Source organism: Lontra canadensis, unplaced genomic scaffold (assembly GCF_010015895.1).
Source record: "Lontra canadensis isolate GAN:19392208 unplaced genomic scaffold, GSC_riverotter_1.0 scaffold1, whole genome shotgun sequence".
Classification (NCBI taxonomy): Eukaryota; Metazoa; Chordata; class Mammalia; order Carnivora; family Mustelidae; genus Lontra; species Lontra canadensis.
This window is the reverse complement of record NW_022630995.1, coordinates 49,798,870-50,087,227: the sequence shown is the minus strand read 5'-3', so window position 1 is coordinate 50,087,227 and position 288,358 is coordinate 49,798,870. Positions and strand designations below refer to the sequence as shown.

Genomic DNA, 288,358 nt, shown 5'->3' with positions numbered 1-288,358 from the left:
TGATGTGTGGAAAAAGGGAGGAGAATCAGGAGATCCCCTGAACCTCCAAAGTGAGTGAATCCCCTGTCCTCATAGCCACCTGCACCCTCACACCTGTATTAGGATTAGGCTTGGCTAAAATTTCTGACCTTTGATTCCTTGGTCTCAGAGAACTCCCTCTTCTCTCACCCCTCAGCTTTCCATGTGAGGATTGCAAAGGCCACATGAAAAATGAGGCGTGGTAGAGAAGGCAGCATCCCAGACCTGAGTTGTGCTGCAGACCAGAGATTTCAACAGGAGGTTTGCAGGAAAGGTCTGTCGCCATGGTCTTGCTATCTAGCTTCTTTAAAACCACCTGTTCACTTACCCCGTTTGGGATGCAGAACGCTATGGTACCTCCCATGACCTAACTCTCTGACATTTAGGAGTTCCAGCTGCAGGAAGGGAGCCTCCCAGACCAGAGCTCTGTTCCTCCTCCTCTGCTTACCTTTGGCTAGCGTCCGTCCATCCCTCTCACAGGACTTCACTGAAATAAGCAATAAGCACACACACCCACATTCTGAACTTGTTCATTTCCCCCCAAGCTGTAGGCTTACTTAGCACGTGGTTGGTTTTCAGAGGTGTCTCAGGTGAAAGTCACACTGCCTCTTTGGCCATAGCGTACAAGTGTCACTAGCTTTCCAGCCTGTGTACCTGTATCTTTGCCACTCACCTCCTAATGGGGAAGACCATATCACGTTTTAGGTTAAGTCCAGGAACACAGTTGAAAAGATGAAATTTTAAATTTTAAATGATAAGTATCTTGAGGGGGGAGAATAGAATTCAATTAAACCAATGGAAATCAATTAAACCAAGTTTCCTACCTCCCATCTGTTATAAATTGTTGGGAATCACTTCAATTTAAAGTGCTTTGTGTGGGGCGCCTGAGTGGCTCAGTGAGTTAAGCATCTGTCTTTGGCTCAGGTCACAATCACGGGTTGCTGGGATGGAGCCCCACATTGGGCTCCCTGCTCAGCAGTGACCCTGCTTCTCCCTCTCCCTCTGTGCTCTCTCTTGTTGTCTCTCTCTCTCTTTCTCTCAAATAAATAAACTCTTTAAAAAAAAAAAAGTGCTTTGTGCAATATAGTCCTCGAGAATGATGAAAACCACAATTCAGCATGTTTTTTTCTTGATCTTCCAACATTACATCTTATTATCAAAAGTCTCTCCATACATTACCTATATTTTCCTCAAACTGCCTTAGATTGCAAACACCTAGTTCTTTCCCTGCTAACAACTCACAGCAGCCTCTGGCAGATGAGGCTGAGAGAAGTCTTCATTCCAGGGTGCTGCCCTCATTCCCAGGGTTCACAGCTCCAATCTGGGCTCTTCTGTGATGCCTCCTAAGCCATCCACTTAACCTGTATTTGAAGTCTTGGGTTTAAAGCCAAATTACTTAAAACTCTTAACTTTTCCCTCGGCTCTAGGAAGTGGCCTTGGGTCTTTATGAACGTGTGTGCATTTCTCTGCTATTCTAACAGAAACTGACAATATCCTTGTTTGTGTGTGCCTATGTATTTGCTGACAAAAATGAATGAATCTCTCATCTCTTGCCTACAGTCTGGATGCCCAAGGAACAGACTTTAAGATTCCACGTCCTTCCTCTCTTTCCAGACAATGCGGGTTGGCTTTTCCTTTTCATGGGTAGGTAGGCAGATAGATGAGTAGCTAATAGGTGGAATTGATAGATACATGGATAGATGAGAAGGAGAGAGAGGCATGTGTGTGTGGTTGGGTCAGACAGACTCGAAATCTAGCTTAGGCTCATCCTGAAAGAAAACCTATGTTGGTGTCCCTGAGGCTCCTGAGAATGCTCCTTCTCTCACACTCACTCTCTTTGAGCTGCATACTCTTGTCTGCTTGCTTTCTTGCTTTCGCTTCAAAGTAGGCAGCAGTGGCAGCCACTCCGGAAATCTCGGCCTGCTGCTTCATGGACTGATTTATCCTGTCTTCTGCTTTTGACCCTAGCTGCTTCCCCAACCTCGTGCACTCTGACTCACTGGCCATAATGGCAAAAGCCCAGGGCATCCTGCAAAGCTGTCTTTCAGAAGGCCACGCTGGGCTCTTGAGTCCATGCAGGGGCTGTCTTCAGCTTTGGCTAGTGCTGCAGAGAGCACATCACAAATCCCAGCTGACCAATGAGGTTTCTATGCAAAGCCTGCCCTATTCAGCCCTTCCCACCACCAAATGGGTTCCATCACTGAAAAAACAAACAAACAAACAAACAAACAAACAAAACTGCCAAGCAGAGATCCTGATGCTCTTGAGCCTCTGGATTCTAGAGTCAGCAAAGGGAAAATATCCTGAATGACCAGCTAAGGTCCCTGAGCTCAGAGTCAATGCTCAGGGCAAGGCAACAGTTCCAGAACTCCATTCCTCCCAGGACTTGATGCTACATCAATTAAAGATTTATTCCTATTGACAAGCACCTTAGTAAGAACTAAATTAGATTGGTTTCTTCTTAACACGTAGCTATTCTCATCCTCAGGGAAGAAATATTGTTTAAGAGGGAGATAAAAACAAAAACAAAAACAAAATGATGGGGAGATATAGAATATGTAAGGAAGAAAGCAGGAGAAATCCTGGGTAAGACTAATATGGTGCCTGATCAGGGGATTTGAGAAATAGGAACCTAGACCATTTTAGTCTTAGAGCAAAGGCTCTAACCTTTGGAGAGGGTGATGAGAGAGATAAGGGGATGGTGTCCTTTTTCTACCCGTAAGTAGAGTGTGTGGGAGGGGCATTTCAAAATCAAATAAACCTCATTTCTCATTATTTCTATTCAGATTCTCCTTCACACACTCCACTCAGGCCCCTGCAGCCCCTCCTGACATACCTCCACCATCCCAGACATGTCACCAGCTTGTGCAACAGAGTGGACCTTCTTTATGCCAGCCCACTCAGAGAGTTCCCTAAGCCTCTCTCCTGACTTCCTGCTCTCTTTATGACTTATCACCAGCTAGCATGTTTTACACATTTTGCTGATGTATGAACAGACTTCCGTCTGTTTTGTTCCCTCATTGTAGCTCCACTCTAGCTAGAGAAGGGCCTGGAGGGCTAGAGCAGACCCCTACTCAGTATTTGTTGCCACTTTGCATGAATGAATGAACAAATGAGAGCCTGACTGCCCATGGAGCCCATTCCAAGTTCTGACATATTAGCTCTCTCCCTTCAGACACTGCAGTTTGACTTTTCTTTTTTATGTTCATCAGAGCCAAAATCCACATCCTGATCACCTAGGACTAAAACAAAAGGATGGGTCACTTTCAGGAGAATCTCAGTCATACAAGCCACACCAAGTGAAGGGAAGGTTGTATCTAATGTTTGTCTTGTTTTGTGTTTATTTTAGTAGGCTCCTGCCCAGCTTGAAGTCCAATGCTGGGCTTGAACTCATAACCCTGAGATCAAGACCTGAGCTGAAGATTTAGCTGTTTAACCAGCTGCGCCACTTGGGCACCCCCCCCCCCAAGTATTTCTTTAGCTTGAAGAAGAGCTTATTTTCCTGTGTGCAGGAGGCACTCACATGTAGGTGTGTTGAGCAAACCTGTAACTATAACAGGAACGCTGCTAGGAATGAATGTCGGACTTTCCAAAACTTGGTTGTGAACCCAGTGTCCAGGAAAGTGGGTTAGACCACTTATACCATTCTTTTCACGTGAAAAGACATCCTTGTTCACAAACAAGGTCACAAAATACATTCTGAAGTAAAATTGGCTTATAATTTGGGACTTGCCTAGAATACTAGAGATGTAAAATGTGGAGCCCAAGGCCAATAAGACACGCTCATTCTGACAAGTACACTGGGCAACTTGTGAATGGTTTATACCGGTTATATTGAAATCTGGGCAGAAGATACAGGCTATTAGCCTGTTTCCCAACGAGTAGTAAGAGCTTGAGTGATAGCACCTCTATTTTAAGAATGACAAAGGCCAAAGTCTGTGGTTAATATTTGCTGTGGCAAAACCAAGTCTGGGTCTTTGTGTGCACCTGTCATATTTTACTTACCCTTTCTCCAGCGAAGGCATCCTCCAGTTTCTCACCCCCACAAACAGTGATGCAAACAGGGATCCTCAGATGTGCTGAAGAGGAGTTTATGAGCAGGAACAGGGTTGTGGGAGTGTCACGGATACACACACATAATTTCATTCACACTGCCGGATCTCTCTCCCCCATGTTTCTACTCGTGTACACTTTCTCCAGCAGAATATGAGAATTCCCATTTCATTCTCATCACCAGTACTTGCTATTTTCCTAATTACCCATCTCAGAAGTATGAAGGATTGTATCAGTCTTGTATTACCAGCCTGAAGAGTACCAAGAATTAGATCATCACTGTTTTAATTTACACTTCTCTATTAGTGAGTGCAAGAATCTCAGATACTTAGAAGAATTTAGGTTCCCCTGTGAATTGCCAATGCACAGCTGTTCCTTATTTTCTACTTTGTTTTAATTGCAGATCAACAGACACTTCTATTATGTCCTAGATAATAATCCGCTGGCTTTTAATGTTGCAAATACAGTTCCCGATTCCCAATTTGTAAGTTGTTTTGTTACCTTCACTATCCTTTCCTGCCAAAAATCTTTAATTTTGTTGTAGTCATTATCCAATTACCCAGCCCACTCTTTGAGATCTTAAAAAAACTTTTTTATTACTTTTTTTTTTAAGAGCTAGAGAGAAAACATGAGTGGCAAGGGGCAAAGGGAGAGGGAGAGAGAGAATCTAAAGCAGGCTCCATGTCCAGCACAGAGACCAACATGACTTGATCCCACAACCCTCAGAACATGACCTGAGCTGAAATCAAGAGTTGGATGCTTAACGGACTGAGTCACCCATGTGCCTCCTCCATTTTTTTTTTTTTTTACATTTATACATTTTCTTCATGGAAACATGTCCACAATGTATTGTTAAAGGAAAAATAATGAGTTCTAAATTAGCAGGTATACTATGATCCCACTTATACACAATGACTCACAAGATTAGTAACAAGTATGCCCCCCTCATTGGTTTGAGTACAGAGTAAAGCCATATTTCTTTTACTGTTCAAATTACAATAATCCAGATCCTGTTTTGCTCACTTTAACAGAAAATATCACTTTCTTTCTCAGCTCCCCTGTCCCAAGATCCCTCAATGTCAGTTTTCTTGATCTTTCCATAGAACCAACTCTTGGTTTGTTGATTTTTTTTTCCCTACTGTTTTTCTATTCTCTATTTCATTTATATCAGCTTTAATCTTTGTTATTTTCTTCCTTCCGCTAACTTTGCTCAACCCACCTTTGACTTTTAGGGCATGTGCATTAGTGTTTTTTCTAAAAAGTCACATTTTTAAAGTTTAGCTTTCTAGCTGGCGTCGATTTTTAAAACACTGGTTTTCCTCTCACACAAAAAGCAAATTTCTTCAATGATTATCAACCAAAGAGTCCTTCCTTTCCCCATCATTTGTAGTGCAATTTGTATCATTTAATCAGGAGTAGATTCTGAGTTCTTCTTTATATTCCATTGGCCCTTCTGAATTCATGTATTCTATTATCAATTAATTAAACAAATACTGAGCACCTGCTATAACTGAGACATTTATTTTACATGCTGGGAAAACAGACACATTTCCTGGCTATCACAGAGCTTATCTTAGGATAGGTAGGTAATGTAGAGCCTTCAAGGTCACTGAAAGAACTCTGGCATTTACTAAAATAGCAACAGCCTGCACATGTATTGTGATTACTGTGCACCAGGCACTGTTCCAAGGGCATTACACATATTGATTTACCTAATCCTCTCAACAAGTATGGGATATACTTACTACTATTATTCTGCATCTTACTGATAAAGAAACCATAGCACAAACAGCTTAAGTAACTTGGCTAAGGGCATACAACTATAGAAGGATGAAGCCAGAATTCAAAACCAATTGGTTTGATTCTGGAGCCTATGCTCTAACCCACTGCCTTGTACTGTCTCTAACTGGGATGGGAACCCACTGTGTGAATACCACAAATAACCCAGATATTAGGTTTACTTAGGCTACTGTGTTGAAAGTAGGCTGTAGGTGGGCAAGAGTAGAAAAATGAGACCATGAGGGACTCTTTCAGTAGGCTCAACAAGAGATAGTGGTGATCAGGACTAATTAGTAGCAAGGGAGGAGGTAAGAGGAGCCACATTCTTGATTTGTTGATAGCTGGGCAGTGGAGCGTTGGAGAGAGAGAAGAGTCACTGATGATTTCAAGGTTTTTATTTTGAATGACTTGAAGGATGGAATTGTCATTTACTAAATGGGGAAAACTGCCTGAAGAACAAATTAAGGGAAGTAAACTCCCTTAACCCTTTAGATGCTATTATATAGTCATTAGATGTCATTAGACACTGAGATTTCAATCTGTGGTTGTATATGTGAGTCTGGAATTCAGAGGCAAGATCTAAGACATATAAATATGAGTAACATGGCCATATCAACTTAAAAGATTAGAAGATATCACCAAGGAAGAGAGAATTGGAAGACAAAAAGGTCCAAAGACTGATGTCAGCATATTCCAACGTTAAGAAGGCACAAAGGTGCAGAGGAAATGAAAAAAGATTAAGATGAACAGCCAGTGAAGTTGGTATAAAACCAGGGGGCTACAGTTTTAGAGAAGCCAAGTAAGACAAGTGTTTGGAAGAGAAAGTAATCCACTTTATCAAAGACCCATGACAGGTGTTGATTAGTACCACTGTTTTTTTTTGTAAACTCATGTCTCAGCAACACTACTATGAGATCTTATTAGTTATAATAATTTGTTTATTTCTTGTTGGCTTATGAAAGAACTCGTAAATCTATAAAGAAGGACTGTTTTGTGTCTTGTCTCCTTTTCCTATTAATATACTTCTATGGTAGTTGTTAGAAATGCCCACCAATATTTCCTTATCTTCTCCTTTCGGGGTCCCTATTAGGATTTCACTTCCTGCCTCCCCTGTCCGTGGGTGGGACCAGGGGCTCTTTCTGGCCAACTGAGTTTTCAGCCAAGTGACATGTACCCCTTCGGAATCACAGCATTAAATGGTGGATGCCAGGCCTGCCCGAGCTGTCTTTGCCCCTTAGACGTAATGACTGGCAATGTTTAAGATGATGGCTCTTCCCTCAGCCTGCCTCTCTGAGTGGTAATGAGGTCAACCTGTCTGCCAACCCATAAGGAGCATTTAGTAAGAGGAACAAAGTCTTGAGGTGGTGGTGGCCTGTGGTGGTGGCCAGAGGCAGTGGCGAAGGCCACGTGACCCAGGGGGACTACGTCCCCTGCCTGCCACCCAGAGCTGGCCAGGCCTGTGTCACAGTGTGAAGGAGGGCACAGTGCGTCAGCCAAGAGGATGCCCAGGCTGTCCTGCACTCACCCTTCCCGTCCCAGAGCGATCACAGACAAGTTCTCTGCTCCCTCCCATCTAGAGATTAGGTCTGAGGGAAACCGAGCTCCTGCCAGATTGGTAGCTCCCCAGACCAACCCCAAATCCTCTTCCAAGTGTCTTCAAAATGATTTTCTACCAAGACGGCCTTCTGTTCCTCTACTTCACCTACCTCCACGAGGGCTTTCTCACCCTCGGGCTGACCTGCACCTCCCCCCAGCTGAGTGCTCACGGGGAACCCCCCCCCCCCCTCACCAGCACCCTGGCTTCAGAGAAGGTGGCTTCACAGACCGGTCAGAGCGGGAATGGCTGTGACCCCCAAAGAACTGTGTAGCAGCACCTTTCCCATCTTCAGCTGCATCTCCTTGGGAAAGGCCCGAAGACCCTTCCCCAAGGACTGCCTGCGGCCCACCGTACTAGGGATCAGGGCCGACACCCGACTGAGCTTCCTCCACCAGGAGACACTCAAGAGCCTCCCCACAGCCCGGCCCTTTGCACACAGGATATTTGGGGTCTGCGAGGGTCTCAGCAGGCAGTCGGCCTCGCACCCGCCTGCACCACCCCGGAGTGGTGCTGCCTGAAGACAGCAGGGTCACTTGCCACCAGTGCGCCTCCATCACTGGCCAGCGAGCAGGAGGAGGGCGCCTCGCGTGGCCCAGGAACTGCTTTGACGGCCCGATCAGCATCAGCTTCACCATCTTCAACCTCATGCAGGTCCATCTGTAGCACCTGCAGAGCTAGGGGCCCTCCTGGGCCAGACTCTCTTGAGACAGGGAGCCGAGCTTCAAAGTGCAGGGAACTACTGACCCCTTTTGTTTCTGAGCTGGTGGGGTGGGCTTGGTTCCACCTTCCGGGTCATGGCGGAGCACCCTGTAGAACAAGCTGGGGGTGGGGGAGTGGCTGTACTTGGTCCCAGCAGTCCAAGAGTAAAGCCAGCAGGCCTTGAAACACAATGGGCTTGGTGAACAGGGCACAGTCTCCCCTGCCCGCCTCCCCAGGGCTGGCACTGCCTTCCGAAGGCATTGCCCTAAATGCCCTGAGCTGGGAGTGACCAACACCACTTCCTGGCACTCTGTGACCTTGGACATGCTCCTAGTTCTAGTGACCCTCTGCCCACGGGGCTCAGAGCCAGACTTGGCCTGTCCCTATGCTCACAGGGAGTGGGGAGCTCCAGAGCGAACAAGAAACTGGCCTCCAGGGCCCTTGCCAGGTCGGGCCAGCCTCTGGCTCAGCTGCAGCCCTAAATGTAGCCTCCCCAGTTCCGCCCCTCCCCCCCCCACCCCTCCTGTCTAACCATGGCTTCCCAGGGGACCTGAATCCTCTTTCACCAGAGCCTCCTGCTAGGGAACAGACTTCTCCCAAGAGCATTATTCTGATCTTGGGACTCCACAGCCCAAGTCTGGATGGCAGGAGTGTGTTTCTCCCCCCACCCCATTTGTAATGGTTCCAGGAGGGTCACACCTCCTCCAGGCGGCAGGATTTGAGGAGTTGCCATGGGTTGGGGTCTGAGTCGTAACCTGGGGGCATCTGGCACATCCTTGGCTCCCCACCTAAGCGGGCACTTGGCCAAGACACAGGGCAATGTAGGGCCCACAGGGCTGTCTGATTTCCACGAATGGGGTGCTTGGAGATAGCCGGCAGCCTTCATCTTCCTAAAGTGGGAGACCCTGAGACCGTGTGTAGCATGGGGGCTGGAAGCTCGGAGGAATCAGAGTACCCCAGGGCAACTGGTCTCATGGAGAAGTCTCCTGGGGCCTGCTGGGTGTCACAGGGATACAGAAACCCCCATGTCTGGATGATGCTTGGGGTTTCTTGATTTCTTGGTTTTGTTTTTCAATCCGGCTGACCCTGGCTCTGGTCACAGTAAACACTGACCAGTGTGATATGGTTGCATGCAGAGGGTGACCATAGGGTCAGTTTTCATGGATGGCTCGGCTGCCACCATGTGTGAAAGGGGCTGAGAGGGGCGTCTGAGTGGCTCAGTCTGTTAAGTCTCTGACTTCAGCTCAGGTCATGATCCCAGGGTCCTGGGATCCAGCCCCATGTCAGACTCTCTGCTCAGCAGGGAGTCTGCTTCTCCCTCTGCCCCTTCCCCCTTCACATTCCCATTTGCAATCCTCTCACATAAATAAAATCTTTAAACAAACAAAAAAAAAAAAGGAGGGGGGGTGCCTGGGTGGCTCAGTGGGTTAAAGCCTCTGCCTTCGGCTCAGGTCATGATCCCAGGGTCCTGGGATCGAGCCCCACATCGGGCTCTCTGCTCAGCAGGGAGCCTGCTTCCTCCTCTCTCTGCCTGCCTCTCTGCCTACTTGTGATCTCTCTCTGTCAAATAAATAAAATCTGAAGGAAGGAAGGAAGGAAGGAAGGAAGGAAAGAAAGAAAAGAAAGAAAGAAAGAAAGAAAGAAAGAAAGAAAGAAAGAAAGAAAGAAAGAAAGGAAGAAAAGAAGGAAGGAAAAAGAAAAGGTCGGGTCTGAGAGGGCATGTTTGCCCCCACACACATTTCCAATCATGGCTTTCATTTCTCCCCTTTGTTCTGTCCCATTTTTGTTCTTGCCTTGGACCTGCGGGTGTGAAACCCATCTCTGTCCTTCCTTGCATGTGTCTGCTGGTGAGCCCCTGTCTCCTCCCCAGGGTCCCAGGCAGACCCTGATGGCTGTCCTGTTAGGTGGGCTTCCCACCTCCTCTCCTGGCCTTGCTTACTAGCTTTGCCAGGCTGGGCAGGAGAGGCAGGGACTGCTCACAGGAAGAAGGGGTGAGGACCCAAGGGCCTCCGGGTTAAAGAAAGTAGCAGGGGTTGGGGGTCCACTCCAGGCAGGTGAGACCAAATGAATGGTTGGGTCACACTCTATACTGAGCTGCAGGGTGGGCAGCAGAGGGGAGGGCCTCCAGGTCCTGCTGACCCCCATGTTCGTCCCCAAGGTGGCTCGCCGCAGAGTGGGCCTGGCCAGCCCCCTGCACCCTGAGTCCTGCACGCTGCCAGGCTGGTGCTCTCCAAGGTCACAACCCTGCCATTGGTGTAAGTCCTGATCTGGAGTTACCTTTGATGTCATGAAGACACTTTGTTTATATATTTTAAAGATCTGTGCCAAGATATAGTGTATTTAATAAAAACGAAAATGAACCCCCAAAAGGAACTTCTGGTTTTTTTTTTTTTAAGATTTTATTTATTTGTGGAGAGAGGGAGAGAGAGTATGCATGAGCGGTGGAGAGGAGCAGAGCGAGAGGGAGAAGCAGGCTCCCCACTGAGCAAGGAGCCTGATGTGGGGACTCTATCCCAGGGCCCTGAGATCATGACCTTAGCCAATATCAGATGCTTAACCCACTGAGCCACTCAGGTGCCCCCAAAACATGTTATCTTTAATATCAATATACTTTTTAGTATTTTGGGGCAAGTGGAATTGTATAGGAATAGAATAGAAATAGAAAAGCAGTATTTTGAGATAGGAGTATGTTGAAATATTTTTTGTTCCCATTTCTTTCAGACCCTTAACTGACTGAGTCACCCAGGCACCCACTTTTGTGGTTTTTAAGCAATTAAAGTGTTTAGGTTTTATGAAGTGTAGCATAATCTCGATCATCCTGATTTGATATGTCTCTCTCTCTTTTTTTTAATCTTGTTGCATTGGTCAGGACCTCCAATTCCATGATGAAGAGTGATGGTGGGAGTGAGGAATCCTCATTAATTATTAAACACCATTACATAATGTTTGTAGTGGATTTTAATCAAGTTAAGTAATTTTCCATTTATTTCTCATTGTCCAGATTTTTTTTTCAATCACAAATAGGAATTGGATGCTGTCAAATGCACTTTCTGCATCTATTCAGTTAACATGTGATTTTCTCCTTTAATCCACTTGATGTAGTAAATCCCTGTTATAAACCATACTTGGATTCCTGAGATAAACCCTAATCATGATACTTTGTTACATTGTACGATTTAATTAATATCTCATTTGCATTTAGTCACTTATATTTGCAAGTGAAAAGGGTCTATAATTTCTTTCTCATATTTTTGTGTTTGGAAGAATGATTCTTCTAGTCTCATAAAACAAATTGTGTCTAAACAAAACCATCATGCCCTACACCTTAAACCTATACAATTATGTTTGTCAACTATTTCTTAATAGAACTGGGGGAAAATGAATTGGGCATGTCTGTTTTCTGGAAATAAATCACTATGGTAGGAATTATCTGTTCCTTGGTAATTTGATGAGACTCAATGCAAAAATTGATTTATTTGTTTTAATAGTTTTAAATACTTTACTTATTTTAATTTTTGATTTGATTAATATTCTGTATTACTTGTACTCAATTTCATTGATCTCTGCATTTATCTTTGTTACTGTGGATCAAGTGAGTTAAGCATCAGTAACAATGCCTGGGATAATAAATGCTCTAATATAAATGTTAAGTTACTGTTATAAATTGTATTTTATTTCTTATTTGGGTTTAACATTACACATTGTTAATTCTTTTTTTCATTGAACAACCAGTTCATTTGACTTCAGTTTTTCCTGTGGTAAATGCTTTTAAAGCTATACATTTTGCACTGAATACTGCCTTAGCCATATTCCATAAATTCTGTCATATGATACTTTTATAAATCCGTTCTAGTTATTTCATCAGTTTATCATTATTTGTCCTTTTCCCCAAGGGTTATTTAATATTATGAATTAGTTTCCAAAACTGTGCTGGTTTTCTAGCTTTCCTTTTGTTCCTGATTTCTAATTTGATTGAATTTTCCTGTTATGTTGATTCTTTTATTAGTTAAAACTTTACTGGGGCACCTGGGTGTCTCAGGTGGTTGGGCATCCAACTCTACTTCAGCTCAGGTCATGATCTCAGCATCCAGGGGTTCCAGCCCCATGTTGGGCTCAGTGTTCAGCGGGGAGCCCCCTGGAGATTCTCCCTCCCCTTCCCACTACATCTCCCCCCACTCACATACACTCTCATGTCCACGCTCTCTCCCTCACTTTCTCAAATAAATAAAGAAGTCTTTAAGGGAAGTGGGTGGGGGGATGGGGTAATTGGAGGATGGGCATTAAGAAGGGTACCTATTGATATAATTAACACTGGGTATTCTATGCAACTGATGAATCACTAAATTCTATCTCTGAAACTAATTAAAAAATGAATAAAAATAAATAAATCTTTAAAAAAACCCAAAACACCATTTATTGTCACATAGTATTTTTACAGTTTGTAAGTGTCCTGTGAGCATTCAGTGATGCTAAAAATTTTCTATGTATATTTTGTATCTGTATTTCTGTATAAGTCTATTATCCTGAGCATATTAATTATGAGGGTCTCATCTTGCATTACACTTAATTTTTGTCTGTTTGCTCAGTTTCAAAGAAACGTGTTAAAACCCTACCCCACTGTCTTCTTATAAGCAGTGCGGTTGGACTCAGCCCCTCTGCCTGGTTCTAATGTTAGATGCTTCAAATTAGGATAAATGTCAGCATCACTCAAACATGACGCTCCAGCCTGGCCAAGGCTGAGCTGGAGCTGTGGGTTTAGGGCCTCGCTGTGGCTCAGGCATAAACAACAAACCACTACCAACAACAACAACAACAACAACAAAAGAGTACAAACGAAGCTGATTCCCCAACCTCTCTCCCATGGGTACTCTGGTACCCCGTATTCTTCCTTCTATCTCCCAGGAGATTCTCACAGTTTGACATGAGCTTCTCAGTTCCCAGTACCATGTATGTTTCACAAAAGCTAACATTCAGTGGGTCACCATTAAATCCCAATAAGCATAGAAAGGCCTAAAAGGTGATTAAACAAAGTACTGGACACATTTCTCCAGTACCTCCTCACCTCTGTAGCATTCCCAGATCTGAGATCAGGATAGGGAGCCAGTGATGCAGAGAGTTCACCACTTTGCCAGCTAAGACATTCAGGAAGTCTTTGCTCCTTTTCACCCACTTTAATGGACCAGGGGTATCTATCATGATAGCATGAGGCTTCTCTGCCCTGGGCCCTTGCTCCAATACTTAGCTCCCTTGGTGTTCTTCCCATCTTAATTCTCTCTACTGGCTTCATCTCTTCAACCTAAAAGCATGCTCAGCATCCTTCTACCCATCTTTTGTTTCTTTTCTTTCCTCTCCTCTGGGACTTCACTAAGTTATTTTTGGAAAACTGACTCTGCCATTCACTTCTAGTAACCTGTATTTGGGCTAGGGCCAGAAGATGGGGCAACGACAAAACAAGGATGGAATCACCTCAGAATGCAGCGTTTCAATAGTCCAGGTACAAATGGAAGTGAGTTTGGACAGATGTGGAATAGAGTTGAGGAAAAGCCTAGAAAGGGAGGAGAAATAGAGTTGAGGAAAAGTCTAGAAAGGAAGGAGAAAGTGCTTAGACAAAGCAGAAAATGTATAAAATATTTATTCCAGAAAGTTAGTTACTAAAGAAAGTTAATAGGTTTGCTCAGCTGTGTATCTACTTGAGTTTGAGGAGCAGGATTTATCAATGTACCTGCCCCACTGTGTGATCTCCTCCAACAAGTCTCAGATGCATGGAGACCGCCAATCCTGAAATTAGCAAAGTTTTGTGAATCCTGGATGTGCTAGTCATCTCCTCTAGAATAATCTTCTTAAATTCGTGTTGGGGTTAATTGACTTCTCTGCAGTAATATGTGCAGAGAATCCACTGCCTACATGACAAAATGTAAGGGGGCGCCTGGGTGGCTCAGGTCATAATCCCAGGGTCACAGGATGGAACCCCCCATTGGGCTCTCTCCTCAGCATGGTGTCTGCTTCCCCTCTTCTTCTACCCCTTCTCCCTGCTCATGCTTGCTCTCAAATAAATAAAATCTTAAAAACAAATAAACAAATAAATAAAATTTAAATATTTCTTAAGAAGGCTTTCAAGGTCTCTCTATAATCTGGCCCAAACCAAACTTCTCAGCTTTACCTTTTCTATCTCATTCTCTTCCTGTCATGTTGAACTATTGGCCCTTCTCAGAACACATTCTGTTTTGCTTTATAGGCCTTTGATACTGCCTTTCCATTTACTGAAGAAGACTTCTGCCTTCTCTTTATGTTCCCCAGCTTTACCTCTCAGGTGTGTCCTTAAAAACCCAACGCAAATCCCAGCTCCTCCATCAAGCCTTCCTTCTCTGACTGTCCAGCAGGTTCTGGCACCTTCACAGGCTTCCTTTATTTTAGTTGTCTGGGTCCTTGACTTGGTTAGTTAACACATCACCTGGTAACAGAGGGGCAAGAAATCTAGTGTTTCACTTTCCTCCCAGAGTCCATCGTCTCCCCTTCCTCTGGGAACTGTACTTAGATGTTCCTTTGGGAAACCACCTCTCCTATACTTTTAATCCATTTAACTTTGGGAGAGGCACCCTTGGATGAGGGAGGCATAAATAACCCAGGCCCACAGGCAGTAATTGGCTCCTGCAGGAAGCAGCTAGGTCACTGTAGCCATGGAAATTCAAATCCATGACCATCGGGTCCTGGAACTGCTTCTAGAAACATGGAGAGGCAGAGGAGCTCCTTCCTGGTGCTATAAAGCTGGCAGAACGTGCTTCTGAAGCAGTTAGGGGCAATCTGGCCCATGGGAAGAGGACTTTGCTGAGAATTAAGCCAACAGAATAAAGGAAATCCAGGAGAATGGAAGACAAATATTGTTGATGTCTTCATTTGCGTCCTGGGATGTGCCCATGCCAGAGGAACTCCTGGGTTCTTCAGCTATGCCACCAATGAATGCACTTTGTTCATGCAGTTGGGAGTTTCAAATCCTTCAAGTCCTATCACCTCTACAAATAGCCACACCCAACATTCTCTCCCAGCTCCAGGCCTCTGGGGCACCTACTGCGTAGACACTAATTCAATATTTAGGACACAGTGGGTTATACAGTCATTGACATGGTTAATGCATTGCCTGCCTCTCCACCTAACAGCAGATTATCTGAAGGCAGTTTTCTGCCAACTCTGACGCCTCACTTCTTGGGGCTTGAAGGCTGGTTTTACCTCTTACCCGTCGAGTGACACCGAGCAAAGCACCTCACCTGCTTAGGCTTCTGAATCATTGTCCATAAGATGGGAATTAAAATGGTAACAACTGAAAAACAAAAACAGAAAAAATGGTACCATCTCAGAGACCTGCTGTGAGGAGTTAATATATGGAAAGCCCTTAGAAAAGTATCTGGCACATAATATGCACCATACCAGTAAGCCCTGTGTAAGTATAAGCTATTTTTATTACTATTATTATCACAACAATGCTGATTATCATTATTATTATTTGTAACCCCACTGCCTACCGCAGTGCCCTTCAATTATAAAGAGTGAATCACTCTTAACTATTATGTAAGGAATTTTAATATAGTACTTGTTTGCCTGGTCCTACAGTTTTAACATGGATCAAACCACCAAGGCATTAAAAGGAAGCCCCTGCCATCTCAGCTCAGAACACTGCCAAAGTCCCAAATCTCCCTGTCCCATTTCTTCCCTTTCCTTTTCCTTTCCCTCCGTCCCTGCCTGAGCTCACTGTCTGCTCTATACCTTTCCTCTCTCATGTCTAGCACTCAACAGGCCCTAGAACTTAACACATTTCTCCTTGTTCGTTTCTTCTCTTCAGCTATCTCTCTGCCTTACAGTGGTTCTTCTGCATTACCTCACCCTGGCATTCTGCCCTGGGGATTAGCTAAAAGTTAATAGGAGAGCATCTACTGCCCAGTAAGGCTTTAGAATATACTCTAATCAGAATTTAAAATGTAACCACCAAGAAAAGGAAGTAACTAATGCTAAGTATCTCAAAAGGACTAAGAATGAAAATATATCTATTCTTCAACTAAAGTCCTGTCCCCTTCCCCTATGTCTGTTTTCCTCCAAGTTCAAGGAGAATTTCTAGGTTAGGTAGTGGCACTGTCTGTCAACAGCAGTCAGTCACCTAAACAGGACTAGGACACTGATCGGGTCAGAGTAATCACTTACAATCTACTCATTTACAATCTCAGGTTGGAGGAAATTAGGGCCACTAGTTTGCAAATCATGAGCACTACTGAGCTCGATTTAAAGTCCATTTATTATGGGGCACCTGGGTGGCTCAGTGGGTTAAAGCCTCTGCCTTCAGCTCAGGTCATGATCTCAGGGTCCTGGGATCGAGCCCCACCTCGGGCTCTCTGCTCAACGGGGAGCCTGCTTCCTCCTCTCTCTCTCTCTCTGCCTGCCTCTCTGCCTACTTGTGATCTCTCTCTCTCTGTCAAGTAAATAAATAAAATCTTTAAAAAAAAAAAAAAGTCCATTTATTATGACCTGGCCATGCTGAGAGTTGAACACTGTCACCAGTCTCGATGCAGAAGAAACTGCCATCATTCAGGATATTACCTGAAGCAAAGTGGGAGATAAAGTTAGCAAAAGGCACACAACCCATAAAAACATCTATGATTTAAACATGAGACATTTCCAATGTGCTAAATTTGGAATGATTTGCTTACCCATGGTCCTGCTGGAAGAAATAAAATGCACAGCTTGGGAAATGAAGGAAGAAAACATATCAATGTTTTGCTCATAGTGCTGAAAGAAACGGAATTATCTGAACCATGTGAATTCAAAATGTACCCATTTTTAAAAAGTACATTGGCTATATTTGGACTACAACTTAAGAACTTAGACTTTCAAACTCCTAAAAATTCAATAGTGGAATTTTTAAGGCCATTTATGGTTTCCATACAACAAATACATATAAGCTGCACCTTTATACGTGAACACACTCAGCAGAAAACTTTTCTGTATGGCTTGTTATAAAAAATAACAAAGGTCAAATAAAATCTTATGAAAAGTCATATAGTAGCAGAAGGCATCCTAATAGGACACTGCATGTAATGTTGGTCATTGATTCTTTCTCACCTAGAATGAATTACAAAGGCACAAATACCATGTTAAACAATGAAAAAAAAAGGGGGGGTGGAATGAGCATACTCATTAGATTTTAATGTATATTTTTTCCTAGGTCAGCTTCCCAAGAAGCAGATCCTGAGATGAAGGGTCAAGTGCAAGGGATTTATCAAGGAAATGCCCATCAGCAAAACCAACAAGAGGCTGAAGGAAGAAGGACACAGAAGGGGAGGAAGCCAAATAAGAGTATTATCTCAAGCAAAATCCCACATAGCTTAATCCCACAGGGGACTTTGAAAAAGAAGTTACCACCTGAGAGTTGTTCTAATCTAAGTAAAGGAAGAAGGGCTTTGAAACTCCATTGGCAAAGAGCATTGCCAAAGGGTCAACCCAGGAGGAACATAAATTCGTATGTATTCAAAGAAGGTTCCAGTAGACCAAAGAAAGCCTTCCCCAAAATCATTTTAGATTATGAGTGATGGGCATAAAAGCACACTGAAGTCTGGAGACACAAAGGAACAGTGAAAAGGGATATTACAGAATCCGGATAAAGTACTAACATTATTTACTATTTGGTTCTTTAATGATGATTATTCATATAAGAAATGCCTCATACCATTATTATTAACCTTATTATCTGAAAATACTGGATAGATAACCTCCACAATTCAAACACTGAATATATCTTCCTGATATGAATGGATGGATATGTTTAACTGCCTATACAGATCAACTCAAACCAAGAATTTATTCCGTGTTCCACCATTTTTATTTATCCAATCACTCAAAGGTATTCATTGATTGGCCAGTATGGAGAGTCCATTTAACCATGTTGTTAATAACTTTGGAGTCACGAAGAACTTGTTTTGAAGAAGCTCTACTGGTTACCAACTCTATGATTTGGAGCAAATGACTAAATTCTCTAAATCCCTGTATAAAATGGGGACAATCATATAAGGATTAAATGAGATGTTACATGTAATTGACTTTGCATTAGTGGATATCACATAAGTGCTCAATAAATGCTAATAACAATGAAAATTATGATAATGTTCAAGGCAGGGTGATAACTTCTGTGTATGCTGTAGTATGCTTAAAAGAAAAACAAGATGTGGTCCCTGCCTTAAATAGTTTATCTTGGAGGGCAAAGCATAAATAAACATTTAGCACAGAAAAGTAATCCAAGAAAGCAATGTATGATGCTGAATGAGATACATAAAAAACTAACAGATATCCCACCACCAATCTCTCCTTCCCACTAATGTGATCTCCACACTGACATTGGAGTTCTTTTTCTAAAACATAACTCTAATAGTGACACTCTTGTGTCAGTAACTGGTAATGCCTCCCCTGTATTATCTACATTAAGCAGTCCAGGTTCCATAGCCTTCACCCTTGATCTATGTGATCCCTGACCCCAGCAATCTACTAGAATAAACGTCTTCGGCTTCATCCCAGTTATAGTTCTTCATCCCAGGACAGTGAAGAATATTTTTCTACTTGTGTGTCACAGCTCAAGCAATTCATCCATGTGGAATTTCTTCTCCACTTCTTACTGTTGAAATTTCTCCATCCTTAGATGTCCATCCCAAGTGTCATCTCCTATATAAATCTTCCCTATCTCTTCCATGGAGATTACTTCTCCTGTATCCATCTCCTGTAGTACATTGCTCTACTGACTAATGGGCACTGCCTGGCTTGACACTTGTGTACTAATATATGCATCAAAATAAATGGCTGGAGAGAAGAGCTCTATGCACTGAGACTGTAGTGTCCACTTAGTAATGTCTCCCAAAATGCTGGACTTGGCACTAGACTGTAAGTTTCCTGAGGCCAAGGATGACCCCTACGATATCATGGTGAATTACAAAGAAGGTAAATTAGCATACTGCCATATTGTGGAAATTAAGGGAAGATAATTTCAAGAAAGCAGATGAAGGATTTGGTACAAATACTTATGAGAAGTCCAGGAAAACAATGAATGAGATTTGTATAGACAAGGTCATTGGTGATTTGGGAAAATGCAAATAAAAGCTATGAGACATGGTAGCTAGTGGTGGGAGGTTGAGGAGATTTATGTCATGAGAAAGTAATTTGTAACATTTTTTAAAAAGCTGTTTTTGTTAAAGGATAAAGGAGAATGATTCATTTAAGGGGAGACATATTAAAAATGCTAAAGAGGATTATTTGAGAAGGAACTTTTTTTTTAAAAACTATACTCAAAACTTTACTCTGTAATTAAATAATGTGGTTGTGTAATTCCTATAATTCCAGAATATGGAAATTAAAACCACCCAAACTCTAGCTTGACCTTTTTGCAATTTAGCATTTTTCTATTACCATTATGCAGCTAGATTCATGTATTTGAATTCCAACAGCAATTGTCTGCTTACTACTTCATTCTTAGGTAAATTCCTCATTGCTTCTTAAAAAAATCTTAACAGTTTTTTATATTAATTTCAGGTGTACAACCTGGTGATTTCATATTTATATACATTCCAAAATGGTCACTATGGTAACTCTAAATTACTGTCACCATACAAAGTTGTTAAAATATTAACTATAGTCCCTATAATGCTGTATATTATACCCCTGTGTCTTATTTTATAACTGGAAGACTGTACTTCCTAAACCCCTTCACCTATTTCTTTCTTTTTTTGTGTTATGTTAGTCATCATTAGTTTTTGAGGTAGTGTTCCATGATTCATTGTTTGCATATAACACCCAGCACTCCATGCAACCTGTGCCCTCCTTAATACCCACCACTAGGCTAATCCATTCCCCCACCCTTCCTCTCCTCTGAAACCCTCAGTCTATTTCCCGGAGTCCATAGTCTCTCATGGTTCTTGCCACCTCTCTGATTTCCTCCCACTTCTGTTTTCCCTTCCTTCTCCTAATGTGCTCCATGCTCTTCCTTATGTTCCACATCTGAGTGAAACCTTATGATAATTGTCTTTCTCTGTTTGACTTATTTCACTCAGCATAATCCCCTCCAGTTCCATTCATGTTGATGTAAATGGAGGGTATTCATCCTGTCTGATGGCTGAGTATTATTCCATTGTATATATGGACCACATCTTTATCCATTTGTCTGTTGAAAGGCATCTTGGCTCCTTCCACAGTTTGGCTATTGTGGATATTGCTGCTATGAACATTGGGGTGCATGTGCCCCTTCTTTTCACTACATCTGCATCTTTGATGTAAATACACAGTAGTGCAATCACTGGGTCATCGGGTAGCTCTATTTTTAACTTTTTGAGGAAAGTCCCTACTGTTTTCCAAAGTGGCTGTACCAACCTGCATTCCCACCAACAGTGTAGGAGGGTTCCCCTTTCTCCACATCCTCTCCAATATTTGTTGTTTTCCTGTCTTTTTAATTTTGGCCATTCCAACTGGTGTAAAGTAGTATCTCAATGTGGTTTGAATCTCCCTGATGGCTAAGGATGTTGAACAATTTTTCATGTGTCCATTAGCCATTTGTATGTCTTCTTTGGAGAAGTGTCTGTTCATGTCTTCTGCCCATTTTTTTGAATTGACTATTTGTTTTTTGGGTGTTGAGTTTGAGAAGTTCTTTATAGATATTGGATATCAGCCCTTTGTCTGTAGTGTCATTTGCAAATATCTTCTCCCATTCCATGGGTTGCCTCTTCGTTTTGTTGGCTGTTTCCTTTGCTGTGCAGAAGATTTTTATTTTGAGAAAGTCCCAAAAGTTCATTTTTGCTTTTGTTTCCCTTGCCTTTGGAGACATGTCTTGAAAGAAGTTGCCGTGGCTGATGTCGAAGAGGTTACTGCCTATGTTCTCCTCTAGGATTTTGATGGATTTCTGTCTCACATTGTGGTCTTTTGCCCATTTAAAGTTTATCTTTGTGTATGGTGTAAGGAAATGGTCCAGTTTCATTCTTCTTTATGTAGCTGTCCAATTTTCCACTGGTTCTATATGGTTCTACTTTGGTCTGCAAGGTCGAGTCTCTCCCTTCAAACTCTCAAATCCACTCAGGATGACCAGATTCCCCAGCCTGTTAGCAGAAGCTTCCAGATGTTCAGGACAGCTAGAGAGTAGCTTGATTGTCTGTGCAAGGTCAGTTGGCAGGGGTCCGCACTGGAGGGTGGGCTTATCATTGGTCACTTCCAAATGAAGGGCCTTTCCTCTCCCTCCTACTTTGGGGACCCCTAGTCCTTTTTCCAGTTCTTTCTTCCAGAGTCACTGCCCTACCTTTCCTTTTCTCTTTCTCCAGGCCCAAGCCCTCAACCTTATGGTCTATGAGATAAAGAAAAAAAAAAAAAAAAAAAAAAAGCAGACTCAAGAATCTTTGTTTAGAATTCAAGTCAATAGTCTGAATCTTTTTTTCAGCATTGTGTGGGGCAAGGAAGGGAAAAACCCTCAAGAGATACAGAAATTAGATTGGTGGTTATTAGAAGTGGGGTGTATGAGGTGGGCAAAATGGGTGAAGGGGTCAAAAGCTACACATTTCTGGTTCTAAAATGAGTAAGTCATGGGGTTGTAATGTACAGCACAGTGACTATGATTGATTATAGGGTTGTGTATATTTGAAAATAGCTGGGAATGTGGATCTTGAAACAAGTTCTTACCATAAGAAAAAAATTTGCAACTATATATGGTGATGGATGTTAACTAGACTTACTGAGGTTATCCTTTTGCAATAAATATAAATATCAAGTTATTATGCTGTACACCTGAAACTAGTATTAAAAAGAAGAACCTCAATATTCCAGTGAAAGCAAAAAGGAATAGAAAAATATACTAAAAAACAGATTAATGACCTGAGGCATAATTCTGGCATGTTATGAAACAGATTAATAATAATAGTGCTTATTATCTGTCAGACATTGGTCTCATCCTTTATGTTTATAACTTATGTAATCATCATATAAACCAGTGAGAGCGGTGCAATTGTTTCTCCCACTCTTCAGATAAGAAATGGAAGCACAGAGTGGTTAAATATTTTGCTTGAGGTCACTCAGCTAAGAAGTGGTAGAATTCTGAGTGGAATTGAATGCTGAGTCTGGATGGTCCAGTTCCAGAGAGTCTACCCTTGTAATCATCACACCATACTTCTAGGATATCACGTTCTTCAGTCTGCTGCAACACCGCTTCTCTAAAATAAAAACCATCACTTTGGGATAATATTTCAAAAATAGATATTTTTATATTACCACCCTGTAGAGAAAGACTATGTCATGCAAATCGGCATTCTCTGGTCCCTATGTTGGTCCAGCTATAAAAGTTCAAAGTATAGTTGTAGATACCTAGTGAATGCAATATTGAGAATATTATATGTGAGATCAGAGTAGAGTGACAGTAACTAGTTACATTCATTACCTTAATTTACATGGATGGTTTATAAAACCACATATAACTTGCTCTGAGAGTACGTAGGTGGTTTTTAGATATATAGAGAAATGTGGGAACTGACAAAATAGATTTGTCTCAGTTGTATGATTTCAATTAAGTTTTTATATAACTACTTTACACATTGCTTGAGTAATGTGAAAATCATCTGCAGAGGACAGCATGGTTATGTCATATGGGTTCTGAGGTAGCTAATTACAGTTATCTCCAGAAACATACTATAAATACTCTCTACATCCAAATGAAACCTTCCTAGAGAACCATCTATAAATACAAATGAAAGCATTGCTGAGGAAATATTAAAAACTGGTAACTGGTTTTTTTTGTTCCCCATAGAATTTCTATATAGAATTCATTCCCCTTAGTGTTGACAATATCTAAAACAGTGGTACTCACTCATTCTAAGCAGTTAATTGTGTCTCTGATATGTAGATTCCTGGACATCCACAAAAATTCTGATTCATTAGGTCTGGGCATGGCCCCCAAATCTGTGTTTTTAAACAAGTTCCTCTGGGAATTCTGGTACAGATGATTAGCCCACCACACTTTGAGAAACACAGATCAGAGACAAACAAACTCAGGGCAATGTATGGCTATGTCCTGAAGACACGCATGCTTTGCTCAGTAGTGCCTGGGAAGGAGGCCATTTACCTGGTTTGGTCCACAGCCATTGGCTACCCAACTGTGGTACCACGCTTTAACACTGCTTACAGATTCAGTGACTTGGGGTTTCGAAAACCAACAAAAGGATTGGTTGAAACTGAACCTGGAATACAGAATGAACTCTTTGCTATTTACTCAATAACTATTTAATATTTATATTAATCAAACATGTAGATAGCAAATTTTTAGGAGCAGTTATTAATATCTAATCTCTCCTCATCTAAGGACTAACAAATTATATCCAGATGACATTAGAAGTAATGTTTTTGTCCTTATTACTGTACAAATCATCGCTTTTTGTTGTCTTAGTTTAATTGAATCTGCTGACTCCCTTCTTGTCTCAAGTGTTCACATTGATCCTGCCATCTACACTATCTGTAATCGTTCATTAAGGTCTTTGTCAGTTATGCATCTGTAACTATGGTTGTTCCTCCTTTTCTTAGCTACTGCACAGATCTGTGTAGAATTAAAATCTGTTTCTCCTCTGACTTTGTAAACACGTTCCCATGTCCAGTTATGACAGTATGGGGACAAATATCATCTTTGTTATGACAAAGTGAAGATGACAGAGACAGTCTTGCCTTTTCACAAGATAAGAAGGGCTGCCAAATTGAGTGATGTCTAAAACAGTTTCCAACAATGGGCAGAAGGTTTTACTTTTTCAGTATTACATAATCCAATGCCCAAATGGATGCTGCTATTTAAACAGACCATTCCCTCTTCTGTGTGGGTTTTACAAGCTTAGTTTATGTTACCATGTTGGCTCTTTTGTGACACAGAGTTGCATCAAAATCTTACTTGCTGGGGTTGCAGTTTATAGTGGAAAATACATTTTCAGTATTGTTGGAAAGCTTGGAATTTTACCGAGTAGTTTTTTTTTTTTTTTAAGTGGGTTTAGGAAAAGAAGAAATCTTCAACATGCCAAGAACTATGGAGAGACAGTTGATAATTGTTTTCTATCCATTTTTTCCAGTGATAATTTCCTAGGAAAACCACAGGATGAAATCTTTCTTTATATCCTTTACTGTATAGTTTTCAATGCTAAAAATTTGTAAGTCATCAACAAGGCTAAAAGGAAGACTAAGGTACCCTTGTGCTTCTGCGACATGCACCTCTCGTCTCACTCAGTAAGTAGAGCCCTGATGAGAATCCTTACATAACATGCACCATGGAAACTGCAGTCCCTGTGGGTCCATGGCTCCATGTGGGGAGCCAGAGGGCTCAAAGTCAAGCATCTGCACCCAAAAGTATGTCTGGGAAGATTCAAAAACCAATCACAAAGAATTTCTATATTTTAGCTCCCTTAAAAAGTAGGGGAAGAGATCCTGCTATCCTAAGTACAAAGAAACCAAAGTAAAATCTGGCTTTCCCATTACGTTATGTGTTCTACAAAACCATAACAAAACAAACAAGGATGGAAGCAACTCTGAGTCCTTGCTTAACCTTAAGGTCATCCTAGTTACATTCTGATCAATAAGCTTCAGAAGTAGCTGTCTTGTTTTTTTTTTCCCCCTCATACACATATCCTATTTCTTGAATTCTATGATACTTATTATTTTGAGGTATCTATCCATTCTTAAGGCTCTAAAGATTTTGTTCTGCCCACTTGTGTAAAATTTGAGGAGTATTTTTTTATTTTTGCTTTTCCTTAAAATTTCTTTGTGTAGTTAAAAGTCTCAGAACCAACATTTGTATTTTTGATAGTTATTTTCAGAGCAAATAAACACTTCAGTTTCATTAAGCTCAAAACAAAATAGTCATTTTTTTCTTAAAAAAAAAAAGGTTCAAAAGCTCAGTGGAATATTGGTTCATTAGTTGTGAGAAATACACCACAGTAAAGTAAGATATTAATGTGAAGGAAAACTGGCTGAGGGTATAAGGAGACTCTCTGTACTATCCTTGCAACTTTTCTGTAAATCTAAAATTATTGCCCCCCACCAAAAAAAAAGCTTTTAAGAAAATTCAATGGGTACAGGGGCGCCTGGGTGGCTCAGTGGGTTAAAGCCTCTGCCTTCAGCTCAGGTCATGATCCCAGGGTCCTGGGATCGAGCCCCACATCAGGCTCTCTGCTCAGTGGGGAGCCTGCTTCCCCCTCTCTCTCTGCCTCTCTGCCTACTTGTGATTTCTGTCTGTCAAATAAATAAATAAAATCTTTAAAAAAAAAATAGTGCATCTTGATTCTCCTCTACCCTAAGAAACCCTTACTTCTTTGAAGTAGCTTCAGTCTCCTGAGCCTAAACTGTGTGTCCTCAAGGTGACTGTTCAGGTGTATCCCCGCACATAGGTTATATTCAGCTAACCACTTCCATGGGGTTGGAAACATATATCCTAATACTAAAAGTGAACAGAACAGTAAGCAAACTTACTCTTCTGGCTCTCAGATCAAAATACCTTCACATTCAGCTATCCAGTAAAACCCCAGAGTCTTTCTGACTCATCAGTCTACTTCTTTGGAGATTTCTGCTAAGCCAAGTATCATCCTCACCTAATGGGAGGGTCAGTTTCCTAGAACCAAAGTTATGACTGCACATTCATTTATACCAAATTTCATCTTGTTAGCATCACATCTTCTGCTCATTCTCTAAATGTTCACAAATCATGTTCGTTCTCATCAATGATCTGTTGTAGAGCTTTCTTTAATCCACCCAAGTTTACTGATGAACACGGGAACAGCTCCAGTGTGACAACTGTGCAGATATCCATATAACAAAGCTTGAATCGGAGCTAATCCACATCCTGGCAGAACACTGTCCTGGAGGGCAGAGAGGGTGGGCAGCCTCTAAGGAGCTGCTAGGAAGCCCATCTCATACCCATGTCTCTATTTGTGCAGATGTTATGAGAGAGTTTCTCATCATCTCCTGGGTTCTGATGAAGGACAGGCAACTCAGCAGCGGGGCATCCCACAACTAGTCTTGCAATCATTGCCCTCTGGGTATGATCCTTTTTGGTGGGTAGGACACAGAGCTCACCCCTCTGACTTACCCTTCTTCCTGTTATTCAACATGAACCGTCTACATCTAAAAGGGGCTCCATGTATCTCTACTGGTTGACCAGTCAGGCTTGCCTTTGCCTCGTGTTCTAAGTGTGGATGAGCTTGTGGCATAGGGAAGCTTCTCGTTCTTTAAAATAGGAAATAAGTTTACCCAACTCCAATTCTTTCAGAGTTTTCTACTCCTCAGAATTGAGAACAGCTAACACTTAAAGCAGCTGGTTGTTACTCGTTTTCTTAGGATGTTTTCACCCATTTGAACTTCCTTTCATGCTTATCCAAGTTCATTACATACTTCACAGCCTCTGTTGTGCATGCAAACTTCAGCCACCATTACCCACCACCATACAAATGTCTTCGCTCTAGAAATCACAGCCTCTGACTTCTGGATAGCTATTTTGCATTGTGGCACACAGCTATTCTTTTATTCGGGCACTAAGCAAGTAGTGACTGTCAAGGAGCCTTAAAATACTAAGGGGTTAACACTTAATCAGCAGTCCTTAGCAGGTATGTGTTCTTTACACGTACAAACCTATTAGATTCTCACAATAGCCTTATTTAGTATGTTCCATTATTAATGGTGTCCATCCTATAGATGATTAAAACTGCAAAAGGTTAAGTACATTCTAGTCACCACAAGATGAACAAGGCATGACCCCAGAGGTTCAGGGGCTGACAGTCCAGCACCTCTGAGTCTGTAACATCTAAGTCATTGGTCCTGAAACTGTAACTGATACACTAATGAAGCGCTTCCTGAATATAGGGCTAACCAGAAGTAGAACACATGGTGCCAACAGGTGGAAATGAACGAAGATCATGAAAGATGAAGGAAGGGAATGAGAAGACCCGAGCTGAGATCATGACCTAAGCTGAAGTCAGACACTCAACCAACTGAGCTACCCTGGCACCCCAAAAGCACTATTTTATAGCTCACTTAGAAAGAGCAAGTTACTGTAAGGAAAAGGCTCACACTGTTGCAGAGGCTGAGAAGTTGCAGGGTCTAGACAGCCAGCAAGCTGAAGACATAGCGGAGTCAACGGTATAGTTCCGATCAGAGTCCAGAGGTCTCACCACCAGGGGAGCTCATGTTCTACATTCCAGTCTAAGACTGAGTCCCAAAGCAGGACAAAGCTGGTGTTCCCACTTGAAGACAGTGATTTCTCTCCTATCTTGCTGTTTTGTTCTATTCAGGCCTTCAATGGATTGCATGAACTCCACCCATCCCCACCTTAGGAAAAACAATCTGCTTTACTCAGGCTGGGATTCAAATATTAATCTCATCCAAAAACACCCTCACAGACACACTCAGAATGATGTTTAACCAAGTATCTGGGCTCCCACCTGGCCCTGTAAAGCTGACACACAAAATTAACCATCACAGCACCATCAAGCCATCATTTCTGTTTAGGGTAAGAGCAAAAAGAATGTATTTTAAACAACATGTGTCTGATGTCATATATATCCCTTCTGCCCCTATACTACCAACCAGAAAGTAATCACATATACAGGGAAATAGCCAAGCTTTGTGGAGCCTGAGATTTAAAAGACACAATACTTAACATTTATTTAGAAATAACAAAATATACAGATTTTTTAAAGCTGTCAATTTCCACAAATATTACAAAATCCAGAAAAACAGTGGTATTAATCCCACCAAACCTTCATAATACTATTATCCTATGCTAGCTTTTTTTTTAAGATTTTATTTATTTATTTGACAGAGAGAGACACAGCAAGAGAAGGGACACAAGCAGGGGGAGTGGGAGAGGGAGACGCAGGCTTCCTGCTGAGCAGGGAGCCCAATGCGGGGCTCAATCATAGGACCCAGGGATCATGACCTGCGCCGAAGGTAGATGCTTAATGACTGAGCCACCCAGGCATCCCTATTTTCCTGTTTTTGACATTATATTTTGATTACTACTTCACACAATATTCTCTAATTATCATTTTGTATAGTAAGAATAGAAAAATAATTTCCTGTAATACGGATTATCAAAATTTGTATTTTACTATTGATGGTTTAGAAAAGTTCCTTTCAGCTTCACAGTCCGTTGTTGGTAATGTCAATGTCAGGCAACATATGATACTCTGAAATGTATAAAACACATAACTTAAGATACAATCTGTTTGTAGAACTGCTAAAGAATTATGTACCACAAATGTAGGAATTCTGATCTGTTCATTTTCATGCAATTCTCATCAAAGTAAGAAAAGTGTGTAGCATGTTTATAATTGTACGCTTTGAGTAAGTATACTCCAGATGGGAAAGAAGTTCCATTCTGACAAGGCATCAATGAAAACTGAAACCTCTGACCCCAACCTGATCACTGAAAGACCTTTCCACAGTCTATCTTCCGACTCTGCACAGTTCAAACCTACTTTCCCCTCCAGTACCCACACACTTAAGGGCCCTGGAGGTCCCCTCTGCACAGAGCCAGCTAATGATAATGTAACTCTCCAAGGAAATGATTGCAAATCACACAAATACATCACAATGAAAACTAAATGGACACTACTACTCTTCCTCTGGATCCCCCCCAAACACCAGTGACCATTCCCTCATAACCAACACAAAGTATAATAAAGAAAAAGCTGGAAAGCAAAGACCTAGTCGTCTTAACCTACTGTGACCACAATATCTTACTCTTACAAATTTTCAAAACTTAGGACAATACAAAACAAAACAAACAAACAAACAAAAAACAAATACCAAAACTTAAGATCAGGTGAACACATTGAGAGGGTCCCTCCTGGGTTTGGGAACCGACTTTTGCAAGTAAGGAAGGATCCTGAAGCTGACATGTCACTGGTTTTGTTCTAAATCTCCTTCAGAAAAGGCCATAAAATGTAGTTACTAAATGAGCAGCTGTGAACCTATCTAAAGGCATAGGTTCTACCGCTAAAAGACAGAATGAGAGAAATGGATACAGGAAAGCCATCAGGGATCATTCATCTCTAGCTAATCTCTATTCAGCTTCTTTCAGTGATAATCTCTGTCCAGGGAGAGAAGAGTTGAGAAAATAGGCAAATATTTACTAATGCCAGTCATATTTTCAGCACTTACATCATGACTGTGGAACTTAGAGTAATGATTTATTTGTTTCATATATTTAGAAATAATGGACATTTATTCTTGAACCAGGCTGTGTGTGAACACAACATCATGCTCATCTAGGGGGGTCAAAAGCAAAAACAGAACAAAACAAAGAGACATCTCAGAGTAATGCCTCTACACACATCTTCCTATTGTTTGAAAAGCACATATCCTCATGCTCATTCTCCTTCATAGATAACTTGTATTTGCTAGCTCTTGTTGCATAACAAATCACCACAACTTAATAGCCTATTATTATTTTTCACAACTCTCTGGGTTTGTTCAGGAGTTACTCAGTTCTCTGCTGGGAGAGCCAAGGCTGGGTGGCCTAAGATGGCTTCAATCATAGATCTAATGGTTGGCAGCCTGGCATGTGTGCCAGCATCTCAGCTGAGACAGCTTGTGTCTGGTTCACATGAACTCAGCTCCTCCATATGCTAGCCCATACTTCTCTCCATGATAGTCTAGGGCTCCAAAGAAGAATGAGAATACGTAGCTTTTAAATTTTTGGTTGTGTCACTTTGGCTAAGTTCTTCTGGCCAAATCAAGTTACATGGTTAAGCTTAAATTTAAGAGGGAGAGAAAATAGACTCCATGTTTTGATGAGAAGAGCTTCAAAATATTATGACAATTTTTGCAATCTACCACCATCCATACTCTAGCCAGAATCACTTCAAATCTTCCCAAATGGGAAATATGCAAACCCACAACCCCAGGGCCCTGAAGTCTCATTTAATTATGGTAGCAGACTCAAAGCCCGTGATCTCATGACCAATATCTTGTCTAGATGCAGATAAGGCTGCTTGAATTCAAATCATGAAGAACTTCTGTGGGTCAAGAGACCTGGTTAACTAAGAAGACAAACTGTCTCCCTTCAATGAAAATGCATTGGCAAGACCAGAACAGGATAACCACAGTGGACACTCCCATTCAAAAAAAAAAAGAAAAGCAGGAAGCTGGAAATATTTCTTAGTTGAAGTTTAGATCTTCTCTCTGGGAAAGGTTACTCTTTGTGCCATTTTCTAATCTCATCTTCTCCCTCTAAAATATCCTTCCTTTTTAATAAAAATTCTCCCATGTTTCCAGAAGACAATGCTTCTGAGGTGTCTTCTTAGCCCTGAAAGTTGGAATCCTAGAGGTCTTTTCTCACTTTCAACTTTCTCTGTCCTTTTTGGCCCAAGCTGGAAGTACATTTCCTAGCATAATTTTCTTTAAAAAGTTATTTGCATGTTCTACGTTAATTAGCTGGGTTCATTTCATTCTCCAAACACCACATCCATAATTTTCCCAGAGAGATTTCTCTGTACTGGACCACAGTTTAAATAACTGAGCAACTGGATAGTGCTAAATCAGACTCTTGGCTGAATTCTTTCTGGTTTTGATGCTTACTGTTCCTGAATGATGGTGTCCTCATCAGTGGCAGCAATGTAAAGGCAGTGGGGACAGAAATGGGGAGTGGGTGGTTATAATTATGGCCAGTCCTTAAGAGATTTCTACTGGGTATCAGATGTCAGGAATGAGGGTGCCCAGGTGGCTTAGTCAGTTAAGCATCTGCCTTTAGCTCAGGTCAGGATCCCAGGGTCCTGGGATCAAGCCCCATGCCAGTCTCCCTGATCAGCAGTGAGTCTGCTTATCTCTCTCCCTCTGCCTCTATTCTTGCTCCTGCTCTCTGTCTCTCAAAAAAATAAATAAAATCTTAAAAAAAAAATGTCAGGAAGGGGTATGACCGTAAATGTAGAATCTGGTATATTTAGCCTTTTTGTTGTATTTGTTTTTTATCTGCAACAATATGGACTCCTTTAACTCTAAAGATTCCTTTTGCTTGTCCAAAAACTCTAGCCTTTTATATCTTCACTTAGAAGGGGTCCAATATTGTCAAACTCCATGAAAACAGGATTTCCATACTAAATTTAAAAAGAAACAGAATTTCTGCCAGGCTTTTTGATTTCTTTAAATAAATGAATTAATTCCAAATCAATGTCTCTGCAGGGTCCTTAAATAAGGCTAAAGAAAGGAAAGAGGACAAATCTGTATCACTTCAAATTAGAAAAATTGATCCAGAAAAATAAGGATTTCTACAAGCCATGTAAACCAAGAATTAATGGTTCTACAAAATACAATCAAGTTCAGCCTTTAAAAAAATGATGAAAATCAATGACATTATTACCAGGTATATGGACAATGAAAAAAAGTTCTTCCAAATTCAGAAAAGAACAAAATTGCAGAGATGCACAATAATGTTTCCTCAACAGATCTAATGGTCTTAATTATATGGTTTTTGTCTCTTTAACTGAGAAACATTCTTAATAGCTACTAACAACTCCGTTTCTACCTTAAGAGCTGTAGCTTATCACAATTAGCTCTTCAAATTTTCTAAAGAGTTGATAAAATTTGCAATTCATGAATAGAAAATATATTTTGAGCAAACTGTTTTATATACCTTGGTCACCTCTAAGGGAATGAACAAATGACACTGCAAGTTGTCTTAAAATCTAATGGGGAAGAGGACTTCACTTCCAGCAATGCTAGAGTAACTGAGATCAGATTTGTGCACACACAGTAAAAAGTAGGGAAATGGAGAAAACATATGAAACCATTTGTGGACATTAGAGAACATGCAGCAAAGAACAATCCCTAAAGGAGGGGCAACATCTAGGAGGGTGATACAGTCACCCCAGCTTTCTGCCTGGTAGCACTGTCCCAACTGTGCTGGAAAAGAGAACCCCAAGCAGAGCACAGGAGTGTCAGTGAGTCCAGAAAGGAAAGACTGGCACTCAGCGAAGCCAGTGTGGTTGCAGTTGTAGAAAAGAACCAGAAACGAGGGAACCATACAAAGAGCCCCAGGAATCTGCATGGGGATCTGCTCCAGATAATAACTGAATGCTAGGTTGTGCAGGCATGAGGCAAAATTTTACCTAGTCAGGAAAGAGCATTTGAGAAACTGTAAGAACTCTTATGTGGAACTGACAGATGTCTGAGTTTTAACTAGGCACAGGAGGGAGGCCACAATACCCACCCAGAATAAACACCTGAGGGTTACTGCTAAGTTACTGTTAAGTTTTAGGGGTAAACCAGCCTCACAGTGCACATCCTTCAGTTAAAGTCAACAGACTGAGAAGCTGGAAAATGTCACCCAGGAATGACGGGGGGTGGGGGGGGTGGGAAACCAACAATAAAAATCACTAGAAATGGCATAGGATGACAGTATCAGACAAAGACTTAAAGGAGCTATTGTAAATACGCTCCATATTTTATTCTAAAGGAAAACAAAGACATGATGAAAAATACAAAGAAAGACCAAATTAAGTCCTGGAGATGAAATATACACTATCTTAAGTGAAAAACTGGATGGGCTTAACAGAGATTAGATACTTTAGAAGAAAAGATGGGTGAACTTGAAGATATAGGAATAGAAACTATCCAAACTGAAGTACAGAGAGAAAAACAGATAAAAAATGAACAGAACTCCAGTGATTTTTGGAAAATGTCATGCTGGTTTATGTGTAAGAAAAAGAAAAATCAAAGGAACAGCCTGCAGATTTCACAAATTTGATAAAAATAATAAATAGACCCAAGGAATATACACATAAAGAAAGACACACCTAATACATCATAATGAATTGCTGAAAACTAATGACAGAAATCTTAAAAGTAGTCAGAAAAATAAATATTTTACTTAAAAAAATCATCAATTCATCAACAGGCATAACAGTTCTAAGTTTATATATGCACTTAATTACAGAGTTTCAAATATATGAAGAAAAAATGACAGAACAGAAGGCAGATAGGTTGAATATTCTGAACCAGTAAAAGAATGAGTAGACAGAAATCAGTAAGAACGTAGACATCCTTAGTAATGCTGTCAATCTAACTAACCTAACTTACATTTACAAAACATTCTATCCAAAACGGTAAAATGTACATCCTTTACACATGTTTGCCAAACATTCAACAAGAGAGATCACATGCTGGATATAAAACAAGCCTCAAATCAACAAGGCCTAATGACTTATGAAGAGTGTTCTCTGATAACAAAGGAATTGAATTAGGGAATCCATAAAAAATAATCACATCTGGAAAATCTTCCAGCATACTTCCAAACAACTCATGGGTGAAAGAAATAATGAAGAAAATTAGAAAATATTTCAAAATGACTGAAAATGAAAATAAAAATTGAGGGGATCCAGCTAAGGTAGAATTTAAAAGATAAAATTTATAGCTCTAAATGCTTACATTAGGAAAGAAGAAACAATATCTAACAATGATGAACAGAATAGAAAAGAATAGAAAAGAATAGCTTTGAATTAATAAAAGGCATCTATGAAAACCATATATCTAACTCATATTTAATGGTGAAAGAATAAATGGTTTTCCTTTCAGATTGGAAATGACATTAAGAAAATGAAATAAGGAGGAGGAGTCAAGATGGCGGAGAAGTAGCAGGCTGAGACTACTTCAGGTAGCGGGAGATCAGCTAGATAGCTTATCTAAAGACTGTAAACACCTACAAATTCAACGGGAGATCGAAGAGAAGAAGAACAGCAATTCTAGAAACAGAAAATCAACCACTTTCTGAAAGGTAGGACTGGCGGAGAAGTGAATCCAAAGTGATGGGTAGATAGACCGCGGGGGGAGGGGCCGGCTCCCGGCAAGTGGCGGAGCAATAGAGCACAAAAGCAGGACTTTTAAAAGTCTGTTCCGCTGAGGGACATTGCTCCAGAGGCTTAACTGGGGTGAAGCCCACGCGGGGTCAGCGTGGCCTCAGGTCCCGCAGGGTCACAGAAGGATCGGGGGTGTCTGAGTGTCGCAGAGCTTACAGGTATTAGAACGAGGAGACAGAGACAGACAGAGACAGAGACAGAGCTGAGGAGTGAGCTCTAAGCTCGGGGTTACCTTGATCCGGTCGCAGGCTCGGTCAGCTCGGACCACAGCCGGAGGCCAGGGTGACGGGAGTAATTGGGCGCTGTTCTCTGAGGGCGCACTGAGGAGTGGGGCCCGAGACTCGGCTCCTCTGGGCCGGAGCCTAGGAGGCTGCCATCTTCATTCCCGTCCTCCAGAAATCTACAGAAAGCGCTCAGGGAACAAAAGCTCCAGAAAGCAAACCTGAGCAGATTACTCAGCCCGGCCCCTGGTAAGGGCGGTGCAACTCCGCCTGGGGCAAAGACACTTGAGAATCGCTACAACAGGCCCCTCCCCCAGAAGATCAACAAGAAACCCAGGCAGGACCAAGTTCACCTACCAAGGAGTGCAGTTTCAATACCAAGGAGAGCAGCGGAATTCCAGAGGAGGAGAAAGCAAAGCACGGAACTCATGGCTTTCTCCCCATGATTCTTTAGCCTTGCAGTTAATTTAATTTTTTTTTTTCAATTTCTTTTTCTCTTCTTCTGCTAAATTTTTTAAACTTTTACCCTTTTCTTTTTTAACGTTTTTAACTAGTTTATCTAATATATATATATATATTTTTCCTTTTTATATTTTTTCATTATTGGTTTTCTTTTTTAATTTTTTTTTCTCTCTTTCTGAACCTCTTTTTATCCCCTTTCTCCCCCCTCACGATTTAGGATCTCTTCTGATTTGGCTAAAGCATATTTTCCTGGGGTTGTTGCCACCCTTTTAGTATTTTACTTGCTCCTTCATATATTCTTATCTGGACAAAATGATAAGGCGGAAAAATTCACCACAAAAAAAAAGAACAAGAGGCAGTACCAAAGGCTAGGGACCTAATCAAACAGACATTGGTAATATGTCAGACCTAGAGTTCAGAATGACGATTCTCAAGGTTCTAGCCGGGCTCGAAAAAGGCATGGAAGATATTAGAGAAACCCTCTCGGGAGATATAAAAGCCCTTTCTGGGGAAATAAAATAATTAAAATCTAACCAGGTTGAAATCAAAAAAGCTATTAATGAGGTGCAATAAAAAAATGGAGGCTCTCACTGCTAGGATAAATGAGGCAAAAGAAAGAATTAGCAATATAGAAGACCAAATGACAGAGAATAAAGAAGCTGAGCAAAAGAGGGACAAACAGCTACTGGACCATAAGGGCAGAATTCGAGAGAAAAGTGACACCATAAGACGAAACAACATTAGAATAATTGGGATTCCAGAAGAAGAAGAAAGAGAGAGGGGAGCAGAAGGTATATTGGAGAGAATTATTGGAGAGAATTTCCCCAATATGGCAAAGGGAACGAGCATCAAAATCCAGGAGGTTCAGAGAACCCCCCTCAAAATCAATAAGAATAGGTCCACACCCCGTCACCTAATAGTAAAATTTACAAGTCTTAGTGACAAAGAGAAAATCCTGAAAGCAGCCCGGGAGAAGAAGTCTGTAACATACAATGGTAAAAATATTAGATTGGCAGCAGACTTATCCACAGAGACCTGGCAGGCCAGAAAGAGCTGGCATGATATATTCAGAGTACTAAATGAGAAAAACATGCAGCCAAGGATACTATATCCAGCTAGGCTATCACTGAAAATAGAAGGAGAGATAAAAAGCTTCCAGGACAAACAAAACCTGAAAGAAATTGCAAACACCAAACCAGCTCTACAGGAAATATTGAAAAGGGTCCTCTAAGCAAATAGAGAGCCTAAAAGTAGTAGATCAGAAAGGAACAGAGACAATATACAGTAACAGTCACCTTACAGGCAATACAATGGCACTAAATTCATATCTCTCAATAGTTACCCTGAATGTTAATGGGCTAAATGCCCCAATCAAAAGACACAGGGTATCAGAATGGATAAAAAAACAAAACCCATCTATATGTTGCCTACAAGAAACTCATTTTAAACCCGAAGACACCTTCAGATTTAAAGTGAGGGGGTGGAAAAGAATTTACCATGCTAATGGACATCAGAAGAAAGCAGGAGTGGCAATCCTTATATCAGATCAATTAGATTTTAAGCCAAAGACTATAATAAGAGATGAGGAAGGACACTATATCATACTCAAAGGATCTGTCCAACAAGAAGATCTAACAATTGTAAATATCTATGCCCCTAACGTGGGAGCAGCCAACTATATAAACCAATTAATAACAAAATCAAAGAAACACATCGACAATCATACAATAATAGTAGGGGACTTTAACACTCCCCTCACTGAAATGGACAGATCATCCAAGCAAAAGATCAACAAGGAAATAAAGGCCTTAAATGACACACTGGACCAGATGGATATCACAGATATATTCAGAACATTTCATCCCAAAGCAACAGAATACACATTCTTCTCTAGTGCACATAAAACATTCTCCAGAATAGATCACATCCTCGGTCCTAAATCAGGTCTCAACCGGTATCAAAAGATTGAGATCATTCCCTGCATATTTTCAGACCACAATGCTCTGAAGCTAGAACTCAATCGCAAGAGGAAATTTGGAAAAAACCCAAATACATGGAGACTAAACAGCATCCTTCTAAAGAATGAGTGGGTCAACCAGGAAATTAAAGAAGAATTTAAAAAATTCATGGAAACAAATGATAATGAAAACACAACTGTTCAAAATCTGTGGGACACACCAAAGGCAGTCCTGAGAGGAAAATATATAGCGGTACAAGCCTTTCTCAAGAAACGAGAAAGGTCTCAAATACACAACCTAACCCTACACCTAAAGGAGCTGGAGAAAGAACAAAGAAAACCTAAACCCAGCAGGAGAAGAGAAATCATAAAGATCAGAACAGAAATCAATGAAATAGAAACCAAAAAAAAAAACAATAGAACAAATCAACGAAACTAGGAGCTGGTTCTTTGAAAGAATTAATAAGATTGATAAACCCCTGGCCAGACTTATCAAAAAGAAAAGAGAAAGGACCCAAATAAATAAAATCATGAATGAAAGAGGAGAGATCACAACGAACACCAAAGAAATACAGACAATTATAAGAACATACTATGAGCAACTCTACGCCAACAAATTTGACAATCTGGAAGAAATGGATGCATTCCTAGAGACATATAAACTACCACAACTGAACCAGGAAGAAATAGAAAGCCTGAACAGACCCATAACCAGTAAGGAGATTGAAACAGTCATCAAAAATCTCCAAACAAACAAAAGCCCAGGGCCAGACGGCTTCCCGGGGGAATTCTACCAAACATTTAAAGAAGAACTAATTCCTATTCTCCTGAGGCTGTTCCAAAAAATCGAAATGGAAGGAAAACTTCCCAACTCATTTTATGAGGCCAGTATCACCTTGATCCCAAAACCAGACAAGAATCCCATCAAAAAAGAGAACTACAGACCTATATCCTTGATGAACACAGATGCAAAAATTCTCACCAAAATACTAGCCAATAGGATTCAACAGTACATTAAAAGGATTATTCACCATGACCAAGTGGGATTTATTCCAGGGCTGCAAGGTTGGTTCAACATCTGCAAATTAATCAATGTGATACAACACATTAATAAAAGAAAGAACAAGAACCATATGATACTCTCCATAGATGCTGAAAAAGCATTTGACGAAGTACAGCATCCCTTCCTGATCAAAACTCTTCAAAGTGTAGGGATAGAGGGCACATACCTCAATATTATCAAAGCCATCTATGAAAAACCCGCCACAATTATCATTCTCAATGGAGAAAAACTGAAAGCTTTTCCGCTAAGGTCAGGAACACGGCAGGGATGTCCATTATCACCACTGCTATTCAACATAGTACTAGAAGTCCTAGCCTCAGCAATCAGACAACAAAAGGAAATTAAAGGCATCCAAATAGGCAAAGAAGAAGTCAAATTATCACTCTTTGCAGATGATATGATACTATATGTGGAAAACCCAAAAGACTCCACTCCAAAACTGCTAGAACTTGTACAGGAATTCAGTGTCAGGATAGAAAATCAATGCACAGAAATCAGTCGCATTTCTCTACACCAACAACAAGACAGAAGAAAGAGAAATTAAGGAGACAATCCCATTTACAACTGCACCCAAAACTATAAGATACCTAGGAATCAACCTAACCAAAGAGACTAAGAATCTATACACAGAAAACTATTTTAAAGTACTCATGAAAGAAATTGAGGCAGACACAAAGAAATGGAAAAATGTTCCATGCTCCTGGATTGGAAGAATAAATATTGTGAAAATGTCTATGCTACCTAAAGCAATCTACACATTTAATGCAATTCCTATCAAAGTACCATCCATTTTTTTCAAAGAAATGGAACAAATAATCCTAAAATTTATATGGAACCAGAAAAGACCTCGAATAGCCAAAGGAATATTGAAAAAGAAAGCCAAAGTTGGTGGCATCACAATTCCGGACTTCAAGCTCTATTACAAAGCTGTCATCATCAAGACAGCATGGTACTGGCACAAAAACAGACACATAGATCAATGGAACAGAAAAGAGAGCCCAGAAATAGACCCTCAACTCTATGGTCAACTAATCTTTGACAAAGCAGGAAAGAATGTCCAATGGAAAAAAGACAGCCTCTTCAATAAATGGTGTTGGGAAAATTGGACAGCCACATGCAGAAAAATGAAATTGGATCATTTCCTTACACCCCACACGAAAATAGACTCAAAATGGATGTAGGACCTCAATGTGAGAAAGGAATCCATCAAAATCCTTGAGGAGAACACAGGCAGCAACCTCTTCGACCTCAGCCACAGCAACATCTTCCTAGGAACATCGCCAAAGGCAAGGGAAGCAAGGGCAAAAATGAACTATTGGGATTTTATCAAGATCAAAAGCTTTTGCACAGCAAAGGAAACAGTTAACAAAACCAAAAAACAACTGACAGAATGGGAGAAGATATTTGCAAATGACATATCAGATAAAGGGCTAGTGTCCAGAATCTATAAAGAACTTAGCAAACTCAACACCCAAAGAACAAATAATCCAATCAAGAAATGGGCAGAAGACATGAACAGACATTTCTGCAAAGAAGACATCCAGATGGCCAACAGACACATGAAAAAGTGCTCCATATCACTCGGCATCAGGGAAATACAAATCAAAACCACAATGAGATACCACCTCACACCGGTCAGAATGGCTAAAATTAACAAGTCAGGAAATGACAGATGCTGGCGAGGATGCGGAGAAAGGGGAACCCTCCTACACTGTTGGTGGGAATGCAAGCTGGTGCAACCACTCTGGAAAACAGCATGGAGGTTCCTCAAAATGTTGAAAATAGAACTACCCTATGACCCAGTAATTGCACTGCTGGGTATTTACCCTAAAGATACAAACATAGTGATCCGAAGGGGCACGTGCACCCGAATGTTTATAGCAGCAATGTCTACAATAGCCAAACTATGGAAATAACCTAGATGTCCATCAACAGACGAATGGATAAAGAAGAGGTGGTATATATACACAATGGAATACTATGCAGCCATCAAAAGAAATGAAATCTTGCCATTTGCGATGACGTGGATGGAACTAGAGGGTATCATGCTTAGCGAAATAAGTCAATCGGAGAAAGACAACTATCGTATGATCTCCCTGATATGAGGGAGAGGAGATGCAACATGGGGGGTTAAGGGGGTAGAAGAGTAAATGAAACAAGATGGGATTTGGAGGGAGACAAACCATAAGTGACTCTTAATCTCACAAAACAAACTGAGGGTTGATGGGGGGAGGGGGGTTGGGAGAAGGGGGGGTGGGGTTATGGACATTGGGGAGGGTATGTGCTATGGTGAGTGCTGTGAAGTGTGTAAACCTGGCGATTCATAGACCTGTACCCCTGGGGATAAAACTATATGTTTATAAGAAATAAAATTAAAAAAAAAGAAAGAAAATGAAATAAAACCCATACAGATGAGATAAATTAAAACTGTCTTTACTTGCAGGTAACATGATCACATATATGGAAACTCCTACAGAATCTACAAGAAAGTTACCATTAATTGCCATATAAATTTAGCAAGTTTGCAAGTTTTATTAATCATAAAATTGTATTATTTTTCTATATACCTCAATAAACAATTAGAAACTGTTACTTCTTTCCCTTCATGTTAATCCCATTTTGCCTTGTTCCATTGCAATTCCCAACTGTTAATTTGTTATCCAGTCTTTTCATGTACTACATTCAAATCAAAATGCTCAGTTAATCACAGCTCAGGAAGAGCCTCTTATTACCTGTAGATTACAAAAATGGCCATTCCTCTTCCTATCTGTATGCACACTCCTTTGAAGTATGACTTTGTAGCTCTTCCCATCAGCACATAGTCTGTTCTCTAGGTCCTTGCATCTGGGCTTATCCACATGACTTAGGTGTTTAGTTGAACCTCAGAAAATGCATCAGTAGCAAAGGCACAAGGGTGCCTGAGTGGCTCAGTTGTTAAGCTTCTGCCTTTGGCTCAGGTCATAATCCCAGAGTCCTGGAATTGAGTCCCACGTTGGGCTCCCTGCTCAGTGGGAAGTCTGTTTCTCCCTCTCACAGTCCTCCTGCTTGCTGTCTCTCTCTCTCTCTCTCTCTCTCTCTCTCTGTCAAATAAGTAAAATCAAAGAAGAAGAAAAAGGAGGAGGAGGAGGAGGAGGAGGCAGGTGGGGAGGGAAGAGAAAGAAGGGAAGGGGGAGATATGGGGGAGGGAGAGGAGGAGAAGGAGGAGACAAAGATAAGACGACGAAGAAGAAGAAGAAGAAGAGGCAGAAGCAGCAGCGGCAGCAGCAGCAAAGGCATGAAAAGTGCTTGGGCATTGGAGTTTACTTTCTCTTCCTTCTCTTTGGAACCCTGGGACTCCTGTATGAGGAATCCAGAGCTAGCCTGCTGATGGATGAGAGAACACACAGAGCAAAGAGATGATGCCAACCAATGCCCTCCTCCACCATCCAGCTACAACCAGGCTAACAGCTGACCACTGAGATAAGCCAAGCTCAGACCAAAAAGCATGCCTGCCCAACCCCCAATATCATGAGAAATAATGCTTGCATGAAGCGACTAAGTTGTGGGATGATTTATAACACAGTAATATCTAACTGGTACAGGTTACTCCTGTTCTCGTTCCAGGAGTGAAAGCAAATCACATGCCCACAACTCACTTCGATGTCCAGTGTCCCTAGCAGGTGTAGGAAGTAAGCTTCTAATGAACAGTAATGCTCTGTGCCTCAGGGGTTAGGCTGTGGATCATCTTTGTTCTTTAGAGATACAGGAGGATATATTTAGAAGAAAAAATGATATGATGTCTAAGTTTTAATTTAAAATAGTCCTTACAGGAAAGGAGGGAAAGGAGGAAGAAGGTGGAGGGACAGATGAAGGAAGCGTGGCAGAATAGTGATAATTACTGAATATGGGGTGTGGACAGAGTACATTCACACACTTGGGCTGTCATGACAGAATTCCACAGGTGGGTGGTTTAAACAATAGCTATTTCTTTTCTCACAGTTCTGGAGGCTCGAAGTCTGAGGTGAGGGTGCAGGCATGGTTGACTGCTGGTGAGAGCCCTCTTCCTCACTTGCAGGGGGTCACCTTCTGTGTCCTCAAGTGGTCTTCCTGTGTGCATGCATGTGGCGAGAGATCTCGCTCCTCATCTTCTTACAGTCCTGAGAGATGAGGACTTCATCCTCCTGACCTCATTCAACCTTAGTTACCTCCAAAAAGCCCCATTTCTAGAGTCACATTGAAGGCTAGAGCCTCAACAGATGAATTTGGGGTGGGGACATGATTCTATCCACAGCAGGGGGATTCATTATACTATCATTTCTAAATTTTTACATTTTGAAAACTTCTGTCAGATTTAGAAGGTGTAATTGTATTTTGGCTCCTGTGTATTTATACTTGATTTAGTGAGAAATAGAAAATGCCGGAAGGTTCTGTGGTCCCATTATACCATTAAAAATCTCTAGGTTATTAGAAATGATAGCTCAAGACAATAATAATAAAGATAGTTAATGTGCAATCTTCCACTTCCTTCCAGGTTGCTGGTTCTACTATAGTTCCATGTCTGCCATAGAAAGAGAAGCCGGCCAGGTTCCCCACTGCTGTGCCTCATCTCCCCATCTATCTACAAGTGGCTTTAGCTTCAATCCAAACGGACATACTGGGAGAAGAGAGCAAGAAAGGTGTGACTGGAACAGGAACTGTCATATGTTGGCCCTGAGCTCTCTGGGACCAACTCAGCCACGGTTTCCTTGACACAGATGGATGCATACAGTCCCCTGGAATTCCTTCCTAAACCACAGAAAGTCAATGGCCCAGTTCCAGACTCTTCTGGCAGAGACTCCCTGTTCCCACAGAGGGCAGTCCTGGACATGCCAGCAATCTCTCCTGCAAAGCCTGTATCTGATCCATAGAAAATACTCACCCTTCCTTTCCCCCCAGTCTGTGCCTGTCAACCTACATCACAGCAGCAGCACTCTTGACCTCTGTCCCCAAAGCAGCAACCTGTGTCTTAGTTTCCAATTACACAGCAACACGTTATTTTACAGTTCAGGAGATGAGATGTCCAAAATCAGTTTCACTGAGTTCAAAATCAAGGAGCCACTAGGGTGGCATAATTTTGAAGGGCTCTGAAGAAACGTGGAGAACCCATTTCTTACCTTTTACAACTTCTAGAGGCTAGCTGTGTTCCCTGGCTCAGGCTACAGTGCTCTGACCTCTACTTCCATTATGACGTCACCTATGGCTGACCCTCCCACCTCCTTCTCCAGAGGATCCTGGTTATCCAGGGTCTGGGCCCACCTGGTTATCCAGGATCATCTCACCACCTCAAAATCCTGAACCGCTTTTGCAAAGTCCTGTTTGCCAAGTGGGGTAACATATTCACTAATTCCAGGGATTAAGATGTAGACACCTTGAGGGAACATCCTGTTGTCTATGTTTCTCGGGGGCTGGGGTGACTTGGACCCGAATTCATTATGCCTCCATTTCATAGAACTCATAGCAGCCTTCCCTGGTTTCTTCTGTCCCCACACAAAGGGCTATCTGGCCTCTTCTCTGATCCTTAGTTTGTCAGATAGACACAGAGTTGTGGAATAGGTACCTTCACACTTCTACAGAATTTGTATGCAATGCTCTCACTCCATTTGGTATCTTGATATTCATAGAATCAGCACCTTAGTTGAAACTGAGGCGTGGAATGTTCCACTCTAACATCCTGTACATAACTATCTCCCTAAAGCAAAAACATGAAATTATAAATAGATCCTCATGAATTGTTAAATTCTTAAAGCTTGTCTTCTGTTTGGTGACAGAATGTATTTAATAAGTCAAAAGGAATTTCAATATTCAAAGGTGAATATTAAATAAGTAACATTCTATAGAACACAAAAATACTTTTAGGAGATTATTTTTGCTTCTGAATAGCTTTCCAGTCAGTTATACTGTTCCTTCTTGAATTAAGAACTATCACTCAATCTTCTGTTCATGTGAAAAAGAGTAATTTGAGCTACAGAGCAAACTTCACCTGCAAAACAGTAAATGTGTATGTTGGATGCTGGTGTACTCTATTTTGCCTAAAGAAAGGTACTTGTTCATTCTTAAACCTCTCTCTCATAGTGTGATAGCTAAAACATTTATAAAATGTACAATATAATGGTGCCATAACTTACATATATCCATTATTAGGCATTTCTACTCAAATGATAAGAATGAATGGAGTGTTTATACAAAAATTAAACTATAGTATTTGATGGTCAGATCTGGAGTATTTATTCCATCAAACATTCCATCAAAACAGAGATGTCAAATCTCTGAGAACACACCAAAAAATGAGATGGAGGCCCTATTGGTGTATTAGTTTGAACTCTTCTGGGAAGCAAATAACAAATCAACTACAGTTTCAGCCAAAAAAAAAAAAAAGGAGTGGGGGAGCAGGAGACAATGATAGAATGTATCACACAGAACTCAGCAGGCAGGGAATGCAGTTGGACTGGAAGAAATTTCTAAACTGTTTCTTGTCTCCACTGCCTCTGGTTTTCTGCATTGTTCTCTCTGGCTGAAGGGTGACATGACAGAATATAGAACAGCCGAAGGATCCTAAGTCTTTACCCATCAAGTGACTAGAAGAGATTTCTTTTATTTATTTATTTTTTAAGATTTTTATTCATTTGAGGGGGGTAGGGGGCAGAGGGAGCAGACTCAATCCTGGCACTCTGGGATCGTGATCTGACCCGAAGGCAGATGCTTAACCAACTGAGCCACACAGGCATCCAAGAGATTTCAAGAGAGTTCAAATTCCCAAAGAAGCAATGGTAACCCTGGCTGGGGTCATGTAGCCATTGCTGGAGTAATTAATTATGGCCGGGAGATCACATTGCTTGAAGATGTCACTCACTATAGATGAGCGTGAGATGGAGAGCTATAAGAACGGTAACTGTAACAGGTCACTCCAAGGTGCTGGGATAGAATAATGCTGATTAGCTAAGAGACGGTCCACATCTGGACTCATAAATCCTATAGGTCTCCGAGAGTATGCAATTTCAGGCTTGTATTATGTTTGCTTCTTTCATCTGTGGAAGTGGCATCAAGCAAGGCCATATTTATTTCACTATTGCTAGTTGGGGATATTAATAGAAGGATGCAGGCAGTAAGAATTTAAATATGAACCCATGTGGTTATAAACTCACAGAGGAGATAAACCTATTTTCTATCTCTAAAAGTGGGTAGATTTCTTCATGTGGCTAGAGCCCCTGAGGCACTCAGTATTGCGTGGTAATCTTGGCTGCAAATTCCTGCCTCTGTAAGTATCAAGGTCTTCTGTCAACACAACCAGTCAAAGCTTTGGTGGTGTCAGTTTGCCAATGGAACCCTGATGTCAGTAGAAGGTATGGAGATCTCGTATAAATGCAACTCATCAAACATAGTTTGCTTTCAGTGCTAAGAACTTTTAAGTTGCATTATAATAATTCTAAAGTTACAAGGTTTTCTTTACTTTTTCATAAAGTTAAACTACTTCAGGGAATATTCTAGGTGAGAAAATCATCTATGTGTCTCCTGAATCATAGTTAGAACTGTTCTGCAGTGAGATACTTTCCTCAGGTTTTGCCAACACCAAGGAGTCTCTCAGGCAATGTATCCTCAAATGGAAGCACATTCTGGCATCTTTACCACATGCCATTCACCCCAGAAACATCTACTGGCATGGGAAAAGAAGAAAACCTGTCAAAATGAGGAGTTATGAAATTTAAGCAGGTAAGGGGATCCTTCATGGGCAGGTTAAAAACAGAAATGATGAATAAACTTTAAAAAACAGTTTCTCACTATACTCTATGGCAAGCAGAAGTAGCCTATTATTTTATTTAAAATAAACAAAAAAGAAAACATGAAGGCATTTACACAAAGTTTACAAGATTTCAATCACTAAATCCTATGGTCCTCATTATTTCCAAACAACATTCACAGAGAAACACATAGCTCTAACTGTAGATTTTTTTTAAATGGAAACATTAAAAACCCTTTTTAAAACGCCAGAGAAAGGGGTGCCTGGGTGACTCAGTTGGTTAAGCATCTGACTCCTGGATCTCAGGGTCGTGAGTTCAAGCCCCATGTTGGACTCCACACTGGCTGTGGAGCCTGCTATAAGTGAGTAAATGAGTGAGTAAGTGAGTGAGTAAGTAAGTAGACAGACAGACACCCAGGCAAAGAATAGCAATGCAAACCACAAAAAAAGGGAGAAGGAATAATGAAGAACAAAAGGCCACAGCAGGAGAAAGCAATCATAAAATAGACAATACCAGAGCTGATTTTCTGAAAAGTTTAACACAAGTGACAAACCTCTATGACAGAATTTCCTAAATGAACAAAATCCAAGTAGAATTATCAGGAATGAAATAGGTGAAATTAGTACACACATTAAAAAAAAATTTTTTTTAAAGATTTATTTATTTGAGAGAGGGAGAGAGAGAACATGAGAAGGGAGAGGGTCAGAGGGAGAAGCAGACTCCCTGCTGAGCAGAGAGCCAATTCGGGACTCCATCCCAGGGCTCCAGGATCATGACCTGAGCCGAAGGCAGTCCCTTAATCAACTGAGAAACCCTGGCACCCCTAGTATAAATTTTAAAGGATCAGAAGAAATTAAAAAGATCTTTACAATAAATTTGTCAACATTTTTTTTTTAATTTGTCAACCTTTGATGAAATGGCTGGATTCTTTAAGAAAATATACATCTGATGCAACTGAAAAAGAAAATGCAGAAAAATTTTAATAGTTCAAGATCTTTCAGAAAATTCAATCTGTAACTGAAGAAGTAGCCATGAAAAAAAACTTGAGGCCCAGGTAACTTCACTTGAAAATGCTTTCATGTACTTAAGGAAAAACTAAACAATCTCATAAAAACTTCTTCTGAGAACAGAGAAGTATCAAGTATCACAATTCATGTTAAGAGACCAGGATAACATTCACCTAAAACCCTTCAATAAGGATATTAAAAGAAAAATATAGACCAATTCCTCTAGTAAATGTAGATGCAAAAAGTACATATGAAAACCAAATCCAGTTTTCTAGAGAAAGGGTAATATTATATGACCAAATAGCACTTGCTCCAGGAATGCAAAGTTGGCTTAGCATTCAAAATGCAGTCGAGTACTTGACTACGGTAATAGAATAAAAAAGAAAACCATGCATTTCAAAAATATAACAAAAGCACTTAATAAAACCCAAATCCCATTCATGGTAAAAACTCAGCTACCTAAGCATTAAAAATACTTTCTTAATATCATGAAGGGTATCTACAGAACACCTATTTCAATATTGTATATCAAAAGGTGAAAGACTATGATTATCAGAGCAAAAATCCTCAATAAATACTAGCAACTAAAATTCAACAGCAGGGGCACCTGGGTGGCTCAGTGGGTTAAGCCTCTGCCTTCAGCTCAGGTCATGATCTCAGGATCCTGGGATTGAGTCCCGCATCGGGCTCCATGCTCAGCAGGGAGCTTGCTTCCCCCTCTCCCTCTGCTGCTCCCCTCACTGTGCTCTCTCTCCTTCTCTCACTCTCTGTCAAATAACTAAATTCTTTGAAAAAAATAAATAAATAAATAAAATTCAACAGCACATCAAAAGGATTATACAACATGGCCAAGTGGGATTTATTCCTGGAACGAAAGGATGATTTAACACATGAAAAATCAATCGGTGTTAATATGCCACATTGACAGGATGAAGAGAGAAAAGACATAATCTTCTCAATTGCTGCAGAAAATACATCTGACAAGATTAAGGACCTCTTCTAACAAAAAAACTTTTTAAAAATCTAGGAACACAAGGAAACTACTTCAATATAGTCAAGGCCATTTATGAAAAGCCCATAACTAAAATCATATTCAATGGTGAAGAAAAACTTTCTCCTCTAAGATCAGGGACAAAACAGAGATGCTAACTTTTATCATTTCTATTCAATACAGTACTAGAAGTCCTAGCCAAAAGCAATTAGACAAGAAATAGAAACAAAAGGCACCCCAATTAGAAATGAAGTTAAATTATCTGTTTCCAGGTGACATGATAGTATATACAGAAAACCCTAAAGATTTGGGGGGAAAAAAATTAAAAAACCCTGGTAGAATAAATAAATTTAGCAGAGTCGCAGGATACAATAATATCAAGACACAAAAATCAGTTGTTTCTACACAATAACAATGAACAATCCAAAAATAAGTTGAAGAAGACAATCCCATCTACAAGAGCATCAAAAGGAATAAAATACTTGGGAATATATTTAACCAAGGAAGTAAAAGTCTTGTACACTGAAAACTACAAAACACCGCCGGAAGAAATTTTAAAGAAGACACAAATTGATGGAAAGACATTCTGTGCTTATGAATTGGAAGGCTCTGTATTAGGATGTCAGGATGTTACGATCACCATTCTAAGTGATCTACAGATTTCTTTTTAAGTATGTATGTATGTATGTATGTATGTATGTATGTATTTATTTGATACAGAGAGAGAAAGAGCATAATAAGTAGGGGGGTGGGTGGCAGGCAGAGGGAGAGGCAGAAGCAGGCTCCCCAGTGAGCAGAGAGCCCAAGGCAGGACTCAATCCCGGGACTCCAGGATAATGACCTGAGCTGAAGGCAGATGCTTAACCTACTGAGCCACTCTGGCTCCCTATGATCTAAAGATCCTTCTCAAAATCCAAAAAGAATTTTCTGCAGAAATAGAAAGTGCCATTCTAAAAATCATAAGGGATCTCAAGGGGTACCAAATAGCCAAGTACTTGTTTTGTGCATAATTATATACCCACCAAATTCCTATGCTGAAGCTCTAGCCTCCCCCAAGCCCTTTCCACATAGCTCAGAATATAACCATATTTGGAGATAGGACCTTTAAAGAGATGAGTTAAAATGAGGCCTTTGGATGGGCCTTAATCCAGTCAGACTCTGAGAGGAAATTCAGATCAACAGGGACACCAGGGATGTACCCACAGAGAGGAAAGGCCCTGTGAAGACAGAACAAGAATGGGATCATCTGAAAGCCAAGAAGAGAGGCTACTTAAGAAACCAAACCTGCAGACACTGTGACCTTAAACTTCTAGCCTTTAGAACTGTGAGAAAATGATGTGAGAAATAATAAAAATAATAAATAAATAAAATAACTGTGAGAAAATAGTCTGCCACTACACACCCCATCTGGGCTACTTTGTAACAGTTATCCTAGCTAACTAATACAGCAGTCCTGAAAAAACAAACTTAGAGGCCTCACAGTTTAGGATTTCAAAACTTATTACAAAGCTCTAGTAATCAAGAGTATGGTACTGGCATATAGACAGACATACAGACCAATGGAGTAGAATGGAGACCTCAGAAATAAACCCTCAGTTACAGGGTCAAATGACTGTCAACAAGTGTGCCAAGACCATTCAACGGTGAAAGGACTGTCTCTTCCACAAATCAGGTAGGAAAGAATAAATAACCACACACAAAAAATGAAAGTTGGATCCTTACCATAAACCACACAAAAATGGCTCTTTCATCTGGGCTGCCAACATGTCATGCAGACTAAGGAAGACCCAGAAACCTCGGCGCCATCAAAGCCGGGGCCACGGCTGCTTTAGCAAACACCAGAAGCACCCAGGAGGCCTGGGTAATGCTGGCCGTGTGCATCGCCACAGGATCAGCTTTGGCAAACACAACCCATGTTGCTTTGGAAAAGTCAGTATGAGGTATTACCGCATAAAGAGTAACTCGAGCTTCTGCCCAACTGTCAACCTTGATAAACTGTGGACCTGGGTCAGCAAGGATCCATGGGTAAATATGGACAGAAACAAAAGTAGAGCTACTCTTATCACTCATGTGGTGCAATCAGGGGCTACTATGGAGTTTTGGAGCAGGGAGAGCTTCCAAAACAGCCTGCTATCATGAAGGCCAAATTCTCCATCACGAGAGCTGGGGAGATTAAGCACTGAGGGTTCTGTGTCCTGGTGGCTCGATGTGGAGGGAGATTCATTCAATGCTAACGAGTGAAAAAAAAAATGCAAAAATGAATTTAAAGTGGATCAGAGACTTAACTGTAAGATCTTAACTCTTAGAAGAAAACAGGGGAAAAGCTTCATTATATTAGGTTGGCAGAAATTTCCTGGATATAATACCAAAGCATAAGGAACACAACTAAAAACTGATATATAGGACATCAAATTAAAAACTTCTGTGCCTCAAAAGACACAAGTGACATAACGAAAAGACAACTTACAGCATGGAAGAAAATATTTGCAAATCATACATCTTCTAAGGGGTTACTATCTAGAATATTAAAGTACTTTCAACTCCACCACAAAAAAATCTAATAACTCGATGAAATAATAGAGAAAGGATCCCCATTTTCTCCAAAGATACACAAAATGGCCAATGACAATCTGAAAAGATGCCCACTATCACTTATCATTAGCAAAATATAAATCAAGACCCAAATGAGCTACCCCCTCACACCTATAGGAAGACTGCTATGGAACAAAAAAATCAAGTGTTGGTGAGATGGAGAAATCGAAACCCTTGGGCAAATGGTGAGAATGTAAAATGGTGCAGCCCCCAGGGAAATATTATGGCAGTTTCTCAAAAAATTAAGAACAGAATTGCTATATGATATGGCAATTCCACTTCTGGATATAAATCCAAAAGAATTGAAAACAGGGTCTCAAAGAGGTTATTTGTAGTACACCGATTTTCATAGCAGCATTATTCACAAGAGTGAAAAGATGGAAGCTATCCAAATAAAGAAAATAGGGAACATACCCATAAAGGAATATTATTCAGTTTTAACAAGGAAGGAATTCTGATGCATGCCACACCATGGATGAATCCTGAGGGCATTATGCTAAGTGAAATAAGCCGGTCACAAAGAGACAACTATGTATGATTCCACTTATAAGAGGTACCTAGAGTAATCAAATCTATAGAAAACAAAGTAGGACAGTAGTTGTCAAGGGCTGGGCGGAAGGGAAAATGGGGAGTTGTTTAATGGGCATAAAGTTTCAGTTCTGCAAGACCAAAAATTCTGGAGATTAATTACATTGAATATATTTCCCCTTCAGCAAATAAGCCTTGCAATATAATCCCTGTTAAATAAGAATATTAAGGACATAGATTAGGATGGATACTGAATTTCCACGTATTTACCAAATTCTTTTAAAAATGTTGACCATGACATAATTTGGGAACTGACATGAAATCTAACACTTTTGTTTAGAACTCATAATAGACAGGGCTTTTTTTGAAGGTAAGATTTGTAACCGGTTAAGAAGACTAGGTGGGAACAGAGCTCACTCTTGTCTATCCTAGGACTCTATCCCTATGGCTACCTGGCTATTTGTTCAGCAAACCATCTCTCCTTCCTTCCAAGTCACACAGCTGGACTTGGTTTCCTGGCCCACTCTGCAGTTAGGTGTAGCCACAACTTTTCTCTGGTCAGTGTGACATGCCATATGCCATCTCCAGGCCTGATCCATACAACCCTCCCATGTGCTACCACTCATCCTCTGAGGAAGGGCCTAGAGAGCACAGAGCTGGGGTGAAAACCCTGAGGGAGGCTGCCAGACTAGTGACATATACAGGAGAGCACGGCTTCAGCAAGAAATTCTTACTGCAGCAAGCCCTTAAAATGATGCATTCTTTAAAATACAAAGTTTAAAAGAAAATACTTAACTAAGCAGTAAAAATTGTTGATCATGGTTGCCCACTAAACATTTTTACTCAGCGTTATGTAGGAATGGCCACCAATCACAAAACAAACACCCTGCTTAGTAGTGGAGGTTCATTATTTTCATGTAGAGTATTTTCCTAGAGCCAGTCATCACCTAGCTGGGGACCCACGACTTCTCCTGGCTTTGTGAGCAATCACTATCTGCTCATGTGAACACTCTGAAATACCTGTACAAACCAATGTTCATTGATGTTATATGCAAAGACACTGAACACAATGATCACAACATTCAAGAAGGCATTAGCTAGAGTCTTTACATTGTGAATGCATCTAAAGAACCCTTTAGAAAGATTTTGAACTTTTAAAAAAATGCATGGAATATTCTGGTAAAAATTTTCATCGCGACCTTCTCAAACTAGATGACGGCAGCCAGTAATGGATTAAACATATACACTCACACATACTTTTCTTCCACCATATTGTAGACGTAACACAATTAGAAGGACAACATGTGTTTCAGACAATATAAAGCAAAAGTTGGCTGGAAAGAATCTAACAAGATTTCAGCCAGGAATTAATTCTAAGCATCCAACTCTGTAAGTGTAGGTAGTAGTCCATCTCTGACTATAATAGGGATCCTGTAAGTTCACACTCAGTGTCCACCTCTGAGCCACTGGCATCTCCAGTGAAAAGAAGCTGAAAGAAAGCTATGACCAAAGGCTGCTGAGGGTTTCACATACACCAGCAGGTTTACCAAGGAAGGTTGACAGACAGGATGAGCCAGCCTAGAGTGACTAGAGTACACAAAATAAAGTTACAAATTCTCCCAGAATTTGTTGATACAAATAAATGTATTGGATTTATTGATACAAATAAATGTATTGGATTTATCATCACTTGTATTTCACTGGAAAAAAAAGTGAGTAGACCCATATGCCAGTATTAATATAAATGTTGGAGAAATATGGCAAAATTGCCGAGAGTGATGAATGACCCAAGTTTGGGAAACGCTATCCTAAGTGTTATAAATAATCAAATCATTTCTCAGATAAAAGCACTGGAGTGAATATTAAAATAATTAAATGATTCTGGGAATCTGAAAAGAAAGAATTAACATTTGTTTTAACATTTGGATTGCTGTTGAAGGACTTACTTTTCTTGATGATTTAATTTAATTCCTGGCGAAATGTTTTCAGTTAATTTTTTCTTACTTTTGCATTTTTTATGGTCTCGATCAACTTCAGCTTGGGCATTCTGAACTCAATACCTGAAACATGTAGGTTTGCATGTTTTAACTTTCTAATTTTTCAATAATAAGCAAAATGTAAGCCTCAGCATCTATATATAAATTGCCATCTGTTCATAAATTACATTTATATAAATATATTGAATATGGGTACAGAATTAAGTTAAATTGCATGTGCAAAAAATCCCAAGATTTCTAAATTAATTAGTTGCTACCTATTTTGACCTGAAATATTAATATACATTTGTACACTTATATAAATCTCATCACAGAAATATTCAAGCACAAACCTGATTTTTAACTGTTATCCTAAAAATATAGGTTAGCATTTAACACTAGTAAATAACATCACTTTATTATGTTATATTATACAGTGCATGACCATAGGATTAAAAAACCTTTCGTGGAATAAAATAATAAATCACATGCATTTTCTTGAGCAGGACATGACCAATTATAACTCATTATGAAATTAAAACTCGAAAGAAATAACTGGGATGAGAAGATTTTGTTAAACTATAGATCATAAATACCATGCAGATCCCAAGTCATTGCCTCCAGGGAAGCAAGGCCATGTGCTGCAAAGCTTGGTGACCACATCAGAAATGGGTCCTGCTCCTAGACACTAGAGGATAACTGGCCAGCACATTCAAGTCAGAAATTCTTTGAGGCCCAGATGCCAAAAATTTTAAATGCGGAAAATGAATTAGCCAATCTCTGAGAAAACCAAAACACCTCTTCACAGTTTAAGGTTCTATGAAAAATAGAGAAACCTCAACCAGCAATGAGCCATAAATCACAAATGACAAAGGTGGGGGGGATACAATGTGTTCTTCATATCCTATACACAAACATAACATTCAGATTCCATCAAATACTGCGTGTAAAGCATAAAGTCAATGCTCCCCACTCTCTATGCTTTGAATATCAATGCACTCCAAATATTTTTAGTGGAATCTTCATTTTATTCCAAGTATTGGGTTTTTTTCTGTCTTCCACCCCTCCCCTAGGCCCAGGCTTCTTGTGTTCTATTACCTACAAAAAGTTATATTTAACAGATGCTTACTGAATGGCCAACGTGTCCAGGAAGGGAAATTCCTCACTTCCTGTGAAGAGGTAGGAAAAAGCAGAAGAACAAAGTTCTTTGTCTATATGGAGTTGACCTATGGGTCAGAAAAAGAGGTCAAATATTGTAAGAATGCTCTGAAAATATAAGGGCAAAATTAAAATACCGATAAGGAAATAAGCATTATTCACTCCATCTCTTATTAATCTTTGTCATTTCTAAACATTATCCTACACATATACATCAACTTCCCTGGAGACCCTGGGCCAGGCAGAGGTTCAGCATGCAAGTATCAAATCTATCCATTTGGTTTCCTGTTTTCCCTAACAAAAACAAGAGTGTCTTTAACAAAAGACACTGACAAAAGTCTCTGACAAAAGGCTAAACAGAACTACCAGTTTTATTATTGAAAAGCAAACTAATGTCTAATGCAGTAACCCAATGACAAGCGAACATTCACACTCTAATAAGTGATCTTATTAAGTGAGATCTAATAAGTGAGGTCTCTGAGAATTACTCAAAGTGAAACAGTACATCTCAGATTTGAGATTGATCAAGCTAAACTTGACTCTCAGCATTTCTTGAATGTATACTTTGAATCTGATCTGTTTTAAACCTTTAGTCAGCTGTCACAGATCTGAGCTGTGCCTCACTTTTCCAGTGTTGTCTTGCCTGAGGGCCTGGATGCACAAAAGAGTCAGGGCAGACCCATTCTGATCTTCAAAGCAGTTGTAGGAATGAACTTCCAGGGAAGAAGGTGGTGTGGGAGGACCCTAAGCTCTCCCTATCCCACGGACCCAACCAGGTAACAGCCAGGTCAGTGTAAATAACCCAGAAGATAACCCAAAGACGGATAGGACAGACTCTCCACAGCCAAATGTAGAGAAGAGGACACACTGAAGAGGGTAGGAAGGGCAGAGACAAGATTGGGAGTTAAACCTGCAGGACTCTCCACAGAAAGGAGGGGCACCACGGTGGAGAGAGACGAGAGAAGCAGACTTTCAACCCAGGAAGTATGCATGGGAAAGATGAATTCCCGTAATGTTTGGCTTTGAAAACCAAGTGGCCAAATCTCTTGAGTTCTTAACATTCAGCAGGGCTTAACACCCAGAACTTTAAAAATCAGCAGGCTCTATTCCAAAAAAGCAGAGGATGGAATTCCTACCACCGTGAAAGAGACAACACAGCATGGAGCTGCAGCATAGAAGCAGCAGAATGAAACATTCCTGGGGCATACAGGAGAGAGATTTGTTTACTAACCTCAGAGCATGTGCTAGAGGACCTGGGATCTTTGGGAGACTTCTCCAGAAAAAAAGGAGCTGGCAGGTGCCATGTCCCTCCTCTGCACCTCATTCTAGACACATGGACATCTGTGAGAACCAGCATAGTGTCAACACTCACTTCCTAACTTGCTGACACCATGCCCCACCCCGATGTTCTCCTGCAGACACACCCCTCCAGCCAGGTACAGAAAAGTTCCCCTCCCACAGCAGACCCACACAAGACCTGCTAACACCACAAGCCCACCCCTCCTCCCCTCTACCTGCCACGCTTCTACAGATCCACTCCCTCCGCCTGACCTTCCCACAGGGGACCAAGGCAGACTTTACTGGTACTATGTGCCCCAATACCGTGTTCTTCTGCCAATGAACCCCCTCCACTTACTCCCGTCTAGAGCCCATACAAAGCAGTGCCACTAGCCTGACAGCATGCCAGCAGCCCTGACAGGGGCCAGCATCACTCCGAAGTGACCCCTGCCCAAGGGAGAGGGGAAGATAACTACACATACTGGTCTGACTGCAGTGGGCTGGTGGCAGACATCAGGTCCGATGGCAGGCCCTGTTTAACATTGAACACTTCTGGGACAAGATAGGGAAAGCACCCAGCAGTTCAGCATGACTGTAACTCTGGCAAATAACTGGCCTGACTCAACTTAAGTCCAAGGTGGCCCCACACTGGCCCACTAACACAGGGACCAAATCCTGCCCACAACAGGCAAAGGGAACCAATGCAGATAATTGAAGCACCAGGTTCTGAATAACAGGGGACACTGTACTAGAGGACCCTACAGAACTCTTTTTCATAAGGCCACTGCTTTCAAGAGCAGGAGTCATAGCTTACTTTCCTACCACAGAGAAACAGAGTTAGACAAAATGAGGAAACAAAAGAGTATGTCCCAAATTAAAGAACAGGACAAAATGACAGCAAGAGAGCTAAAGAAAATGGAGGTAAGTAATATGCCTGCTAGAGAATTTAAGGTAATGTTCCTAAAATACTTACTAGACTTAAGACTGTATGACCTCAGTGAGATCGTAAAGAGAGAAAACAAAAAAGAACCAGAGATGAAGAACTTGCTGAAATGAATAATACCCTAGATGAACACACAGTAGACTAGAGGAAACCGAAGAACAGACCAGTGTCCTGGAGGACAGAGTAATGGGAAGTAATCAAAGCTGAATAGAAGAGAGAGGGGAAAAATAATATAAAATGAAAACAGACTGAAGGAACTCAGTGACACCAACAAGTGTAAGTGTAATAACATTTGTATATAGGTATTTCAGAAGGAGGAAAGAGAGAAAAAGGGGTGGAAATTTTAGTTGAAGTACTAATACCTGAAAACTTTGAAATTTTGGGAAGGAAACAGAAATCCAGATCCAGGAAGTACAGAGAGGCCCCAACCAAATTAACCTGAGGAGATCTACACTAAGATATAGTAATTAAATGGTGAAAAGTAGTAATAAAGAGAAAAATTTTAAAGCAGCCAAGAGAAAAGACAGCAGTTATGTACAAGGGAAACCCCCTAAGGCTATCAGTTGATTTTTTAGCAGAAATTTTGTAGGCCAGAAGAAAGTGGCATGATATACTCAAAGTGCTGAAAGTAAAAAACCTACAGCTAAGAATACTATATCCAGTAAGGCTAACATTCAGAACAGAAGGAGATAAAAGAATTTCCCAGGCAAACAAAAGTTAAAGAAATTCATCACCACTGAACCAACTCTACAAAAAATGTAAAGGGGACTCTTTGAGTGAAAGGGAAAGACCATAAGTAGGAGTAAGAAAAGTAGGAAGCACATAGCAATAAAAACAAGTATAGCTACCAAAATCAGTCACGGAATTCACAAAATAAAAGGATGTGAAGTATGATACCAATACCTAAAATGTAGGAGAGGAGAGAAGTAAAAATAGGGGTTAAAACCTGAGTGACCTTCAACTTAATATAGACTATGTGTAATTATACACAAATCTAATGGTAACCACAAATCAACAGCCAGTAATAGAGCTGCAAAAAACAAACAACAAAACAAACAAAAGAGAAAGAGAATAGAATCCAAGTCTATCAATAAAGACAGTCAGCAAACCATGAGAAAAGAGGGCAAGAACAGCAAAAGCAACCATTCAACAAAAAGCGAAATGGCAGTAAGTACATACCTATCAATAATTACTTTAAATGTAATGGAATAAATATTCTCATCAAAAGAGACAGGATGATGGAATGGATAAAAAACAAGACCCATATATATGCTGCCCATAAGGGACTCATTTCAGACCTAAAGACACCTGCAGATTGAAAGTGAAGGGAAGGGCAAACATTTATCATGCAAATGGATGTGAAAAGAAAGACAGGGTAGCAATTCTTGGACAAAATACACTTTAAAACAAAGTAACAAGAGACAAAGAAGGGCACTATATAATAATAAAGGGGACAACTCAACAAGAGTCTATAACAATCATAGATGTTATGCACCTAACATGAGCACCCTAATACATAAAGCACTATTACAAACATAAACAGGTAGTAATATAGTAATAGAACATTCTACCCTAAATTAGCAGAATACACATTCTTTTCCAGTGCATATGGTCCATTCTCCAGAATGGATCACATACTAGGCCCCAAAATAAATCTCAACAGATTCAAAAAGATCAAAGTCGTAACATGCTTTTTTTTTAAATACAACACTAAGACACCAAAAATTAACCCCAAGAAAAAAATCTGGAAAGAATATAAAGAGGTTAAATAACATGTTACTAAACAATGAATGGGTCAACTGAGAAACCAAAGACAAAATCAAAAATACATGGAGACAAATTAGAAAGAAAACAATGGTCCAAAATCTTCGGGATGCAGCGAAAGTTGTTCTAAGAGGGAAGTTTATAGCAACAGAGGGAAGTTTACAGGCCAACCTCATGAACCAAGAAAAAAACTCAGCTTGACCTTACACCTAAACAAGCTAGAAAAAGAACAAACAAAACCCCAAAATAGTAGAATTAAAGAAATAATAAAGATTAGAGTAGAAATAAACTAAATAGAAACTAAAACAAAAAACAATAGAACCAATCAATGAAACCACAGGCCGGTTCTTTGAAAAGGTCAACAAAATTGATAAATCTTTAGCCAGAGTAAGAAAAAAGAAAAGAAAGGATTTAAATGAATAAAACTGGAAATGAAAGGAGAAAAATAACACTACCACAGAAATATGAAGGATTATAAAAGAATGTAATGAAAAATTATATGCCAACAAATGGGACAAACTAGAAGAAATGGATAAACCATAAAACCTACCAAAACTGAACCAGGAAGAAATACAAAATTTGAACAGACCAATTACCAGCAATGACACTGAATCGGTAATCAAAAAACTCCCAACAAACAAAAGACCAGGGTCAGACAGTTCCACAGGTAAATTCTATGAAACATTTAAAGAAGAGTTAATAGCTATTCTTTTCAAACCTTTCCAAAAAATGAAAGCAGAAGGAAAGCTTCCAAATTCATTCTATGAGGCCAACATTACCCTGATACCAGAATCAGATAAAGACATTGCACAGGAGAACTATGGGCCAATATCTCTGATGAACGTGGATGCAAGAATCCTCAACAAAATGTTAGTAAACTAAACCCAAAAATACATTAAAAAAAAAAAATTAGTCACCATGATCAAGCGGGATTTATTCCTGAGACGCAAGCATGGTTCGATATTCAGAAATTGATCAACATGATGTCACATCAACAAGAAAAAGGATGAAAATCATATGATCATTACAACAGATAGTATAATACCCATTTGTGATTTAAAAAAAAAAAACCCTCAAAACAAAGGTTTACAGGGAACATATCTCAACATAACAAAGTCCATTTGTGAAAAACCCATAGCTAACATCATAGTCAATGAGAAAAACTGAGAACTTTTCCCGTAAGGTCAGGAACAAGAAGACAAGGATGTCCTCTCACTACTATTATTCAGCACAGTACTGAAAGTACCAGCCACAGCAATCAGACAACAGAAAGAAGTAATAAGCATCCAAATTGGTGAGGAAGAAGTAAAACTTTCACTATTTGAGGATAACATGATACTAGATAAAGAAAATTCTAAAGACTCCACAAGAAAACTACTAGAACTGATAAATGAATTCAGTAAGGTCACAGGACACAAAATCAATACACAGAAATCCATTGCATTTCTACACAATAAAAATGAAGTAGCAGAAAGAGAGATTAAGAAAACAATCCCAGGGGCACCTGGGTGGCTCAGTGGGTTAAGCATTTGCCTTCTGTTCAGGTCATGATCCTGGATTCCTGGGATGAAGCCCATGTCTGGCTCCCTGCTCAGCAGGGAGCTTGCTTCTCCCTCTCCCTCTGCCACTCCCCCTGCTTGTGTGTGCTCTCTCTCTAATAAATAAATAATATCTTAAAAAAAAATTTATAATTGTACCAAGGTAGTAATAGTAATAAAATAATAGTAATAAAATTCCTAAGCATATACTTAACCAAGGAGGCAAAAGATCTGTAGACTGAAAACTGTAAAACACTGACAAAAGAAACTGAAGACGACACAAACAAGAGGATATTCCACATTCATGGACTGGAAGTCCAAATACTGTTAAAATGTCCATACTACCCAAAGCAATCCATAGATTTAATGCAATCCCTTATCAAAATATGAATAGCACTTTTTTTTTTTTTTTCACAGAACTAGAACAAAAACTCCTAAGATTTGTATGGAACCACAGAAGATTCCAATAGCAAAAGCAATCTTGGAAAGGAAGATCATAACTGGAGGCATCACAATCCCAAATTTCAAGATACACTACAAAGCTGTAGTAGTCAAAACAGTATGTCACAGGCACAAAAACAGACCCAAGATCAATGGAACAGAACAGTGAGCCTAGAAATAAATGCACAATTATATGGTTGGTTAATCTTCAACAAAGGAGACAAGAATATGCAATGGGAAAATGACCGTCTCTTCAACAAATGGTCTTCAGAAAATTGGACAGCTACATGCAAAAGGAATAAAACTGGACCACTGTCTTACACCATACACAAAAATAAATGCAAAATGGATTAAGGACCTCAATGTGAGTCCTGAAACCACAAAAATCCTAGAAGGAGCAGAGACAGTAATTTCTCCAACATCAGCCATAACAATATTTTTCTAGATATTTCTACTGAGGCAAGGTACACAAAAGCAAAAATAAACTACTGGAACTACGTCAAAATAAAAAGTTTCTACACAGCAAAGGAATCAAGAAAACTAAGACAACCTACAGAATGGGAGAAAGTATTTGCAAATGATAAATCCAATAAAGGGTCGTATCCAAAGTATATAAAGAACTGAAACAACTCAACCCCCAAACACAAAGAATACAATTTAAAAATGGGCAGAAGAGAAATACAATTATCATATGACCTCTCTGATATGAGGAATTTAAGAGGCAGGGCTGGGCGGTTGGGGGGTAGGGAAAGCAAAAATGAAAAGATGGGATCAGGAGGGAGACAAACCATAGGAGACTCCTAATCTCACAAAACAAACTGAGGATTCCTGGGGGAAGGAGGATAGGGAGAGGGTGGTTGGGTTATAGACATTGGGGAGGGTATGTGGTATGGTGAGTGCTGTGAAACGTGAAAGCCTAATGATTCACTGACCTGTACCCCTGGGGCAAATAATACATTATATGTTAATAAAAATAATTTAAAAATGGACAGAAAACATGAACAGACATTTTTTCAAAGAATTTATGCAGATGGCCAACAGACACATGAAAAGATGCTCAACATCACTCATCAGGGAGCAAATCAAAGCCATAATGAGGTATTACCTCACACCTGTGAGAATGGCTAAAATAAAAAACACAACAAATAACTACTATTGGCAAGAATATGGAGAACAAGGAACAGTTGTACACTGTTGGTAGGAATGCAAACTGGTACAGCCACTGTGGAAAACAGTATAGAGACCCTCAAAAAATTAAAAATAGAATTACCGTGTGAACCAGTAATTCCACTACAGGGTATTTATCCAAAGAATATGAAAAAATATGAAAACACTAATTAAAAAATATATATACACCCCTCTGTTTTTTGTAGCATTATTTAAAAGCCAAATTATGGAAGCCGTCCAAGTTTCCATCAATAGATCAATGGATAAAGAAGAGGTGGTATGTACAAGCGTGTACACACACACACACACACACACACACACACACAGGAATATTACTCAGCCTTAAAAAAGAACGGAATCTCGCCATTTGCAATGACATGGATGGATCTGGAGAGTATAATGCTAAGCAAAGTCAATCAGTCAGAAAAAGACACACACCATGTGATTTCACTCATATGTGGAATTTAGGAAACAAAACAAGCAAACACATTAAAAAAGAGAGAGAAACCAAGAAACAGACTCTACTACAGAGAACAAACTGATTGTCACAAAACGGGAGGTGGGGGATGGGTGAAACAGGTGAAGGGGATTAAGAGCACATTTATTATGACATGTGTTGAGTAATATATACTAATGTAAAGTACTGTAACAGTGCACATTAACTATACTGACATTAAAATTGTTTTTAAAATGCAACATATTAAATAACTTAAAAAAAAAAAAAGGCAAAACAAAGTTTCAGAAATGAACTCCAGTGTAACTAGGGACCAGGGATGGTTAATGACTGTAGTGCATCAACACCAATGACAACATTTGGATCAGGGCAGTTTTTGCGCCCTCTGAAAGCAACTGAAAGAGGAGTACTTCAGCATGAACCTGAGGAGCTCTATCTGAGAACAGAGTAAGAGCCAACATAACGGCCAGTACTGAAGAACTCAGAATAAGTGAGTGTGATTCTTACTTTTATGGTAGCTCCTCCCTTACATTCAAGAATAACAGATGTGCAGAATATATAACAAAATTAAACCAAAATATAAATCACTGAAATGCCACAAAAGTGACAAAACAATATTAATAGGACTGAGGTGATACAGCAAAGTAATGCAATTTAGAAAGAGCTTTTTAGGCATTTTGATTTCCAAAAAAAAAATTGCATGAGATCTTTAAAACACCTTGTAGCATTTAAAACTGTATTTATAAAATACATCCATCCAAAAAAGCTTTGATTTATATGTCATAATCGGTGGAGTTAATTATGTGACAGTCTGAGAACTGATTTATGTAGAGTTCTCATTAAGACATCCCCATGTGTAAACACAATTAGAACTACATGCCTCTCTTATAAAACACAAAAATGTAAGACTGACACAATGACAAACACCTATTTATTGTATTAAATACAAGCCTGAAATGTTAAGTAGATAGAACAGGTTCCAAAAAATTACATTTCAGATTCTCCAAGTCCTGCTGGTGCTTTACAACTAAAACAATGCTCAGAGGGCTTTTTCTTTTTTCTTTAGTTCATAAAAAAAAGCAACGATCGGGGGATATACAATATGTAAAATCCCAAATGTAGAAGTTTATTCAAAACTATTTTGAATACCTAAGGTGGCTGTAAACCGTTTGCACACGTTCGTAGCTTAAAGGAATGTGAAGCTCACAGTTTGTTGGGTTTCTGCCTCAGAACCACTCCCCCCTCCCAGCTCCCCCAGTGCTACACAGCAGTTTCGTGTTTCCACAGCCCGGTCCTAACGTTGCCAGTGCTCTCTGTACCCAACAAGGGGCCGTCCTGCCCGTTGCTTTTGACTGGTCCATTCTGGACGGCCAAGTTGAGTCCGTAAGACTTCTGCTGGCTTTCAAGCTCAACTGCAATTGGCTTCCTTAAGGCATCTTTCTTACTACTGTTTGAAATGGGCTTTTCGAAATTTCTGCTGCTCTGGGGGAGTGTGCTACAGCCGTCGCTGCTCTCCTGCTGCGGGGGGTTGTACTGTCTCTCCCTGTGGGCTAGGTATGCCCTTCTGCTCCTCGGGTGTCCTTCATTACTGCCCGGCCGGCTCTTGGGGAAGCCGTTCTGCACACTGCCCTCCACGCTTGTTGGGACGTCATAGGCGTATTCTCGGAGGACTGTGAGTCGGCTCGCTCGGTGTCCTTTGCTCCTGTTTTTATGGTGGCGGCCCGGGTGCACGTTTGTGCGAAACTGAACCTCCAAAGGTGCCACGTGCATCTTGATATCATTGTCCATCGAATGTTCTGTCAAACTGTTGTCGAGCTGAGGTGCGGAGTTCAAGGGCAGAGAGTTGGCGTGGCACTGAGCCGCGGCCGCCTGCAGGTTCGTCAGTTTGCAGCCCTGGGAGGAATTCTTGAAGCTCGATGTGCTCTTGTTGGTGCACGAGGACTCGGCGCTGCTGTTGGTGCACTTCGGGGCCTCTCCGTTTGTGCCGCCGGAGCTGGGGGGCTGCACGTTGACCTGCACGGAGTACGAGCTCCGGCCGGGGCAGCAGGTCATGACCCATGCAAGTCTAACATCCTCCCTGTTCACGCAGTGGTGAACCACAATGAAGGCACTGAGGCTTAAACACGAGGCCCCAAAAAAGAAGCTAAACACCAAGTCCAGAGGGTAATACAAGGAAACGGCCATGGCCCCGAACATCCACAAGGCGACATATAAGAGCAAGGTGAGACTGGCCCCCAGCAGTTGAGAATGAAAAGTGTGCTCATTTTCCAGTGCTGACGTGGAGATGAGAGACAGAGACAGGGAGTCCTGGCGACGCCCCGTGCCATTCTCGTCGGCCGCCAGCCGCTGCTGCTCCTCCGTGGGCTCTTTCAGCTCATATTTGCGCTCGGGGTGTCTCTTCAACTGAATAAATATGCTAAGAAAGTACATACAGTTTACGAAAGTGATGAAGCTGGCAGGCCCGTAGAAGGCTCCCAAGGAGGGCTCCCAGGCCATCCAGCAGCTAGAAAAGAAGACGAGAAACTGGGTCAGAGGTGACGCACCAACGAGCTGTTCCAGAAACTGCAATCAAGTCAGGGCCTGGGAAAATCGTTAAAAAGGGAAGCAATCGGGTTCAGGTACACAGAGAACACAAAACACTCACTAGGGTGCATTTGGCCGACTGCCGTAATTCTTGATGTTTGCCGCGGCCGTTATGCCACAGACTATGATGGGTATGCCACCTCCGATCAGGTAAAACCTGGAAGGAGGAATAATGCAAATATCAGCTCATCACTCCAAGTTATCAGGGTGTACACATCCCAGTATCCCTGTCCTGCGAAAGCCTTCCTTCATGACTCATTATTATTCCTATCCCCATTAACAAGCTGGAGATTAACCTTTGGAGGCTGTTATGTTAACAATAAGTTTCTGAAATTTTTAAAAAATTTTTGTTTGGATCTCTCTCTTTTTTTTTTAAGAACAGGCTACCAAGTTTCCAACTTGAGGAAAGCTGGTCAGCTTCTGCCATCCTGTGGACAGAACAGGCTACTGCAGGTAAGGTTTTCATTCTTTTCTTTCAGATCAGCCCATTACCAAGTAGACTTGAATGTCTTGCTGTGCCATAGTTCAAACTAAACACATGACATTAATTGTTTCTTAATGTCTGGCTAAGCCTGCGTGTTCTGGGACATCCTACCGCTGTGTATGCTTGTCCCTTGTCACTCAGGTAAAGCAGGTGCCCGGTCCCAGCAGCTACACACAGTGTGCAGGCCCTTCCTGACCCTCTCCCGTGGACACACCGGGGACAGCAGAAAAAATGACGGTGCCATAATAACAGAGGGAGACAGAATGGTGGCAGGTCCTATAAGAGAAACATCCTTTCTCAGCCAGAGCTTCTTTGAGCTCTCTGAAAAGAGATAGTAGGGACTCTGTGCCCTTGCCAATTCCTCCCATGCTGGGTCATAATCCTAACTGTGCATCTGCCACTTCTAGAGACACAGCCCGAGTCCTGAGTTGGCTGGCTGAAGACAGTATTGGGGACTTAACACCTGTGCTTGGTGTTTTTTGTGTTTTTTTTTTTTTTTTCCCTTGGAACCTAACAGGAAGGAGGATGGGATCCCCAAACCTCTTCTTCAAACACCATCTCTCGATTCTTTTAAGGCCAGGGACAGAGGTGTCAAATCGAGTCCTATAATCTGACTGTGGCCGAGCGCGCCTGCTGCCGCCCGTCGTCCACGCACCACTCACCCCCTGAATCTTGTATGTTCTCGGGTGTTCTCTTTCAGTTCTTCCCTTTACTGGCTATGGCCCATCTACTAAATGTCAGCATAGCCCCAGGACCAGGCTAACTTCTCCCTGGGGCATCTGGTTCATCATCATTGCTTCAGTTACCACATGTGAGAACATCTCCTGTGCTGTCTCCAAAACGCCTAACACGTCTTCCCTGTGGAGCACCCTGTTTCCAAAAATGTAATCTACTCACAGAAAGTACTAGTGAGCCTACCTCCTCTGCATGTACTCTCCCTCCCCCACCCCATTCTACATTTTCTATATTCTCAGAAGATGGAAGTGCCATGTGCTAAAGTGCCCTCGGTGAATGGGAGTAATCTGAAACCATCTTTGAATTTCTCGCTCACAATTTTAAATCTAACTGGTCATCCATCCTAGAGAAGCTGCTTCAAGTGTCCTGAACACACACCCCCTCCATTCTCTGAGGGGAATTGTTGTGGTTTCAGTCCTCACACAGACCACCCAAACGACCTCAGAATTCCTTATCCTCAGGCTCTCCAGTTTATATGGCGTCCTAAAGCAAGGCTGTCCTTCTAGAAAGATACCTCGTCTGGCCACTCCCTGAGATAAAAATCTTCCACGGAGCCCCACATTTTCACACGGCTCCCACAGGCCTGACTCGGAGCTTTCACCCTGGTTCCAGCCAAAGTACATTTCTCCAAGTTCCCTAGGTCCCCACGTAATCCTGTGTCTGCAGCATCGCTTCTCGCCTTTGCCCTAATCACTCAGGAAGGTCATCCCTAATGGTCAATACTTCCCAATACCCACCATCACCCCAAATTAATGGCACCTTTGTTTGCACTTTCATAAGAACCTATCCCTGCTACAGTTCCCACACCACCCCCAGGGGCTTCTTCACGGTCTCCTCAGGCAGACTGTAAACTCTTTAGAGGCAGGACAGCTTGGGTGCCTGGCCCAGTGCCAGCCACATAGCCAGCGTTGGATCCACAAGGTCGGCTCTCGTCAATTTTTACTCATCCAGCCCGGAAATCCATTATTATTACAATTGGGAAGAAGGGTGTAACTCCAAAACTGTGTTGTCTTTTGTAGAGAATAATTAAATTGAAACATACTTATGGAAATTAAAATCTCCAACATGAAATAAAAACAACAGGAAATAAAAACAGCTAACATTTTCTCAGAGCCTGTTAGACGGCCAGTCCCACCTTAAGGCACGTATTTACTCCAACGTTGCAGATGAGGGAGGGAGGCTGGGAAAGGGTGGAGAACTTCACGAAGGGCTCCCAGCTGGAAGGCTACGCAGCCAGTACTCAAACCCAGGAAGCCCAGCTTCCAAAGTCCATTCTGGACTTTCCGAAATTTACTCAGCATTGTTTTGTTTTATTTAAAATAGCTTTACCTCAACGGTTCAGTGGACATTTAAAATAATAAACAAAGATCTTAGATACCTGAGCATTGGTCTTGGTGGAGGTGGCAGTTCATCAGGATCCTGGCATCTTTTCGCCTTTTTAGTGACTTGTTTATAGATATTTCGAGCTGTCACTCCCACCCATAGTACTGTAGCAAGGGTGGAATAATGAAGAATTATTCCAACCTAGAAAGAAGATTGAAGAATATATAAACTAAAGGAAAAAAAAAAAATTCCCCAGTAATAGCTGTCTCCAAGGTTTACCAAAAATACCTGGTATGTAACTTTCGAAAACAGAACTCAAAAACAGTATAAAGGTATATCCTAAAGACCGATTCCTCTGTCCCCTAATGAAACAAAGTATCCAAACAGACATATAATATAACAGAGGATGAGGTCCTCTCACAGAACAAACCAACACTTGAATCTAGGGGGCCCACAGACCATATAAAATGTACACCCAAGATAATCCTTCATACCCCATGGAATGGACTCTTAGACAACATTAAACCAAAAGTGTGTTTCTCTCAGATGCCATGTTCTAAATCAGAGTTCGGTTTCTGAGGCCTGTTTTAAAGAGGAAGGTAGAGGGCAAGGGTAGCCAGAAGTCACAGCACACCAAGCCTTGTGTGACAGACCTGAGTTATTCTAATTCAGAACTTGCATATATGGTAATGGTAGGTCAGCAATATAATATACTGTTGGTAAGACGAAGAGGTCTAGAATCAAAACTTCTATCTGGTGCTAAAACCAAGACCCTCCCCTTATCTGCTGTGATACCTCAGCAAAGGTGTGTAACATCTCAAGCACTGATTTCCTCATTCATCAACAGAGAGGGAGATGAAAGTACTGTGGGGCTAAGATCGTCTACATAAAGCATTTAGCACATTGACTGGCATATGAGAAGCAATCAAGAAAAATGGTATCTATATTTTTATTATTACTTATTAGGTGTGTGGTTTTAAGTAAATAATGTAACCTCTCTAAATTAATTTTCCTCATTAGAAGAGTGGGAATATCATCAATAACCATCTCAATCCAGCATTTCTGTAGGGACTGTATGGGCACAGTATTTGAGACATTAACAGGTTAACCTAATAAATACTGGAAATCTGCAGTAAATGTAGTGCTCACACTAATTTTCTTTCCCAAGGGGGTGATGGAGGACATGTTTACAGGTGACCTGTGTGTGAAGCAACTCTATTTGGAGATAAAATTCTAGACAAAGCTATATATGGACCTAAGAAAGGTTTAAATCCATTTTAGGAAAAGTATATGTGTCATTGGAGCATCAAGGACACTATTCAGCTTTCTTATCTGACTAACTACTTACTATCTGCTCGATCATTTCTTTTTTATAATTACCACAAGTAAAATCCTTCTAATGACAATCTTCAAGACAAATTTTTTCATTCTAAGAGGATGGCTCTCAGATCTCAAGAAAATCAGACTGATTGACATTATCAAACCTAGGGCAGTGATAAAAGCATTTAGATTGCAGCCCAGAGTTCATTTTCAGGCAAATGAAATCCCAAGTCTTATTTTGCAGGGCAAAAACGAGGACAGTCATTGTCCAGTGTGAATCTTGCTCTGACCTGAGAAGTGGCTGGCAGGGGGCATCCAGCTTGGCCAAACTAGAAAACTCATAGTTATTTTCTTCTTTAGGAGAAAAGTGCCTCCTTGGTTTCTATTAGTTTTGCTGTCTGTATGGTTAAAAGCAATATTTACAGAGAAAAGTGGAACAAAAAGCATAAAATAAACCCGAGGCTATCTGGAGTCATACCCATTACTGGAAGTAAAAATATTATAAATGAACCTGGTGCACAGACACGGAAACGTTCAAGACAAACCCTGACAGTGACTCAGAACAGCAGGCTCCTCAGAACCGGAGGTCAGAGGGATGAGACAGAGCGGGGACGCAAGTTAGTTTAAAAAAGAGGAGTGAAAACATTTCAACACAGGCGGTGCAAGATAGAGCATTTTTTTTTATTTTGGATCTAAGAGGGAAAACTTAACCTTTAGATTCTGAAGTGTTTTCTAAGGCATTTCAAAATTTCCAGAGTGTTCACACTTGAAAAATAATAAAAAGCCTTCAGTCAAACAAAATCATTACCAACAGTAGAACTTTAGGGGTCTGATGTCACCTAGTAACCATCATGTAAACAAAGTGTCAGATATTCCACAAGAACCAGAATAAAGGGGAAGCAGAGAACTGGTAGAGATGGTATTTCTTTTGGAATGGGATATTTCCTACTGTTTTCTCCATCAGACACTTGAAATGCAACCTCACTGTCAAATTTCTTTCACATAAGTCAGAAATACATGTGGAAAGTGTGTAGTTTGAGAATAAGGAATCCAATTCATAGGGAATTTAAATGATTAATTAAACGCAACAGATGATTACTTAAAAAAAAGTCACCTGACCTCAGGACATCAATTTCCAAAACTGCAAAATAAAATAATTGTCCTAGAGAGTTGCACTTCATGTTACCGAACCATAAGCTCTCACAAATTAGTGACCGAATATTATAACGATCGTATTTGTAACCACCAATAACCCTAAGATAGTACAGCATGCATACAGTGAGTGTGCAAAAAAAAGATCTTTATATTCATACAATCATGTCTGAATATATGCAAAATAGTAACAGCTTCCACTATTGAATGCCGACTCTGTGCCCCAAAATGTATGAAGACAATTTGTATGTGCTTCCGTTTTATCCTCCTAATGTCACCATTCACTGAAGGGCATTAACCTTGAGCAAGGCATGCAATCATCCCCTGCAGGTCACTGGTCAGTGGCAGGGCTGCAGCTCAAACCCATGTGTGCTGGTTTCCAAAAGCCATGCCCCTTTTAGGCAGTGCTGGTCCTCACTAAACAGTGAAGCGCAATGACCCCAGGGGAGGGGCAGAGGACACCTGAGTCAGCGACATTGGCATCTGAATCTCGCCTCTGCCACCCAACAGCCCTAGTGATTTGGGACAAGTTGTTTTAATTCCGTAAGACTCAATGTCTGTATTGGTAAAACAGAGGAGTAACAAGTACCTCCTGGAGTTAATATGAAAGTTAAGATAACACATCGACAGTAGTTGGCAAGTAAAGTGTCTTAAAACTCACTGATTAAGTGTCCCCAAGGCATTTCACATGCCATGGCAGAACTCTGGAGAAGAGACACAAAAGGACAGCAGAGAAGGTTAGCCGGCGCTGTATTTAATAAATTAAATCACGGAGTGGTGGAGCAACAAGGTGACTTAAGTAAGATCCGGCCAAATCTTTTCACTGCATCAGTAAGGAAACCAAGGACCAGAAAATTAATTATCACACAATCATTTGGCTGCACATCATGACCCAGAACCCAGGACCCTTCCAACCTGGAGTCAACAGCCCTGGCTACTCTGTCCCTCGGCTGCTCAGCTCTCCTTTAGCTCCTGCTGCAAAACAGAGTCCAGACCTGCAGAAACGCACCCGTGGTCCCCAGGAACAGACTTAAGACTCAGAGTGGGAAGGAAAGTGCCTCACGGCACCCGCAACAAGTTCAACCCATCACCGTGGGGAGGAAAGTACCGTAGAAGCCCATTCTCATCCTCCATAAAGTTTACCAGCTCTGGGAGGGAAATAAGAAACATAAAACTACACCGATTGTGTATATACATAAAAAAGCATGTAAGGTATGCACATGTGAGGATTCTAATAGGTGCACATGGGGCTCAGCTAGAAGAACCTTAATGATCATGTAAGTTACCTAGCCCAACCCCTTATTTTATAGAGGAAATGTTAAGCCCCTACCAGGTTAAGTGACTAATCCTACTACTGTGGAAAACAAAGGCAGAAGAAAAATTATTACACTTCCTTACTACCTACAGCCCCCTGCCCAGTCCCTCAACAGGCAGAGAGACATTGCTCTAGGGACTCAGCTGCCTCAATGTTAGCACTTTGCTAAGAACAAAAGGCAAGCTTGGCCCAGCCCCCGGGATCCTATAACCCTACTTTAACAGAGAAAAATTTCTTTGGAAACTTCCTTTATTTCTACCACCCAGTATATATACATATTGGCGATCATCTCCCAAGTATGTAACCCACCAATATACATCTAAAGGATTTCATGAGCAAAGGAGGCGCCAGGATGGGTCAGTTGGTCAAGCATCTGCCTTTAGCTCAGGTTATGATCTCAGGGTCCTGGGATTGAGCCCCACATTAGCCTCCCTGCTCAGCGGGGAGTCTGCTTTTCCCTCTCCCTCTGATGCTCCCCTCAACCCCTGGTAATACATGTATGCGCTCGCTCGCTCTCAAATAAATAAAATCCTAAAAAAAAAAAAAAAAAAAATCTCATGACTAAGTCTTTACCAGACGGTAACAATAATAATAATCCAACAATAGCTAGTCCACTCAAGGTCCTGAAAATCTTGCTTCAACCCTTAGAGACTTTTGCTGTCCCTAATCCCCTCCCAACTTGAAAGTATATAATGGACCACTCCTCATGACCCCGGTGCCGCTCGTCCTGCCACGGAGCCTGTCCCTGTGCATTAATAAAACCACTTTCTTGCACCAAAGATGTCTCAAGAATTCTTCCTTGGCTGTCAGCTTCGAACCCTAAAGTCTTCCCTACATCAACACTAGTCATCCTGGCAGACACAGAATTAGAACCTACCTACTAGTGTCTGGAACCCCAGGCCAGCCCTGCTTGCCTTCCACCGACTCCCCTCTTGGCTGGCACTACCTGAACTATCCCAACAGCAAAGAGAAGCCAGTCATTCTGAGTCAGAAACAGCAAGAGTGTTGTTTCTCAGAGAAGGGAGAATAGTGGGAAAACAGAAGAAAATGACATGTAAAAACATCTAAAGCCTTGCCTTGCCTTTCCCTTAAAAAAAAAATTAAATACATCTTTAAGCCACAGATATTCCCCATAGAGATTCTGAACACTCCCTACAAATTCATCTCCTTTTAAAGCTTTCTAGAAAAGGTATATCACTCAGGACAATGAAAGGCAGTCCTCTTCACAATGGCCTCTTCCTGTTCATTTCCTTAGTGAAATCAATGAGTCTGCTTTGTGAAAACAATAAATACTTTTAGACAAAACCGAGACTCCCATGACCACCACCGTGTGCTGCACTCTCTCCCCACAGCCTCTGCTCAAAATGGCTTCAGAGTCGAATGAGTTTCTACTATTTGTAAACCGAGGCCATTTTTGTCCATTTGCCCAATAAATATTTGCTAAACATCTAGTATCACCCACTCTGGGTCAGGTCCTGTGCTGATCCTTGGATACACACGGGTGAATCAGATCAATGGGATTCCTTGCAGAGTGTCGGGTCCAGAGACAGAAAACAGGTAAACACCAGTCAACTGCGACGGGCTGTAGGCATTGTGGAAATTGAATGAACACCACAGGATAATGAGGGGAAGGAGGGGAGAGACAGTATCTCTCAAACAGTAACAGTAAACCAAGACCTACAAACAGGATGAAAAGAAATTGGGGGGGGGGGCGGGTAACTGAGAAAACAGATTGTCTTCTGTGCATGGATTCAGTTGACCCGAGACCCACTACCTGACCTCTCATACGCCCCAATCAAGTTGGATATACTAATGGCCTACAAAAGAAATACTCTGCACAGCAGAGAGGGCATTTTTTCAGTAGCGATGGTAGCAGTAATAGCCACTCCCCACTGAGCACTTACTGTATACCAGGTACTCTCTGTGCTTTAATCCTTTCTGTGAGTCTTCTGCACACTTTATTTTAAGCTGGGTGTCAGCTGTATGACACTGGATTAGTTGTCAACCTTAGGTTAAGGGCACATTCTAGTGACCGGACCAGGCACGTCCTGCTTTTATTTAATTAGTTATTATTCCTAAGTGTCTAAGAATTTATCAGCAAGACAAAAGGCAAGACCTTGACCAAAACTTATATCAAACAATATAATCCACTTCCCCCAAGGGAATCATTACTCTCTATCTTATGTTTATCATCCCTTTGCCTTCCTTCTACAGTTTTAGTGGACCTACATATTTCCATTAAAAGTGAGCTGCTTCATTGTAGTTATTTCTCGCTTTATAAAAAAAAAAAAGCAGGGTGGATGTAATTTATGGGACTTAATTTTTTCACATATATTCCTAAGACTTACTCATATTGTTAGACGACGCTGTAATTCATTAGTTTTGACTGTTGCATAATATCACAGTTTATTCACTTACTCTGTCACTGATGGGCATTTGGGCTGCCTCCAGGTTCTCTCTCTTGGGCACAGTGCTGCAATGAATATTCATGGACACATGTATACTCCTAGACACACGTCTGTTACATATGGGCGAGTGGACTCTCAGAGTCAGAAGCGGGGCTGCTGGGTCCCAGGGTCTGTGCATGTTTAACCTCAGACTGTAAAGCCTCCCACAATCATCCGCTTAACATTCCCACCCATGACGCAGAAAACATGCGGATCCACATGTTCTTCACAACTTGGCATTGTCAGGCTCAATTTTTTGCTGACAGAAAAGGCATAAATGCTACCTCATTGTCTTAATTTGTATCTCCAGGATCCCGGGACCATAACCCAAGCCCAACACACCCATAAATTACATCACCCTGCTGAGCACCTTTTCCCGCAGGTACGGACTCTGCCTAACCTCTCCTCTGAAAAGCCGGTCCACTCTCGCCACCTCTACTACTGGGCTGTTTGTGGCATTCTCACTGATTATACAGTTCTTCGTGTATTTTTTATTCCAATGTCCTTTCAGGGGTATGTATTAAGAAAGGCGTCTTCCGATTTGTTAGCTTGTCTTTCCACCTTCATTAAGGAATCTTAATTAACAAAGGCTCTTATTTTTAATTTGGTTAAGTTATCTCTCTTCCAGTCAATGCCTTTTAGTGTTGTATTTAAGAAATCCCTACCCCAAGGAATGTGGTATTTTTTAATATGAATTTTAACATTTTGGCTTGGCCATGCTAGTTTTTTAATCCATGCAGAGTTGACATTTTCATGAGGCACGACTACAGACCCACTGTAATGTTTTCCCACGTGGGTTTTCCCCAGCTCCTCTATACCGCACAGACATGTCTCTTCCCCACACTGAAGAGCATGCAAATCTTGGTCTCACACCAAAGTCCCACGTGGGGCTGCTTCTGAGTCTCCATTCTCCTTGCTGGTCCATGTCTCTGTCCCTACACCAAATGCCACAGTGTTAATGACGAGAGCCTCCCAAGTTCTGATGATCAAAAAGACAGTCACCTTGCTCCCCTCTTCCTTTGCAAAGGGTCCTGGCTATCTTTATCTTTGATCCTTTGCTTTTAACGTAATTTTAAAAATCATTTTACTGTATTTTGTGAAAAACTCCCTTCTTACGTACATATTAATTTCAGAGGAACTGCCATCTTTCTGATATTAACACTTCCTGTCCTTGGGCCTAGTATACCTTTCCATTTATTTACGTCTTCTTAAATAGCTATTACAATTTGGCCTGTAAATCATGAACATCTTTTATCTTTTCTTAGCACTTCGTATCCGTTACTATATAAATGGCATCTTGACATTAATTATGTTTTCTCATAGCTGCATTTCTGCATCCAACTTCTGTATGTTAAACTTATATTCACTCTTGGCTAAACCTTCCCATTACTTCAAATCATTTCTCTGTAAATTACCGCAGGATTTATATATATACAATCACATCATCTGACAACAATGCAAATGTTAGTCCCAATTTATGGGTGAGAAAGCTGAGACACAGAAAAGTTAAACATTGAAATCACAGGATCTCAAACAGGTATCTGCACCCCCATGTTCACTGCAGCATTATTCACAGCAGCTAAGAGACAGAAGCAACCTAAATGTCCATCAACAGATAAATGGATAAAGAAGAGCTGGTGTATCCATCCAATGGAATATTACTCAGCCATTAAAAAGGAAGGAAATCATGTCTCATGCTACAACACAGATGAACCCTGAGGACGTTATGCCAAGCGAAATGAGCTAGTCACAGAATGATAAACACTGCATAATTCCACTTAGACGAGTATCTAAGTAATCAAGCCTCAGAAGGTAACACGGTGGGGTAACACGTGTTTTTAGTCACACGAGATGAAAAAGTTCTAGAAATGTGCTGTGCAACACTGCACTTCTATTTAATATTAAACCGTACACTTAAAAGTTTGTGAAGAGGTAAATCTTTTGTTACGTCTTATTGGCAATTAAAACAGAAGTTAAATGAATTGCCCATAGAAACAGTAAAGGAGACCTAAGACCCAAATCCAGGCAGTATGAACTCAATTACTACACGGCACCACTTCAATCATGTATATGGAAAACAGTACACAAATATAGGAAATATGCACAATTTTTATGTATATTCATATGTTGAGTAGTTCTGGTTCTTTTATACATGTTCCAGAAGAATACTGTTCACTGAGGCTACATATATAATAGTTTATTTGAAATTAAAAGTTGACTATTTTTAATTTTTCATATTTACCATACGTGGAAAATTTCTGGTATGTATGTATGTATGCATTTATTTATTTTAAAATATTTTATTCATTTATTTGAAAGTGAGAGAGAGCACAAGCAGAGGGAGATGCAGGCAGAGGGAGCGGGTGAAGGAGGCTCCCATGAAGCAAGGGAGCCTGATGCGGGGCTCAATCCCAGGATCCCGGGACCATAACCCAAGCCCACGCAGACGCGTAACCACTGAGCCACGCAGGTGCCCTGGGAAGTTTCTGATTTTTATATCTTACAGTTAAATCTTTTCAAATTCCTATTGTTTCCATAAATAGGTGAAACAATTTTTAAAATCCTACTATTGGGGCACCTGGGTGACTCTGTCAGGTAAGCATCTGCCTTCAGCTCAGATCATGACCTCAGGGTCCTGGGATCAAGACCCACGTCAAGCTCCCTGGTCAGTGACGAGCCTGCTTCTCCCTCTTCCTCTGCTGCTCACCCTCTTGCTCATTCTCTCTCAAATAAATAAATAAAAACTTTAAATAAATATATAAATAAATAAATAAAACCCTACTGTCAAAAAAATACCACTTTTCTCTTAGCCCAAGTCAGGGTTTTACAAATTTTTTAAATTAAATGTTCAGCATTATAAAAGATGTAACAAGTAGCAGTGAATTCCCAAGGATAAAGAGACAAGCTCCTAAGTCACAGGTTCGGCTATGAAATAATAGTTCAAAACTCGGAGTATACTAGTAAAAAACGTGTGAGAGACAGGCACTTGGTTTAACTTTAAAGAAAAACAACTTTAAAAAACATGCTTCCTTTTATAGTTAATAAAACATGAAATTACTTTCTAATACCATTATTTTTTCCCATTTCAGGTTTCCACCCTGACTTACCGCTTGGCAGACACTGGCATTTCTGGTATGGGTTATTCCTCCCACGAAGACCACACAGGTCAGGAAAATATGAAAGCACAAGTTCACAAGCATATGCCAGCCCTTGAGACTGATTCTAATCAAGCTGTTAAAAGGAAAAACATTAATATTCAGGCTAGTTCATGTGAAGCAGGACGCTATGATAGTCAACCACAAGTTAGCAATTCCAACTGCTTAAAAGGCCAAATGTAGATGTTTTATGCTTAAACATTTTACTTAAAATGCATGAACTATTAGACACACACACACAGGATCTGAGACCTCATTTAACTCAATACAGTTTCTTAACATTTCACTTCATGCACTGAAAACGACAAGTCATTTACGGAACTACTGCACCCACTAAAGGCTAGACAAATTCTCCATAATAAGAAATATCTGGGCTTCTGTTAGTCACCACGTCTTATGACAGTGGATTACTTGTTTGCTTCCAAGAGTTTTCTGCAAGGTGCCAATCTCTGCTTTTCCTGACCTACTAGGATAACATGGTCTAAATGCCCAGTACATTTCCTTCTGGCCTCTCATAACAAAATGTTGAAGTCTTTCTTTCTTTTAATATCAAAATCTCCTTTTGTTTTTTAACTAAATGTCAAGAAATGCCACGTAAGTCCAGCTTAAATAGGAAAATACATTCTAGCAAAACCTCTTGCAAAGTGAATTTCTGCTTAGCAAATCCTTCTAGTTCGTTATTTCCTACCATAAAATAAAAGTTTCTGTAGCTTTGCCTCCAATTAACGGAAACCATATCCATGCTTAAATGCCACAAACTTCCTTACAAGTGCCATCTATAACATAAAGAATATCACAACATACACAGAGTCAAAAATAGAAGTCCCACTACCGTCAGCTTCTGGAAGACACCTCCACAGGTAACAGGTCTCCAGCTCACCTCACCGGCTGCTGCCCCCCTGCCCCACCTCCCAGCCCCCAACACATACCTCCCATATTCTTTCTCAGATACAAACAGATTGAATGCTATAAAAGATGAATTTACTATTTCATGCACTTGTTACTTATGTCTTGAACTCCATGAACTGAAGGAGGCCTGTATGTGTCCTGAAATAACCGCTCTTCCTTTGGAGGGACAGCAGAGTGCTAAAGTCCCTTTTACCCTAACTCCATGTGAAATAAACTCCCTTGACTTGAAGTCCCCCATTTGCCAAGTGGCCTTTCTTACCTGTGATGGTATATGTAGCTGATGGTGACCGCCAGGAGGCTTAAGAGGAGAATGACGGCGGTAGTATAAACCACGGGGTGTAGCAGACTGGCTGCCTGGGTGTAGAGTTCAGATCCTGTCAAGTCCTGAGGGAGAAGAGAAAGCCCATTCCAGCTGAACATTTCCAGACATGACACATGGATATTATCTCCAGGGACGAACACAGGCTGACCCTCACATCTCTGTTTTACTCAAGAACCAGTGTTTCATGTTATCTTCTTCACACCTTACTCTGCCTTCCTAACTTCCAGTGTGTAAGCTACTTATAGAGTATGTATGTATGGTGTGTGTGTGTGTGTGTGTGTGTGTCTATATGCATATGTACATACATATATACATGCATATGTGTACACACACACACACACACATCCCTGCTCTGCATCCGAGCCACAGATAAACTGAATGCTGACTTGGCTCCAAGGTCATGGAAACACAGCAGCAGCCTTGTGATAAGGCCCAGCAGTACTGCCGAGAGAAACAAGCCTCAACGGGCCTTGCTGACCATCTGAGGTCAAGTTCAATTCTGAGTTCAACAAATACAAGCAGACTGACCACTGCGTAAAGCACTGGGGACAGGATGGTAAGATGTGGTCCCAGACCTTGAAGGGCCGCCCATCACAGGGGAAAGAGACCCACAATCAGATCACAGTGATGTCTGAAGATGGTAAAGGCAACACGGTTTGGGAGCAAAGAGCTCAAAACTCTACACTGGAAATAACAGCAAGTCACTGCTACCGCGCTGACCATGACACAGGCACCATGCCCCACTTTACACCGAGGAACTCTGTAGGCTGTAGCTGTATTAGCAGCCCCATAGTAGAGGTCAAGCAAGTGAGGCATGAAGAGGTTAAGCGCCATGACGATTTGGTCCAAGGGAATGTGGCCGCCAAGTCTCTGTTCCCGAACACAAAGCAGACAGTGCCCAACGCAAATGGAAACACTCCACACCCCAAGGCTTCCTCCTTGTAAAGGACCACAGCAGGCTGGGCGGGTGCCTCTGCCCCGGCCACAGTAGCCACGCCAGAAAATAGGGGTTGCAGAGTCACCAGATCCTGTCCTGAAATGACCCTTCTGAATGGACTCTGGAAGGTACAAATGGACAGCGGGATGGAGGAAGCCACTCACAGTAAATGCATCTTTCATCCAGAGATGCCCAACACATCTAGAAAAGCTAGATGGAACAGGGGGCATATTTTCCTAAAGAATCGGAAGTGGACAATATACAAATTATAGATCAAGAAAGATCGTATCAGAATACCTTAACAAGCCCCTCACTGTAACATATGATGAGGAGAGGCCCACAGAGCCTGACAAAATTCAGTTAATAGGAAACTGGATACACAACATGGGAAATTGAATTCTAGTCTGAGAGCTCCAGGATGTCGTGATGAATCTCAAGCCTGCAATTCATCTATTTATTTGACAAATGTTAATTGGGTACCTACCACAGCCAGGCACGATGCCAAGCACCGGATACTCAGGGAAACGCAGAACATAGTCCCAGCCCTCGAGAGCTGACAGGCTGTAAATGGACAACCAAAAAAGGGAAAATACAGGAGAAAAAGCCTATCACTACGAAGTCAGCACAATCTGCCCCTGTGAGATGCTCCCACGATTAGTCTATGGTACAGGGCCTCAGTGCCCTCATTATGTGCCAGAAGTCTAGAACATCCATGGGAAAATTTAAACAAACACTGGGGCAATGAGAACCAGTTAGATGCTAGTAAAAGCAGACACATTTCCTCTCAATTTCTACACAGAGCTACTCTTCCCAATCAGAATTAATAACTGAAGATAAACTTCCAATATCCAGGATTTGGCCTGTAGATGCCCTTCATATACCACATATGTAACATTCCTCTAGGAAATGTTCAATAACACATCACCCCTCACTTGCTGGCTACCTGAGTCTGGAGCCGTTGCCTGCCTATAAAGTGAAGACACCACCAGTCACCTGGAGGGGTCTGGGTAAGGGCCAGAGAGGGCACCCCACTGTGCCTTCCACGGGCCTCGTCTGAGAAACAACCAATGCAGGTGGCCACGTGATATCTAAGGGAAGGTCAGACAAAGCGCCAACTCAGTTCCCAAAATACACTGTATATAATATTTACATTTAAAAGCAATTAGTATTTTTCAAAAGTCAAGTGAAGAGAATACAGTATAAGAAAGAAACTGATGGTGAAAATAAAGGGCAAAGACTCTTGTAATTCTAAGTTACAAATGGAAGAAGGCACAGATGCTCCTGTCACTGGTCTTGCATGGCATGCTTCTTCTGGGCATTCTGGATTGTCACCACAAACTGACCCGCCCAAAGGGAAGAGAACCCCCACTGAGAGACTGACCCAGGGAAAGGGATAAAATGCCAGATGGGAAGTACTTTAGGCTCTGAGGGCCAAGAGGGAAATTGAGGCAACTGTGAAGGGGCTTATTAACCTCTTAAAGCAGCTGATGGGACTGGGCCAAAGGGTCACATGTTCACGATGGTTTACAGACCTCAGATATAAAGAAAACAAACTAAGAAAACCTATCTTAAAAAAAAAAAAAGATTATTTATTTGAAAGAGAGAGAGTGAGTGTGTATGGGAACAGCGGAGAGAACAGGAGGAGGTAGAGAAATAGTTCCAAGCAGACTCCGTGCTGAGCACAGAGCCCGACGGGGGACTCCACCTAATGACCCAGAGATCATGACCTGAGCTGAAACCAAGAGTTAGACGCTCAAATGACTAAGCCACCCAGGTGCCCCAGAAAACCTATCTCGATGACACTAGAAGATGAGAATACAAGGTTATCTGGACAACTGAGAAGATTAAGATGGTAGAGAAGTTAAAGATCTAAAGCAACAAAGCAGAAATCAGAATCACAATTATTTTCAATCATACTAGTAAACACATAAGCTTTATAATACGGTAACAGAAGTATCACTAAATACACTGTCTGAGTATGACCACCAGGAGGCGCCCGTGAAAAGAAAAAGTAAAACTTTGCAACACAGTAAGGAAATGGGGAAGAGTCTTTGCTTCTAGTGCTTATGCAACAGCCCATCACTAAATGGTCATATCGGTCAGTATTCTTTATGGTACAAAGCTTAAGAAAATAAGGAGAAAGGAAGTGAAAAGTATAGTTTTTTTACATTAGTTAACTTCACCAATGTAGAGTATCCAAACACTTGAAAATATGGTAAAAAAAAAAAAAAAAAAAAAAAAAGAAAAAGAACCCAAAAAAAAAAAAAAAAAAAAAAAAAAAAACAAAGATGAATAAGGCCCCAACTAGAAGAAGAGTTTTTGAAAATCTTTGTTAACTTAATAAACAGAGGTTCACATATTTACGTGTTACTTCTAAACTGAGACTTACTAAATGTAAAACCACTGGCAGTTTTTTTTTTTTTTTTTTAATTTAAATTCAGTTAATTAACATTCGGAGTATTATTAGTTTCAGAAGTAGATTTTAGTGATTTATCAGTTGTATATTACAACACCCAAGTGCTCATGACACCAAGTACCCTCCTTAATGTCCATCTCTCAGGTACCCTTCAAAGGCAGTTTTGAATAATCCATTGTCATTAGAGTAGTAATAAGAGTAATTATAAATCAGTAACTATCTAAACCTGTCAGGACCTGAACAATGGAAGGAAATCCAAAGAAATACACTCTGTCAGAGTTCAAAGAATTATTAAAAAGTTTACCAATAAAATAAAGTTTAAAAATAGATCTGAAATCAGAAATGGCGGGGGGGGGGAGGACTATGACTTCTGTTTTTTAAATTTTTCCCCTAAGGAAAAAAGAAGAATGTCAAGATTTTGCTCCCCTTACCTCACACCATACACAAAGGTCGATTCTAGTCAAATCATGGATTTAAATGTAAAAGATAAAAATATTAATCTTGAGGCAGAGAAAGATTTTTTAAATAGCATATAAAAAGCAAAACCTTAGAAAAATTAAGAAACTCTGTTCATAAAAAGACAGCATTAAGAGGGAAAGGACAAGGGCACTTTTATAGACTGAATGTTTGTGTCCCTCCAAAATCGTATGTTGAGATACTAATCCCCAATATGATGGTATTAAGTGGTGGGGTCTATTGGGAGATGCTCAGGACATTAGAGTGGCCTCATGAATGGATTAGTACCTGTATAAAAGAGACCCCGGAGAGCTTCCTTGCCCTTTCCACCATGTGAGGATACAGGGAAAAGATGCTATCTATAAGCCAACAAGCGGGCCCTCACCAGATGCCAAATCTGCTAGCACCTTTTTTTGGCTTCAGGCCTCCAAAACTGTGAGAAATAAATTTCTGTTCTTTATGAACCCCCAGCCTATGGTACTTTGTTACAGCAGCCCAAACTCACGAAGACTGGCGTGGACTGGGAGATATTCACAACACATAAACCCAACAAGGAGCTCCTATTCACTACTCATACCAAGAATTCCTATAAGTCAGCAAGAAAACAACAGATAAGCAAAGTAAAAATAGGCAAGATGTATATGTGGGATCTTAAAAACAAACAAAACAAAATGAACAAACCAATAAAAACCCTTATAGAGAAAGAGATCATTTTTGTGGTTACCAGAAGCAGGGGATGAGGGGAGGCAGAACTAGATGAAGGGGATCAAAAGGCAAAAATTCCCAGTTATAAGATAACACTATTATATGGTGTATTCGAAAGTTGCTGAGTTTCTTTCTTTTTTTGGTATTTATAAAAGATAACAGATGTTAAATAAATTTATTGTGATAATCATTTCATAGTATGTGGAAGTCAAGTCATTATGCTGTACACCTTAAACAGTGTGGCATGTCAATTATATCTCAATAAAACTGAAAGAAAAAAATTAAAAGTCAAAGATAATGAAAACAGGCAAGATCTGAGTGGGAACGTCCCAAAAAGGGACACCCAAACTGACAGTAAGAAAACAGAGAGTTCTCAGCATCTTTAGTCAACAGAGAACAAGTTAAAACCATTTTTAATTTTAATTAAATTATAAGTATTAAAATTAAATAATAATTTTAATAAAATTAAAATAATCAGAATACCACCATCAAAGACTACAGTTAAAGATGTGCACTACCAAGCACTGGCAAGGATATGGAAAAACTAAAACTCACATTACTGTTGAGACTATAAACCAAAACAACCACGTTGGTCAACTGTATGGCATAAGCGACCAATAAATGTATGGAGAGCCTATCATCCAGTAATCCCACTCTGGAGTACCCATGTCCCTCAAAAACCATGCACATGAGTATTCTCAGACTCTTGCGAAATAATATTGTACAAGGCAATTACTGGAAACAGAGAGAGATCTAAATAAGTCATGGTAGGAACATAAAATAATGTTCAATGGTGAAAAAGTAGGAAGCTGGGGCGCCTGGGGGGCTCAGTCGGTTGGGCGTCAGAGTCTTGCTTCCGGCTTGCATCCTGATCTCATATGGGTTATGGGATCGAGCCTGGAATCCAGCTCCATGCTCAGTGGGGGGGTCTGCTTGGGGAGTCTCACTCTCTGCCTCTCCCCCGTCAACTTGTTCTTGCACTCCCTCTCTCTTACTTTCTCTAGAATAAATCTTATATATATAAAAAAGAAGAAGAATGAGGAAGATACAGGAAGAATTCAGAAAGGAGATTTAATGGACTGATTAAGAACATTGATTTCTGGAGCCTAAATTCAAATCCTGATTCCAACACTAACTTTGCAAAGTTGAGCCTGGTGCTTAACTTCACTATGCCTCAGTTTCTCTACCTGTAAACTGGGGATAATGTTAGTAGCACTAGACCTCATGAGGTAGCTATAATGACCAAATAAGTGAATGCATGTAAAGAATTCAGGAGAATGCCTAGAACATAAGCACTTAATGAAAATTAGCCACTAGCATCCTATCATCCTAAGGCATCATAAAATATATTATTCCAAGGACACCATCACCATCATAAGATACACTGTTTCATGTGGGGGGAAAGCATGGTTTGAAACAATGTTTGAGGCATGCAGCCTTCAAGTAAAAATGGGAGAAAACAGGACTATATATTCATTCTGTTTCGATATACATGAAAATCCCTTCCACAGGCAAGAAACATCTGTTAGTGACAGATTACCTACTTTGCACAGATAATGACCATGATGGGAGAGAGGGGTGGAGGTCAAGTTTTCACTATATATTAATGTGTAGAAATAATTAAAACATTTGATCCCTGTGAATGTAGTCCCTATTTAAGAATTATGTTTTAAAAATGCTGCTAGCATGCATGTTTAGTTACAATGTAGGTGAAGCTCAAGTTTGCTTTCATTCAGCAAGTTTTATACAAACAAAATTTCAAAGTCACACTAAAGGGATGTAATAACAAATGAGAGCTCTCTAGTTTCCTGTATTTCTCTGTGAACACAGTAACAAAAAGGAATCACAGTCCACAGGCTATTTTATCTTTACTACTATCACTGACTGAGTATCAAGTACTATACAAATAGTCTGACCCTACATGTTACTACTCACATTTCTTTTATCTCTTACTGACCGCAACTTCCAAGAATCTTTCTGCCTCAATTCCTACTATTTCTGATCATTTATTTTAAACAAACCCAATTTCTGCTTAAGTTTTTACTCTGGCTCCCACTGTGACCTAGGATATACATAACTGGTTACAGCAGAACACCTACCGAAGCAAACCATGGTTTCTATTCTGGATTTTCAAACAAATATATTCTGTCTCTCTCTCTCTCTCTCTCTCTCTCTCTTTTTTTTTTAATACAAAATTCTTTAAAGCCTGAAGAGGAAAAGGTTTTTATCTGCCAAAATAGGAATTCAGACTTGCTACAGGAAGCCATGTATTAAGACAGTTTTCAAGACAATAGGATTTTATTGATTATTAAAAACTGTCAGGGAAGGAAAAAAGATGATTTCCAAAACTTAGGAGATACCTGTTTTATCTCAGACATAACTTTATTCAAACTACGCATAATTTCACTAGCTGTGCCTTCATGTTTAATTAGCAATTCTAAAAATCCCATATACTAACTTTCTTACAATTTTTGTTCACAATTTCAGATACATTTTACTTTGCACCTCTAGGTGGCACAGTTACATTTTAAAAGAGCAAAAGAAAGGCAATTCTTTGAAAATAGAAAAATATCCCGGTATTATAATTTTAGCTTTAAAGAATTGTGTATTACATTTTTTAAAAGATTAAAAGCATGAAAGATAAAATAGCTTATTCTTTCTAGAAAAGGATTATGCCAATTTAGTTTAGAAGAACATCTAGGAAGTTCAAAAATAGACGCTTTTAACTAGTATTAAATAAAAATAAAAGTTTCACAAGTACAGTATCATGTCATTAATAGTGAAGCTTATAAAATGTCTTTTGTGTGTTTTGTTTCATTTATTTTGCCTAACTTTCTCTACTTATTATATAAAGTTCAGACAAGGCTGTATGTCTATTATTTTTCCTCCAGTACTTCCTAATTTCAGGTTATTTTATAATCAAAACCTGAACCTGCGCCATTTCTCAAAAATGTCTTTCAGATTTGTAATCCCTTCCCTGTTCTCCACATGCATGTCTACGTACTCCATGTATATACTGTAATATAAAATATAAACCAGTATGGCTAATTTCATACTTACCAGCCCAGGAACCAGATTCACTTAAGTAACTCATTAATAAAAGAACTGTTCCTATGCATTCACAGAAATGTTTATATACATCTATAGATTTTAGTTTCCCTGAGACTAAAGAAATGGGCTACCACAGACCAACAGGTATGAACAGTGGTAAATAACAGAAAACAACATTAGCTTGATTAGCATTAACCGTGAAAAGCCATGACCTGGGTCAACACTGTCACTTACTGTGACTAAATTGAAATTGCCACCATTACTCTAAATTCAAGAGTCTAAAACCTACCATGTATAGTGGGAAAAGGTGGTAGATGGAGAAGAAGGAAAATCTCTCACTCTTCACTATGTATCTTTGGGCAAATGAGTCACTCTTTCTTAGTTAAGAGCTGGACTGTATGAACCCAAAATGTCTCCAAATTTCAGAAGGTCAGAGGTTCAGTGGAAGTAAGTCACTTATAAAGTTTCCTGAAAATCCCCATAACCAAGTTCAATCCCATACATTGCATTTGGTCATCACTTAATTTCTCCTTTAAATTCAGAATTACACCAAATATCACCTCCTGATGAAATGTAACAGTTTATGTTAAAAGTAAAAATCCTCACTTGAGCTTAACTACGCATAGGGAAAAAATGAGGAAATTTAGCGTTTATGCATCAAGTTAACAACTGCCATACCATTAAAACTGCATAGTTACTAAGGGAGTAGCACTGAATGGTGGTGATATTTTCATCCGAGTAGAGTATACGGCACCCATCTGACTTCCAGCCTCCTTGTCCGTTCAGCAAATCAAAATCCCACTGGGCGGCCACGGCATCTGCTCCATGTGCGATTCGACGCAGTGTTACATTAACAGGGATGTGGTGGGTATCCACATTCACACCATCTGGAGAAGATGGGAAATGGAAACATTTCTGATACAAACTCCAGAAACGATTAAATGTCGACTTATACACTAATGGGTACTCTGCGGTATCTTTTTTCACTAGGGACTCATTAAAATGAGAAGGAACAAAAATAAGCATTTTTTACGTACGGCATTTCATAAAGTCCCACTGCCCAGTCACTACAGTTGAACATAAGCCACATAACAAACCTATTTTGGTGAGAATCACGGGGGTAACTACTGTACGGCGTTTTCCATCATCAGCCAAATTTGTTGAATTCCCGGTGGCTGGGAAAAGCTTTCCATTGCGGAATGCAATTAGTTGAAGCTTATAGAGAGAGTCATCAGTGGGTCTGACTTCCCTTTTTTGCTTTGGTGAGAAAAGGGAAGGAGGCAGCTGAATAGAAGCCTCGACGATAGTATTCTGAATATACATGAAAAACAAAATCAAAGAAAGGTTACCATATTAGCATGCAGAGACCAGAAAGAATAGTTCAGACGGCGATGAATGTTTCCTAACTGTACGCTGCTGAACAGGTTTCTCAATGTCTGTATATGAAATTTAACAGCTAGAACAATTTATCAGGCATGTGAAGTATCTGAACACCACACCAAAGCACAGAAGCATAAAATAAAGAGAAATGCAAACTCCATTTCAAAGGGTTGAAATTGCAAGGAATTATTTCAGACAATAGAGTGAATTTTCCCACGGTAATAAATACTGCTAATGTCGATAGCATTAAACAGATCAAGAATCTCAGTGATCACTCTATCAATTTTACAACGATCAATTATAGACATAAGCACCAATGCAGCCTACCACAAATGTGACTTTAATTAATTTGGACTTGTAGAACTCTAAGATGATTTAGGATGGATCCAAACTGTCAACACAAAGAAATTGTACAGACTTAATAGAAACTTAGATTCAAATAAACTCTGATGTTAGCAGAAGTGCCCCCTGAGACTAAGAAACATGTTAGAAATTATGTTAAGAAAAACATAGTATCAAACAGAACAGCTGGAAATGCTGGCTGATCACTGAACGTTTTACATACTTCTTTACTAGGAATTGTTAAACTCTAAATTATTTAGCATTCAATAAAAATCAAATCCGGATACCAAAGAGGCAAATAATTAACCACCTAAAAAAATTCCCTGTTTTAAGACTTCATCACAAAATTTTTCTTTTATGTATTTACTTGACAGAGAGACACACAGTGAGAGAAGGAACACAAGCAGGGGGAGTGGGAGAGGGAGAAGCAGACTTCCCGCTGAGCACAGCGTCCAATGCGGGGCTCTATCCCAGGACCCTGGGATCATGACCTGAGCTGAAGGCAGACGCCCAACGACTGAGCCCCCCAGGCGCCCCACAAAGTTTTTGTCTTGACATCAAACTCTCTCCAATCCAACGTCCACATCGCCAACAGAATTTCCACCGAAGAAACATATTTGCTCTTCTATTAAAGAACACCCCAATTCGTCAATGTTTAGAGAATACTACCCCCAAACCTAAGTACATCATAGGATTTGGCTAAAATTTACATCTGAAATTCCTCTTCTAACATTCCCTATACCAACACCTGTAACCTGGCCACCCTGAATATACCAATCCTTGTGATTTCCTACATTTTTTAGGCCACTTGTGAGCACTGCACACGCCAGGATCCCTTGCTGAAATGCTCTGCTGTTCCTTCGCTGGCACACTCTTGAACTGGGCAGATCTGATTTCGAGCAAGATAATTCTGCAGGCTATGTCAAAGATGGATCAGAATAAGAGCGGCTGACAGCCAAGAGAAAGACATCCTTAACATGGGGCCTTTTGGGACTCCTCAGTATACTGCTTTTCCGGTCAGCTGCTCCCTCTGCTGGCCTCATGTGGCATTCTGCATACATCTCTATCATGACTAACACCTGCACTATCACAGCACCAACTCAGTCTGCCCCTTTAACTACAATAGCAGGATTTTTGAGTGTGGATCATCTCACTAATTTTTCTGGACCCCCCCCCGTCCATGTTAATAATAGTTCCCGGCACTTATATTTGATAAAAGCAACCCACTGTTTGTAAAACTAATGAAAGTCTGCATGGCATGATTGTATTTTTGAAAAGGTTCTATTTAAGCAAGTGATTGACTTTAAAATGAGTTTTTAATGGCTGTGCTTGGAACAATGCTGAAACACAGAAACACCTGCAAAATAAAGTATTTCGGAAGTTTGAATATTGGAAGTTTGAATACTTATTTTAAACTGAAGATGCCATGATGATATTTGGTAGAAATAATCTGCCTAAGAAACACACAAAAAGGTTTCTACTGTTCTCACTTATAAACAATAATCTGATGGAGACACAAAGTCTGATATAAATTCATCTAGTAAATTTCTATTCTGTATACAAATTTATCTGAAGTGTGAAATGAGGAATGCAAGAAAGGAAAAACATCAACAGCTTGACTAGTTAAAAGGTCAAAATCCTGATGAAGCGTTATATACTGGACATTTATTAAAACTTAAGAACTGGAAGATTCAATAAAACGACTTTATTGTGAACACAACATGACTTAAAAAATGAGCCTGCATGGCTCAGTGGGTTAAAGCCTCTGCCTTCGGCTCAGGTCATGATCCCAGGATCCTGGGATCGAGCCCTGCATCGAGCTCTCTGCTCAGCAGGGAGCCTGCTTCCTCCTCTCTCTCTGCCTGCTTCTCTGCCTGCTTGTGATTTCCATCTGTCAAATAAATAAATAAAATCTTTTTTAAAAAAATGACTCAAAAGCACAATACAACTCTCTGGGAATGCATTACTTAGGGGTTATCAATTAATTTTAAAAAGAAGACATACTGATGACATTTTCTAAAAGAGCTGAAAAAGGAAACAACATCTATGATTTCTAGAAGTCTGACAATATTTTCTACCAAAGTTTAAAGTTATAAAACCATCCAAAACAACAAGAAATTATAAAAAGTCAGAGGAGTATGAACACATCATCAACAGATGAAAGCTACATACTTTGGCTTTTAAAATACCCTTTATTGGGTGCCTGAGTGGCTCATTTGGTTAAGCAACTGCCTTCAGCTCAGGTCATGATCCTGGGGTCCTGGGATCAAGTCCCACATCGGACTCCCAGCTCCATGGGGAGTCTGCTTCTCCTCTGACCTTCTCCCCTCTCATGCTCTCTCTCAAATAAATATATATCTTTAAAAAATATCTTTATTTTTTATATCTTTAAATATTATCTTTAATAATATCTTTAAAAATATAAAGTAAAATACAATATAATATAATATAATTACCCTTTATTGGTAGAAATGCAAGCTAGTGCAGCCACTCTGGAAAACAGCATGGAGGTTCCTCAAAAAGTTGAAAATAGAGCTACCCTATGACCCAGCATTGCATTAATATTTACCTTAAAGATACAAATGTAGTGATCTGAAGGGACACCTACACCCCAGTGTTTATAGCAGCAACGTCCACAATAGCCAAACTATGGGAAGAGCCTAGATGTCCATCGACAGATGAATGGATAAAGAAGTTGTGGTATATATACATACAACGGAATACTATGCAGCCATCAAAAACCTGCCATTTGCAATGACATGGATGGAACTAGATGGTATACTGCTAAGCAAAATAAGTCAATCAGAGAAAGACAATTATCACATGACCTCAATGATAAGAGGAATTTGAGAAACAAGACAGATCATAGGGGAAGGGAGGGGAAAATGAAATAAGATGAAACCAGCGAGGGAGACAAACCATAAGAGACACTTAGTATCAGAAAACAAACTAAGGGTTGCTGGAGCAGAGGGGGGTGGGAGAGATGGGGTGGCTGGGTGATGGACATTGGGGAGGGTATGTACTATGGTGAGAAAAAAAATTTTTTTAAATAAAAATTAAATAAAATAAAATATCCTTTAAAGTCCAGTATGGAATATGGCTCAATAATAATTACAGGGACTCTGGGATGGACAGAGGATGGCTAAGAGAGCTGGAAAAACTGTATCAATAATGAATAATGTTTGGATTTTTATCGTAAGAATATATTTGTATATTTCATTTCTTTAAAAGAAGTGATAATTAATTGTGGAAAAGTTGTAAATCTCATGAATCAAATCATTGAGGAATACCCACTGGTTACATTTGTCATAATTTTACCTTTTGCCACTTGACCTAAAGGCAAGGAACCAGTCTGTCATTTCATTTAACCATCTGTTCACGTTAAAATGTATGGATCACAGCAATGGAAACAGACACGGCAATTACAGCTAATAAATCAGAAAAGGTGCCCTTAAAACCCTTTGGGAAGTATATGTTTTTGGAGTCTAATGTTCATGATTGCAGGTCACCTGCCACCCCTGGGGAAAGGAACATAAGATCTGAAACAAGGAACCAGGATGGGGGGGTCCCGGCCTGATCACTCTGTGGTCCCTTCACATGGCACAATTTTGTTTACACTCTCCGGGTCTCCTCTGTCACAGGCATCGAAAGACCTAACAAAAGGCTGTGAGGACCACAGGGGATCATGACCATGACAAGCACAGGAGGCTACGAACTGTGGGTGGGATTATTATGACTATTACTGCCTCAGTGTGGCAGGAGGTGATCTGGAGGCTGGGGAGACAGAAAATGCCTTCAAGTAACAGTTTTTCCAACAATCACTGAGAACCTCATCATATTTTGACTTCCACAACACCCTTTTAGTATTAATTTCAATACTAAAATTGACACAGTATGAACACATGTGAAATAGATGTTATCACAGAGCCTTATTATTTTATATGCAAAATTCATGTATATTTCCCTACTCACAATGACATTAAGCCAGGAAGAAAACACACATCCTAAGGGATATTAATTCAAATACTTCTACTACACTTCAGCACCTTTCCTTATGAAACAATCTGAACCTCTGATACTGTGTAATTAATAAATTAAAATTTCCTGAAATCCTAATTTTGCTCACTTCTACAGAATTTGAACACTAAAATTGGAATGAGTCGAAGAGGCACCTGCTTTAAAACAATAAAATACTAAAACAAATAATAAAAATACTAATTTACTCATGTTGCCTTAACTATCTACATGTTTGACAGACTGGGTGGTGCTCCCTGGAGGAAAAGCAGCAAGGAGGTACTCAGGAACTGGCCCAGCAGCTAAATCCGATACAGGGTAAGGAAGTATTATTTTAATATCTTACTGACTGTCCTGGTTGCATTGGTACGTGCTGGTTCAACGTCAGGCCAGCCTAGGTAGACCAATCTGTATGAGAAAGACGGAATTTTTTTTTTTTAAGAGTTTATTTATTTAACAGAGAGAGACACAGCGAGAGAGGGAACACAGGCAGGGCAGGTGGGAGAGGGAGAAGCAGGCTTCCCGCCAAGGAGGGACTAGATCCCAGGACCCTGAGATCATGACCTAAGATGACGGCAGATGTTTAACCATCTGAGCCAGCCAGGCGCCCCTGAAGCATGGATTTTTTTTTTTTAATATTTTATTTATTTATTTGACAGACAGGCAGAGAGGCAGGCAGAGAGAGAGCAGGAAGCAGGCTCCCCGCCGAGCAGAGAGCCCAATGCAGGGCTTGATCCCAGGACCCCCCAGGATCATGACCTGAGCAGAAGGCAGAAGCTTAACCCACTGAGCCACCCAGGCACCACTGAAGGATGGATTTTTAAGGAAGAGCCTAGAGATCCAAGACTAAATGGAAAGTCAAATGGGTAATACAGAAGTCCAAACTAGACTGTGATGGTAGCAAAGACAGAAGGACAGAAACTAAAGAAATAAAATACAAGTAAGGCTCCTATTACTAACAGAGAGCTGCCTTTTAGAGGTATAACTTCACATATTAGCACACTCTCCCATTCAAGGGTAATATCATCAATTAGGAGGTGTTCACATTATCTTCTCAGTGTATATTCAAGGCATTAAAAAGAAAGACATGGAAAAAGATTAAAAATTGCCCTAGTATAAAGTTAAAAATGTAAAGTAAGTTTTCTATTAAAGTGCTAAAGCATTTTGTCCCGTTGATGTTACAATTTTTAACTAATTTTATGTCATGAAGGATATAGTCCTTTCTCACTCGGTTTAATCATGTCCATCAATGAAGCATGAATAATAGTGTAATGTGTCCTTGGTTTCTGGCCACAGATGATCTTAAAAGGATAGAATAGTATGAAATTGACAAATCTGAGTGTGTTCATTTAAAGCTTTCTACTCTGGCAGGTAGGAGCTCTCCTTACCCAGAGGGGAAGCTTGTGAAATTGATGAAATGTAGGGTTTCATCATTTGTAATCCCTTTCTACCGACTATGATCATCTAAGATAGAAGTGTTCATCAATTTTAAGTGCTCCTCCAAGACACATGCCTCTCTCTCTTGGGCTGGTGTGAGATGCTGCTTCTCTGCCTTCTGTGGTTTTTACCGGTGAACAACATAATAAGGAAAACAGCAGGTCGGAGGAGCATGGCTGGGTGCGTTAAGTACCCTCCCAGAGCGAAGAGTCACAAATAAATCTTGCCAATTTTCCTCAGAGTATATTATATCAAGGAAATATATTATCATTAGACATTCTGACCTAGCTGAGATTGTCTTGAGCAGTGGGAGAACTGGGACTACTTCTAAATTGGACAAACCAGTTTTTATGGAGGTCACCCACAGCAAGGTATAACAAAATAATGTTAATTTTCTTTCATTCATTCACTCACTCATTCATTCATTCAATATTTCCTAAGTGCCCACATCCATCCATTCATCCATTCAATATTTACTGAGTTGTGCCCACAAAGTACCAGGACACATAACACCTATTTGAGCAATAACCATGCAGCCTTTAAAGTGAATGCAATACTGTTTGTGATATAATTCAGGGACAAGCCAGAAACAAAGAACATACTGTGTAATTAAAATCCACAGAGAACACAGTTACACATGGCCACACAAAGCTAAATGAGAAAATGTGGTTCCATTAGGGTGTTGGAATTGTACATCTACTATGTGTGTCGATGTAGTTTAACAAAACACATCTATACCCTAAATGTTAAAACTCAATAAAAATGCTTTCCATTTTGCTTGATGCAATAAAACACACATTTTCTGAAGACAGATCATATGTTTGCACCTCTTTGCTAAAAATCTTGATCTACAGCTTGCCTGATCAAATGCCCGATCTCAAGGCTGGCTTTTCCATTAGGTTCAGCAAGCCCAGAGCCAAGGGGACATGCAATACTTGGAGGTCGTCTACGGAAATGTTTTCATGTCTTTAAAACCAAGAGCATAAAAATGAACTTTCAGGTCAAAGAAAATGTTTTAATATGTATTAATATATTCATCTTTTTACCACTTGGCAGTCATAATGTATGATTTTGATATTTCTGTGTAGAGAATGGGGTCCAAAGGGCACAGGTGTCCAGGCCCATGAAAATCACAACATGTCCCTTCCTGGTCTGAATTTCGTTTCAAGCAACAGCCATAACAATCCCAATACCCACCACACCCCACCCCTAAGTATCTTCTAATAAGGTTATTGTGCAAAGCAAACCATTTGGAGTATTCTAATCTGACAGCACTAACGGTAAAGTGCCTTAAATGCTTATAGAATATAACATACCTTCAGTGCCAGACTTGAAAACGTATTTGAAACATTGCACTTAAAGCTCAGCTGTTTATCCAGGTTTCCATCCGGGTCCCGCCTCCCATACTCAGAAAGGCCTGTCCGGTCAGCAGCTGCTACCTTCTGGAACACGGTGCACGTCATCCCAGTGAAGCCCACGGCCTTGATGACATAAGCTTCCAGAGCAATATTGGGTGAATACTTCAAAAGTCAATCAAACAGGAGTTATGAAAGATTTACAGCATGAGGGAAGAGCACTTTCTAAGAGTTTTCAAACACAAAACACTGTACATAAGTGAGAATCAAAAGCCAAGCGTCTTACTTAACAATGACACTGTGCAGGTAACTGGCACATAAAAAAAGAGGCTGGAAACAAAAGGGTATCGAGTACTAGACAGATACCCAGTGAGGAAACAAGTCATAAAGTATGGAGGGTCAGAGATAAATGAGAAATCGATTAAAAATCATGTAAAGAACCTTTGTAGGAAAAATGAAAGTGTCTTATAAAAAAAAAATGAGCTAACAGAAATCAGTGGACACTTTTCATGATAATACAAGAGGAGTATCAGGGTTTGAGAAATACACTTTTAACAGTTGCCTTGCTCTGGGCTGGCTCACTTGGCAGAGCATGCAACTTCTGATCTTGGGGTCATGAGCTGGAGTCCCACGTTGAAGAGAGAGGTTACTTAAACAAAAATTTAAAAAGTAAAATTAGGGGCGTCTGAGTGGCTCAGTGGGTTGGGCCTCTGCCTTTGGCTCAGGTCGTGATCACAGGGTCCTGGGATCAAGCCCTACATGGGGCTCTCTGCTTGGCACAGAGCCTGCTTCCCCTCTCTCTGCCTGCCTCTCTGCCTACTTGTGATCTCTCTCTGTGAGTCAAATAAATAAATAAAATCTTAAAAAAAAAAAGTTTAAACTTATGTAAAAAAAAATAAACAAAAAGTAAAATTAAAAATTAAAAAAAAAATTTAAGTCTCCTCATTCCAACACTTCATGTCCTATTCACTCTTTATATTACCCGGTGATCAAATTAACTCTTTGCAGATAGACAGCATCTCTGTCCTTTCTTTAAGAATGACTAAGTGATGCCTACTGTACAGCCAAAGCACCGTTCTATGTGCCATATATAGGCAATGTCCTCTTTCTCAATTTCTTTTTAAGTGTAAAACTTCTGTGTGAGGTGTGTAAAATCTCTTTGGAAGATACCAATTTAAAAAACAGAAAAGGCCATCTAGAATCCACCACACACCACAGGCATAATAGAAAAGAACTGGTGGTTTCCCCAAATATTCAAGACTAACAAATCTTTGCATTAGTTTCTGTCGCACAGATGACACACGGTGAAGAGTCTTACTAAGTTCAGTGATATTTGTTAACAAATGACATTCCATTCTTTTATTGAGCAAAGATACATATAATTATGACAAGCATGTGATACCTCAGTCAAAAGAAAGAAAAGTACAATTCTGAGGTGCTCTGGAAGCCGTATCATATTATAGAAGCATAATTTCCTGAAACCTTTTTCATATTTTGAAGTAGAGTGCAGACACCTACACTACAGCTGTATCATATCCTTGAGTTCTCTGAAGAACCAATGAGCGCAGATAAAGGAAGAAGCTCTTGGAGCCAAGTAGTTAGGCAAAAACGTGGGACTTAAAATGGATCTAAATGTCCAGAGAGGTCCAAATGTGGCCATAAATATGGCAAGCTGGTTTCAAGGAAGGTCATGTATCTGAGAAAGAAATTAACCCTGAACCACGTTGTCAGGATAGCAGTCATGGAAGCCCTCCATTCCATGTATTATTCAAGGAGGTAATCCTAAACCTCACGGAGCAAAAGGAACGATGAAACACGGTATCATAAAAAAGATCCCACTAATCTTTGGAAAAACAGTAATCTTTAATCATATAAAATCATAGGAGGAGTTCTAGAACAGTCTATGAACCCACTAAAATAATTAGGAAATGAAAACCGTGGATCAGATCAGAGTACGAGTCATAAGGGAATGACATGTTATTTATCATTTTTTAAAGATTTTATTGATTTATTTTGACAGAGAGAGAAAGATCACAAATAGAGAGGCAGGCGGGGTGGCGGGGGGTAGGGGGAACAGGCTACCCCCTGAGCAGAGAGCCCAATGCGGGGCTCAATCCCAGAACCCTAAGATCATGACCTGAGCCAAAGGCAGAAGCTTAACCACTGAGCCACCCAGGTGCCCCCATTTATCATATTTTACCACATTTTTAGAAAAAGCAGGACACCAACTCGATTTAGCACAAATAAAATTTTATACTATTTAACTGAGTGATTATTAATTATAAAAACTCATCATTCTAAGAGCGAGACCGACTGGAAATGCCAAGAATTCACAAGGGTTGGAGGGCCTCCCAGTTCTCTTTTGAAACTGGAATGTGGGCAAGCAATCTGACACTCTCTCAGAACATCCCTCAGGGCCCAGAACAGAGAATCTGCTGGGCTGGACGGTGGGTCTACGACAGCACAGCAAAACTACCGTGTGCTTATTTGGTTTTACATTAAATGGTGAGAACCATTCAAACGGCAAATTAAGAAAGTATTTTCCAGTTATCAAGAAAACAGATTACTCAAAGCAAAATGAGCTTTTAAATGGTTAGACAACAGAAAATTTTGTAATAATCAGCAGTAATACCCACCCTATCATGGGGGTTGGGGGGGAACAACCTGTCTTTTTTAAATTCAAGTTGGCTTTCAATGAATTTTTTTTCTTAGTGTGGAGGACATTACACTTACTGTTGAATAAACATGAGCTCCGTTTGCTAATCGGTACGTAGCGACGCGCTGCAGACACTGTACGATTCTACTGCAGGCCCTCGCTTCCCTCTGCGCCAGCCACAGGACACGCTCGTCAGCCAACATGATGTTACTTGCGATGTCAACCATCACATCCCCGAGCTAACAGGGGTGCAGGGGAGGAAAGAAAGACTTTTAAAACCAATGCAGGATGTTTTACATAATCAAAATCACAATGAGACACCAAGATTGGCCTCTAGTCTTCAATGTTCAGGTGAAGACTTTAATTTTTTCTCTCTGAAACGTTTTCGGAGAGGCAAAGCACATTCGGTTATGACCATTTGGTAACATTTAGCTCAAAAGAGTAGACTTAAATAACCACCAACTCATTGCGGAAGGATGGCAGGTGGTACATCATTTGACACGGGGTTGGGGGGCAAATGAAATTAATCAAGGAGAAGGGAAAGATGACATCACAGGATTCCCAGAATTGAGAGACATCAGCTCTGGAAAAAATTAATAAACACCTCTTTCTGTGTAAGTGTTAACTCAGTATTCTTATTAAGAAATAGACATGGTCACCTCTTTCATATCCTATCATGTCCAAAAACCTAGATGTCTCCAACTACTATGAGTTCCCCACAGGGGCTGGGCCACTGGATGGGTCTCAGCACAGACAGTTTCCACTACCTCGAATGAACTTCCTCCATTCCTCCCAGCTTGATGAATGCTTTAAGACCCAATGCCATGAAATAAATGGATCCTAAGAGGTGCTCACTTTTCCACCACTCGTTTTGTTTCTTTTACTGAATTCCTTTTATTAAGTTCAGTTCCTCATTCACAGATGTAAACATCTGTCAGGCAATGCCAGCAAAGTGTCAATTAACTCTTGTTGACGCTGACTTGTATGTCCCATGTCAGAGAAATGCAATGAAGAGCCCAGGCTAACAAGACATACTGGCGTCAAAGGGGTTTGGTATCGAGCAAAATGTTCATGAGAGGGAGATCTATGGCAGAAACAACTACAAAAGCATTCCAGAGGCAGGATCAGAGGATTTACAAGCTGCCTGGTCCTCTAATGAAGAAGCCAAGTAGCAAAGGCAATAAGCCCCAAGTCAAGTGAGAAAGCTGAGGCCGTTTTAGCAGATGTCTTTTGATCATCCCAGAAGATCCCAGATGAGTTCTTCAACTCTGTTCTTCACCCAATACTCTTCCCAAGATGTATAATTATGAGGCTGAGGTGGGACTGGAAAATGTTGGGTCCATCCCACCCACGGTTCACTTCACCAAGGAAGGAAGAAATCCACCAGATCGCAGTGCCTGAATGCAATGGGATAGGGAGACTAACTGAGTACAGGCTTGAAGAATGTGACTTCAGATCCTTACCACACTAAGCTGAGCGGGACAGTTAACTGCCCGTACCTTCCTTCATTGGTAAAAGGGGGATAATAACAATCTTGTCTTTTCTGAATTTTGGGAAGACTAAGTTCCTATAATAAATACTAGGTTCCTGAAACCACGCCTGGTTAGTGGTCTTCATTATTTTATTGCTCCCCTCCCCTTTTCTTAACATTTCAATTACAGCACAGGCCTTTCTTTGAAGATAGCTCTAGAAGGAGTGTTAAGAGGGGTGGTGCATTGCATTGCATTTGGTACATCCAAAAATATGTAAGAACTCATGTAACTCAACAGCAGAAAAGCCCATCTGGTTAAAAGTCAGGTAGAGGATCTGAACAGACATTTTTCCAAGGAAGACCCACAGATGACCAGCAGGTACATGAAAAAGCGTCCAACATTGCTAAGCATCAGAGAAATGCTCATCAAAACCACAGTGAGATGTCACTTCACACCTGTGGGAATGGCTGTCAAGAAGACAAGAGTAACGAGCTGACAAGGATGTGGTGACAGGGGAGCCCCAAGCACTACAGGTGGGAACATAAACTGGTGCAGCCGCTAACTTATGGAAAACAGTATGGAGGTTTCTCGAAGGATTAAAAATAGAACTAACATATGATCCACCAATTCCACTTCCAAGTATTCATCCAAAGACAATAAAAACACTAATTTGAACAAATACATGCACTTCATTTCCATACCAGCATAACTTAAAATAGCCAAGATATGGAAACAACCTAAGTGTCTACCAACGATGAACGGATAAAAAAAACATGGGGGGCGCCTGGGTGGCTCAGTAGGTTAAGCCTTTGCCTTCGGCTCAGGTCATGATCTCAGGGTCCTGGGATCGAGCCCCGCATCAGGCTTTCTGCTCGACAGGGAGCCTGCTTTTGCCTCTCTCTCTCTGCCTGCCTCTCTGCCTACTTGTGATCTCTCTCTCTCTGTCAAATAAATAAAATATAAATCTTAAAAAAAAAAAAAAAAAAGACATGGCATGTGTGCATGCCCCCCCACACACACACACGGGAATATTACGTAGCCATTGTGACAACATGGTTGGAACTTAACTTGTATTATGCTAAGTGAAATAAGTCAGACAGAGAAAGAGAAATACCACAGGATCTCGCTTACCTGTGGAATCTTGAAAAAACAGCAACAAAAAAACCCAGAATGAAACAAAAGCCCATCATGAGAACAGACTGGCAGTTGTCAAAGGTAGGAGTGGGGAATGGGTAAAATAGGTAAAGGGAATCATACAAATTTCCAGTCATGAATAAGTCATGGGGACATGAAGTACAGCATGGTGACTGCAGTTAATAATACGGTATGACATATTTGAACAATACCGTATTGTGTATTTGAAAGTTGCTAAGAGAGATCTTTCTCATGACAAGGAAAAATTTTCTAACTCTACAGTGATGGATGTTAAGTAGACTTATTCTGGTGATCATTTCACAATACATGCAACTGTGGAATCATTTTATGTTGTACACTAAGAACTAATATGTCAATTATACCTCAATAAAAAAATAAAAAAACTGTACTGAATTTAGAAAGAGGGGTGCCTTCTTAAAGTCTGTGTTCATATATAAATAGGATCAATGCATCCAGCAAAACTGCCTTTCTCTCAAGTGCTGCCACTTCAATTAAAAATAGTTTACTGACTTCCCAAGGCCCCTAACACAGTATATCACAATTCTTTCCTTATTTTATTTCCAATATAAACATCTCGAGGGCAGAGACAACACAATGTCTTACTTATATTTATACCCTCATTCAGTAGTAAAACTCCTGGGATAGAAGCCCACAGCTACACAGTTCCGTTTACTCACTGACTGAATATTTATTGAGGACCATGGTTAGCCAGACCCTGTCCAGAGCAATGAGATACAACAGTAAGAGAAACATACAAGATCTATCTGGGGGCTTATAACCTTTTGAGGAAAATACAAAACAAACAAGTAAACATATTTTTTTCTAAATGACTAGGCTTGTGATAACTGCAGTGAACAAATCTACCAGAGGGATATATGATGAATAGTAATGGGATTTAACCCAAGCACCCTATTTTAACAGACTCAGACGTTCTCAAAGGGATTTCCCCCAAACCCAAGGCATTAACAAGATCAGCTGAGAACCAGAAGGCCTTATAATTAACCTCAGTGCAGTCCAGAGCCTACTCATTTTATACAACTCATGAACTATTAGCATCCTAGTATATATTCTACATATTCCTAATAAACAGGTATGGGGGTGAATGTCATTCTAACAGAAGCCCTTTGGGGCACCTGGGTGGCTCAGTTGGTTAAGCATCTGCCTTCAGCTCAGGTCATGATCTCGGGGTCCTGGGATCGAGTTGGGCTCCCTGCTCAGCGGGGAGTCTGCTTCTCCCTGTTCCCTTCTCTTGCTCTCTATCTCAAATAAATAAATAAAATTTTAAGGGAGGAGGAGGGTGAGGAGGAGGAGGAGGAGGGTGGAGGGAGAGGAGGAGGGGAAGAAACCCTTATTTCTGGAGTTATAAAGAAAGGCAGTGATTGCTAATAGGCCAACTGCTCAGTATGTCTATCAGCCATTTATACAGCAACTGGAATAATAACTGCCAACTTTTTTTTAAAGATTTTATTTATTTATCTGACAGAGAGAGTGAGAGAGTACAAGCACGGGGAAAAGCAGGGGGAGAGGGAGAAGCAGTCTCCCCGCCAAACAGGGAGCCTGGTACCGGGCTCCATCCCAGGCCCCTGGGACCAGCACCTGAGCTGAAGACAGATGCTTAACCATCTGAGCCACCCAGGTGCCCCAGAACCCCCAACTCTTAACAGAATTCAGATTAGCTGGAATAACTTGGCTAAGTGTCTATTATTACCTATTGCTATTTCCAATTTTTATGCAAAAACAAATAGGTAAAAGAGATGATGCAGTTAAAATATCCTCTATGGCTACCAAAGAAATTCCCATTGGCTTCAAACACCTAAAATATAACATACAAGAATATCCAGATTCCAAGGTACTAGAGAAATAAATATATAAGGTATTTATAAATTAGCACAATTACTACTCCACTTGTCTCATACTTTTTTTTTGAAGTTTTAAACGTATGCACTTTATAAAGATCCAACATGAGACCTGACAGATACATCATTTCCACTGAAAAACTGTAGTTATTACCTGATCAAAGAGCTACGGCTTATGGCCCACTAGGTAATGCCAGTAATGCACTTTAACGTGTGTTAATAATTGTAAAGAAAAGAAATCTCTCTAAGAGGGCACATACTAGCCCAGAGTGATTGCTTTCCTGAGAACAAGCTATCTTTCTCATTATTTCATTCCAAATAGCTAAGAACTTGGGAAAGGGATTTGTTGCCAAAATATTCCCCAGAGCAGGTAATCATAAAATGCTGTATACTTCTGTAGCTTGGTTATGGAAGCAGTTCTGAATCTGTCACAGGGGCAAAAAAGGACACAAAAAGGATAACAGTGCATGAAAAATTACATTGGATTAAAAAAGTATTCCTAAGATCTGACACACAAAGATAGTCCGGCAACTGCAAGAAGCATTAGAAAGCACTGTGTTTCTCCTTGACCTCATTTCCTGAAGGCCACTCCAGCCACAAAAGGGTCGGAAGGAATCACACACCTGCTCTTCCACCTGTCACACTAAATGGTTGAAGCTCAAAGAAAAACACGTGCGAATGCACTTTTATCAAAGAGAAAAGAGTAAAGAAATGAAAATGCCACATGAGTAACAAGGAAAGTATTAAGTGTCATTTGTTGTAAGAATATTTCATGTTTTCAATATATATGTTCAGAACTCCAATCAAAATGAGATCCACGTCATCTGTAAATTTCATGAATTTCTGATATGTTAGCATATGAAACACATGAGATAATACATAAATGAAAGTTGGGATTTAATTTTAACAGAAGAGTAGAGTATAACCCTGAAGACAGGATATTTCTGTGGTTAAATACTCCTGGGTTAAGACTTCCACTCTGTCACCTGCCAGTTAAATGTCCACAAGTCAATTACTGAGCCTCTCCAAGCCTCGGTTTGTTTGCTCATTTGTAAAATGAGACCAAGAGCCCTAAGAGAATTGCTTGGATGGTTTCATCCAATAGTAAATTAAGAAAACAAAACTGAAGGCAAATATTCTCCTGAAGCAATTCATGCCATTTCTGAGAGAAGCCGGAGGATCTAGGCCCCTCCCCAGTTTGCATTTTTAAGCACAAAGCAGCAAGGGGGCACCCCCCTCCATTAAATCTAATAACCAGAAAAGCAAGAATTACAGACTCCTACATGGGACTGGGCAGTTGTTCGGGGACAGATAAGGTGGTGATGGGCTGTACAGGAATGACATGCAGTCCAACCTTGGCTAAATAAAAAGAGTAATATATAATAATAATAATAATAACAACAACAATAGCAGCAACTGGTATTATTAATTAAGTTCAGGCAATCCTCATGATTTTCTCCTGGATACAAATGACATAAGATACTGAGATCAGGGGCACCTGGGTGGCTCGATGGGTTAAAGCCTCTGCCTTCGGCTCAGGTCATGATCCCAGGGTCCTGGGATGGAGCCCCACATCGGGCTCTCTGCTCTGCAGGAAGCCTGCTTCCTCCTCTCTCTCTCTCTCTCTACCTGCCTCTCTGCCTACATGTGATCTCTGTCTGTCAAATAAATAAATAAAATCTTTAAAAAAAAAATCTTTAAAAAAAAAATACTGAGATCATACCTATCACAAAGTATGTTAATGCCCCGCTTCCTTTTAATGAAGGACTTGCCCCACTGTGAGGCCAAGTTTTAAAAGTGTATTTATTTAATAAAAAAATTTTAAAAAAAATTAATTAAATAAATAAAAATTTAAAAACTTATTTAAAAGAAGTGTATTTATGTCCCTCTTCACTAGGTTTGGTGTCCTGAGTGCCTCAGGATCCCACTGTAGGCTTCTCCGCTCTCTTAGTTAAGCAGTCAATATTCAGTGAGAGTCTCACTGTGATAATCACCAGGGCCTGTGGCAAAGATTAAAGATCTGATTTTATTGTGGTCTGGGAGCAAAGAAGGTAATGAGGAGGAGGACGATGAGGACCGCGGGGGATCCAGGGAAACAGGTGAGGAGGGTGGGGAAGAGGCTGAGAAGAATGCTGTGTGGAGTAAATGTCACATTTATGGCCCATTTCCTCACAAAAAGGATTTAAAGTAGCTTAGCAAAATAAAAAGGATTATTCTTTTTAATTAAGAAAACAAAGAGTGGGAAATACAGACTTAACAAGAAAAAAGAGACACAGGTAAAAATAGGCATCAGTGCAGAGCTTCTAGGACAGGGAAGATGGTGTGTTTCTAGTCAAAGTAAGGAAGACAATACCACAATTATCAACAGAAAGAATATTTCAGGGCGCCTGGATGGCTTAGTCGGTTAAGGGACCAACTCCTGGTTTTGGCTCAGGTTATGATCTCAGGGTCATGGGATCGAGCCCCACATCGGCTCAGCACTCAGTTGGGAGTCTGCTTAAGATTCTATCTCTCTCTACCCATCCCACTTGTGTTCTCTGTCTCAAATAAATAAATAAACCAGGAGGGAAGGAAGGAAGGAAGGAAGGAAGGAAAGAAGGCAGGCAGGCAGGCAAGGAAGGAAGGCAAGAAAGGAAAGGGAGAAAGGAAGAACATCTCCTCCAGGTCAAGAAAGCCACTTTCATGACAAATTCTCAGAACATAAAGGAACATTACTTCAGAGCTTGAGGGTGGACTGCTGCACCCTCAGCCAGACCTTCACAGTAAATGGAAGCGCTTAACTCCAGAGAGTCCTGCAGTTCTCCTGAGGGAAGCAGATTTTTTTTTTTTTCCTGATTAAAGACATACGTGAATCTCCCTTTCTGGGAGGATGGAGAACTAGGCACTCGGGATGATTCTCCTGCTACACAGGAAAAGTGCTGAGCGAAAACAAGTGAGAGTCAAAACTGCACCACTGACCAGTCAGATGAAGACTGTTCCAGAGGCCAACAGCAAAACAGCAACAGGAATCCACGGAGCCCTGAGGCTGAACTCTGATGGCCATGACCTGTGATCTGCCTTCCAGGCAGCGCCCAAGGCTCCACCAACGCAGGCGCACTAGGAGATGGGGGCACTAAGCTGGTAACAAAAAGGGGCACACCTCCAGGGTCAGGGTGAACCAGCAAGCAAACGTGCCAGGGTCAAGACAGTTTCACCAGGAAGGAGATGAAAAATCTCTTCCCTGACAGTTTGTAAACACAGCTGATCTTCACACAGGACTAAGGTCAGACATCACATTATTTCTGAGGTCAGAAAAACCTCAAGTTGAGAACTAATTTCAAAGTGAACCCCTTACCTCAGTATTGCCCATTAGGAACTTGACAGAAGCAAACAAATATCACATTTAACAAGGACACATTCGACTATTCCCATTAAGACTTCCTGTCATCAACATTAATCAGCAATGTTCTAGAGGTTCTTACTAATGTATACGCAGAAAAAGAAAAATTTTAAAAAAGAAGAAGAATACAATTTAAATAGGAACAGATAAACCAATGTTATTCACTGGTGACATCTGTCTAGAAAATCCCATATAACCAACTACAGAATTATGTGACTCAAGGTGCACATTTTTAAAAACCTAATCAAGGAAAATTGAACAAGGACTAGATATTTGATATTAAGGACTCAGAGCTCATTTGAGTGACATAATTAATGGTATCATAATTCCATTTTAAAGTTCCTGATATTTCAGAAAAATTACAGATGAAATAAGACATCCAGAATTGGCTATTAAATGTTCCTGCACTGAAAAAGGAAAACAAGAAAGAGAGAATGGAAGCAAGAAAAAGAGAAAGCAAAAAAAATGAAAAAGAGGAGAGTGGAGGGAATGGGGACAAAGGAAGTAAGTGGACAGATGAAACAAGATTTCAAGCCTGGTGAAAGGTTAAGACGTAGCTATTAATGATAACTTCTCCTACCCTTTTGAAATTTCCCAGTAACATTCTGGGGCACCTGGGTGGTTCACTCAGTTAAGCGTCTGCCTTCGGCTCAGATCATGATCTCAGGGTGCTGGGATCAAGTCCTGTTCAGGATTCCAGCTTCTCCCTCCCCCTCTGTGCTTTTTCCCCACTCTCTCGCTCTCTTTCAAATAAATAAATAAAAACTTTTTAAAAAGTTTCTGAAAAGTTTTTAGGAAGTTAAACCCAAAGAATACTTTTTTTTAAGAAGCAAGACAGGGACAGAAACAAAGTTACTGCAGCGGTTCTCAAAGCTGGTGCAAAGTCACGCCACCCAGTATCCCCTCTGTCTAAATGCACATCCTCAGACCTCCCTGCAGACAGGCTGAATCAGAAACTCAGGATGCAGGCCCATCAACCCATTTAACAAACCTTCCAGGGGATTCGGATACACAGTCTAGTTTTAGAAATAACGTTTTAGATAGGGTGACAAAGCCAGGCGTGGGATCTCTGACCAGCTTAACAACATGGAGAAGTCTGACAAAATCATGAGGGAAAAAAAAAATTAGTGCTACTGAAAATCAAAACAAAAGAAAACATAACTGTTGATACAGAAGTGATTATGTTTTAAGATAAGTATGTGAACAACTTTACATTTTGAAAACTCTATACATAAAAATGTGCCAAATGAACTTTGTGATCAGCTAGCACTAAGGCTCCAGCCTCACTCTGAGATCTACAACAGGAGCACTAAGAGGCAAGACCAGATCTGAACTTCAGAGCCCTTCTCATCTTTTGAAATGCATATAGATTGTTTTCCTCAGAGAAATCACCATGGTAAATATGAAGCAGACACTTCAATTGCCTGACAGACAACCTGCAACGGTTTTTAAAAGACCCCACTAAATACAGCATTTCGAGCTGGCAGCTAGAGAACTTTCAGCACCCACCCTAAGACTGCAGAGCATGGGCCTGTGCTGCCTGGACTCAATCAAAGGTTAAAAAGCAACTGCCTCCCAATATTGTGCATATTAATTATTTATAGTGGAGTAACTTTTTGGACGTAATGTAAAAAATCAATTTAATTATTTGTCCAACTAAGCTGTATGCATTTTAGGATACCTTAGAATAATTTCATGGTAATTAACATAAAATGAAGCTCTTAAACCTCATGACGTCTTTTTACTATTCTAATAAATGGTGAAAGCTATAGCCTATACTTCAACTTTCCAAAATCTGATAGGGTATCTGTTGCTGTGCCACAGATAATAGTATTACATTCATACTTCAGTTATGCTATCCTGAATATTTTGCCTCTGTTTCTCCTGTTTGTGCTTAATAATTTGCCATCATTTGTTTCCAAAGTTAATTCAAACTTTACCTCCTGTGTCATCAGTGAAAGTGACAGCAGCCTCCTCCAAACTAAGTTTTTAGTTAGATAATTAAAGCATGCTGGTGATTTTTTCTTTTTAAGGGACCTCCTTCTTAGCTTCTGAAATAAGAATGTTAAAGAGGGCAAATATCATCCCCATTTAAAAATAAAGGGCCCAAGGTTAATAAGTAACTCATGAAACCAGCTTACCCTCCAGTCCTCAGTAAGATGCTTCTACCAGAGCACGCTGCAAAGTCACGGCCCTTCCACTGCACAGCAGTGAACACGGTGAGAGGGACACTTTCTGGGCACTGCCCATCATTAGCTGGGAGATGCACAAAACTCCTTCACATCCAAACAGGGCAGCCAGGGAACCCAACTGGCATTACATGATGGCAAACTATTTTTCAATGTCCACATTCCAGATGATATTCCAACTATTCTAGTGAGTCAAACCATTCCACTTCCACGCCTAATGTCTCACCACGTGGCAGCTAACCTGTGATTATAATGAATAATGGAGCTCACTGCTACCACAGAGCCAGAATCCAGACAGCTGCTCCCACTGCTGGGGAAATTTACCACCAGAAGCAGGCTGTGGTCCAGACAGATGACCAAGGATCAACACCGTTCTTGAGAAAACTGTGCTCTGAAGTTCAGACAGCAACACTGAAATGTTATCTCATTATCCAGTGGTCCTATTGACCTGGGTCTCACATAAAGACATGTAACTATTTTCCTTCCTTTAGTAACTATATCATATTAAAGAAAGTACCTAACGTCTTAGGGTTGTATGTAGCTCCAAGTCCCCAAACTTATTGCCAAAATGCAAGATATTAATAGTCTACCAAAAAAAAAAAAAAAAAAAGGTCCTTGGTTTAAATGATTTAGAAAAACAAGGCATAGTATTTAACTTTTAACATGACTAACGAATCTGAGATGTCCTACATAAAGAAATATATTAGACTTTATTCACTGCAGTGGTTTCCCCACAGCTCTAAGAAGAGTTCTTCCAGAATACCAGGACAGGGCAACACTACCAGAAAGTGAGCATGATACGGCAGAAAGCCTCTGGATTACACACACAGGACTCCTGGGCTCTGCGTTCAGACCCGCCCTAACCTCGCCATACAGAAATTCAGACAGATCATTTAATTTTCTTTGGGCTTCTGTTCATTACTTGATATAGATTTCGTCTATCTCTAAAATCCATTTTTGCATAAGTAACTATCACGTAAGAAACTGTTATCTATCAAGTTCTCAGGTAGCTTGAAACTTACAGTTTAAGAATATATTAATCTACATCTAAAAACTGACTCAAAACATTATTTTCTGCTCATTCACTCTTAAAATGGTGGTTGTCAATATTTTCACCTAAAGGATATCATGCTAATAAGCATAATTTTAAGAACCTTTTCAAAGTCACTAAATTTTCCTAACCTGTGTATTATAAGCATTTGGAATTTCAAAAAAAAGTTCCTAAAAAGTGGTTTCATTTTCCAAGATATTATAAAAGAAATGAAGCCATTCAATACCAGATTTGGGTAACTAAAGCTCACATGAAGAATGACTGTCCTGCCAGGCCATGGGAGCTAACCCACAACTCCATCTACTCCTGAATATGGTCTCCAGTCCCAACCGTATTTAGTAAGCCTTACAAGACAATTCAGGCAAACACAAAGCCCATCTCATAGCCTCACCTGGACAGAGAACCAAGCCAGCAGTTCTCAGCCAGTGGCACAAGGCCCCATCCCCATCCTCAGAGTTCTAACAGTTCCCTTGCCCACAAGTAGATGATAACAGCAGATCCCACCTGCCCAAGGACATTACCAGCAGACACATCCAGAAACCCAAACAGAGCTGACTAGTGAAAAAAACAAACCCGTGAAGGTTAGAAGAGGAGCCCCATTACTCAAATGCAAAGACATCAACATAAGGAATCAAGGATCTTGAAAAGTCACGTAAATATGACACCACCAAAGGAAACTAATAAAGTTCCAGTAACTAACTCTAAAATAATGGAGGATCCATGAGCTGTCAGACACAGAATTTAGAATAATCCTGGTAAAGAAGTTTAGTGAGCAGGGCACCTGAGTGGCTCAGTGGGTTAAGCCTCTGCCTTTGGCTCTGGTCATGGTCTCAGGGTGCTGGGATCGAGCCCCACATCGGGATCTCAGCTCGGCAGGGAGCCTGCTTCCCCCTCTCCCTCTGCCTGCCTCTCTGCCTATTTGTGATCTCTGTCTGTCAAATAAATAAATAAAATCTAAAAAAAAAAAAAAAGTTTAGAGAGCTACAAGAAAACAGAGACAACTAAACAAAACTGGGGAAACAATGCATGAACAAAACAGTAAGTTTTGTTCAGAAAGAACAAAGAAACAGCAGCCATTCAAAAACAAACAGAAATCCTGGAGTTGAAAAATATAATAACTGAAGAATTCAACAGTTTCAAAAGTAGACTTGACCATGAAGAAAAAAGAATCAACAACTAGAAAAGACAGGATATTAGATATTAGAGTCAAAGGAGCAAAAAGGAATGAAATGGAATGAAAAAAGCTTAGAGGAGTTATAGGACACAATGGAAAAACAAAACAAAGTAAAATATTCACATTATGGGAATTCCAAATGCAAAAAAGAAAGAAAAAGGGAAAGAAAGAATATTTAAAGCAATAATGGCTGAAAACTCTCCAAATCTGGGAAGGGAAATGGACGTCCAGATCGTGAGGCCCAAAAGACCCCAAAAAGGCTGAACCTGAATAGGGCACACTGAGAAACACTATAATTTAGTCAAAGACAAATAATTTAAGAGCAATAAGAGAAAAGAGGGAAGTTACATACAAGGGAGACACCAAAAGACTCTCAGTGGATTTTTCAAAAGAAACATTTTCATCAAGGAGAGAAGAGGATGACATGTTCAAAATACTGACAGAAAACTGTCCGCCAGGAATTCTACACCCAGAAAACCTGTCCTTCAGAAACAAAGAAAGGACTAAGACCTTCCCAAACCAACAAAAGCTGAGTTCATTACCACCAGATCAGCTTTAAAGAAATGCTAAAGGGTGTTCTCTGAGTAGAAGTAAAAGAGTGCTAACATCATAAAAACACAGAAAAGTAATGTAAATCTCACTGGTAGTGGTAAATATATAGGCTTTTTACATTCTGCAAGATGACAATAGCAGTGTATAATTTGCTTAAAACTCTGGAAGTTAAGAGTGTACTTAAAACAACCATAATGACAATAATCTGTTAAAATTTACATGGTATTTCTTAAATTTTTTTTATGTAAACTCTATACCACACATGGGGCTCCAACTCGTGACCCAAGATCAAAAGTCAAATGCTCTACAGATTGAACCAGCCAGGCACCCCTACATGTTTTTTACATTGTATAAATAATAACGGCACAAAACTAACAAGTGAAGAAGAGAAGAAGGAAAAGGTAAAGCTTACAAACTCTACTGAAATTGTTGTCAGTTTAAAATATGTGTTGTAAGTTATAAGATGTTTTATATAAGCCTCGTGGCAACCGCACAGAAAAGTCTTATACTAATTACACAAAAGAAAACAAGAAGTCAAAATATACTGATACCAAAAGACATCAAAAAAGAAAAAAGGATAATAATCATAGAATAATGGATCTACAAAACAACCAGAATACAACTAACAAAATGACAACAGTAAATTCTATCAATAGTAACAGTAAGGACTATCAATAATTACTTTGAATGTAAGAAAATTAAATTCTCTAATTAAAAGACACAGACTGGTTTAAAAGATAAAAAGACAAAACTACAAGAAGCAAAAATCCAACAATATGCTGCATACAGTCTTACTTTAGCCTTAAAGACACACCTAGACTGTTAATAAAAGGATGGAAAAAGACCTTACAAGCAAATGATAACCAAACCCAAAAGAAAACAAAGAAGGTAGCTGTATTTGTATTGGACAAAATGGATTTTAAAAGTGGTAAAAAAAACAGAGAGAGATCATTATACCATATAAGGAGGTCAATGTAACAAGAGGTTAACAATTGTAAATCCAACACTGGAACATGTAAATACACAAAGCAAAAACAGAGGGGCACCTGGGTGGCTCAGTGGGTTAAAGCCTCTGCCTTCGGCTCAGGTCATGATCCCAGGGTCTTGGGATCGAGCCCCGCATCGGGCTCTCTGTTCAGCGAGGAGACTGCTTCCCTCCCTCTCTCTCTCTGCCCACCTCTGCCTACTTGTGATCTCTGTCTTCAAATAAACAAATAAAATCTTTAAAAAAAAAAAAAAAAAAACCACAAAGCAAAAAAAGAACTATAAGGAGAGACAAACAGTAAGACAATAGTAGTTGCCATCTTTGAAACCCTGCTCTCAACAATGGACAGATCATCTAGACAATCAAAAGGAAACAGTGGATGTGAGTAACACTATAGATGAAATGGCCCTGAGACATACACAGAGCATTCTACCCAACAAGAGCAGAATACACATTCTTCTCAAGCACACACAGAACATTTCCTAGAATGGACCATCGGTTGGGCCACAAAACAAGTTTTAACAAATTCAAGAAGACAGACATCATCTTTTCTGCCCACAATGACACGAAACTAGAAATCAGCAGCAAGAAGGAAACTAGAAAATTCACTCACAAACACATGAAAATTAAACAACACTCTACCCAATAACCGATGGTGCAAAGAAGAAATTAAAGGAAATGAAAAAGGGCTCCTGAGGAATGTGTGGCTGGCCAGCTCACTTAGTAGAGCATGTGACTCTTAATCTCTGGGTTCTAAGTTCAAGCCCCAAGTTTAGCAGAGGGATTACTTAAAAATAAAACCTTTAGGGACGCCTGGGTGGCTCAGTTGGTTAAGTCGCTGCCTTCAGCTCAGGTCATGATCCCAGTGTCCTGGGATCGAGTCCCACATTGGGCTCCTTGCTCAGCGGGGAGTCCACTTCTCCCTCTGCCTCTGCCTGCCTCTCTGCCTGCTTGTGCTCTCTCTTCTTCTGACAAATAAATAAATAAAATTTTAAAAAATAAATAAATAAAACCTTTAAAAGAAAAGTTCTTGACACAAACAAAAATGGAAACACAATATATCAAAACTTGTGAGATGCAGCAAAAGCAGTTCTAAGAGCAAAGTTCACAACAATAAACACCTATATTAAGAAACAAGAAAGATCCCACATAACTCTATGCCTTAAGGATCTAGAAAGAGAAGAGCAAACTGAGCTCAAAGGTAGTAGAAGATAGTATTTGACAAGGGAGCCAATAATACTCAATGGAGAAAAGACAGTGCCAACCATTTATGTAGTAAGGAGTTAATATGCAAAAATAAAAAGAACTCAAAACAACTCAATAGCAAAAACAACCAAAAAAAAAATTTTTTTTTTAAAAAAACGGGCAACGGACGTGAATAGATACTTCTCCAAAGAACATGTATCAAAGGCCAACAGGTACACGAAAAGGTCTTCAACATCCCTAGATATCAGGGAAATATAAATTAAAAGCACAATGAGGCACCACCTCACACTTGGTAGATTGGCCATCACCAAAAAGACAAGAAAATACTTGCAAAAATATAAGGAAAGGGGAACCTTTGTGTACGGAGCAGAATCATAAATCTGTAGAGCCACTACGCAAAACAGTACGGGGAACCCTAAAAAAGTTAAAAACAGAGCTACTACATGATCCCAAAATACCACTTCTAGAAATATATCCAAAGGAAGTGAAAACCCCAACTTGACAACATATCTGTACCCCCATGTTCATAACAACATTAACTGATAATAGCCAAGACATGGAAACAACCTAAGTAATAAAGGAAAGAAACTGTGATATACACATGCACACACACAGAGCAATATGGAGGAACACACACACACACACACACACACACATAGGAACACAGCCACAAAAAATGAGGAAATCCTATCACCTGTTCCAACATGGAGGGACCTTGAAGACATTAGGCTAAGTGAAATAAATCAAAGACAAATACGTTGATCTCACATGTGGGCAAAAAGAAAGCTCACAGAACAAGAACAAACTTACTACCAGGGGCAGAGGGTGCAGGGAGGGGGAAATGGGGGAAGAAGGTGCAAACTTCCAGTCATGAGGTAAGTGCTAGAGGTAGAAAGTACAGATGGTGACCCAGCTAAGGGCTCCACTGCTGTGTGGTATACAGGAAAGTTGTTAGGGTAAATCCTAACAGCCCCCACCACACAAAGAAATTTGTTTTCCTGTCTTCCCTTTTCTTTTTATTGTATCTCTATGAGAAGATGGGTGTTAGCCTAACTTACTGTGGTGATCATTTCACAATATTTGTAAAACAAACCATCATGCTGTACACCTTAAATTTATATAGGGATAAATGTCTATTTCTCAATAAAACTGGAAAAGAGAGTGAGTGAGTGAGAGAGGGAGAGAGAGAAGGATGAACACATGGCTGTGTGGAGAAGAGAAATCCCAGAATGCCGGAGAGAAGTAGCTGCAGCCAACCCACAACGTGGACGCAGGACATTGCTCTGCTCTGTCACGGTACCTTAATTTCCAAGAACTGATTGTTCACCTCTATCCCTTCCAACAACAGATGACTATAATCAATGGAGCATAAATTTCTCCACAATAATTTTGGAAATTAAAAAGTGCATTTAATTAAAAGAGAGCAAATATAACAAGATTTTAAAAATAGAGAGCTCTACCACGTGAGTCTTTGTTGACATGCTATATGCTACAAAGGTGAACCAGAAAAATACCTCTTTGGACTTTTCCTCTTTGGTAAATCTTCCAAATTTTTCTATCATTTCAGCCACAAATATAACATCCATCTTGTCAGAAAAATTGGCGGCTTCCACAGTATAAGCCAGTAACTGCCGGGCCGTGGCCACAGCATTAGTAAGATTGAGAGGCATCTACATTAAAAAGGCAAAAATGAACAATGAATTTTGACATCTTATCTTCACATTTCAAAACATGGCAATGAATTCAAACTCTTTATCGTTTATCACCAGGACCTTCTTAAAACACTTTTTCAAATCTGAGGAAACTGGAATTATAACGGTCACTAACCTGAACAAATTTTTTTTTTTAACTTTGAAATATAATAATACGTAAAAATACATCTGGTAAACACACTGCACCATCTCTCCCTCTGTACTTATCCAAATTCTACACACTCCATGCCAATTGCTTAGTAAAGCCTTTCTGGAGTATTCCAACTGGGAGAGATCGATAACTCCCCTGGAGCCCGGTGCACGGGAGGAGGAAGCATTTATCTATGCCACCACGCACTGCCAGTAATGTCCTACATTTGCTTATTTATTGAGTTAAACACAACTTGGCACCAGCCATTCCACAAAGGGTGTAACAGGTACCAAGGAGCATAAGAAAATGTGTAACACAGAAACCATCTTCTGGCCGTTTCTCATCTGGTCAGGTTTACAACGGACGCAGAGAACGGAGACAAGAAAAAGGCATCTGAGGAGCACGAGTACGACAAGGGATCCCAGGTGACAAAGAGATTATAAAAAAAGCCCAAGAGACAGCTTCCCAGATGGATGTGAAGGAGGGCTGGGATTTGTTCCAGTGGATGCAGGTGGTAAAGATATTCAAACAAAGGCAGCGACTGGAAAGGAAAACAGACACCACAGAGAGCCCTGAATACTGGGGGCGGTGACCAGGCCTGACCCCGAACACAGATCAACTGAATGTAAACATCCATCCTCAGGCTTTACTCGTCTTTAAAACAAACACACACACACACACCTGGAATTTCAACTAACATACATTAACAACCTCAGCAAAGGGGAAGACTTCGTAAGTTACCTGATTAAACATATAAAGCACCCTAGTGACATCATTTGCATACTGGCAGCGAGAATAATCATCACTGGCCCAGAAGCCACCTCTGTCGCATCGGCGCCAAGCCTTCCTCTCATCCTGGGGGTTTCCAGGATAGATCCCACTGCCATGGGTATTCCGCGTGCACTGAAGGTACGCAGTAATGCCGGCTAACGTCCTGGGCCACCTAGACAGGCGGAGACAGAACAGGATGAGAAATCCTACGTGGACACAAGTAACAGCAGAGGAAAATGGAGGGGTAGGACTGGTCATGGATAATCATGGAGAAAAATCAAGAAGCAGCGAATTCCTTTCAGAATAACGAGTTTAAAAAAATTAAAAGGCTAGCATGGACTAGGCTGATTTAAACTATCAGCCACATTTACTTTAATACCGGAAGATATTTTCTTAAAATGTTCTAAATGTCGCTATAAACACACAGGAAAATGGTCTTATAGCCAGTAAAAAAAAGAAAAAGACAGTTTCCAGGTATGCAGACAAGTCAGCAAAGCAGGTACAGAACTGCTATCCTTAGCAAGGCCTGCTTTGCTGCCCTGGCCCTTCAGTGGTATATAGGAATCTGGGACTTGAGGGAGTCTTCCCACGAACAGTTAACTGGTAAGTGTTGTTCACCATGCCTACACTGTTTGGACATGCAGTATGGTTTATGCTGAAACTTGCTTTCTTGCTGGGAGTCTAAAATTTTGGTACATGCTAGACAGAGGGTGCCTCCTCCACCAGCCGTAAGAACTTTGGATACTGAGTCTCCAACCCGCTTCCCTGGGCAGCAACACTGTATCCACCTCCATATAGGGTTGCTGCCCTTTCACTGCTGGAGGAGGAATGGGAAGAAGCCTGCCCTTGGATCTCCAGCATGCACCTATGTCTTTTCTCTTGCTATCCATCTCCCTATCTTACTATATCACTATAATCTCTCTTACCTGTGACTACAACTACATTTTGGGTCCCATGAGTCCACCTAACAAATTTCTGCACATGGGGCGGTCTAGCAGACCTCCAACACAGTATACAGCTGAATTTATCTGGGAGAAGGTACCCTCTGAGCAAGTGACTACACCAATCTGTGGGCACAGATTGTCACTAACAGTTGGAAGAAATCTGTCATATGAGCTTTCTCCAAAACTGGGAATGAACTGAATATATTTAATGGAAGTTAAGTTGACCTATAACATAGGGACTGATAAATTAAAATAGCAGTCATACCAAAATATAATTAATTCCCCAAATCTGCATAAACAGATTAAGCAACACTAAACTAAATCTTATTAATGCAGTCAAAGTTTAACTGCATAATACACTAAGGAGTGTCAAAAGCTAATTCATTAATCAGTCAAATAATCAGATTCTTCTTCTATTTTTAAAAATGTAAAATAGTCAAATTATGAGCAAAAATAGAAAATCCGCCATAAATGGAAAACATTATGATTACTTAATAAAAGATGCAGAATATCACAAAATTCACAAAAGTTATCTGTTTTGCTTTAAAGTATACAGTATAAATATCATCTATTAACAGTTAATCTACATAAAGGACTTATCCATTGGCAGTAATAAATATTTCCATATACTCGGGTCAGGGAGAATTTTTTTTTAAAGGACAAAAGATGGTTTTTTAAAAAAGCACTTAAGAATTAGCTGAGCTAAAGATGTTGCTACTGCTTTTTCACCTTCGATTTATTTTTCATTTTTATTTACTTATTTATCCTTTAAAATTCATTTAAACTCAATTCATTAACATACAGTATATTATTAGGTCCAGAGGTGGGGGGCAGTGATTCATCAGTCTTATATCACACTCAGTGCTCATTATATGTCACGTGCCCTCCTTAATGTCCATCACGCCGTTATCCCATCCCTTCACCCCCTCCCCTCCAGCAACCCTCAGTTTGTTTCCTATGATTAAGAGTCTTTTGGAGTTTGGAGTTTGTCTCCCTCGTTGATTTTGTCGTTTTACTTTTCCCTCTCTTCCTCCATGCTCTTCTGTTTTGTTTCTTAAATTCCACATATGAGTGAAATCACCCACCTTGGATATAAAAGATTAATACCAAAGGCTTTTCTTACCCTTAAAATCTGGGCAGTAGGAGTAGCAATCACAGGAGTACAAACTGGGTATTCAACAAACTTTATGCTACTGTAAATTTCCCTTCATATTTCCCTTCATTTAATCAACTATAAGGTCCTTATTAAAATCCTGAACGTAAAAAACATTAAATAGTAATATACTTAAAAGACATTTTTAAAACAACCTTGAAAGTGAGGAGAGTTTAGGCAAAAGTCGTTACCTCTCACAAATTCTAAATTTTCTACTTAAAAAAAAAAAAAAAATTCCACTCATTCTGCTCATCTCAACACAGAGCCCAACACCAATGGCTCCCAAAGTTTCACCCATCCAAAATCTTTCATTTCCCAAAGTCGTTCTTGCTTAGAACCAAACAGGGGAGGAAAATGAACTTGGCTTTCTCCTAATTATCGTGTCTACTTAACTGCCAATAGTTAAAAGTAACTTAGCAATATAAAACCTTCCAAAGTTCATCCATAAAAAAAGCCCTTAAAAAAACAGGACACACCATTAGCCTTTCGAATTCTGCAATTTTAGTAGAATTTCCAAAATGTTTCCCGAAAGTAGTGGTTCTTAAATTTTACAACAAACCATGAAACATGAAACACTCTGTCTGCAGAGACTGTTAAATCAACATATCTGAGATACAGTTCAGGCACCTTTTCTTAATCTTCATACATGACTCTGACATCACTGTTCTGAAGGGCAGTCCTCAGATATACAAGGACATATATGTGAATACATACATATTCTTAAATTTCCTTCTCGAGGATAGTAGACCAATTATGCACCTTTAAGAATAAAAACAGATGTGGGCAGATCATTTTTCCAGCACTCTCCATGTCACTGACCTGAACTCCCCTTTATTGTTTACCACCCTCTCGGGAGGACAGTACTGTGCAGAGCTTTCTAACACCACAATATCGACAGTTCTCGTATTGTTCCCGCGTTTGGTCTGGACGTGACAGCCCCAATTTCCGGTCGATCCAGCCTGAATATTAGAAATGGTTAGGGCACTGCATGGAAAAAGATTTTAAAGAGAGAGAAAAAAATGGTTAGACAAAAAAGCCAGACAACCCAGGCTTCTATCAGTCATTTAGCAAGTTATGTCTGAATGCACAGTGTGGATAAAGCACCTGTTAGATAAAAATGAATTTAAAAAATGATCCCTCCATTTAAGTACTTCAGCAGCAAGTCTAGACAAGCAGGCGAAGGGAGAACAGGACACAGCCAGGAAGGGGAACAGCAAACCCAAAGGTGGAAATGTCATAGCACGTTCTTCAGGCAAAACTAATGGAGACGTTTCCGAGTTACGTCTACCTTTTCACTGATTCGGAGGGAAATATTCAAGCATGAAGGAAGGAGAGTAATATTACTAAGTGAATAATTAAGAAAATATTTAAGGATATTTTACAGAGGAACTCATTAAGTCTCTAAAAAGCTTTAATAAATTACCAATTAATGTTTTAACAAAAGGAGTTTTCCATATAAAGGTATACTTCAATTTGTAAAATAGCTATATTTCTAAAGAGCTGTCAGTAAATTCAATTTTCAAGATGAACTCCTAATTCTCTAATATAAGGCCTGTTAATTAAAGAGCAAATGTCAGAACCTTCAATTAACCTTTCTCCCCACCACATGGCCCACCATGCTATCCTCTTATGTAAATAGAAAAATAAAGAGATAATTAGACATAAAGGATGTATCATTTTAATTAATTTACAAAGTTATGCCTTGAAGTTAAGACACATTTTTCCAGTCTCCTAAATCATTAATGGGTATACAACATCATATGTTCTAATAAAGGCTTTGAGACGCTATTACTCTGAATCAGACAAAATGTTTATAATCTTTGTTAATTGAGTGAATAAACGAATATGCTATAATAAATATATTCGAGATAAAGTGACGTAAAAAGTATTTCACATTAAATTTAAACAACGAAATTCCAAAATAAGCAATCGTTCTCTAATCCAGAGGTTCCCAAAAGTTCTTGGTTCACAGCACCTTCACTGACCAGAAAACTGTTCGACAGAGCCCCAAACCCAAAAGAAACACCTCCAATGGTCCAATTGTTAATTACATCCCAGAACTGTGAACCTATGTCCTAATAACTTCATAGTCATTTGAAAAAATAAGGCACATCAATTTGAGGTAAATATTTCATTCTTAAATAACCCAACTTCCTGATGGGTTGTTATTTGTCTTTTGAGCACTCCGAAATTAATCTAACGTCAGATACAGAACAGTGAGACCCTTATTTCATGTCCCACGATGACTTTCCCACAGTATTTACTTTGCACCATAGTAATCACCAAGAAATGGGCACCCTCAAGGATGGCACCAGCAAAAGGAAGGCAGCATGATCAAACGACATCATCACTGCCTACGGCTGGTAGCCATGTGGTCCCACAAGCATCAAGCATTACCATGCTTCTTCCAAAGCTTAAAATACCCTCCAGCAGCTCTCGAGGTGAACTCACTGTGATGTCCCAGGGCACTTCAGCACACCCACGGGGAGCTAAGGTCCTAACGTATTTTGCCAACATGATTTTAAAAGATGACCTTTAGCAATACCTTCAATGTCTAAAAACTAACGATCAGAATAGAATTTCCAGGAATCCTCAAGGCAGCATATCTAGAAATTTAAGGAGGAAGAGGAGGCTTCAGTTTCACTCTGGGGAAAACTACAAACTCTGATTCTTACTAAGGAAGAATGGATAACATAAAGAAACCAGTGAAGAATCAACAGCTATCTCAGGTTAACCAATTCAATAACTGTATTTCCTTTTTCTGCAATTCTTTTATTAATATGGAGGCAAATTCTGGGTAAAGGACTTCAGTCTTCATATGGAAGATTTTCACAGGAGTCAAGTGTCCCTCCCGAAAAAACTATTAGGCAAGGATGCTAACCTTAGAATTAATTTTCTGTATTGCTATAAAGAATTTAAAGTATGACTTGCAAAAATAAACTTATAAAGTTAACCTAGTTACTTCACAGTTGCAAAATTTAAGAGTTTTAAATTAGAGAGAGAGAGCATAAACATGATCAGGAGTGGGGGGTGGGGAGGGCAAGGGACAGAGGGAGAGGAAAGACAGAATCTTAAACAGGCTCCATTCCCAGCATGGAGTCTGATGTGGGGTTTGATCTCACGACCCTGAGATTATTACCTGAGCTGAAATCAAAAGTTGGACAACTTAACCAACTGAGCCACCCAGGTGCTTCCAGGGTTGTGTATATTTTTAAAGCTTTATTGTTGTATCATGTGTCAATTATTACCTATTCATATAATAAACTGCTTAAAGCTCACATCTTAATGAGTTTAACATATGTATACGCCTATGAACTTATCACCACAATACAAGTAAGGTAACAAGAGTCTTCTCACTGGGACCTAATAAACTGCTTCTAACAATCTTATCCCCTAATAAAGGAACCCTGATTCTGGTTATAGCAGACCTGCTTCTACCAAACTACCCACCGTGCAGTTCTCTATTACTTATAAGCTCTAGAAAAACTACAAAATGACAACTATCCAAACACATGGCCAGTGATCCAAAACAAGCAGAAACCAGAGAGAAGTTGACCCTGGTAAGAAGGCAATCAGCAGGGGCGCCTGGGTCTGAAGTGATTCTCATTACCCTAAGACACCCTGGCGGAGCGTGGAAACTACAAATCTATTATTAAATATGCAAGTTGAGTTCTGCCTTTAAGAATCTGGTAGAAAGGAAAAAAAGAAAGAGAGACAGAGACATGCAGAAGCAGAGAGAGGTGGGGGAGGGAGTAGAAAAAGGAAATTCAATGCCTACAGATAAAGATTTTACCAAAACAAAATATATGATGATAATACATATATTTTCACTCTATTTTTTACACTTTATAAAGTTCATTTGAATTAATGATTTTGAATCTGAATTAATGATTCAATAATCATTTGAATTAATGATTAATGATCATTCCAGGCATGGGATTAACAGTATAGGTGTTATATTCTTTTATACTAGTGGAACAGAGTAAGGAAATCTCTTAAGATGTATCCTTAATCAACAGAGTGAAAATTAGGTGATTATTAAAAGTGAAAATCAGAGTTTAGCAGCAATAAATGGTTAGAAATTATGTTTGGCATTAAAAGTTTACCTTTTCCCACCTAAAACTTTAAACAAAGAGTTTAACAGTGTTTTCTTTTAATCTTATTTTTTGTTTTGGTCACAATTAAATGGAAAAGGTAGCTACTTAATTTCTGGAGATGAGTAACAATCAGGAAAAGGAAACCCAAAGGTCTGCATTTTTAAACTCAAGAAGATAAAATATCAGTTTAAGTTCTAACTAAACATGGCAATTTTGAAATAAATAAAATCCACAGAGACAATTCCTCATCTAAAAAATTTTACCTTGCGATCAACGAGCAGTTGTGAATCATGTTCTTTTCAACAAAGATACCTTGCGATTCATCAGTTTCCACTATCCGTCCATCCTGATACCACAACACTTGCATGTCCTGATCAATATATGAAGCCATACACTGGAAGGGAAGGCTGTCTCCTTCAAACACCACTTGGCGATGAGATGGACTCATGTAGAAAGATGGTAATTCGAGGGGTGGATCTATAGACAAGAAAACAAAAACTTAGTTAACAAATACAATACTATATTCACACTCCAGAATTAAAAGTTACAGAGGGGCAACCTGGGTGCCTCAGTCGGTTAGGCATCTGCCTTAGGCTCAAGTCATGATCTCCAGGTCCTGGGATGGAGCCCCTAGTCAGGCCACCTGCTCAGTGGGGAGTCTGCTTTTCCCTATTCCTCTGCCCCTCCCCCATTCATGCATGCATGCACACACCTCTCTCTCTCTCTAATAAATAAAATTTTTTAAAAAGTTATAGAAATTCTAATTAAAATTATTTTAAATGGGAGAAACAGATTTTCCTCAGTAACCAGCATTTTAATGTTAGCACCAACAAGGCTCCTACTGAGATAAATGGGTCCTAGATGAAAACAAAATTAGTAAAATTGAAATGAAACCATTTTATAATCAGTCCTGACATTTAAAGTTGTTCCTTTTTGGTGGTAGCTAAGCAATTACTAAAAAAAAAAAAAAAGAAAAAAACCGTAAAGTGATACTTAAACCTCAAGAATGAAACTAGTGATAAGTAAATACTAATAAATATATATAATTTTAGAATATTTAGCCCACTGTCCACTGCTTTTAGCAGCAGTCTATTCTAAAGAAAAACAATACATATACAAGCATGCATACAAGGAAATTAAACCTTACAATTATTTATAGAGAAAATATTAACAACCTAAAGAGACTTGATAACAACCTCTTTATCATGGATTGGTATGCATCTATTTTATATGAAGAGGAAATGGGTTTACATGACCTCAGGTTTTACAAAGTTACAAAATATCATTAGAGTGTGATGACATTTTGGTCAAAGTACAAGAAAAAGATGAAGAAAATATACTAAGTTATCTTTGACAACAGCTACCTTTGAGTGATAAGAATGCAATGCAAGATGGGCTTTGGTTTACTTCTTTTAGTTTCCCTTCTCTTCCAGCTTTACTGAGGTATAACTGACAAATAAAATTTTAAGAGATGTATTTAATTGCTTTATTCTCCCCTCCCCCATTCAAAATTTAAGATATTTTAAGAGTACATCATGATGATCTGATACATGTATATGCTGTTTCTTTTCACAAATCTTAATTTTCATCCAATAGCATACTTTCCTTGTGAAAACTACAACAATAATGATAATAAAGAGGAAATGTTGGTACACAACTGCTTATTTCCAGCTACAAAGACTAAACTGGAATCTCCTTTGATCATTTTAAGGATGGCTTTTGGTTTATATGGTTTTTTTCCTTCTTTTTCTTTTTATAAATGTTATTTTATGTCTCTCAAGCCTTCAGCTACTACTCAAAATCATGATTTTCAATAGCTGCATATTATAAATGAATGTGTCACAAGACATTCAACCAATCCCCTATTTTTGAGACTCAAAGATAGGCTTGTATTTAAATACTGACATACAAAGCTGATCATTTCCTAGTAATTAAGCCCTCATGTAGAATTATTGGATCAAACTGTATCAAATTTTTAAGAACCCCGACACATACTGCCAAATTCTATATCAAAAAGGCTCTATTATTTATTATTTCACACTCCTACCAACAAATAATGATGGCATCTTCAGATTCTTTTTTTTTTTTTTTAACTATCAACAAACTCCTGGTTTGCCAACTAATGGAAAAATCTGAAGATCTATACTATTCCCTGAAATTGTTTTTCATAAAGAAAGCTGTTCAGAACCCAAGAACCTTAAACACCAATCCAAAAAACAATTTTTTATCCAGCTGACTTAACTGTTCGCATAAACTAAATATGTATTATCAGATCCGTGAAGATTAATGGTTGTAATCAATTCCAGCATGGTATAAAGAGAACTTTCAGACTGTCAAGAAAAACAGAGTAACAAGTAAAATACAGCAAACCCTTCCTCTGCTTTTCCATCTCCCTTACCGCATGTCAGCAACTCCTGCTTCACCCCCGTGACTGGCTGGGCCTGAAGGGACTTTGGATAAACACACCGCGTGTCCCGTATGGTGATGTTTCTCTCCTTCACCCAGCGATGCATCCACAATATGTTGCAATCACACAAAAGATACTCAGTCTGAAATTCTCTGTAGCATACAAAATACAAATTAGTGAGTGTGGCGAATAAAATTAAACATCATGTTTGCTTTATATTGGCTTCTGCTTTGGGTGACAAGCACACTAGGGCTCACCCTCGGTGGCCTTAGGCACACAACACCAACTGGTTCTGTTTTCCTTTCCGGTGAGAGGACAGGCAGGATGGCTGACCCCAGCACACCTCCCTGGTAATTCAGGGACTAAACGCTTGAAATCAAAGCTGGTATGCAAACACAAATCCAGCTATCATCCCTCTTCTAGGCAACAAGCTCCTTAGTGCCAGGGTCTGGAATACCAAATCTCCCATCTTTTATGCCTATCCAATTTCTATCCATTCATCAGTAAGCATGGTGGCACTAACACTTGACCTTGAACACGTCTCCAATTGTTCTAGCATCATGGCCATGCTTTTGCCTTAAATGCCTACAAACTATTAATTTTGGTAACATAAAGGAATATTTGACCATTTATCATGGTTATATTTTGTCTGACCAGAGTCTAAGTTTATCAAGGGTGGAGACTCTCTCGGACACTTCTCCACTTGCACCAAGTGATACGAAGATACTTACCAACTTAAGGGGTATAAAGTTAACCCACTGAAAGTAAAGGAATACCTCATAGTTGATATGAAAGAAAATACAGAATTATTTTTATATGAGGCAAGAAATTTTATAAGTTGGCACCTGGGTATAAGAAACAAAGGATAATATGTACAACTGGGATAAAAGCATCATAATTTATTGAATACTTGGTTTTACAAAGCACTACTTACGTGTTGCACGATATGCTAAGTCCAGCTAATAACAATAAATACAGATACTGTCCCCTGTTAACCTGCAGGACATTATATAATAGTGGAACAAAACAAATACAACCAACACAGAATATAACCTATTCTATACAAATAAATCAAAGTGCAAAGAGCAAACATAACGTGTGCTCCTAACACAGCACACCAACACGGGCTTTATCTTATTAGTTCTGGGGAAAAAAAAAAAAAAAAAAGGAGGGTGGGAATTAGAATTGGACTAATTTTTTTTTTTTTAAGATTTTATTTATTTATTTGACAGACAGAGATCACAAGTAGGCAGAGAGAGAGAGGGGGAAGCAGGCTCCCTGCCGAGCAGAGAGCTCAATGTGGGGCTCGATCCCAGAACCCTGGGATCATGACCTGAGCTGAAGGCAGAGGGTTTAACCCACTGAGCCACCCAGGAGCCCCTAGAATTGGACTAATTTCAAACTCCTTAGTACCACCTTCTGGTCGGTTTCCAGCACTAGTGGGTGAAAGAAAAAAACTGGCCAGAGCGCCTGGGTGGCTCAGTGGGTTAAAGCCTCTGCCTTTGGCTCAGGTCATGATCCCAGGATCAGGATCCTGGGATCAAGCCCCACATCAGGCTCTCTGCTCCATGGGGAGCCTGCTTCCTCCTCTCTCTCTGCCTGACTCTCTGCCTACTTGTGATCTCTGTCAAATAAATAAATAAAATCTTAAAAAAATAAAAAAAATAAAAACTGGCCATTTTCCCCCAATTTGGGAGGAAAATCCTTCTTACATTCCTGCTATCCAGGGTCTCAAAAGCCAGATTATTCTTTGTCATCTTTTTTATTTTCTCAACTTCACAGAAGTGGCAGACCTGAGCCCACTAAATATGCTAAAGAGATGTTTTCACTAAAAAATAATGGCAATAAAAAGACCAGACAGAGTTTAATCCAACATGGCTCCAGAAGCATGTACATAGGTCCACCATGATGCCAAGGGGCCAGATGAATGCCTAAGTATTAGTTACATCTCAAGGAAAACTGCTGATAGGTCTAGAAAATTCAAGAAAAACAGCAGAGAAGGGGAGGGGAGGAGAAGGGACGGTGGGAAAGAAGTCAAGAAACACCAAACAGCAACTGCTAGGGAAGAAGACATTCTTCCTTGGAAAAATGGTCAATCCCATAAATTATACACAATAAAAATTTAAAAAGCATTATACTTAACTGTATTTCCAATAGAAATTAGTATAACTTACAGTTTGAAATATATTATAGTTCAGCTGGAAATACCATTACTGTCAAAAGGCATGCCCATACAATCTCAGTTAACAAAACTGCTCCAAGAGTGGAGGAAAAAAAAAAAACAACCACCAATTCTAAAGCTACAGAGAACTGTGTCCATATATTTTTGCATTGATTTCATAAAGCAAGTATTCTACATAAACATTCCTAGCAACGTCAGTAACAACTTATGAATTCAGTTTGGGGAAAGGGTTACAGGATAAAGGTAAATCTCAAAAACATAAAATATTCTTAATTACAGATTCTTCACAGGGAGGAATGATATTTTATATTTTGAGGATTCATCCACTAGTCAAACAATAAAATATTTCCTAACTTTAAAATAAAATGAAAGAGAATGAATTGTCAATTTATTTACTCTAAATATAGAGAGAGATAGTATTCTAAGGAGAAAATGGTTGTCCCAGTCTGAAACACATCATTCAGGTTTACAGTAGGTTTTTCAATAAGAATGCATACTCTCAAGTGAGAGTCTTTGCAAAATCACCAGATTTTCCCCATGAAGCCTCTGAAACCATTTAATAACTGTTTTTAATTTTTAAAAACCAAGATATATTTATCAAAACAGAAAAAAATTTTCTTACTTACAAAGACCGTAGTGAGCCAAGATAATCGAAAGTTCCTTGAGATAATGAAGAAAACAAATTCCCTGAAAGGTTTCTAGGGAAAAAAAAAAATAATAATTTCATTTAAAAAAATACTAACAATTATTTATCATTTTACACAATTTGCTAGCATATCCTATAATCACTGAGTAATGTTATAAAGAATTTATGAAAGTTGTTTTAAATCTTATAAAAAGGAAACTAGTAAATGTGTTATCCAAGGGTAGAGAAATTTGTTCTTAATCTATATAAAGTAACAAAATTATTTTAAAATTATTACTATCAGATAATGACTTTCTACCAAATACCAGGTGAACCCAAAAGCTACCTTACTGAGCCAGAACTTTTGTCACGCTCTCATTATAAGTGAATTACTCTTCATGTGTTAACTCAACTTCACTTAAGAAAACAGAAATGTAAAAACAAGAAAAGGACAGGGATGACCTGAATAAGCAGGGGCACCAACCCCCAGGAACTGAATAAAATATGACAACAGAGTACAATGAGTCCAGGGTTTAAAACACATAATTCAGTGTTGTCCTTGGGCAAATTACTTAACCTATCTTGTTTCCCCTTGTATCAGATGACTTTAATAAATATTATCAACCTTTGCGTAGTTTTATATGAATTAAACCCAGAACACCCTATGCTAAAATTTGAGGTGGTTCGTTATACCCGTAATGATTCCACACTTGACCCTAAGCTCCAAGAGCAGAGGGCCTTGTAGGTCTTATTTGCCAGGCAGATAGTAACAAGCTGGGGTACACAGTAGGTGCTCAATAGGGGTGACTGACTGTTCAGGATGTAGACTCTATCTTCAGGAAGCTTCTAATAGTAAAACAGAGCTGAGGGCTCTGGGAAGATGGCAGGATTGTATAACCACCACAAGCTCTGTTCAGAACCTATTGTAGTATCAAGAATAGATAGAATTTAAACCCAGAATTCTCAAGGAAGATGTCCTGAGACCTGGGAGGAGGCCCGCCTCTCCTCTGGAGTCTGGGCTAAATCCCTCCCATGTGGGAGAAAGTGACAGTTAACAGATGGATCCTGCAGCAGTGTATTCCTGGAGGGCAAGACTTAATATTACACAAATGCCAATCCTTCACAAATTAATACACAATGAAATTCAGTAAAAACATCCCTGGATTGGTTTTTAAATGTAGCATACAAATTTCTGATAGAAAATGTCTGGATAAAAGGATTCTGATCTTCACAGAACTACCTGGGAACTTAAGCAAACAAACAGACAAAAAAAGGGTATCTGTCAATTAAAAGAACAATGAAAGAGATGCCCTTCGCTTTTCTGGCCCATCAGAGGGGATACTGAATATAGCCTCTGAAAAGGGTATTGCTGATGGAAGTGTAAATCACTGCTGTATTTTTAAAAAGTAACCTAGATGCAATTAAAGTGAACAGCAGTATTTTTATAAAGCTATTCTATGTGGAATTATGTGATTACTCAGGTCTGGAAGACAAGAGATGGCAGATGGAACTAAAACAAGGCTGGCTGTGAAGCTGCCAAGTGTTAAGACTGAGGAAAGGGTGCATGGAGATTCCTTATACAATTGTCTCTAATGTTTGTTTTTTTTTTTGTTTTGTTTTGTTTTGTTTTTTTAACAAGTTTGAAGATTCCATAATGGTAAGTTGAAAATAAAACTCTATCATACACATATAGGACTTAAGTATAAAAAAAATAATGGCATCTTACAGGGATCATTAGATTCTAATTATTATGTAATTTCATTCTAATCATTAGATATTATTAGCTATTTCCTCTTAAAAATCACAGAGGAAGGAATCACATTGAAGTGAGACATGCCATCCTCTCCGTAAATCCCAACACAAACCAATTTTCCCTCCAGTGTCGGAGCAAGGCTGGCTGAACACCAGAGTAACTGGCTTTGGTTTGGGAACCATAAAAACTTACACACGTTTTAAAACACTAGAGTCACACTCCAGCTCTGAGATACTTACACAAAAGAAGCAAAAAGGTACTGAGAATGACAACCAGCACAGAAAAGTCATTGCTCCCATGTCCTATCAGCTCCCTGAATGGAGTAGTAGGTGAACTATCTCCATCCATCCCCATTCCCACCTTCTATGCTGTGGTTTCTTAATATCTTAATTTTTCTTTATTGACTTTTTGCTAAACAGATATATTTGAATGCCTGTAGGTTAAATATGTATGATGACGCATCACCTATGTATATACAAGGGAAGATTACTAGGGCCAATTTGTTAAAGGAGGGGAAAACACAATCAAATGGAATCTCCTGCAACAGAATAATAATTGACTAAATTATAATCAGTTCTGTACTTGGAATATTCAGTAATTATTAACAAACATGAACTATGTCAACATGTCACCCTCTTGAAAAGAGATTAATGACATGCTGATAATTTTTTTCAATAAATTGCTGAGTAGAGCACATACTTAAAGCTCTGTATGTATGCCTATACCTTTGTGGGGGCAACAGAAAAATCTGAAAATGATCCACCAGATAACTAGTACAGGCCAGCTCACAATACATCTGAAGTGATGGAAGGGAGGTTTAACTTTTCCTTCAAATCTGTATGTGGTTTTATTACTTAATGATCTCAGTAATTGCTCAGTTGTATAAAGGAAGTTCTTATAGATTATTTATTTTTTAAACATTATTTATTCACTCGAGAGAGAACAGAAGCAGGGGGAGAGGCAAGGAGAGAGGGAGAAGCAGGCTCCCCACTGAGCAGGGAGCCAGCCCCGCCCCCTGGGGGGTGGGTGTCGGGTGTCCTCAATCCCAGGACCCCAGGATTGTGACCTAAGTTGAAGGCAGATGCTTAACCAGCTAAGCCACCGGGGCATCCCCACTCACCAGTTACTTCTGATAGAAAAGTATTAAAGGTATAATTCTCAGAAAAAAAATAAAAATTTAAACTGATCAAAATTCATGAAAAAAGGGGGAAAAAAGAAAGCTTTTGATCTGTTGAGCCCCATCTTTGGTCTGGCAGTTATTTGCACTGTAGAGGGAGAGGGTAGGGACCCCTGCAAGTTACGTCTTCCCCTCTGAGACCGTTCTCCCCAGAAATTCTCCATCAACAAAGGCACAGATCCATACACAGAATTAATCAATCCCCCCACATCCACGTCCACTGAAGCCTCAGGCATATTTAAAGTTATTTCTGCTTTCTGAACCTGAACTTCCAAAGCCACTACTTACTTCAAACCGAGGAGAAGCAAGCATGGGCAAGAAGGCCACCACCTGTCTGCTGAAGTCTCACCCAGGCCCTGGGGGGGCCTCCACTCCAGCCTCCTGGGCTAAGAAAGAGGCCCCACAAGTCCCAGATCCGAGGTTCCGAAGCAACCCAGAGAAACCAGCTGAAGAAGCAGTAAAGGAAGTATCTATAAAGAGTGATCCGCTCTGGATTCCCTCCTGCTCTACACCTGCTCTTCTGGGTGGGAGATAGGCTGGGCAAAAAATGCACTACATGTCCGACTGCTAACCAAATTCCCTCTTCCACTTGTTTGAGAAGATGCTTCTCTTCCCAGTGGGAAACACAGACTGTTATCAGCCTTCGCAACAGGCATACAGGCGGGCTCAGAGACCCTAGAAATCTGCAGATCGGGGCTGTCCATACAGCACACTTGTCCAAAGTTTCTTGATCCATGACTCTAGACCTGTGTCAACCCAAATTACGATGAGCAACTCCACTGCAATGCTTCCCTGAAGTTACTAAGCTACCTCAAATGGCAATTTTTCTTAGAACAGTCTTTAGAGAATATAAAGTCAGGTTTACCCCTGTGTATGCCACAGAGTGTTGCATTAAAAGAGTCACAGTGACCTATTATTACATGGGCTACAAAATCACTCAACCAAATCTCAAGGTAGAGAACTTAGTAGTGCTATTCTACTGTTGTAACGATTCACCTGGCTAAATGTCCGGTAAAGTCTCACAACAGTTATCACAGAATTAATAAAAATATAAGTGATGAATTTAAGCTCTAAAACTCCCCAAAACTTCAGTTTCTGAGGCAGGAAGGAAAAAAAAAAAAAGTATAAGGAAGTAGTCAAGTGGCCCTAACGTAATGGCTGTCCCTTCTAGCACTTTTGCCTAAAGAACCCATCTTGCTGATGGGTCGATAATCCCTGGGCCACAGTTATCAGTTATAAATTCATTGGGAACTAACTGACATGGATGAAAAAGTAAACTCCAGACTCTTCTTCATTTCTTGAGTCACAGCTATCCAAAAATGTAACAGATTTTTTTCTTCATCAATGCTTCATATTGCCAATTTTTTTTTAAGATTTTATTTATTTATTTGAGAGAGAGACAGTGAGAGAGAGCATGATCGAGGAGAAAGTCAGAGGGAGAAGCAGACTCCCCGTGGGGCTGGGAGACCGATGTGGGACTCGATCCCAGGACTCCGGGATCATGACCTGAGCCGAAGGCAGTCATCCAACCAACTGAGCCACCCAGGCATCCCCATATTGCCAATTCTTATGCAGTCCTCAAAACCAAAAATGTAAGACTCTTAAGAAGAAACAACAGAAGCACTGAAATAAAATTGCTGCAATCCAGCCACAAAAAAAGAAAAATGCAATTGGTTTAATTAATTTCAAGTTATGAGCAAAGCTGTATACCAAATCAATCTTATACTGAAACACTTAAGTTTGGCCATGTATCTCTCCTCCCAAATTAAAAGGCTTACTGAAGGGAGCACCTGGGTGGCTAGATGGTTAAGCATCTGCCTTTGGCTCAGGTCACGATCCCAGGGTCCAGAGATCGAGCCCTGTATCGGGCTCCCTGCTCAGTGCAGAGCCTGCTTCTCCCTCTGTCTCTGCCATTCCCTCTGCCTGTGGTCTCTGGCCCTCTCTGTCAAGAATAGAAATAAAATCTTTTTTTTAAAAAAGGCTCACTGAAAAATACTGCAAGTTTGCTAAGAAGCAGGAGTATCTTGTGGTAGCCTAACAAGTGATCTGAAGTCCCCTCCCTTACTGCAAAGATGAAATAATCTCACTATTGATGGCCCTAAGAGCTTTTTCAAAGTTAACATGAATGAAGTTGCAGAAACGTTCTGAAAAGCCACAGAAAGAACCAGGCACAGACAATCCTTGTAATAGACCTTCGACCCTAAATCCCAAATTTCATCCTGCACCCTATTCGCAGACAACTACTCTATAAAACAGGATTTTATGCCACTTTCCCAACATAAATGTCCTTCAGTGGCTTCCTATCGTTAAATCAGTTCTAAGCCTCTGTCTGCCTTTCATATGCTCCCATACAAAGTTCTATTAAAGATAATCAGCCTTATTTCTAGTCACTCCCAAACAGAGCTTCCTCATTTTAAAAATAAAATAAAAATGTATTTGATGGCTTATACAAAGTTCTTCTGCATTTATATTATATATAAATTATAAGAGAGGGATACAGATCATTCAAACTCTAATCTTTATAAAAACTTTGAGGTACTGAGAACCTCACAGATGAAAAAAAAAAAAAGAAAAGCTCAGAAAAGTGGGTTCACCCCAAATCGCAAAGTCAGAGGCATGACTCAAATGGTGATTTTACTCTTCATGCGGATGGCTTTCCCCTTGACACCGTCTTTGCTCTCACTTCCACCTTTATGCATCATTGGCTGCGCTTCTTTTTCCTTTCTAACTAATCCAATCTTTTCAATCTCTGCACCAACAGCCCCTTCCAGGAAACTGATTCAGACCAGGAAAGCTTCTGACCCATCTCTCCCAACATGAACATGTTCTCTAAGGCACATACTCCGTTAACTGGCTCTCCGCGTGTGTGCGCAGGCGCGCGCATAATACATAATATTATGTTCTGATGACATTATATCCCCACGATTGAATTTCCAGCTCCTTAGCTCCTTCTCCTTCCATAATCCTGACAGCTGCTACTTTACTATCAGACATATCACAGGTGTCTATAAATGTCTGGGTACCAGTTCACAGGTTTTCTTATATTTTAATGGAAAAGACATACTTACAGCCTAACCAGATTGGTGAGTCCTCGAAATATGTCTGCATTCAGACATCCTATTCGATTGTTTGTCAGATCCCTAAAGAGAAAAGGGAAAAAAGTGTCTTCAATTAGTTCTCTTGGATGAAGGTTTCCTATGTTCAATATTCAAGAACAGCACCCAGGTATCATGCAAGATCTTTGTTTTCAGCATCCCTGAGAAGTTTACCTACTTCAGTGAGTTAAGGGGAGCACTGAGAGAACAAAATAGTACTTGCTCTCACCGACTTCTGCCATGTACAGACTAAGCACTGTCTAATTACAGTGCCCTCTATATTTCAAGCATTTATTCCTGTAAAATGACTCAGGATAAAACTGGAGTGGTAAAAATGAGACTCAATCTATCTTACTGTCTGTGAGAGAATTCCTTAGATGACCTACACCGTTCATTATGCTGGGGAAGTTAGGGACAGAGCCCAGTCGCAGTGAACATCAGACAGACAAAAGAAAAAGGGGCAAATTACCAAAATGCTGGAACTTTTATTTCTTAAGAATTCCTGAAATTTAATGCTTTCTGATGTCATCCCTTAAATAGTCAGTTTTGACTGTAATGAGAAAACTGAGTTTGCTTTTACCTCACAGATCTATGGTTTAGTCTCCAGGCCAGATTACCTTTTCTAGGTAACAGCCTAATTATTTTTTCCCATCACGCTAAACTTTTTCTTTTCTTTTTCTTTTTTTTTTTAAGATTTCCTTATTTTAAAGACAGAAAGAGAGGGAGGGAGAGAGGAGAAGAGAGGCAGAGGAAGAAAGAATCCCAAGCTGACTCCCCACTAAGCATAGAGCCCAAGGAGAGGCTCAATTCCATGACCCTGAGATCATGACCCGAGCAGAAATCAAGAGTCAGACACTTAACTGACTGAGTCACGTGGGCGCCCCACTCTTTTTTAAAAAAGATTTTATTTATTTCTTTATTTGAGAGAGAGAGAAAATAAACATGAGGAACAGGGAGGCAGAGGGAGAAGCAAACTCCCCGCTGAACATGGAGCCCCATGCAGGGCTCACTGCCAGAACCCTGATATCTCATGACCTGAGCGGAGTCAGGCGCTAACCAACTGAGCCACCCGGGCGCCCCACCCCACTCATATTCTTATGTTACTTTCTAAATATGGTTTTTCTTTTATTACTTTCCAAATATTTTTTTCTCCTCAATCCATGCAGCTTTTTCCTTTTTATTTACATAAAATGTTTAGTAGAGATAAATGAAATAAATGAGAATTTCTGTAACCTTCAAGTAAGACAGCATGGCTTTCAACAATTTTTCCATCACTAGATTTACTAAGCTGTATATAAGAAAACCCCAAAAACAATGAATCTTAATTTTTATCAGTTCCTCCTCAGGAATTATTCATCCCTTGGATTTTGATAAAAGAATTAAAGCAAGATTCTAAACCAAACTTTGACCAAAAATATTTTTATCACCTTTTTCTTCAATGTCCATATTATTCTTTGTAGTGGAAAAGTACCTATTCTTTGAGTCATGCTCTGAGTTACTCTTTAGAGAAGCAATTTGCACCACCCATTTCTGAACTAAAATTGTTGGGTTCTAAATTGTATAACTTGATAACAGCAGAAACTGTATTAGCTGGACAATAAACCAGAAATGATAATGGCAGAATATCTGACTCAAATACCTACGCACTAAGTTTCTCTCCGAGGTATTCTGAAACCTAGCTCAGGTAATCCTGAGTTTCCCTAAATTTCACAGCTCTGCCTTTCCTATCTTATGGCAACTTTTGATTAAAAAAAACTTAAGCAATACGAAACATTACCCGCGCGTGCCGTGACTCCAGGCTCCTGCTCCTCAGAATATTAAAGTGAGGTATGTAATCCGATGGGACTTTTTTTTTAATTCCAGCTGATTTTCCCTTTATTTCTGGGTTTTACTGTTTAAGAAAATTAGGCATCATTTTGTGAATTGCTGCTTAAACAAGCATTTCTGGGCTCAATTCATTATCTTGTTTCACTTCTGAGCTTTAACTGGAGTAATTACCACTGATTCTTTGGGAAACAATTTCATTATAGCTATACCTATTTAAAATGGTATTTAGGTATTGATAATGGGTTTTATTTAGATTGAGAATCTGCCTGAATTTGTTGATAAAGCAAAAGAGAAGTGAATAGGTCTAGGTTTTACCTACTTTTGGTAGTTTATCCTTCAGAAAGCCACTTAATCTTCCTGATTCAAATTATCTATAAAATAAAGGCAAAGGCCTGCTACACTTACAAAAAAGCTTTATGTGTGCTGTCGAGTGAGAGGCACAACTGGAATGAATGATTTAGAGCCTCATAAGAAAGAAAGCCTGTATCCACAAGTAACCAGCAAACATGAATACCACAGAATATCTTTGTATCTCATTGAGTTTACATATAGGACTCTCTCAGCTTGCAAGTCATATACCCTAAGTCCCATTACACATCAGCTGCTTGAAATTAAGAATGTATTTTCCAGTGGGAAGAATATTATAAATGGCAATTACCTTCCTAGGCAAGAACACAAGAGACTACTTAACATGTAATACAGTGAAAGAACGCTCAGGCAGTGCTAGGGACGATACCAGTAATTAAATGCTACTGAACAAGAAATTTATTTATTTATTTCAGATGGAAGTACTTGAGAAATTATTTACTGAAGGATGGAGAACCGGGTAGAGAACCAAAGATCTTCTGCACTACCCTTAAAACACCCCAATGAAACTGCTTTGTATTAGCAGTCAAGTTCCCTTCAACCTGTATCTCAACGTGAAGATATTATTAGCATGTTACACTCCTAAAAAGAGCTTCCCTCCCAACAAGCTGGAAATAAAGGGGGGGCCAATCACAAAGGGAGAGAATCAGTTGTCTGTCTTGTCTGGTAATATGACATCACATCCCTCTCACTGGGAGTCAGGAGGAAGCTAGAGGGAAAGATTATTCTAGAAGTTCCCAAACATTAGCATCAGAATTGCCAAGAGGGCCAAGAAAATAAAGACAGTTTGGCCTCAGCCCCAGTTTCTTTTCTTTTTTTCTTTTTTAAGATTTTATTTGACAGAGAGACACAGTGAGAGAGAGCGCGAGCGAGCGCAAGCGAGCGAGCACAAGCAGGGGGGAGCAGGAGAGGGTTAAAAGCAGGCTTCCCACTGAGCAGGGAGACCAAAGTGGGGCTCAATCCCAGGACCCTGAGACCATGACCTGAGCCGAAGGCAGACACTTAACGACTGAGCCATCCAGGCGCCCCTCAGCCCCAGTTTCTGTTAGGGTGGGTCGAACACCAACACTCCAGCTTCCTGCTTGAGGCCTCCTGTTCTCACCCTGATTCAAACTGACCCATCAAAACACGGTGCCCATGTGCCCCTGGGGAGGAGCACAAAGAAAGGGACTCAAGGTCATCAACAAGCTCACTACACAGCTGCCCCTCCTCCCCCGGGGCTGGTGCAGCAGCCTGACCATGGCCACGTTCCACACCCTCGTCTGTGTCAGACTGGATGCCTGCATCCAGTCACTGCATGACTCTCCGCATGAATTTGCATGCATTGGAAGGTCTACTCCTGTGGCAGGTGAGTCCTAGCAGCTCTCAGCAGCTGTGCTCTAGCTACGGCTCCCTCTTCTGGTAAGTAGAATCCACGTCCACATCCAGGCTCCTGGGTGGTACACAGGATCCCACCTGGCTGCCAACCCTTTGAGGTGCTCTGGAGTTACCCCCAGATCTCTGGATCCGGGCGCACCACTGGACCCCCACAGTAGACTCCATTTTTATTCAACGGAACGGATGCTGCTCCGTCTCACCACCGATCTCACCGCTGGACCCAATTACTACTGTTGCTGGGCTCTACACCAAGTAGAGCCACTACTCCAACGCCCGCGAAATGCCTGCTCGCCTCCAGCACTTATGTTATCCCTACCCAGAACTCCAGTCTGCATTAACACCACTGCCCTGCTCCAGACGGCCTGTTTTTATGACCTGCCTCATTAAAAAGCCTTAACTGGAAAACAATGGAAGCAGAGTGTACAGGGAAGAAAACAGATCCAGGGCGAGACATCCTGAGACAACCCAGGACGTCCAGAGCGCACCAATGTCTGATGAAAACAATGAACCACCACCCGGTGGCCTCAAGAAAAACCATGGTCGTAATGTCACCTCCTACAGGATCTGACTGAAATTTCAAACAATGTTACACAGTGAAGGGAGAATCCTTTAACTCCTGCGATGTCTCATCTTCTAGAACTCTGAACACTAGGACTGACCAAGATGGGGCATTGAGAGGAAAGCTTCAGAGGATACATTTTAGATGAAAAAAAAAATATTTGCATAAATAGTATTTTTTAAATAAGCAAAAATAGCATAGCCACCTCTAACAATTGGACCTGACTGTAAAAAGGAATGAGTCTGGAAGGACAGAATCATAGATACAAGATGTTAAAAGTATTAGGAGAGAAAGGACTTGTCAGCATTTAACTGTCTTGGCATGATTCAACTCAGAGCAAACGCAGCTTATTTTATTATACAAACAACACGGGAAACAAAAAAGATGGGAAACAAACAAACAAAAAACAAAAAACAAAACCAGGCACCCTCAATACTTTATAAACATTAAATAATAAGAGAGCATGAGAGCGACATCTGGCCGGCTCAGTCTGTAGAGCAGGTGACTCTTGATCCCAGGGTTGTGAGTTTGAGCCCCATGTTGGGCATAGAGATTATTTAAAAATAAATTCTTTAAATAAATAAATAGGGGGTGCCTGGGTGGCTCAGTGGTTAAAGCCTCTGCCTTCAGCTCGGGTCATGATCCCAGGGTCCTGGGGTCGAGCAGCATGTCAGACTCTCCGCTCAGCGGGGAGCCTGCTTCCCCCTTTCTCTCTGCCTGCCTCTCTGCCTACTCGTGATCTCTGTCTATAAAATAAATATTTTAAAATAATAATAAATAAACAAACAAACAAATAAAGGAGCATGATAGAACAAAAAAAAAAAAAAAAAGGAGAGAGAGAGAGACAGGGAGAGAGGAAGGGCTGATTGTTAAGAAGAGTGAAAGCATCGTCTCATCCCCAACATCCTCTGTCCCCATTTGTGTGCACTTACATGATTTCTCCTTCCTGCCATCAGAAACATTCTGAAACACAAGTCTGATGTCAACTCCATATTCGAAAAGTCCCGCTAGCCCCACGCTGTCTAAAGACATTCAAAGTTCCTTAACCTGGCAGGTCCTCTCTGGCCTACGAGAGCCTACTCTCTCTGTGACCAGACTGCATTCCACTTTGTACTTCACACTCTGGCTCCACACCAACGTCCACTCTGCTTAGAACGCCCATCTTGTTATTTTTCGATATGCAGGACTCATCCTTCAGGAGCAAGGTCAGATTGGAAGGTCTACTCCTGTGGCAGACCCCTCCCCTCCCAGGTGACCCTCTCCCTTCCTTGGCACGTTTTGAGGATGGCTTTATCTGTGACAGCTCCCATGTGCATGTGGTAGGGCTATTTCCATTAACTAGACTTGCCCCGAAGGGTCTGTGGGCTCTTCCCAACAAGTCAGGCTATGGTAAGCAGCCAGCACTTAATAGTAAGAAATGTCTTTCAAAGGAATAAGGGATGGTGGGACAGTCCACAGGGCTTGAGTGTAGGACAACCTCGCCAATAGGAGAATGTTCATAGGCAGCTGTGGAAACCACATAAAAAGGAGAGAAGGGGAATTGTTTAGTTTCAGAAGTAATAAAAATTGCTTGTTGGTTTTGAAATAATAACACGCAGATAAAGTATACATTCAAAAAGCAAGACTTTAAACCATTAATAGAAAAGGGCCTCAAATGATACGCATATACAACAGATAGAGTTTGCATGCATTCATACCTTGAAAATCCTCTATGCATGACATATGATCATCACTGGCAAAGCCAATACAGTAATCATTTCCTTAGCATAAGAAGGACTCAACCATCTCCCATCAAATAAATCAAATTACCGCACAAGTTAACCACTTTCTATACTACCTCTATTAAATATTCTTTTTCTATCATGGACCTAGTCAATAAACTAAAAATTGTTTAAAATCCATTTCTTTTGGGGTGCCTGGGTGGCTCAGTGGGTTAAAGCCTCTGCCTTCAGCTCAGGTCATGATCCCGGGGTCCTGGGATCAAGTCCCACATCGGGCTCTCTGCTCCACGGGGAGCCTGCTTTCTCCTCTCTACCTGCTTGTGATCTCTGTCAAATAAATAAATAAAATCTTAAAAAAATAAAATCCATTTCTTTTAATCATGTTAAAGCTTGAAGGAGGGTAATAGCTCCTTATAAAAAGAAGAGTTCAGGGGTGCCTAAGTGCTCAGTCGGTTTTTTGATTGTGGCTCACGTCATGAAACTCTTGATTTAGACTTGGGTCATGATCTCAAGGTTGTGAGATGGAGACTTATGCCCTGTGCTCAGGGCAGAGTCTGCTTGTCCCTCCCCCTCTGCTCCTCCCCTGCTCACGCTTCCGTGCACGTGCGCGCTCGTGCATACTCTCATGCATACTCTATCTCGCTATAAAATAAATAAAACCTTTAAAAAGAAAAGAAGAAAGAAAAATAACAGTTCAAATTTGTAGGCAAGCAATTCAAATACTTACAATCTTTTTAGCGATGAAAGTCCCCAAAAGGCACCTGGATCTATACTACTAATAAGATTATTTCGGAGGTCCCTGTTAAAAACAGAATAAAAGTTATCACTTACAAGCACTATAACAAATATTTAGGCAAACTACAGATACCTGCCACACAGAAAACAAAAATACTGGGAGGAAATCAACGCCAAAAAGGTTAACCTCTATAGCAAGTGGCACAGCCAGAATTCAAATTCAAGAAATCTGATTCCAAAGCGATTTGTTATGGTCAATATAATAAAGGCACATACAAAAAAGGATATATATGTCCCTATATCGTTTGAATTCAAAGTTATGGCCAAGCCACGATCCTATATATTCTTTCTACAATTTTATTCTTAGTATGCTATACTTGAGTTTTATCAAAACAAATCAGAGATTATATTTGTGAACGCAAACTGAATTTTTAAAAACCATCTTCTAAAATATACACTCTTAAAATTCATGTCATTTCATTTTTCATCTTTTCCCTCCCTGGGTTTCTATGGTTAGGATTCCTATAAAATAAAAATGTGATCATTCACAACATGTAGCTCAAAGCAAAGCTCCAGCAGCCCCCAAGGCTAGGGCATCTGAAGGCGGTCTCAATCTACTCCCACTCTTGTGCACAGCCCTACCATGTCAGCACACCGACACCAGGGGCCAGTGGTGAGCGCCACAGCTGTAGCCCTCCACCAGTGAGGATCTGGGCCTCTTGCTAAGGCTGCTGCTCTCTGGTGGGAGTCTGGGCCCAGCTTGGGACCCAAGTGGCCCCACACAAATGTTCACACAGGTCTCAAAGATAGCAGACAGTCAACTACAGGAGCACTCAGAAGCAGAACAGTGGCCCACTGTCCCTGACCACATTCCTGCCAGTGGCTGGCCCACTCTTGAGCTTTGTCACACCCTTGAAGGGGACTCACTCAGAACCTTGCCTGCTGAAGCCAAGAGTGGCTTCCAGTCACCTCTCAGGGCACCTGGCATCAGACTATGCACAGAAACTCTTTGCAACTTCTCTTGTCCTTCCCTTCTCCCTTCTTTCCCTAACAGTGGCAACACCTTGGTGTTATAAGGAGGTGTGTGACATCTCCTTATAAATACATATGGCATAGGGCTGGCTGCACACAGAGTTGATGAAACCATCCGGAAACACAGAGCAACGCCCACTACAAACCACCTCACCAGGTCCTCTAGTCCCTTACTTAATGGAGACTTAAAAGGCTTCCTAGAGGCACCTGGGTGGCTCAGTGGGTTAAAGTCTCTGCCTTCAACTCAGGTCCTGGGATAGAGCCCCACATCAGGCTCTCTGCTCCGTGGGGAGCCTGCTTCCCTCTCTCTCTGCCTGCTTCTCTGCCTACTTGTGATCTCTGTCAAACAAATAAATAAAATCTTTAAAAAAATTTTTTAAATTTAAAAGAAATAAAAGGCCTTCCTAGAAGTGTGTCTTGAGCCATCAGTGCCACCTGTTAGCATGACACTGATGTGACATGTCTCTGGGATCTTCTATAATGATTGCCCCATCATGGGATGTTAGCCTGAGCCCAAACAGTCTATAAACTAGAGAAAAATACAGCGTGTAACTTTTTCAAACCACACCAACTCAGAAAGTGTCTGACTTCCCTTGTCTACCTGTGCTGAAGAGAAGAACCCCAAGGAAGTCTTACTGTAGTGTGCACCGACCCATATTATTTTCTTCCAACCAGTGAAAGGAAGCACATTCAATTTTACTGTCCCATCACCTAATGAAAACTATCTATGTACGGCCTGCTTCATAACATGCTACTTTTTTTCTAATGGTTCATTGAAAGTATTGATATATACTAGTGACAACACTGGGTTTAGTTTCTGAACAGGTTTCCTGAAAATTTCACAAAAACATCCCGAAGAGACTGGCCATCTGCCCTTTGTGGCAGCGGTTGTTTATTTACTGTTAAGTCTGGCATCCTTTTTTTTTTTTTTTTAAGACTTTATTTATTTATTTGACGGAGTGAGAGAGAGCACAAGCTGCAGGAGTGGCAGAGGAAGAAGCAGGCTCCCAGCTGAGGAGGCAGCCTGATACAGGACCCCATCCCAGGACCCCAGGATCATGACCTAAGCCGATGGCAGACACTTACCCAACTGAGCCACCCAGGCACCCCAAGTCCAGCATTCTCGCTGTGTCACTGACACTGGCTGCCCACACTGGCCATGCTGTTTAATACATGGTGATAGACACTGGTCAGAACACCTCAGTAACACTCTGGAAGTGCAGTATGTGAACCCTGGAAGCATCAATGCTCAACAGCAAATCCTGCTCCCTCTTTCTGTAGTCTTACTCCCAGAGTCACATACCAGGTGCTCTTCGGGAGTGTGGCGGGGGACGGGGGGGCGCAGAACAGCCATTCCACTCTCCTCCCCAGATCAGAGCCCTATTTATCTAAATAATACTGAACTCCCAGTATGTTATAACTCTTAAAAAAAAAAAAAAAAAAAAAAAAAAGAAAGAAAGAAAGAAAAAGAAAAAAAAATAACTGGGGCACCTGGATGGCTCAGTTAAGCATCACCCTTTGACTCAGGTCAGGATCCCAGGGTCCTGGGATTGAGCCCCGCATCGGGCTCCTTCTCCCTCTTCCTCTGCCACTCCCCCTGCTTGTTCATGCTCTAATAAATAAATAAAATCTTAAAAAAAATAACCATTAAGCATAAAATCTATGTTCTGATTACCATTACTAAGTATTTCACTGATCAGAACTCAGATTTGCTATTCCACAAGAAAACAGCTTTGTCAATGCTGGCAGCTGACCTAACTTTTTGGGTTTGGGTTTTTATTTTGGTTTTTTGTTTTGTTTTGTTTTTGTTTTTGTACCACAGCCTCTAAGATATTTTTTTCAATAAAGTAAATAAAAATATCTAAAAAGGCCAGGTAGCTTCACAAAATGGAATTGGACGGTAACGAAAGTATCAAGAGATATTCAGGTAAACTCACCAATCCTACCCTTCTCTCTGAATTTCTAATCAGCTTTTAAGTTCTCCTCTTAACTAAGGAGTAAAGAAAGAGATGTTCTTGGGGTAGCAACTTGAAGAGAAAAAGAAAACCAGGCAGAGAATAAGTTCCCTGCTACAAATGCCATGGCCTCAGCATCCCTTATCCCCAAAACCTGCCAGGGGCCCAAATGGCTCCGGCGGCAGACAGCAAGCCTAGGATGACTGCCCCTCAACCCGCCACTCTGTCCCGCAGCCTTTCTCTCAGCTGGCCGACTCCTAAGAGCCACTCCAGGGAAGTCAGAACTGAAGGGCATAAGGGACCCTGAGAAGAACCGTCGCCCCATGAGAGAGGGGAGCAAGAGCAGCCCGGCCTCCGGGGGGGATAAGGATGAAAATGCTCCACCAGGAAGGCACCACACACGGCCCCTCTCGTTGTCCCACTCCCTGATCTGTGAGATTTCTCAGACCACCACTCAAATGAACCACCTGAACCCAAAATTCCATCTCAGGACTTGCTCCTGGGAAAACCCAGATGAAGACACTGGCCCACTAACATGAAAGCCCCTAGCACCAGGCCAAGCATGCACATCTAAGGGCACAGATCTCAAGGAGACTCTACCCACCCGCTCTGTTTTGAGGGCAAGAGGAGAAAGGGGAAGACTGTCAGTCATTCAAAAATTCAAAACCTTAAAAAGTAAATAAATAAAATGTATTCCTATGGGGGGAGAAAATTCAAAACCTTTAGAGTAGGTGGAGGTGAGGAAGGAAAGCACATAAGAAAGGTTCCAGAATTTAACAATGATAACTCAAACTATGACTGCTATCAATTATTTCATGTTTAATTGCTGTGCTAAACATTTTTTTTAGGTTTTGGAGTTGTTTTTTTTTTTTTTTTTTTTTTTTTTTGCTGCCTTCTCCCTTGCACTGGAGAGAAGCACACCTACTTCTCGCATAGGCCATCTGGTACAGATAGTGCTCCAGAATCCCCAACACCACTCTTCCAGGTATGGCCCTGGATCAACCTCCAACCAGGTTTTTCAAACAATGTAGTCTTAGTAACTTGGCAGGATTACATGAACCCGGTCCAACTAAACCTAGGGCCTGGGGCAGTGGGGAGAAGATAGATGGAGACACGAATGGCCACTTCCACTGGTTTAATGAGAGGTCAAAGGTAACCCCAAGACCCTCTTGCTACCACGATTTAAGAGCCTGTTTAGGGGGCACCTGGCTGGCTCAGTATATAAAGTATGTAACTCCTGACCTCAGGGTCATGAATTTAAGCCCCATGTTGGGTGCAGAGCTTACTTAAAAAATAAATAAATAAATAAGAGCCTGTCTAATGAAGCCAAAAGATAGGAAAAGAATTAATGCTGAGCCCCTGGATCCAGCCAAGCCTGAAGTCCAGCTCTAATTCTCTGGGCTCCTCAGTTACACAAATCACTAATTTCAGCAAGCTGGTATCTGTCACCTACCATCCCATTAAGCTCTCAGAATCAATCCCAAAAGATAGGATTCTGGCTGCAGATTAAAACTCACATGCAAAAAGATTATGAAACTAGGCCGAGTTCTGAGTGGCCAAGCCAGAAGTCAGGATTTAAACACATCTTTCTGACTGACAACAGTGGAGATTTACTAAAGGAATGGAGTCAATTTACACCTAGAGCAAGAGGGAGACAGATAAAGCAAATATGCCAAGAAATTGGCAATGGTTAAATCAAAGTACTAGAGATACCATTCTTTCAAATTCTCGCATGTTTGATAACTTTTATTCATTGGAAAGAGCTATTAGATGTGGTATTGTCCAGCCTTCCAGCCTTGTGGGAAAGCCATTCACCTCTCCCTCCTACTCGCCATCATCGCCCCCACACAGTGCTGGCTGCTGTCCTTGCTCCTCTCATCTACACTTCATTTAAAGTGATTTTCCTGGGGCGCCTGGGTGGCTCAGTCAGTTACCTGTCTGCCTTCAGCTCAGGTCGTGATCCTGGGGCGGTCCTGCGATCAAGTCTTGTGTTGGGCTCCCTGCTCAGCAGGGAATCGGCTTCTCCCTCTCCCTCTGCCACTCCCCACTACTTGTGCCTAGCTCACACTCTCACTCACTCTCTCTCAAATTAATAAAAAACCTTTTAAAAATAAATAAATAAATAAAGTGATCTTCCCAAGCATAAAACTGAATATGTGCTGGTTAAAACCTCCAAGAGCTCCAGCTCCCTCAGAATAAAGTCCAGACTCTTTAAAGTAACTTACAAGCCCCTCCACGGCCCTGGCCCTACCTGACTTCCCATTCTGCTCCACACTTTTCTTTAACACTTAGCCAGCCTTTCTCTCTTCATATTACTAGTCATATTTCAAGACATTTTTAGAAAGATTCCTGTTTCTCTCACCTCCAGACCTTGGCACACAGTTGCTTGGTCCTTGACATATACACTTTCCCCCAGCATCTATCCTCACCTCTATCCTGGTTTTCTTGCCTGACTAACTCCTACAAATCCTTTACACCTTGAACAGCATTCCTCTTTCCAAAAAAAAAAAAAAAAAAAAAAAAAAAAAATCACTGAACAACTGTGCCCTGTATTTTCTCTGCTGTGGCCCTCGTCACTCTCTACTGATTACTTAAACCACCTTCACGGAGAGAACAAAGCTCCACACAGGCAGGGTCTATGTCCATCTATTTATTCAGTTGAGAGGGACTGACAGACATTACAGAGTGCAGATGGACACGGCTATGGTCTGGATGTTTGTGTCCTCCCAAAATTCGTATTTTGAAATCCTAACTCCCAAAGTGATGGAATTATGAGGTGGGGCCTCTGAGAGGTGATTAGGTCATGAGAGCCAAGATCTAATGCATGAGATTGATGCCTTTATAAGAGAGACCCCAGAGTGTCCTCATCCCCTTCTGCCATGTGAGGTTACAGCCAACTAAGAAGCAGTCACTCACCGAACAATGAATCTGCTGGCACCTTGATCTTACACTTCCCAGCCTCCAAAACTAAAATGTTTGTTGAAAAATAATGTTTGTTGTTTGCAAGCTACCCCATTATGGTATTTTGTGACAGCAGCCAGAATGGATGAAGACAGTTGATAAATGGATAAAAAAGTACATCATGGCTGAGAGACAGAATTATGTTACCTGACCTTCACTATAAAAGTCTTTTTGGTAAATTACAGCTAGCTACAAAATCATTATGATATTCATAAACTCAGGCAACACAGAGACAGCTGCATCTCACTCATAACTACTTACATTTCTCAATAAAGGCAGAGGGTCATGAGGCCTGCAATTGACCTTCAAGTAATTTGGCAAAAGTGTGGTATGTGTAGGCAAGTTCCAAGAGAAAGAAAAAAATGATAGCAAATCATTACTAATTATTGCATCTGGGTAAATAAATTGGTGATATGGGAGATTACTACATTAATTCTTTAAATTTATATACTTAAAAATTTTCATTAATAAAAATTATTTTTTGTTCCCAACTTTTTAAGTCCCAGGAAATAAAATTAATCATCAGGCCAACCTATTAGTGCCTGTCTCCCTCTGGCCCAAATGATCCCCATCCTACACCTCGAAGAGAAATGATATTTTAGGAGAAAATTCAGTTGCCATATTTTTGACTTGTACTGGATAAGCAAAATAGCTCTGCAAACAAAAATATATGTCAGTTCCGTTTTTTTTAAAACATATGTTTCCCTTTTCAGATTTTAAACCACATCTACAAGTACTTATTTAGCTAAAGCAGTCCATAAATCTGTGGCCAATGATGTACTACATGTGTTTTTACATTATACCGCTCATGAATAACTGAGAACTGTAATATGATTTAAAGATACACTTTTTCTTTAATAATAAAAACTCCTTGACATATTATATAATACTTAAAAATAGCCATATTAATCAGGCATTGCCAAAAGATATTTAGAGCCAGATTCTTTCATTTAACATCTCCCCTTCCCTTACCAATCACAGCTTCCCTAGGAAACAGGAGTCGAACTTTAGGGTCTATTGTTACATCCAACTATGCTGGATCATTAAAACATAAATGAAAAAGTGCACAAGAATTGCTGAAACAAAATTAAAGCAGTGTGTTAATAGTTCCTAGAAAACAGAGCGAGCTCCTTTAGGAAAGAATGTCAAGTGTAGCAGAAAAGACGCTTTTTTAAATTGCAAGTATCAGAAACATCTTCTCAAAAAGGTTTCAGCAATAAAGGAAATTTTCTGGCATTAAGGGAAATAAAGACCTAGGACAGCATAAGTGGTTTCTCCACATTTCTCTGACCTTCCCAGAAAGTCAAATTGGCCTTCAGGCTGACCCTCAATCGTGATAGGCTATGCCAAGGTCCACAAACCACCTCCAAGCACAAAGTCATGACAAAGAGTGGATTCTTTATTCCTTTATTCCTCAGAAGCCAGGAAAACTTTCTCAAAGCCCCATGGCTAAACATCCCCCATCACTCTTACTGGCTCCGACTGGTCCTGGCAACAGCTAGAAAGAGATGCTATGGTGACCTGGACCCATCATTTGGGATGGAACAGAAGCCTGGGAGTCAAACACATTGCTGGTATGTCATTTTAGTGTCAGTAATAAGTCTATAGAGGAGTGTCACTAAATACAGACAAATACATAACGAGAACCACAATACTCTAGGGGCACTTGGGTGGCTCAGACAGCTAAGAGTTCGACTTTTGGTTTCAGCTCAGGTTATGATCTCAGCAGTAGTGAGATTGAGCCCTGAGTTGGGCTCTGCGCTGAGTGGGGAATCTGCTTAAAGATTCTCTCTCCCTCTGACCCCCCCCCACCCCCCGCCACTCGCATGCTCTCTCTCACTCTCTCAAAAAAATAAACCTTAAAAAAAAAAAAAAAAAGAGGGAGAATCACAATACACTAAAGTGAAGGATATGTGCACCCAGGCTTGTTTTACTATATCAGAGAGGGAGAGAGAGAGAAAAAATGAATCCCCTTCAGAAGCTATCCTTCAAATCAAAGGAACTGACAGAGGGAGCTTGACGTGCAGATTTCCTTAATCTCTGAAGTGTACTTGCTGGTTAATTAAACGCAGGCAGCCTTTAATGGGAAGGAAGCCCATGCAAGGGGCACTGATGAGGAGACCTCCAGTCCCAAGGGGGAACTGTGGAAGTGAGCATAGAGCAGCCGAGGGGTCACCCCTCCTGAAAGGCGGGGTGGTCAGGTGGTTGTCCACCATCTGCTCTCAGGTATTGGTTGAGGATTCCCGGGGCAGAGGGGAGTGGTTTTCAGCCCAGTGCTGGAGCACCGAATGCTCTCAGGCTCACATGTGGAAGACCTAAGGAGAGACGTGCAGGAGGGACGAGCAGTGAAGGAATAAAATCAGCCACTGCGTTTTTTCAAGTAACTCTGAAAATTTTGAAACTGATGTCATTTACAAAGACCTCAAGTCACTTAGGCAGCTAGCTAGGTCTTTAGTCCAGAACTCAACTTGACTAGCCCAGACCCTAAATAAGTCACTTACTGCCAGCTCTTTGCAAACAAGCACATCTCTTTACTCAACAAGGGCCAGTCTGCTGTTCCCCTGGGAAACTCTACAGGACTGTCCTAGCCCATGTGCCTCAATGGCTATGTGACCAGTTTTTCTGCCCCTATATTGCAATGGGCCCTGGGAAATTTCAAGGATTTGCTTCTTCTCCAGGAAAGAGGCTTCAGAGACCCTTTGCCCTTAGATTCAGAACCATATATTGGTTTTATTACATGGTCTTTTCCCCTGTCCTTTCCCTAAACCAGTAGGAATGGGGAAGCAAAGATGAGACCCTTCTTAGGGACTCACCAACATATAAGATCTTTCTACATTCTCTCTAACTCCCCAGTGAGCCCACAGAATGTGTATCTAGAAAAGGAGGAAGTTCCTCTTATGTTACCTTTTCTCAAATTTCTTTTCTGTATTGGACTCGGTAAGACTTTTGGAACTCAATAGCCAAAAACCAAGTCCTTTTTCTCTGTTCTTTCATCCCTTCCAAGGCAGAGTAATTAGGAATTAGGAATAGGCAAAGAAAGCAGACATTAGCAAATCTACAAAAATGCTACATCATTGTCATAAGAATTGTCCCCTCCAAAACTCCTTGTTGAAGTCCAAACGCCTCTTCCCTGGAAATGGGACTGTATTTGGAGATCGGTTCTTTAAAGAGGTAATCAACTCAAAAATGATGACATTGGAGTGGGCCCTAATTCAATGTGACCAGTGTTCTTATAAGAGGGGGAAATGTGCGCGTGCACAAACACACACATGCACACACAGAAGAAACACCATGGTAAGACACAGGGAGATGAAGGCCATCTACAAGCCAAGGCCCAGAACAGATCCTTTCCCTGCAGCCCTAGAAGAAACCAACCCTGCCAGTGCCTGGATCTTGAACTTCCAGCCCCCAGAAGTAGAAGGAAATAAATGTCTGCTGTTTGAGGCACCCAGTCTATGGTATCTTGTTACAGCAACCATGAGCAGTCTGGTAACAACCACTGCATTCACACAGCTTGTGTCTGATACACAGAGAACCCAAGACAAAGTCCTCAAGTCTCTGCGGGGTCTTGGAAGAGAAGACCCCCAAGATATTTCACAGATATATGATGAGATCCCAAGCAAACCAGAGTCCATGAATAGAATCCTACAGTGAAGAAAATCACAGAAGAATACAAAGCATACAACTCAAAGAACAAAGTTGATTGACATGAAGGAAGGACAACAGAGTCTTTAGACAGTGGGACACAGAGGTGGAGTAGGTTAGTTAAAAGTTAGATGACCTGGTAGAGAGGGAAAATGAGAAAAGCTATGAAAAGAAAAGAAAGAATTAAGAAGTTATTCAAGGAGGTGGCATGGAAATTACAAAATCTATACAGGCTTTAGCTATAACATCAGTACAGCAAATCAGAGAAGAGCAAGGCCGTAGAAAGTGTAACTGTGAGAAAGACAGTGCTGGGCTACAGGGGAAGGAAAACCCCAAGTTCCCCCTAAGCCTCCCTCCTCATCACCCTGCACCAACACCGACCTTCCACGCCCACAGAAGATGAATGGAACTATACCAGGAAAGGCCTGAGAAGACATTCATCAGTATTTGATCATGAACTCCTGGCAAAGGGTCAAGCCACTGGCTATGGGATTGCTTTGTTTTACCTAATTTTTAGAGCACGAGATAAACCAAAGACCAGGGAGTTTCCACAAGGGACCAGCCAGCCTCAGCTCTCAGGCCATCTGGGGCCTTTCCAGCCACTGGTCCCAGCAGGAACCTGCAGGAATAAGGAGTTCTGTCTGAGCTCATGCTCACAGACAAAGGCCCTACTGATAGGGCACTTCCTCTGGAACCCTTGCCCCCTGTCCTTCCTTCTCAAAACCAGAACAGGAAGAGCCTAGCCATATTATCTCTTTTTCTTTCTTTCTGCAGTGTGCTGTTCTCCCATGGTGACAGTATGGGGGACAGGTCCCACATAGCGGCAGTGAGGTCAAGACTCAGGTGTGGGCTTTGAAGGGTCTGTAGGAAATGCAGAGCTTAGGTAAAAATGTTTCCCAACAGAGATGGCCCAGGTCCCAAAATCATCACTGGGGTCTTAGTCTGCGTATATGTATATATATACACACACAATCATATATGTACACATACGTATGCATGTTTGAGTCCATCTATCCTATCTATATCTGTATCTGTGACCCTACAAAACAGAGGTGGTGTTCTGGGATTCAGGTATAAACAGACCCTTAGCTAAAAACAATTACAGCAGCATCTTCCTATCACCTAACAGGTGTGGCAACCTGGTATGTTTCTATCCTGTATAGGGATTTCTCATCAATAAATGACGGAAAATAAGTCAAAGACCAAAATGAAATTAAAAAGTAAGAGTAAAAAGGGTAGTTATTCACGCCCATACTTTGTATGATGTGCATGAACAACCACAGCAACTCTAGCGGCCAAAACTAAAACATGTTTATAAACACAACAGATACCATTTATAACCTAGGCGTCCCCATCATCCTCCCTTGGGGAAAAAGAGACCCCACTGATCCTTCCATTATTAACCAAGCAGCTACTCAGTGCCTAACATTGTGTGACATGCTAAGGCTATCTGTCAAGCACAGTGACTTTTCTTACAAGAAACAGAAAGCCCAACAGGAACATACTGCCTCACCTTATTTCAGCAAGGTCCCTCCAGCCTCCCTGCTGCTGACCATGATGCGCCCTACTCCCTGCTCTTCAGTGTGTCGGCTCCGGCCCAAGCCAGTGGCAGGACAGCCTCTAGGCCGTGCAACCATCTGTTCTGTTGACAGTAAGGAAATTCCTTTCCCAAAAAGTGATGAGCAAATCCTGACTCAGTTAAATTGGTCAGTGCCCGTTCCTCACCCTGGGCCCATGGAATGTGAGTGAAGGACCGTCTGCCACCGAGTCGGGCCTGGGGCTTAGGTATGACGGACCCTCTGAGGCACATGGCCTACGTGGAACAGAATAGGAATAGTTGAATGAAAACAGAAGCAAGAAAATCTGAGAATTAAGCACTGAACACTATACATATGTGTATGTGTACATACATACATATACACGTGTATGTGTAAGCATGAAGGTACTGATACTTCATATATGTAAAAGCGCTATTTTTATATATGTTTATAAAAAAATGGAAAAACCTGATTTTAAGACTTTTGATTTAAGGGGCACATGAGTGGCTCAGCTGGTTAAGTGTCTTGACTCTTGATCTCAGCTAAGGTCTTGATCTCAGGGTCATGAATTCAAGCCCCGTGTTGGGCTCGATGCTGCACATGAGGCCTACTTTAAAAAAAAAAAAAAAAAAAGACTTTTGATTTAAGACATGATCAATGAAAAGAACAGACATATATAAAAGGATAAATAAAAACTCTACATACATGCTTAAATAACACGTATGTGATCAAAGCAATAATGTCTTGTGGGAGTTTGTAGAAACCACTGGGAAAGATGGTCAAGGGAAGACCACACAGAAAGAAAAAGAGTGAAGCAGAGCACAGAGAACCAGGAAAGTAAGGGAAATCTCTAATTTCGCAGAACTGGGGAGGCTCACAGTAGAGCTTCTTTATATTACCCAAACCTTACATACATCTGAAATGTGTTTGAGGGGCATCTGGCTGGCTCCGTCAGAAGAGCATGCAACTCTTGATCTTAGGGTCGGTCATGAGTTCAAGCCCCATGTTGGGTGTGGAGCCAACACCAAAGGAAAAAGAAGAAAAAAATGTCCTGAAATATAATCCTAAATGTATGAGTAATAAGAGGAATTTGAAACGTGATCCTGGACTATCAATCCTAATACAAGCAAATTAAATGTGCACTGTATAAAATCCAAGGCAAAAAAATAAGCACTACTAATAATATACCTGATCATGAACAAAACCAGACCTAATTTCTATGCAAAGCACAATTATTGCATTCAAAGGCATATGAATAACATATCAAAGTTGATCCAAAAATTTCCCTCCTTTATGTGTTTAAATTCTACTTGACTATTTTATAAGCCCCACCACATTTCATGACAGAACTTCGACACAGCATCTCTGCTCCATAAGCCAGTGGTCAGCAAATCATGATCTCCAGCCCGCTTTGAAAATAACAACACATCAACATCGATTCATGTATTTATTGTCTCTTGCTGCTTTCCCACTATATACTGGCAAAACCGAGGCATTGTGAAAGAGACCATATGGCCTACAAAGCCTAAATTATTTACTATCTGGCCCTTTACAGAAAGCTTGCCAACATCCAATTAAATAACTATTTCTTGAAATTTTATTCTTAAACTTTTTTATAATAAAATTTTGGGAAAACTCCAAATTTTTATTTTAAAAAGTCGGGAGTTCAGGAAAAGACTTACAATAAAAACGCAGCTAAGTATTATCTTTCACTCAAAGAAAGCTCATAATAAACAAAAAAATGCAGTAAGTAAAATAATAATAAGATATTAAAAAAATACTCACAATCTTTCAAGGAGACTTAACCCAGAAAATGAGCCATTCTTCAGCTCGGATATTTTATTGTTACTCAGAATCCTAAAAAAAAAAAAAAAAAAAAAGGAAAAAAGGTAAGTTGCAGAATATATGTACACCATCAATATCAAAATAATTTAGCTCCTTATTTTTAAACCTACGAGGAATTCTAAGAAGTCACTTATTAGGCGGTTTTTGAGATGCCTGACAAAAACAGGAGCTTCTCTCTCTTTCTTTGAGAAACCACCTAAAACAGCTCACTCACTCATCTTGTCACCTCTTAAATTGTTCCCATCACATTTGACTAAAAATTTTAAGGTAAAAAGGGAGATAAGTGAACAGAAAATAGCTCTCAAGTTCCATATGAGAAGAACACCACATGCACTTATATAATTAATTAATTTATGTAAGTCGCATACTTACTGAAAAACTAGAAACAATGGAGAAAATGTGTAACATGCTACAAAATACTGATCTTACAAAGAAATAAAGCATCCTCTAGATATTTCAATGCTGAATATTATTTGTAATTTAACAGTATGCAAATCTACTGTCTACATGTGTGAAAACATCTTTTACACACCCTAACATACAGACAGCATGGGCAGATCTACTCTAATACTCTATCTGATGTATCAGGACAATGCTCCTAAAGATATGACCCAACACCAAGAATTTCTTTCAAGAAGTCAGAGTCAAGCCACCTGCACAATGGGACTGCCTAAGAAGACACTATGTGTTCTTTGTCCCCCTCTAGGCATTGAGCCCCTTACAGCTAAAGCACCAATGAAGATTCTCCATAAAGTCAATGTGCTAAAGCTACCTGATTCGGACATCAAGATAAGAAAATGAGAAAACCAAGGCAGAGAAGAATAATTAGGTTAACGGCCCAAGGTGACCGGAGCAAATGCCAGAACCAGATCACAAAGCCAGAAAATCTCGACCATAAACCTCCCGTTCAACATACGTCAACGTAGGTCCAGAGACATGCTGCTGGCCTCGTGGGCAGAAAGCTCTGCATCACACACCATGATGCACTTCAGGGGCGCCCTTCAAAAGGGGTACAAAGTTGCACAGGGTCCCCTCCCCTCGCCGACGGTGCAACACAGCGATTCTATGTATATACAAATAACAGAATGCCTCTGGGTCCTCGGAGTTCAGGTATTCATTTTTAGTTTCTCTACTTTCATTATTCTAAACGAAGAACCTTTAATTATTTGTCTTCAAACAAAAACAGCCATTTGACATCTGATTTTCTTTTGATATGAGTGGAATCAAAAAACAACATCTCTGTTCAGACCCATTCACCTTTCAGAGCCTTTTTTGTGGGATGATTATTAGGAGCTTCACGAGTCAAGGATACCTGTGTTTGAGCTCAGCTCTCTTGCTTTCAAGTTCCATAGATCTTGGCCAGTCCCTCCACCTCTCTGTAAGTGTTCCTCATTCATAAAACAGGAAAAATAATATCTACCTCATAAACACTAGAAAGAAATTAGGAAAATGAGTATTCATTAACTTTCAGATTCTGTTTCCTTGGTTCTAAGACCTACATCCTCTCTCATTCTAATGTTTCTTGCAATCCAAGTATATTACCATGTAATATCTTGCCTCTTCCCCAAGACATGGCTAAAACAAGGACAGGGCATTGTCGACCATTGGCACCAAGAAAACAGAAAACATGTGGTCGAAAATACTACAGTTAAAATACAATACCATTTTCTCTAATCAAAATTACAAAGGTTTTTACAAATGAGGTGGTTGGCTCTGGCAAAAGCAAACTCATTCTCCTTCACAGCCACCCAGGTCACTGAAAAAAGCTTTCTCAAGCAGCCCCTCAGTGTATCCTCAAGACCCTCCCACCCTGCTCCTCAGAACATCATCCCTAAACATGTCCTCAAGTCTAACAAGAAGGATACTCCGTGACCTTATTTCAGCATTATGTAAGAGGAAGAGTAAAATGATGGTACATTCAAACAAATCTTCATGCATCCATTAAAAAAGGATTCTTTCAGAGGAAAGTTGATAAAAAGGAAAATGCTCGCACTTAGTTCAGAGGCAAACAAAACTGGTATCACTGATTGAAAGAATCTCTGCAGAGATAAAAAATAAAAACTTTAAAAATTAAAAAAAAAAAAAACCCAACCAAAAAAAAACTGGGAAAAAACACACCCTAATGGATCAACACCTTGGTGATGAGGCTTCTACAAGTTTCTCTTACTCTCTATAATCTTGTAGTGCCTTTTGAAATATCTAGCAGACAATTCTTACTATTTAAATATTTTCTCTCCTGATGATTAAAAACCTAAGAAACTTCCTAACCAGGGAGAGTTTGAAATTGAGTTAATTTTGCATATAATTCTATCTTAGAAATAAACACTGAAGGAATACTTTAAGTTTTGAGATTAAAGGCTCACGTTTATTCATATTCAAGAAATGTTTATGCAGCTACAGTTTGCAACTTAACAGGCACTATGAAGAGACACTAAAAGTAGAGGAATGAACAATGGTGTGGAGATCCAAAGCCCAGGTTTTAACGGAGACTCCCCCGCCCCAACAGTAAGTCATTTAGGTCACCTCTCTAGTTTGACTTCAATGTCACCACTTTCAAGATGGAAAAAATCAGACCAGAATGACCACCAAGTTCCCTTGTAGCTTCTTGTTATTTTCTATATTCATATTCTCATGAGCAAAACTGCCGAACCTGATGGTGACTGAGAATTGATCACCGATAAACCAAGAACTAAAGAAACAAAGGAAAACTATGCAGGCTACCAGGTAACAGACTCAGTGACAGGACTGCCCTGTGTATGGTGAAGAATGATCCCCAAATATGGAGGGAGCTTATGAAAAACTGTCAGGGCGCCAGCTGAATTACACTCAGTACTGTTGCAGCAAAAGGACTGTCGTTGGCTCAGTCATAAAGGCTTTAGTACAATAAATGATAGATTTTATTGAGAAGAGTAAGAAGGAAGACATTTCATCACACTTAAAAAGTTATAACTGTAACCTTAAAAAATACCGTTTACAACCTCATGTTAATATATTCAGTCTATCCATTACTTGGTGTGTTTAAGGATTTTGTGCAAGAAAACAGGATCGGTATGAATAAATCTACTCTGCAGAGAGTTTTTATACTCAATTTTGAGACCAGAGACTGTGGAGCAAGCAAATGCATAATCTCACGTATCATTATAAACCTAAAACCCATTCTAATCAATATTTTTGCTGACATCTTTGAAATTTCAAACTTTCTAGGACGTAACTGAATGTAAGGTATAAAGCTTGACCAAAGTTATAAAGCTCATGTATACCCATTTCTGTTCTCTACTAGCGACGTTTTAACACCACCTGATCTATAGACAATGCTTAGGAACGCAATGCTGGGCTCCTGCCTCTTGAATTTAAACACAGTAAGAAGACTTTGACGTCCATTATTACATTTAACACAGTATCAAGTTAGTTCAATATATCATTTCGGTTGAAACATGAAAAAAGGAATAAGACCTAATGTAGACATGTTTAAAAAAAAATCAAAAGTTTATGGAGCAGAAAAAATTAAAATTAAGTATTACAAGTTCTCAGTCACTTGCTCTTGCAAGTCCCAGAATGGAATGCTAGGCACAGCACCCACACCCTGGATGGCAGAAGGCACAGAATAATTTTCCTTTAGAGAGGAATTGAAAATACATGTCAAGAGCTCTAAATATTCAAATCAAACATTAGTAATATAATTTTTTAAAAGATTTTATTTATTTATTTGGCAGAAATCACAAGTAGACAGAGAGGCAGGCAGAGAGAGAGGAGGAAGTAGGCTTCTTGCCGAGCAGAGAGCCCGATATAAGGCTCGATCCCAGGGTCCTGGGATCATGACCTGAGGCTTTAACCCACTGAGCCATCCAGGTGCCCCAGTAATATAATTCTTGAAGTCGACCCCTGAAGAAGAAAATAAGAAAAACAATCAAATAGTGCTATTACAATGGCTCAAATGGTGGGACTCCAAAAGATATGCCCAGCCAGAACCCAGGACTATGACCTTAACGAGAAAAGGATGTTTGCAGATGTAATGAAGCTGAAAGTTTCGAGATGAGATCATCCTCAATTAGTGCGAGCCTTAAATCCAGTGATAAGTATCCTTAGAAAAGAAAGGGGGAAGACTAAGAGACTGTCATATTTAAAACAAGGGCAGTCTCATACAGACAAAAAAAAAAACAAAACAGAAAATGAAAGGCAGACAGATTTAGAAGCTACAATAACTAAAGATTTCCTAGAACTAAGGAGTAAAGAGGACTACATTTTTAAAATCATAAACCATGTTAAAAGATAAAAAACAAATACTTATGACTATTACCAAAAACAAAGGCCTCATTTCCCAAATATATAAAGAGCGCTTTAAAAAAAAAATCCCCAGTAGAAAAACTAGCAAAGGCCATAAAAAGACAGTTCAGTGAAAGTAAACACAAATGGATCATAATCGTATGAAGGGATATACAACCACAATCATGAGAGAAATGCAAGTTAAAACTAAAACAAGATACCATAATTCACTTAAGGAGTGCAAGAAAAACGTGATAACACATTTTATAATCAGAGGGAAACCACCACTCATATTCTGCTCTCAATCAATATAAACATTATGGAAGGCAAAAGTACAAACGCATTTACAACCTTTGATCCATTAATTCTCCTTCTGGAAATTTATCCCAAAGACAAATTTGCAATTGTGCTATATACATGTTATATATTAAATTATGCAATTATATATTTATACAACAAAATTATTCATTGCACTATTATTTGTGAAACTTAATGACTGGATATTTAGGTTGATTCCAGGAACAGAGGATTGGTCCTGATGAAATACAGGACCCACAAAATGGGACAGCAGATGAGGGGTTGCAAAATGGGAAGAGAGAATGCTCTTCAGGCACTCACACAGAAAGATCAGAGACATACTAAGGACTGAAGGTATGCATTTACATTTTAAAATTCTCCATCCCTCGACATCTCTGATTTGCTCAAGCAACAGAAACTGTAGTAACACAAACTGATTCTGCATTAGATTTATTATGTAGAGTAATACTTGTTATTGCTACATCTTTATCAAATACAAAAGGGGCGCCTGGGTGGATCCGTCAGTTAAGCGGCTGCCTTCGGCTCCTGGGACAGAGCCCCGAATTGGGCTCCCTGCTGAACGGGGAGCCTGCTTCTCTCTCTCCCTCTGCCTGCAGTTCTGCCTACTTGTGCTCTCTATCTCTCTGTCAAATAAATAAAATCTTAAAAAAAAAAAAAAAAACAGACAATATGGCTAGGCTAAGCTTCTGAGACACTTTCATAGGCACATGTTCTAAAAATTTAGGACCACCTGTGATAAGCTAAAATCAGTTATGCTAACTCCTCATAAGTCCTTTTGGTGCTTTGCTTCATTTATCCTGCTAATGGAAACTGGTTACTCCCATGTTCACTTAAGTTCTAGGCCAGGGGGTGGCCCAATCCAACCCACCACCTGTCTGGACAGCCTGTGGGCTTCTAAGAATGGTGTTGATATTTTTAATGGTTGGGAAAAAAAAAAAAATCAAAAGAATGGTATTTTATAATACATGAAAATTCCATCAAACATAAATTTCCATGTTTTTAAAATATTTTTGGCAAACGACCATGCCCATTTGTTCACATACTGTCTGTGGCAGCTTTCCTGCGATGACGGCAGAGTTGAGTAGTGTCAACAGAGGCTGTCGTGGCCAAGAAAGCCTAAAATATTTACTATCTGGCCCTTTACGGAGAAAGAGAAAGTCTGTCAGGGCCTGTTTTAGCATACGCTGTCCCAGTTTATTCTTTGGTTTCCGGCAAATGAAAATCAAGTGTTCTTTTCTAAATTAATTCTTCCTAGCAAGTAAGAGTAAGTACTAACTAGATGGCAAAACTTCTCATCAATCTGAGAAACCTTTGTATTAAAATCACATTTAAGTCAGCACGCCATCGGCGACATGCACATTCTGTCCTAAATATTAGCAGTTTGTTTGCCAATGTGTCCCCAGTTCTTAATGCATCCTTTCATTCAGCTCTGCAGAGAAAATTCTGGGTGGTGGGCTTTAGTTCCAGTGCGTGAATCGATGTTTTGCCTGCCAACTCTGCCACATCACCTTGTTTTAACGAGGACTTTGCATTTGGTGAAATTCCTGTGCAGGGACTTGTGTATTTGCCGTGTCTCCCGTGACTGGGTGAAATCCGTGTGGGGATCTTTTTGAACCTGACCATCTCTGCATCCCCACGGGAGTGGATCTAACCGTGAACGTGTGAGTCCATCGTGCAGCCCCTCCTCATACGGCTGTTCTCAGTTACTCTTCAGAAACACCCTATGACATCAGTATTATTTTCCTTAAAACTAAAATTTGCAGGGCGCCCGGGAAGCTCAGTTGGTTAAGCGTCTGCCTTCAGCTCATGATCCCAGGGTCCTTGCTCAACAGGGAGCCTGCTTCTCCCCCTCCCTCTCCCCCTACTCCTGTGCTAATAAATAAAATCTTTAAAAATAAATAAATAAAACTAAAACCTGTGAGTCTGGGGACTTGTCCGGGTTCAGATTCAAACCAAGCGGCACAGTTAAGATTCGAATGACGCCAGGTACATAATAAGACGCTCTGGTGGCCACGGAGGTGCGCTCCTAAGATCTTCCTTCAAGAGAGACCCTGCAAAGGAGGGCGGTTAGCAGAGAACTTCCAGCTGCAGCTGTCCTGGGGATCTGCCTCAGTTTCCAAACAAAGTCTGCCCACTTTGTAAACAATGCCAGCCAAGGACTCAGCACAGCAGGGTAACAGGTTCTCCATTTCTGGCCAGCACAGACTCCCCAAGGGATGATCTCTGCAGCAGCACTGGCCCAGACTTCTGCAAAACTGTCCTATCCAACCGTCCTTCCTTTCCCGTCCTTTCACAGAGGCCAGCTCTGCATCCCAGTCTGAAGGGTCGCATGCCCACGTCTGCTTCATTTCCCTTCACCTTCCAGATGCAACTCCAGCAGCACAAATCTTGTACTTCTAACCTCTTCTTAACACTTGGCTGTGCTTCCCAAAGGATCCAACTGGCAAGATGCCCAGAATATCTTTTCAATAAATGAATAAGATAAAAATATGGCTGGGTTTAAGGTTCTGCATTCAAAGATCCCTCTTAAGGAACTAATAACACAGCATCTAAAATGTAACCAATGTCCCAGCTTCCTGTCGTACAGATGAGGAGAATAAACCTCGGTGCTGTTCTCATGACTTCTCTCTGAAGCTTATGGAATTTATTTTTGGGGGAGAGGGGGAGAATAAAAAATACTACCAGAATATATCTAGTTCGCGTATTTTAATACTGCAATAGAAGTGTCCTAAGCTACTGTTTTCCACATTTTCACCCTTCTAAAATTAGGACCATCTTAAAATTGGCATCAAAGGAAATTTCCAGCTGCTAGGAAAAGGAGTAAGTTAAGAATTTATCAGTCGTTGTCACTGTTGGCATACACACAAACTGTGGATGAATTTTAAGTCTGGATCCTTAATTACGGCTTAATGTTTACACATTAAGGTTTCACTATGATACAGCACTGAAATAAAAAGTTGTGTAATAGAAGATTGCATATTATATGGCAGTCGGCGTAATTAAAGGCAGTAGAAATGCTAAATCTCTCAGAATTTAACATTTAGGAGAGGTTGGTGAGATTCATTCATGTGTCATAGAGAACAATCACTCATGCAGCTCAGAGCTCTCATTAGCCACCCGCTCACTTGTAAGAGAAGCAGTTAAACTTTCAGTGATGTATGATTAAATTAAATGGGGGGGGGCTTTTTAACTTAACTGAGTAAAAGTGCAAACAAAACCCTATTTTCATTGATATTCAAATGATACTATCAAGACTAAAGATAGAAAGAAGTCAAAATCACTTTAATAAAAAAAGATCAGCGGGTTACGATGTGTGCATTTAAAATATATTTATCACACACAGAAAGAAAAAGAAACTGGTAAGGGGGTAAAATGTCATTAATAGCAAAAGTTCCAGGCCAAGCTGGGTCACTTCTTCCTTATGCTTTTGAAAATCGTAAGCAAAACTGACCTCATTACTCCAAGTTGATATGAGGTAACCACTAACCAATTCCTCTACATTTACGATAACTCTTAATATTACTATCAGTCCCTACAAACAGCACTCACTGCCTTCACACCCCTATAAGACCCATGTTTGGGTCCGAGTGCTCCTGGTTTGCAGTCTTTTGATGAGTGCACAGTAAACTGTGACTAATAACTACTTTGGTGATTCACTGGTTTCCTGTTAAACTTTGGACTCAGGTCATTAGAAGCAGACTTCTGGATTGTTCCTGCGTTCTCTCTAGCTACTGGGTCCTCTGAAGTGGTCATGGTTTCCTTTGGCCTCAACCTGCTTCAAAGCTGTGCTCAGCCCGAACCCCTCTCTGCCCTTCTAGCAGCCTGAGCTTGTGAGTGGTAGTGGGAGGGCCCAGCAGCGGTCCCAGCTCTGGCCAGCTCACGAGGGGCACTAGCAAAGCTTGCCTGAGGAGTTAAATGAGATCAGACCCCCATGTCTGAAAACTGAGCTAACAGATTTATGTGGTTGGGGAAAGACAAAATGTATTTGGCCTCCGAATTTAGAAAATCTTTCCAGCAGATTCACAGAGTCTGTCTCGTAAGAGAAAAGCGTGGTTTTCGGGGAAGGGGCCAAGGGAAAGAATTATGGGCTCTGATAAAGGAACTCTTTGAACTTGACTAACACCTATCACCAGAAGAGTTTTGTTACCCTGAGGAAATTCCTGGCATATCATGGTGGGGTTTAGAGTACAAGAGGCCCTCTGGTATCTACCAGCACAGGGCAGATCTCTCATTCATGTCGAGTTTCATTTCACCCTGATGATTCACAGGGATTACTGGGAGTAGCTTCCGAGACGGTTCCTCAGCCCCATCGGTGTTGTTATCTTGAGGATCTGAACATTGAGTGCTCCCTCTTCTTGGATAATTAGGTTGTTTGCGGGCAAAGTCCTTTTTTTCAAAGTCCCTTTTGCTTACAGTCTTGACAAGTATCCTTGTCAACACGGGCACGTACAAAGTTAGTTCTACAGTTTGGTTGATGCCCTTGTAGTTGCTGTTAATTGTAGAGCCATGACTTTATTTGCTTGACAACCCTTGTTCTGTTTTAAAATTCTTTCAAAATGCTCCACAAGATGTTGGAGCTCAGAAAGGGGAGTGATCTCCCGTCTTAATTTATGTTTCTTTAATAAATCATGAAGCTCATGGAGAAGCCCATTAAGGAAATGAGCAGACAAGGCACTACCAGCTTTGCAGTCCTGGAGACCAAAATGCTCTCTAACTACTTCTTCTAAGCAAAATCAAAAATCTGCAACCGATTCGCCCCTTTTTTGTTTACAGGCCTAACCATGGTCCAATCGATTCTCACAGGAAAAATCCTGGGTGTAGCTTCAAGGAGTGACTTTTCTCACTTTTTTAATTGTTGTTGTTCTTTTGAGGCATGTGTGGTGGGATCCTCAAAGACTTTTTAGAAGGGTCTTTCCAATCATCTGCATGGAGCCACCTGTGGGCACCTCCTTACCGCATGTAAATGAATTGGTATAAAGCAGGAAATCCAGGGTCATGAGCTCCAATAAGAATCTTGAAGTCTTTATAAATGTAGTTTGATCTACCTTTAGGCCTGGACAATCCTTTACAAACCACGACTCGGGTGAAGGGTTTATGTTTTGATGCAGCTGTGATCCACAGTTCACAGGATGGTCTTATTCTCAAGGACATCAGGAACTGAGGAGGTGAGGAGAGGTGAGGGGAGGTCGAATGGAACATTAGCATCAGGACAGTCAGGCGCAGACGGGTTAGATGGAGAGTTGAGTCCTCAGCCTCAGTTGGAGATTTTGTCTTCAGTGTTTTGTCTCCTTGTAACAACTGTTTTTAGAAAGGCTATTTGAGGGAGCCTGGGTGGCTCAGTTGGTTGACAGATGGCCTTCAGCTCAGGTCACGATTCCTGGAGTCCCGGGATTGAGTCCCACATTGGGCTCCCTGCTCAGCAGGGAGCTGACCTCCGCCCCCCCATGCTCGTTTTCTCTCAAATAAATAAATAAATCTTTAAAAAAATAAAAAAGAAAGGAAGGGTATTTGTAAGCCATGCTGTCTTCTGGAGGCCTCTGTTAACCAACCAAAGATTACATTTCATTGTTTTTGGGAGACTCGAAATCCTTTTCTCAAGGGTACCCCTAAAGTGGATCATCTTTTCTAAAAGGGAGGAAAAGAAGATTTAGACCAGTTGGAACCCACCTCTACCTTTAGATTCCTTAAAACAAACCATGGGGAATGGGGTAATTCCACCACTGCCTAAAACCCAGGGAATCCCAGGTTTCTCCCCTTACAGATAAGGAGGGTGACTTACCAAAGCAGCTTCAACAGACAAACAGAAAGCAAGTATGCACAGTAAAGTTGGACAGCTCAAAACCCAGAGCAGAGCCAGGATCCTAGAGACTGACCTAAGAAACTCCACAGTTGGTGAGAGATGAACAGTAAGCACAAAGGGCTCGGTGGGAACTGGCACCTGGTTTGCTCATTGGCCTCGGGGTTGTATGAGGTCTGTGTCTAGGGATCCCGCCTCTGACACATTGTGCACACACCAAAAAAGACTGCAAAACCCACAGCACCTCCACCAAACATGGAATGGGGCTCTGAGGCACACTGTTCTAATATTGCTTACAGAGCGTGAAGGCAGTGAGTATTTATGCTCTATAGTGACTGGTTACAACATCAGAATTTTCTTAAATGAGAGGGAATTGACTAGTCATTACCACTTTTCAATTTTGGGGGAACTATTTCAGTTCTGCTCATGATTTTCAGAGGCATAAGCAAGAAGTGACCCAGGTCAAGTTAACTTCACTTGTCTTGCAAAATAAACTAAATTAAGCATCGCTTATACGACTAACAGGTTTTGTCTGTTCAAAGCATTTTCAAGTACAGACTCCATTTGTGTTTGATTTTAACATGGAACTATCAGATGGGACATAAAAATCTCCTACATAAGACAAAGATGTCAGACAACCTACAGAGATGTAATAACATAAAATTAGGACATAAAATTAGGACATAAAATTAAGTTTTTTGGAAGAACATGGCTTATTTCTTTAATGTACAATCCTAGCCTTATTACTGAGCTGTAACATACATACAATAAAACATACAGAAGTATTCAGTGTGATGACCTGACCACTGTACATGCCTTTGTAATCACCACCCCAACAAGACAGAACAAGTGACCATCACCATCCTCTCAGAAAATTCCTCCCTGCCCTTCGCTGCTCTTCCCCACGGGATGCCCCCAGCCCGTAGAAACCACGTTCTGACTTCCATCATCATAAGTCAGGTTGGCCTTTGCGGGGGACATTTATCACAGTTTGGGTATATCACAGTATGGGTATGCCTTTTGACTTTTTTTTTTTTTAAGATTCATCCATACTGTGGTATTCTGATTTGTTCCTTTTTATTTCTGAGTCATGGTCTACTCTAGAAATATACTTCCATTTGTGTACTATTTCCCTGTTGATCAATATTTGGGCTTCCAGTTTCAAACTACAGTAAGAATGCTGTGTGTTTCCTTTTGGGGACTAAGTTTTGTTCTCTTTAGTAAATCTGCAGAGTTGGAATTCCTGGGTCACAGGGTAATACATACATAAGACATTGAACTCAGATCAGTTGTACCGTCTTCCCAGTCCCCCCTGGCCCTGTGTGATGGTTCCAGTTCTTCCACATCCTCTCCAGAGTCTGACAGTCTATTTGATTTTGGCCTTTCTAGTAGGTCTGCAGCAGTATCTTATCTGTACTTTTGTCCATGTAAATGTGGAGCTTTTCTTAATGTGCTCATTGACCATTTCTAGATATCCTTTTGTATGGTGTCCATTTATAGTTCCTGCTCATTTCTTGGGTTTGGAAGAGGTGAACACATAAGTAACTAATAAAAGGCAACAAACGCTTTAGAGTACACAAAATGCTATTTGGTAGGTGGGGTGGGCAGAGAAACCAGGAAAGCTATGAGATCATTTCCTAGCCCCCCCACCCTCTTTTAATGTATTTGAGATTCACGTGTTGCACATGTCAGTAGTTTGCTCCTTTTTCTTGCTGAGTAAGTAGTCCATGGTAGGGATGGACAACGCTTTAGCATTCCCCAGCTCAAGGACATCTGGGTTGCTTCCAATTTTGGGTGATATTCATAAAGCAGCTATAAATATCTAAAGAGAGGGTTTTGTGTGAGCATGTGTCTTTCTTTTAGTAATTTTCTAGAAGTCTGATTGCTGGCTTATATGGTAAATGCATGCTTAATTTTGTAAGAAACTACCAAACTGTTTTTCCAGAGGAACTGTACCATCCTGCTCTCCCACTAGCATTGTATGAGGGGTTGCCCCACATCTTCCCCAGCACCCGGGACTGGCAGAATTTTTTTGATTTAAAGCCATTCGATGTGCAGTGGGATCTAACTATGGTTTTAATATGCATTTTCCTAAGAAATAATGATTTAGAGTGTCTTTTTTTTTTTCAACATGATAAGTGTACTCCTTAATCCCCATTACCTGTTTCTTCCACCCCCCACCCCCCCAGGCTGCTTCATTTGTCTCTTTTTTTCCTCCCCCTTTCCTCTGTTTTGTTTCTTAAATTCCACATATGAGTGAGATCATATGGCTTGACTTTTTAAATTCAGCAGATAAAAGATAAGAGGATCACTACTGGGAGGAACATCATGAATCTGGAATATATGCAAATAACAGGGCTCCAGGGGGTAAAAAAAACAAAAAAAGGGAATAGGAAGTAGGGCGCCTGACTGGCTTAGTTAGTGGAGCATGCAACTGAACTCAGGGCTATAAGTTCAAGCCCCATGTTGGGTGTAGAGATTACTTTAAAAAAATAAAATTTAAGGGGTGCCTGGGTGGCTTAGATGATTAAGCATCTGCCTTTGGCTCAGGTCATGATCCCAGCGTCCTGGTATGGAGCCCTTCATCAAGCTCCCTGCTTGGCAGGGAGCCTGCTTCTCCCTCTCCTTTTCTGCAGTTCCCCTCTGCTTGTGCTCTCTCACGCTCTCTGTCAAGTAAATAAATAAAATCTTTTTTTAAAAAATTGAATTAAATAAAATTTTTTAAAAGCAGGAACTGGTCGAAACATGGCTACAATTAAATAAGAGGAAATGTCTGCAGAAAGTAAACAGAGGTCAGCAGGGCACAGGGGAGGAAGGCTTAGGGAATTATTACATAGTGGGTACTGGGTTAATGTTGGAGACGATGAAAATGCAGTGGGTATAGACAGTGACAGTGTTTCTATAAAACACTGCAAAGGTCTTTAACGTCATTGAATTATACACTTACAAATGGTGAGAAATGATGTTATAGGTCTTTTACCACAATAAAGAAAGTCATGTCTAATAAACGTGTATATAAAACAAAACAAAACGAAAGGACACGTCACCAGTTTGAAGACTTATAAAAACCAACCATACGCCAGGCAAACGAATTTAAAAACAAAAAACAAAACAAACAAAAAGCCATGTACACCCAGGCATATTCTAATAAAATTTTTGAGTTCCATGCTAAAGAAAAAAAAAAAACAAAAAAACTCTACATTTCCAAACAGACATTGAAAACATGCAGGTGTTTTTATCGTTTAGTTTTACGATCTTTTCCACAGATTTGGCAAATTAGGGAAAAAGGTCAGTGTATCCACCTGCCTTCTTGAAGCTGTATGCAATAGTACTTCCAACCTGAATCTTGGTGAGGTGAATAATGATTAAAACGAGACAGCAAGTCAAAGACATCAACTGCTAACATACTACTGTGGGGTCACAATCTAATTTATCATCAGACAGACACTTGAGAATAACACAGGGTGCCATTAATAATCACACTAAGACAACAGGTGTCAACCTGGGCATACGCTCACACTTAACTATTCAAATGGTTCATTAAATAACCTTTCAAGTTTCCATGCATTTTTAATCAAAGACCTGACATTTTTTTAAGGCCTGTTCTCTCTTCTGATTATTTCAGATTCCTTATTCAGCGGCTCCATAAACAAAAAGGAAATAATCTATTTTTCTGCTCTGACACTGAACAGTAAGTCTATGTGTATTTAAATAGCATTTGGTTAAGAAAAACAAAACAGTTTTTTATGCCGTGCTAGATACGCGTCTGAAATGCCTAAAAATGAAAAACTCTGTATTAAAGAATACGTCATCTTATCTTACGAACACACCAGCTCCATGAGAAAAGAGAGCCCCATTTTTCAAGGCGTCTGTACATCATAAAGAACACTGGACACTTAATATTTATGATCCAATAAGAAGCAAGTTATTTGGCATTTTAATCAAACAGAGAATGCTCTATACTGAGGTCTTTTCAGAATTTTGAAATCTTTGATTTTTTTTTTTTAAAGATTTTATTTATTTGACAGAGATCACAGGCAGAGAGGCAGGCAGAGAGAGAGGGGGAAGCAGGCTCCCTGCTGAGCAGAGAGCCTGATGCGGGGCTCGATCCCAGGACCCTGGGATCATGACCTGAGCCGAAGGCAGAGGCTTTAACCCACTGAGCCACCCAGGCGCCCCAAAATCTTTGATTTTTAAGCTAAAATTCATGATGGACCCACCACATGTTAATTGAGAATATACTGAAGCAGACAGATTCACATGTACTATTAGTCCTTGAGGTCTAGTGTAAAGTGCTACATGTGGGATGCATGACTGATCCAAATGAAACAGAGGGTTTTTGGTTTTGTTTTCTTTTAGGATTTATTTATTTTAGAGAGAACATGCACACGCAGGCCCACGTTGGGGGAGGAGCAGCGGGAGAGACTCTCAGGCGGACTCCTCTCTGACCACAGAGGCCCCTGCAGAGCTCATCTCAGGACCCATGAGATTGTGACCTGTGCGGAAAACAAGAGTTGGGAGGCTTAACCCACTGAGCCACCCAGGCGCCCCAACAGAGTTTAAATATTACTGAAATGCAGAATGATTAAGGGAAAGGTGTCTGAAATTTGTTTAAAAAAAAAAAATGAGTAGGAATGCAAAGGGCAAAGAAGAAGAGGGAGATCTTTTAAACAGAGAAAACTCCTCAAAGGTCTGTATTAGTTTTCTGATGCTGCAGAACCAATTACACAAATTGAGTGCTTTAAGTCAACACCTGTAATTGGGTGCACAGCTGTACAGGTCTAAAGTCCAGGCACTGAATGGGTGGGTCCCCTACTCACCAGGAGCTGGCTATGAGTCCCTGAACACCAACAGGAAAGATGCTTGAGTTAATGAATGGAGGGGAGGCAGGGAGGGATTTAAGTATACACATCAACTACAAAGTATTCTTAACCAAAGCCACACTTGGATCTAAGTAGTGAAAAGTGATGCCTCAAAATTTTAATTTGCATTTCCAATTGTGAATGTGTGTTCCCTTCCTGGAAATGTCCTTTGACCATTACAACACACTGGTTACAAGTAGGAGCTCTCGAGTCAGACTGTCTGGGCTCAAATCCTGGTTCCATTACTTACTGGCTAGTGACCTCAGGGAAAATAATAAGCTTCCATGCCCCACAGCCTCAGACACAAAAGAGGGATCCTAATAATAATGATCTCATTAGGGAACTGTATGAATTAAGTAATACAACACTTAGAACACGTGGGACAGGCTCTGGCATGCTCAGCAGACATTACCTATTATTACTGGCCCATATTTCTGATAGACCATGTATTTCTTTTTTACTAATTTGCAGGAGTTCTTAATATAGGGAGCTGAGCATTTTTTTCCCAATACAATCTCCCAAAGATCCTTGGGCAGCTGGTCGAAATGCTAGGAGACACTCCACTAGAAGATATTTGGAAAGCACATTTTCGAAACTATCGCTGAGGAGTGAAATCAATATTTTTGACAAGGATAGAGCTTACTACTAAGTACAGAATCTAAATAATTCTCCTGGTAAGAAATCTCTCAAGACCTTTTGTAAATTTAGGTGGCTAAGCCACTCTTTTAAAGTAGCTGTTGAAACTCTCTCAAACAGTAAAGAACACTGATATGCACAAAAACCCATTATGATCCCCAGATTATAAAACCAAAGAAACAATTAATATAGTCATTAACAGAGTCTTGGGCTTCCACGGCCAATGGCAAACAATGGCACGTGTCCCGCCCCTTCCCTGTCCCGTGCCCAGGGCAGATCATGAGTCAGTCCTAGCTCTTTCCTGATAAGCTCACACAACATTCCTGGTGGCTAGTCCCAATTCACTGGTGCAGACATTCCAGAAACCTATTTGCCATCCTGGTTCTAGTGCAGAAGTAGATCACAGTCACCTAGGACCCCTGATGTACCTTTATAATTGGTGGAGGGATGGTGACCAGGAACAGGCCAGCCTCCTAGAGAGGATTTAGGAAAGGTAGTAAGGGTCAGCAGGGAACCGTGTGGAATAGATAGCTTCAGCCAGAAGGCTGGCATTGAAAGATTTGTAGTAAATATGTCCTAACACAGGCAAAGCCAGGAAGGGTGAGCATGCCAGCAAGAAAAAATAACTGTGGGGGCGCCTGGGTGGCTCAGTCGTTAAGCGGCTGCCTTTGGCTCGGGTCCTGATTCCGGGGTCCTGGGATCGAGCCCCACATCAGGCTCCCTGCTCAGCGGGAAGCCTACTTCTCCCTTTCCCATTCCCCCTGCTTGTGTTCCCTCTCTCGCTGTGTCTTCTATTAAATAAATAAATAAAATCTTTAAAAATAATTTTAAAAAAGTAAAAAATCTTTAAAGAAATAAAAAGAAAGAAAAAATAACTGTGACACACACATTTCCAAGACCTCCATTAAGTCTGGAGATAAACGGAAAAAATACGTGTCTGTGTGTATGAAGTTATGGTTTCTTCACCATGCTGAAGGAAAAAAGTCTACAATTCCAAATGTTATGGACACCCTGTAAATTTCTTCTGAGACTGAGAAATTCAGATAAACAAGCTGGCCGACTTACTGAGCTAGGGGGGTTAAAAATTTGTATTCCTGGGGTGCCTGGGTGGCTCAGTGGGTTGGGCCTTTGCCTTCGGCTCGGGTCATGGTCCCGGGGTCCTGGGATCAAGCCCCGCATTGGGCTCTCTGATCAGCGGGGAGCCTGCTTCCCCTCCTTCTCTCTCTGCCTGCCTCTCTGTCTACTTGTGATCTCTGTCAAATAAATAAATAAAATCTTAAAAAAAAAAAAATTGTATTCCTGTAACAGAGGAAGGAATAGGGTTCTACAAAGAGACAGCCAGAGTTCCGGTGCTAAAGAAACCTACCAAGATCTTAAGGGCGGGGGGGGGGGACTCAGAGACAAAACAGAAATCCAATTTATAGAAAGGGAGCACAAGGTCCCAATGTTGGGAGCAGCCCTAGGGAATGAGGGAAGGTCTCAGCCTGTTAAGCGAGGGGTACTCAGCCGGAGGAGTGGAGAAAATGGCATGCAAGCTCCAGAACCACTCGGGCCAGACCCTAAGGAATGAACCAATCCTACACACATCCCCTCCACCAAGAAAAAAGGCCCCGCACTTACTACCACAATGCAACCAATCAATTCTAATAAATCAATTTTAGCTTCATTAAATGTGCATATAATGTCTGTGGATTTTTAAATATACCTCTGTGATCTCATCAGGTGTGGTTTGCTTTAGTGGGATATATGAAATCATAGAACTTTAGCAGTTCAAGAGCCCTTAAAGATCATCTGTTTCAAAATCCCATTTTACTATTCAGGAAAGGAAGGGCCAGGTACATTATGATCAGCTGAGGGTCACAATTCTACTTGGGAGCAGAGCTAAACAAGGCCCCTGTATCCATTCAGCCTCATAGTTATTTCCTCTGTACCCTCCTTACTGGTCACCTTTACAAGTAAGAATGCCAGTTCCCTGCCCACCCAGAACAACTGTGACACATAGGTACGAACCCTCCCTAAAAGGGGAAACCTGCCTAAAAGACAACTACTTCCCTATGCTGCTATGATTCCTTGCATCTTAACAGGGCAACTAAGCTGGAGATGGGGGCAATTATTCCCAGGTAAAGTTTTCAACCTCAAAAACGCAGACAAGAAAAGGGCTGATTATTTCATCATCAATAATACTACACTGCAGTTTAAACCCCTCAATGACAGCAAGAGGGGATGTTCTGATTCCTTCCCCACAGCTCCTTAGACCGAACACCCAGCAGGTGAGGATTCTCAGTTCCCTTGTCATCTCATCAGCCAGCCGCCTCTAAGAAATGGTTCAAAGTGAACAAGTCCCATAGCTTTTGTTCAACACAGACTTAACCCCCACTCTACCACCAAAGTGAGCCCTGAAATTGTCGGTTACGTCTTTTATGGACATGATACCGAGAATTATAGGCCTAAGGTCACAATCGGGGGCCCAAAGCCTACAAAACAGGTAACTTGAGAGGATCAATTTATCTGTCCATGCTTCAGTGGACACACCTGTCGGAGGGAGACAATACTAACCTCACAAAGCGATTTTAATGAGATGTGGTAGGTGAAGCATTTGGCACAGGACCTGGCACATGATAAATATCTGAATGCTGGTTGTTACTGCAATTTTTAAATCAGTTAGAGGTTCCTATAGATAGTCATTTCTGTAAGCCAAAGAGCTGTATAGACAGCTTAAGGTTCTCTCGTCATTCCATTTCCATGTAATTATCAAACTGGTCTTGGGAGAAAGTTAAACTAAGCAACACAAACAGTTTGTCACCACATAACTCAATTGTGAATCCTGCAGGTTACATCAAAACTGGAAACAGGGGTGCCTGAGTGACTCAGTTGGTTAAGCAACTGCCTTCAGCTCAGGTCATGATCCCAGGGTCCTGGGACCAAGCCCCGAATCAGGCTCCCTGCTCAGTGGGGAGCCTGCTTCTCCCTCTCCCTCTGCTGCTCTGCCCACGTGTGCTCTCTTGCTTTTTCTCTGTCAAATAAGTAAATAAAATCTTATTTAAAGAAACTGGAGACAGCAAGTCTATCAAATTAATTTTATCAGAAGGCTAAGCTGTGTTTTCCGAGACCCACGCTCTTGAAAGAGAACATTAAGAAGACCAGAATCTTTCCACTGATTTTATTATCCTGCAACATCCCAAAAGAAAAATAAATGCACCCCTAAAAATAACCCAACCTAAGCTGAAATAAATTAAAAATAATCACTCGGGGTCAGAATAAAATATAACCATGAAGGCTTACCTGTAGAGTCATAAACTAGCAGAAGAGAAATATAAAAGGGCACGAGAGAGCCTGATTGGGCCATATGATGTTCAGCTCCCAGCAGTATTTTCCAGGCACAAGGGGAGCCTGGTATTCACCGACCACAGGTCCCCACACTTTCCATTTGAAGAGCTGCCACCATCTACTACCACTCAACATCCCAAGACCACGTAGAATGCCTCCATCACCCCCTCACCTGTGCTCATACAGTGACGACAAAACACACACAATTTAAAGGGTTTTATAATCACTCAAATGGGAAAAGATCGTAGCCCTAATGCAAAGACCTGAGAACATTAGAAAGCTTAAACAAGGGAAAGTCTGACCAAGCTTTTACACTCCTGATCCCAATCTGTGGTTGCTAACTTCTAGAAGAGCTGATGCACCAGTTTTTTTCAACTTTACCCTGGAGAGAAGAGGGTTTTTTTGTTTTTGTTTTTTGGTTTTTTTTTTTTTAGTAAGGAGCCCTGAAAAATCTAGTCACAGAACAGCTCTCCAGCATTCTGTAAACAGGCAATAATCTCAAGTGGACAGCCTCTACTTCTCAGGGGTTCAGACTGGATGGCACTCGCTCTAGTACTTCAGAAAGCATTAATCGGGACATACGGCCTTCATGCTGGATCTTGGCAGGGAAGCCATACAGCAAAGTGAGCCATCTCCCCCTAAGGGCTTCCCGGCCCAAACCACATGAACTGTGAGCCTGATAAGAGAGGTGGGGAACATCAAGCAAAGGGACCAGAAGACGATCCATGGGGTAGTGAATGGACCATGTTTGTGTCTAGACAGATTTCAGACCAGGCACGGTACAGAAACTAGACAGCAGCAGGTTGAAGCTGAAATGAAAAGTAAGGAAATGAAGACAATGGTTCAAGCCACTTTTCAAGAAGCTTTATTATGAAGGAAGAGAGCAACCCCTCCAACATGGTGCAATTACGGGGATATTTTGGGGAGAGGAGAAAAGATATGGCTATGTAAGTCCAGGAGAAACATCACAAACCAGGGGAGAAACTCAATACACAGGAAAAACAAGTGATGGTTTCTCAAGAGACAGGAGGGAAGGGGATCAAGAAAAGGGGCGGGGGGGGATGCTGTAGCAAACTAATCTGGGTAAGACGATTTCCATTATCCAATGAAGAGTGGGGGTGTAAGCCTTGACATTATAGACTGGGTATTCCACTTTGAAGAACCTCAAGTTTATCCATGATAGATTCATCCCTCCTTAAGGATGATGCAAGATTCTTCCCCCACTCCTACTTGAGAAAAAAAAAATAGTGGGGAAAACAAGACTTCTTTATACAAAGATTTACTAAGTACTTATGCACTAGACACTGAAAATAAAGAAATAAATATCACCATCAAGAGTTCACAATCCAGTAAGAGAGGGAGGATTATAAAGTCTGCCTTGTTGCAAGCAAATAAGAGGCAGGACCTAGTTACAGGAATGAAGAGTCAGCCCAGCATTGTCAAGGTGGACTGCAAGTCCCACAGTATTGTAAGGACTTCAGAATTCTAGTAGAGTCTTGGCCATTAAGGGAGAGTTTATGCTTGGTCTTGTCTAAAACACAAACAAAAGGCAGGTTAAAAAAAAAAAAAAAGATTAATCTAATAGAAAGCACATTTGTCTTAAACATGGTCCTGGAGACAAATATAGCACTCGTCAATTTCTCTTTGCCTCTTCCTGAGAAAAGAGTTGGGGAGCATTGCACAATAAAACAAAGGATGCTTTTAAGTCTTATCTTGATGGGAAATGAATCAATTTAATTAGACTCAGATTCAAACAGACTTAAAGAAAAGTTTAATAGTTGCCTTAAAGAATGTCATCCCCAACACAATCTACAACCCCTTTCCTCTTCAGCTCCCACTATGAGGCCATCACAGAAGGGCTCTTAAATAGGTATCCCTATTCCAGGTGCTACAGTTGCAAGAGGGAGCAAAACAGAGTCTCTAACCTCAATGGAACAAACATTCTAGATGAGGCCAGGTCACATATTTGGAACTGTATGTTCTAATTCAGAAATACCTCCATCTAGGGAGTGAATTTAATTCACAATCACATACTGTGCATTACCTCCCTGTACTAGAGATGCAGGAGTGGAGATGGGGGACAAGGGGACTAGGGGAGCTCTGAGGACCCAGCCTCAGCTAAGTAAGCTTACTCCTCTCCTGTGGAGATATCCTGGCCTGCAAACACCATTCTTAATAGGGAGGAAGCGGTGCTTTTTCATGTAGAGCTAGCAATTTTGCCAAAAGATTTCCTTTATGCCCAGGGCACTGTCATCTAAAAAGTCTGAACAAAAATTCTACAAAGATTCTAAATATCTGGATAATTTAGCCTTGTTTGTATAGAATACATAATTTTTTAGACCTGCCCCCCATTAGAATTACTCAGGAACAACCACCAAAAAAAAAAAAAAAAAAAAAAAAGATTTTAAATATACACAATTCAAACACTGTGTAATTTATACTTAAGGCAAAACAAGGGGCGGGGGGAGATGTATTTTTATTTTATTTAAACTAAGAACCAGGAATGTCTGTCATCTGAATTGATAATAAGCTAAAAGCAACCAGCAAAGGCCTGTTGTATGAGCTGATGCAGGCTCACAAAGAAAACAGAGGAAATATATCCCGGTCTGCCCATCATGCCCATCACTTAAGAAGTCAAGAATATGACAAGGATGCCTACGGTCTGGCCTCCTTCATACCAGCCAAAACAGCTAGAAAATAATTTCTAAAATGTTACCAGACGACTAGGTAGTTTCTAAAAATCTCGACATTATCAAGTGGGGGGGAGAAAGTACTAGAAAATAAAAATGTACAGAGAAGGTGGTCAATAATAACCGACCCTTTTGTAAACATGCCAAATTATATTAAACTTCACTAATAATCACAATGCAAATTAGAATAAGCTCTTTTTATTTTTAATTGTAATGATCCCACCCCCCCAAAAAAACAATCCCCAGAGCAGATACATATACTTGGGAAATTGGGCCTCTTATGCTTTCTCCATCCTTTTATATTAATAATGCATTATAACCAGGAAATTGTTTTTTAAAAAATAAGATTTATTCACTTAAGAGAGAAGGTGTGCAGGGGGAGAGGGAGAGAGAGAGAATCCCAACCAGGCCCCCGCTGAGCACCAAGCCTGTCTGGGCTGGATCCCATGACCCATGAGATCATGATCTGAGCCAAAATCAAAAGTCAGAAAACTCCACCAACTGCGCCACACAGGTGCCCCAGGAAATCTCGATTTTAAATCTAAAATAATGGATTTAAGGTACGCTATGTGTTTTGTGGTCTGCTCCACCTGAGTACCAGGCCCTGAAATACTGGTTTGGACAAACGCTTGCTGCTATTAGGTCTTTCAGTCCAGTCGGTGCCACCACACGTGCTAAAACCTTAGTGTCCTTATCCCCATGACCAGGTATTAAATCCACCTTCAGCAGCACATCACCCCTGGCCTGACAAATGCTCATTGTTCTTCCCTCCTGTAAATAAGCCTCCCCAACCCTGTAAGGCCTTCAGCAATCTGTCTCAAAAATTCCTCTTGATTTTCATCCATCTTTGCTTCACTTAAAAGAGTCCCTCCCTCCCAGGTGAGGCAGCTGCCCCTAGTTTGTTCCTCCCTTCTTTCTTCTACTTCTGCTGCAGTGGAGGACAGCAGGTCCAGATGGTTAAGATCAGGTCACTAGGCTACAAGACAACAGGTTCTCAACCCAGGTGAAATCAGAATCACCTGCAAAACTCTGAAAAATACCAGTGTCCACACCTCATTCTGGGACAATCAAACAAGAGCATGAGGTCTGCGGCCCAGGTATCTGAGCTTTTCATGCTCCCAGGTGATTTCCACGCAAGGCTGAAAAGCTCAACAACAAATTTACCATCCGGGTTACAGTAAGGTGGAGACAGCTGCTCCCCTCGACCCCCCGGACTGGGATGCAGGGGCTGGGGCATCACTCACAAAAACATCATCGTTGCCTACAGGTAATGGCATGAAAGTTCTCAGAAAGAACTGCCATAAATAATGGATGCAATAATGTACTATAAAAGATCTGAGACACACTAGATTGGAAAAAGGTTTTGTGCCTGGCAGGAGGACATGAGGGGAAAACACTGATGGTCACTGAACAAAAAGGTCTCTCCGTTCCTTCAGCAAGGTTTTCTTAAGCCAGTCTTGCAAATTTCCCTTTAGAAAATGGCTATAAGAATTTCGACAAACCCACCCGTTAGTCCTCTGCTATCTCTAGCTCTCTTAGCCAAGTGCAGCAACAGACCGAGATGCTGCTTAAATCACATCACAAAGAGCCAGACGGTCAAGTCTAACCAGGGAAAAGTAGGCTAGATACTCTATGATTTAAATTCAAGAACTGGAGTTCCAGAAAGGGAGGCAAACATACAAGACGAGGAAAAACTGGTCTAATGGCCAAGGAGAAAGTCATGCTCAGAGATTAAAAAGTCACATAAGCCCACCTAAGTCTACAACAAACAGAGCAAGCAGTGAGTAACTGCTGAATGAATGCAAAAGCAAGCAATTTTTAAAAGTAGGATATGAATTATCAAAAACGCCACTAGAGCTAAACAACACGCTACAGAACAACCAATGAGTCAATGACAAAATCAAATAGGAAATTAAAAAACCACTGGAGACAAATGAAAATAGAAACACAATGGTCCAAAACTTTGAGACACAGTGAAAGTGGTTCTAACAGGGAAGTTTACAAGGACACAGGCCCACCTCAAGATACAAGAAAAATCTCAAATAAATCTAAACCCACACCTACAGGAACTAGAGAGGAAAAAACAAAAACAGGGAACCTGGGTGGCTCAGCTGGTTAAGTGGCTGCCTTCAACTCAGGTCATGATCCCAGTGTTCTGGGGTCGAGTACTGCACTGGGCTTCCCGCTCAATAGGGAACCTGCTTCTCTCTCTAATTCTGCCAGCTGCTCCTGCTGCTTGTTCTCTCTCTCTCTCTCCCTGTCTCTAGCAAATAAGTAAATTAAAAAATCTTTGGGAAAAAAGATAAAACAAAAACACGCCCAAAGTTAGAAGACAGGAAATAATGAAGATCAGAGTAGAAATAAATGAAAGAATCTAAAAAATAAAATAAAATAGAAAAGATCAATGAAACCAAGAGCCTAGTTCTCTGAAAAGATAAAATTGATAAAACTTTAGCAAGACTTATCAAGAAAAAAAAGAGGACTTAAATAAAATCGGAAATCAAAGAGGACAACGGACCTCACAGAAATATAAAGGACTGTAAAAACTACTACAAAAAAATTGTATGCCAACAAATTGGGCAAACTAGGAGAAATGGATAAATTCCTAGAAATACATAATCTTCCAAGACTGAATCAGGAAGAAACAGAAAATCTAAACAGAGATCTGGTAACAAAAGTCAGTATGTAATCAAAATAACTCCCAACAAACAAAAGTCCAGGACCAGAAAGCTGCACAGATGAATTCTACCAATCATTTAAAGAATTAGTACCCACTCTTCTCAAAGTATTCCTAAAATTAGAAGAGGAAGGAAAACTTCCATATTCATTCCACAAGTCCAATATTATGCTGGTACCAACACCAAATAAAGACATAACCAAAAAAGAAGAAGGAGAAAAAAGTACAGGCCAATATCCTTGTTGAGCATATGGGCAAAAATCCTCAACAGTTTCATAATTAGCAAATTGAATTCAACAATTTAGTAAAAGGATCATTCACAGCAATCAGGTGGGATATATTCCAGGAATGCAAGGATGGCTCACTATCCACTAGATCAACACAATGCATCACATTAACAAAATGATAAAAATCTTATTATCATCTCAGTAGATGCAAAAAAAAGCACTTGCCAAGTACAGCATCCACTGATAAAAACTCTTAAGAAAGTGTTTAGAGGGAACATACCTCAATATAATAAAGGCCATACATGACAAACCCACAGCTAACATCATATTCAATGATGTTAAATTCATTTTAGAGGAACAGTCAAAAGCTGTTCCTCTAAAATCAGGAAGAAGGGCACCCAGGTGGCTCAGCCAGTTAAGCATCCAACCCTTGGTTTCGGCTCAGGTAATGATCTCAGGACCGTGAGATAGAGGTCCTGTGCTCAGCAGGAAGTCTGCTTGAGGTTCTCTCCCTCTCCCTCTTCCTCTGCACCTCCTGTACTCATGCTCGCACACATGAACTTGTGCACTCTCTCTCTTAAATAAATAAATCTTAAAAAAAAAAAACTTCCAAGCTACTCTTATCCTGATACACAGTAAGTAATTTATAGAACTGCTGAATCACTATATTGTACACCTGAAACTAATGTAACACTGTACATTAATTATACTGGGAAAATTTCTCAAAAAACCATACTATAAAACTATGGCAATCAAAGCTGTATGATACGGACACAAAAATACATATAAATCAATGGAACAGAATGGAGGGCCCAGAAATAAACTCATGCTGATATGAGCAATTAATCTACAACAAAGCTGGCAAAAATACATAATAGGGAAAAGACAGCCTTTTCAAATAAATGGTGTTAGGAAAACTGGATAACTACATGCAAAAGAATGAAACTGCACCACTTTCATATACCACAAAGATAAACTCAAAATGGATGAAAAATCTCAGTGTAAGACCTGAAACCATTAAAAACTCCTAAAACAAAGCATGAACAGCTACGTCTTGGACAATGACCTTAGCAATGTTTTCCTGGATATGTCTTCCCAAAGGAAATAAAACCAAAAATAAAGTATTGGGACTAAACCAAACTAAAAAGCTTTTGTGCAGCAAAAGAAACCATCTATAAAGTGAAAAGGCATCCTACTGAATGAGAGAAACATCTGCAAATTATATATCCAATAATGAGTTAATATCCAAAATATATAAAGAACTCACACAATCCAACACCAAAAAAAAAAAAAAAAAATCCTAATAATTCGATTAAAAATGAGCAGAGGACCTGAACAGGCATCCTTCCAAAGAAAACAAACAGATGAAAAGATGGTCAACATCACTAATCGTCAGGGAAATGCCATCAGAACCACAATAAGATGTCACCTCACACCTGTCAGAATGGCTAGCATCAAAAGACAAGAAATGTTGTCTTAAGTGTTAGCAGGGATGTGGAGAAAAGAAAACCCCTGTGCACAGTTGGCAGGAATGTAATCTGGTGCTGCCACTGTAGAGACCTGTAAGGAGGCTGCTCAAAAAATTAAAAAATAGAAATACCATATGACCCAGTAATTCCATTGCTGGGTATTTACCCAAAGAAAACAAATCACAAGTTCAGAAAGATATATGCACCCCTATGTTTACTGTAGCATTACTTACAACACCTAAAACATGGAAGCAATTTAAGTGTCCATTGACAGATGAATGGATAAAGATGCAGGATATACATACAAGAAAGTATTACTGAACCGTTAGAAAGAATAGAATTTTGCCATGGATGGACCTACAGGGTATTACCCTGAGTGAATTAAGTCAGAGGAAGACAAGTACTATATGATTTCATTTCCATGTGGAATCTAAAAAAAACAAATGAACAAAAAACAGAAAGACGCAAATAAGGAGAAAAAACTGGTAGTTGCCAAAGGATGGATGAAACAGGTGAAGGGGATTAAGAGGTACGTACTTCATTTCAAGCTACACAATGTTACATAAGTACAGCATAGGGAATGCAGTCAACAATATCGTCACGAGTTTGAATGGTGACAGATGGTAACTATATTTACTGTGCTGAGCAGTGCATAATGTATAAAATTGTCTAATCACTAAGTTGTATACCTGGAACTAATACAATACTGTATAAAAACTATACATCATTTTTTAAAAGATTTTATTTATTTATTTAACTTTTTATTTTTAAATCTTATTATTTTATTTTAAATTATTTTAAATTAAATTAAATTAAATTAATTAAATAATTAAATTAAATTATTTTGAATCTCAATAAAAGATTTTATTGAGACTAAGAGGGGAGCGGGCTCCCGGCTGAGCAGAGAACCCGATGCCATGTGGGGCTCGATCCCAGGACCCCCAGACCATGACCCGAGCCGAAGGCAGAGGCTCTAACCCACTGAGTCACCCAGGTACCCATTTTTTAAAAAATACACTACTTCAGAAAATACCAAATACTTTTCCATTCTATGTCTCTTCAAAACAAGATCATTTGAAATACTGTTTTTCCTTTTCTTTCCTGGTTTTAACCTCAAGGAATCCTTTAAAACTTATGCTTTTATTAAGAATTTATAAGATTACAGTTCATTGGGGAACACAATTTCTTCCTATATGCAATTTACGTTATTTTCTTTGTATTTTTAAACCAATAAAATGAATAATGAAACCCAAATATTAGCTGCTATAAGAGAATGTGGTAAATTTATTAAAGTTGGATACTAGAACCATTAGGAAAAAAAGAATGCCACTAGAGAACAGCAAATATTAAAAGTGGATTCTGGTCTTTGGACAGACCCTGCTGTATGCAGAAATGCCAGATTTAAGCTTGGCTTGCAGCTTACAAAAAGGAAAAAGGGGGGGGGAGTATCCTGAGTAATTCTTACACAATCCCTTAAACTTTCTTTTTGTTCCCTTTAAACCCTGAATAGGAGGGATCTAAGGATAAGAAATGCTTCCCTGGGTGACAAGCCTTGTGTTCTACTTGGTACTAAAAGACACACGTGCCTTCTGTGAGATGCCTTCTACATCTCTGCTCCCCCAAATCCAACAGGCAGGCCCCTTACCAGACAAGCAAAATTTCTGAAAAGTTTAGTCATGAAGAAAAAAAGAAAAACAACAACAAAAAACCAGCTTGGGAGAGGATGCTTACTTTCTTTAAAACTCTCTCCTCAGATTAAAATCCTCTGCATTTGAACAGAATTCTGCAAGCTACACCATACACAAAGCATTCAAATTACATTAAGTCTTAAAATAAATTTAGTTGGACAACAATTAAAACCTCACTGAGCACGTACGCATCTATCAATTCCTTATCTTTGCAAAAGCTGATTTAGTAAGCTACTATAATTTAAGGGACTCTGTATCCTCATTTTTGTCTGTGTATGAAAAAAATGTTGACACAACAATAAACACAGCCAATATAGAAAATGATGGCTTTCAGACATGCAGCTAAATAGGAAAAAAAAAAAAATCATTGATGATACTAAAACTTTGCACTGTCTTTTTCGGACTTTCAAGAGATTCTACTTCTGATTTGGCGGGGGGCGGAGATTGGTCCATTTTTCAAAAACATCATTATAGGCTTCTGAGAAAAGCAGCTGAACTGGAGCAAGGATCTCCAAAGGTTCGTGTGTTCTTTTGTTCCTGGTATTCTAACTCGTGGTTTATTGCCAAACCTACCAACTTCTCTCATACACTCCTGACAATGCTGGAGCACTCCAAGCAGGCAAGAAGCAACAAGATTCAGAGGATGGGTCATGTAACACCTTTTCACCATATTGGAAAAAAATTAAGATTTGGCTTGTGCCCCAAATTTTGCAATATTTCTGAGCAACCTGCCACCACACTGTCTTATGTGCAGAATCACCGCACACATAAGATCACTTAAATCAACTGTGAACGGGGGGACCTGGGCGGCTTAGCAGGTTAATCAGCAAACTCTTGATTTTGGCTCAGGTCAGGATTTCAGAGACCTGGGATGGAGTCCTGCATTGAGCTCCGTCCTTAGTGGGGAGTCTGCCTGAGATTCTCTATCTTTCCCTCTCTTTGCTTCCACCCCCCGCCACCACTCGCATACATGCACCCACTGTCTCTCTCAGAAATAAACACATCTTGGGATGCCTAGGTGGCTCAGTCAGTTAAGGGTCTGCCTTCAGCTCAGGTCATGATCCTAGGATCCTGGGATCGAGTCCCACATCGGGCTCTTTGTTCAGCAGGGAGCCTGCTTCTCCCTCTGCCTGTGGCTCTCCTTCTCTTTCTGACAAATAAATAAATAAAACCTCTAAAGATAAATAAATAAATATTTTTTAAAGAAAGTGTAACTATAAACAGATTTAACATACCCTTCTTGAACTGGGGACCCTACAGCCATGAAATGCTGCCCAAATAAATAATTGCTCTCATTTGCTGTAATAGGGTAAAAATCTGAATTTACACCCCTCTTCCACCCCTGCACTTGTCCTTTTGTCCCACCATACAGTATTATCTTTGTTAATATGACTCTTGTCAATAAGGAACAACTATGTTCTCACCCATACTCTAAGCACTGGGCTAAAGACAGGTTTCCCAATCCTTCCCTTCAAGGGTATGTGCTCTATACCTTATGACCCTGCAATTAATTGCACCACTGGGTATTTACCCCAAAGATACAGATGTAGTGAAAAGAAGGGCCATCTGTACCCCAATGTTCATGGCACTAATGGCCACGGTTGCCAAACAGTGGAAAGAACCAAGATGCCCTTCAACAGACGAATGGATAAAGAAGATGTGGTCCATATATACAATGGAGTATTATGCCTCCCTCAGAAAGGATGAATACCCAACTTTTATGTCAACATGGACAGGAATGGAAGAGATTATGCTCTTCCAGTGAAAAAGTAAAGCAGACAGAGTCAATTATCACGTTTTCACTTACTTGTGGAGCATAAGGAGTAACACGGAGGATACTGGAGATGGAGAGAAGTGAGTTGGGGGAAATCAGAGGGGGAGACAAATGGTAAGAGACTGTGGACTCTGAGAAACAAACTAAGGGTTTGGCAGGGGGTTGGGGGGTTGGGTGAACCTGGTGGTGGGTATTGTGGAGGGCATACACTGCACGGAGCACTGGGTGTGGTGCATAAACAATGAATTTTGGAACACTGAAAAAAAATAAAATCTTTAAGAAAAAAAAAGGGTATGTTCTCTAGGAGAACAATATCAAGTGTCACATAAAGTGACACACAGCACAGATGGTAAGCAACACCTGGGCTCAGAGAAGGGACGGATCAAAAGCCAGAAGGGGAGAAAAAAGCTCGCAGCAGTGAAGAACCCAGAATTTACCAGGACAGGGATTCCAGGCAAGAGTGACAGACTAACCAGAGACACACAAGAAACCAAGTCCAAGCCCTGCTCAGGGGACAATGAGAGGCACACTTAGATTAAGCAGAGGCTTTGGGTATAGGACCAATCCTTAGATGAAAGAATCATGTCTTATTTTTCTCCCTGAACAGCCCTAGCACTCAGCACAGTGCCTACAGTATTCTCAGTGACTCAACCCACGTGCAGGAAAAGAAAACAGAATTTGTACTGGGAGTACTGGAAAATGAGGCTACAGAAGTAAGGAAGACTTAGAATTCAAAGATAAAAACATAACCCTGACCCATAAGACTTCAGGCCACAGCTCTAGCCTCTCCCTCTGCTACACTCCCTGAGCCAAGAAGCCTCCAGGCCAATCCCAGCGAGTCACACCTTGGGGCTGAAAGCGGCTGGACAAAGAACTGAGCTGACCATCTCTGTCCCTTCGAATCTGACCACAAGGCAGAAATGGACACAAGTCCACTCTGCTGAGGCTTCTGTGATCCCCAGCATGCTCACTCTCCCAGTTTCCAGTGTCTCCTTCCACTCCTGTGTCTCCTTCCTCTCTGCACCACCTGCTGCCCCTTCCTCCCTCACCCTGCCTCCCTGAATTCTTTGGGAAAATAAAAGCAATGGGGCAGAAACTCCCAATGTCCTCCTGCTTCACGACCCCCTTCTCTCCTAACATGGGGATGAACTGCGCCTTTTGCCAGCAGCACCTGCTCCTGTGCATCCTCCCACCCCATCTCACGTTCCAGCATCCATTTCTCCCACTCCCAAGTTATCGCCCAGTTTACTCTCATTAACTGTCCCTAAGAAACCTTCCTTTGCCCCCAAATTCTTCCTCTTTTTTTTTTAAGTTTTTATTTATTTGATAGAGACAAGAGAGAGAGGGAACAGAAGCAGGGGGAGTGGGAGAGGGAGAAGCAGGCTTCCCGCCAAGCAGGGAGCCTGATGCGGGGCTCGATCCCAGGAGGCTGGGATCATGACCTGAGCCAAAGGCAGATGCTTTCTGCTTAACGACTGAGCCACCCAGGCGCCCCAATTCTTCCTCTTTCAGATGCTACTACTACCATCCTCCCTCCCCTCCTACTCCCTTCAAGCTGCCCCAACCTGCCCTCACGGCCTCCGGTCCACAGAGGGCGCCAAAGCTCCGGGCCAGCCAACTCAGTGCCCAGCAACTCCGCTTTCCAGATCCTGGTCTCTCAGCATCTCTCAACTGCGAAATCCTTCCTTCCTTCAAACCTGAATGTACCTTGGCTTCTACGACCACATACTCCCCTCTAAGTCCCCCACCTCACCAGCTGCACTTTCTCAGGCTCCACTACTGGTCCCTGAAGCTTCTGCCTGAGCCACCTCCCCTTCCCACCTGCACATACTCCCCTAACTGACCTCCACCGCACCTGGGCTGTAAACACCGGATACAGCCCACTGGCTCCAAAACACCACCTCTACCTCTCCGCTGGAGTAGAACCACTCGGTCTGCACCCCTACCCGGAACTCCGGAATGCCTCACTCAATCCAATCTTTCCCTTCCCTCGGGCCATGCTCAAGTCCAAACTTCTCCAGGAAAACAGAAAATGTCCCAGCGCCTCCAAAGCCCCTCATTTCAGGCTTCCTAGAGCATTTAAACAGTCGGCACTACAGGATTTATTACTTAATTACAGATATTCTGCAATTGTTCCCTAAATGCTGCTTTTGTGCAAAACCTTTCTTCCAACTAGGTTTAGGTTTCTAAACAATACAAGCATTCCCTTTTGTTTACCTGACACTCAGCTGGGTACCCTGGTTGATGTCTGATTATCAGGTCTTTGACGGCAAAAACAAGCATAATGTTTTACAAAGTAAAAACCAAAACTCACACATTATGTTACTTTGTTGAACAGTATGAGAAAAATATGGACTTTGTCCCTAAGTTACTTGACAAATCATCAATTTAAAAAAAAGAAGAAGAAGAAGAAGAAGAAAACCTTTACCTAGAATCACTATGTAGCATTATGGATAAAAATACATCTGAGTATCAGGGCTAAATTTGTAAAAACCTTCTATCACTGAAGTCTTCATAATTTTTAAAACTTGAAATATCGAGCAGCATTTCAAATGAAACACATGAATAGAGTAACTTCTATTTCCAACAAAAATATTGGAAAGTTAAATTTGTATTCAATTTGGATATAATAATAGGGCAGGATTTAAAGAATTTAATTCTTTAATACAAAAGACTACATGATACTGGAAACAAGAGTGGTCAAGGTGAGGATTTCTGCTGGACTTCTCCATAAACCCAGCTAAATAAGAAAGTAAGTGCTGTGCACTAAGGTAGCCAAAGTATAGGAGCTCTTGGCTATGCTGAAGTACAGTTTACCCCCGAGGTAGAAATTACCTTATCTTCCATTATTTAAAAGAAAACAAAAAAAAAGAAGAAAAATTCTATCCCATCAATTTTCCTTGTGGCGGCCATATCATAGCTCCCCTGAAACATCGTTGGCCATACCCAAGGGATTAAAACTCCAGCCAGAGATACTGCCTGTCCTTGACCTGGCCTTTACAGACTCCTGTGACCACTCCAGGCAGTGAACACTTGCCCTTGACATCTAGCAACATTGACTGCACAGAGCAGCAACACTGTCACCTCCAGGCCTGAGGGCATGCCTGGGGGTGGGGCGGGTCTCCCACTGACCATACCTCTCATCTCCTCCCCTTGACTTATCACTCACCATTTTGTTCACAATTATCCATCTCATCCTTCTCGAATTGGCTCAGGAGCCTCAGATCCTGGATGCCACCAACTATGTCCCAAGGGGACTTTGGTTGCCCTCCTGAGTTCCTTTTGCTAATGTGCACCCCAATATTAGAGCATTTACCATACTGCTCTGAATTCATGAATATTGCTCTCCCAATACTTGTATGTTCCTGAATAAAGACCTTGTTTTATTTATTTTATTTATTCTATAGTGAGTTGAACAATATGCCCCCAAAAGGAGTCCAAAGTTCTCACACCTGGTTACCTCTACAAGTGACCTTATTTGGAAATAAGGTCTTTGCAGATGTAATTAAGTTATGCACCCTTAGATGAGATCATCCTGGGCTTAGGGTCAAAACTGAACTCAATGACTGGTGTCCTTATAAGAGAAAGAACAGTATCTGAACACAGAGACACAGGGGAAAGAACCGACCTTAAGACAGAGGCAGAGACTGGCGCTGGGGTGCCACAATCCAAGGTAGGTCAGGAGCTGAAAGGCCAGCACCATTCTGACGACCCCTTGATTTTCCAAGTTGTGGCTTCCAGAGTTGTGAGAAAAGAAATTTGTTGTTTTATGTGGCAGAATGTGTGGTAATTTGCCACACCCTGAGGAAATTAACACCTAGTCTAAACCTCAATGTGCTGCCTACTACCCAGGAAACACACACACCCACAACTGTTGAACTAAGAAGAAGGATGAAGAGGCGCCTGGGTGGTTCAGTGGGTTACAGCCTCTGCCTTCAGCTCAGGTCATAATTCCAGGGTCCTGGGATTGACCCACCATTGGGCTCTCTGCTCAGCAGGGAGCCTGCCTCCCTTCCTCTCTCTGCCTGCCTCTCTACCCACTTGTGATCTCTGTCAAATAAATAAATAAAATCTTAAAAAAAAAAAAAAAGGAAAAGAAGAAGAAGAAGAAGAAGAAGAAGAAGAAAAAAGAAAGAAAGAAAGAAAGAAAGAAAGAAAGATAGATGGATGGATGAAGGTCTGGGGAAAGATGAGAAAGCATCTGAACTGCACAGCAGAAATCTGGGACATGGACCCTGTCACTCAATCTCTATAGGAACTTGGGCAAGTCACTTATCTTCTATGATTCTCTCATTTATTCCCTAGTAAAATGAGGGGACTGGCCCAGAAGACCCTCTACCAGGTCCCATATACCTTCACCCAACTTAATCCAGAATGTCAGCTGATCCTTAAATTAATTCTAAATTCTTCCCACTCACTAAATTCTGTTAATTTTATTTTCATCTAAAGACATTTCAGGTGTAAAAAATACTGGATTAATATGACATTTCAAAGGCACTTATATTTTAATCTGCTCATGAAAAATTCACTGAAATAGTTTAACATAATACGCTGAAGACTGATTTTCTACGATACCTCCTAAAAATCTGCAAAGCAAAAACAATTTACAAATAGCCCATTTAATACTGCTAAAACTGCTGACATTCTGAAAAAACTGGACCTAAACTTGAATCAGCTGGAGTGCCACTGATCCAGAACCCAAATGTATGATGACTAACTTCTGCAAAGTTATAAAGGGATACCTCCACCACAGGGGTTTTTCTCCACTTGACTCAAGACTGTAATTAAAGGTCCCATATCCAAAATTTCCACTTCAAAGAATCTGGTAAAGAAATAAATAAATACAGCTGCTGCCACTACCAAATGGTCAAGCGTCAGTAAAGGACTCAAACAAAAACTATTTTACCCATTTTCATGCCTCCATAGACAGAAACACATACAGTTTTCCTGTGTTAAACCTTTCGTAATTCAAACAAATGGAAATGAGAAAACAAAGGTGTAATAAAAATTATACTTCTCTTACCCATACATCCCACTTAATTTGCGTTAAATTAAAAACCATATTTTACGCCGTATTTTAAACCATATTTTAAGCTTTTCATAGGTCATGCAGCTCTCCTTGCCTTCATGTTTTTATAGTGGTAGCCTTGATTCTTCTTTAGGAAACCAACCATAAGAAGATAGAGGGGGCTCATATTTCAGTTCGACAAAATATCCATTAGAAACACTTAAACTTTGCCAAACCATTTCATCGTTCCGAAAATAAAACCAAGGGTCCAGCCAGAATGGGCAGAACCACACCTGCAAAACTAGAAGGTGAGTCTGAGCACAAATGGAGTTATGAGACCAAAAACTTCTCCTTCCTGGTGGGAAACTCAAATATCAAGTCCCTCGAGATGGAAGGCTCAAGAAACCCAGTTTTCAATCCCGAATTTCTGGACTTTTAAATGAGTGCTCAAACACATGAAAACCGGACTGGAAGGTGCACCTGAAATGTATTTCTCGCCCTTAGTAACAACTCCATTTTAAAAAGTGTTCTTTTACTATGACAAAACTAAGAGAACGGAAGGCAAGGGGAGCCTGGGGGTTTGGGAATTACACACGCGGGCGTTCCAAGTCCCGGTGCTGTTTTGGTATTCTGCAAACTATTCTTGCAAACTTCACGGCCGTGTAAGTTAATGTGCACAGAAGCGGAAAGTCCCGCGCTTCTGCCGAGCACTGTGTTTTCTGGGAGCCCCAGCACGGAATGAACGCGCTACAACTCCGCCGACTGCATGTTTACTTGCATCCTCACGTGGCACCGCGCAGCCACAGAAGCGCTGCGCCCTGACTGCGCGGGGCGCGTCGGAGAACCCAAAAACTTTTACTTTGCAAACTAGCGGAACTGGAAGGCGCCGCTGGGGCAGATTCACTTGCCTTCCCCGAGATGCGCGCCTACCAAGCCAACCATCCCAGCACCACCCGTGCCTGCAGCTTCATTCGCACAAAGGCGCGTGGGTGCCGGCAGGACCCCTCTCCAAAGTCGCGCGGAAAAAAGCCGCGCGACCAGAAAGCGCCCCAGGAAGAGGACCCGGCGCAAGGCTACTCACAGAGTGACCGTGCGGTTGGGCAGAGTGTCGGGGGGCAGGACCTGCGCGAGCTCCAGGCTGCTGCACACCACCTTGCCCTCGGCGGCGCCCGCCGTCCTGCCGGCCCCTCGGGGCCGCCCGTCGTGCTTGCAGCCAGGGGGCAGCGCCGCGGCGCCGCCGCCGTCTCCGCCTGCCAGCAGCGCGAGCAGCGTGAGCGGCAGCAGCAGCGGCGGCGGCTGCGGCGTGCGGCCCCGCCGGCGCCCGGGCGGCTCCATGCGGCCGGCCGGGGCCTGCGGGCCGAACGGCGGCGGGCTGGCCTAGCGGGCTGGCCCGGCGTCCGGGCTGGCGGGGGCGCGGCGCGGGCCCGGCGGCGCCCGGAGCCTCATGGCGGCCGGAGGACGGGCCCTCCTCGGCCCCAACATGCTCCTTTGTCCGCTACGGCCGCGCTCGGCCTCCGGGGAGCCGCAGGGTCACGGCCGCGCGGGTCCCGGCGCCGCTCTCTCGCCCGGCGGGAGCGCCGCCTCCTCCTCCTCCACCGTCGCTGCCGCCGCCGCCTCCCCCGGCCACTGCCCGCGGCGGCTCCTCCCCGCCCGCGGCCGCCGCCGCCCCTTTCCCTTCCTCCTCTCCCCTCTTCCCCCTCCTCCTCCGCTCCTCTCCTCGCGCCTCCCGCCGCCCGCCGCTCGGGTGAGGAAGAGTGCGCTCCGGAACCCGCGCGCCCGGCGGGGTCCGACCCCGACGCTGTGCTCGCCGGCCCCGGCCTCGGCCTCGGCCTCGGCCTCGGGCCAGCAGTTGTGAGGGCCCCGCGGGAGAACGGTAACTCGTGGAGAGGGCGGAAGAAAGTTCTAGTCCAAACTCCAGCCACGATGGCCACTCGCCCTCGCTTCCCTCTGCTGCCCTCCAGACAAAGCCGCCCTGTGCGCCTCTGGGGGCCACCCATCCTGGGTGCCCTGGCCTGGAATTTGGAGTGAGGGAGACGAGCAGGAATGAACTTACTCCGGAGAAAGAAAGGGAAAGAGCCTCAAACCAACTGCACCTTCCCATCTCACTCCCGGCCCCCCGCAAGGAACTTAAGGCCCTCTTTCGGAACAGGATCGTCTCATTTGTCCCAAATGCACCAGAGGAAGGAACGGATCCCTCTCTCGGAACCTGGACTCTCAGAAGCTATTTCTGGCCTTCAGCAGCTCCAGCCGTGAACGCTGGAAAGGATGCATCGGGTCCCGCTGGACCCGCCAGCAGCCTTTTGAAGGAAATTTTCCTCTGACATCCACAGATAACTGAGATTTAACCAGTTCGAGCAATAATGGCCAAACTAGCCAAGCAAGGCCAGGAGAACATCTCACTCTTCTCTAGTAGGGCTGCCAGCCCCACCCTAGTATTTGCAAGACCTGGGCTGACATAGTCTGTTTAAATACTTACAAAAAATATGGCAAGCCAACAAATAAAAGATATTGCTTTCTTACCATGAGTAACGTACCTTCATAACACCCCCAAGTCCAGAGATAGATACCTAGTGGGTTCACCCTGAAACTGGCAGGGAGCAAAGAGCCAGACCCCAGCCCCTGGCCTACACACTTCCACCCCACTTTGCTTCCTGTGCCAGCTCCTCTTCTGAGCAAGAGGGGCTTTCAGCACATGTATGGTTACCTGAGCCCACTCATCCAAGCTCTGTCCAGGACCTCAAACAGTCACCCTTGGCCTAACAGTGTACACATCAGTTTTTTGGTATTCCATTTGGGAGGATGATTCTGGAAAGGGGCCTGCTCAGGACCTGGAAGTAGCCTTGGGAATTTTTTTTTTCTTTTAAGATCTATGCATTTATTTGAGAGAGAGCTCTCATGTCCATAGGGCTTGTGAGTGGGGGTGGGGCAGAAAGAGAGCGACTATTGAAGGGGATTCCCAGCTGGAGGGAACCAGGGGCTCCATCTCATGACCCTGGAGCTCATGACCTGAGCGGAAACCAAGAGTCAGGTGCTTAACCAACTAAGCCACTCAGGCACTCCGAGGAGTTTTTGATGGGTGAATTCCTGGGACCTGGGTACTTTGGATTAGGTCTTGAAACAGGAAGGCACACAAGCTTTTGGGGAATACATGGCTTGTCCCTGGAGAATTTTTCCTCTTTGGGAGGGGAGCTAAGATGGTGCCCTCTAAAATGCAGAACCAGGACAGGATTTTTCTTGCCTGGGTCTAAGGCCCAGCAGAGTTTCTCCAAGGGACCAATTCCGAGGAATCCATAACTAGAATTTTCTCAACATTAAATAAATCATTTCCATATAACATACACTCTTGCATTAATATTTAAATAGGACTTATTTTGACCAACATTTTTTGAGATTCAACTGTATAAACCCAACAGTATCCATTGCTAATAATAAGTCTCTGACAGAAATACTCTAGGTCTGTGTTGTCCAATATGGCAGCTACAGGTGGCTATTTAACACTTGATGTGTAGCCAGTGGGGGGTAAGATAATTTTTCATTTTATTTAATTTTAATTAATTTAAATTTGAGTTTAAATAGCCCAGGTGGCCTAAGGGCTACCGCATTGAACATTACAGATCTCACACTAATGGGTAGAAAAAGTGGGAGATCATCATCACTATTAAGTAGCTCTAAATCTGTAAATCAGGGGGATCCCAGCTGGCTCAGTCAGAAGAAAAGGCAACCTTTGAGCTGGGGTCGTGAGTTCAAGCCCCACCTTAGGCAGGGAGCCTACTTAAAAGATAAATACATAAAATAAATCTTTATATGAGCTAAAAGGTAAAAATAAGTGTCTCTGTGTTAAGTAGGAAAAATTGCTTACATTTTTCTTGAATTTACGTAAAGAATTATTATCCACTAACAAAATCATCTTTATCATCATCATCATCATCCATTTTCTTTATAAAAGAAGTGGAAGCAAAATGGAAGTTTTTAATAGCCAGTTACTATCGTCATAGCTACAAATTGTCATGTGAATTTAGGATCTGTGCATATTTTCACATATTCTATTTCAGCCTAGAGTTGAAATAAATGTGCATGTCTGTTTTGAAATTTGTGTGTCGCAAGTACTAACACCAATTTGGTACATCTCCTCTTTACTTCACTGTAGTTAAGAAAGTTATATAAAGTATGGAATTACAAGAAAAAGAATCTCAACTAGTACCATGAATCCAAGGAGAAACATGGAGGAAATGAAATGTTTTATTACATGGATAATTTCAGCCATTCTTGCACAGAAATCTTTGAAAAATAAAACTCATTAGAGATCACGAAATAATGGTATAGGCAAGCTGGAAAGAACTTAAGGAAACCTTATCTCTCAACACGCTGGGCCTTTGAATCATCCGACCCTCATTTATCATTATTTCTGTACCAGTATGGGTTCATAAAATGACAAGTCATCCTGTCTACACTTAGAAAAATCTCAGAGGATGATACCGTCTGAAACTTACCATCGCTTACCCTCTGTCCAATCAAAACCTTTGTTTTAATTAAGGCACCCCAGCCCTTTCAGCCTCTTGCCAGACAGGTCCGTCTACTGTTGATACCCCCTCAGGCATCATGAACTTCATAGCATTTGAAGTTGTAGGATGTAATAGGTCCTTTCAAAGTTCTCAACTGTGTTTGTGATTGTCCCATTTTAAAACATCCCATAGAATCTCCATGAGAAATCTCTCGTTAACTGTTGTTTGTATACACATAGTCCAATAAATGTGTGTTGCACCAGTTGTTGCTTTAAGGATGGTTGGTGGACCACATTCCAAAGCTTCTATGCTGTGAATCTTGTCTTGCTATTTTACCTAAGGCTAATAGGAAACATGGGAGAAACACACCAAATGCCTTGTCCCTCCAAATAGGAACAATATAGAACTATGTATGTGTGAATATGTAGTAGCATGTGTGTGTGTGTGTGTGTGTGTGTGTGTGTGTGCATGCATATATGCCAACTGGTTTATTGTTAATGATTTATTTTACATGCTTGTCTTCCTTCTCTACCAGACTGTGAGCTCCCTAGAGGTTTTTCCAGCTGCCTTCTTAAATTACTCCTACCTCCAATCACTCCCTATTAATTACTCTAAAATCTAGACCAATCATGTAGACTGAGTCTAGGTAACATGGCTTGTTCAAACCTGATGATAGCTCCCTTTTAAAATTTATTTGTTTACATTTTTATGTTGTTAGCCTCCCATACTACAGCACCAGCTCTATGACACTCTTAGCTACTTTTTATCGCAGACACTGTTGCTTCTGCCAAAAAGCCATTCCCAAACCTTTTCTTCCTTAGAGACTGAAAAAGCTAATCATTTTCCCAGCCTCCTTTGCATCCCTGCATGACCATAACCTCCCTCTAGCCAAAAAGAACCAAAAGTTATACTGTCCGGTATGGTAGACATTAGAAATACTATGCAGCCATCAAAAGAAATGAAATCTTGCCATTTGCGACGACGTGGATGGAACTAGAGGGTATCATGCTTAGCGAAATAAGTCAATCGGAGAAAGACAACTATCATATGATCTCCCTGATATGAGGGAGAGGAGATGCAACATAGGAGGTTAAGGGGGTAGGAGAAGAGTAAATCAAACAAGATGGGATTGGGAGGGAGACAAACCATAAGTGACTCTTAATCTCACAAAACAAACTGAGGGTTGATGGGGGGAGGGGAGTTGGGAGAGGGGGGTAGGGTTATGGACATTGGGGAGGGTATGTGCTATGGTGAGTGCTGTGAAGTGTGTAAACCTGCTGATTCACAGACCTGTACCCCTGGGGATAAAAATATATTATATGTTTATAAAAAATAAAATAAAAAAAAAGAAACACTGGAGTATTTAAATGCAAATTAATTATAATTAAATAAAACTAAAAATTCAGTTCTTTCAACAAACTATCCACAAGCCAAGTGCCCACTAACTATATGTGGCTGATGGATACCATTTTGGACAGCACAAACTCCAGAATAGTTTCAAAATCACAGAAGGTCTTGCTCATCAACAATAATCCGAGGGGAAGTCTGCAGAGAAGACTCAGGACTGAAATTTTCTATGGTAGATTTATAGAAGAATATCTCTTCCACCACCCTCACTCCCCCAGCTTTGGAGATGGTAATGTAGGGACTGGAGACCTGGAGCTGAAGCAGGTATGTTGTGATCACTAGGTAAGAAGCCTAGAGGACAATTCCAAAATAATAGGAATGAATGGAAGGACAAAAGCCATCACTTGGGTCATTGAGATCATGGTTGAGCTGGCAATTGAGGCTGTGGATTTATTTTTATTGGTAATGAATATTTTCTGGTTTAACACACTGCTATTATGGTTTTCTAATTCCTAGAATAGTGTCTGGTACATGGAAAGAAGTACAAAATGTTTGTTGATTCACATAGTTTAAATTTTGGTCATTTTTATATTCTAAATATCCAACACAATTTTTCATATATTATATATATATATATATATGTATAGACATAGATATATAATCAGCTGGTGAGTAAAAGCCTTTATGAGTTAACTATTTCTGATACCTGGGCATGAACTTCCAGCTAAAATCAACTAACTTGAGAAGAAAAACTGAAGTTCAGTTTTCTAGAATCGAAGGGCAATGTATAATGCCATGATTAAATTGACAGCAGGAAAGAAGAGTGATTTTCAGCCCTTGAAATGTCTCAGTGACACCTGTATACACCGTTAATAAACGGACATTCTCTGTATATTCTTGCATCCTTTAATGTTAATCTATTAAATGTGATAGCTGTAGTTCATATTTTTAGTCATTACATAGCATGTGCTAGAATGCATGAGCAGTCATTACCCGGGACCCAGATAGGAACAGCAGTAGTATCTCAAATAACCCCTAGCCTCTTCAGGCAGCACTGGCTCCTGTTCTCGCTTACTAGTTACTAGGAATAGTGATCTTCACCAAGTCACTAAATTTCATCTTTCGAAATGAGTTTGAACTAGAATTGGCTTTTAAGTACGATGGGTTGATCCTGCTGAACCTTGAATTCTTTTTTTGTTTGTCTGCTACAGCCAGACTATTATTGGAATGTATACCTGTGACAGTTAACTGCTCTCTTTAGATGACCAAATATCTTTCTGAAATGCTTTATTCTTTGCCCACTCCAGTGTAATTACCAACAGTTGTAAATATAAAGAAGAAATACGAGGCCAAAATTGGCCAGCAGTGCCATGTAGGGAATTACCTCAACACAAGTACAAGATCAGGCTGGTTACGTAGAGGTTGTGGAACAAACAGACTCACCATTCAAATAAAGATACTCAAATCACACAGTTGATTACATCCATTTAAAGCACTTGGTGAGAAGCAGAAGAAAGGGGTGCGGTTGGTTAACCCACAAAGGATGGAATGCAAACAGATAAAAGATCACACCACCTGAACACTGGGCCACATGGTGCTCATGAGAACTATCTGAGTCCATCTATCTGTCTCTGCCCCTTCGAACTCAGACACATCAATCTTTCCCACTGCTGATATGCTTACCGGGACCAGAGCTGAAGTTTGAGCAAGGCGATCCAACAGCCGGAAGGTATCTGGGGCCAACATCTCGTTCACTCTCTTAAGAGAGATGCAGGAACAATTGTGCCTGACCATGATGATAACTTGCCTGAGAAGGAGCCGTGGGTTTTATTGGTGATTCTTGGATAGAGGATACATAGGGCGAGATTGGATTATCACCAATGGAGAGCTGGTTTTCAACCCAATAAATATTGAGTGCCTCATATGCCTTATGCGTACTTAGTGAGCCGTAAATATTTGGTGCATAGTCCGTTCTTCCATCCTTTTCTCCCTATAGGTCATTTTCTCCCTTGTCCCATCATTTTTATCTATTTACCACACATATGCCCTACTTTCTTTCCCTATGTCTGCCATGTGTCATAAGCTATTTGCTTCTCTACTTAGTGTCATCTATTCTCCTTCCTTTTTTTCTATTTTTACAGCAGAATTAAATATTTTAAAATAACACAGAACACACGCTACATGACAGATGAAACATAAGACTTTGGCAAAATTTAGAAATATAGTGCACACCAGAGATGTGTCTATCTTCCCCAAATAGCAGTATTGCCTGAGTATCTGTGTCCCAAAGACAATGTTAATAACCTGTCTTGTTGTATCAGCTATGTTCTTATAAGTTTTAGTCTTATGTACCAACAATGTTGATCACAATCAATCAGCCAACTAGTAACAATCATAGATACAGTAGCAGATATGTCAATCAAAAAATTTCCATCTATATTTAGAAAAAGCCCAGTAGCTTCTTTCTTCCTTAGTGTCAGTTAACATATCAAAATCCATTTGTTGAGCTGTATGGAACGGGAAGGTCTATTTGAAATGACACATTTCTCAACAAAATAACTGCTACTCCAAATCAACCTCTGAATCAGTATATTAATAACACATTGAACATCTTGGTATTTGGATTTCTGTAACTTTTTTTTTTTTGGTAGCATATTTTTTAACACCCTCTTGTATCACTCAAAAACCTCAAACATTGCTAAATCCTAAAATTAGGTTAATTAAATAAACTTAGTCAAACTTCTAAATTTTAATTTAGGTATGTTAAGTATTTCTCCATTATATTACATGTGTTTTGGGCAACAGGAATTCTTTTAGTTTATATGCCAATGAATCAGAATGCATGCATATTTTGTATAACTTTATAGAATGCTAAAATACAGAGGAAATGTGAAAATATGGAGGAAAAAAGCATTGATTTTTGAAGTCAGGAGATCTGGATTAATATACTGACCTAGCTGGGTTTCCTTAGGCAAGTTACTTAACTTCTTGGGACCTGGATTTTCTCATTTGTTGTAAGGTTTAATTTAAGGTTCATTTATTTTACAGAAAGAGAGCATGAGTGGACACTCATCGGACTGTACCATCCAGGTGCTCCTGTTGTGAGGTTTAATTTAACTTAAAATTTAATTAAATTGTATACGATAACACTGAAAGCTCCTGGAGCGTGACTCACACACAATAGGTGCCTAGTGAAGGCTAGTTGAACCTGAACCTAGCTCATTGCCTCATATTCCAGATCAAGAAGCTGAAACCTAGAGGTTATGTGAAGGTCTTTAAGGTCATACCCTTGGTGCATGGGAAAGACAGCTAAGAAGAGCTGGGAAAAATGCAGGTCTAGCTGGTTTCCCTTATAAACCTGCAATCAGACTTTCTTATCATCTGGTCATGAGTTAGCACTTAAACAAGTCACTTACTAAATATCTCTGTTTCTTTACGGGCAGAATCAAGGGACTAATAATTGCCCCCTATATTTTAGTAATATTGGAAAAGCAAAGAAGTAATGCATGGAAGAAATCACAGGGAAAAACATTCTAGGTAACCAGAGCATATCATTATAAGTGTTAGAAAGTGTTAAAAGCATCTCATCTTTAATAACATGACATTTCAATTATATATACAGCTCCTTTCATCTCTAGATCTCTGAATTCCGAGAAAATTAGTGCTGTGGACATTCTTAGGCAATGATTCTCCTAGGAAGGTAAAATGGAGAATTGAGGCAATCATACACAAAATTTAGAAAAAAAAAAAGCAAGCCCTGGGCACCTGGGTGGCTCAGGGGGTTAAACCTCTGCCTTCAGCTCAGGTCATGATCTCAGAGTCCTGGGATCAAGCCCTGCATTGGGCTCTCTGCTCAGCGGTGAGCCTGCTTCCCCCTCTCTCTCTGCCCGCCTCTCTGCCTACTTGTGATCTCTCTCTCTGTCAAATAAATAAATAAAATCTTAAAAAGAAAAAAAAAACAAGAAAGAAAAAAGCAAACACATATTCTCCACACTGACTGATTTTACAGTTCTGTTAGTCCAGGTAATTACCTCAATTGTTCTCGTCTCTTTGCAAGAGAATCCCCATCACATACAGATATACATGCATTCTAAGTTCAATTCATTATAACTGAGATGTTTCTGAATGTCTCTTCTACAAAGGGAAAGACTTTGTCTTGTTTATTTCTAGGTCCCCAGCACTAGAACGGTGCCTAGCATGCAGTAGGCACTCCTTAAATACTTGTTGACTGAATAGGTGAATGAAAAAATAAACAAAAGGATGAATAACATTTCTCCATTCATTAGTTTGTCTTTTCATGACTACCAAATAACCACAATTTAGTTGCAGTACAGTAACTTAAGCAAAACTTTTATTTATGAACTCCTCTCTTAGCTCAGTTGACTATGCATTGAAACTTCTCAGACTTGCACTAACCCTGTGAAATTATTTGAATAATAGGGGTGTCTGGGTGGCTCATTCAGTTGATCATCTGACTTTTGATTTTGGTTCAGATCATGATCTCAGGGTAATGAGATTGAGCCCCATGTTGGGCTCCATGCTCTGTGTGGAGTCTGCTTGGGACTCTCTCCCTCTCCTTCTGTCCCTCCCTCTACTCATGCTCTCTTTCTCTATTTCTCTCTCTCTAAAATAAAAAAAAAATAAAATCTTAAAAAAAAAACCACTATTTGAATATATGATGCTATCACTGCTAGATTATAAATGATAAAATTCTAGCAGTCTGACTCCTGTCTGTCCCTATCAAGAAAAGTTACTCATCCATTTGAAGGCTGTTTGGCTGTAAAAGCTCTGTATATTAAATTCTAAATCCACGTAATTAACTTCCCTAATCTTCATGATATAAAACTCAGTCCCTTCTGATGGGACTATATAATAAAAACAACCTCTCTGGCAGTTAAAATCTCAATATATAGTCTTAAGGGAAGAGAGAGATTCTTTCTAAGACACCGTCCAGTGCTGTCATTCACCTTTCCTTGATCCCGTTCGGGGTTATTTCTTACTCAGTCAGCTAAGAACATTCTTTTCTTGGTGCATTCACACCCCTAACCTCCTCCTTGCAGAACTCTGAAAGGAGGAAGTCAAGAGTCAAGTGTTCATGGGTCTGTGCCCATAACACCCTGAAAGTCTATGGAGTTATAAACTACTCCTATTATAGTCTAAATTGTTTCAGGTGAAAGTGACAGAAAGACAACTCCAACTAGCTGAAACACAAAAAGGAACATATTGGTTCATGTTAATAAGTTGTTTCAGGTAGAGTTGGATCTAGGTGCTGAGGCAGTGTTCCTAGGTGTCTCTCTTTCCATCTCTTTACACTTTGTTGGCTTTGTTTGCTGGCAAGAACTATTCACTCTGCAGTTGGAAAGCCACCAACAGCTCCACCCTTCCATCATTCTCACATTGTAAAATCCCAGTAAAAAATAAAAATAACAAAACAATCCCCTTTCCCAGCATTTCCCGTGAGAGATACAATTGGCTTGTCTTGGGTCACAGGAGAGGAAAGGAGAAGGGGCAAAAAGTCCCTCTGTGACTAACCTTGCCTGGTTTGAAAATACACTTCCCCACCTAAAGCTAATATAATGTGGGTCAATTACACTTCAATAAGGAAAGCAAGAAAGCAAAGAGAGAAAGAGAGGAAGGGAGAAAAGGAAGGAGGAAGGAAGAAAACCAAGTTTTAGAACACCTTATTTAAGGAAGGAAGGAAGGAAGGAAGGAAGGAAGGAAGGAAGGAAGGAAGAACATGTACTGGAAATAGTGTAGGATAAGGTGAGTTTCCCAAATACATACTTGATGGTAGAAAAAAGAAAGCTATCCACTATGCTATCTTTACCCCTACTAGCATATTACACAGAGAAAATAATAGGAAGGAAGATTCACTAAATGTGAGTCATGGTTATCTCTGGATGGGAGGCTTGCCTGCAAATTTTAATGTCTTCTTTATATTTCTCTTTATATTATTATTTTCCATTTTTATAATGTACATGAGTTACTAATATAATTTAAAAATTAAGTATTCTTTTAGGAATATATCCATATAATCAAATAAATGAATGAATATAATTCCTGAGTCTGCTGTGTGTAAAGCGCTTTTCTAAATGCTAAGGACAAATTAAATGAATAAAATACACTTGGTGACTACCATCAAGGTAGTTGTTGTCAGATGGGAAGAACAAACACATACTCATTTAATTACTGTTGTGGAGCTCCTTAAATTCCTTTAGCAAAGGGATAATTACTATTTAAAATTTACCAGCCATTATTACTCATGCTTATCACCAAATCCCTCTCTTTCATAACAGAGAGATCAAAGATGTAAATATAAAAATATTATCATAAAACATGTTTAAAAATAATATTTATATGCATGTGTATAATCATCTAGATGATATGTGTGCACACGATATATACCACAGCAAGACACAAAGCTCAAAATGATATATTTTGTCTCATAAAATTTTAAATTCTGCCTGAACAAATATGATAAAAAAATTAAAAATCAAGTTGCTAAAAGACTTTGCACTATATATGGTAGAAGAATAATTAATATATTAAAAAACTTAGAAATCAGTGAGAAAACTTTGAAGTATTTAAGAAAAACAGGTAAACTATATGGACAGCTGACTCAGAGAAAAATAAAAATGATATGATATGAAAGTATGATATGAAGGAATGATTAGCCTCACCAAATAATTAAAGGAATGCAAGCAAAAAAAAAAATCAATAAAAATCAGCATACTAACTTTAACTCTTCAAATTAAAAAAAAATTAGAGAGTTAGATATTCTTTTGTGACTTCTAAGTGTTAAGAAACCAACATTCTCTTAGGTGTAGAGGCAATATAAATTAATATGACTGTTTCTGTTTTTGGTTTTTTTTGCTTTCTTCCCCGACTTTATTGAGATGTAATTGATATATAACAATGTGTAAGTTTAAGGTGTCAATCTATTACTTTAATACATTTGTGAGTTACAAAATGATTATCATCATAACATTAGCTACTGCTTCCATCCCATCACATAGTTTCCTTTTTTTAAATATGTGTGGTGAGAACATTTGAGATTCACTTTCTTGGCAATACTCAAGTATCTGATACAGTATTATTAGCTATAATTGCCATGTGGTAAATTAGTGATACAACTTTTTTGTGGGACAATTTGTGATCAACCTTTCAGAAAGATTAACAGCAAATATCCTTTGATATAACAATTCAATTCCCTTGAATTTTTCCCTTAGATTCAGTACCTACATGTATGCAAAGATAGCACACATAAAACATTGGTGCCTTTTTTTTTGTAATGACAAAAGACTGGAAATAACATATATGTCTATTAATAAGTTGAGAAAAGAGAGTGGTTTCAATAAATATGGTAAACCACAAATGGAGTTCACTTCATTTCAAGTGAACTTGAATAAAGAATGAGAAGAGCTCTATGTGGTGATCTCCTAGTTAAGTGAAAAGAGAGATATAGTGGACCCCATTTCTATAAATAAATGTGTGTGTGGGTATGTTTGTACTGTGAATACTGAGTATTTTTGGAAGGATATAAAGAAACTGTAAATAATGAAATCTTACTGCTGGGAGAGGGATCAGCAGTGAAGAGACTTATATTTCATACTGTAATTTTTTTTACTATTTGATTTTTATGAGTTTTATACCTGCCTTTACTTTTTATTAAAAAGACAGACTGATTTTAAAAATAGACTGAGAGCAAAAATTGTAAATATATTTTTCATTTTTTTGGCAGGAGTAGATAGCAAATCATCATATTTGTTCCAGGAACAATGTCTTGAAGAAAGACTCTTAATGATCTAGGTATAAAAAGACTAAAGCAAGAAGGTATCCATTGCCAGGCAGTCCTCACCTCCCGTTTTTTTTTTTTTTTTGTTTTTGTTTTTTTAAGGGGTTGAACAAAACGGCTCTTTTTAACATTCCTCCGTTGAGATCAGGAACATGACAAGGATGCTCACTCTCACCACTCTTGTTCAACATAGTATTATAAGTCCTAGCAACAGCAATCAGACAACAAAGAGAAATAAAAGGTATCCAAATTGGCAATGAAGAAGTCAAACTCTCTCTCTTCGCAGATGACATGATTCTTTATATGGAAAACCCAAAAGATTCCACCCCCAAACTACTAGAACTCATACAGTAATTCAGTAACGTGGCAGGATACAAAGTCAACATACAGAAATCAGTGGCTTTCTTATACACTAACAACGAAAATGCAGAAAGGGAAATTAGAGAATCGATTCCATTTACTATAGCACCAAGAACCATAAGATACCTGGGAATAAACATAACCAAAGAGGTAAAGGAACTGTACTCGAGGAACTACAGAACACTCATGAAAGAAATTGAAGAAGACACAAGAAGATGGAAGACCATCCCATGCTCTTGGGTCGGAAGAATAAACATTGTTAAAATGTCTATACTGCCTAGAGCAATCTATACTTTTAATGCCATTCCGATCAAAATTCCACCGGTATTTTTCAAAGAGCTGGAGCAAATAATCCTAAAATTTGTATGGAATCAGAAGAGACCCCAAATCGCTAAGGAAACGTTGAAAAACAAAAATAAAACTGGGGGCATCACGTTACCTGATTTCAAGCTTTACTACAAAGCCGTGATCACCAAGACAGCATGATACTGGCATAAAAACAGACACATAGACCAGTGGAACAGAGTAGAGAGCCCAGATATGGACCCTCAACTCTACAGTCAATTAATCTTCGACAAAACAGGAAAAAATATACAGTGGAAAAAAGACAGTCTCTTTAACATTCCTCCAAATGTAGAACAAGTCTTGGAGAGGAAGGGGAGTAAATTTGCATATGAACAAAGGAGATTCCTGGGAGCTTAGGGATGGAGACTGAGGACCAGAAAACCCTTCAGAGGCGCAATGGCTTTATATCTCTGATGGACTTAGCTAGTCTTGAGGGGGTTCTATTGTGAGTGGCATTTTAGCTGAACTCAGGAAAGCTGCCTGTGGAAAGTTCCTGCCGCCTAAAAGAAAATAGAACATTTGGGAAAATGAGAAAAGACCAACCTGGCAAGGACTCCAAAAGAGGGGAGATTGCCATCCAAAGAGACCAGAGAGGCAGGCAAAGGTCAGATCTTGCAGGGGTTGTGGCTTTGGTCATTAAGAATGCTGTTCACCTTAATAGCAGTTGGAAGCCACTGAAGGGTTTATAGGAGAGGGAAGACACAAGAGAAGTTGCAAGTTTTTGTTTCTTTGGGCTCCTGCTTAGAGGTTGGAGGGGAATGAAAAGTGTACAGAAGTAGATTCTGGGAGACAAATTAGGTGTCTGTAACGGGAGATGAGAAATCATTCTGGTAGCTTAAACAAGGAGGATGGGGATGGAGATGAAGAGCAGTGGGCATATGAATGATACAATATTTTAAAAACTATACAACTCATTTTTTTGTAGTCATTCAGATGGAAGGCAAGAGGGAGAGGGCGATGTCAAGGATGGCTCCCAGTGTTCTGGTTTGCCCAGATGCTTAGGGATAACCTTCATTAAGATAGGAAGACTTGGAGGAAGACAAATTTTCATGGGAGGATCAGGAGCACTCACTGGACATGCTGAGAAGTCCATTTTATTTTATTTACTTTATTTTTATTTTTTAAAGATTTATGTATTTACTTAAGAGAGAGCGCAAGTGCAGTGGGTAGGGGTAGAGGGAGAGAGAAATTCCAAGCAGACTCCACGCTAAGCAATACCCTGAGATCATGACCTGAGCTGAAACTAAGAATCAGATGCTGAACCAACTGTGTTATCCAGGCTGCCCCGAAGTTCATTTTAAAAATTCAGGTGGCACTGTTGGGTAGGCACTGTTATAGCCTGGAGTTTTCAGCAAGGCCTGGAGATTAATTTTTTTTCAAAGTCAGAGCATAAACATTTTATTTGAAGCATAGATGAGGATGAGATTTCCTAAGTAGGAAAATTAAAGTGAGAAAGGAAAAGGGATTGGTGATCATCTATCTTAAAGTCAGCTTGTAAGTGGTGGGAGAAGAGAAGGCAGCAGAGAAGGCATAAGAGGAGAAGTTGGAAGCAGAGAAATAGACAAGCTGAATAAAGCTTTCACAAGTGAATAATGTAATAATAAGTGATTGCTGAGTGAGCCCTACAATTATTTAATTTCTTCTTGTGTTACAAAGTTAACGAGATCACTTCATGAAAAGTAAGATTTGTTATTTATCAAAAACGATATCTATTTTAAATGAACCCTTCTTAAATTACCTCCTGGAAAACCAAAGATGCTGAACACCAATTTAAACACCAAAGGAACCTAAAGCATTAACACTTAAAGCACGAAATCACCTTTGCTCCATACCGTACCTGCCACACTCCATCCTCCCCCGACCCCGCACCCCCACCACCACTGAGTTAACAGAATCCTTTTCCCATTTATGGCATGGCTTATTATAAGAGTGTCTCTGAGTTTTTACTAATAAGTATGGAAATTTCAGCTGACTTCTCAGCAGCTATTATAGGAATCAAAGAAAATGATTCTTTTCTTCTCTTTGTGTCTCTGCTCAGATTTTAGAAGACAGAGCTAAAAATGCCACACCAGATGGCACTGGGGGAGGAATATTTAAGGATTCTGTTGTCACCAAGTCATAATGGAAGAAGACCTTATCAATCAATCATTGAACTGGGGCCTTTTGCCCACTTCTGTCTTTCAGAGAAAAATATCTAGTCTGGTCCTCTATAGTCTCCAGCAAAACTGTGCCCCTTGGCAAGAAAAGGTAAAAATATGGGACTGACTTCCAGAAGGAGTTTTTCTTTACCATCAGCATGCTAAAGCAGGGGTCTTTTTCTATAAAGAACCAAGTGGTAAATATTCAGCCTTTGCCTGCAATGAAGTCTTGGTTACAACGACCATGGTCAAAGTAGTGATAGATAATGCATAAATTAATGAGTGCCACTGTGTTCCAAGTAAACTTTATTTAGGGACACTGAATTTCATATAATTTTCACGTGTCCTGAAATGTTATTCCTCTTTTGATTTTCTTTCTATTTTAAAAAATTCAAAAACCATCTTAGCTTGTGGACTTCATAAAAATAGATGGTAAACTGATTTCTGCTCTAGAAGAGACCATCACAGCAGGTCTTGAATTGTCACCCCCATTTTTTCCTCCCCCCCAATAATTAATTCAGAAAATTCAATTCCAGTTGTTGAAAATGAAAATGTTAACCCTGGGGACAAAAAAAAAAAAAATCCGACAAATATTGGAGTCCAGTTCTTCCAACATTCTTATTTAAGGCAATCTTAGTAGTCTGCACCATCCGTAGATGGCCATTTGCTTGGGTTTGATAAGACATAATAGTGACAGCTCAGATAAGGTTCCCAGCTACAAATTTTCACCACTCATGCTGAGGTTGAATCAGAACTATTGTCAGTAAGGATGGTGTCTGTCAATCCATGTGTTGCAAAAACTAGCACAGAGCTGATTGTTGCAGCAGATGTTTGAAATGCAATTATAAGCACTTAGAGTCATTTTGAGAGAGAGTCTAACCCAAGAAGTTCTTTTGATATCGGCCTGCAGAATCAATATGAATTCTTGAAATGCATTTTGAATGCTTCTGGAGACCTTAGCCTGAAGTGACCTTGGGCCCATAACGACAAGTAGGCCAGAGTGTGGTACGACTCTTTTTACAGTCTGTTATTATCTGTATTTGTCCCCAGCTACCTGATGTTAATTTAAGCAATGAGGTCATGCAAACTTCTTCTAAGTATTTTACATCCAAGATGATCTGATGACCCCCTTTCAGAAAATCAATATTATTTCTCTACAAAATGCAGCCTTGACATAAAACTAACTCATGGTGATGACTTGGCATCAAATCTTTCATATTACCACTTTTTACCTAATTTGAGGCATAGATCAATCGGGATCTTCTAGAAAGATAATTCTGTAATAGGATCAGCCAAAAGACATAAACACTTAGAGGCCCTCAGATGTTGGTGACAAGGGCAAGATAAAAATCTGTAATCTCCAGGCATTCCAAGAAAAATTCTCAAAATCAAACCTCAGACTAGTAGCCAGACTCTTGAAGCTAAAAAAACTCCTTGGCTGACAAATACACTAACACAGCTGCTTTCCAAGAACCCTCTTTGTCAACTGCCACTTACTCTCCCTTGCTCAGTCTCCTTTAGACATTGAAATTTTACTTAAGGAATTTTTTTGGAGGATTTTATTTTTAAGTAATCTCTACACCCAACATGGGCCTCGAATTCACAACCCCAAGATCAAGAGTTGCATGCTCTACCCACTGAGCCACCCAGGCATCCTCTCTATTTAAGGAATTTAAGGCATAGGAACTGGTAGCATCTGAACCTGAAAAAGCTAATTGAAAATGATGGATTTTTATCCACTCAAATGAGCTTTGGATACACCCAGGTCGGTCTGTCTTCTTCTCCTGCCTGCAATTTAGTCCTTAGCTTCTGTGAGATCACACATCATGGCCAAGGAAATAAAGCTCTCCTGCAGAGATATTAGTGGGAATGCACCTGCCTTCATATTGAGCAGATAACCTCCCCTTGCTCACTCCACCAGAAATACAATTCTGGTGAAAACATAAATGTGGGACAAGGATGAGAGCCAAATCCTTCTGGCTCATTTCTCCACTGGTAAATGGATTTTATTCAATTCTCAAGGTTTCGTGGATAGGACTATGTTCTAAGCCATAGTCTTCATATTTGCAGGACAGATGAAATATTTCCCTGAAAACAGGCTCTGCCACCATGATGGAACAGTAAACACTTAGTCCTTTCATTCCTCTATAGCAATAGGGGCACTCAGTTCACTGGCAAGAATATTCAGGGTGTTCAGGAGGTACTACTGCTTTCACAAAATTGCGTTCTTCCTACCATTCTTAGTCCTCTGGAAGAAGGGAATGGGCCAAACCAACCAAATTCCCCGAGGAACTCACATTTGCCTGGGATCAAAGTCATTCCTTTAGCACTGATCATTATTTGCTTCTCTCACTTCAGCCTTTATGAAATAATTATAGGCAGGAAACTGAAGATCCATTACCCCTCTTGGACCTCAGGACATGTCATTTGATTCAGTCCAATAAACTTAAATACTGCCAAGGTCTTATTAAATAACACTCATACTTATCACCAGCAGGTCAATTATGTTTTCCCCAGACAGCCCACCGCAACATTCCCATGGTTTCCAGATTGGATACCCCGTTTTCTGGAAAATACAGGATTGAAAAAGTGTTCCTGAGTCCAGGTGGAAGGGACCTAACTCTGTCCTCCTAACCACCAGTATTGCTGCAAATCTACAAGGGGTACAACCTTGGGCTCACACTGCACGATTAAGGAAAATGCCAGCCTCATTCTGAATAGAAATCTGATCTAACAGAAGACCTTAAACTGAGGCTCTTTTGAGAGCCCTAAAAAGCAGACAACAGCATGAAGTATGCTGCTTTCCCAAGCCCCACCAAACAGACACAGAGTATCACGAAACGGTCAGCTTCTACCTAAGACCCTGCACAGTTAGTCTGCTTAATTCCTGGTATCTTTGTTTACTTTTTGTCAAGCTGCTTCTACTCTTCCAACAATCTCTGAACCAGTGTTCCTCTTATTACCCAAAACTTGAACTTGATTTTGCCCCTTTTTATTCTCAATCCTTTCCTGCCCCACCATATAAACAAAAAGAGAACAGAAATCCTTCATTCCACCTGTTCCATTTTTTCCAACTATCCCTATACTCTCAACCCATCCTTCACCTGACCACCAGGATAGACACCCCATTGATAGTTCCCCTCAACACATCCTAGGGAGACTTTGCCCTTAATGGTCTGTATTGGTAATTCAACCACTCTCACTTCATCAACCTCAACCTCTCAGCATGTACTACCTGGAACCTAATTCCCAACATAATTAATGCTTCTCTTGAAATCTTGAAAATTCATGACTCTGCTTCTTCAGGGATAGCTGTAAGAAAGAAAACACACACACATCAGCACTTTTATTTCTAATAACCATCTTCTCCTTCACTACTTTTCAATTAACCTTGCAGACTTTGTTGGATTCTAAGCAATGACTATGGCCTCCTGTGAGATCTACCCCATGGTGAACTCCAACTATTATTATTAATTCCTATACCCCCCCAAGTTTCTGTTCCCCCCTGCCAAGTAGATTACTTTTTATGTGGTGGTAAGCTTACACCTGCCTTCCCCACATCAATTTTTTTCCACTCCATCTTTGGGAACATTATCTGGGACTTCCAATTATTTAAATTCACCAGTCCTGAATTGACCCTGTGTCATCTAGAGATTTAATGGTGACTTCAAAATCAGCATCAATTGTAAGTAATTCAGGAGAACTCCTGGACGGGGAGGGTCATCCATTCTCTCTTTATGTGTGCTATAAAGGCCATTATACCCATTATATAATGGAAATTATACAATCTGAAAAAATAGAAAGTTCTCCTAACCTGGGAAGATATCATAAATGATACCATTTCTGCCATAAAACCAACAAATAAGCCTAAATTCACTGGCTAGTGGTGTTGCAAAAATCACATAGCTCTCAACCTCTTCCCAGCTGGACAGGGAAATGTCTGCTCCATAACCAACACTTCTTGTTGCACTTGGATTAATATCACAGACCAAGTACAGCCGTCAACCACTAAACTCAAGGAAAGGCTACTTGGCTCTCTTAAGGTTGATCCAAATGGCCTATCAGACATGTTCTTCTGGATGGGAAATAGAAATACAGGATCTTGGCTTTGAGGTATATTGCAAAGATACTAAACCTCTATCTCTAATGTTATGCCTTGAAGTTAAGTGATGCATCCTGTCCATAGTCTTAAATGTTACCATGCAGTCATTGTCTGAAAATATGATTCAACAGTGTAACCCCAAAACAACTGAATTTCTGACTAACTTCCAACTACATAGAGGCTGAATTTGAGCTGATAGCTTTAAACACCAAGATCAAATCTGCACTGACAAAGGTGTATCAGATATGGACATTCCCCATTGCTTTGTTTCCCTTGTAGTTATTTAAGGACAACCTTATGTATGTCTTCAACAAGAGCAAAGGGAGATGTGACAAGGTCAAATGCATAGCTTTCCCCTGTTGCCTGAATCTGCTAACAAGGCCAGACACCATTTTCCCCCTAGCCAAATTCTAATTCTTTGTCTCATGAATGTTTAGCTAACATTAAAAATGTATGTGCTCTGAACTAGCTGGACACAGACATAAGCATTTTCTGTTGAGCTGACTGAGATTTCCTCTGACTGCAATAACTATTCCAACAGTAAATCACCCTATCTATAACTTACCTACTTCGCCCTTTAAAAGTCTAAGGTGAAACCACCCTCCTGAGAAACTCATCTTCAGATCTAGATGCTTTTCCTGCTGTTATAGTATGAATAAAATCATTCTCCTCACTTGTTCCCTTTTTGTCTTTGACAGAGCTTAGGCAGGTGGGAAGGAGCATTTTCATCTTTCTTTGGGAATAGCATTACTACATCTAGTATATTTCCAGGTAGTCAGAAGAAAATGACTTTTGCTCCATTGAGGCAGATCTGGGGCCAGGCAGAGACTACGAACCAGTCAAGGAGAAATTTCTGCAAGAAACCCCCAGTAGGTGACATTGCATAGTGTAATGTTGATTATTTTGTAGCAGGTTACTTCTGCTATTTCTAGCCCTGTTAGTATCTTCTCACTCTTAGTACTTGGTAAATTATTTTTAATTTTTAAGTCTGGTTCTAGCTGTGCTATGGAGAGTCCTGAGTTCAATCTTAGAAGAAAATGCCAAAGAGGAACTCCTCCTCCTCTTCCTCCTCCTCCCTCTCCTTATCCCCACCTTCTCCTTCTTCTTTTCCTTCCTCTTCCCATTCTCCTCCTCCTTCTCCCCCTCCCCTTCCTCCTTCTCCTCCTTCTTTTCCTTCTTCTTCTTCTTCCTCTCCTTCTTCTTCTCCTCCTCCTCCTTCTTCTTCTCCTCCTCCTCCACTTCCTTCTCCTTCTTCTTCTTCTTCTAAGTAATCTCTACACCCAACATAATGCTGGATCCCACAATCCTAACATCAAGAGTCACACACTCTACCTACTGAGCCAGTCGGGTGCCCTGGGAGTAGGGCGCCTTCTTTAAGTAAGAGAGGAAGTCAATGAGAAGTCAATGAGTAATCTCCAGGAACTAGTCCAAAGTCTTTACAATGGCCTCTCTCCCCATCATATATTCTTCCTGAGTTGTCAATTTGTGATGAACTGAGTTAAATTTCATTACAAGTAGTTTCCTTACACAAGAAAAGAACAGAGTTGGTGGTCCCTTATATAGAACATGAGTTAATATGAAATTCAAGACCCAGGCATCCAATCAACAGGAAAATGTTTGTGGTTTGGAAGCATGCTCTGACTATTAGTAAGACGGAGAGGTTGTGCAAGAAAAACACAGAACAGATGGCCAGATAATTGAGAAGCTACAGTCTATTAATGGGGGAAGATTGTTAGGGCTAAAAGCTGGATTAGTCAGGCAAGGTAGTTTCGAGGGGCTGCTGTGAACAATGTTCACCTTAACCAGGATCTTACTCCACTGGATCCTTGAGGGTAAGTTAGTTCAGGAATCAGTAAGCATCTCACCTCAGGAGTTATTTCTCCTATGATTGAAGAGACCAAATCCTCCAATAAACTGGACTCTAAGTGAAACACTAACAACCTAAAGAAAGCTTGGATTTTTCCATTCACATCAAGGGTAGGTGGGGAATATTTGAGGTATGGGTGAACACCAGCCATATTAATGTGATCATTTAAGGAAGAGACACTGGAAATTTAACTTTTTGGATTTTTCCCACTGTGATAACTGTAAAATGATTTAGGACCTCCCATATATCTCTGTAATTTATTATTTGTTGATACTGCTGTGAGGTCATCAAGCACAATGACCAAGAAAGAATTCTTGAGTCTTTTACAGTTCAACTTAGTAAGTTTATTTAAGTAGAACAGGGGATGCCTGGGTTGCTCAGTCATCAAGCACCTGCCTTTGGCTCAGGTCATGATCCCAGGGTCTTGGGATTGAGCCCTGCATAGGGGTCCCTGCTCAGCGGGAAGTCTGCTTCTCCCTCTCCCACTCGCCCTGCTCGTGTTCCCTCTCTTGCTGTGTCTCTTTCTGTCAAATAAATAAAATCTTTTTAAAATTTTTTAGAAAAAAGGTAGGACAGGGACAGGACTCCTGGGCAGAAAGAGCTGTACTTTTGCTGTATGAAGTTGGTGGTTATATGCTTAGTGCTCAAGGTGGAGGGAAACAACATGGAGTATTAGATCATAAATGTCTTCTTCAAATTTCTACTCATAAAACAACTTTCTCAAGATTTCTCTGGTGCTTATCATTCAGTTCAATTTTAACTATTGGTGAGATATAGAGGCAGTCATGAGATCCTTTAAGGATGTAACAACCAGTAGTATTTGATCCTTATTAGAACTATACAGGCTATAGGTCAGGCTTCTGGACTAAATGTGAACATTTTTCTGTTTCTGTCTCTCAACAATACCAGAAAAATGGTGTAGAAATATTGGATTGATGCTAAGAAAGAGAAGCACCAAACTCTAAGCCTTATACTGCTGCTCTTGGGTAGGTTTAATCGTGTTAATGTCCATCACATCTCAGAAATACTGTATAACACAGAAGAATTAAAAAATAAAAAGTTTCTGGGTCCTAAGTAACTAGAGGCAAGCATTAGGTGGCAAAAGAATTAGATGAAATACCCAACCTTTATTACAGTTGATGATGTGTCTGTGTTAACCATCTGAACTTTGAACAATTGCAGGTGTAGACACTGAAAGTTCTCTGCCATTGCTACGAAGAAGCTTCTGACGAAGGATATTGAACTTTAAGTAGGGCCACACCTCAGGAGGCACGAGAAAGATTGGCTGAACTCCAAAATGAAGAAGAAAAAAGATATCTAATGAATCATTTTTAGTCCCTACTGCATCTTAACCACAAACCTGGTAGACTAATTCAACACTGTATGAGTTACATTGTATTAGAAACATACATGTATATGGACAAATTCTCTATCTGTCCACTATCTAGCTTATTTACCTATCTGTAGCTTATTTGAAGACAACTTTTCTGACCTGAAGATGAAAGCTGAGATTTCAAACTGCCAATCTTTACCCAGAGTTTGGACTCTGAGGAATTAAAATGCCTGTTCTCCCCACTCCTCACAGCTAAATGAACCATTTACCTTAACGTGACTTTACTCTTCCATCGTTTTCCCTGGTGTGACGTTCAAAAGACCCAGTGATTCTTTCATGGAAAACATCAACACACAGATTGCATCTGAGGATTCTTTGAACACCTTGTCTTAAAAATCCTTACCTGCTGTTTTGGACAATCCTGGACTATGGTCTTTCGATACTCACGCCGTTCTTGTCAAGCCTCCTTGCACTGAAGCACAGAACAAAATCTCTGATTCTCAATTAATTCTGAGTCTCTTCCCCCACAGAGACATGACCAAAGTTGGCAGAGGTGTGTTTTTCATTAATACACACACAGTGTACCTAGCTTTGTCTTATCCCCAGGTTGTGTTTGGGGTTATTTGAGGAGCCAGCAAGCAACCTCTCCTTTTCAGTTGTTTTGCAAAATGACACTTGTAGCTTTCAAGAGCTTCTATAAATTGTTAACTTGTGCTGTCTTCCTTAAAAGGTAGATTATAATGTCTCCCTGCACACTTACAAGACAGCTTCCAACAGGGACAGCTGTGTCATCATTGTAGTCTAGGGACATATATAATGGTTTCAGTAACTTAGGTACAGGATCTTTTAAGAACATATGGCAGATGTTATGTTTTTTATTTTTGTTGGCACATCATGACCATTGCTTTCTTTCTTCCCTCACGTTTATTTATGACATATGCTCTTATTCTTGACCCCCAGGAGCTTCACTGTGGACCAGCTGAGATCAACTGCTACCACACAATATGAACTGCAGAAACAGTTTGTGAGCTTTTTTCCTAATGGATTTTTGAACAGCACGTCCTCTTCAAGTGACCCTTTTTTGACAGAAAACATAGTATACATTATCATGCTAGAAGCAGAGACTTCATGTAAATATCTGAGGTTGAGCGGTGTTATAGGTCTGCTGACATTGATGAGTGCATGGTTTTCATTCACTGATAACCTACAGGTCTGTACTGAAAACTACTGTTAGTATTTATGACTGAAATGATGTGATGTCTGCAATTTGTTTCAAATGGTTTGGGCCTGGGGACTTGGGAAAGTGGAGTTTCTAAATGAAATAAAATTAGCCTCAAAGATCATAAATTTGAGGCTAGGTGATAGATGTGTAGAATTTTAGTATACTGTTCACTCTATATATTTTATCTCTATTTGAATTTTTCCTGTTATCAAGTGGATAAAACCCCACACACAGTTTGGAACAGTTGTACTGGTTAGGAATTATCTTAGTTCTTCCAAAAGGTCAAATCTGGTATTGTCAAGAGATACCACTTAAGGGATATACAGTGATTTCGGAACAATGCTGAAGCTCTAGGGAGGGGGAAAAAAAAGTGAAAAAGAACACCATGGGGGCCACTGAGTCTTTTGTTCAGTTTCAGTTTCTGAAGAAAAGAGTCCATGGGAAAGACTCCCAGCTTTTCTCTCATCACTCCTGGTAAGTGAGGGGCCAGATCTGAGTCATTGTTATGGCATGAGATGGAAACCTTCAAGATAGTCCATTGAAAAGTCATTTCATAATGGTTTATACCAGAACAGAGGTTTGCAAACTTTTGCCATAAAGACACAGAGAATGAATATTCTCTGCTTTGCAGGCCGTATGGTTTTGGTCCACTCTGTTACTGTTGTGCAGAAGTGGCCAGAGACAATATGTAAACAAACACCCATGGCTGTTCCAATAAAGCTTTATTTACAAAAATGAGCAACAGGCTGGATTTGGCCAGATGTAATTTGCCAAGCCTAGGTCAGAATATGAGCTTTGGAATTACACAGATCTGAGTTTGTATCTTTATTTTCTACTTAACTGCGTGACCTTGGGCAAATCACTTAACCTTTGAGCTCTAGTTTCCTCAATTATAAACTGGAGAATTACAGGATCTGCATTCGATGACTATTGAGAAGCGTAAGTTGATATACATGAAGCCCTTAGCCAAGTATCTAGGGTTCTTTAAGTGCTAAGGAAGTATTAAGTATTATTAATCAATGCTCTTTTGGTATATAATTTATTACTTATCTAATTATATACATTTAACCATTTTCTTTATCAGAATGCAGTCAAAGGTTTTGTTATGTAAGGAGCAAATATAAAACATCAAAGAATTATCTCAATTTACTAGTTTTCTCATTATTGTTGTTGTCATCTTGTTGAGGTTCCAGTTGGCTGATAAATAATTTTTTTTCTTCACCCCAACCCCACATCTTCCCTACTAAAAACAGAGATACCAAAGTCAGAGAGCTATCAGAATATCAGCTTTACTTTTTTAAAAAGATTTTATTTCTTTATTTGACACAGAGAGAGAGATCACAAGCAGGCAGAGAGGCAGGCAGAGAGAGGGGAGGAAGCAGGCTCCCTGCTGAGCAGAGAGCCAGATGCAGGGCTCATGTGGGGCCCGATGCTGGGTTTGATGCAGGGCTTGATGTGGGGCTGGATCCCAGGACCATGAGACCATGGCTCTGAGACCATGACCTGAGCTGAACGCAGAGGCTTACCCCTCTGAGCCACCCAGGCGCCCCAACTTTATTGTTAATAAGACTGAAGAATGTGGTTTGATCTGTGGCCACCAGTACTTCCTGATCTGCTCCTGCATTAATTAGTTCATTGCCATCTACTGGGTCAGAGGCAGTGTTGGGCAAAACACGCTCCCCTTCGCAAACCTGAAACTGCCTGAGTCAACTTTCTGCTCAGCACAGAGAGCAACCTGGATGCACACGGCCTTCAAATAGGCTAGTTCCAAAAGAGAAAAGGAATATAAATCAGAGAAATGGAGGATTTCCACTAACCCATAATACTAAGTCAGCTATGTGTTCCAAGTCGTGCAAGGTGCTCGACTTCAACTAGCTTACGAGATGCTTACAACAGCCCTTGGAGGCAGTATTATGGGGAAACAGGACAGACAGAAATGAGGGAGAGAACTCCCTAGGCTCTCCCAGGAAGAAAGTGGCAGAGCCAGGACACATAGTCATTGTCACTTCCCTGCCCTCCAAAGCTCAGGAGTTCTTTCTAGCAAATGTGGACCTTCTGAAAAAAAGCCAAAAACAGAACAAGAATGCAAGCAAGTTCAGTTTAGATCTTGTGTGGGTAAGCCTTCATTGGTGTATCACCATCGCTGCATGATTTTCCAGATGTGTGAAATGCATATGCTTAATTAATCCACTCTGAAGATTTGGCCTGCCATCTACGTTCTACTTAAAACAGAACAAAACACTGCAATATCCCTATTTTAAAAACAGCAACAGGGAGCTACCTTCAATTTCCTGACTTCTGCTCCTTTCTTCATATCAACGAGTGGTGCTCAGACTCCATCTACAAATTCCTTCAGCTTCCAAGATGAAATTGGCTTGGTCTCACAGACTGAAATTCACTTAAAGTGGTTATGTGCCCTTTTTACTATCTTCCCAACTATCTGGGGCTATAATCTCTTTTTTTTTTTTTTTTTAAATTGAACCTTTTCAACTTGAAGGAGACCAAATAGAAATATTTTAGTGTTCTATCACCTGTTAACATTATGTTCTTTATGCGGTATGCCTAACCCATCATTTTATCTAGCTTCAAACAGTTGAAAAATCCCTTTCTGTCATCTTTAATGTCTTTTGGTATCCTAATTTACTTAGCTTTTTACCTTCCTGACTATTTTTAGAGGCTCTTCTTACTCTTTTATATTCACCTTCTGGTCTTAAAACATTCTATTATAGAACTGATGCAAAGGTAATTCCAGACAAGGCCATATATTGTACCTTTGACCCATTTTCAATGTACGGTTTTTGTATTGAAGGGTGATGTGAGTCAAATTGTTAGAGTCCATAAAAAATGAGTGAGGTGTTCTGACATTTTGATAAAATACTGTTCCCTTAAATAACCATACATTCAGACGTCCTATCAAAACAACCAACAAGATTGCCTTGCATGATTTGCTCTTGTGTTTTTAATTCAGTTGCTTTCCCAAGTGCTACAAATTTGTTCAGTGCTAAACCTGTTGTTTTGCTAGATAATGTTCATTTTAGCAGAGAGTAGTTATCAAAATTTTGGTGCATTTTAGGGAATTTGGTTTGGATTGCCCTTCAAATACAAAATTGATGCTACTGACCTGCCATTAGTAGGACAGGAAATTTGAGTTATTTCCCCTGTGCTGGTGATGGATTGTGCTGCCTGAGCTACTGGCACTCCCTTTCACATTATCCATTGTGACTAATCACATGCATTTGCAAGATGATTAGCCAAGGTTAGGGGTACAGCCTGTGATTATGGAACAGATTTTTTTCTTTATGTGAAAAATTACTAGCTTATAATAGCATTAAATTATAATTTTGCTTCATATCTTAGCCAATGGTAGGTTGTTAATAGCAACTCATACTCCTATGGCTGTTTATGTGCTGTTTGCTACATAGTTCCTGAGTAAGGCCCTGTCCCATCCCTGTTTTTCTCCCATTAAACATTTATAACTATTAAATGTACCAACTCCACCATTAGAGATCCAGAAAGTCATTCATTTGTTCAGCAAACTGAGTGCTTACTATGTAGTAAGCTCTGTTTTAGTGTTGGGGATATAATAAATTAGTCCTTTTCTTCTTGGAGCTCTTCATTTAGTAAGGGGAGATGGAAATACACACCTATACAAGTAAAGGGTAAGTCAGATGCTAGGAAAGATAAAGGAAGGAAGATAGGGAGTGTTAGGGAGGGAAATCATTAATAATTTATAGGGTAATCAGGAGAGGTCTCACTGATAAGGAGACAGAGATGAAAAAGAGTAAAGGGAAAAACCATGTGGCTCTTAGAGAAAAGTCTTCCAAGCAGATGGAGCAGTAAGTGCAAATATTCTGGAAAAGGAGCATGGTTGCCTGTTCAGCAAAAGCCAGGAGGCCGATGTGAAGCTGTTGTAGGATTTTTGCTGATGCTCCAAGTGAGATTGCAGACTGTGGAATGATTTTAAGTGGAGGAATGCCTTGACCTTTAAAGCAGTCTTTTGACTGTTATTTCAGAATTGACATTGGAGAGATGTGTTAGTTAGCTGTTGCTCTATAACAAATTATCCCAAAATTTAGGGAGTTGAACACAAACATTTGTTTTCACATAGTTTCTATGGATCAGGAATTCAGGCATGGCTTGGGCCTCTGCTTTAGGTCCTCACAATGTTGCTGTCCAAGTGTTGGCTAGGACCTCAGTAATCTCAAGGTGAAGGATCTGTCTCCAAGCCTATTGAGTGGTTCTTAGCGGGGTTCAGTTACTCCTGGGCTGTTGTAACTGAGGACCTTGGTTCCTTGTTGGCTGATGACCAGAGGATGTCCTTTGTGCCATTCCAGATAGTCCTCTCCATCAGAGCCAGCAACCATGAAAAGCAGCGAGGGAAATCTCATCAAGATGAAAGTCAGAGTCTTTTATATCTCAATCACAAAAGTAATGCCCCATCATTTTTACTATGTTTGGTTCATTTAGAGTGAGTCATACATGCAGCCCATGTTCAAGGGGAGGGGATTACAGGAAGACATGGCTACCAGATGGTGGGATCACTGGGAACGACGTCAGAAGCAGTCTATCACAGAAGGCAAGGACAGACACTAGATCAGTTAGGCTGTTACTGGTGTCCTAATATTTATGGTGTTAAATAGTTCCAAAAGCCTGATTTCTTATGCAGATTCTGCATTTATATTTTTTAATTAAGCTTTTATTTTAATTCTGGTATAGTTAAGAACTTGATTATCTCTCATCTGGACTTTAAAAACCTTGTCCTAGGTGGCCTCCATCCCTATAGCCACACTCTACCAAGGCCATCCTTCTGGAAAGCAATCATACTACAGCCCTTCTTAAATACTTTTTTTAAAGTTTTATTTCTTTGTTTGTTTGTTTGTTTATTTATTTATTTATTTGACAGGCAGAGATCATGAGTAGGCAGAGAGAGAGGAAGGGAAGCAGGCTCCCTGCCCAGCAGAGAGCCCAATGCGGGGCTCGATCCCAGCATCCTGGCATCATGTCCTGAGCCAAAGGCAGAGGCTTTAACCCACTGAGCCACCCAGGTGCCCCTTTAAATACTTTGTTGACTCTCACATCATGTAAAATTGAGTCTCAAGCCTTAGCATTTTTAGACTCAGTGTCCTTTGCAGACTTCAACATAACTCCAGGTTCAGAAATATCCAAATACCCTTTGCTCCAGAAATTCCCAACTTTTTTTTCCTCACCTGTGTTTGACTTTCTCCTTAGAATGCCATGCCTTCTCTCTTCTAACTATAAAAGTGTTACCCATAATTTAAGATCCAGTTCAAGTGTTACCTCCTCTGTGTGCCTTTTATAAATTTAGGTAAAGCTAGTCTCTCCATCTCCTGGGCTCTCGGGGGTACTTTCTGGTTACATCTCTGCTTCTAACAGTAGACTGTGAGATCTTTAAATACAGAGACTGTCCTGTTTATCTTTATATTCCCAGTGCTAACACATTGAGACATTCTGTAAATATCTCTTTTTACAGATGATGACACCTCCCATATATCTGGTTCGGTTTTTAAAAATGTACAGATGAGCTGTTGCTATATGAAAGGAGGCCACTGGGGCTCCTGGGTGGGTCAGTGGGTTAAAGCCTCTGCCTTTGGCTCTGGTCATGATCTCGGGGTCCTGGGATGGATTCCCAAATTGGGCTCTCTGCTCAGCAGGGAGCCTGCTTCCCCTTCTCTCTTTTCCTGCCTCTCTGCCTACTTGTGATCTCTGTCTGTCTAATAAATAAATAAAATCTTAAAAAAAAAAAAAAGAAAGAAAGGAGACCACTTCTTAACAGCATTCCATAGATTCCAGTAAGAGTGATATTAGTCATCCTCGTTTAGGCACATCTAAAGTATATTTTGAAACTTTTTGTAAGGTGGAATTCCCTGCTGTTCTTTCAGTATGAATTAGATCTATCCAGTGAATTGGATGGATAAGAATAACACAGTTAAGTTACATATTTCATGCCAATGACAATTTAAAATTTGTTAAATGTCATGTCATCAGCACTGACTAGAACAGATAGCTAATAAATTTATTTGTTAGATCCTAGCCCTGTAGAAACTACTCAGTGTTTAAGGAAGGCTACTAAACTGAGGTCTTGACGCTGTTCCTTCTTGTTCTTTTTTTACCCCTTGCCTTTGACTACTGCAAACATATCACCTGCCACTTGTTTTGTTCAAATCTGTACATAGACCAACCCACATAAAACTGACACTATCTACTGAATGTTTCAAGTCATCTCCCGTCACCAACTTATTTTTAGAAATGGAAACAACTGAGATACTTTTGAAGTTGTTATAATCTTGTTCAGATTAATTTATCCAGTAGTAATTTAAAAGTGGAAAGTTTTCCCTCCCCAGAAAGTGACTACACTGAATATGTGTTTTACAATTTGTTGATGGCAAGGACATTTTCCTTAAACAGTTTTGATGTACACCACTTTAAATATGGCCCTGAAATAGTGATTGTGCAAAATGTTGTGCTAATTAAGCAAGCTGGGAGTAGTAAGAAAATCTGTGGTTTATATGTTAATTTCTGGGCCAAATAAAAAGGTGCAGTCAATTCTGTATTGTACAAGTTATTTGACATCTTTTATTACCTCTCCAATATCCATTCACTTCTTCTCAGTAGACTCCAACTGCTATTTGGGATATCACGTGGTTTTAGGGAAGATAATAAGTCCATCGGTTGGTGTGAGGAATAGAGCATGACCTAGACCAAGCCAGTTGAACAACGCACTCCTCCAGCTACCAAGACTGGTTTAGGAGTTGACATGTGAGCACAGTTGGTATAATCAGAGAGTGGGAACTCTGGGAAAGCCAAGACCTGCTTTTGTTTCAGACAGGGTGACCAACAGATGTGAAGTCTGGAATTCCTGAATACATTTTATTTTATTAGCAAAACTTGTTTATGGATAAGAAGGGCACACAGAGGGGCGCCTGGGTGGCTCAGTGGGTTAAAGCCTCTGCCTTCGGCTCAGGTCATGGTCCCAGGGTCCTGGGATCGTGCCCTGCATCAGGCTCTCTGCTCAGCGGGGAGCCTGCTTCCTCCTCTCTCTCTCTCTGCCTGCCTCTCAGCCTATCTCTATCTGTCAAATAAATAAATAAAATTTAAAAAAAAAAAAAGGGCACACAGAAAGAAAGGGGTGAAAAAAACCCCACGACTGAGACACAGACTGATTACATTTTAACCAAACGATGCCTAAAGCCTGCCTGATGTCTTGTTCTATCATTCAGAGCAGTCGATAAATTTTTCTTATTACTTCAGTTACTTTGTGTTTTCTCTTACTCAAAACCAAAACATTCTGATCTATTCATTTCAATGTGTTGCAGAATGGGTAAAAATCTTTGACTGTGAGAAATATGTTTAGGTATTTATATTTGAATACAAATGTGTTTGGTCCACAGTATTTCAAAATAAGTATAATAAAGTCACATTAGGAAGTCTTAACTCCGTAGATTATAAATCCATCATACTCTTGCTCAGTGTCCATGCTGGCTTTTTTTTTTCCTTTTTTTTAAAGAAAGAATCAACCTTGACAAAATCAGGAGTAGGGGATTTCAGAGTGGAACTAGTTATACTGCTTATGATATATGGTAACCTGGATGCATCAACAGGGGTATCAGGAGCTCAACTGAGCTGGGAAAAAGAGAGCCAAGCAGTGAGGTATCAGAGTAATGGACTAAAGAAACAAGCCAAAAATGCAAGAGTTAAGTTTTTAATTCCTTACTGAAGTAATGTAAGAGGCTAAAACCAGAGAAAGTGCCAATTCCCCATGATCTATTTTCCCCTACGAAACGGCACATGGGTCCCAGTCTGCTAGATCTCTGTGGTGTGGGGTTGTCTCACTATTGACAGAACGCTGAACAAAAAAGACTGTGGTATTTTTACAGACCCCAGGTGGCTAGGGGGGAATACTGAATACTGAGAAAGGGGAAAAATATCTTCAAGGTTTGCCCCTTTGCCTGATAAGAAGACCTTGGCAGATGGTGGTGAGTATTATGGAGGGCACATATTGCATGGAGCACTGGGTGTGGTGCATAAACAATGTATTTTGGAACACTGAAAAAATATTAAATTAAATTAAATTTTAAAAAAAAAAAAAGGGAAGATGAAGGTGGCCCTGGCAGAGGTGCCTGAAGAAGCCCTCAGCCCAAGGCCTCAGATAAAGAAATCTAGGAGTATAGAAGCTTGAGCTAGGAATGCAGATAGACGTAAGAGCATGACCAGCCAGGGGAGCCTGGGAGGTTGACTTCAAGTCCCTTCAGACACTGCAAGGCACTGCCTATGTACCCAGTCTGATATAGGGAGGGCAACTTTCCCTTGTGAGACCTGCCAGGTAGGGCCTTTGTAACTGGCTATGATCAGGCCTGAACAATCACACATTGGTTTTTAACCAAGAGCTGGACCCTCAAGAGGAAAACCAGATTATTTTTTTATCCTAAGATCCTGAGAGTTTTCATAAATACTATGTAATGCTGTCCAGGAGTACCTAACATGTATCATGGGTCAAAGATAAGTTATCCATTGTTTGAATACTTTTGCATTTGTGCATTTTACCTTTCTTTTTTTTATTTTAAAATTTTATTTATTTGTTTGACAGAGAGAGAGAGATCACAAGTAGGCAGAGAGGCAGGCAGAGAGAGAGAGAGGAGGAAGCAGGCTCCCTGCTGAGCAGAGAGCCCGATTTGGGGCTCGATCCCAGGACCCTGGGATCATGACCTGAGCAGAAGGCAGAGGCTTAACCCACTGAGCCACCCAGATTTTACCTTTCTTTGTTGGAAACCTTTAGATTCAAAGACTTTTAAGTGGGTTACAATTTACATGGAAAAGTAAAACTCAACAGGCTCTGCTCAGGAGGAAATCGGCTGCTCTAAATAATTAACATAACATGGTGTCACATATTCCAAAATTTAAAAACCTTTTTCTTTTTAGAAAGGCGGGGGGTGGGGGGAGACATAGAGAGAGGGAGAGAGAGAATCTTAAGCAGTCTCCCCGCCCAGTGTGGAGACCAATGTAAGTCTTGATCTCACAACCTTGAGGTCAAGACCTGAACCAAAATCAACAATAGATGCTTAACGGACTGAGCCACCCAGGCACACTTAAAATTTAGAAATCTTAAAGAATAAAGAGAACCCTAATTATTTGTTTCCTGGACAATCATGCAACTCCTAGATCATCAATTTTTTAAAATATTTATTTACTTGAGAGAGAGAAAGAGCACAATTTGAGAGGAGGAACAGTGGGAAAGGGAGATAAATCCTCAAACAGACTCCCTACTATGGAGCCCAAAGTGGGTCTCGATCCCAGGACCCTGAGATCATGACCTGAGTGGATATCAAGAGTCAGACCCTTAACCCACTGAGACAGCCAGGCACGCCTGATTCATCAATGTTTATTTCACTGTAACCTCTTGTATGATCCTAACTGTTTCCCCTGATAAGTATTATAAACTCTTCTAAATACATGACATCAATGCACTTTTCAAATGGCTTTTTGCAATTTACCAACTCAAGACAGAAAGTTCTACTTCTCTATCCCTGCTGAGTGCCACGATGCCTCAACCTTCTTGAGGGGCATGAAGCCTCCTCCCACGCTGATCCTAAGGCGAATCTGAAAGCATGTGGGAATTCTTGGGCATACTGTATATAAAACAAAAACAAAAGCAAAAAACCAACCAACCAAACAAACAAAAAAACTGGCTTTGATGTGTTAAAAAATGGGATAGTCTCTGCATGTGAAGGAAAAAAAGAAAAGAAAAAGAAACTGGGATGGGAGGGAAGCTAAGAACACAGAATGAGTGTACACATCGGAAGATCCTGAGTGTATGACACTAAAAAAGTATTGGAAGTAAGCTTTTTAAATCAACATCCTGTTTTTCTGACAGAATTTTAAGTTCTGACATAGTAAATATAACTTTCAGCAGCTGCTGACAAACCGTGGATGAATTAATTGATAAACGGGAGGGTCATAAAATGATCCCAGAAAAAAATCACACTTTAAAATCTTGCCTAGGTTAAGGTGGTATTATGTGTATTTTGCTATAATTAAAGAAAATAAAAGAGAATACATCTTGTTTATCAGCAAAAGCCCCAATTTTAAAAAGAAGATAATAAAAGATGAGTGATAGCAAGATTTGGGTTAAACAAACATTCTTTTTGCTCCAAAGACTCATTTTGGAATCATACTTATTTCCTACACTTATTTCAAACTGAGATACTTTAAAATAGTTAGAAATATATGTTTTATATTTCAAAATATGATTTTAAAAATTGGCAAATTTATGGGTTCTAGAGTAGAAAATCCAGTTATTACAAAATGTGGTATGTGTTTGGGGTATGTTATTTGGTTTCATACAACGTCTTAAAATGTTGCCTCCAAATTAATATTGTATATTAATTCGAGCATGACCTGGTGATCTGGAAAAAGAATGGGTGAAGAAGTTTCCCTTGACCTTTCTAGGATCAGTGTATGATTGTTCCACCCGCCATAAAAAAATGGCAGAGGCTGGGGGGCTTAACCACCAGGACTGATTTTCTCCCAATTCTGGAAGCTAGATGTGTAAGGTCAAGGTGTCGGCAGGGTAGGTTTCTACTGAAGTCTCTCTGCTTGGCTTGCAGATGACTGCCTGCTCTCTGTGTCCTCACATGGCCTTTTCTCTGTGCACAAAGAATGTGTGTGTCCAGATCTCCTGTTCATAAAAGGACACCACTCAGATTGGATGAGGGTCCACCCATACGAGTGTATTTGACCTTAATTACATCTTCAAAAGCCCTTTTTCCAAATATAGTCAATTTCTTTTTTTTTTTTAAGATTTTATTTATTCATTTGACAGAGAGAGAGATCACAAGTAGGCAGAGAGGCAGGCAGAGAGAGAAAGGGAGGGAAGCAAGCTCCCTGCTGAGCAGAGAGCCTGATGTGGGGCTCGATCCCAGGACCCTGAGATCATGACCTGAGCCTAAGGCAGAGGCTTTAACCCACTGAGCCACCCAGTCGCCTCATAAATATAGTCAATTTCTGATGTATAGAGGGTTATGGCTTCAACAAATTTTGGTGGGACACAGTTCAGCCCAACAGTATGGCATAATCATGTAATATCTCACATAATTGCCAGTTTTTAAAAGTTTAATTGTATTTTATTTATTTATTAAGTGTATTTTATTTTAATATACTCTGGTTAATATTTTACAACATTCTTAATATGTCAAATTAACATGATAAATATTTGTATATATCCAGTGGCTTTTGAGTTCTACATTTGGTTTATTTGTAATTAAAAAAAATATATATATATACACCCATGAATATATACATGGATATGAATATATAATATATATATTCATTTATATATAGAAAGGAATTCTTACATTTTGATCCCGAGTCACATAATGATTCAGGCAAAATCCCAACAGACTCCATTGACATAAACTGCTCACTGTTAATCTCATGCAACTCGAAAATGCAAGGTGTACCCTTAATCCTCCACCAGAAAAATGTGGAGATTTCATCTAGTTATATGAACCATTTATAGTTGCTTAACAAGTTACCCCATAACTTAAGGCTAAAGATGATAAGCATATGTTATCTCCCACAGTTTCTGAGAGTCAGAAATCTGGGAGCAACATCCTGGGTGGTTCTGGCTTACAGTTTCTTACAAAATTGCAGACAAGACATCAGCCTGATCCATACTCATCTGCATGTTTGACAGGGACTTTTTTTTCTTTTTAAAAATATATTTATTTTAGAGAGAGAGTGTGCACAGGGCAGGGGAAGGGGGGGAGGGGGAAGAGACAGAGTGAGAATCCCAAGCAGACTCCTCTTTAAGCTCAGAGGCTGACACCCGGCTCAATTCCAGGACCCTGAGATCATGACCTCAGCTGAAATCAAATGCCAGATGCTGAGCCAACTTGGCCACCCAGGAACTCCTGGAGGATCCGCCCTTGAGACAGCTCTCTCAAGGAGCCCTTGGAGCTCTTGGCCAGATGCCGTTTCTTCACCAGTTGGTGGCAGGAGGCCCCAGTTCCTGGCGGTATCGGCCTCTCCATAGTGCTGCTTGAGCATCATCTTATTGTCCCCTAACAGCACCCCCCCCACCCCCCGGGGTGAGGGATCCAAGACAGAGCAGGCAAAAAGCCACTTGCCTTTGATGACCTACTCTTTCTTTCAAGTAAAAGCAAGTCACTAAGTCCAGCCTCACTCAAGGGGAAGGAAATTAAGCTTCAAGTTTTAAAAGAAGGAGAATCAAAGACTTTGTGGGTATATTTTTAAAACTACCACATAGGGATCCCCTGTCTGCTCAGTCAGTGGAGTGAGTGACTCTTGATATCAGGGTCCTGAGTTTAAGCCCCACATTGGGCACATAGAGATTACTTAAAGAAAAAGCACACGTTAAAAAAACAACCTAGCACATATTACAGGGTAAAGATAATACACATTTGGAGGATTACTTGGATTTATATACTACAAAACTTGGTATGATAATCCAGAGAATGAATAATTAACATGTTAAGGGTAACCCACCAAAAGAGCACTGCTATATCATGAATAGTGACAACATTAATTAACTAGGATGGTTACTCTCAACCTTTAGATTTAAAATTTTAAGCCTGGAAAAATGTAAAATTAAGCATTGAAACCTGTAAGGGAATTAGAGCCATGTGTTAACAGTTTTTATTAAGAAAATAGCTGTGAATATTTGAAATTTCATATACTATAATGTCTGGTAGTGGCTTATTATATTCATAGCCCTTTAACTATAATTTGAAATGCTCCTTAAGAAATAGATGCAGACTTATGATTTCAGGTAAAATCCTACAAGTAATTTTCAGCAATGAAATAGCTAAGAGAATTTAGTTTCCTTGTATTAATTCTTAAAAAGTAGGATTAAAAAACTATGATACTCAGATGACTATGTACCTGTTTTGATTAAAAAATAGCCCCCTTACATATATCAGATCCTAATCCCTAGAACCTGTAAATGTTATTTCATATGGCAGAGCTTTGCAGATGTGATTACGTTGAGAATCTTGAAGTGGGGAGAGAATTCTGGGTTACCCAGTGCACCCTAAAGGCAATCCTGTGTATCCTTATAAGAGGGGGGCAAAGGGAGATTTCACGACACCCAGAGGATAAAGCTGTGTGAAGACAAGCAGGCAGGGAATCAACTGGCCTTGCCAGAAGTGATATGGCCATAAACCAAAGCATACCAGCAGCTACCAGAAAATGAAAGGAACAAGGAATGGAGTTTCCCTTACAGCCTCTGGAGAAAACAGGGGCCTGCAGACACCAGTTTTGCAGTGTCATTGCAAAACCAGTGTCTTTCTGACTTTGTACCTCCGGAACTGTGATGAAAGAATCAATTTATGTTGTAGGCCACTGTTTGTTGCTAATCTATTACAGCAGCTGTAGGAAACTTACAGTAACTTTGTAACAAAACAGGTTATGGAGAGTGATGTACTTTCAACTACTGTGGTTAACATGGGAGTTTCAATTCAAAGGACTGTAGGGCTCAGACCCTATGAAACCATCGTAAGATGGGACTTACTGGTTCCAGCTCATATTCCTACTGCATCCCTCTGACAACTGGTGAGCGGTTTGCTCTTACTGCCAAAAATGCTTCACCATTCCAAGTTCATTTTCAGTGTGAAATGTGGGTTGGCCAATACTGGATTCCGTATCAGCACAAGTCTGCAACCATGGTCTACAGAAAAGAATTCCAGAGATACACCTGCTTTGAACTGGCTAGCTGGGCCCTATGGACCCCCAGACCACATGGTGCAGCAGATCATGCCTATGGATACCTAAATCTCATCAAAAGTCTGTTCTGCACAAGAGAGCCATGGGAAACAAGGCAAATTATGTTACAGCCATCACCAAAATAAGGTGCAAATAAAAAATGATCTGTAAGGTTTCCAAAGTTATAAGGGAATCATCTTGCTCCTAATATTTATGTAGCCCTGAAGCAAAAACGCAAATGCAGGCCTATTTACCATAGGTCTAAATATTTAAAGGTTATAAATCAAGGTAATAAATTATTATGTAAAGCATGTTCTAATTGCTTGCCTTGACAGATACATCTTTACAATAAACTCAAAAATATGGGGAAAACCATGGTTTTTATATGAATGGTAGCAAAGTAGTGAAAACAACTCAATTTAATTATTAATGATATATGTCTGGGTCTCGTGTTGATGGAATAGTGAAGTTTGGAGGACTGATAAAATAAAAACTCATAAATTATTATGTATTTATTCCACGAAATTTATTTTTCTTGCCTCCATTTCAGCAATATCAATAATTATGTTATTGTAATCATTATTTTCCCTTGAGTTATATTCTATTAATAGCAATTATATAAATGATTAAACAATTCTATTGTATTCAAAATGAATAAATTTCCATATATTTTCATACAAATAAATAGAAAATGTCAAAAAATTAAGGTAGTTTTTATAAGTTTTCAGAAGTTATTTTTATTCTAGGGGTTCCTGTGTGGCTCAGTGGGTTAAAGCCTCTGTCTTCAGCTCAGGCATGATCTCAGGGTCCTGGGATCAAGCCCCGCATCTGGCTCTCTGCTCAGCAGGGAGCCTGCTTCCCTCTTTCTCTCTGCCTGCCTCTCTGCCTTCTTGTGCTCTCTCTCTGTCATATAAATAAAAAAATCAATCTTAAAAAAAAAGGTTATTTTTATTCTAGATGACTCAAAACTAAAATATAAATATAAATAACAATAAACATTTTAACTCAAAATTATTGAAGTTGAAATTTATTATTTTTGAAAATACTATTGTCATATTAAATACATGCACAAAAATGAAACTATTCCCGTCCTTGTATTCATTTTCCATCAAATTGCTCATGTGAAGGTTGTCAAGCTTCACACATATTATATCTCAAATTACACAATGCAGATGTGAGAATAATATTAATTACTATTACAAAATGTCCATTAATTGCCATGTACAATGTTGCAAATACTATGCTAATTAATTCCTAAGTACCTCCTGAAGCACAGTTCGGAAACACTCATAGGAAATGATACTTTCTTATGCAAGTATGTATGGATTTTATGTTGAGAGGAAGGAGCTGATAGATAAATTTGTTTTAGAGGATATCCTTCCTGCACTCTGAAGCATTGTCTGTCTCCAACATAATTAGTTTTACAATCATAAATTTTCACTCCTATCCCCTACCATCAAGGACACAAAGGACAAGACCTGGGAAAGCATCACCCTGGGCCCTGAAGAGTGTTATTCATAATAGAAGCTGTTGAACATGAGGTCCTAAAAGACACAGGGACCAAAGTCCTCTTTAATGCCTTGGGGACATTAAAGGGGGAGGTGGTTGGAGTATTTTGTGATTTACTGTGGCTTTCTAAACCATGGGTCCAAGGGCAAGGGCCTGGGCCCTTGGGCAGCACTGGAAAAGAATTCATTATGTTTTCGCCTTTGTGTAGCACACAGCCTAGAAGAAAGGATGCCTTGTAGTTACCCCAAATTTCAGAGACCTGAATGTTGACATAGCACAAATAACCTCAGAACTACTATATAAATTGGGAAACCACTGTAGCTTTCCTAACTGACTTTGCCTTGCTTTCACGCGTTAGTTTGCTGCTGTCTACAGAAATGTTCTCTCCTAACACCTCTCACCATGTCCGACTTCCTTAAGTTACTTTGAAAATGATGGTGAGAAATGATCAGCCTTGGTGGGACATACCTATAGTTAAAGAATCTATTGTGGAAAAAAAAAAAAAAACAACTATATGGTAAAATATGTGCGTTTGTACATTTCTAGAGGGGAGACTGGTAAGGTTATCACCCTTTTCATAAACAATAGAATCACAAGTCAAGTATTTTAAAAGTTAAAAATCTCAAATAACAAAGAGATTCTTAATGATTTACTCCCCTCGATGAATTCAAATATATGTTAAATAACTCCTTGGAGGTTTGATTATTTTTGATGAGAAGATTAACTTTCTCCCCTGATGAGCATCATGGTTTCATCTCCCCTACTTTAGTGACACATTACCTGACAAATCTTGAAAAGGGTCTTGGATATATTCAGGTATAAATAAACATTTATAATTTTGATGTGGTAAGGAACTAGGAGATGGATCTGGGTGAGAAGAACAATCCTTCTTTTCTGCAATGAAGTTCCTGTAATGGGACAAGTCAATTGTAAATGTTTAAAAATTTACTCTTTACTTTTAACAGCTTTATTGAAATGTGATTTGCATATCATATAATTCACCCATTAATGTGCAAAACTAAATGGGTTTCAGTATAATCAATTGTGCAACCATCATCACAATCAATTTTAGAACATTTTCACCCCCCCCCAAAAGAAATCCCATGGTAACAACACTCCTCATTTGCCGCCCAACCCAACTCAGCCCTAGGCAATCACTAATCCACATTCCATCTAGATTTCCTATTCTGGATTGTGTGTGTGTCTATATATATGTGTATATATATATATATATACACATATATATAGACACACACACACACATATATATATATATATATAACTAAGCAATTAAAAAAAGGGGGAAAAAAAAAGAATGAAATTTTGAGACTAGCATCTTTCACTTAACATATATTTTTAAGAATCCTGCTTTGTTCCCTTTGACCCAGTAGTTACACTACTGGGTATTTACTCCAAAGATACAAATGTAGTGATCCAAAGGGGTACTTGTACCCCAATGTTGATAAAAGCAATGTCGTCAATAGCCAAACTGTGGAAAGAGCCCAGATGCCCATCGACAGATGAATGGATAATGAAGATGTGGTGGTATACACACACACAATGGAGTACTACTCAGCTATCAAAAAAATGAAATCTTGCCATTTGCAACAATGTGGATGGAACTAGAGGGTATTATGGTAGTGAAATAAGTTAATCAGAGAAAGACAATTTTCATATTATCTCATTCATATGTGGAATTTAAGAAACAAAACAGAGAGGCATAGGGGAAGGGAGGAAAAATAAAACAAGATGAAATCAGAGAGGAAGACAAACCATAAGAGACTCTTAATCATAGGAAACCAAATTGAGAGTTGCTGGAGAGGAGGGAGGTGGGGGGGTTGGGGTAGCTGGAGGATGGACCATTAAGGTGGGCATGTGATGTAATGAGCACTGGGTGTTATATAAGACTGATGAACCACTGAACTCTACTTCTGAAACCAATAATACATTATATGTTAATGAATTGAAGTTTTAAAAATGTAAAACAATTTTTAAAAAATTCCTATGTTGTAGCATGTACTGATACTCTATTCCTTTTTGGTGCTGAATAATATTCCATGGTACAGATACATTAATTTTATTTATCCACTCATCAGTTGATATAAATTTGGGTTGTTTCCATTTTTTTTTTGCTTTTATGAATAATACTACTATAAATATTTGTGTATAGTTTTTATGTGGATGTATTTAGGAGTGGAATTGCTAGGTCACATGGTGTGACTTGGTTTAAATTTTGGAGAATGATAAGTTGCATCATTTTGTATTTTCTCCAGCAATATGTGGGTTTCATTTTCTTCACATCCTCTCAAACTCATTATTGTCTTCCCTTTTTCTTTTTTTTTTTTTTTATTATAGCCATCCCAGTGGGTATGAGATAATCCTTCATTGTGGTTTTGATTTGTATTTCCCTAATGAGTAATGATGTTGATCTTCTTTCCACAGATTTATGTCCACTTGGGTTCCTTATTTGGAAAAATTCCTGTACAGATCCTTTGCTCATTTTAAATTTAGATTACTTACCTTTTTATTATAACAGGTTCTTTAATGGATATAAGTCCTCTTTCAGATATATGATTTACAAATATTTTCTCTCATTTTTGGGGTTGACTTTCACTTTCTTGACTGTAACGTTAATAGCACAAAATTTTAAAATTTTTATAATGTCTATGTGATGGATAATTTTATATCAACTTGACTGGGCCACAGAGAAAATGCCTAGATATTTGGCCACACATTATTCTAGAGGTGTCTGGGGGCTATGTTGTGGGATTACATTAACATTTAAAGCAGATTGTTTTCACTAAGGTATGTAGCCTTCACTCAATCAGTTTAAGACCCAATAGAACAAAAAGAGGACACTTCCTTGAGTAAAGGGAACTCTTCTTGCCCAGCTGCTGGAGTAAGACGGTGGACTTGAACTGAAATATCAGCTCTTCTTGGGTGTCAAGGCTGAAGGATTTTGGACTGGAACTACACCATGGGCCCTCCTGGGTCTTCAGTTGCTGACTGCAGATCTTGATAGTTCTTAGTGTTCTTAATTGCATGAGCCAATTCCTTTCTCTCTCTCTCTTTCTCTGTTGACTTTGTTGGTTCTGTCTCTCTAGACAAGTCTGACTAATATAGCCTAATTTGTTTTTTCTTTTATTGCTTATGATTTGATGTCATATCTAAGAAGTCTTTGCTTAACCCAAGATCATGAAGATTTATGCTTGTATTATCATCTAAGACTTCAATAGTTTTAGCACTTACATTTAGGATTATGATCTATTTTCTGTTAAATTTGTATATGGTGTGAGAAATAGTTCCATTTTCATTCTTTTACATATAGATATTCATCTGTCCAGTACCATTTGTTCATAAAACTATTCACTGCCTATTGAATTATCTTATCATCTTTGTCAAAAATCAACTGGCCACAGATATCAGTGTTTATTTTTGGACTACCTAGTCTATTCCAAGAAACTATGTATCTGTTGTTGCAGTTAGTTAGAAACTGGGAAGTGTCAGTGTGAACATTCATTCTTTCACTTTAAGCACATTAGGTATATTTTGTGTGTGTGTGTATGTGTGTCTTTTGTTTTGTCATCAGTGCCTTTTACTGTGTTGAGGAAGTTCCTCTCTATTTCTACTTTGTTGATAATTTCCATTATGAAAAATTGTTGGTTTTTATCAAATTATTTTTCTACATGGGTGGAGATAATTCTGTAGCATTTGTCCTTTATGCTATTGATATTATGTATTACATTAACTGATTTTTACATGGTATACCGACCTTGCATTCTGTGGAAAATCTTGTTTTAAAGTTTTGAGCCTGTGCTCTTTTGATACCATAATATTGAAGTATATCAGTAAGACCAGAAAACTTGTTATAATGGGGTAGAACTGATTCTATGATGCCTGGACTGTTGAGATTCTCCAGTCTGAAGGATGATACATCTTGATAATTCAACTGTGAATAGAGATGCACTCTCCTACCTCTGCTGATTTTTTTTCATTGTTGGTAGCAATGAGTTTTCAACCTAAATGAAAACATCAGCATCAGAAGCCTTGGGCTGCCTGACTGGCCCAGTCAGTAGAGCATGCAACTCTTGATCTCAGGGTTGTGAGTTTGAGCCTCACATTGGGTGTAAAGAATACTTCAAAATAAAACCTTAAAAAAAAAAAAAAAAAGAATTAGAAACCTAAAAGTAAAAAATGGAAATAATATGAAAGGAGCTACTGTATTACTTTGCTAGGACTGCCCTAACAATGTGCCACTAACTGAGTAGCTTGAGCAATAGAAATCTGTTTTCTCACAGATCTGGAGGCTGGAAGCTTGAGATCATGGTGTTGGTAGATTGTTCTGTGGTTGTTCTTCTTGAGTACTTTGAGGGAGACTCTGTTCCATCTATGTCCCCTAGCTTTTGGTAGTTTTCAGGCAATCTCTGCTATTCTTAGCTTATAGATGAGCCACACTCATGTCTGCCTCAATAATCACATAGAATTCTTCTTGTGTATGTGGTATAGGTCTCCAAATTTCTCCTTTTTAAAAGGACACCAGTTGAATTAGGAACAACCCTAAATGATTTCATTTAACTTAATGACCTCGTAAAGACCTCACCTTGAAATAAGGTTATACTCTGAGGTACTGTGGGTTAGCACATCAACATATAAATTTGGGGGGGCACCACTGAATCTATAACAGCAAGCTTCTGAGAAGTGAGTAAAATTGTTTTCTAACCTTCCTGTAGAGCCTTCAAAAAGGTCTTAAAATAATAAACTTGAAAATGACATCCCTATATTTTCAGTATTTAATTCTTATTCATAGAATAAAGTTGAAGTATGACTAATTCTTACTTATTTGAATTTTCTTGTTTGGTACTAGAAAGAGCCTGGATTAGAACTAACTACCATATATTGCAAAACCCATTATTTCCTGTCGTGGCTGGGATAGATATTTCTATGAAGGAAAAGCCTTTAATTATGGAATTTGAGAATGTCAGGTATAGTAGTCGTGGTTTAATTAAGTAAGTTTTTTTTTGGCATTAGGAGAAAAAAAAAAAAGAAGAAAAAAGTCCAAAAAGAAAGTGGAAAGGTAGTAGGAGAGAAGGAGAAAAAGGATGAGCGGCAGACAGAGGAGGGAAAAAAGAGGAAGAGACAGTTACTCTGATAGATTAATTCTTTCCTGGTGATAGGACTGTCAGAGACAAATGATACAGAATTACCATAGATTTTAAAGTCAGATTTGAGCAAAACTCTAATAAGTCTGGTTCTGCATGGATAAGGTTTTTAAGATGATATGTGTTTTTTTTTCCCCTTTTTTCAGTTTTAGAATGCTGTCAGAAAGGAGTCAAATCCTTTGTATCTGTTTCCAAGATTTACATATTCATCTATACTGACATTTACTTAAATGTGTTATCTTTTCCCCCTGGATAAACAAATGATATTTGAGCTTTCCAAGTAGAAATTCAAGTCTAGCAATAAAAACGTAAGCCAAGTAAATGCCAAGTAATTATTAGACATTTTGTTTGGAAATTTAAAAATTAGGGCAGTAACTTAACATTTTAATTATAAACAATTATATAACTGAGAGCATTTTATTTTTCCAATCATGTGTATGTAAACTAATTATATGAACTAATCTGCTAAATAAGATTGTGACTTATGGAAGATTAATTTAAATGATTGTCCAAAGCATGACATTCTCCAAAGAGTCAATTTCTTTATATAACTCTTTTAAGAAATGAAACGGTGTTAAACTATGAAATTTACTTAATTTTAGAATTTTAGTTGCTAGTTATTTGAAATGACTTTGGAATAATATATTCCCAAGTTTTGCTTTTAATAGATAGATTAAGAGTTGTTTTTTCCTTGTCATTTTTGGGCAATTGGCACTACCTGTTCATAATAGAAATCATACATTTACTTAAAAGAAAATCTCTATTGAAAATGACATTTTCAGAGGTTCACAAAGATCAGAGTGCTAAGCTCAGCCCTAGGGCATACATATTTTGGGAATGTAAAAATGACTAATTTGCAAAACAATAGGAAAAGTGAAGATATGTACAATACATACATTACAAAAATTACACATAAAGTAAGGTTGTTTCTGAAAATATCCCTTATACCTCACAGATTTTCAGAAAAATAAAATTTGAGGCTTCAGGGCAATAGCACAGGGTTAATAATAGGGTTATGAACCTTATTATAATTTTTAAGCTTACAATTTGACTCAAATTTTCAGTGCAATATATCTTGTAGACCATGAAATTAATTTTTCTTTCTTTTTTTTTCTTCTTATAGGCATAGAAGAGAAATTAGTGCTTTTTACTGGAGGATGAAGGATGGAGAAAGACATACAATGTTAAATACATATTAGCTAGTTATTTTTTTGTCTTTACAAAAACAAAAATGATGTAAATAGAGCAAGGATTTTTTCTGGTTATAGAGGCTGAAGGATCCCCAATCCTCTTATAAGTTATTAGTGCATATATAGCATGTTTATGATCTTACCTCTTCCCCTCCCCCCACCGCCAGCCCCCCACCCCCTGGCCCAGCAGCCCAGTCCTGCTGCACTGTGGCCACTCCCCCACATGCTTGCCCCATGATCTTACCTCTTACAGAACTAAAATTAGATACCTTAACACTGACATCTGAAATTAGGATGTTTGGGAGGAGGGGTGTTTGTTTTCCACTAATTTCAGTAATTGTTTTATCTAAGAGATTTACCCTGGCATCATGAACCCAGTTTTCTGAGGTTAGATTTTCATCTGAAGATTTAGGGACTGTAATGAACTGAATTGTGTCTCCTCAAAATTCATAACCTCTCATGTTATTTTATTTGGAGATAGAATCTTTAAAGAGATGTAGAAGGTTAAATGAGGTCATAAAAGTGGGATCCAAATAAAAAATGATTGCTCTCCCTACAGGACAAGAAGGAGACACCAGGTGTATGTGTGTACAGTACGTAAGCTATGAGAGGACATGGTGAGAAGATGGTTATCTGCAAGCCAAGGACAGATCTCAGAAGAAACCAAATCTGCTGACATTTTGTTCTTGGACTTCTAGTCTCCTCCAGATTTGTGAAAAATAAATTTCTGTTGTTTAAGCCACCTGGTCTGTGATATTTGTTGTGGCAGTCAGAGCAAAAGAGTACTGGGACATGTGCAGAAAGTGACTACAATGTGATTAGAAACATAGACTCAAGATAATTTATTGCTTGGGTTAAAATTCCCACTTCATTCCTCACTCATTGTGTGAACTTGGGCAGGTTAATTAACCTGTCTGTACTTCTCCTTCATGTTCTGGAAGGTGAATGTAACAGTGGTATTTATCTCGTGTTGATTTGCTGAAGGATATGAATAGATTATTATAAAAAATAGATTATTATATGTAAAGGAGTTAGAATAGTGCTTGGCACATAATATGCCCCATACAAATGTTAGTTATTTAATTTGTCCTTTTCCCTCTTCTTTTCTCTTTTCTCTCCCCACCCCCCCCTTTTTTAAAGAAAAAGAAATGTACACAAAAATCCTCAAGTAAAAAATGGGAGTTATTGTAAAAATACAGATCTCATGAATTTTAAAAGAAGTTTTATCAGTGTAGTGTGGAGACATTAAGGAAAATTGCCATTTACTGAAGGCCTTGCTTAATTTATAAATTCACCCAGGATTCTATCAGAGCTTAAAAATGGCAATTAAAGGCCAAAACAAAGCTTGACTCTTGTTAAGAAGACAACAAAATTCAGACACTCAAGAGGTAACATTCAAATGGTCCAGTATACAATTAATTACTAGACATTCCAGGAAATAAGAAACTGTGATTCATAGGGCAGAGAAATCAGTCACAAACAGCAAAAACACATGTGACTGAGTGGAATTAGTGGACAAGAGCACGAAAGAATAATATGTTTGCATTCAATCATTTAAAGGAAAATGAGAACATGAGAAGAGAAATTGAAGATTTAAAAATGGAAACTTTAAAGATGAAAAGTAAAACCTCTGAAATGAAAATTTCACCAGATGAGATTAGCAGAAAAAAATTCAGGGAGACCACAGAACTTAAGATTTAGTAATAGAATGTACAAAAAAATGATACACAAAGAGAAAAAGTAAACTGAAAATGAAACAAACAGATCTCAGTGGCCAGTAGGAAAATATCAAGCAATCTAACCTACATCAATTGGTATTTTCTGTGGGATGGAGGCTGTGTGTGGCAGAAAACATGCCTGAAAAAACAATGGAGGAAAGTCCCAAAGATGACACAAAAACTCAATGAACCCCAAGAAAGGTGAAAACACTCCATTACCTCATTTATCCCAAAGCACATCATAATCAAACCACTGAAAACTAATGAAAGATAGAAAATCTGGGGTGCCTGGGTGGCTAGGTCGGTTAAGCCTCTGCCTTCAGCTCAGGTCGTGGCTTCAGGGTTCTGGGATCGAGTCCTGGCCCATGCTGCATTGGGTTCCCCACTCGGTGGGGAGTCTGTTTTTCTCTCTCCCTTCCTCCGTCTGCCCCTCCCCTCCACTTGTTATCTCTCTCTCAAATAAATAAAATCTTTAAAAAGAGGAAAAGAGGGGCACCTGGGTGGCTCAGTGGGTTAAAGCCTCTGCTCAGGTCATGATCCCAGGGTCCTGGGATGGAGCCCCACATGGGGGTGGGGTCCTCTGCTCAGCAGGGAGCCTGCTTCCTCCTCTCTCTCTGCCTGCCTCTCTGCCTACTTGTGATCTCTATCTGTCAAATAAATAAATAAATAAATAAAATCTTTAATAAATACATAAATAAAAAGAGGAAAAAAGAAAATATTAGAGCAATCTGAGTAAAAGAGATAGTGTCCACACAGTAGACCAAATAGAAGACTGATCAAAGACTTCTCATCAGAAGCCATTCCAGGCAGAAGCCAATGGATTGGTATCTTTCAAGTGTAGACGGAGATTTTAAACCTAAAAAGCTATACCCAGTGAAGATACCCTTCAAAAGTGAAAGAAAATTTTAAAAAGTTGAAACATTCATTATAGATAGATCTATACTACAAGAAATATTAAATGACATTATTTGGTGGAACATAGATGGTATCTGTTGGAAATCTGAGTTGACACAAAGGAAAAAAAAACACTGAGAGTGGTAAATATGTGGGCAAATAAATACTTACTTCTCAATTTAAAGTTCTTGAAAATATAACTTTTTAAAGCAGAACAATAGCAGTGTACTATGGAATATACAATATTTATAAAATTAGTATGTGATTTATGTGACAATAATAGCACAAAACATAAAATAAAAAGTATATCATTGAGTCTTTTGTTGTACATGAAATAACATAATACTATTTGAAGTTGCATTGTAATAAAGATGCTTATTTTTAAACCACACAGTACCACAAAAATATCAAAGAGATATCACTAATAAGCCAATAGTGAAGATAAATAGAACACTAAAATACACTCAATTCCAAATGAAGTCAAGATAAAAGGATAAAATGAGAAAAGAACATATGAATAATAGAAAAAATAGCAAAGAAGTAAATATAAGTCAAATTATGTTGACACCTACATTAAATATAATTATATAGTTAAAAGAAAGAGATTGTCAGACTAAGTGAGAAAGCATTACCTAATTACATGATGGCTATAAGAAACTCAACTTATATATAAGGATATAGATACATTTAGAGGAAAAGGATGAAAAAAGGATTGGCATGTAGACAATGAGATGAGAAAGCAGGAATAGCTATGTTAATAGCACATAAAACAGGCTTCAGAATAATGAATACTACCAGGGATAAAGAGTGACAATTTATCATGATAACAAAAGGATTCTTCCATCAAAAAGACATAAAAATCATCAATGAGTATATAACAGTAACAGAGTTTTAAAGTACTTGTAGCAAAAATTGTCAGAACTGAAAAGAAAAACAGAAAAATCCATGGTTATAGCTGGAGGTTTCAACCATCTTCTCCCACTAGCTGAGACAGCAAGGGGACAAAATCGGTAAGGATACAGAAAACTTAAAACTCTTAACCACTATTACCCACATTCACCTGATGGACATTTGTGGTAGACTTCATCCAAAAAAATCACAAAGACAAATTGCTTTAAATGCACAAACAGTCACTAAAAAGTATCACAAACTAGCACATAAAATATATGTCAACACATTTTCCCCTCAGCTTCATGAGGGTATAATTGACATGTAACATTGTGTAAGTTTAAAGTGTACAATGTGAGGTTTTGATATATGGAATCGTGGTGAAACAATCACCACAGTGAGGTTTGTTACCACATCTATCACCATATACAATTAATTACCCTTTTTGTGTGTGTATGGTGAGAAATTTAACATTTATTCTTTTAGCAATTCTCAAGTATACAACACAATATTGTTAAAATCAGCACACTGTACATTTGATCTCAGAATCTATTCTTCCTATAACTGGAAGTTTGTACCATTTGGTGACAACCTTCACCCCTATCCCTATCCCCACCCATGATGCCTGACAATCACCAGTCTACCCTGTTTCTAGGAGTTCAGCATTTTTTAGATTCCACATATAAGTGAAATCACATAGAAAAAGTGATTGCATTTCAATAGGATATATATCCAGATGTGGCACTGCTGGATCATAGGGTAGTTTTTTGTTTTTTACCTTTAAATTTTTAATTTTTTATTAACGTAAAATGTATTATTAGCCCCAGAGGTACAGGTCTGTGAATCGCCAGGTTTACACACTTCACAGCACTCACCATAGCACATACCCTCCCCAATATCTACAACCCAACCACCCTCTCCTGCCCCCCCTCCCCCTCAGCAACCCTCAGTTTGTTTTGGGAGATTAAGAGTCTCTTATGGTTTGTCTCCTCCCCGCCCCCGATCCCATCTTGCTTTATTTTTTTCCTTCCCTAGCCCCCAAACACCCCATATTGCCTCTCAAATTCTTCATATCAGGGAGATCATATGATAATTGTCTTTCTTTGATTGACTTATTTTGCTCAGTGTAATACTCTCTAGTTCCATCCACTTTGTTGCAGAAGGCAAGATTTCATTTCTTTTGATGGCTGCATAGTATTCCATTGTGTATATATATACACCCTGCATCTTCTTTATCCATTCATCTGTTGATGGACATCTAGGTTCTTTGAATAGTTTGGCTATTGGCGACATTGCTGCTATAAACATTCAGGTACATGTGCAAAGGATCACTACATTCGTATCTTTAGGGTAAATACCCAGTAGTGTGATTGCTGGGTAGTAGGGTAGCTCTATTTTCAACTTTTTGAGGAACCTCCATGCTGTTTTCCAAAGTGGTTGCACCCGCTTGTATTCCATAGGGTAGTTTTATTTATATATTTTTAGGAAGCTCTACACTGTTTTCCATAGTGGTATATTAATTACATTCCCCAAAACAGTGCACACAGGTTCCCTTTTCTCCATGTCCTTGCCAGCACTTGTTATCTCTTAACTTTTTCATCATAATCATTTTAATAAGTGTGAGGTGATATCTCACTGTGGTTTTAATTTGCATTTCCCTGATGATTAGTGATGTTGAGCATCTTTTCATATACCTGTTGGCCATTTATATATCTTCTTTGGAAAAATGTCTCTGTAGGTACTTTGCTCATTTTTAATCAGATTATTATTTTTTTGCTATTGAGTTGTATGAGTTCAGATAAAAGGTTTGCAAATATTTTCTCCCATTTCATAGGTTGCTTTTCATTTATTAATCATTTCTCATGCTGTGCAGAAGTTTTTTAGTTTGATGTAGTCCGACTGATCTGTTTTTGCTTTTGTTGCCTGTGCTGTCAGTACATTTCAATGAATTGAAATCATACATTGTAATAAATTAGAGATATATATTTAGCTTTTGTTCCTGGTTCGTGGTACATAACTCCTAAAACCCTTGGAATTTTCAGGGTGATGGGTGTCTTTTGTATGTTAACAAGATGACTGGTGTCTGGGTACTCCTAGATAGCTGCAGGATGGGGGCTGGTCACCCAAAGGACCACATGAGGGGGCACCTGGCTGGCTCAGTTGCTAAAGCATGTGACTTTTAATCTCAGAACGGTGAGTTCAAGTCCCACATTGGGTGTAGAGCCTACTTAAATAAAATAAAATAAAATAAAATAAAATAAAATAAAATAAAATAGGCAAAAGGACCAAAACATGATTAGAGGGTTAAAATGTTTAGCACCACACTTTAACCTTTGCAGGGAGCAGAGGGACCAGAAGTTGAGTTAATGATAAATAGCCAATGATCACATTAATCATGTCTGCAAAATAAAACCTGCACAAAAAATATGGAGTTTGGAAAGCTTCTAGTTGGAGTTTGGAAAGCTTCTAGTTGGAGAGCACATTAAGAAGCTGGGAGTTGGGTGCAGCTGGAGAGGACATGGAAGCTTCATGTCCCTTCCCCCATAGCTTGCTCTATTCATCTCTTCCATTCAGCTGTTCTTGAGTTGTATCCTTTAATAAGTTATTAATAATAAATAAAGTATTTCTCTGAATTCTCTGAGTCATTATAGGAAATTACTAAACCAAGGAGGGGTCATGGGAAGCTCTGATTTATAGCTGATCAGTTATAATTATAGGAAGCTTAAGACTCAGCATAGGTAAGTGAAGTGGGGCAGTCTTGTTGGACTGAGCCCTTTGCTTGTGGGTTCTGTGCTAATTCTGAGCAATCAGTGTCAGAACTGAATTGAATTGTAGATGGTGTCAGGAGAGTTAGAGAATTGGTTGGTGTGGGGAAAAAACCCCACACATTTGGTGTCAGAAGTGTGAGTAAAAATATTTCATACATAATATCTTCTCTGACTACAACAAAATTCAGTTAAAGGCCAATAATAGAAGAGATCCAGAAAATCCTCAAGTATATGGAAGTTCAACCCATGGGTCAAAGAATAAATCACAAAGAAATTAGAATGGAATAGAAAAGAAAAAAAGTATATAGAAATTTGTGGGATATAGTTAACCTAGTACTCACAATGACATGTGTAGCTACTAGGAAAGTAGGAAACTTAAAAATCAGTGATTTATGTGTGCACTCTAATAGCCTAGATTCCACAAATTAAATAAAAACTAATGAGAAGAAAGCACATATATAAAATGAGTAAAAAATAATTTAAAAATTTAAAAATCCAATGAAACCAAGCTTAGTTCTTTGAGGGAAAAAAAGACCTGATAAAGTTGACAAAATTCTGGTTAGACAGGAAGACCTCTGGCTAAATTAAGAAAAAATAAAAAGAGAGAGAGAGAGAGATAACACAAAACAGCATATAAGAATATAGACATAGAAACAAAATAAAACATTATGAATAATCTCAGGTCAATACATCAAACAACCAATGCAAAAGGATAAATTCCTTGAATACATGCTACCAAAACTGATTTAATAAGAAACAGAATATAGGAGCCCCATCTCAATTAAAAAAACTAAACTTGTTTTCCAAAAATAATAAATACCTTTCTATAAAATAATATCCAGAGACAGATTGCTTCACACAATGCCATCAAATGTTTAGGAAATAAATAATTCTAATCTTACAGAAAACCTTTTAAGAAAGAGGATGGGGGAATACTTCCTAACTTATTTTTATAAAATCAGCATTACCATGATACCAAAACCACACAAAGTGATTAAAAGAAAGAAAACTTACATGCCAATATCCATCATGAGCAAAGATCAGAAAATCTCAATAAGATATTAGCAAATGAAATCTAGCAATATATGAAAGTATAATAGAGTGTGAGCCAAGAATGTATGGTTGATTTAATATCAATGTTTAAAAATCAATTTAATTAATCATACTAACAAAATAAAGGAGAAGAATTGTACATTATTAGATATAGAAAAAATGGACAAAATTCACACCATCTTATAAGAAAAATATCTCAGCAAATTTGGAATAGAAGTGAAGTTCCTTAGCCTGATGAAAGGCATCTACAACAAAACCCACTGACACGTTGTTAATGGCGTAAGGACACACATTCACAAAATCTTAAGATTGGGAATATGATAAGAGTATCAACTCAATATTTCAATTCAGCATTGTACTGTAAGAATTAATCTATGAAATAAGGCAAGAAAAATAATTAAAATGTATATAAATCAGAAAAGAACTATAATCTTGTCATGATTATAAAGTAGGTAGGTTAGATTGTAGGTACAAAGTCCTAAAGAATCTACCAAAAACTTCTAGAACTAATAAGTAAGTTTAGCAAATTCCCAGGTACAAGTTTATTTATAAAAGCCAACTGTATCTTTATATCAATATAGAATTATTAGAAATTGAGATGCAAAAATCATTTGCAAAGACATCTAAACTCATATAAGACTGGGGATACATTTAACAAGGGACTTAAGCAAATTGGGAGGTCAAGACAGAAAAACCAATTGTATTTTCAGATACTAGCAATGAATAATTGGTACATATTTTTTTTTAATTTTTATTTTTTTAAATTTTTTATAAACATATATATTTTTATCCCCAGGGGTAGAGGTCTCTGAATCGCCAGGTTTACACACTTCACAGCACTCACCATAGCACATACCCTCCCCAATGTCTATAACCCCACCCCCCCAACACCCCTCCCCCCAGCAACCCTCAGTTTGTTTTGTGAGATTAAGAGTCACTTATGGTTTGTCTACCTCCCAATCCCATCTTGTTTCATTTACTCTTCTCCTAACCCCTTAACCCCCAATGTTGCATCTCCACTCCCTCATATCAGGGAGATCATATGATAGTTGTCTTTCTCCGATTGACTTATTTCGCTAAGCATGATACCCTCTAGTTCCATCCACATCGTTGCAAATGGCAAGATTTCATTTCTTTTGATGGCTGCATAGTATTCCATTGTGTATGTATATACCACATCTTCTTTATCCATTCATCTGTTGATGGACATCTAGGTTCTTTCCATAGTTTGGCCATTGTAGACATTGCTGCTATAAACATTCGAGTGCACGTGCCCCTTCGGATCACTACGTTTGTATCTTTAGGGTAAATACCCAGTAGTGCAATTGCTGGGTCATAGGGTAGTTCTATTTTCAACATTTTGAGGAACCTCCATGCTGTTTTCCAGAGTGGTTGCACCAGCTTGCATTCCCACCTACAGTGTAGGAGGGTTCCCCTTTCTCCACATCCTCGCCAGCATCTGTCATTTCCTGACTTGTTAATTTTAGCCATTCTGACTGGTGTGAGGTGATGTCTCATTGTGGTTTTGATTTGTATTTCCCTGATGCCGAGTGATATGGAGCACTTTTTCATGTGTCTGTTGGCCATCCGGATGTCTTCTTTGCAGAAATGTCTGTTCATGTCTTCTGCCCATTTCTTGATTGGATTATTTGTTCTTTGGGTGTTGAGTTTGCTAAGTTCTTTATAGATTTTGGACACTAGCCCTTTATCTGATATGTCATTTGCAAATATCTTCTCCCATTCTGTCAGTTGTCTTTTGGTTTTGTTAACTGTTTCCTTTGCTGTGCAAAAGCTTTTGATCTTGATAAAATCCCAATAGTTCATTTTTGCCCTTGCTTCTCTTGCCTTTGGCGATGTTCCTAGGAAGATGTTGCTGCGGCTGAGGTCGAAGAGGTTGCTGCCTGTGTTCTCCTCAAGGATTTTGATGGATTCCTTTCTCACATTGGGGTCCTTCATCCATTTGGAGTCTATTTTCGTGTGTGGTATAAGGAAATGGTCCAATTTCACTTTTCTGCATGTGGCTGTCCAATTTTCCCAACACCATTTATTGAAGAGGCTGTCTTTTTTCCACTTGACATTCTTTCCTGCTTTGTCGAAGATTAGTTGACTAAAGAGTTGAGGGTCTATTTCTGGGCTCTCTATTCTGTTCCGTTGATCTATGTGTCTGTTTTTGTGCCAGTGCCATGCTGTCTTGATGATGACAGCTTTGTAATAGAGCTTAAAGTCCAGAATTGTGATGCCACCAACTTTGGCTTTCTTTTAAAATATTCCTTTGGCTATTCGAGGTCTTTTCTGGTTCCATATAAATTTTAGGGTTATTTGTACCATTTCTTTGAAAAAAAATGGATGGTATTTTGATAGGAATTGCATTAAATGTGTAGATTGCTTTAGGTAGCATAGACATTTTCACAATATTTATTCTTCCAATCCAGGAGCATGGAACATTTTTCCATTTCTGTGTCTTCCTCAATTTCTTTCATGAGTACTTTATAGTTTTCTGAAGATAGATTCTTAGCCTCTTTGGTTAGGTTTATTCCTAGGTATCTTATAGTTTTGGGTGCAATTGTAAATGGGATGGACTCCTTAATTTCTCTTTCTTCTGTCTTGTTGTTGGTGTAGAGAAATGCAACTGATTTCTGTGCATTGATTTTATATCCTGACACTTTACTGAATTCCTGTACAAGTTCTAGCAGTTTTGGAGTGGAGTGTTTTGGGTTTTCCACATATAGTATCATATCATCTGTGAAGAGTGATAGTTTGACCTCTTCTTTGCCGATTTGGATGCCTTTAATTTCCTTTTGTTGTCTGATTGCTGAGGCTAGGACTTCTAGTACTATGTTGAGTAGCAGTGGTGATAATGGACATCCCTGCCATGTTCCTGACCTTAGCGGAAAAGCTTTCAGTTTTTCTCCATTGAGAATGATATTTGTGGTGGGTTTTTCATAGATGGCTTTGATAATATTGAGGTATGTGCCCTCTGTCCCTACACTTTGAAGAGTTTTGATCAGGAAGGGATGCTGCACTTTGTCAAATGCTTTTTCAGCATCTATTGAGAGTATCATATGGTTCTTGTTCTTTCTTTTATTAATGTGTTGTTTCACATTGCTTGATTTGCAGATGTTGAACCAACCTTGCAGCCCTGGAATAAATCCCACTTGGTCATGGTGAATAATCCTTTTAATGTACTGTTGAATTCTATTGGCTAGTATTTTGGTGAGAATTTTTGCATCTGTGTTTATCAAGGATATTGGTCTGTAGTTCTCTTTTTTGATGGGATCCTTGTCTCGTTTTGGGATCAAGGCGATGCTGGCCTCATAAAATGAGTTTGGAAGTTTTCCTTCCATTTTCATTTTTTGGAACAGTTTCAGGAGAATAGGAATTAGTTCTTCTTTAAATGTTTGGTAGAATTCCCTCGGGAAGCCGTCTGGCCCTGGGCTTTTGTTTGTTTGGAGATTTTTGATGACTGTTTCAATCTCCTTACTGGTTATGGGTCTGTTCAGGTTTTCTATTTCTTCCTGGTTCAGTTGTGGTAGTTTATATGTCTCTAGAAATGTATCCATTTCTTCCAGATTTTAGAATTTGTTGGCGTAGAGTTGCTCATAGTATGTTCTTATAATTGCCTGTATTTCTTTCGTGTTATTGGTATATAAGTTTTAAAAGTACTGGTTTGAATAGGATCCCAAAACATGCAAGTTAGGCATAAATTTAGTAAATTATCTGCCAGACTTGTGCAATAGTTTCCACAGCTGAGGACAAATAAGAAGACCCAAGTAATTTGAGAAAGATACTATATTCTTGAGTTAGAAGAATTGAGTACTATTAAGATAAGAGTTCTCCCTAATTTCACCTCAAGTTTCAGTGCAATTCCAGATTTCTTTGTAGAAATGGGCAAGTTGATAGTAAAGCATATATGGAAAAGAAAAAGTGTTGGAATAGCAAAACAGAAAAACCTTGAAAAAAGAACAATGTTGCAAGGCTTACATTATCTAATGTGAAGACTTACTATAATGTTACAGTCATAAAGCTGGGGTATTGACATCAACATGTAAACATAGATTAATGGAATAAAAATGAATTCAGAAATATGTCCACACACTTATATAGTCAAATAATTTTCAAGTAGGTGTCAAGTAACCAAAGGGAAAGAACAGTTTTCTCAAAAAATGGTGTTAGAATAACCAGATATGTACGATGAAAGAAATAAAACCCAACTTTCATCATACACCATACACAAAAATTTATAGGAAATGAAACATAAAATATACAGCTATAAAGCTAAAATCATACTAGAAAAACTTCCTGGTCTTGGGATAGACAAAATATTTGGTTAGATCACAGAAATCATGAAGTACAGAAGAAAAAATTTATGATAAATTTGACCTCATAAAATTTAAAACTTTTCCTTTTTGAGAGACATTATTAAGAAAATAAAAAGGCAAACCATGAGCTAGGAGAAAATATTTCCAGACATGTATCTGATATATGTAGGGTTTATATCCAGAATATATAAATAAATACATGTATAAAGGACACTAATTCAATAATAAGAAGATGAACAGTAGGGGCGCCTGGGTGGCTCAGTCATTAAGCCTCTCTGCCTTTGGCTCAGGTCATAATCCCAGGACCCTGGGATCAAGCCCTGCATTGGGCTCCTTGCTCAGCAGGAAGTCTGCTTCTCCCTCTCCTCCTCCCCCTGTTTGTGTTCCGTCTCTCCGTAGTATCTTTCTCTGTCAAATAATAAATGAAATCTTAAAAAAAAAAAAACAAAAAGAAGATGAACGGTAATAGATGTCCAACAAAGAATGGGCAAAGATTTGAACAAACACTTTGCAGAAGGAGAGAAGACAAGGTCACTAAGTCCATGAAAAAATCTTCAATATCATTAGTTAACAGGCAAATACTAATTAAAACCACAATGAGAGACAAATCACCAAACATTTACCAGAATGGCTAAGATTAAACACACCAAAAGTAGCAAGTAGAAGCAAGATTGTGCAACAACTGTAACTCCCTGCTAGGGAGGATATAAAGTGATGTCCTCTGGGAAATGGCCAACCTTTTAAAAGTTATGTATATATTTATTGTAGGACCCAGCTATTTTACTCCTGACACGTGTGGCTGAATGTTCTAAGCTTTGAATCAGGATTTGTTCTTTCTGGCAAATAGCCTCCCATCCTAATGCTATCTAGGAGCCTGCCAAGAGTTGTCTTGTTAGCACAAAACACTTCTACCCCTTTCTTCACTCACGAAGGGCTTCAGGAGCTGGGGATAAGAACCTAACACATAGTTCTAGAGTATTTGTAAAGACGGTATATTTCATAAAAAAAATAAATACCATAAAAAATTTAGCAAGAATTGTTTTAATTCATTAAATGTGGCAATGATACCGTTTGACCAGTCCCTAAAAGATGTCTCACGAGAAGCCTATTTTCCAGAACAGGGGAAGGAGCAAAGGCAGAATTGTAGCTGGTGGAAGTACTGCAGAATTTTTGTTCCAGAATCTTAAGCTCTTTTTCAAATCTATGAATCACTTTTTGTAATCTCTTGTTCTTTGCCCATGTTTGTGATTCTGTCCGTAAGCATAGGAAAAATTCTTTGTATCCTCTGTCTTATAATTCAATCATATGAATCCTTCAGGAGCCTAACCATGCTACTTTCTACTGGCTGTTTGTGGTTTGTTGCTGAGTCTCTAATAGTTCATGGATATGGGCCTTTATCTATAGTATTGTGCTGACAAAGTGGCTCCCTTAACAAAAATAAGACCCAATTTGTGGTGTTTGCCAGTTTCTGTGGGATAGATACCTCCATCACCACTGATTGCAAACTACCAGTGTGGGAGGTGTGGATAATGGCTCTCATAAGTTGGCACAAACCAACTCCAGCCTGCTCCTTCCCTTATCTGTAAGAATTTGAACTGGTTCACATCACCTCAGAGGTGATCTGCCTAGATTTTTGTTAGGTACCCGAAATTGTTCCCAGTTCCAGACCACTTTAAATTAATTTTCTCGCTTCTTTGGAGCATGCAGATAGTTTTGAATCAGAGCCCCAAATCCATAGGAGGACTGATTCTGTTAAGAGAGTCTCAGAAGAAATCTGCTCTTCGTCTTTTCCTTCACTGAAGACCAAAAATAGTTTCTCAGTTATATCCCTTTGGAGAGCTTATATTTTTCATTCAGTCTCTCATTCAGGGCACAACCCTGGAGGCTCTTGGCTTACTCAGCACCTCTGTTCCAACTCTCTGTTCTGTGAAGGCCCAAGACTCTCTCTGTCTCAGCCACTGAAACCCAAGGCTCTTGCTTTTTGGAGCCAACGTCTTTGGACAGCTGCCAGCCTTGGCCCTGCTTACTAGTCCAGATTCATCCTGGGCTCCTTCACTTCTGAATACGTTTTTATCCTCTTGTGAGTTTAGCTATGCAGTTAAAATAATTTTTCAAAAAATGTTTTAAAGTGTTTTGCAATGGGAGGTTTTTCAGGATATGTAGACTATAATGTTATTGGAAGTTGAGTTCCCATTTTAAATATCCAAAACTCAATCTACTTTTCTGGTTTTTTCTTTCCTTCCTCCTTCCTTCTTTCCTTCCTTTCTCTTCTTTTTTAAAAGATTTTATTTATTTGACAGACAGCATGAACACATACAAACAGGGGGAGAGGAAGACAGAGGCAGAGGGAAAAGCAGGCTCCCCATGGAGCAGGAGACCCACATGGATCCCAGGACCCTGAGATCATGACCTGAGCCAAAGGCAGGTGCTTAAGCAACTGAGCTACCCAGGCACACCAGTGGTTATCTATTTCTGTGTAACAAATATTCTAAACTTAGTTATTAGTAAAAACAATCAATTTATTATACTCATGATCTGTGGGGTCACGAGTTTGGACAGGGCTCACCTGAGTGAGTTGTCTACTGTGCATGGTACCAGCTTGGTTCACCTAGTACTTTGCAGTGGGAGGCTAGTCAATCTGGACAATCCAAAGACACATATCTGGTACCCTGGTGGGGACTGCTGGAATTCTGGGATCAACTGACTTATTTCTTCTTTCTGTCTAGTCTCAGGGTCTATTTTCAAGATCTTTTCAGCAGTGTCATCAGACTTCTGACACATCAGATTTAGGGCTCTAAGAACCATTGCTCCAAGAAGCCAACAAGTAGAAACTGTCAATCTCTTGGTCTGAGAATTAGCCCATTGTCACTTCTGTCATATTCTATTGGTCAAACAGCCCTCTAGACCGTCCAGATTCAGGAGAAAGCCCTACTGTCTATGGGAGGGGTGTCAAAGAATTAGTGTCCTGATTCAATCAACCATATTCCTGGATTAAATCTTGAAGTCTTCTTGATTTATTCTACTGATTCTACTTATTTATGTTGCTGCAGAAACAGAAATTTGATTAAACTGGAATGTTTAGGACTCTCGGGGAATTGATGTACTCAATCACCAATTTCCATTGTCATAACACAGCATTCTTGCTTCTTTTACTTGGATAATATATTCAGTTTGTTAAATGGCTCACCTAATTTACATGAAAATGATAGGTCATAAAGGTTTTCTAAACAATTGACATTATCCTACCCACATAAAGCCAATTAAAATAAATTATTGTCTTTATCACACAAAGTTTTAAAATATTTTTCAGTTTCGTTGGTTTCAATGGGTCTGAAAGGAGACCATTTTGTGACAAATGTCTGCAATTGATATTTAATTTTCACTAAGTTGAAATAATTTTGAACATTAGTTAAGGAACATTCTAATAAACATTTCAGAAAGATACATTATGCTTTAATAAAAGACATAAATTAAGACATGTCAGGAATTTTAACATATCTTTATTTTCATGTTATTAGAACAATATTTGGATATAGCATTTCTGTACCTAAAGAATCATTTATATTAAAATTCAAGGAAAATAACATAACAATTTTGATTTCACTTGTAATTATTCAGATGCAGCAGACTAACACAGAGACTATTAGTTGTCCACAGAAATCTGTCCTTCTCTTCAACCATGGTGAAATGGCATGAATTCGGGTTAATCTTTCAAATGATGTAGAGTTCCTATTTAAACTGTTTATTCCTTTTCTTTCTTCATTTGTCGATCTGTAGACATTCAGGTTGTTTCTGTATTTTGGCTATTGTGAATAATGTGACAATGAACACAGGAGTACAGGTATTTACATCTGTATCATCTATGTATACAATGGAATATTATCAGTCTTAAAAAAAAAAAGGCAGTCTTGTCATTTGCATCAACGTGGATGAACCTGGAGGACTTCATTCTAAGCGTATAAGCCAAACATAGAGACAAATAATGCATGATCCCACTTATACATGGCATCTTAAATAGTTTCATAGAAAGAAAGAATGGAATGGTGGTGACCATGGGTGAGGTGGAGGGGGAAATGAGGAAATGCTGTCAAAGGTTACAAGTTTTCAGTTATACAAGATGAGTAAGTTCTGGAGATCTAATGCACAGCATGGTGACTATATGCAATTCAGTTAACAATGCTGTATCATAAACTTAAGATTTGCTAAAAAGGGTAGATTTTATGCATACTTACCACACAGAAAAGAAAGAAAGAAAGAAGGAAGGAAGGAAGGAAGGAAGGAAGGAAAGAAAGAAAGAAACAAAGAAAACAAAGGTAAGGAAGGAAGGAAGGAAAGAAGGAAATACTAACTGTGAAGTGATAGATTTGTTAATCATCTTGATTATGGTGCTTGTTTTATAATGCATGTGTATACCAAAACATTAAGTTACATACCTATTTATCAATTTTACCTCAATAAGCAGGGAAAAAAAAAAAAAAAGAATCCATATTACTCCATGGGGGAAATGTGTGATTTTTAGCCCTGTTCAGTGACATGGCCCAGGAGCAAGGTCATTTCTGTGATGCACACTTCATGCCCAGGAGCACAGGACCTCTTGGAGAAATGGTTGATTCTATGTCCGTGCTAGAAGGTTCGATGTAAGACTGAGCATCTAGTTGTGCCAGAAAGCTCGGGAGCTTCTGAAGATTAATGGTGTTGTGTCAAAAGACCACAGGAACCCATTTAAAGTGTACTTGAGACAATTTGAGTGCCAAAAGGAGGATACTGGCTCTGGTCAACTGACACACTTTAAGCTGAAAAACTATTAGTATATAATTTTGTACAAAAGAGAAAAGCTAACTTAAGGTGTTGGCTCTTACTATCTCGTCATGTTGGTGTTAGTGACTAATTTATTGTATTGTTAAAGAGAATAGAAACAAAAAATGTAGATGCTTCAGGCAAATGTATTTTCTGACTAAAGGGAACAGGGGTAGAATGATACCTTAAGTTGTGGCTTTAAATCACAGAGGGGGCAGAAGGAGAGGGAGAGAGAGAATCTTAAGCAGATTCTTGCCCAGGGTGGAGCCCAACTGACATGGGGCTCAATCTCACAACCCTGAGATTATGACCTGAGCTGAAATCAAGAGCTGTTCACTTAACTGACTGAGACACCCAGATGCCCTGGAACCCTGATTCTTAAAGAGCTACTTACATACAATAGACGACTTAGTGCACCCTATTCACAGCCTCTGGAGGTATGCAGATTAGCTTCCTTGACCTCACCCCTTGTTCCTTGTCCTAGTCTAGGCACTCCCCTAAATGACACACTTGGGGGACAATAGAATAACAAAGATAATAACGGACTGCCTTATTTTTCCAAAAAGTAGGACCTCATTGTGTCTTCTGCTCCATTTTTCCACTTATAATACTTAGAAGGCAGGGAAGCTAGGATGAGTGCAACAAAGGGTTCCATTGGGCAGGTCTAGGTTCCTCACTCAGAAGATGACTATGAATTTTCTATCCAGGGGGTTATACCCATGTTCTGCTTGCTCTATACTTGTTCTTTGCATTGACCAAAACTTTCCAAATGTTATTACTATCAAAAATAACTTGCTGTGGGAAAAGATTTCTTGCTGCAGACTCCAGACTTAGAGCAAGGTTCTCATATCGTGGGACACAATTTCCACATGTATGTGAAACCCTAAATATCAACTATCAACTGATTTTTTCCCCCACTCTTAAGCACTCCGACAGAATGGAGAAGAGGAAGTCCAATGTGAAGGAGAAACTAAGTAACATCTCACAGAATGATAGTGAAAGTGGCTTGAGACCCTCCAGTGATCAGGAGGACACGTGAGCAGCAGTTCTGTTCTCTGCTGAACTCAGGGCACTGAACTGATCATGAATGATGCAAGTGGAGAATTCGGGAGGGTCATTTACAAGGCCTTGTTGTGACCATAATCCTTTCCTGCTTATCTGTGTAATACCAGGGCAATAAGGTCCTCTACACCAAAATGTTCTTTCCAATCAGAGACTAGATCAGTGTAAAGGAATTCTGGCCTAACTACCTTGCACCTGGATGGACTGCGCTCTGTGAAATTCTCTTGACCACCCCTATGGCCCTATGAATTGTCCTTGAGATCACCCTTGTATATCAATATATCTTGCTATAAATCTCCCAATCTGCACCATGTCAAAAATGACCATGAAGACAAGGTAGATTTCTTTATTTTATTTTTTTTAAAGATTTTATTTATTCATTTGTCAGAGAGAGTGAGCACAGGCAGACAGAGTGGCAGGCAGAGGCAGAGGGAGAATCAGGCTCCCTGCCGAGCAAGGAGCCGGATGTGGGACTCGATCCCAGGACGCTGGGATCACTACCCCAGCCGAAGGCAGCTGCTTAACCAACTGAACCACCCAGGCATCCCAGTAGATTTCTTTAAATCACAGATACCACTTCAGTTTTGGAAGGCGCAGAAAGGGACTCTTGGTTTTCACGACCCTGTGTCAGCTCAGACTTAAAATGGGAAAAGGCAGTCATCTAGGGGCATTTGCCATGGGTGGAGGGGAGACCACAACAAAGTCTCAAAGATCTGGGGGATGGCAAATCAGTGAGTTCAGGTCTGCTGCAAACTGGTACACCACATGGTTATTTCGTGGGTGCCAGTAGGAAGAGCTTCTTTCCCTGCCTCTCCCTGTGTTCACCAACCTTATTTAGAGAGACAATGAGCAATTACATGATTTGGAAAGGCAGATTTACAGCCTGGTAAATATGCAAGAAAAAAACTGATGAGTTTCTTTCTCAAGACAGATAGAGAGGGGTTTATGACGTTGAAGGTCCTCCCTCCACAACCAACAGAAATTCTCGCCACGTGTTCTAAAGGTTAAACACAAAATCTCAGTTCTCAAAGAAATCCTTGATGTTATGCATCTCTGCACAAACACTGTAATCCCTTAGAGAGCCTAAATGTTTCACCAGATAAATACTGTGTGTGTTATTAATACCACATTCAAGTAGCCTTTCCTGAGGCCTTTCAAAGTCCATCTTTCCCGCCCCTGTTGAACATCAAAGTGTTTTATTTTCTATGTCTGATTGGCGAGAGTGTCCTCCCCTCCCTACTGACCATAAGACAGTCTTTCTCAGTTCGGGGGGTGGGGGGTGGCTTTTATGTATTTAGGCGTCAGTGAAAACCATGTTTTTTTACATGTTGACCTACTGGCATGTGGTTGTGCCTAGCCACAGGGTGGTGAGACCTCTTGTTCTTCCTTCCAACAATGGAATTCTTATAAATAGCCTTATCTTGTATTAAAATTCTGAGTCTAGGTTTTTTTTTTTTTCTTCCCAATAGTTCTGGTCCCCAACAATAATTAATATCCTCTTTTTTTCCATCTCCCATCTATTCCCAATATGTTCTCCTCTGCTTATAGATTCTGCTTCTCAAATTCTCCCCTCGGTAACTTTTTCATCTATGACTCACGTGACCTTCCCTTCTCTTTCCAGATTCCACCCTAGGCCTTGATTATGTAAATCATCATTCAGTCCTTTCCCTCCTCTAACATCATATCAGCCTTTTATGCCCATTCCTAGGTTAGTTTAAAACAAAATCTCTGTTTAAATTTTTTGAACTACCTGGTTTCAACTTACGCAAGCCGCAGACCAATGTAAGGACTGGTTACAGTGAAAACTTCTTAAGAGTGTTTTTCCGGGGGCACCTAGGTGTGCCCGTCACTTAAGTGTCTGACTCTTGGTTTCAGCCTAGGTTGAGAGCTCAGGGTGGTGAGATCGAGCTGCGCCTCAAACTCCTCTCTGAGTGGGGAGTCTGCTTGAGTTTCTCTCTCACTCTCCCTCTGGCCCTCCCGCTTGTGCACTCTCTCTCAAATAAATAAATACTTTTAAAAAAGAATGTTTTTTCTCTTTGCTAAAGAAATAGATTTTAGATGGGCATTTGTCTTTTTTAGACTTGAGGGTGTGAAATGAAAGCTTCATTTCTAGTTCACCCTTATTTTGAGGATGAGGCTCTTCAGAGTCTCAGCTTTGGGAGACTGTTTCCTTTTTTTTTCTCTTTTTTCTTTTGCTTTGGGTGGTCCTGGGCCTAGTTCCTACACCAGGAAGGTTATGACAAAATAAGGAGTAATTTAGTAGGATTCAATAGTTGCTCTCATGTTTAAGGCTAGCTTCAGCATTCCATTGGTCTGAGTGTCCACATACCTTCAGTTTCTGGTCCGGGCATTACTTGCTTTCTATCCAGCCCTTGGATACTTGGATCCAAGGACTGGGTAGAAAGTATCCAACCCTTGGATACTTAGAGGATGACTTTTAAAAATCTTGAATTTTTTTGTTGGTTTCAGGGCAAGTGTCCATATATGAGCCCAGCCTGCCATGTGGCCAGAAACAGTTCATTACGAGAGTTTCTAAAGTTGAACCAGATGCCTCTCTTGTAAGAAAGCTACCTGGGTCATGATGAATTTTCCTACTTTTTTTTTTTTTTAAAGATTTTCTTTATTTATTTATAGACAGAGGTCACAAGTAGGCAGAGAGGCAGGCAGAGAGCGAGAGGAGGAAGCAGCCTCCCTGCTGAGCAGAAAGCCTGATGCAGGGCTCCATCCCAGGACCCCAAGATCTTGATCCTACCGAAGGCAGAGGCTTTAACCCACTGAGCCACCCAGGTGCCCCAAATTTTCCTACTTTTAAAATTCTTTCATAGAATTTGTGTAAGAGCAAAATGAAAATCTGATGGATTACAACTGTAAAACTGACACTGAACTTCTTTGTGGAAGATTTTAAATGAGTGATTTTTAAAAAATGGTTTTAGGGTCTTATAGGTTTTCTATTTCTTTTTGAGGCAACTCTGGTATTCCAGTATTTTTAAAGAGTTTGTCATCTCACTGAGGTTTTAGAATTTATTGGTTAAATGTTTCTAAAACCTTGTGGTATTTTCATCCCTAATGCATCTGTGGTTGTATCTCTTTTTAAATTCCTCATCTTGTTTATTTTTGCTTCCACTTTTTAGTGATCAATCTTTCCAGTGGTTTGTCATTTTTATTAATTTTTAATGTTTCATTTAAATGTTTTATTTAATCTTTTAATGTTGTAGTGTTTCCTATTTCATTAATTATTTTTTCTATTTTTATTATTTTCTTCATTCTATCTTTTTGGGATTATTGTAGTCCTTTCCTTACCTTCTTATTTTGTATGTTTAGACCCTAAGTTTAAAGTTCTCTGTTTTTCTAATTAGATATACACTGGGGGCTATAAATTCCTCCCAAGCACCACTTTAGCTGTATCCTTCAATTTTTGATATATGATATTATTAAGTGTTTATTCATTTCAATTATGATTTCTTTTTGTTCTTGTGGGCTACTTAAATATTTTGTCATGGATTTTTATGTTATCTTCTGGTCAGCTAATGTGGTCTGTATGATACTGATTATTAAAAAATTTATTGGGATGCCTTCATGGCTAAGTGGGTTAAGCCTCTGCCTTCGGCTCAGGTCATGATCTCAGGGTCCTGGGATCGAGCCCCGCATTGGCCTCTCTGCTCAGCAGGGAGTATGCTTCCCCCCCATCCCTGCCTGCCTCTCTGCCTACTTGTGATCTCTGTCTGTCAAATAAATAAATAAAATCTTTAAAAAAAATTATTGATACTTGATATTTGTTTTATGGTTCAAGAAGTGAATTTCTATAAACATCCCATATCTTCTCCAGTTGCTGAGTGCAATGTTTTACATGTATCCATTAGGTCCATTTTGCTAATAACACAACTGGCAAAGGTTTTGGTTTGTTTGTTTGTTTTCCTACTTTGCCTCTTATAGGGGAAGAAACAATCTTTTTCCACTGCCTAGTTTAGGTTCATTGGCTGGGGCTCTGTAAGTTAGACTAACAAAAGAGAGATTAAGAAGAGATAAATAAACAGAGTTTATTAGTATGTGCACTGCAAATATACATGGAAGCATTTAGAGATGAATGACTCAAAGGCTGGTTCGAACTTGAGGTCTGTGTACCTAACTAGTAGGGGTAAAGGAAGGGGAGAAAGAGCGCTTATGGAAAAAACAAATGGCTTTTTGGAAAGATAAATGGGCCCTTGGGAGACTAGGTAGGAGGTGTGATCATTTGTGAAATGTCTGTCTGGGTGTGGGTGCCAAGTTCTCTCTCCAAGAAGAGATTAGAATTACTTTGAGGAGGAGGTTTATGACAGTCGAGGTCTTTGGAAAGCTCTGCTGTTAAGCATGCGAAGGCTTTAAGGAACTCAAATGCTATCAACACAAAACAATGCCTATGTCAAAGTGTCACATTTTGGGGTGGCAAATCCTGACCCCTTCACTCTCTACTGTTGAGAGAGTTGTCTTAATATTTCTTACTGTGATGATGCACTTGTCACGTATGTACGGCAGTTATAAGTCTTTTACAAAAAAGATTTTACAAATCCTTATTTTTCCAACTACAATAGTAATACATAATAGTTAAAAAGCAACTTCAAATAATAATAAAAAAAAAGTTGAGAGTGAATATCCCTTGTATTTCCGCATAGTTTAATAAGTTTCTTGTATAATTCTTCCATAATGTTTTTTAGGTATGTACACGTTTGTGTGAGTGTATGTGTGTGTGTGTGTCTTCCTGGAAAATAGTCTCAATTTTCCAGTCAGGAGACTGCACTGAAGAGACACCTGGGTGGCTAAGTCAGTTAAGTGCCTGCCTTCAGCTCAGGTCATAATCCCAGGTCCTGGGATCAAGACCCACATCGAGCTCCCTGCAGAGATTTTCCATCTCCCTCTGCCTCTCCCCCTGCGTGTGCTCTCTCTCTCTGTCAAATAAATAAATAAATAAATAAATATATATATATATAAATATATATATTTTAAAGGAGACTGCATTGGGAAGATGTTTTAATAGGGATGGCTGACATACCCATTTCATGGAGAAAGGTAATTTTAAAACAAACAAATGAAGCACAATTCCGATGTCAACTGGGTTCTCCCAGTTCCTTTAAGGACTAGATGAATCTAACTTAAATTTACCCTTAAATCTACGTATAGAATTCCAATGCCTTTTTCTAGATTTCTTCAAATTTCCAGATGGCCTATATTCTTATAGCTACTTATTTTTCCAAACTGGTGCTCTTTCTGTTTTGTTCACAGTCAACCCAAGGTAAAACCCAGCTTCTTCCATTACAACAGCAACTGCCACAGCAGTAATCTACTCCCACCATGTGAGAGGACAATAGGCAAAATCGGTTGTAGCAGAGATAGAAGAAAACAGGGAAGGTGTTTACATGGCAGAGAAGTAAAAATATCATATGGAACACCAGATAGCACAACCCCAACAAGTCCGTATTCATTTAAACCACTTACTCGTTCAAACATGTGCTTGCCCAATATATATTGAGCAGCTCCAATCTGCTGAGCACAGTTCTTGTGCAGGTCTCTAGTATACTGGGATAAGTTTTCTACAGAGCTTGATTAATACTATGACCTTGCCCCTCAGGCATGTGCTCTGTTGGAGAAGAATGCATCTTTTTGGAAATGTAAGACTTTGGCATGGATAATAGAACTACATCCAGGTAACAGAAATAACATCTGGTTGAGGGAGGGGAGCAAGAAGACAAATATTCCCTTATTTGGGGGAAACTTTTAATATTTATACCATCTGAACTATATTATTTCTGGCTAGTTTTGCCAGAGACCATATCCCATATGGGTACATACTTGCTGCTAGAGGGAAGATGGTGGAATGATAAGGACTGTATTGTCATATTATTTACCCCTTATTTTGATATGTTACTGTCCATTTGCCTATGATTGGGAGGGCACTGTGATATAAATAGTAGGTTTTTCTTTATGTCTTGGGGGTGGAAGATAGTGGAAAAAGGCACCAGAGAATTAAAAAAAAAAGAAGAAGAACTTTTAGGAGCGGTAATAGAGAGACTAAGAGAACATAATAGAGATGATGGGAAAGAGAAAGGTAATTAAGAAACTCAAGAGTAAAAGGGCTCTATGCTGCTTCCCATAATGCATGCTCCCTCTCTCTTCTGGCCTATCATGCTGGAGGCTGTGCCCTCATCCCCAGGCCACAATACCCCTATGTCAAACTTTTTCTTTTCTCCTAGCTCATGAATTCTACCTATGGCTTTACAGCAAGCATACTGTAAAGGGTCTGTTGTTTTCTCTGATACGTTCTCTTACATTCTACTTCTGGTACAGACATTTTTGTTTATTGGCATCTGGGCTCCTTTGACATAAAAATTTCTTCTGTAGTGAGACACTGGAAAATTCAGTTTTCCTATTCTTGAAGGGCAGAGCTTCCTATTCCAACCCTGGTCTTATAATGATCCCAATTCTGAGTCACAGACCAATGTGTTCTAGAACCACATAGGTGTGCTTACACCTTTTTATTCATTGTTGTTGGCTGTGGATAGCACTCTACCCTAGTAGGGGAAGGTGAGGTTAAAACTGTGCCATTGGAAAGAAGTGAGGAGGGGTTCTCACATAAGAATATGTGACATAAGCCCAGAAAATTATGCTGTATAAAAAGTGTAGAAACTTTATAGTAAAAGATGACATACTAAGAGCATATACCTACACAGTGGTTTGAAGTGCATTACCTAATTAAGTCCTCCAAATATATGAGTTGTATTGTGTGGAGGATTTGTATGTTAAGTTGTCGCTAATATAAGCTGGAGCTAATAATATTTTCAGAATTTCCTTCTGATCAGCATGAGCCACAAAGGACTTTTAAAAAATTATTTTATCTTATTTATTCCATTTTATCTTATTTTTAATTACGGTTACAAATACATAACATTACATTTACCATATTAAACATTTTATTATTATTACTATTATTTTATTTATTTTTTTTTAGAGAGGGATAGAGGGAGTGCAGGGGGAGGACCAGAAGGAGAGGGAGAGGGAGGGTCTTAAACAAGCTCCACACTCAGTGCAGAGCCCAACACAGGGCTCGATTTCACGACCCTGAGATAGTGATCTGAGTTGGAATCAAGAGTTGGACACGTAGCCAACTGAGCCACCCAGGTGTCCCACCATCTTAGACATTTTTAAGTGTACCACTCAGTAGCAGTAAGTCTATTCACACTGGTGCACAATACAGCTCTAGAACTTTTTCAACTTGCAAAACTGAAACTATGTCTATTAAACATAAATCTCTCCTCTCACCTCCCTCAGTCCTCAGAAACTACTTTTCTACTTTCTATCAATTTGATTACTTTAGATATTGCATATGAGTGGAATCATATACTGTATATCCTTTTGTGACTGGACTGTTTTGCTTAGTATAATGTTTTTGAAGTTCATCCATGTTGCAGTTGTGCCAGAAACTCCTTCCTTAAGGTTAAATAATATTTCATTGTACATATGTACCACATTTTCTTTCTCCATTCATCATCGATGGATACTTGCACTTCTTCCATCTCTTGGCTACTGCGAAGAGTGCTGCAATGAGCATGGGTGTGCAAATATCTCTTTGAGATCTTGCTTTTGATTCTTTTGACTATGTACCCAAAAGTGGGATTGCTGGATCTATGGTAGTTCTATTTTTATATTTTGAGGAACACCTACACTGTTTCTACAGCAGCTGTGCCATTTCACATTGCCACCAAGAGCGCACAAGGCTTCTTATTTCTCTGTACCTTAAACAACACTTGTTTTCTGTTCTTTTGATTAATGTGTTTGAGGTAATATCTCATTGTGGTTTTGATTTGCCCAAAAGAGACTTTTTGTGTGAATTGGAAGGTAAAAGTAAAGTAACATGCATAACCTTTTTAGATTTTTTTTTTTAAGATTATTATTTTTTTTTATTTGACAGACAGAAATCACAAGTAGGCAGAGAAGCAAGCAGAGAGAGAGGAGGAAGCAGGCTCCCTGCTGAGCAGAGAGCCTGATGTGGGACTCAATCCCATAACCCTGAGATCATGACTTGAGCGGAAGGCAGAGGCTTAACCCACTGAGCCACCCAGGCGCCCCACCTTTTTAGATTTTAAAGGCCAGAGCAGGTAGGGTTGTCAATAAAATACAGGATGCCCAATTAATTTTGAATTTCAGTTGAACAAAAAAAAATTTTTTTTAAAAGATTGCTTTACTTGAGGGAGAAAGAGAGAGCACAGCAGTGGGGGGAGAAGCAGAGGAAGATGACAGTGAGAGGGAGAGAATCTCCAACAGTCTCTCTGCTGAGCACGGAGCCTGATGCCAGGCTCGATGCCATGACTCTGAGATCCTGGCCTGAGCTGAAACCGGGAGTCAGGTGCTTAACTGACTGAGCCACCCAGGAGCCCCTTAAAAAAAATAATTTTTAGTGTAAGTATGTCCCAATACTGCCTGAAACATATTTACATTAAAACATATTTATATGCACTATTAGGCACATATTTATACTTAAAATTATTTATTATTTACTTGAAATGTAAATTTCGCTAGGCACCTGGCAGTTTTATTTGCTAAATCTGACAACAATAAGTGCAGGGTCCCCAGCACTGTTGTGGCTCATACACATTGCTGAGGATACATGGGTTCACCCTTTGGTATAAGAAAGCAGCTGGATCTGGGGCACCTGGGTAGAAGAGTCCCTCTCCTCCTGCTCTTCCTCCCACCTGAACTCTCTGTCTCTCTCAAATAAATAAATAAATTTTTACAAGGAAGTGACTAGATTTGCAGCAACTCCAGCGACTGCTGTATCTCCTCCTTTGGCTTCACCGGTTCCTTGGACAGGTGTGTGTTTAGCTTATGTGTTCACCAGTGGATGAACGGATAAAGAAAATGTGCTATATCACACAGTGGAATACTATGAGGCAGGGTATCCCCATCATTGACGCTGGAGGCTTGGAGATAGCGAGAGACCAATGTAGGATCCAGAACATTCTTGTGGATTCTCTGGAGCCTCCAGGTGTCCTATTTGTCCTTTTTCCCTACTTCACACTCATCTCTTCTAGACTGCGGCTCTCTGATTTTGAGCTACAGCTGCAGACAAGGAAGCGACAGCCTCACCTAGGTGGTCTAATCAAACCACAGTTGTATAAGATCTAGTCTCTGGAATAAATCACATTTATATCTGTATTTATATCTCTATCTATCTTCCTCCAGTAATTGTGCTTCTCTGAACAAATCTTGAATGATTCAGGCTGGAATGTATTTATATACATTTTTACATCAGGATGCTAGATCTCACAGATGTTAAGTACCTTATCCAAGGTTATATAAATAGCAAGTGGCAGAAAGAAGCAATATTTGATCTTGGTCTACCTACCTCCAAAAGCCCTCATCAGACTCATCTGTCTTAGGGAATACAATGAGGGAACCACACATATGTGGAATATTAATTGATTGATGAGTGTCACATTCCAAACAAGCAAGGTAATTAATCTAATTCAGCACTAGTGATTAGGTCTCGTTAATACTATATTTAGTAAGTGAGCATCTAATTTCTTTTAAGAGACATAGATAAATTGGAGGAACTTTTAGAAGATCAACCAACCAGAGAAGGATTTAGAAAGAGGAAATTTTAATGAAATAATGCAGGCAATGAAGTATACAGCAAAGAATAGGAGTCCTGGTTAGAGCAAAGGGGTATAGCAAAGGTCACAGAACTGGGCAGAGAAAAAAATTTAAATCTCGGAGCACTAACAGAGGATTTCTAAGAGGAGCAAATCCCTTATACAACATCTGCTATTCCAGAGAACTGTAAAAGGTGGTTATAATTTTCAAATAACCAGTTAAATATTCAAGTGCCTCAAATTATTTCAAATAAGTGAAAATGCCCAAGCTAAGGCCTGGCCTCCACCACTTCTTATTTCATCAATTCTAAGATGCATTTCTTCTTTTTCATTCTTAAAAAATATAACTTAGGGACACCTGGCTGGTTCAATCTGTAGAACATGAGACTCTTAGTAGTGGGGTCCAGAATTCAAGTCCCAAGTTGGACACAGAGCTTACTCAAGAAAAAAAAAAAAAAAAAAGAACTCCTATTTTTTAGCAGTTTTAGGTTCACAGAAAAATTGAGGGGAAGGTACAGAGATTTCCCAAATACTCCTTGACCCCAACATGAATAGCTTCCCCCATAATCAACATCCCACCAGAGTGATACATTTGTTACAACTGATAGATGCTCGCTGACACGTCCTTATCACCTAGAGTCCATAGTTTACATTTTAGGGTTTACTCTTGGTGTTATACATTTTACAGAATAATTTCACTGCCCTAAAAATCCTCTGTGCCCCGCCTATTAACCCTCTCTCCCCCCGACCCCTGGGAACCACTGAAACATGAAACACGAAACATCAATTTTGATTTTCAGGTTTTCCTTTTTTTTTTTTCTTTTTTAAAGTAGGCTCCACACCCAACATGGGGCTTGAACTCATGACCCTGAGATCAAGAGTCATATGCTCTACCAACTGAGCCAGCCAGGTGCCCCCGTTTTTCATGTTTTGATATCTCCAAAATTAAGGTGCACTTTATTTTAAGTTGTAATCTTTCTCAGTAGTATATAAAATAATGGTGCATCTTGTAACTGATGGTGTTTTGTAACATATAAAATATAGCAGTTTTATAATCATGAACAAATTAATTTATCTCTCTGTGCCTCAGGTTATCTCTAAAGTAGGGTGATTATAATAGTTTTTATATAAGGCTGCTGTGAGGAGTAAATGAGAAAGCCATCTGACATGTTTAGAGCAGACTAACAGTTCTCTATGGCCACAAAAATGCTACGCAAGAGCCCACACCAAAACTTAGTGGCTTATAATAACCCCTTATTATTTCAGCTTGGTGGTTCTGCTGTCCTGAGCTGGACTCCAGAGGCCTCACTCGTGTGTCTGTGGCTAGCTGTGGGTCAACTAGGAAGCTCTTCTCATCTTGGCTGGGCTTTCTCACATTTCTGGAATCCTGACTGGGAGAACTCCGTTTCACATGTTCTTTTATCTTTTGGCAGGTTAACTTGTTTTTCTGGTGGTGGGAGAGTTCCAAGAGTAAGCATGAAGGACAAGGCTCTGAGCTGGCACAACATTTTGCCTGTCAGATTCCATTGGCCAGTGTGTGATACAAGGCAAGCCCAGGTTCAGAGAACAGGGAGAGACTCCACCTCAGGGTAGGAAGAGTGGCAGGGGCACATGACAAAGCTTAGATGTGGGATTGCATTGGAACACTGGGGCTGTTTTCTACAATTCATCTACCACAGTCAGTGCCAGCACATAGTGAGTGCTCAATAAACATTACTTGTCACTATCATCATCATCCCTGAAGGCTCTCAGTAATAACAGGTTAAACTGAACTGGTTTAATCAAACTTGTTTGAAGGAACCAAGCATGGGTTTACTGTGTAAGTGTTGGATGAAGCCCATGCTGCTATGTGCCTGCCCATCAGAGTCTCAGAAGCATGAGGTCTTGGAACTTGAAAGATGGAAAAATATTTGAGTCCAACTACTCTCACTCTTTCACTTTACTGGGGAGAAAAAGGAGCTGCAGGGAGGTAAAATTACTTGCTCAAGATTGTATAGTAGAAGGGTCTGGATACCTATATTCCTATGCCAGTGCTCTTCTACCATAAACTGTTGCTTCCCTTCCAAGTGTGACTTTAAGAGAAAAAAAAAAGTTCTATTTTTTTTTAAATCTATGGCAAAATAAAATTTGAGATGAATACAAAGTATAATAAAATAAGCACTTAAGCCTACAATCATAAATATGTGTTTGTTCGTTGTACCGCTTTAAATGTAAACTTTAAGTCTATTGGAACTTGTGAGTTCTCTCTAGTAATGTCTAAATACTGCATACCATAAAAATAGTCCCTGATTTTAATGACAGCCACTTATTTCCAATTTTAAGTATATATACAATAAATACATCTTTTTATTGGGCTTCAATAAAAATGAGAAGCAAATGAAATTCAGATACATTTTTAAAGGAGCAGCCGAGGATAAATTTTTGTTGGTTTAGAGACAATGAAAACGAGTTGTTCAGTATTTAGATACTTTGTGACCCTGATTTACTATTTCAAAGAGCGAAGTCTGTGAGCTGGCTTAGAATTATTGGGCATCAAAGACAACTCTGAAAATATGTTTATTTAAAAATAAATGGGTCTAAAATTCAGAAATCAAAGGTAACATTATGATGCTCACCAAAATGCATTGATTGCTTTTTTCTCCTAATGAGAACAACACATGTTATATTTGTATTTGTATGACTGTGTATATGTGTTTGCTCACATATATTCAAATGTGTTAGAGTTAATGGAGAAACCAGTGGATTTGGATTCAGGAGACTTTGATGTGAAGTTGAAAGTTATATAGAACTGGGTAGTCTCCTAAATTCTTCGTCCAGAGAGCGCTATTCTTTAAAGATTTCCATGAAGGAGCTGTGTGGAGAGGGACAAACAGAAGTTATTTGTCTTTCCACAAAATAATTTTGTGGGTTTTTTTTTTTTTTTGTCTTGATTTAAAAAAAAAATTTAATTGTAAAATACACATAACACAAATTTTCCATTGAAATTATTTTTTTCTAGTTTTATTTATTTAAGTAACCTCTACACCCCACATGGGGCTTGAACTCATGACCCCAAGATCAAGAGTTGCCTGCACCTCCAACTGAAACAGCCAGGTGCCCCCCCATTGGAACTGTTTTTCAGTGCACCGTTCAGTGACATTAACTACCTTCATATTGTTGTGCAACCATCACCACCATCCAGCCCCAGAGCCCTTTTCCTCTTACAGAGCTGAAACTCTGTATCCACTCAACCATAACTCCCCATTCTCTGTCCTCCCAGCCCTGGCAACCATTATCCTACTTCCTTTCTCTAGAAGCCAGACTTCTTTAGAAATCTCATATAAATGGAATCATATAGTATTTGTCCTTTCTGACGGGCTTATTTCACTAAGCAGAATGTCCCAGTGGTTATTTGTGTCGCGGTATGTGTCAGAATTTCCTACCTTTCTAAGGCTGATTCTATTATGTGTCCATACCACATTTTGTTTGTTTGTTTGTTTATTTTGAGTAATCTTCCACATCTTCTTTATCTATTCATCAGTTGATGAACCCTTGGGCTGTTTCCATAGTTTGGCTATTGTAGATAATGTTGCTATAATCATCAGGATGCATGTATCCCTTTGAATAAGTATTTTTGAATTCTTTGGGTAAATACCTAGTAGTGCAATTGTTGGATTGTAAGCACATTTTGCTGATTCATTCATGGAACCTTAGGTTGGTTGTTCCTACCCTTTGGCTATTGAGAATAATGCTGCTACAAATGTGAGTACACTCCACAAAGTAGTTTATCTGTGGCATACTAAAAGTTTAAAGATTTATTTATTTTTTTGAGAGACAGACAGAGAGAAAGAAAGAGAAAGAGAGAGAGAGCATGCATGCACACACACAAGTGGGCGGAGGGGCAACGGGAGGGGGAGAGAGAGAATCTACAAACAGACTCCCTGACCAGGGTGGAAACTGGCACAGGGCTTGATTTCATAACCCTGAAGTCGGGACCTGAGCTGAAACCAAGACTCAGCTGCTTAACGGGCTGAGCCACCCAGGCACTCCCTGCAGCATACTAAAGTCTATTGTGTGCTGACATTACTCTTATTTAACATACCCATTTTTCAATTCACTGTGACAAAACTTCAATTCATTTTAGTACATCTAAAATGGGGTTTAGACATCTCTTGAAATAAACTCTTTCTATTGAGGGAGCAGCATAATAGTTTAGAGACCACAAATCCGGATATAAATACATGTATTTTTGAAAGAGGTAAAAAGTTTGTATGAACACTATCCTGAACTATAGTCCTTGACGGAGAAAACTTTATGTAGTTTCCCATCACTGTGGCTAGTAACAGATTAATATATTTGCTCGAGATCTGCCCTCTCCTGATGAAAGTTACATCCTGGTTTGATATGCACTTTCGTGCATGTCTCTGATCCTCTCAAGATACTGAGACACTTCTATATTCTTTTTCATGCCCCCTGGACCAAAGAAATCTCAGTGGGTGGACTCAGTTTCTCTCTGTCTAGACACCCCTTACCACTTTCTGATGCTGCCTTACCACACTGGTGCCACTGCTGGTTGTCATGGGGAAGTCGTTGCAGGACTGGCCACCAAATGAGCTTCATTGGTTGAGGTCCCTCTACTCTGGGATTCCCTCTAAACCCACATGTGGTTTCTGTCATGCCTTCCTTCTACCTACCTACTATCACATGTGCCACCTTCTTAGACACATGTACTAGAAATTGATGCTATTTTCTTCTCTTAGAAGAAAACCCTTATCTAGCTACCCAGCTTGTATTCTGATTCCTCAACTACCTATTTTCCAGTCTGGGGTTAGACATACAATTTGTGACTTAATTCCTTTGACTTGCCATACATAAAATCAAGTGTGTGTGTGTGTGTGTGTGTGTGTGTGTGTGTTTGAGAGAGAGAGAGGGAAAGGAAAAAGAAAGAAAATCCTAATATTTATAAAAATTAAAAAAAAAACAAAACTTAATTTCAAGGTGATTGTATAGACTATGAGATTCAGGAGCAAATATTAGAACTCCAAAGCCAGGATAACTATATTTGTTCATGACAAATATATTTCATGTAATCCCTCCCCTCAGATGATCCATGTGGCTGATTGCAGAGGGGCAACGTTAAAGAAAAGAGGAAAGGACCCTTGATTCTCACTCAGGAAGGGAAGACCCACAAAGAGTCATAAAGGGGGAGGGAGGGAGATGGTGAGAAAGCATGTTATTTGGAAGATTTGATCTGGATAATTCAATAGTTGGGTACAGCAATTGTCTCTTCAGTGTAGTGAGGAACTAAGTGGGAAGGAGAGCTGGTAGGGTTTCATTGGGGTGGGGGTCATTGACTAACATGCATCAAACACTATGTCCAGGCACATAGGATAAATTTTCTGATTAATCCTCCCAATTACAATAAGTAGTAAGGAAGCTGCTGTCAAATTTCAAAATAAGGGAAAAGACTCGACCCTTTGCATTACACACAGTTGTTTATTTTCTCCCCCTGTCCTGAAGTCACTCTCACAAAGTTGTAAAGAATTCCTTTCTCACAAAAAACAAATACAAAAACCTTGGGTTAGAATTTTTAAAATCCTAATTAAGGGTCCCTACATTTTTTTTTTCATAGAAGACAGTTCCAACCCAAGGTTATTAAGGAATGAACCAAGAAGAAAGGTGGATGCTCCTGATTCTCTAAAATGTGTTTATTGCATCTGTATTTACCCAGAGGATAAACCAAGAGACAGGAGGGGCTGGAGGAGAAGACTTTCAGGCTTCCTTTGGGATTAACTGGTGATCATTTGGTGTTAGTTTGGTGAAGCTGATGCTCACCATGGGTGACCTAACATTACATACAAAAGCCTGGACCCTGGGTCCCAGCTCCTGCCCCAGCACTCAGGGTGGACCCCGTCTTCCTCCTTCCTCTAGCTTCTTGATCTCCTGGATTCCTGACTTGGCAGATGGTTCTTAAGGTTGAAATTATGTTCTGGCCATTAGCTCAGCGACTAACATATGTGGTATTTTTAGCTAATATTGTTTTTGTGGCCATCCTATAAGGCAATTTCCAGTAATGAACCTAGAATATTTATACACATAAACATATATTCTTACTTGTGCAAATGTCTATTTTATAATTTTTACATGCAATTTGTGCTTGTTAAAAGTATTTTCACAGTGCCCCTGAAAAGGGAGTAGCGTCAGATGGTTGTATTAAATTTGTGGGAGGAGAGAGAAGAGAAAAAGAGGCAGTAAGGATTTTGAATAAAACTCCTTCATTAAAAATCTAAGGTTGGGGCAGCTGGGTGACTTGTTGATTAAGGCCCAACTCTTGATTTCACCTCAGGTCACTACTCAAGATCATGAGATCAAGTCCAAGTTGGGCTCTGTGCCTGGTGTGGAGACTGCCTGGATTCTCTCTCTCTTTCTCCCCTGGCCCTGCTCCTGTGCTATTTCTCTCTCAAATAAATAAATAAAATCTTAAAAAAAAAAATCTAAGGTCACCAGCTATTTAGTGGTAGAAGCTTGGCCTGTCTGTCCACACTGTGCCCCAAAACCATGTGTTCTGATATTAGTCCTGTAGTTTCCTAAGACACTATATATTGGCTCTACGGCCCTTGAGAAAATTACTTGATCAGAACTTCTTAGTTGGTAAAATATAGCTAGAACAGTAACTAATACATGGGGTAGTTGTGAGATTAAGCAAGAAAAGCTACATCAAGTGCTAAAAGAGTATATGGTTTCATTAAAGAGTGGGAAGGTAAGGGTTTGGATACTGCAGCCAAATTCTATTCAGATTCTGGAAATACTACTTACTCTCTGGGAAGGCAGCTTTTCATAGGAATTTGTGAGGGTTAAATGTGTCAATTTGTGTAAAATATTTAGAAGAATGGCTGGCCCATAGCAGATGTTCAATAAATGTCACTACTGCTATTTATACTGTTAGCATTGCAATCTATCCTCAGGATGCTTTTGGAGTCTTTTTTAACACCAATGATCTCTGTTACACCATCTACATACCATGCACCGGTTTTATTACCAAAACCTGCCCTGTGCAGTGAAAAGATAGAATTAGGGAATAAAAAAAATAACTAGAGGAAGTCTCAGTATCCTCAAATGTTCATTTCTCTTTATTGAGTTCATTACCAGCAATTAAAAGCATTTTAATCACAAGTCTCTCAGTCTCAAACTTGTCCTTTTGCATTTGGTAAATGTCTGCTATTTCTAACAGATATTTGCATCATTTCATTATTTTTCCCTATTTAATGTATTAATATTCTTCATGAAATTGGTTCATTTCACAGAGTGCTCCCCAGAGTTTTATTAGTTGATGATTTCTTTGTTTTTGATAGTTGCTTTTTCATCCTTGGAGAAAGTTTCCTACACTATTAATGGAAGTCTAAATTGATCTTCTAACCTTCCCAGATGCCTAGAAACGAGCTTTTTGTAGAAAGACAGCGATTATAGAATCTTTCTCAATTTTGCCAGTCAGACACCTTGAAGAAATCAATGAGTAGGCAAATTATTAACTAATTGAGCATTTAGAGTGTTCTTACTTTTGAAAAATCAATTAGGCCTTTGCCCTTAGTTTTGCAGCATTACTTCATTATTAATTGTTTTAAGCAGCAGTTCATCAGCAATGGACCCAGATCAGCTGACAGTTGTTTTTTGTTTATATTCTGTGCTTAATTGATTAATACAATGAGCTGAAAACCTTTAACATCATTGATCATGTCATGGAATGCTGAGTAATTGGCTGGCAAAATGTGATTTTTTAAAATTAATGATTCAATGGTTCAAAGGTTCAATTCAGCAGCAGATTGCAGTCAGCAAGAAGAGAGGATTTTCAGTATTTCTTCAACATGGATGATCTGAATGATAGTCTCATCTCATTTTTGGAGGCTTTTTCTGTCTTCATTAGAGATAATTTCTTGTTCTATATAAAGCACAGGAGGGTCACATTTACTATCTTAATGACATGATTTTATTGCCACTGGGTAAACATGGCTTTCAATTCAAATTTTGAAGGGATTGCCACTGTTGTCAGAGGTACAAAAAAAAAAAAAAAAAGGATAAACTTACAGGATGCAATTTTGTGCTTTATAAGATGTTCAAGTGGAGACAGAGATAGGAAGTGGGTAGAGTGGTGGGTCAGGGGTCTCAGCTCAGTAACACACTCTTCTAGAAAGATTTTCCTGTAGCTCTGCAAGTTCTGGATTCTTTTGTTCTGCTCCCATGGCTGTTGAGACATAGCTTTGTTATCAAAGCTACAACTATCACAATATTGGGCTTATTTGCAAGGTTCCCTTGCCAATGAGACTGCAAATTCTCAGGGGTTATGGCCTCACCTATGTGCCTTTGTATCTTTAGTGTTACACACATTTTTGGAACCAAACTGGCACTAAATTCATTGGCCAAATGGAAGGAGAAAAACACACACCAATCTTCCATTCAGTTAGGGAAATCTATTTGGTTATATATGTGTATTGTTCCTTATTATCTTTATGAAAATAGCATCTATCTTTCCTTGACTTATAGAAACAAAATCCCTGAATTCCCAAGCTGTCTGTAACAATTATTAGGCAACTTTCTACGTATTTTTTCTGTTGGTAAGACCTTAGAGCTTAGGCAGGGTCTTGGATCAACTGCTGAAAACCATTTTAATCCCTGCCTTTTCTGTGTATTCACACACATCCTCAGATGAAATTTTAAACCAGTGTTCTCCAAGGTGTATTTGGTAGGAAAAAGCCCATTACAGTCTTACTAACAAGAATTTGACCTATGGACAAATAAATTAGGTGAAACATGCTGTGTCATCCCTCTTGGGAATGCCCAAAGTACATCAGAATTAGTCAAATAGTTCGTTTCTGAGAAGTCTCATCACAACTTTGGAGATCCCAAGTATTTTTGACCTCAACACTTTTTTTTTCCTTTGGTGGAACATTCACTAACATCTTGGGGAACTAATGGTGTATAGCATATGCTTTGAGAAATGTGACTCAAAGCAATAAACAGGGTCAGAGAATGTGATTTTGGTTCTGCTGTGTTTATGGAAAGACATGGTGAGGAAAGTCAGGATCTCACAGACTGGTCACAGGTATTGTGCTGCATTAGTGTGGTAACGCTAACTGTTTCATTCCCATACGTTTGTTGCTTTCTTTTCTGGGAAATGTTCACTGAAGAAAACTCAAAAAACAGACAGAAGGAAAAAGGAAAAAAAAGTCTTCATGGCTGCTTTGTTTAAAGGGTTCCATGCTCAAATAAATTTAGAAAGCTCTGGGTTAAACAAAGTTAAACAGAACTCAGATGGATCAGAGCTCAAAATACTAAAAATAAAATTAATATGCATCTAAGAAACAATTGCTCAGGCAAACCAACATACATAGATAATGGATTCTGTCTGAAGCTTCATTTCCCAAACTGAGGAACAATAATATGCATATTAACCCAGGTGAATGTCTAAACAGATTGTTGGCAGCTCCTGATTAGGTAAAGGAACTCATGCATCCTGAGTACAATTTATGTGGTTAAAATTAAGCACCATCACAAAGGGACACATTTAAGTTCAACCGTAACAAATTGTTACTGTCTTCCTGTATTTTCCTCTATCGTTTTATTTTTAATCTGCATAGTTTTTGTATTTAAAAGTGGGTTTCTTGTAGAAAATATGTAGTTGGGGTAGTGTACACATTATTTAACATTTCCCTTCTCACTTTCTTAATTCTAAGTAATTCTGAAGTTTTGTTTGTTTTATAAAAGATTTTATCTATTTATTTGACAGAGAGAGAGAGAGAGAGTGCACAAGCAGGGGGAGCAGCTGAGGGAGAGGGAGAAGCAGACTCCCACTGAGCAGGGAGCCTTATGTAGGGCTTCATCTCAGGACCCTGGGATCACGACCTGAGCTGAAGGTAGATGCTTAACTGACTGAGCCACCCAGGTACCCAGTAACTCTGAAGTTTAAATACAATTTCATTTTCTTTCCAAAATGTTCAAGTCTGAGTTTTAACTTAATTGCTTAGTGTTTGGGAGTCTAGGATAGTGGGTGTTGTTTATTTCTTGGAAACAAAATGGAAGAATTTATAAAGAAAATAAAATGATGTAATACTATGTTTTCAGTTCAAGGTTTAGGAAAAACAGTAATTTACATGCTATTGCCATTTCTAGATATGGCAGCTGCTGATAAAATGAAATACAAGGAAATTCCTTAAAAGAACAATTATGCAAGTGAAGAAAATATTTCATATTTAAAGGAGAGGAACTTGATTTTAAAAAAAACATTTAGAACAAGATCTGAATATAAAGTTTTGGAATGGAAAGAAAAGAGTGCATCTGATAATTGCAAATTCAAAAGCAAGGAAATAGTAAAATTAGAAGGATTTATGGAAAAATGATGGTAAATATTTTATGAAGATAACACTGCTGTTTATTATAAGCATAGGAGTAGGGTATGAATTTCAAAAAAAATGACATCAGTAGTTCGAGATGGTAAAAAAGTAAGTTTTTGTGTTTTTAAAGATTTTATTTATTTATTTTAGAGAGAGAGAACATAAGCAAGGGGGAGGAGCAGAGGGAGAGGGACAAGGAGACTCCAGGCTGAATGCTGAACCCACATGGGACTCAATTCCATGACCCTGAGATCAGGACCTGGTCCAAAATCAGGAGTCAGATGCTGAACTGACAGTCATCCAAAAAAGTAAGTTTCTGAAGTCTGGTCTTGAAATAGGAACTATCATTTGCTAAGCACCCAATTATACATCAGGGATTAACTAGTTTATATGAATTATTTCATTGAGGTTTGTCATCAACACAGAAGGGAGTATATATATTTTTTCCATTTTGCTTCAGACCTGAAACAAGTTAAAGAATACACAGCACAGTAAAGCATTAGGATATGACACAGTTAGTGATTGGTTTTCGGCCATTTTGCAATAAAATGATCATATCAATACCCTAGCACGTCATAGTTATCCTTTTGCCATCAGACGAGATCAGGCGCGTTCAGGGTGGTATGGCTGTAGACTCCTTTTGCCATCAAAGAGCAGATCAAGAGGCTACGTTTAATTCTCTTAATGGAAGAATTTTCCTTGCCACTAATGTTGTCCAAGGGCTCGATTTTTCACTTCTTAAGTAAAATATACTTTATACTTAGAATTCCTTTCTTTTTGTCATCAATAAAGAGCTGCATAAATTAAGGCTCTTTAATCATGTGAAATTATAATAATTAAAATCATAATAATTCTTGCCATCTTTAACTTAATGCAGTAAATGAAGTTGAAAAGCATTTTGTGTATAAAATCGCCATCAAGAATGCTACCTTCCTAAGACATAAATCCATATCAGTGGATGGAATGAACCAGTTGCAACAGTTCCAGCTGCAACGGTCATGGGCAGATGGGGAAGAGTGAGTATACTTTGTTTTTCTCTTTCTGGTTCTCAAATAAAGAAATAGAAAATACAAAAACAAACGAACAAGTATACAAAGCAAGAACTCTTTATGCAATCATGTTTAGTATGTTATGTCCTAGAGTCACTGTAATTTGCAGGGGTGGTGGTGGTTCATAGAAAAGGAACCAAAAACTTGTGTATGTATACAAACACACATAACTGTGAAACTAATGACACAAAAGAACTAGAATATAATTATAGATGCCCTTCTCTTTACCACCCACCTTTTTATTTTCATGTTTTATGCAGGTGAGGTTTAAAAACAGAAAAGGCATTCAATTCAGAATTATGGTTTTCACAGAAATTGCAGCATAATTCTACCTTACATTTATTCATAGTTTTATAAAACATATGACCATTTCCAAAACCTCTGGGTATCATAACATATTTAAAAATACCAGCAAAATTACCAGACTGAAAAAGAGCACTAACTAGGCATTTTCCCCATAGAAAACCATTTCATGCACCTACTCAGAATTGTATGTTAAAGTCAAGAATTTAATATTGCAAATACATAAAAGAATGAGTTATCATTTCTTTGGGAGTCATAACTTTGGATTTTAGACTTCTGTCCATTTAATATTTCAAACATGGCACCAATTTGTGTAAATTTGGGGTGGGTATTGAATATATTAGCTTTGATGATAAACTGGCTCACCTTCGTTTCTTTGAAACTAACACAGACTTGTACCTATTTTAATATGTGTTGGGCTTTCTGCATACAAATTAAGCATTACTAAACAATTCCAACTGTGTTTTAAAAAATCAGCACAGTTCAATGTTTCCCTAATTCTCCGAGTCTGGGGAACATAAATAATCATTTTAATTCTCTGGTAGACACAGAATTACATAGTAAATTATATCAAGCCTGGAAAAGTTCCATTTTTTAAAACTCACATATTCTTTTTATATGAAGAATCTGAGATAGGACTTAACTCAAAAAGGTATTTAAGGGTTTGACTAAAATTAACTGTAGCACTTAAAATAATTCTTACTATTTTAAGGAAAAAGCTCCTGGGGCCATTTGAAAAAAAAAAAAAAGGATTATATTGAAGAAGAGGACAGCAGAGAGAAAGAGAAAGATAATTAATAGAATATACTAGAGTTGAATAACTGAATGAAAATATACAGATCTGCCAGAGCCCAAAGCAGTCAGAATAATATTAATCAAATCTTACTGACTCTTAATTGGAATAATGAGAAAACATTCTTAGCCTGCTTGATCATGTTGGCATTTTAATTAAACTTTCTTGGATCCCAGAGAAAACAATAGTGTTTTTCTCTCTCTCTCTCTCTCTTTTTGCTGGAAGTCTTTCTGTTTAACTGTTACCAAAAATACTTTTGAAGGCAGTAACCAAGTAGTATAATTGGGGTCTTTATGTATAATAACAAGGTAGAACATGTTGCCGTAGATCCAAAACTTAGGCTTTTTAAAAAGTTGTTTATAAATCTGCAACTACAAGAAACCCCTAGCAATGAAGTGTGGGTTTAATTAGAATAAACTTCCCACATTATCTGAGATAATGTTATGGTTATTCTTCTATAGCATGTATCTAATAGAACAGTTCTGGTCTAGTGGAATAAAGATTTTCAATAAATAAATAGCTGACAATTTAATATATACTTCTATAGCATACCTGATGGCACAGGGACCTTCTAAGTACTTTAGAAATATTAACTCACTTAATCTTCATAACCACCTTACAATATAGGTATCATTCTTACTCCCATTTTAAGGATGAGGACATGAAAGCACAGAAACTATTTGTCCTGAACTCCTTGGATATCTAGCTGCTGAGCCAGGATTTAAACTAGGTCATCTGATTTCAGAGTCTGTGTGCTTGACCCTTACACCTTGCTTCCAACACTTTCCTAAACCCTTCTGTGTGCTCAGTACCCTGATTTGGTGCCATAGGTATATCATCTCATTTCATCTTCAGAATGAATCTGCACAGTAAGTATTCCCATCCTCATTTTACCAATGGGGAAAGCGAGGTGTAGGGAAATTAAATAACTTTACCAAGTTTAAACTGCTAGAAGGAAGGATATAAATTCATTTCTGACTCTAAAGTGTATGCTTTTTCTAACCTTTTCCTGATATACTGAAGTGGTATTTAAAGATTCAGGCATTTAATTTACTATCTTAAATTTTTAATTTTTTAATAAAATTAAGGTGCTATATCAGATGAATTGAAATTTATCTGCTCATGGAAGGTCATTCACTCCTGCACCAAACATTTACTGAACATCCATTTAGAGATATATCTGAGTTATATGGGGCCAGAACCTTATATATTTTTGGAGATCTTTAGGATAAGGCATACACATTCATACATGTAAAATGAGATATATAATTAACTACTCATAAAATGAGGAAAAAAAAACAATTATGACACCATCATGCCATGATGCAGTCTTCATCCCTGACCTTCAGATTCTCACGCTGGGTGAGTCCACGCTAGGAGCAAAAAGAGGGCTCATTCACTGGAAAATTAGCAACGGCTTAATTGTAGATGGAGGTGATTGCAAACCACATAACTGTATCCCAGTAAACATAAACTAAAAGGGTCCCAAGTCACCTCTCCCTTAGCTGGATTTAAAAAAAAAAATGCCAATAGCCATTTTGACTTAACACCTTAACACAAGTGTACATGCAAATGGAGAAGACAAATTGGGCAGAGGCAGTGGCCTCACTTTTGCAAATTTCACAAAAAGACATGACCATGAGCCCACATGGCTGGGTCCTTTTCTATGGCACTGAATAGATGTATGCAATGAGGAGTCCTAAAGTAAGCTTCTTTAGTTTCCCAGTAGGTCCAGCATCTCCTGGCACCCACTCTTTCACAGGCAATGTTCTGTGTCCTAAGAAATGGTGAATTTGCTAGCAAAAAATAGTATTAGGCAGTAGCATGAGTCTGAGGGCATAGGAGGGGTAGGGATATGAATAACAAGAGAAAGAAAAATGTTCCTTATTCTCAATCAGATGATACTATTCTGGGAAATTGGAGGAAAATTCATAATGATTTACACTTAAAATTGAGAAAGTAAATCTTTGTACTTTTTTTTTTTCCTGGTTACACAGAATGTTGGTAGGTTGAAACTCTACCTAAGAATTTGATCTAGACCAAGATAGAAGAAAAAACAAATTTTCAACTTTCTCTTGACACTTTCTCAAATTAAGAATGGTCAGCAGGGGGGCAATGGAAGTCATTGTCAAGGCTCCAAATTCTTAGTTACAGAAATAAAACCCTTGCTTAAGTTAGAAAAAGAAGAGGAAGAAATGGGAACTGAAATTTTGTGCACAATGATGGAAAACATTATCTCTGTTGTGGCTGGGAAGCCTTTGAAGATTCACTCGCTCTGTAAGTAATTTTCTTCATATGTAATGACTTGTTTTCTTATCTTATGGAGTATAGAAAGCCATTAAGTGGGGGAAAAAAACTTTCCTTCTCTTCAGTCCCATTTCCTTCCCTGTTCAGCACGTATTTGCTTTCGCCAATACTTGTCCACAGGAAACGAGAAGACCATAGGAAGAATGAAGAGCATTATCTCACCCCATAGTAGTCTAGAGACATCAGAGAGAGCAAGACCTATCCTGTCAAAGCAAACACAAGATTGTTGCACAAAGTCCCAACCAAGTGATTCTTGGCAGTAGAGAGGCAGGTCTCAAGGTTGCAGGCATATGGGAATGCTTATCTCTTCTCTCCTTACATGTATAGAGCCCTGTGCATAAGTAAAAACTGAGACCCAAATACCATTGTCTAGTTTTTTGAAAGGTATAAATCAAACAACAAATCATTAAATAACATATGTAGTATTTTCTACCTTGGAAAAATGTGATTTCATGATGACAAAATGGAAAAATATGTGTAAAGCTATGAATTTCAGATGACTGCAAGTTGGCAAAATGTATTACGGATGACTGATTTTATTATTTTTGCACATGGCTGGAGGTTCTGTTGATGAAGCAAAGATTTATGAATGAATAATAAAGACATTTAGTTTATAAAATTTATTTTTCTTGTCTGCATTTCAGCAAAATCACTAATTATATTTTTGAAATCAGAATTATATGTAATTTGTGTTTTCTTGACAGAAGTGATCTAAAGTAACCTTCTCTTACTAAGTTAGCTATATATGAGCCTCCAACTTCAACCATTTAACAAGCCAGCTACTTTTCTGTTGGCTTCTGTATGTATACAAAGAAACTTTTATCTCCTATTCACCTCTTGTTTCTTTAATTTGCAGGTCTCACTCTCAAAACCTAAGAGGGTAGGGGAAAAGTTTTCTTTCCCTACAGAGGTAATGCATTGCACCTTATCAGTGCTGAGCACCAGTTCCTAGATGACAGGGGCACTCATTGTTTTAGGAAAGAAATGTCTTTAATGAGGTGAAATGTGAATTTGGATAATTTTTTCTTATAGATAATATATTTTTTTAAATCCCAAACTCATTTTTTAAAATCATGGTATAATTTACTATAAGAAAATTACAGGGGCACCTGGGTGGCTCAATCGTTAAGCATCTGCCTTCAGCTCTGGTCATGATCCCAGGGTCCTGGGATCCAGCTCCCTGCTCAGCTGGAAGCCTGCTTCTTCCTCTCCCACTCTCCCTGCTTGTGTTTCCTCTCTTACTGTGTCTCTTTCTGTCAATAAATAAATAAAATCTTTAAAAAAAAGAAAATATACAGATTTTAGGTGTAAAATTAGATAATTTTTGACAATTGTATACACTTATTTAAACACCACCATGTTCAAGATATTGAACATCCCATTCTTGCAGAATGTCTTCTTTGTCCCTTTCCAGTCCATCCTAACACGGCCCAGAGGCAACTGCTACTCCAATTTCTATTGTCATAGATTCATTTTGCCCATTTTAGGGCTTCATATAAATGAAATTGTATGATGCATACTATTTTGAGCCTGACTTCTTTAGCTCATTATAATGTTTTTGATATTACTCCATATTATTTTGTGTAGTTTATAATTGTTTTTATTGCTGAATACACATATTTATATTTCAAAATATTTATTATAATATATACTTATTTATCATTTCTCTTGCTGGTAAACATTTGGTTGTTTCTAGTTGTGGGCTATTGTGAACAAGGCGGCTTACCAGCATCCTTATACAATTCTTTGTATGGACATAGGTTTACATTTGCCTTTGGTAATTATTCAGTGGAAGAATTATTGGGTCATATGTTGGACTATGTTTAACTTTACAGAAACTTCCAGTTTCCCTAAGTGATTACATCATTTGGTATGAGAGTTCTAATTGCTCCTCATCTTTGCCACCACTCAAAATTTCAATCTTTTAAAAATTTGGTCCCTCTCCTGGGTGTGAAATGGCATATTATTTTGGTTTTAATGTTCATTTCCTTAATGGTAAATGACATCAAACACCTTACATGTGCTTATTGGCCATTTGTATATCTTCTTTTGTGAAGTATTTGTTCCTGTCTTTTGTCCATGTAAAAACAATTGAGTAATTTGTCTTTTATTATTGACCTGTAGGAATTCTTTATATATCTTGGATACAAATCCTTCATTGGATATATGTCATGTGCATATTCTCTCCCATTCTGACTTCTTTGATTTTCTTAATGACATCTTATCATAGAGATATTTTTTTTTATTTTGATGACCTTCCATTCTTTTAGACATTGTTGTGAGGGTGAACTTATATGTGAGGACCCCTGAAAGCATTGGACCCAGGGTAGAGATCCCCTTTACTCCCGTCAAAGCTTGTACTGACTCCTTTATTTATTGACAGTTCTCAAAGGAGACTCATGCTGTTGGAAATTCCCTAAACTTTCATTCTGACTGACATCTGCTTTTCACATTAAGAAAGGGACATATTTTATTCAACTTGCACAGAATATACTGTGATGTCTCCTCATGGATATCCCATATATGGGGGAGATCTTGTTCCTGGAGTATCATTTCTTTACAAAGACCAGTAGTATATTTTGGGCACCCATACCTGAGTACTTATAATAAATATTTTCTCAGCATCCTCTGGAGCTGTCTCCGTAAGTCTTAGGAATAAGTCTAAGGGACAGACCAAAAGTAATTGGAGGGAAATTCTGCACTGTCCTCTCTAGCACCTTTTATTCTGAGCCCATGGGCCAAATTCTCTAGTGCAAAAAGTTTCATGCACACTGTATCCTGGAGACACTGGCATAAGTTCTTTAGATCAGCTCAAATATATGTGAGATCCAAAGCTGGGGTTGCTTTTATATCTAAGGTCAGTATGTATGATTTATGAACATAAAGAGATAAGGATGAAAACCAGGAAAACCACAAAATCCATGACCCATCCTTCCACTTGCATCCATACACTAATCTTATTGGCTTTTTTCCTGATTTCTAGACATACCATCCTTGTCCCACCTCAAACCATTGAATGTTTCTTTCCTCTTGTTTTAAAAACCCCTTCTTCTCTTTATTTGGCTATTTCTAACAGTTGCCTTTGATCTTTCTTTTAATTCATGTAAATTGACTTGAGTGCTGAAATAGGACAGTATAGGCACACCTCAGAGTTATTGTGGGCTCAGTTCCAGACCAGCACAGTGAAGTGAATCTCATGTCACATGAAGTTTCTGGTTCCCAATACATATAAAAATTACATTTACACTATACTGTAATCTATTGAGTGTGCAATAGCATTATGTCTAAAAAACAATGTATACACTTTAATTAAAGAAGACTTACTAGCTGAAAAATGCTTACCATTATCTGAGCTTTCAGTGAGTTGTAATCTTTTTGCTGTTGGAGGATCTTGCCTCGACATTGACAGCTGCTGGTGGATCAGGGTGGTCATTGCTGAAGGCTGGGTTGGCTGCCGCAATTTCTTAAAATAAGACAACAGGGGCACCTGGGTGGCTCAGTCGTTAGGCATCTGCCTTCTGCTCAAGTGGTTATCTCAGCATCCTGAGATTGAGCCCCATGTAGGGCTCTCCGCTAGCAGGAAGCCTGCTTCTCCCTCTCCCACTCCCCTGCTTGTGTTTCCTCTCTTGCTGTGTCTGTCTGTCAAATAAAAAAGTAAATAAATAATAAGACAACAATAAAGTTTGCTGCATCAGTTGACTGTTCCTTTCTCTCCAACACTTAGAGGTTATTGTCGGGATATGAATTGGTCTAATTTTGATATTGTTGTGTCTCAGGGAATAGAGAGGCCAGAAGAGAGGGAGAAAAACAGATGAATGTCCAGTCAGTGAAGCAGTCATAACACACACTTTCATCCCTACATTTGCCGTGTTGTATGGGCACTAAACACAATAAGAATAAAAATTCTCAAAATATTGAAAGAATTACCAAAATGTGACACAGGGACATGAGTTGAACAAAGACCGTTGGAACAATGAGGCCAATAGACTTGCTGGAGACAGGGTAGCCACAAGCCTTCAACTTGTAAACAACGCAGTATCTGAGTAGTGCAATAAAATGAGGGATGCCTGCCATTATATCCTTACCGGCAGTTTCGCGTTCCATAGTTGGACGCAGACGAATCATCTGGTGGTCAGTAGTAGGCCAGTGCCACGTCACAGTGCCTGCACCGGTCACTCCCTCCACGTCATCATGTGGGCATTTTATCACCTCCCATCCTCGCCAGAAGTGTGAATCCTGTACGGTAAGGTATTTTGAGAGAGAGAGAGAGAGATACCGCATTCACTTGACATTTATTACAGTATATTGTAATTGTTCTGTTATTATTAGTCATTGTTGTTCGTCTCTTTATGTTATCATTAGTTATGGCTCTAGGTATCATTAGTTATTGTTGTTCTCTTGGTGTGGCTCATTTACAAATCAAACCTTATCATAGGTCTGTATGTACCCAAAAAAACATAGTGTGTGTAGTTTCGGTACTCTTGGTGGTTTCAGGCGTCCCTGGGTATCCTGGAACGTATACCCTGCAGGTCAGGGAGGATGACTGTAATGTAGTTTATGAAAACTGGCATTTTCTTGGATTTCATCATACGGCCCCGTAATTGCCTTTTTACCTGTCTAGCAATCCTGAGAAATCACTTGAGCCCAGATACTGTGTTAATTAATAAATGTCAGTATCTAGCACTGTATCATGATCGATAAAGGCCCAGAATTAAGCTTCCATCATGACAATGGCATTCCTCCCTAAAGGGCAGCAGGAAAATATTGCTCCACACCATTTGGTATCACCCTTCTGGCTGTAGTGTTCACCCCTCCACCAAACCTATGATCAGCACTAGACTGAGGCCCTAAAAGAACTCTCTTCCTTCCATTTCCAGGAAACCTGAGTGCCTCAGTGCTTTTTCTATCCTTTAAACATTTAGGGCGGGCGCCTGGGTGGCTCAGTGGGTTAAAGCCTCTGCCTTCGGCTCAGGTCACGATCCCAGGGTCCTGGGATTGAGTCCCGCATCGGGCTCTCTGCTCACCAGGGAGCCTGCCTCTCCTCTCTCTGTGCCTGCCTCTCTGCCTACTTGTGATCTCTGTCTGTCAAATAAATAAATAAAATCTTAAAAAAAAAACCCAAAAAACCATTTAGGGCAGTGTTATTTGGGGGTGGGGTGAGGGGTAGTTTGCAGTTGAACAAAATATCCGATCTGGTTCATATTATAATATATTATTGAGAAAAGGGGAAGGGACAATTGATACTAGTAGAGCCTCTAGTCTGGCTAGCCACTGTCTGGGAGATCTACATAACTTTAGTTCCGTTTGTGATAAAGCTGATAGGACGTTAAGTTTTGATGAGGAGGAAAGGAGTAGCAATAGTGACAATAAAAGTAGTGATTAGAAACATGCATGCCAGAGTCAGAGAATTCAGTTTCAGATAGTTGCCCTGTTCCTGAGGTGTAGAGACATGACATAGAGCACAGACAGGCTGCTTATGTTCAAGCAACACTAAGCCTGAATTTTCTCACCTATAAAATGGGGATGATAATAGCATGTACATCACAGGGTGGTTTTTGTTGTTGTTGTTGTTGGGGTGTGTGTGTGTGTGTGTGTATGTGTGTGATTTAAAAGGGTAAAGGACACCAAGTATAGTGCCTGACCCATAGTAAATGTTCAATGAACATTAACTATCATTATTATCATTGATACTGAGGCTAAGATCTTGGGGCATGAAAGCTCCAGAATTTGGGAGAAAGGAATGCCGGAAAGTGGAAAGATGAGTTGGCAAGGTAAAATTCTCCTAAGTAATTTTGTGTCCCCCACACCCGATTAGTATGTGTTTGTCTTTTGGGTGAAATTGAAGAGAGCAGGAGGAAAATCGGTGATCTGGAATTTGGCAAAGGGAGGGGAACGGCAAAAGAAGTCACCTATTACAGTCAGTCCTGTTATGTCTAGTTCTTTGATCTCTAACCCCTTTCTTAGGCTTAGGCTTTATTAGGCAAATATTCCAAAATTAACAAGCAGGAAGAGTTGCTGACACTTATCTTCCCAATCCACTAGGTGTTGCCTTTGCATGCCCTTCCCCCCAACCCCCATCCCTAGCCCACCCCTTCCTTGGGTGCTATTATGCTGAGAATTACAACGTGTTAGGTTGGGGTGGGGTCAGCCCTGCTGACACACACGCATGTTCTGCCAGGGTGTAGGTGGTCTTCATTTTGCTTCTGTGCACTGCATCTTAGCCCAGATTACAGGTAGGGGGTACTTCCCCTACATCCCCAATTTGTAGCTGTCAGAGCATGAGCAGCAGCAGTGCTGGCATTCTCCAACACAGAGCAGAATGCTAACACTTCGTCAAGAGGCTAAGGGGAAAAAAGTCTCATATCACAAACCAGAAGAGGCAAGGGTAAAACTCGCCTGGCAAAAGTAATGGCATGTTGTTGCTCATTGAAACATCTTAGATATTTGGGAGAAATGAACTTGTGCATGCAGGCTCCCACACGCATAAAAGGAATTCCATTCTTTGTTAGTGATGTTTTCTAGCTTTTATCTCCCATTTCACCCTGGATTCTTTTATTCTCATAACTCTGCTTTCCAGCAACCAATTAATATTTTTTCTGATAAATGTTCTTTTTTGAGAGTAATCTGTCTTTGATGTTAAGCTCAACATTCTTCTTTTAACTTCCAAAAGAAAAGAAGAGGCAGAAGAGTAAAGCGCTGGGAAGAAAAATACAGTGTGTTACCTCTTTGGATCCTGAAAGATCAGCTCCAGCTACTTGGATTTAAACGCTTCTAATTTTTTCTATTTTATTCATGATGGTACCTCATAAAGTTAGTCAGAATTTTAATGTATGTCCATATAGGGTAAAACAGAAGGGACAAAATTTGGAATCCACATTCATACATGGTTTTGCCTAGAGAATGATGAATGTTTAACTATGCTTAGTGTCCTACAAGGAAATTTAAATAACAAATACAAAAAGAGACATGAGAGGACACTGCATGAAGTTTTTTGTGTTGTGCTGATTAAAATTAGAGCAGGTTGCAGGGGAAACAGTGGGATATGATAAATCTAGAATTTAGAATAACTTACAATTTTGATAATTTTTAGAGATAGAGCTAGTATCACCATATTTCAGCTTCTAATTCAGAAAAGAATTATTAAGATAATTTCTGAATTATTTGTGATATTTTTTGCTCTTTTCATTTTACAAGTACATGCATTATTTGGTTTTCTGTACAAAGCATATACTGGTCGTTATTATACTAGGCTTTATATCGAGGATGTTGGACAAGATGCATAACTTAGTTCTGTTCTCATTATGAGAATGCTAGTGGGTTTCATCATTAGAGATAATAATGACCAAACCTATTCTTTTATACTATAGATTACAGGACAGGGTGGCATTCATTATTTCATTTAATGATATGCTACAAGAGTTATATCATAACTACTTTGTAAAAACCTCTTCTTTTACTTGCTTTTCGTTAATATGCTTCTGGAATTAATTTGTCAGCTTATGTACACAGTCTGCACTTTGAAAACTGCGGAATGAGACATGTCTGCTAGCCTGCATGATAACCGAGATGTGTCCTGATGGTCTTGGTACGGATGTGTTTAGTTTCTTCCAGGACACTTGATCATTTGCATTTCATCAGAGACTGCTGACACTTACTTACAGGTATCCCCAAAAGATTCAAGGACAAAATTCCTACAATGTTGACTTGAATAAGGTGAGTCCCTGTATGATCTAGGAAAGCTGAGGCTATTCACACATTTTTACAGTTTTTCCGATTGCGGCTGTTTATCTACTTCAGAGCTAAAACGGAAAAATCTAGCCTGCTTAATCTTCTCTTTCTTCCCGTTGACTTTCTATTCTGCGGGCCCAAATTAAATTCTGTTTTTACATCTTTAATGATACAGGCATTCGGGGCACAATGAAAAATATAGGCCTTGTTACTTCACAGGATGTTTAGTTGACTATTTGGCTAAAGCAATCGCAGAACCATAGAGTGACTGAAATTAGAAATGAAAACGACCCATTGGGTATCATTATCCTTCTTCCTGTCAATGTAAGGTTGTTTCCTGGCATGCAGTGTGTGTGTGTGTGTGTGTGTGTGTGTGTGTGTGTACACGCGCGCATGTCTGAGTGGGGGCTGCTGAGCTCTTTCTTAGCTATATCAATACACAATGTGGTACAGTTGTTTAGCAACATTTTGGCAGGAACTAAACAGCAAAGCAAATCAGATAGCACTCCTAGAATGTCCAGTAAAAGGATACACAATAGCACAGTAAAAGGATACACAGTAGCAGCCTCACTATGTATTTATAGATCACCAACTACATGCCAGTCACTATAACATAGCCATCTCCAATATAAACATCAGTCTTTCCTATCAGATATCATCATCCCCATTTTGTATGTGAGGAAATGATATCAATAAAGGTGGGGAGCCTGAGTGGCTCAGTGGGTTAAGCCTCTGCCTTTGGCTCAGGTCGTGATCTCAGGGTCCTGGGATAGAACCCCTCTGCTCAGCAGGGAGCCTGCTTCCCCCCTCTCTCTGCCTGCCTCTCTGCCTACGTGTGATCTCTCTCTCTGTCAAATAAATAAATAAAATCTTAAAAATAAATAAATAAAGGCAAATGGTTTAAATAAGACAGAGGATTTACAAAAGATCCTACAACTGTTAAGTAGTGGAATCCAGCTTCAAACTCTGGTCTCGCTGCCTCCCAGCCCTGGGCTTTCCCTGCACAGTAGAAGTGAGGGGGAAGGGAATGACTTTGGCACCAATAGCTTCTGGGTAGGCCCACAGACTAATGCAGAACAGAGAGTGGGAAAAGAGTCATGTCCAGTGATGTCACCAAGATGACAGAGTAGGGGACACCAGCTTCCATCTGTCCACAAAGAGTAACGGTTAACGATCCATAAATGAGAATGGCTCTAGGGGCGCTCAGGAGTATACTTAAGAAGCTTCAGCAACACAATTGAACAAAAAACCTGGGAATAACTACACAAAAAGGGTAGGAAGGGCAGTTTCATTTTGCCTGCCTCATTCCATCCCCCAGACTGGCCCTTCCCAGTGCCAAGAGGCATTCCCTGTTGAGAAAGAGTTCCTCTCACTGGAGTGAACTCCCAGGTTCCCTAGGCTTTTAGGCTGGATAAAGGACTCGCTCGGTTTCATCCTACTCAGAGAATGTTGGAGCTGAGACATCTAGAGTTAGAAACAAGGGTAAAGGTTGGAGATATCAGTAGCACCAGTCCCTGGGGAGGGGGGCAGGCATGTGATTGCAGTTCCCAGTAGCCTGCTCTGCATAGGACCTCAGCAGTCTTTGTTGCTGAGCACTGCAGTAGCCAGTAGCCGTTGTGGATGCTGCAGATTCCCTTACTGAGGACTCCATCAAGGACCCCAAGGGACCTCTCATAGATTCCAGCAGCTTTTGCCACTGAAGAAACTGATGTCCGGCAAAGCCACCATAGATCCACTGCAGATTTTACCCCTGAGAGTTCTGCAAGATTTTTGCATTTGCAGACTCCCACTACCTGAGTCCTTCTCCATCCCAACTCCCTGCCCGAATTCTCAGAGACACCCTGGGGTCTGAGCTCTGTTATTCACTGTGCTGCAGGCCACCAGCCTCAGCCTCAGGTGGCTATGTGTCTTCATGATGCCAGTCCAGACTCCCACATCTAATGCCTGACACCATATGTATGCCTGTGGCTAACTCCTACAACCACACAAATGCACACCAACAGCCCAGGCCCACCTAGATGCTTGTGCACCAGAAGCTAGGCCCAACTCCTCATATAGGTTTGTACTGCCACACACTGATAGCTAGCCCCTGCCGCCAGACCCTTGTGTGCTGCTGGCCCTGACTCCTGTCACTGGTCCTCACGTGTGCTTGCACTTGAAGGTAGTCCTTGCAGCTTCTGAGAACATGCTGACAACCCGGACCCTAGGAGCTGCCTGTGAACACAGATCTGGCCCTGATTTCTGTCAATGGCCTGCACTGCCAATAAAACGATTTCTGTTTTCCGATGGCAACTTTATATATGGAAAATACTGAAGACTCTACCAATAAACTCTTAAAAACTAATAGATGAATTGAGTAAAGTTGCAGGATACAAAATAGACATGCAAAAGTCAGTTGTGTTTCTGTACACTGACAAACTATCTGAAAAGGCAGGGAGAAAACAGTTCCATTTGCAAGAACAATAAAAGAATAAAATATTTAGAAATAAATTGAACCAATGAAGGATCTGTACAGTGAAAATGTTAAAACATTGATGAAAGAAATTGAAGGTGTAAATAAATGGAAAGATATCCTATGTTCATGGACTGGAAGAATTAATATTGTTAAAATGTCTGGTATATCCATGGATTCAGTGCATTCTCTGTGAAAATTTCTGTAACAATTTTCACAGAAAAAAAATATCCTAAAATCTGTATGGGAACACCAAAGACCCTGAATAGCTAAAACAATCCTGAGAAAGAAGAATAAAGCTGGAGATATCACAGTTTTTTATTTCAAGTTTTGTTCCTAAGTTATAGTGACCTAAAACTATATGGTATTCACATAAAAACACAATGGAACAGAATAGAGAGCCCAGAATTAAACCCATGCATATTCAATGAACTAATTTTGGGCAAAGTCACTAATGTATAATGCAGAAAGTGTAGTCTTTTCAATTTGTGATGTTTGGAGAACTAGATATCCACATGCAAAAGGATGAAATTAGACTCTTATGCCACATGAAAAAGTCATCTCAAAATGGATTAAAGACTTAATGTAAGGCCTGGAACTGTATGATTACTAGAAGAAAACGTAAAGGAGAAGCTCCTAGGCGTTGGTCTTGGCAATGAATTTTTGCAATTGATACCAAAACCACAGGCAACAAAAGCAAAAATAAACAAGTGGGACTACATGAAACTCAAAAGTTTCTGCAACAGCAAGGGAAATAATCAACAAAGTGAAAAGACAATCTGTGGAATGGGAAAAAATATTTGTAAACCATATGATAAAGGGATAGGGGGATTAATATCCTATATGTATAAGGAACTAATACAACTCAATAGCAAAAACCCCATGTGATGTACAAATGAGCAAAGGACCCAAATAGGCATTTTTCCAGAGAAGACATACAAATGGCTCAAGAGCAGTCACTGCTCTCATCTTCCCCAGTTCACAGGGGAGTGAGAATTCTGAGACAGTCACAAAAACTCAGATGGATGCTGAAGCACTCTTGGATGCCTAGGTAAAAGATGATTTATTTTCTTTAAGTCAACCTGATTTTGACTTCAAGTACCTATCCCTCTGATCTCATAAAAAAGCTAATCTCTTCCAAACCTGCTTCAGAGTAGTATAGAAAGAACTTTGCATGGACCTGGTGGAGAGCATTCCTGCCCCGGGCCCTGTGCTTTGGAGAGACTGGCTATGGCTTTTCACCTCTGTGTCCATGCTCAGAAGACAAGGAGTTATGGGCTGAGGAGATTACCCACACCTGAACTCCATAGTCTCCTTTTTTGGAAGCATTCCAAACACTAGGGTCTCAGCATTGTTGGCTCTTGTTTCCAGGGCTTGGTGAGTCACTCCTCCAGGTCAATCTTGACTGTGAACTGTGTGGAGATGGTGTGTTATAGAATAAATGGAGACCAACCAAATGAGAAAAGCAAAGACTACTTATTCTGAACTTGCATTAGCAAGGGAGTGAGCCACCATCAGTTGTGTTTGGCAGAGACTTAAAGGCACACAGAGGAGGGTAAAGCTTTATAGGGAGAAAAGTGTAGGCTCCAGGTGTGCCCTGACTGGAGGCTGTTGTCCTGGGAAAGCTGGAGGCATCCTATGTGATTACCTAGGGTTGTATTCCTGGGCTTTCTCTGGTTAGACCTGAGTTGGAAGTGGGGACAAAAATTAGGGAAACTGTCAGTTATTAATCATGTCCTGGCCACTTGGGTCCAACTGTTATGGAGGATTTTGTTTAGCGTCCTAAATTCCCACAGGAGGTAGCAATCTGATTTCTGCAAACCCAGCTTACAGCAGGCTGGCTGTGGATTGTTTATTGTTGATAAGGGGCTTGGTGTTCTGGGCAGGTTGTGGGTCAAAGTTCTATTTTTATATTCAGCCTGGCCATTGTCTATATGATTCAGTGTCTGAGTGGTTAGGTCTAAGAGGAAACAGGGGGTGGCTGTTTCTAGAGGAATAGATGGATATTAAAAGTGTGAGTTGTGGTGAGCACACATGAGGCCCTTTTGATATGGGATGAAGCTAAAGGTGGAAAGAAACCTGGGAACTGGGGCCAGGATCAGCAATCCCTACATCTTTACGTCCTGGAAAGGAGTTCTAAGAAATCTTAGGCATCTGAATTTGCATCTTGCCTTCTGGTTGTTATGGAGGAATACTTTTTTTCAAGGTGAGAGGGCAGAACATACCTATTTTATTTAAGAGTTTGTTAACCTTTCTTACAACTTTTAATATTCAGACATATTGTGTAGGACCTTCTGTTCTTTCAGATTTATTTATTTATTTGAGGGGGGTAGCAGAGGGAGAGAGAGAATCCCAAGCAGACTTCCCATTGCATGCAGAGCCTGGCCTCGGGCTCAATCTCACAACCCTCAGATTGTGACCTAAGCCAAAATCAAGAGTTGGACACTTAACTGACTTAATTCAGGTGCCCTAGGTCCCTCCATCATTACTCTTATCCTGCACTCAGTAAATGTATGGAGCAAACCTGTGAATGAGTCCCAGGGTCTTGGAGTAAATGTCAAGATCTTGGGGTAGCCTTTCCATTTACTACTATCTAATCTCTCTTGTCATACCTGAGCACCATTGTCTGAACCAAAATGGTGCTTTCAAATCAGGTTCAGCTCCTTAGTTTGTGGGATTCACTGCAAAATGAAAATGTAAGATTTCTTACATTTGAAGAAGTTGAAAAAAAGTGTTAAGGGTGCTAAAATATGGGTTGTTTTTCCTTCCATGGTCTTTCTCTTGAACCTTCAGAGTGTTTTTTATTTTCCAATTTTCATCATTCTAAGTAAAGAAAAATGAAACATTTAAATTATTAGCATAGATTTTTGCTGTTCATTTTTACATTGCACAGTATCAGTTTTATTTTTTATTATTTCTTTTGAAGTAATCTCCACACCCAATATGGAGCTTGACCTCATGATCCGGACATCAAGAGTCACATGCTGTATTGCCTGATCCAGTCAGTTGCCCTATAAATTATAAAATATCAGTTTTAAATGCAATTGCAAGAGCATTTATCTCGTGTAGAATCACCAGAATTAGTTTGTTTTATAGCTTGTACATGTAGGTTAGCAAAGGGAGTTGGAAAATGAAAGGGAGAACACAGTTGATCTCATGAGATAATCTGAGATGAGAGTTCAGTTGAAGAGTCCAGTGAGACACCTGCGTATATTTCTTGAGTAAACTATGGAAGATTTTGCAGAAAGCAGGAATCCTATAGGAACAGATAGTTCTAAGATTAGGAAATTTGGGCTATCTGTTTATATGATGACTTTTTTTTAATCCATGGGATGGTGGAATACTAAGAGAATACAGAATGAACATAAAATGAAAATGTAGGAAAATCATTACTTCCTTATATTTATTTCCATATTCATTGCCACAGTATTTGTGCTAGATACAGTTCATTCTTGCTCACTTTTTAAATGTGCCTTTGAGTCACTCTCCTTATTTTTTAACAACTTAATTGAGGTAGAATTTATATACCATAAAATTCACTCATTACAAGTGTACAATTCAATGATTTTTAATAAATTCACACAGTTGTGCAACCATCACTACGATGCCACTTTTGAACATTTCCATCAACTCCAGTAATTCCCTTGTGTCTTCTTCTTGAAGGCAATCACTGCCCCAACCCTGGTCACTGGCAACCATTGATGTGTTTTCTGAATTTGCTTTTCTGGAAATTCCATTTACCTCATACAATATAGGTAGTCATTTATGTCTATTTCTTTCATGAAGCATAATGTTGATGCTCACCCATGTTGTAGTATGTAAAAATCATCCATTCCTTTTCATTACTGACTAGCATTCCACTGATGGATATACCACATTTTGTTCACCTGTTCGTCAGTTGATGGATATTAGGATTGTTTCCAGCTTTGGGCAAATATGTATAATGTTGCTATGGTCATTCTCATCTTTGGGTGGACATAAGTTTTTTATTTCTCTCAAGTAAATACATAGGGATGTTAGGTAGTATGTTAAGTTTGTATTTAACTTTTTATGAAACTGCAACATTGATTCCCAGTTTCCAAACTGTTTTCCCACACACAAAATATAGGAGATCCAGTTTTTCCATATCCTACTAAGATTTGGTACAGTGTTTTTGATTTTAGCAATTTCTAGTTGCTGCTCTATCTCATTGTGGTTTCAATTTGCCTTTTCCCTGATGATTACTGGTGTTGAACCTCTTTTTATGTGCTTATCAAACGTGTATATTTATCTAGTATCTACTCAAATCTTTTGTCCATTTTTAATTCTTATTTGTTTACTTATTTTAGAGATTTTATTGGGGTGCCTGGTGGCTCAGTCAGTTGGGTGTCTGCCTTCAGTTCAGATCATAATCTGGGGTCCTGGGGTCAAGCCCTGCCTCAGGCTCCCTGCTCAGCGGGGAGTCTGCTTCTCCCTCTCCCTCTGCCCCTT

At 39.8% G+C, this 288,358-nt stretch overlaps 1 protein-coding gene, 1 long non-coding RNA gene and 1 pseudogene across 2 annotated transcripts; 2 read left to right on the top strand and 1 right to left on the bottom strand.

The window, feature by feature from the left end:
* Window positions 1-49,236: 49,236 nt before the first annotated feature.
* Window positions 49,237-49,706, top strand: LOC116864100 (annotated as a pseudogene).
* Window positions 49,707-62,225: 12,519 nt separating this feature from the next.
* Window positions 62,226-186,502, bottom strand: ADGRA3 (adhesion G protein-coupled receptor A3). Its single transcript, XM_032854110.1, has 19 exons — window positions 186,249-186,502; window positions 150,372-150,443; window positions 137,448-137,519; window positions 130,844-130,915; window positions 124,847-124,918; window positions 122,030-122,190; window positions 119,895-120,108; window positions 116,354-116,518; window positions 113,408-113,609; window positions 112,339-112,494; window positions 95,883-96,044; window positions 93,111-93,314; window positions 85,719-85,932; window positions 85,300-85,508; window positions 76,994-77,118; window positions 75,778-75,901; window positions 66,492-66,637; window positions 63,956-64,051; window positions 62,226-63,814 (listed from the first exon to the last, which is right to left on the bottom strand). The coding sequence occupies exons 1-19, from the start codon at window positions 186,500-186,502 to the stop codon at window positions 62,572-62,574; spliced, it is 3,963 nt and encodes a 1,320-aa protein (XP_032710001.1). The 3' UTR covers window positions 62,226-62,571.
* LOC116865724 lies at window positions 170,880-191,369 on the top strand. Its single transcript, XR_004382256.1, has 3 exons — window positions 170,880-171,005; window positions 187,901-187,911; window positions 191,359-191,369. It is a non-coding gene; the product is annotated as an uncharacterized LOC116865724 (long non-coding RNA).
* The last annotated feature ends 96,989 nt before the right edge of the window (window positions 191,370-288,358 follow it).

Excerpts from the sequence above, each read along its gene's own strand:
- ADGRA3 (XM_032854110.1), bottom strand. The coding sequence starts at position 186,502 with ATGGAGCCGCCCGGGCGCCGGCGGGGCCGCACGCCGCAGCCGCCGCCG. Across the intron at positions 85,933-93,110 it reads TTTCAAGTCTGGCACTGAAG|AATACTATCGTCGAGGCTTC; the intron begins GTATGTTATATT and ends ATGTATATTCAG. Across the intron at positions 75,902-76,993 it reads AGCTACATATACCATCACAG|CTTGATTAGAATCAGTCTCA; the intron begins GTAAGAAAGGCC and ends TCCTTTTAACAG.